General features: G+C 41.6%; 1 protein-coding gene across 1 annotated transcript; it reads left to right on the top strand.

Annotated features, from left to right (window-relative positions):
- The first annotated feature begins 21,535 nt into the window (after nt 1–21,535).
- LOC140191062 (heme-binding protein 2-like) lies at nt 21,536–138,939 on the top strand. The gene is made up of 7 exons (XM_072248137.1): nt 21,536–21,795; nt 26,694–26,786; nt 120,021–120,099; nt 120,658–120,778; nt 130,496–130,635; nt 138,038–138,201; nt 138,846–138,939. The coding sequence occupies exons 1-7, from the start codon at nt 21,536–21,538 to the stop codon at nt 138,937–138,939; spliced, it is 951 nt and encodes a 316-aa protein (XP_072104238.1).
- The last annotated feature ends 81,241 nt before the right edge of the window (nt 138,940–220,180 follow it).

A 220,180-nucleotide genomic window follows, 5' to 3' on the forward strand; every position in this document is an offset into this window, starting at 1 on the left:
ACGGGCATAGCTACGCTTCGCTGTCTGCATTCTGCCTTGCCTGCCTGAGAAATTGGACTGTTCAGTCAACTGACTTTGAAGACTAGTGGTATTCGTTTTATTCTTAGTTGCTCTTTTCAGCCACAGTGTAGGCTTCAGTTTCCATTTGAGTGTTTTAGTCAATGGCCCTGTTTGGCCGAGCCTTTATTGTTTTCTTTTCCCTTTAACATTGTTCACATTAAAGTCTGTGAACTATCGACCTGCTTCAATGTCTCTCACTCCACACTTGGGCCATATCCGAACCTGGTGACAAAAGCATTCAGAAGAAACCCACATGGTCATGAGGACAGTGCACAAATTCCTTACAAACAGAAGTGGAATTGAACCCGGTAATTGCGGTTGGAATAGTGTTATGCTAATCACTACGCCACTGCACCATCTGTAAATAATCTACAAGCATTATATGCTTATTCATTAACAGGTATCAAGTGACTATGAATGTCTTAGAAGATCAAAAAATGTTAAAAGGTTTGGGGAGCTGAGACAGTCCTCATGCTGCATTACATCACAACCATGTATTGGGAGCCATACACCCAGTGGAACAAAGAACATGGAAATCTATATCACATTACAGGCCATTCTGCCCACAATTTTGTGCCAACCATGTAACCTACACTAGAAACTGCCTAGAATTACCCTAAGGCATGACCCTCTATTTTTCTAATCTCCATGTACCTATCTAAGAGTCTTGTAAAAGACCCTATTGTATCTGCCTCCACCACTGTTGCCAGCAGTGCATTCCACACACCCACCACTCTCTGTGTGAAAAACTTACCCCTGACATCCCCTCTGTACCTTCCTCCAAGCACTTTAACCTATACCCCCTCGTGTTAGCCATTTCAGCCCTGGGAAAAAGCCTCTGACTATCCACGCGATCAATGCCCCTCATCATCTTATACACCTCTATCAGGTCACCTCTCATCCTCTGTCACTCAAAATAATCACTACTCCAGATCTGATACAGCACGAAAAAAATCAAAAAGATAAAACACATAATAAAAAAATCAAAATAAATATAAATACATAAGATAGCTTATTAACATGGATTGATGGTATATCCATAAAGTGACACTAGGCATGGAAGTGTCTGTACATAAGGAAACTCTGACAGGAACTGATGAAGTAGTGGTGCTGGGGGTTGTGGAGGAGTGGGTTAGTGGGTGGAGGTGTCGATCAGCTTTACCTCTTGGGGAAAGTAACTGTTTTTGAGTCTACTGGTCCTGGTGTGGATGTTGAAAGGGGTGGCAAGTAAAAATGTATGCTTGTTATAAGGAAATGACTTTAGGTAGAAGGAATTCTTTCTCCACTAATTGTGGAAAGAAATGCAGATTATGGGGTGAGGGATGGAAGCAGAGAAACATTGAGGACATGTTAATGTTTGAGTCATAGAGTAAGTAGATTATCTGTATTATCAGAATAACTGTAGAGATTGACTGTGCCCACATAACTGCATTTGGCTATCTTAAGGGTATTGAGCACTGAGATTGGATGCCAGACAGCAAAACAAGTAAGATCTTAAACCGCATAAGTTGACAAGGTGGAGGTCAAAGGTCCTGGAAGCAAGCTGGACAATCCAGATCACTGCAGAAGATCCCTCTAGTCATGCCAAACTGTGATTCTGCCTAGTCCCATCGACCTTAAGTTTGTTCACCTTTTGGGTCTCAATCCCTCATTATTGATATATTCCCTGTACGTAGGTGGCCAGAACCACTCACAATAACAGACATTGTTGAGGCCAAATGCAGTTATGTGGGCGCAGAGGAAACACATGGTTGGAAATCTGAAAAATGTTTCAGATATTAAAGGAGAAAGCCAAGGTAACAGAATTGAAATAAAACAGAAAATGCTGGAAAATAAAGAAGGTCAGGCAAGATCTACGGCAAAAAAAAACTTAATGTTCTGGGTCTCAGGATCTTCCTCAGAACTCAAAGAGATCGTTTTGATTAGCAAGACTGGAATTTGAAATTGGCTTGCAGAGAAGTGAAAACAAGTACAACAAGGATAAGGATGACTGGTGGGTACAGGTGGTAGATTTTTGCATGAGTTAAAAGTTAAAGGAAGATGAGAGATTTGAATGAAAATACATTGGAATATGAAGTGTAATGAAAGAATGGAAACAGTTTCCTCAGCAGAACCACAGTAAAAAGCAGACTAAGTTGAAAAGTAGCAATATCTGTAATAGAGTGGAAAGCTCAGCTCATAATTAGCTTGAGGTTTTTCCGTAGATAAGGCACTTACCTTGACAGGGTTTTGAGTTAAGATATTGAATTCTGGAGGAAATGTGACTTGCAAGGTGTTCCAAGTATTCTATGGTTCTATTTCAGATTTCCAGTATCTGCAATTTGTGCTTCCATTCCCTTTTTCCAAAGTTTATCTCCAATTAGAGAAATGTACCTTATCCTGGACTAAAGGCTGGAGCAGTCTAATGTAGTGATGGTGAAAGAGGCAATAAAGTTAATGAAACGGTAATTCTGAATATCACCAGCAGACATGTGGAAACTGACCCGATGCCTAGGAATATCATTTCAGGATAACGGGGAGGAATTATGGTCTATTCCTGAGGTAACACCGGTGCTTGGAATAGGGAAAAAGTCATTAATACATGCTTGAATGAGTAGGAATGGGACCAGGCAAGGGGCTGTCCTTTTTATTGGAAAATATCATATCAGAAACTAAGTTTATTTGTCCTGTGAACTTAACCTGCATTAAAATGCTTTTCATACAAACAAGGAACTTGAGGGTGATCATTTGAGGGTGTTAGGCTATATAATTATTCAACATCACTTCTAAGTGATACTGAAATATAATAAGACCATAAGATATAGGAGCAGAATTAGGCCATTCGGCCCATCGAGTCTACTCTGCCATTTCATCAAGGCTGATCCAATTCTCCTCTCAGCCCCAGACTCCTGCCTTCTCCCCGTATCCCTTTATGCCCTGACCAGTCAAGAATCTATCAATCTCTGCCTTAAGTATACATAACGGGACTCTGGCACTCTGCCCAGTGCCGTGATCAAGAGAGCAAGGAGAAATGCAGTAGTTATAGGGGATTCCATAGTGAGGGGAACAGACAAGAGATTCTGTGAGCCGGACAAGGATACCCGGATGGTGTGTTGCCTCCCTGGTGCCAGGGTACGGGATGTCTCAGATCGAGTCCAGAGTATTCTGAGGAGAGACGGCGAGCAGCCAGAAGTCTTGGTACATATTGGTACCAATGACATAGACAGAAAAAAAGGAGGTCGTCCTGAAGGAAGATTACTGGGAGCTAGGAAGAAAATTGAAAAGCCAGACCACCAGATTAATAATCTCAGGATTACTGCCTGACCCACGCGCTAATGAAGGTAAGAATAGCAGAATTAAGCAGATGAATGTGTGGCTAAGAAACTGGTGTAGGGGGCAGGGCTTCAAAGTCTTGGATCATTGGGATCTATTTTGGGGGAGGTATGACTTATATAAAATTGATGGGTTACACCTGAACTCAAAGGGTACTAACATCCTGGCAGGATTGTTTAATATAGCTGTTAGGGAGGGTTTAAACTAAATTGGCAAGGGGAAGGAAATCAGGGTGTTAGGGAAGAGGAAAATAGAAATAAGTCAAAGATACTGTGCAGCAAAGATGGCAAGGAGGACAGACAGGTGAATAGACAGGATAATTTGCTGTGTGATAGAAATATAGCAAAATCGGTAACAGATACTGATCTAAATGTACTGTACTTAAATGCATGCAGCATTAGAAATAATGTGTACAGCTACAGGTTAAAAAATATGACATTGTGCCCATCACCGAGTCATGGCTAAATGATGGATGTGATTGGGAGCTAAATGATAGGAAGGTAGGTAAAGGGGGTGGCAGGGCCCTGATGGTAAGCAACGATATCAAATCACTAGAAAAGAAGGGACATAGGATCAGAAGAGGTAGAATCCTTATGGGTCGAGTTAAGAAATAGCAAGGATAAAAAGACACTAATAGCAGTTATATACAGGCCTCCAAACAGCAGCCAGGATGTGGACTACAAGTTACAGCTGGAAATAGAAAAAGCATGTCAGAAGGAAAATGTCAAGATAATTATGAGGGATTTTAATATGAAAGTGTATTGGGAAAGTCAGGAAGGTACTGGATCTCAGGAGAGGGAGTTTGTATAATGCCTACGGGATGGCTTTTTGGAGCAACTTGTCCAGAAGCCCACCAGGGATTCGGCTGTTTTGGATTGTGTGCTGTGTAATGAACCTGAGGCGATTAGGGAGCTGGAGGTAATGGAACCCCTTGGAAGTAGCGATCATAATATGATTGAGTTCAGTTTCAAATTTGAAAAGGAGAAGCTGGTATCAGATATATTGATATTTCAGTGGAACAAAGGAAATTAAATTATAGTGGTATGAGAAAGGAACTGACCCAAGTCGATTGAAAAAGTAAGCTAGATGGAGGGATGGTAGAGCAGAATTGGATGAAATTCCTACAAGAAATAAGGAAAGTGCAGGAAAAATATATTCCAAGAAAAAAGAAAATCATGAATGGAAAAGTGGCACAAATGTGGCTAACGAGAGAGGTTAAGGCTAAAATAAAAGCAAAACAGACAGTGTACAAGGAAGCAAAAATTAGTGGGAAAACTGAGGACTGGACAACTTTTAAAGACTTACAGAAGGAAACTAAGAAAGTCATTAGGAAAGAAAAGATGAATTATGAAAGGAAGTTGGCAGTCAACATAAAGAAAGGTACTAAGAGATTTTTAAATATATGAAGAGTAAAAGAGTTACACGGGTAGATATAGGACCGATTGAAAATGATGCTGGAGAAATTATAATGGGTAACAAAGAGATGGCAGAAGAACTAAATGAGTATTTTGCATCAGTCTTCACAGTGGAAGACATTAGCAACATACCTGATAGCCAGAGGTCTCAGGGAATTGAATTAGGTACAGTCGATTACTAGAGAGAAAGTGCTTGGGAAGCTAAATGGACTAAGAATAGATAAGTCTCCCGGACTGGATGAGGTGCACCCATGGGTTCTGAAGGAGGTGGCTTCGGAGATTGTGGAGGCATTGGAAATGATCTTCCAGGAATCAATAGACGCTGGCATGGTTCCGGAGGACTGGAAGGTCGCAAATATAGTTCCGCTGTTTAAGAAAAGAGGGAGGCAGCAAAAAGAAAATTACAGACCTATTAGTCTAACATCGGTAGTTGGAAAGTTATTGGAGTCGATCCTCAAGGATAAGGTTATGAAATACCTCAAGGTGCATGACAAGATAGGCCCAAGCCAGCATGGTTTCATGAAGGGAAGATCCTGCCTCACCAACCTACTGGAATTTTTTGAGGTAATCTCAAATAAGATTGATAAGGGAGAGGCTGTGGATATTGTGTATTTGGATTTTCAAAAGACCTTCGATAAGGTGCCGCATAAGAGGCTGCTTAATAAGATGACAGCCCATGGAATTACAGGAAAGATATTGGAATGGGTGGAGCATTAGCTGAAAGGCAGAAAGCAAAGGGTGGGAATAAAGGGATCCTATTCTGATTGGTTGCCGGTTACCAGTGGTGTTCCACAGGGATCGGTGTTGGGGCCGCTTCTTTTTATAATGTATATCGATGATATAGATTATGGATTAAATGGTTTTGTGGCTAAGTTTATGGATGACACCAAGATAGGTGGAGGAGCAGGAAGTGTTGAAGAAACGGAAAGGTTGCAGAGAGACTTGGTCAGTTTAGGAGAGTGGGCAAAGAAATGGCTCCAAGGAAAAAAAGCCGAGTTCACTCAACCTATTCTCATAAGGCATGCTCCCCAATCCAGGCAACATCCTTGTAAATCTCCTCTGCATCCTTTCTATGGTTTCCACATTCTTCCTACAGTGAGGCAACCAGAACTGAGCACAGTACTCCAAGTAGGGTCTGACCAGGGTACTATATAGCTGCAACATTACCTCTCGGCTCCTAAACTGAATCCCACGATTGATGATTGATGATTGGTGACTGATGATGATGCATTCAAAGCAGCAGCTTTGAGTGTCCTATGGACTTGGACCCCAAGATCCCTCTGATCCTCCACACTGCCAAGAGTCTTACCATTAATACTATATTCTGTCATCATATTTGACCTACCAAAATGAACCGCCTCAAAATTATCTGGGTTGAACTCCAACTGCCACTTCTCAGCCAATTTTGCATCCTATCAATGTCCCGCTGTGACCTATGACAGCCCTCCGCACTATCCACAATACCTCCAACCTTTGTGTCATCAGCAAATTTACTAACCCATCCCTCCACTTCCTCATCAGGGTCATTTATAAAAATCACAAAGAGTCGGCGTCCCAGAACAGATCTCTGAGGCACACCACTGGTGACCGACCTCCATGCAGAATATGACCCACCTACAACCACTCTTTGCCTTCTGTGGGCAAGTTAGTTCTGGATCCACAAAGCAATGTCCCTTTGGATCCCATGCCTCCTTACTTTCTCAATAAGCCTTGCATGGGGTACCTTATCAAATGCCTTGCTGAAATCCATATACAGTACATCTACGGCTCTACCTTCGTCAATGTGTTTAGTCACATCCTCAAAAATTCAATCAGGCTCGCAAGGCACGACCTGCCTTTCACAAAGCCATGCTGACTATTCCTAATCATATTATGCCTCTCCAAATGTTCATAAATCCTGCCTCTCAGGATCTTCTCCATCAACTTACCAACCACTGAAGTAAGACTCACTGGTCTATAATTTCCTGGGCCATCTCTACTCCCTTTCTTGAATAATGGAACAAAATCCACAACCCTCCAATCCTCCAGAACCTCTCCCGACCCCATTGATGATGCAACGATCATTGCCAGAGGCTCAGCAATTGCCTCCCTCGCTTACCACAGTAGCCTGGGGTACATCTCACCCAGTCCTGCTGACTTATCCAACTTGATGCTCTCCAAAAGCTCCAGCACATCGTCTTTCTTAATGTCTATATTCTCATGCTTTTCAGTCCGTTGCTCCCTACAATCGCCAATAGTGTCACCTGCAGCCGTGACACTATCTCTGATTAGCAGTGCCATGCCTCCACCTCTTTTGCCTCCCTCCTTGTCCTTTCTGAAACATTTAAAGCCTGGCACTCGAGGTAACCATTCCTGCCCCTGAGCCATCCAAGTATCTGCAATGGCCACAACGTCATAGCTCCAAGTGCTGATCCACGCTCTAAGCTCATCCGCTTTGTTCATAATACTCCTTGCGTTAAAATAGACACATCTCAAACCATCAGTCTGAGTGCGTCCCTTCTCTATCCTATCCTCCCTCTCCTCCTACCTCCCTCTCGCACTGTCTCCAAGCTTTCTCTATTTGTGAGCCAACTGCTTCTTCCTCCGGCTCTTCAGTTTGCTTTCCAACCCCAGCAATCCTAGTTTAAACTCTCCCCATATCCTTAGCAAACCTCCCTGCCAGGATATTGGTCCCCTGGGATTCAAGTGCAACCCGTCCTTTTTGTACAGGTCACTCCTGCCCCAAAAGAGGTCCCAATGATCCAGAAATCTGAATCCCTTTCCCCTGCTCCAATCCCTCAGCCACACATTTATCCTCCACCTCACTCTATTTCTGTACTCACTATCACGTGGCACAGGCAGTAATCCCGAGATGACTACCTTTCTGGTCCTGCTTCTCAACTTCGTTCCTAACTCCCTGTAGTCTGCTTTCAGGACTTCCTCCCTTTTCTTGCCTATGTCGTTGGTAACAATATGTGCCACAAATTCTTCAAAGAATTCCAAAAGAGGACTACGTGTCTTCATAATCATAAAGATTTGTCAGGCAAGATTTTCCCTTGAGGAAACCATGCTGACAGTGGCCTATTTTATCATGTGCCTCCAAGTACACTGAGACCTCATCTTTAATACAGAGTGGCCAAGGACAAGTTCCCATGACATCAGCAGATATCTATTACAAAACATGAGCAGGAGAGTAGGCCTGTACCTCCATTCAGTACGGTCATGATGAATCTGAGATGAGAAGATTGGTTTTGATCACATCAGCATTGACTAGTCTTGTTGATATTGCTATGAGCCTGTGGGATTTAGTATGCTTTTTGAAGAGTATTTTTGGAAATTTTGAATCTATCAAGGCTGGAAAGTAAGGGATCAGAAGGGGAATATCAGATTACTTGGATATGGCATCTCAGTTTTGAAGTTCCAACCCTATTTTTCAAATCACTTCATGGTTTCACTTTTCACTACCTCTGTAACTTATAACCCTTTCTCATATCTATGTGGTTTCTTTATGTTGTTACACCTTGGGATAGTTGTTAGAGCTTTCACTACCTATTAAATGCCCCAATGGCATGAGCACGGCAGCCTCTCAAGAACCAAGTTCAACTGCTAGCCTTAATATATGGCTTAGATACTAAACCCGGTGAAACCATTTCTACTGACAGGAGAAGAGGCAAGGGTGGGTTACTGGTGCCTTAAAACCAGTTGCTTTGGGCAGATGGGGCTTGTCAGCCGTGTTCGGCAGCTCATCTCGGAGAAGGAAGGCTCTGACCTCAGACCTCTGCTGCCTTGTGGCTATGCCTACTCATGGGGAAGGCTTCAGGAATAAACACTAAGGAAAAGTTCAGAGTTGGAATCCTAAGGCAGTCCTATGTTGAGTTCAATGTTGACTGGCAACTCCTGCTACACTTCTGATGCCAAGTTGTCTCTGCCATTCCTTTTGGTTCATCTGATGCATCGGGGGCGGGGGAGAGGGGGGGCTTGCAGCATGGGCAATAGCTTGTTCTCCGTATTATACTGCCCAGGCTTGCATATCTAGACAGCTAGGACACAACATCCATGGCTGAACCTTACCGACGGAAGCCTCCTCCTCCTCATATCTATGTATTTTAAATTCTGGCATAAACTCAATTGCTCCACTATTAGTAGTTGTGTCTTCACTTCCCAAGGCCAAAGGCTTTGGCACTCTCTCCCTTGGTGTGTACTTGCCATAGGTTGAAATGTTTCCCATTAGTATTGAAGATGAGTTCATAGAAGCATACAGTACTATAGCATAGAACCTGCAGCATAGAAACACAGCCTATATAGTCCATGTCGAACTGTCTTTTTGCCTATTCCCATCGACCTGCACCTGGACCATAGCCTTAATTCCTCTCCTGTCCATTAATATCCAAACTTCTCTTAAATGGTGCAACTGAACCCACATGCATCACTTCCACTGACAGCTTGTCCATACTCGCATACCCCTCTTAGTAAAGAGGGTGCCCATTAGCATTCCTTAAATATTTCACCTTTTACCCTTAACTTATGACCTCTAGTTCCATCTCATCCAATTTCAGTGGAAAAAGCCTGTTTGCTCTTCAAGTCTCCCTCATTCTCCTACACTCCAAGTGAAGTGTGATGGAGGTGAGTTGCAACAGTGGAGCTAGAAAGGTTGTAGGATAATGAAGCAGGCTGGGTTCGTACTGGTCTTCATGAGGCTACGTCCACACTACGCCGGATAATTTTGAAAACAAAGCTTTTTCTCTTCGTTCTGACCCTCCGTCCACACTAAAACGGAGATTTTCAGAGACGGTCTCCAGAGTGAATAATTCTGAAAACGCCTAATATCCGTTGCAGTGTGTACGAGGTAACCGGAGATTTTTAAAACTGCTGTCATGTCATGCCGGAACAGATGGCGGCAGCGCGGCATTTCATTGTTTTCTTCTTCTTATTATTATTATTATTACTACTTTATTGTCGCCAAACAATTGATACTAGAGCGTACAATCATCACAGCGATATTTGATTCTGCGCTTCGCAGAACCTAACAATTTCAGAACAGACGGCAACGAGACTGAAGCCAGAAGAGTTAGAAATGTACTCAACAAATACTCTGACATAGCTTACTGAATAAATAAGTATACTCACTTTGCCCTGTTTTCTGTCCTTGCTTGTATGAAGATGGTTTACCTATTTATGCAAGTACCTCTCTGACAATAAACGTGTAACAACCTAATGTAACATTGTATGGAAATACAAGATAACACTGATGCAGACATGTTTTATACATTTAACAAAGTGCTTTATTAATGCAACAGAGTTAGTCAGTTTTTCAATGTTCGTCATCAGCCGGGTCATACTGTCGGTGAACTCCCTGTCGGTCGCCTCCATACGCTCCAGTATTTGTTTTTTTTTCAGTTTTAAGTCCTCCTGCGCAAGAACCAAGAGCAAGTCCTTTTAAGTTTTTCTACTCTGTAACTGGACAAACGCGCACCAAGTATACCGTTTCCTCTTCACTTGTTTTCTGTGTGTCCTGCGCATGGCCAGTAGGAGGAGATTTGCCCAAATATCCATTCTAATGAACAGAGATATTTTGAAAAACGCTTAGTGTGGATGCCTGTCATTTTTACTCGAAACTGGCGTTTTCAAAATTATCCGGCTTAGTGTGGACGTAGCCTGAGATCGGTTCTGTTGTAGACCTGTTGGCTTGCATGCCATTGTGAAGCAAAGATAAGATGGAGATGAATTACTGTGGTCAGCCGAAAATGTGCAAGATGTTCTATTTCCCTCTAGAGTGATGAAGTGTGAGGTTTTGATGAGATAGGAGAAGACCACGTATACTTGCTACTGCTATTCCATGCATTTTTGTTGGAGTTATCGCATAATGAAGATCATGCCCATTGAGCTTCAAGATGGATAGAATCAATACTTTGATTCAGATACTGACATGGTCACTCACACACAGACAAAGAGACACACACACACAAATACACAAACTGAGACACGCGCAATGTCACACAGACACTGACACGGTCTCACACACACACTCACACACACACACACTCACACATACACAAACACACAAACTGGCCACCAGAAAGAGGAGAATGAAAATGATCCTAGTGATGAATTTCTTTATGGCAGATAGCAGAGATATCTCTTTACAGTTATCAGAGTCAGACTTTCCTCCTTTCTAAAAATGGTCAGATGGTTACAGCACCTCTGAGGTGCACCAGTATATCCCCCTCTTCCCAGATGAGGATGATAAGATCATAGATTTGCTTAACAATGCTTCAGCAGCAGAAGTGAAAAAGAAGGGGTAGAACTTCAGTAACAGATAGAAGTAGGGTTTAAAGTTGAGCTGAGGATGAAAGATACTGCAAAGAAGCAGCAAGGCCATATCTGTCCTGAACGTCCTGGACCATGGTCAGAAAACTCAGCACAAATTCTTGTCACCAATTCTGTAAGTGCTCAGCTGATGGGAGGATTCGCCTTAGCTTTGTCTTCATTCAAGATGCCTCTTGTGCAATCTACACATTGTGGATTGAATTTGGGTTCAATGTTTGAGCCAATTGCTCCCACCTCACATTCTAACCACTGGGAGAGAGGACAGCCCAGGGTCCCACTGTTTCAGAATCAGAATAAGAATCAGGTTTATTACCACTGGCATGTGTCATGAAATTTGTTAACTTCAATGCAATACATAAATTCAAAGAAGAAATAAGTAAATAAATTAATAAATTACAGTATACATATATTGAACAGATTAAAAATCGTGCAAAGAACAGAAATAATATATATTTAAAAAGTGAGGTAGTGTTCATGAGTTCAATGTCCATTTAGGAATCGGATGGCAGAGGAGAAGAAGTTATTCCTGAATTGCTAAGTGTGTGCCTTCAGGCTTCTGTACCTCCTACCTGATGATAACAGTGAGAAAAAGGCATGCCCTGGGTGCTGGAGGTCTTTCATGATGGACGCTACCTTTCTGAGACACCGCTCCTTGAAGATGTCCTGGGTATGTCCCAAGATGGAGCCGACTAAATATACGATCCTCTGCAGGATCTTTTGGTCCTGTGCAGTAGCCACCCCTCTTTCCTCCACCATACCAGACAGTGATGCAGCTTGTCAGAATGCTCTCCATTGTACATCTACAGAAGTTTTTGAGTTTTTTCCCTCCCTAATATTCCCAGCAGCAGCAACTTTGAAGACTGACATATCTCCACCTCTTATCCCACCAATGAAAGTGTAGAAAGCAGCCTAGGGAAATGTAGTTTTCCCCTCCTTACTTATACTAGGTGAAGATAGCACTATCCCCTGGTGAGGAAGAAGAAAATGTGAATGGAAAAAAATCTGCTTTTAAATATGGAACCATTTGTGAGAGCACAGCTCAGGCCAGAATCTATTTATGTAATAGAATTCATTGACTAACATTTGAAACACTTACATCTTCTGCATTCACTGCCAGGACACTGGTGCTCTTCTTCATTGCGTGGCAAGCTTGGCCAAGTCCTCCAACAGGAGATAAGTTGGTACTGTGTAAGAATTGGCCAGTTCGGTGATAAATTCAATGAGCTGCAAAGATGTGCTTGTCCAGGCTCCACTACATCAACGTTCTGCTCTCTGGTACCCTGCTACTGGCCATCAATTTCACCCTCAGCCTGCTATGCCTAGCATTAAAGTCACCTCCTGAAAATGAAAACAAAATATAGAAGTCACTGTTGTGCGTGTGTTTGATTGGGAATGATGTGAATTCTTTGCAGTACTCTGATACTTGAAAGAGCGATCCTCTTTACATCCACTCCTACCAACAAGGCACGTCTAACCTCCCTTGCCCTCTGAACTTGTCTCCACCTCTGGTGGAATTTCATCCACACCCGAATGTGACGAGAGACCTAGATGAGGATGGTTAGGACCCAAGTGCTAGAGTATCCGAGACTGAAACTAGAACTGAGCAAAACAAGATGCTAAACTAAAACAAAATGCTAGCAATAATCCAACTGAGTTTACGATTGAGCACTGACCCTCCATTTAGGTGTTCCTTAAACACTGAAATCCTGGCGCCAATACATGGTAGCCAATCCGCGGGATGGACCTTAATCCTTAAAGGAGCCACACTAACTATCCATACTCTAGAGAGTTAAGAGCATCAAAATTCCTGAAGTTGTATCATAACACTGTCATTATTCCCATGCTCCAGGTTGTCCAACATACACCATCAAGATACTACTCTTAGCCTCCAGCAATATGCTCTGCAACTATGACCATGGTGTTTTATCCCCCTTTTACCTCTCTACAATGCCAGATGTGATGAAGCATCTCATTCTCATCAAATTTTAAAACAGTAAATGCTAGAAATATACAGCAAGTCAAGCAGCATCTGTGGAAATGGAAAAAAAGGGATAACATTTCAGGCTGATTATCTTGTCAAAGAACCTTTGACTTGAAAAGTTAATTGTTTCTCTTTCCAAGGTAATATCTGACTAGCTAAGAATTTGCATTTTCTGTTTTATTTCAAATTTCAGTTTTGTTTTGTTTTCACTCCACTCTCTACCTGATTCCTCTGCTTCTGTTCATTGCTCCATCTAAAGTCCTTTCTTTCCTGCAATTTCCACTGCTACTTACAATTCCTATTCTAGCTTCTGATAGAAGATTTCCAACCTCCCAAGGTATAATCAATTTCCCCTCATTATATATTGCCCCTTGGTTACGTGCAGAGTTGCAGGCATCACTCCTTAGAGGGGATATGATAAAAAACAGATTCATAAAGCCACCTGGCCCATCAAGTATGTACCAGCTCCAAGTAGTGTAACCTTTTCAATCTCACTTCCTTGACATTCCTTCAGAGCTCTGTGTTAACCTTCCCGCCCACCACCAAGTATCTGCACAATTTCTTTATGAAAAGCCTGATTGACCCTTCTCCTGTCTTTATACACAATGATTTCCAGATCATAGCTACTCCTTGAGCAAAGAAACTATTTCCTCACATCTGTGAATGATTTTAAATCTGATCAGCCAGGTCCTTGAACCAGCACAACCAGCATTCTCTATTTAGCTCGTCTGAACAAAGTCATGACCTCATATGAACATCATGATACAGAAAAGCAAAAAATCTGCAAATGCTAGAAATCTGAAATGACCGCAGAAAATTCTGGAAAGAGTCAGAAGGTTAAGCAGAATATATGGAGAAAGAATAGGGTTACCAAAGCAGACATGAATCAGGACACCAATGTCAACACATTTTATTCAAATCAAAAGAACCTTGTATCTTTGTCATTGACTCCAACACTCTCACTGGCCAGCCAACATCAGGAGGGAAGTACAGGAGCCTTAAGGCACACACTCAATGATTCAGGAACAGCTTCTTCCCCTCTGCCATTCGATTTCTGAATGGACAGTGAACCCATGAACATTACATTTTTGCACAACTTAATTAATTTAATTATACTTACTGTAATTCACAGTTTTTATTATTACATATTGTAATGTACTGCTGCTGTAAAAACAACAACTTTCATGACATATGCCAGTGATATTAAACCTGATTCTGATTTGCTTCATTGCCACTCAAATTTGCATATCCAGTCCAAATTTGATATTTTTGTGCGTTTGCCATATTCCTCACTTCACCCATCCCAATTCTCATGATTTAAATGCGTTTAACTACATTTTTAGTATCTATAGATAGTGTGTACATCATCCTTATTGGCAGTTCCCACCTTCCATAAATTCCAATTATCTAATTTTCACTGAAGAAACTGAGACAGAAGGAAAAAGCCAAAAATCAGAAATAAAAGATGTGGAAATGAGAAATACTTAACAGGACTTTGAAAAGAGGTGGGGTTAAGTGCCATGCCGGAGCCTCAGCAGAATTAACACTGCATATTAAAATTTCTTAATTTTGTTTTGAAATTACACATCCATAGATTAGCAATAAACAGTTTCATATTTATGTAAGATTCTTTTGCCTGCTGGTAACATTTTCATTAACAGACAGCTCAACCAAATGGTTAAATCATTTGATGCAAAGCCACTTCACCTGAGACTTCCAGTGACCGTGTCAGTCTGTTATTACAACCGTACAGAAATAAACTCACAGAAGATGCTCTTTCCTTTTGTGTGAAGGGCAGTACAAAACTGCTTCTCACACATCAGTGTGTCATCTACCTTTCTGCAGCTTAATCAGTTGGAATTGCTTGATACTTAACTTTTTTCATGCCTACAATTTGTAGCATCAGCAAGTCGTTCAAATTGCAGCTGATGTTCAAAATGAATTGATGACCACTTCAACAAAATACTATCTAAGTGAGCGTGGGAGGGATGAAGAGATTTAGAAGGAGCTCCTGAGTGTGCAGCCAAGGAAGTCTTTGTTCCCCAGAAACTGACTCCATATCTCTCCACGGCAACTACCTGTGACTAAACCAGCCCAAAGCAGCCTTGTTGTTGGCACCAAGCTGAACTTGGACCACATATCTGAGCTGTCACTCAGAACACCAATGCCATTTTAGTATTATTGCTTGTTTCTCCCCTTAACCCCACACCACTAGCCACTCTGACCTCTTCCTGTACTCTGACTCATCATTATTCAAAACTTGGTTCACTATGGTGGTGTCATCTGCAAGTGTACATGGAGTCGTGAGTAGATAGGGAGTAAAGTGGGGTGCTGAGGATGCATCCTTGTGGACCAATAATGTTGAGTACATTTGTGGTGGAGGTGTTGCTACCTAACCTTACTGATTGCAGTCTGTTAGTCAGGAAGTCAAGAATGCAGTTGCAAAGGGAGGCATTGAGTTCCAGGTCTAGGAGTTTGCAGATGGGTTTGCTTAGAATTATGGTATAGAGAGCATAGCTGTGGTCAACAAATAGATGGATATAGCTATCTTTACTATCCAGATGCTCCAGAGAAATATGTAGAGATAGGGAATTAGCATCTACTGTGGACCTGTTTCAGTGGTAGGCTAATTACAGTGGGTTAAGGTTGTTTGAAACTGCGATTGAAAAGGACATGGTTGGGGATTCCATCTGGGCCAGATGTTTTCTGAAGAAAAATGATATGATATCTGCAACTGGGTACAGGTGCATTGGATGTTGTCAGCAATTGAAGTTATCTGGCACTGAAGTGATAACTGGATGAGGAATTCACATGCAGAATGACTGAGGCAGAGTTAGACTTAGGTGATGAAAGGCAAATGACTGTTTTGATCAGAAAGATTTGGGGTGACACTGGGGTTAATAGTGCTGAGTTAGAGTGTAGAAGTAGCCCAACTAATTCATGGGTTACTTCTTATCATGGAATGTCTAGCTAGTATAAGACAACCATGACTTCTTTGTTCTCAGCTTTTCCTTCTTCTTTCTTTGTTCTTTCCCTTCTTTACATTGAATAAGTTGGTTATGGTTACACTCTTTGTTATGAACACCTAATAAAACAGCTGTAACCACGAAGTTTTCTACCTCATTCTTGACGTCTGAAGAAGCACTGGATCAAAACAACTCAGGAACCAACAACTGTGATGCTGAGGCCATGACACTCTACTTCAGAAAATACAGTGACCAGAGAAGGGAGCAGTCTCGGAATTCTGGTGGAAGATCAAATTGATGCGATTACTGTACCTTTCTGAAGTTTAATTGTAAGAAGTTACAGCTGATCCTTGAAGTATTATTAGGAGGAAATGGTGCAGTTGGGATAAAGAACTTTCCCAAAGAAACCATGAAGATATTTAGCTGAGCAGGATCAGGACCATGCAGGAGCCGACCCACTATGGATAACGGTGGAGCTGCACTAGTAGAATAAAATGAAAGCTCCAGACCCTCAAGCTGTACCTAGCTCTGCAACTGGATCCTCGACTTTCTCACCGGAAGACCACAGTCTGTGCAGATCGGAAATAACATCTCCACCTTGCTGATAATCAACACTGGCACACCTCAAGGATGTGTGCTTAATCCACTGCTATACCCATGATTGTGCAGCTAGGCACAGCCCAAATGCCATCTTTAAATTTGCTGATGATACAACAATTATTGGCAGAATTTCATATGGTGATGTAAAGGTATATTGGAGCAAGATATATCAGCTAGTTGAGTGGTGTCACAGCAACCTTGTACTCCATGTCAGTACAACCAAAGAATTGATTATGGACTTAAGAAAGGGTAAGATGAGAGAAGCATGCAACAGTCTTCATAAAGGGATCAGAAGTGGAAAAGGTGAGCAATTTCAAGTTTCTGGGTGTCAACATCTCTGAGGATCTATCCTGAGTCCAACATATCAATGAGGTTCCAAAAAAGGTACGACAGCGGCTGTATTTCATTAGAAGTTTGAGAAGATTTGATATATCACCAAAGACACTCACAAATGTCTACTGATGTACTGTGAAGAGCATTCTAACTGACTACATCACCATCTCGTATGAGGGAAAGGGGCAGAATCGAAATAAGCTGCAGGAAGTTGTAAACTCAGTCAGTTCCATCATGGGCACTAGCCTCCCCAGCATCCAGGACATCTTTAAGGAGCAATGCCTCAAAAAGGTGGGAGCATGTTACAAAGCACTCCTGGCCACGCCAGCTTCTGGGATTTAGATGCTCTAACTCTCTGGAGTATGGATAGTTGGATAGTTGGTGCGGCCCCTTCAAGGGTTCAGGACGGTCCCACTAATTGGCAATCATGTTTTGGGTGCAGTGAATTGAGTACTTAAAGAGCAGCTGAACCGAGGTTCGGTACTCAATCTTAAGCCCTACTAGTGATATCATCTGGCGTTTGCTTTGTGCTCAGTTTTCGGTCCAGTTTGATACCGTGTTTCAATCCTTGCTTTGGATACTCCAGCATCTGGGTCTAAACCATCCTCGTCAAGGACTTTCGGCACAGTACGACTGAGCCAGTATGGACCCAGTGGGGTATCAGAGTCTTTCATCCGCTGTGGCCAGGCATAGCGATAGGATTTCCAGATAGAGCCAAAGATATTTGACGATGACCTGGGTTCTTACTGCAGCTTCCTTGTCCTACGTTCATTAGTAATGAACTCCAGCCACCCTGGTTTCTTTCACAGCGCAAAAAGGAGGCCTTCATTATCTGATTGGAAGAGCCCTGGCCTGGGCCACTGTGCATTGGGAACGTAGGTCAGAGATTTGCTTGGGTTTAGAGGAATTCATGGCCGACACGCGGAAGGGTTTCCACTACCCCGCCAGAGCCAGCAGAGCTTCAAACCACCTGGTGAAGATATGACAGGGCAGATGTTCAGTGGCCAACTACGTGATAGAATTTCAGACCCTGGCTCAAGAGAGTGACTGGAACAGGGAGGCCTTTACCACTCCATGGACTCTGAGATGAACTGAAGAATGTCCTTGCCTTGGGAAAGCCAGCAGAGAACTTAAGAGGTTCTGGTTGACCGGTCCATTTGTCTTGATAATTGCCTGGTAAAGCGAGAGTGGGACAACTTAGGGAGGTTGAAGAGGGCCAGTCCGAGCTCATTCCCAATGCATCACAGTTCCAGTCCCAACCTCGGACCATAGTCAGCTTGTCTCTTGCTCACTACTCTGTCAGCCCATGCAAATCAATTACACGAGGCTTTCAACCGATGAGAGGTCCTGGCATTGGAATCAAGGTTGCTGCTATTACTGGGTGGGAGGAGGTCACCTGCAGGCTGAATGTCTGAAGCTACAGCCACCTGGAAAGCTGCTAAGACCATCCAGTGTTGGGAGGACTGTGACAGTAGGAGCCACTACACCCAGTCCCATGGATTCTAGTTTCATGCTGAAGGAGGAACTCACCTGGGGTAAGAACTTGAGGCAGGTGAAGGTTTTTGTGGACTCTGGGGCAGTGGGTAGTCTTCTGGATTTAGGAACCGCCCATCAGTTCGATATACTGCTGCGAGAGTTGAGCAAGTCTATGCCCACCTGCCAGGTAATGGGCAGATCCAGCAACAGACTATGGTTTTGCAGGTGAGGATAGGGGTCATGTGAAGACATTAGTTTCTACATTATTGACTCTCTACTCATACCCCTGACCCTCAGGTACCCTAGGCTGTCCCAGCATAACCCAACTGTGGACTGGAGGAAGGTGAGAATCATTACTTGGTCCATTCATTGTAAGAGGGTCTGTTTGCGGCGTGGTATTCTGACACAGACTCTCCTGTGACCAACGACCAATAAGGGGGCAGCCTTCAGTGCGAGGTAATCTGAGTGCGGAGACCTAGTCCTGCTCTCAAGGACAGACAAGCCAGTTCTGGCAAACAGGACAGTGTGAGTCCTGACACTGACTAATCGGGACTACCAAGGAACTAGAGAGAGGGAATCTCTGGTTCAGGAGAGATCCAAGGAGATGCCCGAGCACCTGGAAAACTTGCAACTAAGCTTAAGGAAACCATCCACCAGGTCTCGAAGAAAGAAAGACTCCTTTATGTTGATCCTTGAAGCCTACTCCTGGGGTGCGAGGACCATCTGTAATGTCTTGCTGCCAATGCCTGAGAACACAGACGGGGATTTTTACTCTGAGTTGGCCACCGTTTCTACAAATGAGTTTTGTGAGTCTAGGGAGAGGACTCTGGGGTCTGTTGAATCACCCCTGCCACCTAAGAAGCCTCAGGGGTCTTCCTCAAAGGAAGGTCTGGAGGAGACAGCAACACCCAAACCAGCTGAGATCCTTTCCATCTACAAGGACTTGCAGGAGGTCTTCAGCAAGGGAGAGACTTCGACTCTTCCACCACACCGACCCTACGAGTGTGCTATAAACCTGCTACCCGGTACTTGTCCCCTGCGGGGTTGATTGTACGTGCTTTCAAGCCCAGAGAGAAGTGCAATGGAAGAGTATATAAAGGAGGCTCTTGCCATGGGCTTCATTTGACTCTCACCTCACCTGCTGGTGCAGGCTTTTTCATCATGTAAAAGAAAGATGGGAGCCTGTGGCCATTAATTGACTATAGGGGATTAAACCACATAATGGCCAAGAATCGATAACCCCTTCCACTCATGATTATGGCCCTCGGGATGCTTCAAGGAGCGAGAGTTTTCATAAAACTAGACCTATGAAGTGCATACAATCTGGCCCATATAAGGGAAGGTGATGAGTGGAAGACTGCATTCAAAACACCGACAGGGACTACGAGTACTGGTTATACCCTTTGACCTTACTAATACTCCAGCCATTGTCCAGGCCTTTATAAATGACGTGCTCCAGGATACTTTCCATAAGTATGCCTTCATCTACTTGGAAAATATCCTAATCTTCTCGAAGTCCATGGAGGAGCATGTCACTCAGGTCAGGGACATTTTAAAGAGGCTTCTAGACCATGGACTTTATGTCAAATTGGAGAAGTCTGAATTTCACTTGACGACTATTTCATTTTTGAGTTTCATCATCTCCAATGTCAATCTCAAGGTGGACCCTACCAACACCCACACAGTCAGAGACTGACCACCATCATCCAGTTTCAAACAAGTCCAACAATTCCTGGTGTTTGCAAACTTCTACCAGAAGTTCATCAGGAACTTCAGCTCAGGGAAAGCTCTACTGGTGGCGCTAACAAAGAGATCCACAAGCCCTTTTGTCTGGACTACTGAAGCGAAGGCTGTTTTTGCAGAGGTTAAACAGTGGTTCACATCAGCTCGCATCTTGGTTTCTCCTAATCCGGACCTTCCCTTCATTGTGGAGGTGGGCACCTCAGACTTCAGGAGTATGTGCAGTGTTGTCTCAACAGTCACCTTCAGACAGTAAATTGCACCTGTGTGCATTCGTCTTTAGGTGGCTATCCCTGGCAGGTAGGAACTATGACATTGGGAATCGGGAGCTCCTTGCAGTTAAGTTAGCTTTGGAAGAATTGTGTTACTGGCTAGAGGGGACCAAGAACCCTTCTATCATTTGGACTGACCAGAAGGACCTGGCTTATATTCAGGAAGCCGACAGGCTAAATTCCAGACAGACCAGGTGGTCTTTGTTCTTTAACCACTTTGACTTCATCCTGACCTGGTCAAAGATCCAGAAGCCAGATGCCTTGTTCCATCAGTGTGATGAACCAGAAGAAGAGCAGCCTACCACGATTTTGTCCCAAGCTAGGGTGATAGCACCTATTCATTGGGGAAGCAAGGCTCTTGTTCGCAAGGCCCTAGCACAAGGGGAGATTCCTGGGAAGAGTCCGCTGGGTCAGTTGTTTGTCCCAAGTTCTCTCTAGTCCCAGGTACTCCAATGGGGATATTCATCGAGAATGACGACTCACCCAGGGATTGCCAGGATGCTCGAGCTTATCGAGGAATTATTGGTGGCTCTGAATGACGAAGGAAGTTTGGCAGTACATGCAGACATGCGAGGTGTGTGCCAGGAACAAAAAGCCTGCACATTACCTCAAGAATTCCTCCACACACTACGTGTTCCAGAAAGACCACTGGTACATGTCTCCATAGACTTTGTCATGGGGTTTTCAACATCCAAGGGGAAGACGGTCATCATGGTAATTGTTGACCGGTTTTTGAAAGCCTTCAAGTTCATTGCCTGGGAGAAGCTACCATCTGCGGCAGGGATGGCCGAAATTGCCTTGGAGCAGGTCTTCAGGATCCATGGATTTCCAGTGGTTATTGTCTCGGATCGTGGTCCACAATTCGCATCACATTTCTGCAGGGCATTCTGTAAGCTGATGGGGCAACAGAAATCCTTTCCTCTGGGTTTCACCCACAGTCCAATGGCCAGGTGGAACGGACCAAGATTTAGAACGTACCTTAAGATGCCTGGTCTCACAAAGATCTGATGAGTGTGTGACCATTTAATGTGGGCAGAGGTCACCCATAACTCATTACAGCATTTGGCACATGGGATGTCGCCAATCAAGTGCCAGTTTGGATATCCTCCAGTTCTCTTTCTGGAACAGGAGGCTGAGGTTGAGGTCCCTGTGGCTGAAAACCTCATCCAACACTGCAACCAAAAATGGATTAGGGCAAGAGGGATTTTGCTGGCTTCAACCCAGAAAGCAGAGACCAAGGTGAACCAAGAGAGAAGAAAGGGACCCACTTTACAGCCTGGTCAACAGGTCTGGCTGTCAACTCATGATTTGCCTCTCCGGATGGAATCTAGAAAGTTGGTGCCCAAATTCATTAGACCCTTCAAAGTCCTGAGGAAAATAAAAGCTGATGGCTTACACCTGCAGCTTTGAGGAGAGGAGCTGGGTACCTGAAAGAGAAATCTTGAATCCTGCTCTCATCCACGACTACCATCATTGCCTCTCCAAGCAGCCAGGCCCATCAGGGATCGGGTATTGTTATGAAATGCTCCCCACCATGCAAGCTTCTGGGATTTTGACACTCAAAGTCTCTGGACTATGGAAACCTGGCGCAGCCCCTTTAAGGCGTTAGAACAGTCCCGTAATTGGAAATCATGTTGTGGGTGCCAAGAGTTGTGTATTGAAAGAGCACCTGAACTGAGGTTCGGTGCTCAATTGTAAGTCCGACTAGTGATTGTTTTGTGCTCAGTTCTCAATCCGAATTGATACCGTGGTTTGACCCTTGCTTCTGATACTCCAGCATTTGGGTTCAAACCTTCCTTTTCAAGGACTTTCATTACAGAGCCATCATGAAGGACCCTCATCACCCAAGCCATGCCCTCTTCTCATTGCTACCATCAGGGAGGAGGTAAAGGAGCTTGCAAGCACATACTCAACGATTCATGAACTGCTTCTTCCCCCCGCCATCAGATTTCTGAATGGACATTGAACCCATGAACACTACCTTACTACTTTTTTGCATTACTTATTTAACTTTTATATATTTAGACAATAAGATGTAAGATATAGGAGTAGAATTAGGCCATTTGGTACGTCAAGACTGCTCCGCACATCATGGTTGATCTATTTCCCTCCCAGCCCCAATCTCCTGCCTCCTCCCTGCAACCCTTAATGCCTGACTAATCACAAATCAACCTCTGCCTTACACATACCCCAATGACTTGGCCTCCACAGCTGCCTGTAGCAATGAATTCCACAAATTCACTATTCTCTTGCTAAAGACATTCCTCCTCTTCTCTACTCTAAATGGGCATCCCTCTGTTCTGAGGCTGTGTCCTCTGGTCTTAGACTCCCCCACCATAGAAAACATCCTCTCCAAACCTATTCTATTGAAGCCTTTCAACATTCGCAGAGGTTTTAATGAGGCCCTCCCTCATTCTTCTGAATTCCAGAGCTATCAAAGACTCTCAGACTTTCAATCCTGGAACCGTGTTTGTGAACCTTCTTTTAACTTCTCCAATATCAGCATTTGCAAAAGTGCTCAAAAAACTCCAAATGAGGCCGCATCGGAGCCTTATAGAGCCTTAACATTACTTTTATATTCTATTACTCTCAAAATGAATTCTAACATTGCTCTTGACTTCCTCATCACTGGCTCAACCTGCAAATTAACCTTTAGGGAAAACGGTATGAGGACTCCCAAGTCCCTTTGCACCTCAGATTTTTAAAAATTTTCTCTCCATTTAGAAAGCAGTCTATGCTTTTATTTCTTTTACCAAAGTGCATGACCATTTACTTCCCAACACTGTATTCAATTTGCCACTTCTTTGCCCATTCTTTTAATCTGTTTAAGTCCTCTGGTAGCTTCTCTCCTTCCTCAACACTACTGTCCCTCCACATATTCCTATCATCCGCAAAGTTGGCCACAAAGCCATCAATTCCTTCATCTAAATCAATGACATATAATGCAAAAAGAAGTGGTCCCATCACAGACTCCTGAGGAACATCACTGGTCACAGGCAGTCAACCAGAAAAGGCTCCCTTTATTCTCACCCTTTGCCATCTGCCAATCAACCAATGCTTTATCCATGCTAGTATCTTTCTTTTAATACCATGAGCTCTTAACTTGTTAAGCAGCCTCACATAGCACCTGAAAGGCTTTCTGAAATTCCAAGTACACAACATCAACCAATTCTCCTTTGTTTATTCTGCTTGTTATTTCTTCACAGAATTCCAACAGATTTGTCAGACAAGATTTTACTTTAAGGAAACCATGCTGGCTTTGATCATAACATATGACTCCAAGTACCCTGAAACCACAACCTTAGCAATCGACCTCAACATCTTCACAACCACTGAGGTAACATGAACTGGCCTATAGTTTCCTTTCTTCTGTCGCTCTCCCTTCTTGAAGAGTGGAGTGATGTTGCAATTTTTCAGTCCAGAACCATACCAGAATTCACTGATCCTTGAAAGATCATTTCTAATGCCTCCACTCTCTTTAGTTACCTCCTTTAGAACTTTGGCGTGTAGACCATCTGATCCAGGCGACTTATCTATCCTCATACCTTCCAGTTTCTCAGACACCTTCCCCCTAGTAATGGCAACTTCACTCACTTCTGCTCCCTGACTCTTGAACTTCCACCATACTGCTAGTGTCTTTCACAGTGAACACTGATGCAAAATATTATTCAGCTTGTCTGCCATTTCTTTGTCCCCCATTACTATCTCTTCAGTATGATGTCCAGTGGTATGGTATCTACTCTCATCTCTCTTTTACACTTCATATATCTGAAGACACTTTTAATATCCTCTTTAATATTATTGGCTAGCTTATCTTTGTATTCCATCTTTTTCTTCGTTATGACTTCAGTTGCCTGGTTGGTTTCTGGAAGTTTCCCAATCCTCTAAATTCCCATCAATTTTTGCTCTTTCTTTAGCCTTTATGCTGACTTTGATTTCTCATGTCAGCCATGGTTGTGTCATCCTGTCTTTGTAGTACTTCTTCTTCGGGATGTGTCTATCCAGCATCTTCTGAATTGCTCCCAGAAACTCCAGCCATTGCTACTCCACTGTCATCCCTGCTAGTGTTGCCATCCAAACAATTTTGTCCAGCTCCTTACTCGTGCCTCTAATTCCCTTTACTCCACTGTAACACTGATACATCTGACCTTGGCTTTTCCTTCTCAAATTGCAGGATGAATATATCATATTATGATCACTGTCTCCTAAGGGTTCCTTTACCTTAAGCTCTCTAATCAATTCCAGGTTTGTTGCACACATCCAATAGAGAATAGCTGATCCCTAATGGGCTTTACCATGAGCTGCTCTAAAAAGTCAGTTCGTAGGCATTCTACACATTCCCCTCTTGGGATCCAGCACCAACATAATTTTCCCAATGTACCTCCATATTGAAATCCCCCATGATTATCGTAACATTGCCTTTTTTGACATGCACTTTCTATCTCCAGTAAAGCACATCTTTGCTACTGTTTGGAGGTCTAAGTATAACTCCCATCAGAGTCTTTTTACCCTTGCAGTTTCTTAGCTCAACCCACAATTCTACACCTTCCGATCCAATGTCACCTCTTTCTAAGATGTCATTTTTTATCAACAGAGCTACTCCATCCCCTCTGCTTACCTGCCTGAATTTTTGATACAATGTATATTCCTGGGCATTAAGCTCCCAGCTATAATCTTCTTTCAGCCACGATTCAGTGATGCCCACAATGTCAAAGCAATCTGTAACTGTGCTACAAGACCATCAACCTTATTTTGTATACTGCGTGCATTCAAATATAACACCTTCAGTACTGCATTCATCATACTTTTTGATTGTCTCCCTTTTACATTGCAAATTATCCCGTTGACTGCAATTTTGCCTTATCATCAGCCTCTCCTTATTCACAGTCTCACTAGCCACTGTCTCTGTTTGTAAACCAACTACCCCTTCCTCAACCCTATCACTCTGGTTCCCATCCCCCGTCAATTTAGTTTAAACCTTCTCGAACAGCTCTAGCAAAGCTGCCCACAAGGATATTGGTTCCCCTTGGGTTCAGGTGCAACTTGCCCCTTTTGTACAGGTCATAGCTCACCCAGAAGAGATCGCAATGATCCAGAAATCTGCAACCCTGCCCCATGCACCAGCACCTCAGCTATGCATTCATCTGCCAAATCATCCTATTCTTACTCTCAGTGGCATATGGTACAGGCAGCAATTCAGAGATTACTACCCTGGAGGTCCTGCTTTTGAGCCTTCTACCTTACTAAAATCTCTCTTCATAACCTTTTCACCATGCTACCTATGTCATTGGTGACAATATGTACTGAAACTTCTGGCTACTTACCCTCCCCCTTTAGAATGCTGTGGGCCTGATCTGAGACTTCCCTGACTCTGGAACCTGGGAGGCAACACACCATCCAGGTGTCTCTATTCCTCTGACTATGAAATCTCTTATCACCACTGCAGTCCTATTCACCTCTCTTCTTTTCTGAGGTATAGCACCAGACTCGGTGCTGGAGACTCGATCACTGTGGCTCCCCTCCCCCGACAGGCAGTCCCCTTCAACTGTGTCCAAAGTGATACTTACTATTGAGGGGAATAGCCACAGGGTACTCTGCACTGGTTGCCCATTTCCCTTCAGTCTCCTGTATAAGCTGAAGGTGACTGAGCTGCAGCTCCAGGTTCTTAACACCTTCTCTGAGGAGTTGTAGCTCAGTGCAGCTGGTGCAGATGTGGTAATCCGGGAGTCTGGAGGTCTCCCAGAATTCCCACATCTCACACACAGAACAAAACTCTACCCCTAGAGCCATTCTCATTGCACTAACTGTGCCCTAACAGATGAGGAATGAAGAATAAGGAAGAAAAAGAAATTTACCAGATGCTTACCTTGCCTAAGCCTGATCTTGCCGATGCCTATTGAGCCAAAGCCTCTCCAACACTAGCCCACTCACACAATAGCCACTCTGCTTGTCCCTGCCTTATTTTTATTCATCCTTTCTCATGATCGGGTGCAATCTAACTCTGAAAGCTGTCATGAAGCACTGTCTTTCTAATCTTGAGTGCGAACCTAAGTGAAAACGTAGCTCTTTTCTCATGCTCCCATTCACTGATTGGGTGCAGTCCAACTTCTTACTGTAATTCACAGTTTTTATTATGCTTAGCAAAACAAAAATCACAACATATGCTGATGACATTAAGCCTGATTCTGATAATGTGGAGTAACAATGTGTCAAGCCATAAATTGTATTACAGCTGCTTGGATAAAAATCACTTCAAACTATCTGTTAAGGCTAAGCTGAGCACAGATTTGAGAAGTAACAGCATATTCCAGACAACACGGACAAGGTAGGGGCACAGAGAGTAATTTTCTTTTGAGGAGAAGGCAATGATTTTGAAAGCAAGGAGTTGGCATCTTAGCAGAAGAAACCATTTATAATGTCACCTTGTACAGGGTAGCAGGAAAGGATGCTGGTTGGTCAGCAGCTTGGTAGGAACAGGGACAAAGAATGACAATGACAGTGTCACAGATAAGATGAGTGCAGATTTTATGGGGGGGGGGTGATTTGGTTTCATATGCAAATAGAAAGGGGAAAAGCAGCGGTGACAGAACATGAATGGTCTCAGGTTTCAGTGGAGATAAGGACAGAAGCAGATTTTAAGGAGATGAATAACAATAAAAAAAGTTGGCATAGAATTCCATTGTGTATTTACCTGCCTGTTTTGGTGAGGTAGGAAGTGAGAGGTGCGAGCTGAGGGTGAGCTGGGGAGAAGTGGGAAACATTCTCAGCGAAGTCTACAAGTATACCTTAGAAGCAGACATGCTATCATATTTCCTCTCCTCACTGAGTTCAATTTTGATAGTGCCACCACCCATAAGCTGAGTTGGATCATCTTGCCACAGATCAGTTACTTAGCCTGTGTTTCTGGCCGCCTGTTTATCTGTCTCACATAATTTAAAATAAATTGACGACGCATCCAAGGAGTTTTGAAGATGCACTTTCTGTAGGCAGGCAGAATGGTGAGCACAATAGCATGTTACAGTTTAAAGATTCACAATATTTGAAATGTTTTCCTCACCTCTCACCATCATCTGCTGAAATGCTCCACACCCTGCACCTGCTCCTTCCAATTTGAACAAGCCCATGGGATGAGATTACACTTCCAGCCAATAAACAGATCTACTGCCATGGCAAGTAAGTAAACATCAGAATCGTTTGTGAACCTGCATTTGGTTTTGAATAGAATTCATCACAGCAGAGATAAGCTGAGAGAGCTGGATGTTGCTTAGGTGCAAATTATTATTTGAATTTATTATCTTTCATTGTGATCAATCAATGTAAATATTCTCTGCAGGACTGTGGTGTAAATGGAGAATGGATTCATTCAGAATAGGCACCAGTAAACAGATCTCTCATTATTATTCAGGACATGAATGGTGGGGACAGATGAATTGTTGCTCTCTAATGTTGGCTGCCTTTGTGGACCCGTACACCGCGCCAGAAATGTTCACTGATTCAAAAGGAAAAACAAACAAGACAATTTTTACACTGCCTCAAGTCATGTAACCATAGCAACTGCAGAAAGAAAAGTATGGAGAGAGCAAAGAATGTTCTATGAATTGCATGGAGCAGAATTGGTCTCCCCTCCATCTGACTGTATGGTTGGTAGAGCCTGACAGGAATCAAGAGAGTTGTTAACATTGCTACAAGATAACATTCACATCACTTGACCATCCGTCAGGTAGAGTTCTAAAGCAGATCATCCATCTATTTTATCTAATGTGTAAGACTGGGTATAATCTTTGAGCTTTGCATTGATTTTGAAGTCCTTAAGGTACGCAAGCAAAGTGGGTTACTTTCGTTAAATTTCATTACAGCATTGCCTTCTTCTAAAACTTGCTACAATATTTAGAAATGGTAAACAATTGATAAAGCAATATGAACAATGTTCAGGGAAAATAATTACGGAAAGAAAAGTGACAAAACGTGATGCCTTGAGCAGAAAAAGTATTTCAAAGATAGAGATGTTCTACTCATATAAATTTCTTCCAACAAAAGTTTGTAAAGTAATGTGATCATCCACTGAATGCTGGACCAGGGGAATTGAGTGATGGCAAAAAGCTGTATGGCTGCACCTTGTTCAGGTGAGGCTACTTTACTGGCCTTTGCTGCTGTGGGTGAAAGCTACTGCTGCTAGTTATCCACCCCATACATCATCCCGCTTGGCCATCTGCTGGAGATCAAGATGGTTGAGGTTCCTCTCTCCCACCAACCCTAACTGTCCATACTTGGAACACTGTCCAATAATTGTCAACACTGTGATGTGATGACAGTGAGAATAGTGAACACAATATTTGATTGGTATGAATGCAGCAGTATATACTCAAGGGATATGACTGATATGGAAATCCCTCCACTTCACCAGGAATCTAAAGCTAATCTGAAATAAAATGACTAAACAGACATTTCCTGTCTTTACTCCTTTGTCTAAGAAACAATCTGTGGAATGCTCTGCCTCAGAAGGCAGTGGAGGCCAATTCTCTGGATGCTTTCAAGAAGGAGTTAGATAGAGCTCTTAATGATAGCGGAGTCAAGGGATATGGGGAGAAGGCAGGAATGGGGTACTGATTGTGGATGATCAGCCATGATTACAGTGAATGGCAGTGCTGGCTCAAAGGGCCGAATGGCCTACTCCTGCATCTATTGTCTATTGTCTGAACTGAAAATACAGTGATTAAGAACCAAGAATAACTAAATATTTCAATAAATGTCCATTGGCACCAAAGCAATTTACCTTGATGATTCACTTCTTTCTTCTCCTCTTTATATTTCATTATCCATTAATTTGTCCCTTCCTGTTCCTTTTATCTCCCTTCTCTGTTCCCATTTAATTTGTTCTTTGCAAATGTTCCTACTTTTTTTTTATACTATCTCCCACCCTGTTTATTTTACACTCAATTCGGGTCAATCTCAGTAAAGGAAGATGGTCTTGTTATTGCAAAAACTTGGTACATAGAAAAAAGAGATGGTCTACTTTGTCATGCAGTAAGAACATTGCTCAATACCACTTTCATGGATTAACTCCATACTCCTTGACTATCCTATTATCTAAAAATCTATCCATCTTTTACTTTCAATATACTTGGTGAATGAGCCTCCACAGGGCCTCTTGCCCAGAGAGTTCCAAAGATTCACTCTCCTTTTCTTGAAGAGATTTCTTCTTATTTCTGTCTTTAAAAACCAAGCCCTTATTTTGAGACAGTGACTCCTGGTTTCAGACACTCCAGCCAGTGGGTACACCTACCCTGACAGCCCTGTAAAAATTTTGCAAATTTCAATCAAAGTATTTTTGTTCAAATTTAGGAGATTGAAGATCCAGTCTACTTCATCTCCCTTCACATGACTCATAAGAGAACCCACCTCAATGTGAGCTCCTATACCCATCCCCGCAGTCCAGGTGAAGTCTGCAAATGCATTTCAGTTCCTTGAGTTCTGTACTCTAACTCATCTCCATCTTCTCAATAATTTGGGCAGTGTGTTTACAAGTGGAACCAGATTCCAATAATGCCACTTCAGGGAATTGTTACATCAATAACTGCCCATGACACTGCCCTTTAGATATGAACAATCTGTCAGGTTGAGTATGGGGCCTGCTTTACCGCAGTCTGACCAGCAGGGAAGAAGATTTCTTCCAATGTGGATTAAAGCTACAACACCTGTTCAGCCCAGAAAGAAACTGGCAGAACAATATGTTCATGACACAGGTATTAACCCATTCCATTCTGGATGTTCTTTTTTTCTCTTGCCTTGTTCTAATTTTTGTTTTTTTTTGTTTCAATGTTCTCTTTCTTTCTGAAAGATTTGGAGCAGACTCCTTTTCAGGCTTTCTGAAGGGAGTAGGACTATCCAGTACTTCAAAGGCCATTCTTTAGTCTATGAATCCAGAGTCTATGGAAATTGTCTCTGACCCTCCCAATACTTTATAAAATCCCAACAGGAAATTCTAAACAACAATTAGGAACAGGAACCCCAATTGATTTCCCCTTCATTTTCCCAGGGAAATCAGCGAAATCATGAACTTAACACAAACCAGGAATAGAGGCTGACCCACTGAGTTATGTTCAATGCTGCATGTTATATTACCAGGTCAAATATTACCTATGATTCACTAATGAGACTACTGTTGCTGGCAGAATGTCAGATGGCAACAAGGAGGCATACAGGAGTAAGACAGATTGCTCACTGAGTGACCTTACACTTGCACTCGACATCATACGACCAAGGAATTGACTGTGAATCTCAGGATGGGGAAGTTGAGAGAACACATACTAAGCTTCATTGAGGGGTCAGATGGTGAAAGAGTGTGCAGCTTCAACTTCCTGGGTGTTAACATTTCAGATGATTTATCTTAGGCCCAACACATGGATGCATTCATGAAGAAGGCACACCATCGACTATATTTCATTTGGAGTTTGAGGAAATTTGGTATGTCAGCTAAGATTCTTGCAAATTTTTACAGATATATCATGAAGGGGATTCTGACTGGTTGCATCTCCATTCAGTATTAAGGCTCCAAGCCACAAATCTAAAGAAGCTTCAAAGGGTTGTAGGACTCAGCCAGCTCTATACAGGCACAACCCTCCCCATCATCAAGGACATCCTCAAGAGGCAATGCTTCAAGAACGTAACGTCCAACATTAAGGACTTTCGCCATCTGGGACATGACCTCTTCTCATCACTACCATCAGACAGGAGGTACAGGAGCCTGAAGACCCACACTCAATGTTTTAGGCATTTTTGTTGGTCCACAAATCAAACAGGTCATTAATGACGGGCAATTCAAAAAACTTCTAGTGGGACCGGAGAAAACTGCATGAAAATTACAAGGATGTTGTTGAAGATTTCCTGGAAACTACCAAGCACCAAACTACATGCAGATGATTGACAACGTGCTTCAGGCATACAAAACCATAAAGTGCAACATATCACTAAAGCTTCAACTCCTGCATTCCCACCAAGACTTCTTCCCTGCAAATCTTGGCACAGTCAGTGATGAGCATGGTGAAAGGTTTCACCAGGACAGTGCAGTCATGGAGAAACAGTATCAGGGCAACTGGAATCCATCAGTGCTGGCTGATTATTGTTGGACACTTAAGCAAGAAGCCTCATACACAGAGTACAAATGAAAATCACCAACAAAACATTTTTAGCTCAGTTGAACTACTGCAAAGCATCACACCATTATGCAATAAAATGTATTGTATTCGATAAAAGTTAATTTATTGTTTCTCCAAATTCCTACATGATACAAGTAGTCTGAAATTATATTTTTGTTGAGCTTCAAGTGGTCTATCAGAAACTAAAAGAAAAACTCTGAGGAAGCAATACTCTTGAAATAATTTGTTGTCCAGTGTAACAAGCAGAGGTGCATTATGTAAACAAATGATATGTTTGCCCATTGTATTGAACAATTACATATTCTCAACTAATGTAACTCACTTTCAATGTTCCTGAACCAAATTTCAACAGGCACTCATAGGTAATTACACCACAAAATATGGGTGGGTAGAATCTTCTCCCCATACACACCACTTCACCCTCGCTAGCCCTTTCCCAACATAGTAAAATATCTGGAAACAAGCATAGTCCAGAATAAGTGCTCCAAGTCACCTATTTTTTGTTTGAAGGGTAGTATTATTGTTATTCCCTAGAATGCTGACAGATAGGACGCAACCAGAAGAAAGTTCATATCCTGGCATTAAAACATTCACCATCGATTCAAACAAACACCTGTTCAGTCATTGGCTCAGCTGATCAATCATGTCGGCCAAAGAACCTCATTCTGGAATCTACATGCTCAGAAACAAAATGCAGTTTTCTATTTTAGGCATTTACACAATCCAGCTTGAGAGGGAATGACCTCATAGTAAAATACAGTCATTTCTCTGCTATTCATCACCCAGTTGGTATTTTGAAGACAGAAAGGAAGCAAATATATCTCAAGGGACAGCAGTGAAGCATAGTTATACATGAGGTATTTTGTCAGGGTTAGGTAGAGTGAGCTTTAGTTTGCAGCTCACAGAGCAATACCTAAATGAAAGAAATGCAGTTGAAACTGATTTCATTTCTGGCTGTAACAAAATGGGGGGAAATGCACAATTATGAAGAAGAAGAAAGCATGTCACTTTGAGCTATTGACACTCATACAGTAGATGAACTGGATGTCTATTAAGTAATCCTCAATTGTGAAATTGGCTGCCTGAGGGAAAGACAACAGTAAACAATGAGGCAATTGTATCCGTTCCTAGACTGTGTGAGAAATATATTGTGGTGTGGCTGAAAACCGAGAAGAGGAGGAGCACACAGACAGCAAGTATGAAATTATTTCCTTATCCAGGATTGGAGTCAAAGAAGTAGGAATATGGTGCCAGTGACTAATGCTGACACATTGCAGACAGCAATAGAACAAAGAAGCTTTAAGAAATATGGGTCATGAATGGGCAGGGGAGATCCTGCCATATCCTCACTCATTCACCTAAACACCAATATTGCAATGGGACCTCTCTGCATCCTTTTCACATCCCAAATTACTTTAATCAGCAAACTTGAATATATTATGCTTGATTCTCTTGTCCAAATTGTTGATATACAATGTGATGAACTGAGGTTCCAGCAACAATTTGCTAGTCACAGCCTTCCAACCTGTAATGATTTGTTTGTACCAATGCTCTATTTTCCGTCTATTAACTAATATTCAACTAACATCATTATATGAGCCCAGTTTCTTTTGTTTATTAACCTCCTGTGCATCTTCTAAACGCCTTTTGAAAAGTCCAAGTACAGCACGTTCATTGGTGCCCTGTTTGACTTCTTTATAGCATTATCCTTACCACTGCCATTTAGCTCTGATCTGAAGTTCTTCACTGTAGTTCTCCCTCCTTTTTTAGATTGGGTTTACATTTATCACCCTCTCGTCAATGCGAATTATTATTGAATCTATAATATTTGAAAAATAATGACCACTATTCTTTGCCACTTGTTTCAAGCCCTTAGGAAGCAACTGGAATTGAAACTTAGAAAATAGGAGCAGCAGTAGAATATTTAACCTTTCAGCCCTAATGCACTATTCAATATGATCATGGTTGATCAACTGTTCTATTTCATCCATTTCATCTACCTTATCCCACTTTATCCCCACACCCCTCTTTCGCTTTTACATTAAGAAACACGTATCCTTTTTTGAATATATATAGTAACTTGATCTGCACAAGATGAAAATTTCACCACCATTTGAGTGAATAATTTTTTCCCGATCTTGGCTCCAAATTGCATCCGCTTTATCCTGAGGCTAACACCCTAGTCTTGTTTTCCCACCACTGGGAACATCCTCCATGCATTATGTCTATTCCTGTTAGAATTTTACTGATTTCTCTGAGATTCCCTCTCATTCTTCTAAATTCCAGTGAGTATAGGTGCAATTGACCCAATACTCCACATAAGTAAGTCCTGCCCTCATTTTGAAGTAAACCTTAACCGCACTCCTTCCATCCCAATATCTTTCCATGAATAAAGAGAGCAATACAGGCAGAAAACTTCTAATGATTTCTCAGAACTGTAGAAGGATATCCTTTGTCCTTTATTCAAGTCCTCTTGCATTGGAGGCTGACATGCTATTTGCCTTCCTAACTGCATACTTCTCAAAAATCAAGATTCAGGTAGCCAGGTCTCATGGTACCTCCTTCTTTCCCAGTCCATGACCATTCAAATAATAATCTGCTCGGTTTATAGAATTACAGTGGATGACCTGACACTTATCTATGTAATACAATATCCAATTTGTCTAAAGCCCATTGGAGACTCTGTACATCCACCAAACAGCTCAAATTCTCCTAAACTTTGTGTCATCTGCAAAATGGATATGGTATATTTAGTTCCCTCATCCAAATCATTAACCTAGACTTAACCTAGGGAGTGGCTCTTGAGTAGGAGATAAGAGTGATAGAAAGATTTAGTTCAATAAAAGGTGAAAGTAGAAAGTGGAGGAAACAAGGGCTACCGGCAAAAAAAATGCCATAGTACCAAAAGAAAAAAATGAGGGCTAATAATGTTAAAAAGAATAATATAAATGACCTTGTCTGCTCATGCACAGAGCATTAGTAATAAGGTAAATATATTAGCAGAATATAGAAATAAATGGTTGTGATAATGTTATTACGGAAACATGACTCAAGTGTAAGTAAGCATGAGAAATGAAAATACAGAGGTGTTCAATACACAGGCAAAAAGGAAAAGGAAGAGGGGTGATGTTAGTACACAAAGAAATCAATATGCTGATGACTAAAAGAAAATCATAACATGGAATCTGTATGCTAAGTATCTGTGGAGCTAAGTAACACCAAGGGGAAGAAGACATTGGTGAGTGCTATCCATAGGTCCCCAAAGGGAGGTAATGATATAAAATCAAAGAGGAAAATTAGAGGAACATGCAATGTTTACAACTATAAAAATCTTAGCGGTGTTTCTTTGAGTTTTTAGCCCTCTGTAACCTTATGTTGTTTCTTGATTTTTCTAGCTAAGCTCCTTTCTCTCTATTGCCTCTATAACAGTAATTCCCAGACTTGTTTATGCTATGGACTAATACCATTAGGTAAGGAGTCTGTGGAGCCCAGGATGGGTACCCCGCTCTATAATGATCTTTATTAAAATGTGCACTCGTCCTCAACATATTGCCGTTCTCTAATCATGTTACAACCTCTATTAGATAATACTTAATTATTTTCATTTATCATATTACTTAACCTATGTTGTTACAGAATATATTACCCTGACAATAAAAAAACAAACAGTACTAGTGAAATTAGATCTAGTTAGGTGACAATGATTTTATCATTAGTCATAATTTTAATCTGGTTTGCTGAAAAGGTAAATATTGATCAGTATGCTCAAGGTGATTTTCCTTTTCCATTGAGAGGAAAAAAGGTGTCTGGGTTTAACATTTTATCCAAAATACAGCACCTCAGGAAGTCACGAGAGACCCTGCAGATGCCGGAAACCACCCCACCAGGTATAGGGTTCCTCTTGTCCGCACCTACCACCCTACATGCGTCCACATCCAGCACATAATTCTCTGTAACTTCTGCCATCTCCAATGGTATTCCGCCCCAAGCACACCTTTCCCTCCACACCTCAACTTTCCACTTTCTGCAGGGATTGCTTCCTACACAACTCCCTTGTCCACTCATCCCTTCCACTGATCCCCCTCCTGGTACTTACCCTTGCAAGCAGAACAAGTACCATACCTGCCCCCTATACCTCCTCCCTCACTACCAATCAGAGTCCTAAACAGTCCTTCCAGGTGAGGCGACACTTCACCTGCAAGTCTGTTGTGGTCATCTACTGCATCTGGTGGTCCCGTTTGGCCTCCTGTATATCAGTGAGACCCGATGTAGATTGGGAGATCACTTCATTGAGTACCTTCGCTCCGTCTGCCACAAAAAGCAGAATCTTCTGTTGCCACCCATTTCAATTCCACTTCCCATTCTCCTTCCGACATGTCAGTCCATGGCCTCCTGTACTGCCGTGATGAGGCCACAATCAGGTTGGAGGAGCAACATCTTATATTCCGTCTGGGTGGCCCCCAAATTGATGGCATGAACATTGATTTCTCGAACTTCCAGTAATTGCCCCCTGCTTTCACCATTCCCCATTCTTACTTCCCTCTCTCATCTTATCTCTTTACCTACCCTTCACCTCCCTTTGGTGCTCCTCCTCTTCCCTTTCTTCCATGGTTTTCTGTCCTCTCCTATCACATCCCCCCTTCTCCAGCCCTTTATCTGTTTCACCAATCGATTTCTCAGCTCTTTACTTCATCCCCTCCCTCTCTCCTGGATCACCTATCACCTTGTATTTCTTCCTCCCCTCTCCCCACCTTCTTAATCTAACCTCTCCTCTTCTTTTCCACTCCTGATGAAGGGTTTTGGCCTGAAACATCGACTGTTTATTCTTTTCCATAGATGCTGCCTGGCCTGCTGAGTTCCTCCAGCATTTTGTGTGTGTTGCTCTTATTTTGGCTAAAACCCCACCATTCAATATGCTTGACTTCCTACTTGCCACAGCCATGCAGGCTCCTGGAAAGGCAAAAATAGTACAAGGTTAATAAAAGAAAGTCTGAAGAAATACTGGAGGTAATCAAAATTACAGTACATAGACCACCAGGTTGATGTTAATTTTTAAGCTACTTGTCTTCTACGTAATGTAGTTTATGCTCTCTGAAGATCAGAAAACCCACAGGCATCACATTTCCTCAGAAGAAATTAGCAATTCTTCTCATCCAAATTGTTCCAATCTTGAATGATTTAGGACCATGTCTCCAATTACTTTTAACAAATGGCCCCTTATCCAATTATGTACTTAGAGAGTAAAGGCTTTTTTTTAAGCATGCTTAATTAGTGGAAAGAAGGCATCTATGGAAAAAAGATGATAGCAGTACAAAACCTTGTATTCCTTGCATCTTTGATAGTAATTCCCAGATTTTGCTAAATGTGGAATCAATAGTCAAGAAATGATCAAATGTCAGGATATAATTACATAAATCAGATCCTATTGTATTTCCAGACCAAAGGACACAATTAATATTGTATTTGAGGCTGCAGACATATTCATTTAATTTATCTCCACATCATACACCACGTTCAGTCACTCTTTTAGCAGATAGGCTCAGTCATCAAAATTCAGTTGTGTGTACATAATGTAAATGGGTTAGAGAAAATTACATTGGCAGATAAAATCACAAATCAAGCAAATTGAATAATTGACCCCTATCTATATTGTCCCAATAACAGATGTGCGTAACGAGAAATAAAGACATTATAAACCATCGTATACAGTTTACGTCAGTGCTGTGCTGTGTGAGTGAAATTATTGTGTACCATTGTAGCATCACTAGATTGGAAGCATTGATGGAAATTTGAAATAACTATTAGTCACTGTAAGTAACTGCTTTTTGCTGATTAATAAGAATAAATTCTTTGACTAATTTAACAAACAAACATCACTTTCCTCTTTTGGTCCTTAGTTATTAAAAAAAACACTCCATTAATTTAAAGCTATACTGACAAACCTCTTTGGGTTCACCTGCTATCTTACTTCCTACAATCATATGCTTGATTTCCTTTTCTTCATCGAACTGCGACCAACATGTAACAGGATAGCAATATAGACAACAGAAGAAAGGGGGACTCCTGGGGCCTTCTAGAGCCTGGAGAATTCCCAGTTCCATATTGGCTCAGTATGCAATACATTTGCTTCTCAGTCAAGGAGGCTATGGGATCAAGCCCAACTCCAGAGACTATTGCACAAAAAATACAGGCTGATAGTCCAGAATAGAGCTGAGGGATGTTGGTGTTTCAGTCCAATATGTCGACTGTTTATTCCTCTCCACAGATGCTTCCTGATCTGCCGAATTCCTCCAGCATTTTGTGTGTGTTGCTCTGGATTTCCAAAGCAACACATACAAAATGCTGGAAGGCCAGCAGGCCAGGCAGCATCTATGGAAAAGAGTAAACTGTTGACATTTCGGACTGAGACTCTTCATCAAGACTGGAAAGGAAAGGGAAAGCCTGGTTGAATTTTTTGAGGATGTGACTAAACACATTGATGAAGGTAGAGCCATAGATGTAGTGTATATGGATTTCAGCAAGGCATTTGATAAGGTACCCCATGCAAGGCTTATTCAGAAAGTAAGGAGGCAAGGGATCCAAGGGGACATTGCTTTGTGAATCCAGAACTGGCGTGCCCACCAAAGGGTGGTTCTGGACAGGTCACATTCTGCATGGAGGCCGGTGACCAGTAGTCTGCCTCAGGGATCTGTTCTGGGACCCTTACTTTGTGTGATTTTTATAAATGACCTGGATGAGGAAGTGGAGGTATGGGTTAGTAAATTTGCTGATGACACAAAGGTTGGAGGTGTTGTGGATAGTGTGGAGGGCTGTCAGAGGTTACAACGGGACATTGATAGGATGCAAAACAGGGCTGAGAAGTGGCAGATGGAGTTCAACCCAGATAAGTATGAGGTGGTTCATTTTGGTAGGTCAAATATGATGGCAGGATATAGCATTAATGGTAAGACTCTTGGCAGTGTGGAGGATCAGAGGGAACTTGGGGTCCGAATCCATAGGACACTCAAAGCTGCTACACAGGTTGACTCTGTGGTTAAGAAGGCATACGATGCATTGGCCTTCATCAATTGTGGGATTGAGTTTAAGAGCAGAGAGGTGATGTTGCAGCTATATAGGACCCTGGTCAGACCCCAGTTGGAGTACTGTGCTCAGTTCTGGTCGCCTCACTGTAGGAAGGACGTGGAAACCATAGAAAGGGTGCAGAGGAGATCTACAAGGATGTTGCCTGGATTGGGGAGCATGCCTTATGAGAAAAGGTTGAGTGAACGCGGCCTTTTCTTCTAGGAACGACGGAGGATGAGAGGTGTACAAGGTAATGAGAGGTATTGATCGTGTGAATGGTCAGAGGCTTTTTCCCAGGGCTGAAATGGCTAGCGCGAAAGGGCATAGTTTTAAGGTGCTTGGAAGTAGGTACAGAGGAGATGTCAGGGGTAAGTTTTTTTACACAGAGAGTGGTGAGTGCGTGGAATGGGCTGATGGCACTGGTGGTGGAGGCGGAAACGATAGGGTCTTTTAAGAGACTCCTGGATGGCTACATGGAGCTTAGAAAAATAGAGGGCTATGGGTAAAGCCTAGGTAGTTCTATGGTAGGGACATGTTCGGCATAGCTTTGAGGGCCGAAGGGCCTGTATTGTGTTGTATGTTTTCTATGTTTCTAATAATATGATATAGCAAAAATCCATGGGAAATTAAGAGGATTGAGAAGCTTTTAAGAACCAGCAGAAGGCAACTACAAAAACAATAAGGAAAGGAAAGATGAAATATGAATGTAAGCTAGCCAATAATATCAAAAAGGATACCAAAAGTTTTTTCAGATATATAAAGAGTAAAACAGAGGCAAGAGTGGATATCAGAAAGCTGGAAAATTACACCGGAGAGGTAGTAAAAAGGGACAAAGAAATGGCAGATGAACTCAATAAGTATCTTGTGTCAGTCTTCACTGTGGAAGACACCAGAAGTAGGCCAGAAATTCAAGTGTCAGAGCATAAGTGAGTGTAGTTACTATTACTAAGGAAAAGGTGCTTGGGGAGCTGAAAGGTACAAAGGTAAATAAATCTCCTGGACTAGATGGACTACACCTCATGGTTCTGAGAGAGGTACCTGAAGAGATTGTGGAGGCACGAGTAATGACCCTTCACAAATCATTAGATTCTGTAATGGTTTTGGAGTACCAAAAAAATTACAAATGTCACTTCACTATTTAAAGGAGGGAAGCAAAATTAAGGAAATATAGGCCAATCAGCCGAACATAAATGGATAGGAAAATGTTGGAGTCCATTATGAAGGATGAGGGTTACTTGGAGGCATGTGATATATTAGGACAGAATTGAAAATACACTTGGACTAAGATGTTAACTGTCCTGTGCTATCACCAGTGGGGTCATCAGTTGATCTGCCACCTGTCTTCAGGAGAGTCGGCCGCTTATGATCAAGCATCCCTCGAAGTGGTGGGCCAGCAGTGCTAAAGCACCACCTCCCATTGGTGAGCTTAAAAACTTGGCATCTGCCTCTATCAGAGTTGTTGGTCACTTCCATCCAACAGATAGTCTACTCTTCAGGTGTCTATGCAACTAGTGAAGGGTTTGCAAAAGATGGATACACTGTCTGACTATCTGCCCCTCTGGACATACTTGGTCCACACCCATGCTGATCCTTTCTCTGCTGCCTCAGCTACAGCCCTGCTGGTTGACTTGATCTCTCGTCTAGTGAAGCCAAGGTCACGCAGCCACTTCTAGAAAGTGAATACAATAAAGCCACGGCAGCCTACTTCGAATGGATAGCGTGAGACCTTCCACCCTCTGTCTGTGCACTCCAATCTCAATTCTGCATACTTGGTTAACTTGCGCTCATGGGCTTCATCGATGTTGTCTTCCCAGGGGACTGTGAGTTCACCAATAATCACTTCTCTACTGGTGTCAGACCATACGATTATATCTGGACGCAATGTGGTGAAAGTTATTTGCTCCGGGAAACTGCCTTTCCCATCCAAGTCAGCCTTGACACACCAATCATTGGCTGAGGAAAGTATGCTTGATCGTGAGCCTGTGCTGTACACCCTTGACTTGGAGCCTTCTTTCACAAATGATATGCGATGTTCTGTGCAGCATGGGGCATGAGATAAGTTGTGCTGCAGTACTCTCTGCTCAACCGCTTCTGTTACAACTTTGAGAACGTTGTTATGTCTCCAAGTGTACATGCCGCTGGAAAGATTGACTCTGCATGCACTCAAAATTTGTTGAAGTGTTCCCTTCTCGCCACAAGCAGCACACCTGTCTGTCTTATCTTCATACCAGGTGCTGAGGTTGGCAGGTGTTGAGAGCAGATGGTACGCTGCTCTGCATAGAAAAGAAATGTGGAGCGGTTCCATCTGCCACAGAACATTCCAAGATAGATGTCGTTGTTCAACACTTTCCCAGCAGGACAAGCCCCTTGTCTGGCCAGGCCAGCTATTTTAGCTAACCTCTTCTCCTCTTCTACCTCTCGTATTTCTTGTGTTACAAGCTCACGGCACTCCTCACCTGTAGAAGATGACCACCACTTGTGGGTTGTCCATCCAAGTCCCTGGTGGCCTAGCTGGATAGCCCCAACTGTCTCCTTGTGCTTCAATCTAGACTCTGCCTCATCAACTGCTACATGGGCTGACCACTTCCTGCCTGATCTCACATCCAGCTGGGTGTTCTTGATGACAGGTTCTTTTGAGTCTCGAAGCATCAAGAATGGTCTTACCTTGGCTACCTTGACCTCCTCAACAAAGTCAGTATCAGGGGAAATCTTGCTTGACTAATCTGTTGGAATTCTTTGAGGAAATAACAGACAGGATAGTAAAAGGAGAGTCAGATGATGTTGTTCACTTGGATTTTCAGAAGGCCTTTGACAAGGTGCCACATATTAAGCTGCGAACAAGATCACAGCCCATGATATTACAGGATAGATAATAGTTTAGCTTAGTTGGCTGGTGATGTAGTGGCATCCGCAATGAGCTTCAAGATGAGTGGTCCCGGGTCCGAATTCAGCCAGCTCCTTGCACGCTTTCCATTTGTGCTGGGTTGAGCATCGAGCTAGCAACTTGGCCTCATAAAAAACAGACAAAATGCTAAAGGAACAGCAAGGTTGCTGCCCGATGCACCACAAGGCGTAGATAAAGTTTAACTGACTGGCAGGAGGCAAAGATTGGAAATAAAAGCGGCCTTTTCAAGTTGGCTACCAATGACTAATGATGCTCTGCAGGGGTCAGTGTTGGAACTGCTTCTTTTCAAGGTATATGTCAATGATTTGGATGACAGAATTTATGGCTTTGTGGCCACCTTTGTGGACAATACAAAGATAGGTGGAAGGGCATGCAGTGTTGAAGAATCAGACAGTCTATAGAAGGACTTGGACAAATTAGGAGAATGGGCAAAAAAGAGGCAAATTGAATATAGCGTAGAGTCATGCAGCTTGGTGGAAGGAACAAAGGCATAGACTATTTTCTAAATGTGCAGAAAACTAGGAGGAGAAGATGGTGGCGCGACGGCAGTGCGCGCGGCCTCTCCGGTGAATGATATCTGTAATCTGTCAAGTAGGGGACCGTGCACAATTCTGATTTAATGGAGATGAACGCGAGAGTATGGAGGAACATCTGGAAAACTTCTGAAATGCCCGCTTCGCTGCCGCTGCTACTGTGTGGTAACCGGAATCTCCGGAGCAGAAGGCCCCAAATCCTCGGCTTTGCTTGTTTCAGTGGCTGGGGCTAGGTCGAAGGCGCTCGGCAGAGGATGGCACTCAGGAGGCTGTATCGGAGGGGCTGGTTGGAAACTCGAAGTTTTCGGACGGACGGACTCAGTGTCGGCTGTGGTCAGCTGCTTCCAAGGCATCGGCAAGTTGACAGTGCCTGGAGGTTTATGGCAGGGAGGTTCTCCCTTTTGCCGCCTGCTATCGGGGACTCGGGAGTCGATCGACTTGGGGACTTTGAGACTTTTTTTCACCGTGCCCATGGTTTGTTCTTCATCAAGTTATGGTATTGCTTTGCACTGCTGTAACTATATGTTATAATTACGTGGTTCTGTCAGTGTTAGTCTTTGGTTTGTCCTGTTTTCTGTGATATCACTCCAGAGAAACATTGTATCATTTCTTAATGCAGGTATGCATTTCTAAATGACAATAAAAGAGGACTGAGTGTTCTCATAATCTAAGAAAAACAAACTAGAAATCAGAGGTGAAAAGTTACTTGAGCATCTTCATGCTGGATTCCCTAAAGGCTAACTTGCAGGCTGAGTCAGTGGTAAGGAAGGCAAATGCAATGTTAGCATTCATTTCGAGAGGACAAGAATATAAAAGCAAAGATGTAATGTTGAAGCTTTATGAAGGATTCATCAGAGTACACTTAGATTTGGGCCCCTTTTCTAAGAAAGGATGGGCTAGCATTGGAGACAATCCAGAGGAGGTTCATGAGAATGATCCTAGAATGAAATGGTTAACGTATGAGAAGCATTTGATGGCTCTGGGCCTGTACTCGGAGATTAGAAGAATGGGGAGAGGGGTGATCCCATGGAAAGCTATTGAATATTGAAAAGCCTAGATAGATATGGAGAGGATATATTCTATAATGGGGGAATCTAGGACCAGAGGGCACAGCCTCAGTACAGAAGGATGTCTCTTTATAACAGAGATGAAGAGGAATTACTTTAGCCAGAGAGATGCACAGACAGCTCAAATCATTGGCTATATTTAAAGTGGAGGTTGACAGGTTTTTGATTAGTAAAGGCATCAAAGGTTAAGGGTAGAAAGTAGGAGAATGGGGTTAAGAGGGATAATAAATCTGCCATGATGGAATGGCAAAGCAGACTCGATGTGCTAAATGGCCTAATTCTGCTCCTATTTCTTATGGTCTGAGAATAAATCCATTTGAAGGACCTTGCAGGGCAAATAGATCTAGAAATCTTTCTTGACCAGCTGTTGATAATCTTCGTATAGTATTTACTGTACAATTAATGGATATTGCATTGGAAGACGTTTTCCACTTACTTGGTTAGAGATATGAAATATTCTGCAGATATTAAGTGATAAAGATTAATTATTGTTGGCTGCCATTTGATACCGAAGCAAAGTTACGTGCTTGAAATGATCATATGTGGGTAAGAGTTTTAATTAGGAGTCAAAACAGTAAAACATGTGCTCCAAAGGTAGCACAAAAACTGACATCCAATAAACACAAGGCCAAGTGCCAGTCTCTTGTTTTACTCTCACACATTAATCAAATTAATTTAAATATTTTTTCTTTGCCTGAATGGGAGTGTCTGTTCTTTAGAAATTGTATTAAGTTACCACCGCCTCAATACAAATATCTTTCTTAGATAAAATCTGAGCAATAAATCGCCAAGTGGCCTGGTGAAAAATGATCCATTGTTTCCTGGTTTACAAGGAGGGCCATAGAACTGCAATTTCATTTCTTTTACTCTTCTCTCCTCTTGACTTGTATGGCAAATAGAGACTAATATCTTTCAAAAACACAAGAAAATCTGCAAATGCAGGAAGTCCAAAGCAACACACACAGAGTGCTGGAGGAACTTACAGCAGGCCAGGCAGCATCTACTGAAAAGAAAAAATAGTCAGCATCTCTGGCCAAGATCTTTCTTCAGGACAGAAGAAGGGTCTTGGCCCAAAATGTCAACTGCTTACTCTTTTCTGCAGATGCTGCCCACCATGAAGAGTTTCCCAACATTTTGTGTGTGTTGCTTAATATCTTTCAAAACAGGATTGGAAAAGCTCAAAATGTTAACACCTTCATCACAATCCTTTAAATATTGTCACTTTCCTCACTAATTCTTGCAAAAACAAACTTATTTCCAGGAGCTCAAATGTTAAGAAGCAGCAGAGAAATCCGTCAAGAATCCAAATAAAAAGAACACAAATCAGATGATATGAATAAAACATGATGTCTTCTGAATGTCCTTAAGAAGGCTCATTGTCACAGCTATCTCAAATTTCAGATGTGCAGTACAACTATTGGCTGACAACAGGCTATTTGATAAAAGGGTATTGCACCTGAGTCCAAATCTGCTTTTATCTACCACCTTACTTGTACATCCTACCAGGTCTCATGAGATACAATAGAAAAGCAAGAACTCTGGTATATTTAGTTATTAGCAAATCCCATAGAGAATTCTGGAGAAACCTCTTCACCGAGAGATTTGGAATTGTGGTGGATAGTATTATGATTTAAAGGAAAGAAAGATAAACACAATGAATACTAAGATGAAGAAGTATGAAGAAAAGGTTCACGTAGCACAGAAACATCAGGAGCAGATGTTTCCATCCAGGGGGTCAGTGTGGACATGGTGGAGGATTACAAATACCTGGGGATACGAATTGACAATAAACTGGACTGGTCAAAGAACACTGAAGCTGTCTACAAGAAGGGCCAGAGCCATCTCTATTTCCTGAGAAGACTGTCCTTTAACATCTGCCGGACGATGCTGAGGATGTTCTACAAGTCTGTGGTGGCCAGTGCTATCACGTTTGCTGTTGTGTGCTGGGGCAGCAGGCTGAGGGTAGCAGACACCAACAGAATCAACAAACTCATTCGTAAGGCCAATGATGTTGTAGGGATGGAACTGGACTCTCTCATGGTGGTGTCTGAAAAGAGGATGCTGTCTAAGTTGCATGCCATCTTGGTCAATGTCTCCCATCCACTACATAATGTACTGGGTGTGCACAGGAGTACATTCAGCCAGAGACTCATTCCTCCGAGATGCAGCACAGAGCGTCATAGGAAGCCATTCCTGCCTGTGGCTATCAAACTTTACAACTCCTCCCTTGGAGGGCCAGACACCCTGAGCCGATAGGCTAGTCCTGGACTTATTTCATAATTTACTGGCATAATTTACATATTACTATTTAACTATTTATGGTTCTATTACTATTTATTATTTATGGTGCAACTGTAACAAAAACCAATTTCCCCCAGGATCAATAAAGTATGACTATGACTATAGATGGGCAAAGAAGCTTACAGCTGCACTCAAAATACTCCATAATCCTTCTTCTCAGATTCTAATTCTAGTTCCACGCATGTAGACTGGAAATGAAATGCGAGACCTTGGATTTGACTTCCTGTGTTATCCAACATTTTGCCTCCCATTTGTAGGAATGGAACTTTGCTCCTCTCATCAAACTGGACACAGGCAGCAAATGCCAGAGTAGATTGAAAATTGCCACAATTGCACGTTTAGAAATCATCTAGTCAGCCAAACAGTTGCAAAATGAAAAGCAGCAACTTAATGACATGAAGATGTCAAGAGAGTTAATTCAAAGACCTGCTTCTCTGGTTGTGGCATCCCAGTTGTAAGAAAGAGATGCCCCAAATGAAACACTCTGAACTGCAAGTATATTAAATTATCTGGTTGGCAAGGTTACATTTTCAGCCAGGGGATGAAAGCTTTGATAGCCTAGTGCTCAAAAGACCTCACTGAAAGCTTGAACTTCAGATCATACTGTAAGTACTACAAAGTTATAATACAACAGAAAGCACAAAATGGGAGCAAATGTTTTAAAATGCTCTTAAAAGCAAACTTTTTGAGAATTTTTATATAACACTTTCAATATAAATAGACATCATTTTTGATTAAATGTAACATCTTTATTCTAGCTGCATGTGTATCAACTATTTATAAGGTTTCTTTCCCTGTTGTTGAGGAACCCAGGGGAAGTGCCAGGGCTATTCCCCACGATGCCAAGAAACCAGTAGAAGAAAATGTGGCTGTTCAGCAAATCATGTTAGCTGATGGCAAGCTGGTTTTTGAACTTGGAGGAGTAAGCCAAAAGCAATAGATTCAGGAAAGACTGACTGAAACAGGAGATAGAGCAATGAGTCTTGACTTAAGCATTTAAGAAGCAGACAGAAAGATGCATGATGAACAGAGTAACTGCCTTTAACTAAATAGGACAGAGAGTTTATATTACTAGAAACCAGGGATAAACTATTCTCTATAGAGCGAAACAGAGGCTGCACACTATGAAGATAAATGATTCTGCAAGCCTAGTTGAAACCTCAATACACCTTTAAAGATGAATGCTACACTGGAAAAGTGGCTTGCCTGAAGTTGAGAGAGGACAGGGATATCATGGAAAACAACAACAGAAGATCAAAAAAAATTCTGCTTTGCAGCTGTGTAAACAGAACCAGTACAGCATGAAAATAAAAAAAAAGAATGGCTTTAGGGTGGACTGGAATTTGAATCTTTGACGGCAACAAGAAACACTGCTTGCTCAATCCATCCATTTTACTTGAAGGAGTCAAATGGCCACACCTCAATGTAATCTAGTGAAGATAGCACTGCTTAAAGAAGGATCCACTCAACCTTCCCGGTGGACTTACTGAAATAGTACAAAATATGCCTCAATGCAGAGAGTTTTGAAAAGAGGATAACACGAAACGTAAAAAAATCTATTACGGGTATTAAAAGAACACATCAACAATTATGAGATTAGTGCAAAGACAAAATGTTTGGAACACTGCCAACAACTTCACTCCTCAGGGATTATTCAAATGGTTGGGTTCAAGCTTTTAGTGACCAAACCCTGTAATATATGTAAACAAACTCAATCTGTACAAAAGAGGCACTAATAAATAAAATGAAGAGTTCAGTTTGACAATACAGTATTTGGAAGAAATAATAACAGCAGGTAGAATGTTTGATGTACTAGGGTTAGGTTTAGGAATACACCTTCCTCATACATATCAGAATCAGAATCAGGTTTAATATCACCGGCATATGTAATGAAATTTGTTGTACGTGGCAGCAGTACATCTTCACCCATGAATTTTGAACTGAGTTCATCTTAAGCCTCATGGAAATTTTAAAGAATTAACATCAGATTTGCAAGTGAAGTGTTGCCTCACCAAAAAGGACTGCTTGAGGCTCTGAATGGAAGTGAGGGAGGAGGTGAAAGGGCAGGTGTAGCACTTCTTCCACTTTCAGGGATAAGTATTAGGTTGCCCAAAAAATCAACTGCTTATAATTTACCATAGATGCTGCCTGACCTGCTGAATTCTGCCAGCATTTTCCATGTGTTACTCTAGATTTCTAGCTTTTGCAGAATCTCTTGCGTTTCTAATTGACCTCTGAACCTTGGGGTGCCTCAAGACCTCAGACGTACCAAGGTATTTCAAAAGCAATGAACTACATTTGAAGTCAATTCTTTAATATTGTGAAAACAGAAGCCAATTTGCCTAGCGGATTTTCACAAAGCATATTGCTATAATGACCAGATTATGTTTTTTCTGTTGATGCTGGAAGAATAACTTAAAGTCAAAAGAAATTCATTGTCGAAGTATGTACTGTATATGTTACCGTATACTTCCTTGAAATTCCTTTTCCTGCAAGTATTTACAGGAAAATATAAAAATGCAAAAGAATTTATGAAAAACTATACATAAACAGAGACTGACAAACAACCAATGTGCAAAAGAAGACAAACTGTGCAAATGAAAGAATAAATAATACTAAGAACATAAGTTGTAGATTCACGAGTTGTGGAGTCTTTGAAAGTGAGGATAGAGGAAAACACTGGGAAGAACAGCCTTTCCCTTGAGTAGGAGGCATTAGTGGGAGAGTAAGTTCACATGTCAAAGTGTCATTAGGTTCATGTTCAACTCTCATCGCCTGGGTAGTGCCACGAGAAGAAATTTAAACAGAAGAAATTATAATATGTAATCACAGAATATGGACTCAAAGCACAGAAGGAAGTCATTTGGCTCATTGTGCCCTTGCCAGCTCTTCAAATTAAATATTTTATTTTTCCTACCTGTTCTACCACAGCCAGGGAAAATAATCCTCCTCAACTATTGTCCAGCTCCCTTCTACTGAAAGTGCTTCTGCTGCATGATCAAGCAGCACATTCAACAACACAACTTTTTGCATGAATTGCGTCTCTCACATTGCCTTATGCTTGTTTTAGTTGTTCCTTTTGACTATACTACTAGCCTGTCATTCAAGTCACAATTTCCTCTTCGTTACATCATCATTTGATGATGTCATCAGAATCTGATCTTAATTGCTGGCTGGATATAAATCAGCTGAAGCCAAGATGGTGGGGAGAACGTGGGCTGGATTGAGGTAAGCTGCCTTATGCACTGTGCATGAATGGTGTTGATTACCCTGCAGAGCAAAATTTACCAAAGCCCTCAAGCCTAGCCTAGCAAAGACTTACTTCATTTATAGGTTTCCTTTTGCCTCCTCTGCCCAAATGTTCCCCACATAATCCACACCCCTCTTTTCCCAATCCCTCTTCAAACACATATCTTCATTTTCCTCAAGCTGTCTCCTGCCACCCAGTTTTTAATGCTTCTCGACCACGCCTCAACCACTGACACCGGCGGCCCGCTCTCCTAGAAAGAGCATCTAGCTCCCTCTGCTTTGTTGTTGGTCCTTCAAACAGAAGATAATTCCCTCAGGACTACACACATCAATCTAGGTAACATGCTGAAATGAAGCTTGAATGCAGATCCTTTTGCATTAGATGTAACTGCACGTAACATTGAGCCAGGGCTAACCCATCAATACATTATACGAGAGTGCAGTAGTAAGAACGAGACTGGCTGAACTACAGAAAATGCTGGAAATGGAAGACTTTGAAACAAAAACAGAAATCATTCATACTTTCAGCATCTGCAGTAGGTTTTCATTGGCTAAACAAACAGATTGAAGTAACATGCGGTATTTATTGGACCCATGAACAGAACATAAAATTCCTAGGTCTCCTCTAATGTGTTGATTACTCTAATGTGTTGATAGTATCAATTGTTTGGCGACAATAAAGCATAAAGTATCGCAAAGTATTACTCTTACCCAGAGTGGATGGGATTCTTGGAGTACTGTACCATCTCAGCTGTAACCAGCACATGGATTTCTTCCTGATGGTTGTAATTAGTCAGCTACAGCAAACAGCAATCTTGCACAATGTGCATCGTATCAAAACACTGACTGCTTCATCTTTTAACATATTTAATTCATTTTGAAAGCAAAAAAATTTACAAATGTCAATAATCTGAAATAAAAAACAAAATCAAAAAAATCCAGAAACACTTAATAAGTCAGGCAGGTTTGTGCACAGAGAATCAAGTTAATCTTTCAGGTCACTGACTTTTCACAAGAACTGACACGTTAATGCTGACATTGTTTCTCTTTTCACAGATGTTGATTGATGCTGAGTATTTCCATATTCTATTTTTATACCACTTTCTATTTCATTTGTCAATCCTCTCTCTTTCACTTCCTTAAATTATTGAGTCCTTACTAGGACCAAGCTTCCAGGCTACCTACTATGGCTTATCCTATTCATATGTGACTCCCGGTAATAAGCATTGGTTGTCTATGTAAATTACCAAGAGACCATGTGCCCTGGAGTCTGGAATCCTTCTAGACTGCTGAGACTAGCTTTGGCACTGCTCCACTGCATTGAGACACAGGGTGACTGCAGGTGCTGGAATCTGGAACAACAGAAAAACAAACCGTGTGAAAAAAAATTCAAGTAACATTGGTGAAAGCAAGGTGATGGTTGACTTTTTTGGTCAGGAGTTTAGAGGGAAAACAGCCAGTATACAGAAGAAGGATCTCGGCCTGAAATGTTGATTATCTATTCATTTCCCTAGATACTGCCTTTACCTGCTGATTTCCTCCAGCATTTTGTGTGTGTTGCTATAGAAGTGCAGGGAAGAGTGAAGCAGAGCCTAGTAGATAAATGGTGGAACCAGGTAAGGGAGGGATGATACACAGAAGGAATTCTTCTTCCAGGGTCTTTGAGACTTGGCGTTCTTTTAATAACTGGCTGAGCACTAAGGGAAAAAATTAAAGCATAACAAAGCAGTGACACCGATGACTATTTGTTAGTGGCATCCATGTTCGCAAGAAGGTGATCAAGAAAGTCTTATTGACATTACGCCTGTCAGAAAAATCATATTTAAACTGTTAAACCTGAAATATCTCTGAGCTACAGATTGTAGTTACTAGCGTCAAAATCGCAGCACATCACACAAACCAATCTTCCGTCCGTGGACTCACTTTACACCGCACGCTGTCGGAGCAGTCCTGCCAGGATAATCAAGGACACGACCCACCCAGCCCTCTTCCCTCCGGGAGAAGGTTCAGGAGCTTGAAGACTCGTACGGCCAGATTTGGGAACAGCTTCTTTCCAACTATGATAAGACTGCTGAATGGATCCTGACCCGGATCTGGGCCGTACCCTTCAAATATCCGGACCTGCCTCTTGGTTTTTTTGCACTACCTTACTTCCCATTTTTCTATTTTCTATTTATGATTTATAATTTAAACTTTTAATATTTACTAAGTTTAACTATTTTTAATATTTTTAATATTTAATATTTGTAATCCAGGGAGTGTGAAGCGCAGAATCAAATATCGCTGTGATGACTGCACGTTCTAGTACCAATCATTTGGCGACAATAAAGTTTAAAGTATCAACAAAAGGGGAAGCAGCAAAATCCAGCTGCCGAATTAACCAGCACCAGCCAGACCAACACATTGCATCTGTCATCAGCTTGTTGCCAACATTTTACCGACACATAATTTGCAAGCTTCAATCCATCCATTCGCTTGTGTCATTGAATTTAAACAATTTTTGCAATAAGTCGGAAATCCATTGAAGCAATGATTCACTCAGCTCCTTGAATCGCACAGCTGGAGAGATAGTGGATCTAAGCACCCAAGCACAGAAACAATAATTTCAATTTACTTCTGAAAGGCATGGTGAAATCCTTCAGCTTATACAATGAGAAGCAGAATGTTCCCTCAGTACAGTGCTCCTTGTGCTTTTATGAACATTTCCCACAGAACTATTTCCTCTCATATGGAAGTGCAATCTGAAATTTGCTACATTCTCTCAGCTATGGTCTCCACGTGTAGCCACAGGATGTGTGAGTTCATGAAATTCTGGTAAAGTTAAAGTTGTGGAGAGCAGAATGTTCAGTCAGAAAGAGGATGTGTGTTAGACAAGGCAGGTTTATGTGGAGAGATGGTGGATGAAGACGGGAGAGAGATGGGAATAAGGATTAATACATATGGCAGAATGGAATGAGGACAGAATGGGAATGGAAATGAGGATAGGGACAATATATCAAAATCATTTCCTAAGATATTGGAGCACAGCTGGTAAATTAAACTAACAAAGTGTTTTAATAAAGAAAGCAACTTGCTGAAAGGGACAGAGACAGGGAACAGATTTGAGCCAGTTGAACCCTCATAATGAAATGTGTGCATGTGTGTGAGTGGGAGAGAGAGAGAGGAAAGAGAATGGGAGTGAGTTCATGTGCAAAGATTGAGAGAATGAGCATTTGTGTGCATATTGTACAATTCTGCAGGCGTATAGATAAGACATAGAATGGGATTGATCTGACTATATGAGTATGGTGGCATGAAGGTATGGGGATAGCAACAGAGAAGGTGGCACCAGCAAACAATGTGACAAAAGGTGACACCCTTCTGACAGTTCACGGAACTACTCCTTTCACTCCTTCTTCTTTCAAATATGATTCTGCGATCTACATTTTGATGGTCTGTTTTCAGATCAATGGAGCGATCTGGCACTTTGCTGTCTCTGAGGGAGTTTGGTGAGGTTTCAACTGAAGTAAGAGGCCTGGAGATCAAGAAGCCTGAAGATGGGTGTGTGAGCCCACGATTGACTCCGTTTCTTGCCGAGCTTGCTGATTAAAGCATCGATGAATATTGAAATCAACGAGGACGAGGGCGGAAGATGAGCTGGTGTTCGGCGCCATCTGCCTGCAAGTATCCGGTCTCTTTCTCGTTCTTCTGAATGAAGGTGCCCGCAATCGATTGGTCTCTCTCTCTCTCGGGTCTTGGGCAAGATTTAATCAACACAGTTTGTGGATTGGACTCCAGTTCACATTATGATCTGTTTCTGGTTTCTGATCGCTCCTTTTTTGTTCGCAAACAACAGGAATTCTGCAGATGCTGGAAATTCAAGCAACACACATAAAAGTTGCTGGTGAATGCAGTAGGCCAGGCAACATCTCTAGGAAGAGGTGCAGTCGACGTTTCAGGCCGAGACCCTTCGTCAGGATGAACTGAAGGAAGAGTGAGTAAGGGATTTGAAAGTTGGAGGGGGAGGGGGAGATCCAAAATGATAGGAGAAGACAGGAGGGGGAGGGATGGAGCCAAGAGCTGGACAGGTGATTGGCAAAAGGGATACGAGAGGATCATGGGACAGGAGGTCCGGGAAGAAAGACAAGGGGGGGGGACCCAGAGGATGGGCAAGGGGTATATTCAGAGGGACAGACAGGAGAGTGAGAGAAAGAATGTGTGTATAAAAATAAGTAACAGATGGGGTACGAGGGGGAAGTGGGGCACCCCATCTATTACTTATTTTTATACACACATTCTTTCTCTCACTCTCCTTTTTCTCCCTCTGTCCCTCTGAATATACCCCTTGCCCATCCTCTGGGTCCCCCCCCCTTGTCTTTCTTCCCGGACCTCCTGTCCCATGATCCTCTCGTATCCCTTTTGCCTATCACCTGTCCAGCTCTTGGCTCCATCCCTCCCCCTCCTGTCTTCTCCTATCATTTTGAATCTCCCCTCCCCCTCCCACTTTCAAATCTCTTACTAGCTCTTCCTTCAGTTAGTCCTGACGAAGGGTCTTGGACCGAAACGTCGACTGTACCTCTTCCTAGAGATGCTGCCTGGCCTGCTGTGTTCACCAGCAACTTTTATGTGTGTTGCTCCTTTTTTGTTGCTGTTTTGTGCATTTTTGATCAGGGCAGACTCGCTCTGTGGTCTGCAGTCAACAAACAACAAAGCACTAGATTGAACTGAACTGAGATGAACTGAATATTCCTAGACTTTTTCAATTAGTGGTTTGATGTTATATTCTGCGCTTCTTTTTGCTCTTTTTTTTGATGTTTGCACCATTTGGTCTTTTTTTGCATGTTGGGGGTTTGATCATTTTCTTTGAACAGGTTCCATGGTTTTCTTTGTTTCATGGCTATCTGTGGGAAGACAAATCTAAGGGTTGTATCTTGCATACATACTTTGATAAAAAATGTACTTTGAATCTTTGGATAATGTGAAGAAATGAGTGAATTGTTTCAAAGGCAATTCATTAGTGGTACATAAGGAAATGAGAGATGCAATATATTTGTGGGGGGGAGGGGGCCACAGTGTCCTTTCAATTAAATAGATTAGCATAACATGGTACAGGTCAACAAAGAGTATGTGTGAAAATATGATCTAAATTTCAGGAGAAATGGGGGGGATAAATTGAAAGGAAAAATGTATAAATTTGCTCTGCTGTGCAGGCCTGCAAACACTGCCATGAGAACACACGAAAGCACTCATCCACAAATCTTTTATCTCTGCAGCAGTACATCAGCTCTTTTCAGACCTAGCTGGAAAACACTGTATTTCCACACTACTGCTGGAATGGTGCTTAAAGAGTTAATCTACAGTTCTGAGGCTCTGAAAGAAGTAAAATTTCAGGTGCCTTCTCTGCTTTTTCAGTAGAAGTTAGAAACCACTGCTAAACTATGTCAATTTCACAAAAATAAACCCAGAAACTCCCTTCACTTTACTCCATGAGACCATTATGAATAGCCCTCACTGACAATAAACACCGTCACACCTCAAGGTTGTGTGCTTAGCCTGCTGCTCTATTCTCTCTGCACCCACGACTGTGTGGTTAGCTACAGCTCAAGCACTATATAAGTTTGCCAATGACACAACTGTTGTTGCCAGAATCTCAGACGGTGACAAGGAGGTGGACAGGAGTGAGATAGATCAGCTGGCTGAGTGGTGTCACAATAACAATCTTGCAATCCACATCAGTAAGACCAAGGAATTGGACTGTGGACTTCAGGGAGGGTTAATTGAGGGGTCAGTAGTAGAAAGGTGATCAGTTTCAAATTCCTGGATGACAATATCCCTGAAGATCTGCTGTATCCTGGGCCCAACACATTGATGTAATTATGAAGAAGGAACATCAGTGGCTATATTTCATTAGCAGTTTGAAGAGATTTGGTGTCACCAAAGATTCTAACAAATTTCTACAGATGTACTGTGTTGGTGCATGGCCAAGTGGCTAAGGTGTTGGTCTAGTGATCTGAAGGTCGCTAGTTCGAGCCTCAGCTGAGGTAGTGTGTTGTGTCCTTGAGCAAGGCACTTAACCACACATTGCTCTGCAATGACACCGGTGCCAAGCTGTATGGGTCCTAGTGCCCTTCCTTTGGACAACATCGGTGGTGTAGAGAGGGGAGACTTGCAGCATGGGCAACTGCCGGTCTTCAATACAACCTTGCCCAGGCCTGCACCCTGGAAACCTTCCAAGGCGCAAATCCATGGTCTCACGAGACTAATGGATGCCCGTGGAAAGCATTACAGCGAGTTGCATCACTGCCTGGTATGGAGAAGACACTGCATAGACTCAGAAAAAGCTGCAGAGGGTTGCAAACTCAGCCAGCTCCATCGTGGGCACTAGCCTCCCAGCATCAGGGACACCTTCAAAAGGCAATTCCTCAAAAAGGCAGCATCCATCATTATGGAAATACTCTTGTCTTATTACTACCATCAGAGAGGAGGTACAGGAGCCTAACAATCAATGCTTAGCTTTTTGTCTCCTCAGCCTCTGAACAGACAGTGAACCAATCCATGAACACTACCTCATTACTTTTGCTGTCTTCTTGCGCTACTTATTTAAATTTTTATATGTACAAACGTTTGTATATATAATTGTAATTAATAGTTTTTAAAAAATATATTGCACTGTACTGCTTCCACTAAACAACTAAAGGGATCCGTTAGTCTTGCGAGACCGTGGATCTGCACCTGGAAAGTCTTCACTCTCCAGGGCGCAGGCCTGGGCAAGGTTGTATGGAAGACCAGCAGTTGCCCATGCTGCAAGTCTCCCCTCTCCACGACACCAATGTTGTCCAAGGGAAGGGCATTAGGACCCATACAGTTTGGCACCAGTGTCGTCGCAGAGTAATGTGTGATTAAGTGCCTTGCTCAAGGACACAACACGTTGCCTCGGCTGGGGCTCGAACTCACGACCTTTAAAGAACTAATTTCACAACATACTGTATGTCAGTGATATCCTACCTGATTCTGATATTATCAAACCTCTGAGCTGCCCCTGAAGGCACAGAGTTCCAGCAAAGAGTAATAAATCTTAGGAATTCTTTCCCCAGAAACTTGTTAAGAGTAGGTTATTGGGGCATTAAAAGGGGAAATAAATAATTACTTGAAAGATCAGGGAATTGAGGGCTATGGAGAAACAGCACTAAAGAGGACATGGAACCTGGGTAAATTCAACTATTATCATATTGAATGGTGGTGCATGTTTGAAGCCCAAGTGACCTACTCCTGCTCCTACTTTCTCATGTTTCTTAGTCTGGTTCAGTTGAATTTCTGGCCAATGGTACTCCATCAGTTAAGTCGTATCTACAGAAAGAGAAACAGTTAATGTTTCACTGTAGAATTCCAGACCCAAGATGTTAATTATTTTTTCTTCCATGGATGCTACCTCTCCTGTGTTCCATCATTTTCTGGTTTTGATTAAGATTTCTAGCATTCATATTTTTTTCTTATTTTAGATCTATCTGTATACAGGTATGGACAGTTACATTTTCTGAGGAGTTGTAATTAGAATTGAATACTGTGTAAGCACGAATGAACATCTCCACTTCTGACCAAATATAAAATTATTAGTCAACTCTCTGAAGATGGCTGAGTCCAGGGTACTGCCCTTAAGAGCTTCTTCCCCTCTGCCCAACAATTCTTGTGGATATTGAACCCATGAACACTACCTCACTATTTTTTATATAAATTTTAATTTTATACTCACTGTAATTGATTTAAATATTTTTTTCTATATTATCATGTATTGCATCGTACTGCTGCTGCTAACTTAACAAATTTCACGACATATGTCAAGTGTTAATAATACTAATCCTAAACCTGAACTCTTGCAATGGTGCCTTGGGTCTAAAATGATTGATTTCCACCACCCATAACATCTCATTTTGAGGAAGGTATGACTCCAACTATTTGAGTATTTTCCCTTAATGATCTACTACATTTAATTTTACCAGGATTCCATAATCCTCATTCATTCAGACGCTGCCCCTTTTTTTTTAGGGCAATCACTCTCACCTCACATCTGACCAAAGCTCTAAGGAAATCTTGAGTTGTTACATATTAACTGATATGACTCCATCAAACATTCAAAAATCAAATAATGCACAGGTTAAAGATAGAGTAAACCTCCCTCCATCACATCCAATCAAACACTACTGAAGAAATGATAACTTCCAGTAAGATGGTGGCCTCTCGGGGACAATCAAAGATGTTTTTTTCTTTGTTAAATGTGTTTTTTTAATGCTTGCAAGACTATACTGGGCTCAAAGAACTTCAGATACAGCAGGCCTACTGCATCAGTGGTGAGCTGCTTGTTGATCGGAGTATCTATCCAGGGTTTCGAAGGGGCCAGCTGACATATCGATGGAGCTGGCCAGATGGGGTTTGGAGGAGCTGCCTGCTACTCAAAGGCATCGGAGCTGGAATGCAAAGGTGGCGATCAGTGTAACCATGAGCGAATGCCTTGGAAGTTTCTCTTGCAATTGTAAGACCCTGTCGGACATGGATAACTTAAGATGCTGCAGGCATGTTTCCCTTGGCTGGTGGCTAGTCAGGTTGAGTGGGAGCGGCAGAGCCTCGGTTGTAGCTAGGACTAGCTGCAGGCTTGCCTGCTCCTGCAGTCCAGGTGAGCAGACGCTAGAGACGGTGCAGTGTGGCACCTGTGCTCGGTTGGAGGCTGGTCTCCCCATTGGTGCTGCCCTCCAGTGCTCAATCAATGGAATGACAGGCTGGATTGCATGCATCTGTGCACTGCTGGGAGACTATACCATCAATTTGCAAAACATGTCGCTCAGGGCCTTGGACGACATATGTGTTTTTTCTTTTGCGTGAATATTCTTTTTTGTTCGCTGTCTTGAATGTGCTGTGTATGTTTTGCACCTTGGCCCCTGAAGAACACTGTCTCGTTCGGCTGTATCCATGTACAGTTGAATGATAATTCGACTTGGTTTGATTTGAACCATGGGCTTGATGCAGAGTAAAGCTCCCTCTACACTTTCCCATCAAATAATTCTAACCAGATGTAGTGCTTGTTAGATATAGAGTAAAACTTCCTCTACGTAGTACCAGATTTTCCCAGTACAGTAACAACACAGCTTAAATACAGAATAGCACTCTCTTTCCTCTCTCAGAGCAGTTATAACACAGGTCAGATATTGAGCAAAGTTCTACCTACACACATTGGCTACCAAGTGTATGTATGCTTGAGGTGTTCAACTGCTAGAGTCTATCCACTTCAGGGTTCGACATGTTGTGCATTCAGAGGTGCCCTTCTGCACACCACTGTTGTAACACATGATTATTGAGTTACTGTTGCTTTCCTGTCAGTTTCAATCAGTCTGGCCAACCTTGTCTGATCTCTCTCATTAGCAAGGTGTTTTCTGCCCACAGAACTGCTGCTCACTGGATGTTATTTGTTTATCGCACCGTTCTCTGTAAGCTCATTTTTTATGTGTGAAACAATGTAGACTGTTGTGTGTGGAAATCCCAAGAGATCAGCATTTTCTGAAATACTCAAACCACTCCATCACGCACCAACAATCATTCCATGGTCAAAGGTACTTATATCGCATTGCTTCCCCATTCTGATATTTGGTCTGAACAATATCTGAACCTCTTAGTCATGTCTGCAGGCTTCTATGCATTGAGTTGCTGCCACATGATTGGCTGATTAGATATTTGCATTAACCAGCAGGTGTACCTAATAAAGTGGCCATTGTGTGTAAAATACCTTCAAGTATTTTCAGGGTAGGTGCTACACTGGAAAAATGTAGAATTAAAATCTCTCTACATTGTACTATCAGGAGCTTCCAAAGCAGCTGCAGCACAAGTTATCTATGGGTAAACCTCTACCTATACTATATCATCAAACCTTCCAAGCAGAGGTTAAATACAGAAACACACATAAAAGTTGCTGGTGGAACGCAGCAGGCCAGGCAGCATCTCTAGGAAGAGGTGCAGTCGACGTTTCAGGCCAAGACCCTTCGTCAGGACTAACTGAAGGAAGAGTGAGTAAGGGATTTGAAAGTTGGAGGGGGAGGGGGAGGGGGGAGGGGGAGGGGGAGATCCAAAATGATAGGAGAAGACAGGAGGGGGAGGGATGGAGCCAAGAGCTGGACAGGTGATAGGCAAAAGGGATATGAGAGGATCATGGGACAGGAGGTCCGGGAAGAAAGACGGGGGGGGGGGTACCCAGAGGATGGGCAAGGGGTATATTCAGAGGGACAGAGGGAGAAAAAGGAGAGTGAGAGAAAGAATGTGTGTATAAAAATAAGTAACAGATGGAGTACGAGGGGGAGGTGGGGCCTTAGCGGAAGTTAGAGAAGTCGATGTTCATGCCATCAGGTTGGAGGCTCCCCAGGCGGAATATAAGATGTTGTTCCTCCAACCTGAGTGTGGCTTCATCCTTACAGTAGAGGAGGCCGTGGATAGACATGTCAGAATGGGAATGGGATGTGGAATTAAAATATGTGGCCACTGGGAAATCCTGCTTTCTCTGGCGGACTCCCCCTCATACCCCATCTGTTACTTATTTTTATACACACATTCTTTCTCTCACTCTCCTTTTTCTCCCTCTGTCCCTCTGAATATACCCCTTGCCCATCCTCTGGGTCCCCCCTCCCTGTCTTTCTTCCCGGACCTCCTGTCCCATGATCCTCTCGTATCCCTTTTGCCTATCACCTGTCCAGCTCTTGGCTCCATCCCTCCCCCTCCTGTCTTCTCCTATCATTTTGGATCTCCCCCTCCCCCTCCAACTTTCAAATCCCTTACTCACTCTTCCTTCAGTTAGTCCTGACGAAGGGTCTCGGCCTGAAACATCGACTGCACCTCTTCCTAGAGATGCTGCCTGGCCTGCTGCGTTCCACCAGCAACTTTTATGTGTGTTGCTTGAATTTCCAGCATCTGCAGAATTCCTGTTGTTTGCGGTTAAATACAGAGTTCCTTTTACACTGCCTCAGTAATCCTCCGTTCAGAAAAGTCCTCTCAGGGTATTGTAATTTTCTGTGGTACCCAATTATGCAAAAAGTAAAAGTAGTGGGGTAGCATTCATGGGCTCAATATCCTTTCCGAAATCTGATGGCAGAGGGGAAGGATCTGTTCCTGAATCGTTGAGTGTGTGCTTCAGGCTTCTGTACCTCCTTCCTGATGGTAGCAATGAGAACAAGGCATGTCCTGGGTGATGGGGAGAGCAGGAGGTTTAAGCACACCAGCATTTAAGCAAATTACAAGTTTCTTTCAGAGGAGTGTCAGCCTCCAAGGAGTATGTCTTTGGTGAAATATTACATTTGTGTGGGAGCAATGTGCCTGATAAAGTGTTTTGTATCCTTGAAGACTTTAGAGAGTGGACATATTGATTGAATCAGTTTGAGCTGCCTTCAGAACCAAGAAACAGATGTGACTAGGTTTTGGACTAATTGCCCACATCAACCATCCCACTGGAATTCCTGCTTTGACGTCATACATAAAATATCAATGATGTGCTAGTGAAAATATAAATCAGGGTCAAACAGCAAATTAGAAATGCTCCCACTCTTCTAAGATGAATGGCTTGCATCTTGACACCATAAAGATCATTTTCTATTTTAGCTTACAGTATATTTTGCTGCCCTAAAATAGATTATAAATCACTATGTCAAGGCTAGTCAGTCACAATTATTAATTTCCACTACATGCAACAGAATTAGCTTCCTACCTGTCGAAATAACATGACAAATGCTTTGCATTTTCAACAGTTAAATGGTGATGTTGTTGTAGAGAATTGAACATTTTTCTATCTGTGCATATTTTTATGTATCCTCATTTATGTACATATACGTGACTAAATATTAAGACATGTATGTATATAGATTTCTCTGTGTGTGTACATGTATGTATGATGCATGTCTACAAGTTTCAATAGTTGTACATATTTATCTATGTTCTGTATCTGCATGTGTAGATCTGTGTATGTACAGATGAATGCATAAACTAATTAATTAGGAAAGGTGGTTCAGAGAGTGTTGTATTGTAGTTGCAACATGTGGGAACCTGGATGTGGTATTCCAGAAGGCAGTGACACCCCTTAGATTAACTATCTCTGTGTTGGCAATTGCTCAAGGACAGGATGGTATGGCTGCAAAAATAGATAGAAGACACCTTGCCAAACCTTTACCCTTGCCAGATACAAGGTTCTTGCTCCCTGTTTACACCGGGGTGTGGCCTGTGGAAAAATTTATGAAGTGCGTCAGGAATTAGTTCTTCGAATCCACCCAGGAATAGTCTTGATTGCATTTGATCATGAGTAATAAGGAAGGATTAATACGACATCCTGTGGTTAAAGATCCTCTTGGAGGTAATGACCACAAATTGATAGAATTCCAGATGCAGTCTGAGGGTGAACACCAAAGGAGCAAAACCACTGCCTTAATCTTAAGTAAAGGCAATAATGATGGTGTGAATATGAAATTGACTAAGGTGAACTAGGAAAATAAGCTATGAGGCAAATCAGTAGATATACAGTGACATGCTCAAACAGCGGGAAGTTATCCCTTTTGGGAAGAGGGAATTTATGGAAAAGGGCGGCATAATCCATAGTTAATAAAGGAGGTCGTAGATAACGTTAAATTGAAAATGAGGGCATATGAAGTAGCAAGGGCTAGCAATAAACCAGATAAACTGGAAAAATTTTAAGATCAGCAAAAAGCTAAAAATCTCACAGGATGGAAGAAAATTGATTTAAAAAAAAGCTTGAGTATAATATCAAAACAAACTGTAAGAGTTTCTATGGATATATAAATAGGAAGACAATGGCTAGGGAAGGTGTGGAATCTCTAGAGAACAAGGCAGGCTGGCGAGTTAATAACATGAAGTATAGAGAAGACATATGTTGAATCAATTTGTTTTGCATCAGTCTTTATCTTAGAGGACACTGCAATTATCCCAAAGACAAGATGTGCTAATTTCAAATAACAGGAAAGAACTTGTAAAAATCCCAATCACAAGGAATATAGTACTACTGAAATTCATAGAGCTAAAGACCAACAGATTGCTGGCAACTGAAAACCGACACCTAAGGGTTTTAAAGGAAGTAAGTTGAAAATTTTCAAAACTCACTAAACTCCAGGAGGGTACTAGACAACTGGAAAACAAGCAATGCAACTGCCTTGTTTAAAAAGGAAGGAGTAAGATAGAAGGCAGGCATCCTTAGGCTAGTTAGTTTAACAGTTAGTTGGTTTTTCACTCTACCAATCTCGCCAACAAAAAGTATAACTAATCATTTAGGAAAACTAAATATAACCAAATCTAGTCAACATGTATTATGAAAGGTAAATTATGTTTGACAAATTTACTTGCATTTTTTTAGGATCTGACAGGAAGAGTTGATAATGGGGTAATGTGTATTTATATTTGCAAAAAGCATTAACAAGGTACCACATAAAATATTGGCACATATATTAAGCACCCAAGCTATCGGAGGAATTGTGTTAACACGGATTGCAAACTGTCTGTCACACGGAAAGCGAAGAGTTGAAACAAATGGGTCCTTTGAAGGCCGGAGGGATGTAACTAATGGAGTATCCAGGGAACAGTTCTCGGCCCTTAATTGATTTCTATTTACGCTAATTAACTGAAGGAGGGAACAAAATATAAGGATTCCAAATTTGCTGATGACACAAAAATAGGTGGGCGGATATGTTGTGAAGAGGAATTGTGAATCTGCAACAAGATTTAAGTAGGCAGACCAGGCTCTGAATGAGGGCTGGTGGCCAACTCTCTCCCCACCCCACTCCCAGGTCATCGAATTGCAGAATCTGAGTTTCACGAAGGCAGAAGGAATGAGATCTGATGACTCCCTGGGTACACAAATCGATGAGATCTGAGTTTGAGGCCTAGTATTTGGGGTCTTGTCATTGGCAAGTCCAGAATTCAGTAGGTTCTGGGTACATTGCTGAAGATTAAGACCTGAGGGTCAAATTGGAAGTCCAGAAATCGAGGCCCATTGGCCAGAGCCCAATTTTGCAAATCTCTGCGAATCTGCTCCAGAAGTCCAAGCCCAATGTCTGCAAGCCTGAGTCTAGGCCTGTTGGAGGCTAGAAGCTGAAGACAGCCAGTCCTGGGGTTGGAGGGCTGGGTGAGAAGTAGGAAAGTGATTTGTTCTGCTGCTGTTATGTCACTTGTTGTGTTCTGTGTTGTTCTGCAGAACACTGTGGGCATTCTGTGTTGGTGCAGGAATGTGTGGTGACACTTGCAGGCTGCCCCAGCACATCCACAGGTGTGTCGGTTGTTACGGCAAATAGCACATTTCACTGTAGACTTAGATGTTCACGTGATAAATAAATTTGAATCTTGAATCTTGAAAAGTAAATTCAGTGATTGTTCAAAAACCTGGCAAGTAGCGTTTAATGTAGAACACTGAACTCATGATTAGAATAAGTGGCAGATTATTATCTAAACAGAGAATGCAAGTGAGTGAAGTTCAAATGGATATGAAAGCTCTCGTTCAACAATCACAAAAAAGTTAGCAGGCACGTCCAACATGTAGCTAAGAAGGCAAAAATGGCATGTTGGTCTTTATTGTGCAGTGCTTTGATTTTAACAGGGAAATTTTATTATATTGTCGTTGTAGAGAGTGTTGGTGAGGCCACATTTGGAATACTGTGCACAATTTTGGTACTAGTCCAAATGAGATTCACCAGTCTAATTCCTGTCGAGAGGCTCTGAAGCCTGAGTCTGTATTTCTTAGGGATGACAAGAATGAGAGGTGACCTCAGATTGTCGGTGTAGAGATGCCTTCATAGATGGAAGAGTCATAAGCAATGGGATATAGCTACAAATTAGGAATCCAGTCATTTAAAACTGAAGTCTATAGAAATTTTTTCTCTCAGAGGGTAGTGAATTCTCTACTCCCAGGGGTAGTGCAGGCCAGATCATTTGACATACTGCATTTAAGCTGGCAATAAATACTTGAAGAATTAAGGAATTGAGGGATATTGGCAATTGGCATAGAAGAGAAGTTAAGGCCAGTGGAGATCAGCCATGATCATGATGAATGGCTGTGCATGGTTCAGAAGCGTGGCAGCACAGTCCAGCCTTAATTTTCCTGTGTATACTGTATGTATCTACATGTAAGTATTAGATATGCATATGTGTATATACTAGTATAACAAATCTGATTTCTGCCTTATTGCAAACTGTCAGATCCAGAACTTCTAATCCATAACATCAATCAAAGCAACTGCCAGCAGAACTTCATGCAGGTAATTGAAGTATCAATGAGATAGCTATGTTTTGATGTTGCATGGACAAACCCATGCCTACTCATTACCAGGGTATAAGAGCTATTAATTTTTTTTCAGAATGACCCTAAGTGACCAACAGATAAAGAAACTTCCCTGTCAAACTCAGGGCTGAATTTTTTAGCCAGCTTCTTGAGCTTTGAGGACAGAGTTAGCTCACAACTTCCAATGAAAACCTTTGGTGTCAGTGTAGCAAGCTTCAGGATTTGTTGGCATCTGGAATATATCAGGTATAGTATGATCATAAGGTCTCAATTACCCTCTTAAGTCATATCCTTCCTCAGGCAAGGTGGGAATTTATCCTATTTCATAACTTAATAAGATGAAGCGATCAGATTTAGCCTACAGAGAAAAGCTCACACTGAATGTGGTAAAATCCACTGCAAGATAGAACCCTGTGCCTGAGAACTAAAACGCTATTTGCCAGGTTTTTGAACAATCACTCAGTTTACTTTTCAAGATTCAAGATTCAAATTTATTTATCACGTGAACATCTAAGTCTACAGTGAAATGTGCCATTTGCCGTAACAACCGACACACCTGTGGATGTGCTGGGGCAGCCTGCAAGTGTCACCACACATTCCTGCGCCAATGTAGAATGCTTTAAAGAATTGCCCAATTGCTAGAGGATGTTTTCTTTATGGGCTGGCAATCAAACAACTCTAATATGCGTGACGTTCAAAGCTTCATCTTCAATGAAAGGACTGTGCACAATTAAAGGCCTCTAATTCCCAGGTGCTGCCATTGTTGAGTACGCAAAAAAGATTAGAAGCCAAAGGGTCAAAAATCACAGTGGCGGGGGGTAGAATACTGATTGTCAAGGGCATTAGTGGTTGCAGGAGCAGAGTACCGAGGAATTAGAGGTGTCCAGACTAATGGATATGGAGGAGGGAGTGAGTGGTTAGATCAGGCGATGCTCACAAACAAGGGGAGGCTGGGTTGGGTCACTTCAGAGGGAATGTGGAAGAGAGTCGAGTGAGGACCTACAGTAAAGAGGACCTGCCTGTCAGGTAGCCTGTTTAGGCTGTAACAGCAAGATAACACTCAAGGTGCTGTGAAAACCCACTTCTGCACGAATGGCCACATATCAAAAGCTATCTGGACAATTACTGTGCACATTTAGACACTGCAATATACTTCAAAGGTACTCTACATGTCACCATCTTAGGGCCATAGAGAACTCTAAATGAAAATCAACCACTTTGTATAACTCATGTGAAGACACATTTTTGATCGTGTTTCATCTTTCTTTTCCAAATTGGGTGTGTGGCACATTGAAATATAGTATTATGTGATCCACTTTCTAGACACATGCCTTAAACAGATCTTAACACCGGCAAAACATTGCAAACTACAGATTTTTCAATTGGTCCATGTTTAATTTTTTGATGCTCCTTCTCATTTTAATAGCCTTAGATATTCTTTGCAGAGGAATTTATAAGAGTTAGCCAGCTCGTTCAAGTCAAGACCCACCTCTACACCCTCTCACCAGTACCTGGCCCCTCTTCACCAATCTCACACCATTACACAGTTCATGCATCTTGAAAAGTCGGAAGATATAAAGTCCCAGGGTCTGTTTTCCAACCACTGCCGAGTTGCTGATGTCAGGCTACCTGCATTGTCTAATGACTTTATCGATATTGCTCCTTAATCATCTGCCTGTGGCTACTGTACAGTGTTGATCCATGCACATTGGCAAATAGTTCAACTTCCTTTAACAAGGTTACTAACTCTGTAAGTAAAGGCGTTCTGTACACACATTGGAGTTTTCCCATTAATAGCTCAATATTAGCTAGATGGTATTTTCCTTGCACTGCGGATGCTCAGGGTATTTACAGTTACTTCTGTTTTATTAAATATGTGGAATATGAGTCTATTCTTTGCAAATGTCAGTTGTATCCATTTATTTCCTCTTTGAAGGAACAGAATCTTTTTCACACAGTGTTTACAGAACCTGCAAATATTTATTTCTCCAACTACGGGTGACTCTTGATTAAATGTCCACAGGCTGTTTAAGTGCAGGAGAGATCAAGCCCAACACTGTTTTCACAAGCACTCAGCTTGGCTGAGCCACCGAAGTGCTCTGGAGGAAGCGCCCTACATGACTTAACCACCTTACCTCTGAGGTAAATGATTATATCACCCCTTCCACTGCTCTGACTGCAATCAGTTAACTCAGCTGAGATTAGAACAGAGATCTGAGGAGTTTCTGGTTTGTATGATTCAATTACCAACTGATTTCATTAAATAACACATCAGGGAGAAACAAGAACATTTCTATCCAATTTGTGTGCTGCTTTATATACAGAACTTGGCATGTAACATACACAGAGCGAAGCCACAGAGCAAAACATGGTCCATTATAAAATTTGTTAACCACCACCCCTCACCCTCCTCGACCAGCTATCACACCCCATGGGCTACAGAGGAACGATACAGTTTTTCACAGTGAAACCTCTTGCCTATTGCCTCATGTTCAAACTGCAACATGACTTTCAAACAGCTAATCAGTGGCTGCAGTGAAATACATAATAAAAATAGATTGAAATATACAAGAGACAGACAAGAAATTAATAGATTGCAGAGACCAGAAAAATATTTATGATTAAAATAAATATATAAGACTAAGATACAATCACCATCATTGGTTAAAATCCAGCCAGACTCTGCAGTAGCTCACTATGAGATTCAAATACGAACCGTGTAGCTATATAAAACCGAGGCTCACCTTTATAATAACTGAGAATAGATGGGTCAGTCTGTTACAAGGAGATATTCTATAAAGGAAAGATTGTCCAAAAATAAAATCCCCAGCTCTCGCACAGGAGAACCCCATTCACAGAACCTTCTCTTTGTTTATCAACGTGCGCAGCCTGACGATGTGACAGCTCAGTTAATCACTGTGTGCAGAGAGAGAGAGAGAGAGAGAGAGATAGAGAGAGGGAGAGAGGGAGGGAAAGAGAGGGAGGGAGAGAGAGGAAGAGAGAGGGAAGGAGAGAGAGGAAGAGGAGAGGAAGAGAGGGAGAGAGAGAGGGGAGAGAGAGAGAGGGGAGGGAGACAGAGAGAGAGAGAAAGAGAGAGGGGAGAGAGAGAGGGAGAGGGGAGAGAGAGAGAGAGAAAGAGAAAAGACAGAAGCAAGGAAAGACTGCAGATCAAGTAGGGGTTGTGAATAAATAAAGGTCTGAGTTTTGTGTGTGTGTGTCTGTGTATGTGTCTAGGGGAGATGGTCTAACTATATAGAGAGGTTCCTGCTGTGCTCCTCATTGTCACTTCCCATGAGAGCTTACCTGGGAAGCCATGAGGAAGTATTTACATCATCACATCTATCCATTCAGAACATATGCATAAAATATCTAAAGATATAAATCAATTTAAGAAAATGCTCATTTAGATTACCACTTGCTCCTTTGGAAATTAACCACCTAATTACCAAAGGAGACATGATCTTTCTGAACATAATGGGCAAGGCTTATATAATTGACAGTAGCTCTTAGATTTATTCAGTTAATGAAGTGATGCATCAAATACATCCCACGGCAATGGTGGATTGTTGCAGGTGGCGATCTCAAGAAAGCCTGGGCTGCTATTCCTAACCTCTAGCCAGCAAAACCTGCTCCATGTAGATAAAGGCTTGGACTGAGTTCAGATGCTGTTCCTTGGTGGATATCCCAACGACGTTCACAACCTAAACTTCAAAATGAAGAATGGCCTTTTGAAAAAAAACAATAGGAAATCTTGGGAAAAATTTACTGAATTTTCTTTTACATGCATAAGGTTTATAATTACCCTATACAGTACTTCAGCCCAGAATATAATAACATTCCGAGTGTCTCCTCAGCAAAAAGGATTAGCGGCAAAATTCAGTAAATCAGCAAAGAACCACACCTTCCCAACTGTCTCAGTAAAATTGATAATGTAATAATAATGTTGAAATCAATTTTGATCAAACAGTTGTTTGCTGTTTAGGGAGGAGGTGAAGTGTGATGGTGTTAACTTATATTGTTACCTTTTTCTTAATATTCGTTCTGCAATAAATAACTTCACCACTGAATCATTTTTGTTTAAAAATCCTCAACTGAAGGCATACTCTTCCTTTGTCATGATTAAATAATAACTTCATTGAAATAGGGACACAGAATGAAGAGCAAATTTCTAAGCTAACTTTCCCATAGGCAGCCATCCACCATTGTTCACTGAATTTATTAAAGCAAGTTATGTACTTAGTGGCCAATTCAATAGGTACAGCTGTACTCCCGCTCGATAATGTAAATATCTTATCAGCCAATCATGAAGCAGCAACTCAATGTCTAAAAGCATGCAGACATGGTCAAGAGGTTCAGTTGTTGTTCAGATCAAACATCAGAAAAACTAAGTGTCTTTGACTGTGAAATAATTGTTGGTGCCAGAGGGCATAGTGTGAGTATCTCAGAAGCTGCTCACCTCCTGGGATTTTCATGCAGAAGTCTCCAGAGTTTACAGAAATTGATGCGAGAAACAAAAAAAAAATCAATCAGCAGCAGTTCTGTGGGTGAAAATGCCTTGGTAATGAGAAAGGTCAAAGGAGAAAGGCCAGACTGGTTCAAGCTGACAGGAAGGCAACAGTAACTTAAATAATCACGTTACAACAGTGGTTTGTATAAGAGCATCTCTGAATGCACAATGGGTCAAACCTTGAAGTGGATGGGCCACAGGAGCAGAAGACCATCGAACATACACCCGGTGGCCACTTTATTAGGTACAGGAGCGACCTAATAAAGTGGCCACTGAGTGGATATCTGTAATTAAATTCTTCACTTTTCTTAAAGTCTCTGCTACATCATTCCATCTGCCACTCAAAAGCGGAGAAATGTGAGGAAGCCTGGGAAGAAATGTCCACTTAATCTTTGCTTTCATCTTGGGGTATGTTTATAAAATGCATATATGATAAGAAAATACAGCTAGAGCTCATAACCAGGGACAAGCTCTTCTGAGACATGGAATGAAGGTGGGAAGATGACAGGATATTAGTAGGAGATTAGTGGGAAATTATTGTAGATTGCAATGGTACTTCAAAAAAGATAAGCATTCAAAATATGGCATCTCTCAGGTCACCCCAAAGGTCTTTACAACTAATGAGGTCCTTTAGAATTATGGCTGTTATTGTATTGTTAAATATGTGGCAACCAATTTTCACACCTTCAGGCTGTAATTTGATAATGACCAGTTAATCCAATTTTTTAATACTGAGGAAATACTATTCAGGATACTAGTGAAAATTCACCTATTATTCTCTGAAATAGCACTATGGGATCTAACTTTAGTTCAAAGTTCAAAGTAAATTTATTATCAAAGTACATATATGCCACCACGTACAAGAGAAAATCTGCAGATGCTGGAAATCAAAATAATACACACAAAATGCTGGAAGAGCTCAGCAGGCCAGGCAGCATCTGTGGAAAAGAGTAAACAGTCAATGTTTTGGGCCAAAACCCTTCATCTTGACTGGAAAAAAAGATGAGAAGTCAGAGTAAGAAGGTGGGGGGGGGGGAGAGGTGAAGTAAAGAGCTGGGAAGTGATTGGTGAAAGAGATAAAGGACTGGAAAAGATAAAATCTGATGGGGGAGGATTGAAGGCCATGGAAGAAAGGGAAGAGGGTGGAGCACCAGAGAGAGGTGATGGGCAGGTAAGGAGATAAGATGAGAGACCATGGACTGACATGTCCGAATGTGAATGGGAAGTAGAACTGAAATGGGTGGCCACCAGAATAGATAGATAGACAGATAAATAAATAAATATTGAGAACATGAGTTGTAGAGTCCTTGAAAGTGAATCCACAGGTTGTGAAATCAGTTCAGTGTTAGGGTGAGTGAAGTTATCCACTCTGGTTCAGAAGCACGATGGTTGAGGGGTAACAATTGCCCCTGAACCTGGTGGTATTGTAAATCGATTGTAAACAAGGTGGGAGAGCAGAAACCTGATTGGATGAGGACTAACCAATCAGGAGGGACGGACTACAGGGGTATAAATACCACTGGACCTGACATGCCCCAGCATCATCCCTGATGAAGATGGTGGAGTTTGTCATCAAAATGCTGCCCATAATTGATGCCTGTACCCAGTTGGAAGCACAAAGAGAGTTTATTTGTGATATGTTGTTCATATTTTTATATTTTTCCATATAATAAATCTATGCCTGCTCACAAAACGTACTTGTCAAACCTATTTTCCCATTTATTTCCCTGTAAGGTATTCTCCATTTCTGAAATTCAGTTCCATTGGCAGGAACTCTACCCAGGGTTGAAACAGATATTTATTTTGTTTACTGGTTTATCGTTAAGGGTGAAATACTGGAATGAAATAAATCTTATGCGCCCCTAATACTGTCACACTGGATGTCAGTGATATCAGTGTGAAACCATTCAATGTTCCTTGAAACTTACAATCAATCTTAAATCAATAAATGGCTGTTATTAAATAAACTGACAAAGTACAGTTGTGATGAAAAGCCATCTTTCTGTAATGTTAATTTTGTCTGTCTGCATACATACAGCAGGCTTAGAGAATGGTTCAGCATCCACTGTACTTTGTTTTTGAGAAACTAAAAGCAGCTTCCAGGGTTTCCATGTGTTGATAATTTTCTAAGATCCTCTCACAATCACTAGTAGTAAATTTAAGTTTGTTAATTTTCAGTATCTGGAATCTCATTTTCTATTGTAGCTTATATTCCTCTGAGTAAATTGGTTTATTATTGTCACGTACACGAAGGTACAGTGAAAAAAAAATAGTTTTGCACGCCATTCATAAAATTAATTTCATTTCAACAGTGTATTGAGGTAGTACAAAGAAAACAGTAATAGAAAACAGAATGAAGTTACATGGAAAGTGCAGTGCATGTCAGGAACTATAAAGGCTTGACCCAAGTGCAAAGCAGCGGAGACAGTTTAACGGTGAGCAATAACTTTACTAATAATCTGTAAAATAATAAGCCATGAGGGGCCACAAAAGATAAGGCAACAAGGGAACTGAATGCTGGGAGGAACTGGTTGAGGTTGGCTGCTTCGATGACTGAACAAGGATTGTGAATGAGAGACGGATATAAATAGGTTGCAGGTGCTGAGCTGGAAACAAGTGACAAGTGACAACTGTTAGCTGGGTGTAAACTGGGGGGGGAGACTGCATGTGCAGGCCTGTCAGTGCATACAGACAATACTAGAAGACCATTCATTCATCTTCAAATGGTGATACCGAAGCCGTCCTTGAGCTTGATGGTACATGCTTTCAGGCTTTTGTATATTCTGCTTGACGGGACGGGGAAGAAGAGAGAATGTCTGGAGTATGTGTGTAATGAGCTTGCTGGGCCTGTACAGGGAGCTGGAGGGTGTTTGGCTCTGAGGTTTCTAGAGCACCGTCTCTACATGGAAGTCCGTCTTTCCTCTGCACCTGGGTTCCACCATTGACAGTGCACACCGTGATGGACAGACCCTGTGGTATGTTGGACCCAGTGGAGGTTTTATACTGGCTTGGACATCTGTCGGCTGGAGGCAAGGATACCATCTATTCTCAAGTCTACGTTATGAATGTCTCTAGTCTTCATTCTGAGTTCAAGTTTCAAACTTCTCCAGTCTACATTCAAGGCTTTTCCAAGGTTCTCAGGTCAACAAGGTTCACCAAGTCTCCCATGGCCCTCATGTTTCTGAGGTTTATTCAATGTTTCCTAAGTTTATTTATAGTCTCAATTTCACCAGGACTGTCTCGAGATCACCAGGTCTGTCTCTAGTAGTCCCTGGGTCTTGACTTCTCGAGGTATCCCTGGGCTGTCAGGTGCTGGGCAGTGGGGTGTGGGATGGGGCAGGTACAGTAATGAGCTCTCCAGGCCTGTGTGGGGTGCTGGAGAGCATTTGGCTCTGAGGTTTCTAGGGCCCTTAAATGGTTAATTGTTGTTTAAATTTTTATCATTAATTGTTTAACCTTGTTTAGTTTAGTTTGATAGGCTCCAGGTATTCCAGGTCACCTGTACTATTTAAGCGGATGTTCCTTAGTGCTTAGTGTGGGGCCATAGCTTTGAGAATGTTTTGTCTTCTGGCATCACTTGGTTGAGCCACCAATGTTACGTTGGGTAAATATAAGCAGGCTTTTTCCCTGAGGTTAGTCAGACTACAACCAGAGGTCACAGGTTAGGGTGAAAGGTGAAAAGTTTAAGGGGAACATTAGGGAAAATTTCTTCACTTAGAAGGTCATGAGAGTGTGGAATGAGCTGCCAGCATAAGTAGCGCATGCGAGCTCGATTTCAACTCAAATGAAATTTGGACAGGTACATGGATAGTAGGTTATGGAGGGCTATAGTACTGGTGCAGGTCGATGTAAGTAGGCAGCTTAAGTGGTTTCAGCATGGACTAGATGGGCCAAAGGGCCTGTTTCTGTGCTGTACTTTTCTATGTCTCTATATTCACAACTCTTTGCAGTTTCTTGTAGTCACAGGCAGAGCACCTGCCATACAAAGCCATGATGTATAAGATGATTGCTATGTTGCATCAATAAAAATAAGTGAGAGTCAGAGGGGACATTTAAAATTTCCTTACCCTCCTGAGGAAGTAGAGACACTGGTGAGCTTCCTTGTCCACAGGAGGACCAAGGCAGGGTGTAGGAAATGTTCATTCCTAAGATGTTAAAACCTTCAACCCTTTCAACACCTACAAACAGAGCATGTGCATCACACCTTCACTTCCTAAATTAATGACCAGCTCTTTGTTTGCAAACATTGAGAGAAAGGTTGTTGTCATGACACCATGTCATGAGCTTCCCTTTCTCCTTCCTGTACTCTGACTCATCATTATTTGAGATCTGGCCCACTACGAGGGTATCACTTGCAAATTTGCAGATGGAATTAAAGCTCAATCTGGCCATACAGTCATGAGTGTAGAGGGAGGTAAATAGAGAGCTGAGGACTCGGCCTTATGAAATACCAGTTCCTTCCTCCTTCTTTCTTTAGCATTTTCAGAAACTGGAAAAGGCTGAATATGAAAATTTAAACACTACTATTTTTAGCAAGAATTTAATGCTTGAATTCTTCCATGTTCAGCAGTTGCTTTGATTAAGGTGATCAATTCTATATATACACTGCAGAAAAATACCACAGTTGCTGTAAATCTGAATTAAGATTAAAAAATGTTGGAAATGATCAGTGATTACAAAGCATCTATGGGGGTGAGAAAATGTTTCAGACTTCATTAGGACACATCAATGGGAGGTGGTAACTCTGCTTTCCTCATCACAGATACCCTTAGATCTCCCGAGAATTTTCACTTATTGCTTAGAAAACCAATGAAATTCCTTTGATGTCTTTCCCAAAAAAGGAACAAGCCTACTTTGAAAACTGCCTTAGGGATTTTCCATGGGTTGACCGAAAGCCTCCCCTACAATCCACAGAACGTAACTGGGAAGTGAGAAGCCATTTGACAAACCTATTGGAAATGTCTGAAGAAGTAACTGTTAGAATAGATGAGAGGAAACCAGTGATGTATTGTACTTTGATTTTCAGAAATACTCTGATAAAATTCTACTTAAAGGGGCAGAGTTTTGGTAATAATGAATTGACACAAAGGTAACAAAGGTTTTGAATAAATGGGCTTACTTGGACAGACAATAATTCATGGAGTACCATAAGGATCAGCGTTTGGCCCTCAGCAAAATAAAAAAAAATCACAGAATATAAAAAACTATAAGACTGAAAAACGTCTAGAGTCCAAGTCCATATCTAAAACACAGAAAACCTGGGTAACATTCTCTGGGCACAGTGGCAAGCTTTTCGCTCTCTGTAGCAAGCATCCCACCAATGATCAAAAGGCAGTCTCCATAGCATAGTGATCCCCTGGCAATCAAAAGGCAGTCTCCCCTCTTTGGGAGCAGAGTGATCCCATCACTGATCAAAAGGCAGTCTCCCCTCTTTGGGAGCAGAGTGATCCCATCAACGATCAAAAGGCAGTCTCCCCTCTTTGGGAGCAGAGTGATCCCATCAGCGATCAAAAGGCAGTCTCCCCTCTTTGGGAGCAGAGTGATCCCATCAGCGATCAAAAGGCAGTCTCCCCTCTTTGGGAGCAGAGTGATCCCATCAGCGATCAAAAGGCAGTCTTCCCTCTTTGGGAGCAGAGTGATCCCATCAGCGATCAAAAGGCAGTCTCCCCTCTTTGGGAGCAGAGTGATCCCATCAGCGATCAAAAGGCAGTCTTCCCTCTTTGGGAGCAGAGTGATCCCATCAGCGATCAAAAGGCAGGCAGCCAACACTCACCTTCTACATTCACCTCAGTTTCAATCTCCCTCGTCGCTTCAGTCAGCAGAAATCAGTTGAACATCAGCTTGCACCCCATCCCGCAATCTTCTTGCCACGAGGTTCGCGCACGCTGCCTCTGTGTCCCAGAAAAATCTTGGAGATTGCTGAGTACTGAAACACCCAAGCAACCTCCAAAATGCAAATCACAGGCTCCAACATTTCCAGAATCACATCCAAGATGAAAATCAAATGTAAGAGAAGTGAAATATATGGTTTCATGTCCGAAGGAGCATTGTACGCAGGTGCCACCTTGATCAGAAGTGAACAAAATATAATAATTCAAAATTCAAAGTAAATTTATTATCTAAGTACATAAATGTCACCATATACAGCAAACCTGAGATTCATCTTCTTGTAGCCATGCTTAATAAATCCAGTAACCACAAAAGAATTGATGAAAGACCACACCAACAGGGCAGACAACCAATGTACAAAAGACCGCAAACTGCAGAAACACAAAAAGTACGAAATAATAATTGTTGTCGTGTGAACAAGTCACAGGAGAGAAGTACAGGTAGAAACAGAGCCGTCTCTTTATTTGACAAAGTGAGACAGAGCAAGCGTCACATTGACAACACACACAAAATGCTGGAGGAACTCAGCAGGCCAGGCAGCATCTATGGAAAAGAGTACAATCGACGTTTCCAGGTCTCAACTTGCGCGACTAGTTTAGTGATGGGGCAAGTGAAGAATGAAACTATTCCCTCTCGTTCAAGAGCCTGATGGTTGGGGGGCAATAACTGTTCCTGAACCTGGTGGTATAAGTCCCAAGCTCCTAAACCATCTTCCTGATGCAGCAGTGAGAGGAGAGCATGACCTGGATTGTGGGGATCCCTGATGATGGATGCTGCTTTCCGGCAATAATGCTTCATACAGATGTGTTCATTGGTGGGCAGGCCTTTTAACTGTGATATTCTGGGCCGCATCCACTACTTTATGTAGGATTTTTTCCATTAAAGGGCATTGGTTTTTCCATACCAGGCTGTGATGCAGCCAGTCAATATACACTCCACCACACATCTACAGAATAATGTCAAAGTTTTAGTTGGAATGCCAGGCCGCATCTTTGCAAACTCCTAAGGAAGTAGAGGCACTGCCATGCTTTCTTTGTAATTGCACTTACCTGCTAGGCTCAGGACAGATCCTCAGAAATGACAACACCGAGAAATTTGAAGTTGCTGACTCTCTCCATCTCTGAGCCCCCGACGAGGACTGGCTCACGGAGCTCCAGTTTCCTCCTCCTTAAGTCAATAATCTGCTTCTTGGTCTTGCTGACATTGAGTAAAAGGCTATCGTTGTGGCACCGCAACCTCTTTGAGTTACAAGAAGTAATTCATAGAGTTCTTGTGACACTAAATGGTGTGAGATTGTGAACTGTGAGGAGGATGCAAAGAGGCTTCAACCTGACTTAGATAGATTGGTAGGTGTAATACAAAGCAGAAAATATGCAATTATTCACTGCATTTGGAAAAATAGAAATGTGGAGTATTATTTGAATAGTATTAGTTTGGGAGATAGTGACATACCAAAAGTCTTGGGTATTCTTGTATATCAGTCTCTAAAAGCAAACATACAGGGGCAGTAAGCAGTAAAAGAAACAATGACATGCCAAAGTTCATAGTTAGATTTGAGAACAGGAGCAAGATGTCTTTCTTCAAATATGCAGGACCTTGGTGAGACCAACTGTGGGGTATTACAGAAGGGTGGCCTCCTCACTCAAGCTAAGATATACTTTCCATAGATTGTACCCGCCAAAGGTACACCAGTGAGATTCCACGGATGGTCGGACAGACTAATGTTTGAATTCACTGCAGTTTAGAAGAATGTGGAGGATTGAATTGAAACCTACAGAATTCTGACAAAATTAAACAAACTAAATGGAAGAAAGATGCTTTTCCTAGCCGTAGTGTCTAAAATGAGAGATCACAATCTCAGAATACAGAACAAGTTCATTATCACTAATTTAATTGGGTTGGCACAACATTGTGGGCCGAAGGGCCTGTTCCTGTGCTGTATTGTTCTATGTCGTATGCACATAAACCTTGTAGCATTCTGGGATCACTTTCCATATGAATGCAGTTGACATCCATCTTTACCTGTCCTCTGTTCCTATATTCCTCTCAAGCTGTTTATTATTATACAGTCTTTATGCAGCTATGTCTTCTTCCCAATGAACAATTACTATTCTTGTTCAGAAATTTGGTTCCCTTGTATTCTGTTTATCTTCCTAATATCGATCTCCATCTCTAGAGATGCTTTATTACCATTCTTTTACTATGACTATCATTCACTTAAACCTTATCATTGAAATTCTTTGTTAGAAGTTTGAGGAGATTTGGTATGTCACGAAAGACTCTCACAAATTTCCATAGATATACTTTGGAGAACACTCTGACTGGTTGTATCATGGCCTGATACGGACGCTCCAGTGCCCAGGTTTGCAAGAGGCTGCAAAGGGTTGTAGATTCTGCCAGCTCCATCATGGAAACAAACCTCCCCACCATCGAGGACAACCTCAAGAAGGCGGCAACACACATCAAAGTTGCTGGTGAACGCAGCAGGCCAGGCAGCATCTCTAGGAAGAGGTACAGTCGACATTTCAGGCCGAGACCCTTCGTCAGGACTAACTGAAGGAAGAGCTAGGAAGAGATTTGACAGTGGGAGGGGGAGGGGGAGATCCAAAATGATAGGAGAAGACGGGAGGGGGAGGGATGGAGCCAAGAGCTGGACAGGTGATTGGCAAAAGGGATATGAGAGGATCATGGGACAGGAGGCCCAGGGAGAAGGAAAAGGGGGAGGGGGGATACCCAGAGCATGGGCAAGGGGTATAGTCAGAGGGACAGACGGAGAAAAAGGAGAGAGAGAAAGAATGTGTGTATATAAATAACGAATGGGGTACGAGGGGGAGGTGGGGCATTAGCACAAATTAGAGAAGTCAATGTTCATGCCATCAGGTTGGAGGCTACCCAGACGGAATATAAGGTGTTGTTCCTCCAACCTGAGTGTGGCTTCATCTTTACAGTAGAGGAGGCCGTGTATAGACATATCAGAATGGGAATGGGATGTGGAATTAAAATGTGTGGCTACTGGGAGATCCTGCTTTCTCTGGCAGACAGAGCGTAGGTGTTCAGCAAAACGATCTCCCAGTCTGCGTCGGGTCTCGCCAATATATAGAAGGCCGCATCGGGAGCACCAGATGCAGTATATCACCCCAGCCGACTCACAGGCGAAGTGTCGCCTCACCTGGAAGGACTGTCTGGGACCCTGAATGGTGGTAAGGGAGGAAGTGTAAGGGCATGTGTGGCACTTGTTCCGCTTACAAGGATAAGTGCCAGGACGGAGATCAGTGGGGAGGGATGGGGGGGACAAATGGACAAGGGAGTCGCGTAAGGAGCAACCCTTGCGAAAAGCGGGGGGGGGGGGGAGGGAAAGATGTGCTTAGTGGTGGGATCCCATTGGAGGTGGCGGAAGTTAGGGAGAATAATATGATAATATGTTGGACCCGGAGGCTGGTGGGGTGGTAGGTGAGGACCAAGGGAACCCTATTCCTAGTGGGGTGGCGGGAGGATGGAGTGAGAGCAGATATGCATGAAATGGAGGAGATGCGTTTGAGAGCAGAGTTGATGGTAGAGGAAGGGAAGCCCTTTTCTTTAAAAAAAGAGGACATCTACCTCGTCCTGGAATGAAAAGCCTCATCCTGAGAGCAGATGCGGCGGAGACGGAGGAATTGCGAGAAGGGGATGGCATTTTTGCAAGAGACAGGGTGAGAAGAGGAATAGTCCAGATAGCTGTGAGAGTCAGTAAGCTTATAGTAGACATCAGTAGATAAGCTGTCTCCAGAGACAGAGACAGAAAGATCTAGAAAGGGGAGGGAGGTGTCGGAAATGGACCAGGTAAACTAGAGGGCAGGGTGAAAGTTGGAGGCAAAGTTAATAAAGTCAACGAGCTCAGTATGCGTGCAGGAAGCAGCGACAATGCAGTCGTCGATGTAGCGAAGGAAAAGTGGGGGACAGATACCAGAATAGGCACGGAACATAGATTGTTCCACAAAGCCAACGAAAAGGCAGGCATAGCTCGGACCCACGTGGGTGCCCATAGCTACACCTTTAGTTTGGAGGAAGTGGGAGGAGCCAAAGGAGAAATTATTAAGAGTAAGGATTAATTCCGCTAGACGGAGCAGAGTGGTGGTAGAGGGGAACTGATTAGGTCTGGAATCCAAAAAGAAGCAGAAGCTTTGAGACCTTCCCGAAAAAGAAGCGGAGAGCTTTGAGAGAAGGCGGCATCCATCACAGAGGACCCTTGCCTTCAGGGACTTGGCCTCCTCTTGCTACTAGCATCAGGGAGGAGTTAAAGGAGCCTGAAGACCAATTAATGATTCAGAAACAGTGTCTTCCCTCCACCATCAGATTTCTGAACAGTCCATGAACCATGAACACTATCTCAGTATTCCTTTCCTTGCTCTATTTATTTATTTTGTAATTTAGAGTAATTTTATGTCTTTACACTGTGCTGCTGCTGCAAAACAACAAATGTTCAAAGTTAAAAGTACAACAAATGTCATATCATACACGACAGTGATTCTGATTCTATTAATAAATGGCCTTTGCTCTTCTTGGTGAGGTTAGCACTAACAGCAGAAATGGCAAGGTAAGCCTCTGGTCTCTACTCACCTTCACACTGAACTTCAATTCAGCCACCAAAACCTCTCACCTTAGATGACATGTAACTTACACAAGATTTCAGAGCCAAATGATTCACAGTCTATATGTTCACGTACTGAGAACAATGAATGGATCATTTTAGATAAGGCTGGAGGATAATGTATTAATTCATATCTTGGCCTTTTCTCTTTGGAGTGACGGAGGATGAAAAGTGACCTGATAGAGGTGTATAAGATGATGAGAGGTATTGATCACGTGGATAGTCAGAGGCTTTTTCCTGGGGCTAAAGTGGCAAACACGAGAGGACACAGTTTTAAGGTGCTTGAAAGCAGGTACAGAGGAGATGTCAGGGCTAAGCTTTTTATGCAGAGAATGGTAAGCGTGTGGAATGGGCTGCCAGTGACGGTGGTGGAGGCGGATACGATAGAGTCTTTGAAGAGACTCTTGGATAGACACATGGAGCTTAGAAAAATAAATGGCTATGGGTAATTTCTAAAGTAAGTAAATGTTCGGCACAGCATTGTGGGCCAAAAGGCCTGTATTGTTTTGTAGGTTTTCTATCTTTCTATATATCCCTAGAGTTAAAAGGGCCTGTATTTCCCTCCAGGAATCAGACTCTGTATCTTTCATATTATCGTTATTTTTCACTTACCTCTGGCAGAAATGAAATTTTCAACTTCTTTACCATTGCAACAGGAATTTCTCCCTGTAGACCAGTATCTTGCCTATTTTGTTTCAATTTATCATGGCTGACAACTAAGTCCAGTGTAGAATAACACATTAAAAGCAAGTCACACAAAATATAGGTCAGACAGCATCTGTGGAAAAGAGTAAACAGTCAATGTTTTGGGCTGAGACCCTTCATCAGGACCAAATCGTTGACTGTTTACTCTTTTCCTTAGACCTGCTGAACTTTGTGAGTATTGTTTGGACTTTCAGCATCTGGAGATTTTCTTGTGTTTGCACTAAAAGCAAATATCTACTTAGTCCTGATGAAGGATCTCGGCTCGGCCTGAAACATCGGCTCTTTATTCCACTCTATAGATGCTGCCGAACCTGCTAAGTTCCTCCAGCATTTTGTATGTGTTAACCTATTTCGTATGTCTGCATCAGTAAACTGATTTAATCAAAAATATATCTGCTCTTATTATTCCCACGTTGTGTTATACTGTTGATTAAATAATTACAGTTCAGAGGGATTCGCTTAATTATTCTATGATGAACCCTCTGGGCTCTATTTTTGTATGTTAACTGAATTTTCAGAACTTTTCCAGTAGATAATTACCTCCCCCCACTCCTCCATTCAAAAGCAGATCAAGGGAATTTTATAGAAATTGCTGTTATGTTTTCGTCCTTTAGAAGTAGTAAGTCCCTGCCCTCTGCAGGTTTACAAAAAGCAGCTTTTGGCTTAGCTCACAATTGCCATATCAAGCACATGATTCCTACTGAAAAGCAGGTTAGCAACATGACATAGCTCTTTCCATGGCAGCCATATGCATTGTCATATAGTGGGAGGAAATTCTGAGATGGAGAATGGAGAGAGAGAGAGGGGAAATTGGGATTGTAAATCTGGTGGCAGCAAAGGATGTTGGGAATGGCAGGGTGGATGTGGTTCAGGTGGCACAGAAGAAATGCCAGGGTGTGACGCAGGTGCAGACACACCCAGCCCTGAAACACCAGGCAAGGTTATTTGATTCCAGTTGGTTTATTGATTATTACAGAATGTCTCTGGTACCTCCTGCCCCCTTCCCACTCTCAGTTCACAATAGAGACCCGTATCAGAATCAGGTTTATTATCACTCATGTATGTCAGCAATTTTTTTTGTGGCAGTATATATATAACACTTACAATTGTTATAACTTCCAAAGGGTAACACTTGCAAAGTCAGTGTGTGCTTACAAAGTAGGTGTTCCAGTGGAGTCACTTTAATTTGATCTGATCCTTGATTAACAGTCACAATTCACAACCCTTTGATACAATACCTATCAGTTTGTAATGGCATCATCACATGCACTAAGTATATCAGGGAAATTTTATCCTGATTTAGCAATTAGTTGCTAAAGAATTTGCTTTTATTCTTCCTCTTTTTCTTCTTTTAATCCTCCAAATTCATGTCCTCCTTTCTGCCTCTCAATGGAAAACAATCTTCCTATTTTTTTCTCTTTCATGATTTTCAACACTCCTATCAAACATCTTTTAAATGTTCTGTGCCCTATGGAGAACACACCAGATCTTCCAGTTCAGTATCATCAGAGATAGAAACAGTGTAAAAGTTTTGGATGAAACAACCTTTCATCAGTACTGAAAAAGATGTTTTAAGAAAAACATGTTTTAATTTGCAGAAACCATATAACCATATAAACCATATAACAATTACAGCACGGAAACAGGCCATCTCAGCCCTTCTAGTCCATGCCGAACTCTTACTCTCACCTAGTCCCACTGACCTGCACTCAGCCCACAACCCTCCATTCCTTTCCTGTCCATATAGCTGTCCAAATTAACTTTAACGACAACATCGAACCTGCCTCAACCACTTCTGCTGGAAGCTCGTTCCACACAGCCACCACTCTCTGAGTAAAGAAGTTCCCCTCATGTTACCCCTAAACTTTTGCCTTTTAACTCTCAACTCATGTCCTCTTGTTTGAATCTTCCTCACTCTCAATGGAAAAAGCCTATCCACGTTAACTCTATCTATCCCTCTCATAATCTTAAATACCTCTATCAAGTCCCCCCTCAACCTTCTACACTCCAAAGAATAAAGACCCAACTTGTTCAACCTTTCTCTGTAACTTAGGTGATGAAACCCAGGTAACATTCTAGTAAAGCTTCTCTGTACTCTATTTTGTTAACATTGTGACAAGAATACACATAGATTAAGATGTAACTGTCCTGTGCTGGCACCAGTGGGATCAGCAGTTGGTCTGCCATCTGTCTTCAGGAGAGAGAGATAAGCAAAACAATGGAGCAGCATTAAGGCACGATCGGCGGGAACCTGGTGTGTGTCCACCCTTGCCTGGGTGCCAGGTTCATCGCAGGGAAACGATCGTATCTGGAAATGGAGGGGTCACGGTCGGTGACCTCAGATGACATCACAAAGGACTCGCCCGAAAGCTGACTGCGAAGGTCTGTGTGGAAGCCTTGAATATTCATTCATTTTGCTCTGTCTCTCCTTCTCCCCACTGTCCATCGCCACGGCAGCGATTACTGCGAACTGAACTGAACTAAATTGAACTGAACTTGGCATCACTTTGAAACTGGTCATTTACCTCTAGACAACGATAGAGCTTGATTGATCCTGTTATCTTAATTCTGAGTACATGTGTGTTTATCATTGCTGAACTGTTGTATTTATTATCCTTTTGATTAGAGTACTGTGTTGCTTGTCTCTTTAATAAAACCTTCCTAGCTCTAGTAATCCAGACTCCAACTGAGTGATCCATTTCTGCTGGTTTGGCAACCCAGTTACGGGGTACGTAACAACATCTTTCCTATAATTTGGTGACCAAAACTGTACACAATACTCCAAGTTAGGCCTCACCAATGCCTTGTACAATTTCAAGGCATTGGTGAGGCCAAATTTGGAGTATTGTGTACAGTTTTGGTCACCAAATTATAGGAATGCTTGACCTCTCTCTTCCAATTTAGAAGAAGGGCCCTAGACAACTTTGTTTCTCTCCCCACGAATGCTGCTTGCTCTGCTGAAATTTCAGCATTGTGTTTTTGCTTCACATTTCTAGCATCTGCAGTTTTTGTATCAATCAGACTTCTCTATCTCTTCAGATAACCAAAGCCATAAGGATCAGTGGCATAATAAAGATATCAGTAACGGGACTTGCAATATATATTTGTAATATATATTACATCTTCAATTTTTTATTTAGATTTCTAGCATCCTGTATTTAGTTTTGTTATACTCCCTCTCAAGGTGTTAACAACTTCAAATTGAATGGTGACCTGAATTGTATACAATACACCTGCTGATTCTAACACAAACAAGAGAAAAGCTGCAGATGCTGGAAATCATCATCCAATGTAATTATATTTATTGTCATATTTGAATTCATATTGGATTCTAACAAACTCCAACTGTAGCATGGTGTAAAGGTTACATTAGTGGACTAGCAGACAGAGCAAATGATCAAAATACATGAGTTTAAACTCCACCATGGTGGCAGTGGGAATTAAATAAGTCTGGGATTTTAAAGAAATATGCAGACTGACTAACAGTAACCAGGAAACTGCCAGGCTGTCATAAAAGTATATCTGATTCATTACTAAAAACAGAAAATACTAGGGACTCTCAACATGTCAGTCATGATCTGCAGAAGGAGTACCAGAGTTAATGGTTCATTAAAACTGGAAAAGTGTTTTAAGTTACAGAGATGAGTGGAACAGAGAGAACAAAGGGAATGTTATGACAGGATGGAAAGAAAGGTTGTGTAGGTGACACAATTACTTTTGATGCCTTCTAATTGAGGGAAATTAATATTTGTTAATCTCTCTGGACTTCAATGGATCAATGAAACAGACCAGAAGTAAAGAAGTTAAAGTGGGAGCAAATGGCGAATAGTTGACCATGATAGTGAACAGGAAATTGAACACTGGTAATCTGAAAAGCATTCTTTTAACTACTTGCTTAGTTCAAGGACAATTAGGGATGGACATAACTGCCTGCCCTACTTATGATGTCTACATTCTGTGAATATCTCCACCTGTGGTTAAGAAGGCGTATGATGTGTTGGTCTTTGTTAGTCAGGTGACTGAGTTCAAGAACTGTCAGGTAACATAGCAGCTCTATAAAACTCTGGTTGGAAAACACCTCGAATACTTTGTCCAGTTCTAGTCACCTCATCACATGAAGGCTGTAGAAGCTTTAAAGAGGGTGCAGAGGAGAACTACCAGGATTATTCCTGGATTAGAAAGCATGTGTTATGAAGGCAGGTTGAGAGATCTCAGTTTTTTTCTCTTTGGCGAGAAGGGGCATGAGAGGTGACTTGATAAAGATGATAAGAAGTATTGATCGAGTGGACAGCTAGAAACTTTTTCCCAGGGCAGAAATGGCTAATATAAAGGGGCATAACTTTAAGGTGTTGGGAGGAAAGTATTGGAGAGATGTCAGAGGCAGGTTTTTTTACACAGAAAGTGGTAGGTGCATGGAACATTCTGCAAGGGGTGGTGGTAGAGGTACGTACATTAGGAACATTTAAGGGATTCTTAGACAAATGGATGAAAGAAAAATGAAAGGCTTTGTGGGAGGAAAGGATTAGATTGATCCTGGAGTTGGTTACAGGGTCAGCACAACATCACCCAGAGGGCCTGCAATGTGCTGTATAGTTCTGTGTTCTATGCATCAACTCCTAAAAAAATCCTATTAATTGTTTAGCTTACTAGTAAATTGCATATTCTCATACATTCTCGATAGTCATCTGGTAGTTACATGCAAGATGATGTGAGCAACTTAAAGCTCCAGTTTGCTCATGTACTTATCGAAATCTGTTGCTTGCGAAATTCCCGAACTCAAACTGAATTTGCTGCTCCCTAAGGTTTTTTCCTTTATGCAGCCACAGCTGGAATGTCTTGTCAGCCTTTCCACATTTGACAGTGCCTTCCATTCACATAAGCACAGCTGATGACATTAGGAGAAAAAATAGTCTTGTATTTTGTGCATTTACCTCAAATTCTATGAATCTTGAAGTTGACTCCCTGAAAAATATCTGATTGCTGCCTTAAAATTATTTCATTGTTAGGAATAGGATTGATTTAGGGTGAAGATTATACAAAAGCCTAGGGATTGGGCCCAACACCAGCTTGAAAGACATAAGAAGCAAGATTACCTTTTTCTTCTGAAATATACAGCTGAAAAGCAGCTGGACACTGTCAGCTATCACCCTCTATTTCCTGAGAAGCACATACGCAAAATGCTGAAGGAAATCAACAGGTCAGGCAGCATCTATGGAAATGAATAAACAGTTAACGTTTCAGGCTGAGACCCTTCATCCATATTGCTGGAGGAAAGCTGGTTTAGTAGTATCTTTGGAAATGAATAAGCAGTCGACGTTTATTCATCCACAAAGAGACTCATCCCGAAATATCAACTGTTTATTCATTTTCATAGATGGTATTTGGCCTGCTGAGTTCTTCCAGCATCTTGGGTCTGCTACTCTAGGTGTCCAACATCTACAGAGTCTCTTGACTTCCTGAGGAAGAGTTGCGGCCCAAAATGTTGACTGTCAATGGACACTGCTTGACCTGCTGACTTCCTCCAGCAGCTTGTGTATGTTGTACTAATATACAAAATATTTATTTCAGAGTTGATAATGTAACTGGAATTTATAATTCAGACTGTTTGCATTGATTGTCTACTGTCAGCCTCCACTCTTCTCTCTATCCCTTCATTTTGTTACCCTGTTCAATGTACAGTGATTATACATTTATTTTGTAGGGCTAGTAACATTGTACTGAAACCAGCGCTTTCTCCAAATCTGGATCTTGTTGCTAAGGGTCCAAGCTTGGTACAAGACCAATGTTTGACGTCAGAAAAAAGACAGCGTTAGGGTTAATGCAAGGTGAACAGCGAGAGGGTGAACCAACCATTTAAAGGCAGATGAATAGATAGGCACCCATTTTTGTGCCAGATGCGTTCAAGTGTTTTGAGTAAAAATATGGGTCATGAGTGATGTAAATGATAATGAAAATAAATAGATCAGGAGACTCATGTTCAAGGGGTGCCCACGAACACTGGTTATCGGGCAGGGGTGGTGAACCTATGGCACACATATCCAAGATGGCACACACAAAAAAACTGTTGGCACACTGCATGCAGTGCCACCCCTCAATTCTTTAAACTTAACCCATGATAAAAAGGCACATAATAATTATCTTTACTGCCAAACAAAGCAGCGAATAACCTTTTACAAACTGAGAGCAGTGAGATGTTTTCACAGGAATGTCTCACGCCGGCTTGGCAGCAGCTAGATGATTATGAGAACATGTAATGTTGGAAGATATGTTTCACAGACCAGGTGTACAAATCAGTGTTTGGATTGTAAATGGTTGGGCCAGTAGCACCAGCTTTGCTCTGCTTCTATTTTTTCTTGTCATTTATGAATGAACGCTGGATATTCAGTAATAATAATGGTAAATACTGTGCGTAGTTTAGCACCACCATTAATTTTTTTTTACAATAAACATGTTTTATCTATATTAGTAAAACAATGTTACTTATCAGTGAGATATTTTAAAATAGTATTTACCCTTTTCAGCTTGTTCAGAATGTCAGTTACACCAGCATAGAAATAAACATGTTTAAATGATGGGAGAAACAGCACAGATTTTCAAGAGTGGTTTACTGAACAGTTTTCTTTTAAGATCCAGTAAGTTAAAGAAACTGCAAAATTCATAAATTTTGCAGACCATGTAACATTAGACAAATTGAATTTAAAATTAATCTTTTAATTTAGATATATGGATGATAGGGGTATGGAAGGTTATTGTCCTGGTGCAGATTGATGAGAGTAGGCAGTTTAAATGGTTTGGCATGGACTAGATGGGCTGAAGGGCCTGTTTCCATCCTGTATTTTTTCAATCACTCTAAAAATATTGCAGTGGATTGATCAGTGGATAATCTTGAAATCAACTGATTAATTTATGAAGCAGCTCAATTTGAAGGCAAATTCTTTTGACTTTAAGACCTGTAATCCTGGAATTCCTTTACTGAAATTTTTAACGGCCTGAAAAATATACCGTTGGCAATGTTAACAGTATTTTCATTGACATATTCATGTTTGCAGTGATGAACTTGGTCAAGTCAAATTATAGGAGTACACTTGCTGATGAAACCAAATACAAACCGGATATAAAATATTTGTCATTGTTAGTGCAACAATCAGTTGCACTGAAAGTAAAATGTATTTATTTTTCTTTCCTTGATCTTCTATTAACATGCACCAAAGTTTATAACCACCACTGTTTTAGGTAAATCTTTCCAACAGTTGTAACCAGGGGGCTGGACTTCTGCTCTTCACACAATGTGTAACTTTCTGAACTCTGAATTCTGCTCTTTTTAATCATACAGCAGAAGCCAACTACTCATTCCCCTTATTGTTTTGCACACTGATGGATTCAATAATCTAAGAAGTAAACAAAGTCTTCACTGTGTGACTTGGTGAATACAAATAAGTGCGCCAACTAATGTCATGCTTCATTCAAAAGTATCACTTGCTCTTCCCTTCCTCGTAGATAAGTGGTTATGGTTGTTTTCCATAACCTTCAATCAAAATACAGAATATGATTAGCACAGAATTAGCAAAGATCAAATTGTCCAAATAGAAAATGTTTGTCATGTTATCCATCTTTCAGAGTTGGATCTGAATCATGAGGAAATGAGATTAATGTCACAGGCATAAATTAACTTCTAAACCACCGAATCAAATGCACCCTCAAACAAAGGAAGAGGTGGCAGGTTATTGGCACACTTCCTTTGTTTATGAAATGATTTGTGACAATAAATAATCCAAAGAAAAAGGAGTTCTGAATTGTGGTTCTCTAATGAGAACAATTAGCAACAATGTTGGGAAAAAATACTTGCCCCCTAAATCAATTTGTAAGGTTTGTACCGTTCAACTTTTGAAAAACACAGTTGAGACTATTGTAGCAATGAATATTTTGATTGTAATTGAAGTAAAACCCAGTTCACAAGGTTCAGAAATTGTTCCCTTTGTGAGATTGTGATTATAGTTTTATTCTTCTGTTCTTAGGAATGTAGTGTTCCTATTTACGTGAGAGAAATACACAGACTTTAAGCAACAATTTCTGTCTGTGAAAGCTAGCCCATGCAAAATGCCTTAAGATGAAGAAAAGCAATCCAAGAGCAGGTGAGGATTCAGTGGTCCTCAATCTTACCACCCTGTTATAGGAAGAATGCAGAGGTTTTGGAGAAGATGCTGAAGAAGATACTGCCTGGATTAGAGGACATGTGCTATGAGGAATTCTGGCTGCTTTATCTGAAGCAGCAAAGACTGAGGAGAGAACTGATATAAGTTTATAAGGTTATGAGGGGCACAGATAGACAGCCAGTATCTTGTCTATCAGAACCAATGTCTAATGCTAGAAGGCATGCATTTAAAGTGAGGGGGTGAATACATGTGAGAAGGAGGCACTTTTTTTTTTTACAAAGAAGACAAGTAGATGTCTGGAATGCACTACTGGTGGTACTAGTGGAGTCAAATATGATAGCGGCATTGAAGAGGCTCTAAGATAAGCATATGAATACATGGAGAATGGAAGGATATAGACTTGTGAGGCAGCAGGGGCTAGTTAAGTTAGGCTTTTGATAATTGGTTTAATTCATTCAGGAAAACAGTGTGGATCATAGGGTCTATTTTTGTGCAGTACTGTTCTATGTTCTATGCCCTATAGTCATGATAATATGGTCAGGCATGGTTAGTGACTCCAGAAATATCAGCTAGAAGGCAAAGTAAAATGATTGAACCATTTGGCAGAGCTTTATCAACACACACAAAATGGCAGCATTGTTGGAAAAAAGTGCAGTCAACATTTCGGGCCAAGACCCTTTTGAAGGGAAGATTTAAACTCCTTCAGGATTGGCATCCCTGGAAGAGACTTTGCAGTGTAATAATCGAATCTGAAGGGTCACGGCCCGAAACATCAATGGTACTTTTTTCCATAGATGCTGCCTGACCTGCTGAGCTCCTCCAGCACTTTATGTGTATTGCTTGGATTTCCAGCATCTGCAGATTTTCTCCTGTTCGTGGCAGGGCTTTAGTTGTCATTTCCTCTGTTCAACCGGGCTAGATGGTTTAACTGAATCCAACATAGCCATTTGCTCTTCCATGACCTTTTTCCTGACTGAACTTTGAAATGCGAAACAAACTAAACTATCATAAATCAATTGAATCAATGAGTTAAATCTGAAAATCTATCTCTGGCAGAAATAACTTCAGATGCATAGCTGGTAGAAATGGAGCCCAGGTTGGCAGCCTGGTAGTGTAGTGGTTAGCACAATGCCTTACAATACAGACGTCCCAGTTTCAACCCCGCCACTGCCTGTAAGGAGTTTGTACATTCTCCCCGTGACCACGTGGGTTTGCTCTGGGTGTTCCAGTTTCCTCCCACAGTCCAAATGTTGCTAGGTTAATTAGTCATTGTAAATTGTCCTGTGATTAGGCTAGGATTAAATTGGGGGATTGCTGGGTGGCACAGTTCAAAAGGCTGGAGGGGCCAATTCCATGCTCTATCTCAATCAAACAATAAATTGGAATCAGGTTTAATATCACTGGCATATGTTGTGAAATTTGTTGACTTTGTAGCAGCAGCACAATGCAATACATAATAATTGAGAAAAAAACTGAATTACAGCAAATATATATACTGTATATAAATAGTTAAATTGAATAAGTAGTGCAAAAATACAGATAAAAAACTAGTGAGGTAGTGTTCATCAGATCAATGTCGATTCAAAAATCAGATGGCAAAGGGGAAGAAGCTGTTCCTGAATCACTGAGTGTGTGCCTTCAGGCCTCTGTACCTCCTTTCTGATGGTAACAATGAGAAGAGGACATGTCCTGGGTGGTGGGGGTCCTTTTTTGAGACATCGCTCCTTGAAGATGTCCTGGATACTATGGAGGCTAGTGCTCATGTTGGAACTAACTAAATTTCCTTCGATCCTGTGCAGTAGCACCCCCTCGCCCCATACCAGACGGTGATGCAGCCTGCTAAATTTTTGAGAGTCAATGAGGCTATTGAAACCACAGGTAAGATTAAGACGAAAGATTTTTATTAACAAATTGTGATCATCTGGGCAATGAGAAATCAAAATAAAATTGTCCATTAAATGGCCAGAATATCTGTAGAAGACTGACGCATAATTTGGTCCAATTTTCCATCCAAAGGGCACAAGGGACAAATCTCCTGACTCAGATTTGGCTATCCAATTTTGACTCTGCAAAATCTTAACAAAAAAACATTGAAATCAAGTGTAAGTTCTCTCTAGGGTGTAGGAGATAGGCTGAAACAAGCTCGTCAAGTTTCATCTCAGAAGTGGCAAGCTTTTGAAATCATTTTAATGAAATTGAAACAAACACTTGAATGTCAGCAGAGGACAGTGTTTGAATTTAAATAGCTTGGATTTGCCTTCTCAATGGGAACGCAGTACTAACTCCAAATATCACAACATCATTCCGTGCATCAATCTTCATTATTTGGGTCAAATAAAAGGATTATCTTGACAACCATGTCTGCCTGCTAAATTTATATGGTACTCAATCTCTGGTTTCCTTCTGTTGCGCTGTTTCTTGTTAGTTGTGGTTCCCTAATACTTTGAATGGTTAATCAGAAAATTCATTTGTAATGGCCTCCCTCACTAATTCAAAGTCGGTACTTCTGCAGTATCCCAAAAGATCTACAGAGTAATCTCTTTTATTGAACCTAATCAGAAAAAAAAACACAAAATCAGGGTCCAAGTGTACATGTAACTCCCAGTTCTTCCTCGCCATCGTCACAACTCTTCATCCTTTTTCCATCTTTGTGACACATACCTCATCGAGCTTCTCGTTGTGATTAAATATATATTTTCTCCAACAGATCACCAGGGGGAAAAACATATCCATTATCATATTTCCCCACTGTTGATTCTGGTCACTAGACACTGATTTCATCCTTCAATAGACAAAAATCTATCTTCTCCCTTCCCCTCTTGCCCCTCAGTCCTGAAAAAAGGTATTGGTCTGTAATGTCGATTGTTTCTTCATTTCCATAGATGCTGCCTGACCTCCAGCATTTTATGTGTGTTGTTTTGGATTTCCAGCATCTGCAGATTTTCTCATGTTTCTCTTCTCTTTTCTTAGGCAGTCATTCAAGATTGAGGATGATTTGGAGCCCTCACTCCAATGCTGTGGGTTCTGAAGTGGTAAATGAGCCCTGTGTATGAACTGCAAAGAATTTCAAAGATGAACAAAAGATGGCCATTGGGTATCTGGCAGGTAGTTTGCAAGATGCTGTGTCCCTTCTACCTTTTACACAGAACATGTGTGTGCTCTGATACATGGCCTTGAAGCTTTTATTACCATACCATATGATCCTTCTCCACTCTGAGTGGAGTGAGTAGTCAGAGATTCCTATCAATTAGTGAAGATGTTATATTTCTTCAAGGATATTTTGAGCACACTGTTGATTGTTCTTCTGCCATCTGGTAGCCTTCTTATAATGAGAGTTAGGAAGTGAGTGTCTGTTTTAGGTGTTTAGCATCGGGCATGCAAATGATATAGCCTGTTCATCACCGACAACTGTGGTATTTTCCGGCACCCTGAAATATCTGCAGTAAGTAGTCCAGGAATCAGAAGAACATTCAAAGCCTTGGCCACTTCCTCATTACCAAATATCAATTCCCCCTTTTCATCCTCCAAGGGACCTACGTTCACTTTTGTCACCCTTTTCCACTTTATATAATTATAAAAACTTTTACTATCTGTTTTTATATTATGTGCTAGTTTATTTTCATAATCTTCCCTTTCTTTATTGCTCGCTTAGTGGCTCTTTGTTGCTTTTCAAAGTTTTCCCAATCTTCCAGTTTCCCACAACTCTTGACGACTGTATGCATGAGCTTTTAGTTTGATGCCTTCCTTTATTTCCATGGCTAGCTCTCCCCACCCTTACTGTCCCTGCTTTTAACTGGAATATACTTTTGTTGAGCACCATGAAAAATCTCTTTGAAAGTCTTCCACTGTTCCTCAACTGTCCCACCATATAGCCTATGTTCCCAGTCTGCCCTATCCAACTCCTCCTTCATCCCATTGTAGTCTCCCTTGTTTAGGTACAATAAACTAGTTTTAGATCAAACTATTGCACCCTACATCTGTAAGAGAAACTCAATTATACTGTCATCACTCTTTCCCAGAGGATCCCTAGCTACAAGATTGCTAATTTTACATGCCTCTTTGCACAGGACCAGATGCAAGATAGCATGTTCCCTTGTAGATTCAGTAACATGCTGTTCAAGAAAGCTGTCATGTATGCATTCTATGAAGTCCTCCCCAAGACTGCCTCGACCAACTTGATTCATCCAATCTACGTGCAAGTTAAAGTCCCCCACGATAACTGCTGTTCCATTCTTACATGCCTCATATATTTCTTGGTTTATTGCCTGTACCACTGTAATGTTATTATTTTAGTGACTGATAGACAACTCCCACCAGTGATTTTTTTCCCCTCTACTATTCGTAATCTCGACCCAGATGGATTTAACATTCTGCTCCTTAGATCTTGTATTGGCTCTTACTATCGCCCTGATCTCATCCTTATTTAAGAGTGCTATCCCGCCTCCCTGCCTATCCTTCCATATTAACTGATGTCCTTGGATATTTAATTCCAAGTCCTCTCCACCCTGCAACCATGTTTTTGTAATGCCTACTAAATCATACTCCTTTATACTGATTTGTGACACGTTCGCTGACCTTGTTACGAATACTACGGCCATTCAGATAAAGTTGTGCTTTTAAAATCTAGTAATCTTTGTCTCCTATACACTTGACTTTCTACACTCCATCCTTACTTTTCTCTTTTTAACTTTATCTTTATCCACACTTTTCTCTTTTACTTTACCCATACTTCTCCAATCTGTTGAACCCCCCCCCCCCCCGCTATTTAGTTTAAAGCTCTATCCACAACCCCAGTTGTGCAATTCACCAGGATCCAGGTCCCGTCACAGCTCAGGTGGAGCCCGTCCCAATGGTAAAGCTCCCTCCTTCCCCAATACTGGTGCCAGTTTCCCATGAACTCAAACCCACTTCTCCCACACCAATCCTTGAGCCACACATTTAACTCTTTAATCTTCTTAACCATGTGCCAATTGCATGTGGCTCAGGAAGTAATCCACCTTTTTGGATCTGTTTTTTTAATGTACTCCTTAGCTACTCAAATTCCCTCAGCAGAACTTCTTTCCTTGTTCTGCCTATGTCATTGATACCCACATGGACCATGACAACTAGATCTTTCCCCTCCCACTGCAAATTCCTCTGCAGCTCAGATAAGATGTCCTGAATCCGGGCACCAGGCAGGCAACACAGCCTTCGGGAAGCTCCATCCTCATGACAGAGAACTTTGTTTATTCCCCTGTATATAATATCCCCAATTACCACTACATTTCTCTTCTCTGCCCCCTCTTGAATGGCTCCCTGAACCACAGTGCCACAGTTAGGGCAATCATCCTGCCTACAGCCCCCACTCTCATCCACACAGCTCTTCATCTCAGAGCTTTAAAACAAGTATGTGAGAATACTGAAGACTCTAAAACTATGATACTTTAATTCAATAACCAATCCTTGCAGTTTAGAAAACTACACATATTTGTTTGCTGTCTAACACGAACGGAGACAATAATCAGTCAACCATACATCAACTAATTTAATAACTGTATTACAGTGACAATTAATAGAATAGTCAACCAAGAAGAGTGACTGAACAACTTGAAAATATCAATTTTATTAGAAACCCAGCATTCCAGAAAGCATTTGGTTAAGTCGGATATAAACAACGATTAGTAAAAGCTGAAGTTCACTGCACGAGTGACAAATTATTGACATGGTAGGAAATTGACTGGTTCCAAGGAGGCGGGAATTGAGCACATGCTTAAATTTTAGGATGTAACTGGCAGTGTCCAGCAAAGTCAATTTTCCATTGTTTTACTCATTGGTTATTTGTTTATTATTGTCACATGTATCAAGATAGACTGAAAAACTTGCCTTACCTACTGCTCAAAAAGATCAAACCATTACACAGTGCAATGGGATCGAATAAGGTCAAACAATAACAATGCAGAATAACGTGTAAAAGCTACCGAAAATGTGTAGTGCAGATAAACAATAAAGTGCAAGATCACAACGAGGTAGATTGTGAGGTCAAAAATCTATCTGATGTAAATGATGAGTTAGAAAGCCATTTAGTCTAAAATTGTTGAAGACAGAAAGTTAAACGGCTTTGCAAACAGTGTAGAAGAAAACGTAAAAATAAGGTACAGGTTTCCCCCGCCATCCGAAGGTAGAGCGTTCCTATGAAACGGTTCGTAAGCTGGAATGTCGTAACGTGAAGAAGCAATCACCATTTATTTGTATGGGAAAAATCTGTGAGTGTTCGCAGACCCAAAAATAATCTACCAAATCATACCAAATGACACATAAAACCTAAAATAACAGTAACATATAGTAAAAGCAGGAATGATATGATAAATACACAGCCTATATAAAGTAGAAATACTTTTCTACAATCACTGCCGCACTGTTCTCTGTAGCAAAAATCTCATGCAAGGGCTCTCGGCAGAAACACTCTCTCCAGTAACCTTTAAGCTATGAAGCTGGCAAATAATACCAAATAACGCATAAAAATACACAGCCTATATAAAGTATAAATAATGTATGTACAGTGTAGTATCACTTACCGGAACTGGGAAGACAGCACCAAGCGCACTAACGATGGTGTGTGAGACTGAGTCGTCGAAGGTTGGGGTGGTGCAGTGGTCCCCAACCTCCAGGCAGTGAACCAATACCGATCCGCAAAGAACGCAGTGGTGCAGCAGTAGCTGGGACGCAACCAGGATATCTTTAAGAAAAAAGCCGTAATAAACAAGCTAATTAATTAGGTGCGCCCAGCACATAAATGTCAGTCCAGATCAGAGGCGATGCAATCGGCAATCACCTCTGATCTGGGCCGACATTTACACGCCGGGCGGCACCTAATTGATTAGCTTGTTTATTTCAGCTTTTTTCTTAAAGATGCGCTGGGTGCCGCTGCATTCTCCGTGGCAATGTATCGGTCCGCGGCCCAGGGGTTGGGGTGGTGGGGCACTGGGGTGTCACCTCATCGATCAGGGCAGGCAGGTCATCTTCTTCTAAATCTGCTTGTCTCGTTGTCGAAGGTCGAGGTTTGTCATCTGCTGTGGCTGATATGGAAGGCTTGAAAAACGACAGTATGCTTGACTGCTGAGCCTCGCGCATTTTTCTATCATCTCATGCAGTTGCTTCACGTTCAGTTCCTGGACGACTTCACTTTCGGTCCGTTCGCTACTGCATTCAGTTTCGATTGTTATCCTTTCCTCTTCCAATTGCATCAGCTCTTCATCTATCAGTTCTTGGTCATGGGATGCCAAAACCTCTTCAACATCATCTTCGTTAACTTCCACAAGCCAAACTCACTTTGTCCTTACTTCGTTCACCACGATTGAAACGCTTAATTATGTCTAGTTTTACGCTAAGCGTAACACCCTTACGAGCTCTTTTAGGCTTTTCTGATACCTTAGAACTCATCTTGCAAATGGCCACCCATAGACACGTGTTTAAGCAATGCCAGCTAGAATGCAGTTCCAGGGAAGGAGCTTGGCTGCTCGGGGCACACACTGCCTTTTTTCGTAACCGTGAAAACACCTTCTGTTAGCGAAAACAGGTAACTAATGTAGGCCTTTCGTAACAGCGAGGTTTCGTAAAGCGAACGTTCGAAAAGTGGGGGACACCTGTATAAATGACTGGGCAATACTGCAGAAAACTAACCATAAAATAGATAAATGAGAGATCAAGCACTTTGAACCTAAAATGTGTAGGACAGAATACCTACTAAATGGTGAAAAGCATTAAACAATGAAGACTCAAAGGTAATGAAGGACCTATGTATATTAAACATTAAAAATGACACAGAAAGGTTCAGAGATACTCAAAAAGGTGACTGAAATTCTATCCTTCTTATCTAAAAAGTTAAAAAACAAGAGGACAGAAGTTCTGTTACTGTTACACAGATCACTGGTTGGGCCATCGTATTTAAGTATCACATCTTAGGAAGCATATACTGGCCTTAGGAGGAATGCCAAGAACATTTACAGTACCATTACTATACTTGTGCCCTCATAATTTAAAGTACAAAGGAAGGTTATATAGACAAGTGTTGTATTAAATACTATGGTAAGTATCTGGAAAGCACAGCTGAAGAGAGTGATGGAAGCAGAACCACAAAAGCATTCAAGGAGTGTCTAGATGAGCACTTGAGTCATTTAGGCATTAAAGGCTCCAGGCCAAGGAAAGTGGGATTAGTAACGATGGTTGTTCGGAGGTCATCGTAGTTACGGTGGATTGGATGGTCTTTTTCCATGCTGAATGAATCTAAGGCTAAAAATAATTTGAAATTATTTTCCAACACAAATTGCTTAATAACGAAAATGGAAGAATGCCAGTGTTGTCCACAGATCAACTGTCATAAGGAAGAATAGACCACTTCTACTTCCATGTCATGCTTCTTTAGCATTCTGATGTTCACATATAATGGCTAAATTAGACAATATCATAACTTTCAAATTTCCATCCAAATTACAAATTTGACCACAGTATCTAACCTCCATATCAATGGAACTTCAAGGTTTCTAATTCCTCCAATTCAAGCCCTTTATGATTGTTTTTTGTACGTCGCATCCAGAGTTTCTCCGGTTAGCGGACGACTTCCCTCCATGCCTCTCTGACGTAGTGGGGAACCACATACGGGGCAAATTACAGCAGTGGTTTGCCATTGCCTTCTGCCGGGTGAGTTTCCAAAGATCACCAGCTCGTTACCCAGCACGGATGGAAAGCATGCAGGGAAGCCGGCTGGATTCTAACTCGGGACCTTTCATCCCGAAGTCCGGCACTGATGCCACTACGCCACCAACTGGGTCCCTTTATAATATGTTTACTTTAATTTTTCCACTATAAAACACTCCTTAAAAATAGCACTTTCTCTAAGTTCAAAATCAAGGTTAATATCACTGGCACATGTTGTGAAACTTTTCAATTTTGCAGCAGCAATACAATGTACATAATATTAGAGAAATAAACTGAATTACAGTACTGTAAATATTTCAATAGTTAAATTGAATGAATAGTGCAAAAAATAAAAATACAAATTAGTTAGGTAGTCGTCTCCAGTAGGATCCTATCACCAAACACACCTTTCCCTCCTCCCCCCCCCACTTTCTGCTTTCCACACTCCCTATGCAACTCCCTTGTCTGTTTGTCACTCCCTCCTGGCACTTATCCTTGCAAGCGGAACAAGCACGACACCTCCTCCCTCACTACCATTCAGGGCCCCAAACAGTCCTTCCAGGTGAGGCAACACTTCACCTGTGAGTCTGTTGGGCTCACCTACTATATTTGGTGCTCCCGATTTGGCCTCCTGTATATTGGTGAGACCCATTGCAGACTGGGGACCGCTTCACCAAGCACCTACACTCCATCCGCCAGAAAAAGTGGGATCTCCCAGTGACCACCCATTTTAATTTCACTTCCTATTTCCATTCTGACTTGTCTGCCCTTGGCCTCCTCTACGGTCGCAATGAGGCCACACTCAGGTTAGTCATAGTCATAGTCATGGTCGTACTTTATTGATCCCGGGGGAAATTGGTTTTCGTTACAGTTGCTCCATAAATAATTAAATAGTAATAAAACCATAAATAGTTAAATAGTAATATGTAAATTACACCAGGAAATAAGTCCAGGACCAGCCTATTGGCTCAGGGTGTCTGACCCTCCAAGGGAGGAGTTGTAAAGTTTGATGGCCACAGGCAGGAATGACTTCCTATGACGCTCTGTGTTGTATCTCGGTGGAATGAGTCTCTGGCTAAATGTACTCCTGTGCACACCCAGTACATTATGTAGTGGATGGGAGACATTGTCCAAGATGGCATGCAACTTAGACAGCATCTTCTTTTCAGGCACCACCGTGAGAGAGTCCAGTTCCATCCCCACAACATCACTGGCCTTACGAATGAGTTTGTTGATTCTGTTGGTGTCTGCTACCCTCAGCCTGCTGCCCCAGCACACAACAGCAAACATGATCGCACTGGCCACCACAGACTCGTAGACCATCCTCAGCATCGTCCAGCAGATGTTAAGGCTGGTTGGAGGAGCTACGCCTTATATTCCGTCTGGGTAACCTCCAGCCTGATGGCATGAACATCGATTTCTCGAACTTCCAGTAATGCCCCCCCCCCCCACCACCACCTCACCATTCTGCATTCCCATTTCCCTCCCTTACCTTATCACCTCACTCTGGTGTTCTTCCCCCTTTACTTTCTTCCATGACCTTCTATCCTCTCCTATCAGATTCCCCCTTCACCAACCCTGTATCTCTTTCACCAATCAACTTCCCACCCCTCTTCCCCCCTCCCAGTTTCACCTATCACCTTGTGATTCTTCCTCCCCTCTCCCCCTCCCCACTTTCTTATTCTGACTCCTCATCTTTTTCCCCCAGTCCTGATGAAGGATCTCAGCCCAAAATGTCGACTATACTTCTTTCCATAGATGCTGCCTGGCCTGCAGAGTTCCTCCAGCATTTCGTGTGTGTTGCTTGGATTTCCAGCATCTGCAGATTTTCTCTTGTTTGTGCAGTGAGGTATTGTTCATGGGTTCAATATCCATTCAAAATTCAGATGGCAGAGGAGCTGTTTCTTAATCATTGAGTGTATGCCTTCAGGCTTCTGTACTTCATTCCTGATGGTAGCAATGAGAAGAACTTATTTCTGCTAATACTAGAACCATGGTGTTTCAAGAAGGTGATAACCAACTCAAGGGTAATTTGGAAGGAATAATAAATGCTGATCTTACAGGCAACAACCATATCCTCTAAAATTAAAGAAAGAATGAATATGTCAATTTGTCTTTGAAATAGGTAAATATATCTAAGGTATATTGTTGTCTCCAATAAACAATCTATATTCTTAAAATCTTTGTGGCTAAGTAAATGGAGGGGAGGGGGTGGAGGGCCTTGCAGTCCTTTAGCAAAGATATTCTTATTTACTGGGCACCAATTCTGATATTTCTCATTTTAGCCATAGTAAATAGACATCACAGTGTGTATCTGATACAGCTACTGCCTCATGGCTCCAGCAACTTTTGTTCAATCCCAGCTCTGGTGTTGTCTGTACAGAGTTTGTGTTTTCTGTTACCATGTGAGTTTCCAGGTGCTCTGGTTCTTCCTAATCTCCAAAATATGCAGATTAGTAGCTTAATCTACCACTGTAAATTGACCCTAGTGTGTAGCAGAATTGTGTGAAGTAGGAATAATTTAAAGGAATGTGGAGAGAAAACAGGATGAGTAAAATGGGCACAGAGCGTATTGATGCGAAAGTGCCGAGTCTTTGAGCGAGAAACAACCTGATGTTTGGACGATTTTATCACCAGCCGGATGAATTGAAAAGGCAGGGCGTCTGGACCAGAGGCCAGAGTTGAGCTGGTTCTGCTTGCTGCTGCACGATGTTTACTCTGCTCTCCGCTGCACTGATGCAGGGGTTGTGGGCCTGTTCCGGGCTTCTTCTCTACGGACTCACTTTCATTCTGAATGATGTTGCTTGCTTTTATTGCTTGCACGATTTGTGTTTTTTTCCCCCTCTCTCTGCACATTTGGTGTTTAATGGTCATTTTTAATGGGTTCTTCTGGGTTTGCTGTTTTGTAGCTGTCAGTAAGCAGATGACTCTCAAGGATGTATAATTTATACATACTTCGATTATAAACATACTTTGAACTTGATAAGGCATCCGTTAGTCTTGCGAGACCATGGATCTGTGCCTGGAAAGTCTTCACTCTCCAGGGCACAGGCCTGGGCAAGGTTGTATGGAAGACCAGCAGTTGCCCATGCTGCAAGTCTCCGCTCTCCACGACACCGATGTTGTCCAAGGGAAGGGCATTAGGACCCATACAGCTTGGCACCAGTGTCGTCGCAGAGCAATGTGTGATTGAGTGCCTTGCTCAAGGACACAACACGTTCTCTCGGCTGGGGCTCGAACTCACAACCTTCAGGTCTTAACCACTTGGCCACGTGCCCACACTGAACTTGATAAATGACAAAATATTCTGCCCTTGCTCAAGAGTTTTCCCTGTTTTCTCAAGCTAGACAGGTAGATAACTCCGGTCCCAGCGTAGCTGTAGTTGAAGGCAGTTGTATTATTCACCAATGTGTTACAGTATGCAAGGAGACAGTGTAGAAGACATTAATCCTTGAAGTTCTAACGAAAGGCAGATTAAAAGATGAACTGCTGCAAACCCAATAGGAAGCAGTGAGATCTAGTAATTAGAAATAAAATAACAATCCAAATCAGGAAAGACATAACTCAGAAAGAAAGCCATCTACTTTAAGTCCACTAGTTAGACTGCATAATGTGCATAATAGAGAAGCAGTTGGGCAAGTACAAGGAATGTAAATATTCATGGAAAGCACAAGAATGCTTAGTCAATAGTTTCACTCTTGATCAGAAATACAAAAACGCACGGTGTATTGATTTATTTGGTTTAGTTAGAGATACTGATATAGTTGGTAATAGGGGTTTGCAACACGGGATCTGTGTCACAATGTGATTTGAATTTCTGTGTTTGTTATGAGTGTTAGATGGTAGATTTTGCTGAAAGGTTGGCGCTTGTTATTCATTCATTAAACAGGGTGACGAGCTGACATTCATACATATGGCAGTGCTTGTGATGTGGAAATAACATTGTCATTATGGGAACAGCTCCAACATAATGAATGGTCATTTATACAGAAAAGAGATCTATTTCCAAGTGAGGATGTTGTGCAACTTGAAGTATCCAAGCAACAGTGGCCTTGCGCTTCTAATTGGTCCAAATTGAGGCTTCTCCTTTTACTGGGGGAATAACATTCATGAGTTGCTACTATCCCGTGAAAAACTTTGCAGGCTTTGCATCGATCTTGGGCTATAGTGAACACCCGGTGTAAGTCTAGCAATGTAATGATACCTTTCCTTCTTAGTGAATGGGGTAGAGGTGCTTCAATACCTTTGCAGATGTGAAGGTCTCCTCTCACAAACACTGTGTCTTGCAGATGGAAACACAGCTTTGCATATTAAAGAGTTAAGCCCTTCCATGTGATTTGTACCAATGATGTGGTCTTGATGCCACAGCAATTTAGTCCCTGCTTCTGGTAACTTCTTAGTGAATTTCTAGGATCTTGCTATAGGGAAGAATGGGAAATGGTCATGCTGGTGAATGGCAATGGGAAATAGTGAGACTTTCACTTGATGCCCACATAATATGTCACACTAGCAACACTATTCTGCATTAAAAATACAAAAGATGGAAAAATATTGTTCTACTTAGGCACAATCTAATTCTCTACTCATCTCCTGAACTAGCAGAATGGGATCTGTAAGTGCTATCTGACAACATGTCCGGACAGGGCTTCCCCATTGATTGCCACTGTACTCCTGTGATTGTAAGGCAGATATGAGCTGTGTCTTTATGAAGGAAAGACAGCAAACATGAGGTCTCTCTTTGGAGAGCACCACAGAGTGCCTCTTGAGAAATCCTATTAGAGGACTCTGATATTATTCCCTCCTCAGTGTTGAGAGGAAGTTTCTGCTATAGAAGAATCTAGAACCAAGGGGCACGGTTTTTAAAACAAAAGTATTAATAACTTAAAATGAAGAACAATTTCTTCCCTGAGCATATTGAACCCTTTTCATTCTCTGAAGCCTGACATAAACAAATGTTTAGGCTTTGGGAGTAATAGATAATGGAGACCAGGAAAGAACGTGGTACTGAAACTAATATCATATAAGTCATGCTCTTACAGATTGAACTAAGAGTGAAGCATGAATGGAGGGTCCATGTACTCTACTACTCCACCTACCTCTTGAGTTCTCTTACCTCTATGTAACCTGGTGGCTGTGTTAATAATTGCACTCTCTACTTTGATCAGAAGGACAGATTAACTAAAGGGCCAAAGGAAGTTAATATTTGTCCTGTCTAAAGATCCATCTAACCTGGTGGTATGCCTCAGAATGAATGTATGTAAGAATTTTCTGAATAAACCTCCACCGATGAAGGGTTCTGAGTTTACAATATGAAGTCCAGAGTCCTATCTTTGCAGCCTATCATTGCCTCAACCTTTGGGAAGTCCATTATTTTAACAAATCCACACCCCTGTTCTGCCTGCTCCAGGAGAAGGACAGTTTAAAACAAAGAACTGTTGGATAAAACAGACCACCGTCTGGATCTCATCCACTGGTAAGCAGTTCAGGATGACAAATGACCTTCACTTCTATAGGGAGAGTAGTCCAAGTACAAGAGCATAGCTGGATATCTTTGTCTCTCCTAACTTAGCAAACCTCAGCTTCTGGATGCATTTATCCCAGAAAGTTGGAGATACAAATCTGGTTGCTGATGGTCCTTTGAGGGCTAGGGTTGCTTCACCTCTCCATTCATGCCTTTTGCCAAAGCATTCTTCTCTTTGGCTCCTTTCCTCCAGGTCCTACTGATGTTGGATAGTCAAAAGATTGGCTTCTAAGCTTCCAAGATAAATGGCAAGAAAAGCCAGCCCAAATCTCCCTTTTACCCAAATTCCAGGACTTACAAAGGGAACCTACTACCCTATTTTAGATCATTTCTTCTCCAACAATTGAAGAAACTTTTAAATGCTTACAAATAGTAGTGGATATAGCCCAGTCCATTATGGGTAAAGCCCCTTCCTTCCTTCCCCACTTTTTTTATTCGCTTGTTCATTCCTTCCTTCCTTCCTGTATTTGCACAGTTTGTTGTCTTTTGCACATTGGTTGTTTGTCCATCCTGTTGGACACGGTCTTTTATCAATTCTATTATGTTTCTTGTATTTACTGTAAATGCTCGCAAGAAAATTATTTTCAGGGCTGTATATTGTAAGATGGTGTCAGTGTACATCGGTGCTCTCTGAAAATGTAGGAAATTGAACCAGTTTTCCCCTTAAATGTACTCCTTTTGAACTACTTTCACTGCAATCTTCAACATGAAAATTTCATTTTAACAACAGACTACGAAATTACATCACTGACCTTCAAAGTTCGACAGCTAAATGCAGAGCGGTTAAGTGCAGTGCCTTTAAGGAGATCAACACCATGGCTGAAAATGCGGCTGGAGAGGCAGAATTCAAACCATTGTGAATCATAGAGGGATGTACTCTTGTAAGGGAAAAAGTGGTGGCGTGTGCGTCAATTCTCATTGGCACACGGACTTTGGGGCTATGTCAACTTCTTGTTCCCCTGACTTAGAACAACTAGTGATTAAACGTAGACCATTCTATTTGCCTTGGAAGTTCTCATCCATGATCCTGACCGCAGTTTATATATCACGTAGCCAATTATTAACAAGCACTCGCAAAAATGCATGATGTTTTCTGTAAACGTGAAATAGCTCATCCCAAAACATTTCAAGTTATAGTCAGGACTTTAACCAGGCGAGCTTGAAGAAAACCCTGCCCAATTATTACTAGCAGGTAACCTGTTGCACTAGAGGTCCCAACTCACTAGACCACTGCTACACTACGATAAGGGATGTCTTCGTTCCTTCACAAGACCACATTTTGGTAAGTCAGATCTTTTGGCGTACTCCTACTACCTGCATACAGACAGAGCCTAAAAAGCAAGGCTCCAGAGATCAAGACAGCTAAGCGATGGTCACGGGAGGCAGAGGAACGGTTACAGAATTGCCTTGACTCAGTGGACTGGGCCATATTAAAGAACTCATCTGAGGACCTGAACGACTACACTGTGGTGGTTACAGGCTTCATTAAAACAGTTGTGGATGACTGTGTCCCCACAAAATCATTCAGGGTTTACCCCAATCAGAAGGCCAGGATGAACAATGTCATCCGGAACCTGCTCAGAACCAGATCAGAGGCACTCAAGTCTGGAGATCAAGATTGCTACAATAGGTGCAGGTATGATCTTTGGAAAGCCATCTCTCAGGCAAAGTGGAGATTCCAGACTAGACTAGACTAGAATCAAGGATGGATGCTCGGCACTTGTGGCAGGGTTTCAATGCCAAAACCTCCTACAAAGACAAATCTTGTGATATAGAGGACAGCAAAGCTTCACTTCCGGATGAGCTCCCTGCCTTCTATGCTTGCTTTGATCATCAGAACAGCAAGGAACCATCATGCCCCTCCATGTCTCCCAATGATCCTTTGGTATCATTATCTGAAGGTGACATGCAGGCTACCTTCAAGAGTGAATCCAAGGAAAGCATCCGGTGGACAGAGTACCTGGCCGAGTACTGAAGACCTGTGCTGGACCAACTGGCTGGTGTAGTCACAGATATCTTCAACCTTTCACCCCAGCAGTGTGTCGTACCCACTCGCTTCAAGCAGGCTTCAATCGTACCAGTGCCCAAGAAGAGCATGGTAACATGTCTATATGACTATCGCCCAGTGGCATTTACATCCACAGTGATTACGTGTTTTGAGAGGCTGGTGTTGAAGCTTATCAGCACCTATCTGAATAGCAACTTGGATCTGCTCCAATTTGCCTGCTGAAGCAACACGTCTACAGCAGATGCTATCTCACTGGCTCTTCACATAACCCTGGAATATCTGGACAGCAAAGGTGTATACATCAGGATACTCTTTATCGATTACAACTAGGTATTTAACACAATTATCCCCTCAAAACTAATCAGTAAACTCCAAGACCTGGGTCTCAATACCCCCTTGTACAATTGGATCCTGGATTTCCTCATTTGTAGACCCCAGTTTAGATTGGCAAAATCATCTCCTCCACAATCTCTATCAGCACAGGCGCACCGCAGGGATGTGTACTTAGCCCCCTGCTCTACTCACTTTGCACTTTACACCTAGCTGAGTACAGCGCCAACACCATATACAAGTTTGCTGACAACACCACTGTTGTGGGCTGTTGTGGGTGGTGATAAATCAACATACAGGAGGTAGATTGAAAATTTGGCTGAGTGGTGTCATAACAACAATCTCTCACTCAATGTCAGTAAGTCCAAGGAACTGATAGTAGACTTCAGGAGAGGTAAACCATAGTTCCATGAGCCAGTAATCATCAGAGTATCAGAGGTAAAGAGGGTCAGTAACTTTAAATTCCTGTGTGTCACTATCTCAGAGCCCATGATATAAATATAATTGCAAAGAAAGCACGAAGGTGCCTCTACTTCAGAAGGAGTCTGCAGAGATTTGGCATGTCATCAAAAACTTTGGCAAACTTCTATAGGTGTGTGCTGGAAAGTGCGCTGACTGGCTGCGTTACAGTCTGGTATTGGAACACCAATGCCTTTCAGCAGAAAATCCTACAACACATAGTGGATTTGGCCTAGTATACCACAGGTGAAACACTCCCAACCATTGAGCATGAAACTTTGCCGTAGGAAAGCACCATCTATCATCAAAGGTCCACCCAGGCCTAGCTCTTTTCTCACAGCTGCCATCAGCTAGAAGGTGCAAGAGCCTCAGGACTCGCACAACCAGATTCAAGAACAGTTACTACCCCTCAACCATCAGGCCCTTGAACCAAAATGGATAGCTACACTCATTTAAGGACTCTTATCTTCTTATTTCATGCTTATTATTTATTGTTATTTACTTATTACGTGCATTTGCATATTTCCTTTACAGTTTACAGATCCTGTTTACAGTTACTGTTCTATAGATTGGCTAAGTATACCTGCAGAAAAAAGAATCTTGTGATGACGTTTATGAGCTTTGGTAACACATTTACTTTGAACTTTGAATTTTGAAATAATACACCTGCATAATACCCCTGATATATAAACATGATTTTCTGTGCGGATGCTGTGTGATGTACCCCACCCCGCCAAATAACAGACAATACACCATATGCGATTAAATTATTACAATTTATAGATCTTACTGGAACTAATATAAAATATAAAAGGAAAGTAAAAGGCGCCAAACTTATCAAAGTTCAACCACTTTGTGCACAATCGTTGGAACTCAAGTAACAGGGTCCTCTTTCCACCATTCGATCCCCTCTGACCCTCTCGACCCACCGCTTGGGACCAACCACGGTGGTCGACCAGACGATCCACACGAGTCTGTATTCGTCTCCTCTCCTCGCCAAAGACCCTGGGCCTCGGACTCCCACTCGGGGTCCATCCCGTCGGCTAGCTTACAGCATCGTGTCACCTCTCTCTGTCCCCATCGCACCTTCTGCGCCAAAGCCCGCGCAACACAATAGCTTACAGACACACAAGAAATAATAACATCTGTCCCAATTGGTTAGCAAATGAATACAATTCTCTTTATAACCCAAACAAGCTGCTAGAGAGAGAGAACTTTCTCAGCAGTTAACATAACAAAGAAGCCATTTTGATTAGCCTATGCAGTAACATAAAAGAAGAAACCCCTTACACATGGATAGAAGGATTATCAAAAACATAAGAGTCATTCACTGCACTCACAACGGGGGGGAGGGGGGCTACATTTCTAACTCACCTCCTGACTGAACCACAAAAATCTCATCAGTAAGGTACAAGTGAATACTGTAATGGAGTACTCTTCAATTGTCTGGATTAGTGCCAGCACTGCACAATAAGCTCATCATATAGCATAAAGTGAGCTATTTGATTGGTACCACATCTACATCCTAAATTTTTGCTTCTTCTACAGCAGACACATCATAGCTGCAAAGCATTCCAATTAGAAAATACACTATAAGCACTCTGCTCCTCCAGTAGTACCTTCCCAAACTGCCACCAAGCAGTATGCTCCCCTTTGACTGATATGGAAACATTTTGCTATTTCTTCATCATAACTGGGTCTAAATTCTATCACTTCATGTCCAAAAGCATGATGGAATTACCTTTCATCAGAAGGACTGCAGAGGTTCAAGAAGGCGGTTCACCATTATCCTTTAAAGACACCATTCCTAATTTCCTTTGAAATGTACTATCCCAATAATGAAAATTCAAAATCCTTCCCCAGATGTTTACTACCGCTTTGTGGACCTGCATCATCCAAACAAAATACATAAGCTGATCCAAAATTTGTTTTCAGAATCAGAATCAAAATCAGGTTTATTATCATCAGCATATGTCGTGAAATTTGTTAACTTAATGGGTACTGACTGCTCTGACTACCAAGCCAATGAGGATCTAATGTTAATCTAATCTGCCTACTCGCAAATATGTTACATGATTGTGCAGGCTAAAGAGAATAGAAGGTTCCACAAATAGGGTCATTCTCAACTTTGAGGTCATCTATTTTTTTGTGCACAGTCAGGCGATTATGCAGTTCAGCACTTGCCAGCACATTGGGACAGGGTGGTGGATGTTAGAGGAAGAGGAAGAAATGGAGTAGGGACAGGAAGAAGGAAGTCAGTGCATTTTTGAACACTCTTCTGGTCTTGCTTGTTTATAACAATCTGAAAGCATTATATGTACAGTGAGGAAAAATCTGAGTGAGTCCTTATTCCTCTAAAAATTAGGCAGTAATCTTCCACAGCATTTGGAATTGAATGATAAGTAGCAAGTAGTATTTGCTCACATTCAAGCATCAGATAATGGCCACATTAAGCACAAGTCTGTCTAATCATCTTTGTTGATATTCAATGATATCAATTTCACAGTCATCATCTACATCCTGAGGAATTCAGCACTGACTGGAAACCTAAGAGGATCAGCGCATAAGTAATGCGACTGCAATAAGTTTTTCTGCATCAAGTGGCTCAACTTTTGACTTCACAAAGGCACACTAAGGGTTTAATGAAATGCTCTCCATTTGCCTGGGTAAATACAGCTCCAACACTTAAGAAGCTTGACACTAATCAGGACAATTAAGTTCATATAATTAGCACCCTTTACAGTGTGAGTTGCAATCATGAACGGCAGCAATCAGCTACGGCTACTCTGACAACACCCGGATCTGAGAGCTCAGGTTCACCAAGAAGAATAAGGCTAGAAACTGTCTAGGAATTCCACCACTGCCTCCAATTGACAACAACCTGACTTGGAAATATTTCTGCACTTTTCCCTTGTCACTGAGCTAAGATCCAGGAATATTCTACATAACAGCAGTCTGGGAGTATCTCAATAACAAGCAATTATACAAATTAAAAAGGCAACTTCTCAAAGCTTTCTCAAAGGTCATTGGAGATAATAATTGAACACCCCCAACCTACAAAATGAAGACGACAAACTGTACCAGATTTTAAGGGGCATGCTTTCTGTACAACTTGAAGTCTATTACTTTTGTTACGTACCCCATAACTGGGTTGCCAAACCAGCAGAAATGGATCACTTAGTTGGAGTCTGGATTACTGGAACTAAGAAAATTTTATTAAAATAAGTAACACAGTACTCTAATCGTAAGGATATGAATGCAACAGATTAGCAATGATAAAACACACATTTACACAGAGCTAGGGTAATAGGAATCAACCAAGCTCTATCGCAGTCTAGGGGTAAAATGATCAGTCTCAAGTGACGCAGAGTTCAGTTCAGCTTAGTACAGTTCGCAGTAATCGCTATTGTGCCCTTGGAGAGAGAGAGAGCGAATGCAAATTTCGGTTCAACAGACCTTTGATGTTCCCTGCAGTTAGCTTTCGGGCCAGCCCTTTTACTGTCTTCGGAGGTCACCGACTGTGACCCCTCCGTTCCTGATACGATCGTTCTTCCGCGGTGAACCCGGCACCCAGGCAAGGGCGGTCACACACACACCAGGTTCCCGCCGATCGTACTTTTTCACCCTGTGCGTCTATGGTCGGTCCCGCAACCAGACCTCCAAAATCCCACCAGCTTGTGGGGGCACACCGCTTTTCCAGGGTCTCGTGATCTCGTGGTGTCTGTCTTGCCTTAGCGAACCTGTTCCTTTTATCTCCCTGCTGGGGTATCGCCTGTCCATCAAACTTCAAACAGTTCAGGTTCAAAGCAACCGGTCTGTCAATACTCGGAACTGTGTCTCTTTTCGTTAATCTCTCTCCTTTCTCATTAACATTTTGAACGCTTCTCCCTTTGTCTCTCTTATCTCTCTCATCAGCATCAATCTTCTGATAACTTGGTCTTTCGTCACACTTTCCAGCATGGAAAATGTGACCAGTTCAACTTCAGTACTTGAGGGTTAGTGCAGGATCAGCTTTGGTCTTACTGAAGGGTAGAGCATGTGTAAGGTCAAAACCTACTCCTGTCTAGACTTTTTCTGTTAAGTTCTCACGTTAACATTTTATACAAGCCAATTCTCCAGAAAATAAAGTGCACCAAAGAGCAATAAGAAGATTTGTATTTTACTGCGACGGAAAAGCCTGGGGGTCTTTATAGTCTACTCCTTTTCCTTTTACACACAGACGTTCAAAAATATTAACTAAGCGCAGAAAAGCCATCTGGCTCCTCAAGCCTGCCCAACAATTCGTTATTGATCTGACTGTAACGTCAACTCTGTATTGCTGCCTACCCCGGGATCTTTTACCCACTTGTTCATCAAACTGTATTTATCATTCCCTTAAATATATTCACACACTGTTTCAGGAAGAGAATTCAAAAGACTACTGACCTTCTGAGAGAGCAAAGAAATTCTCTCACCTCTGTGTTAAATGGGAAACCACTCATTTTTAAGCAGTGACCCCTTGTTCTATATTCCTAACCACCCCCCCAAAAAGGAAGCACTCTTTTCATCGAAGTAAACATCCATATTCTTGTGTGCATCTTGCTGTGCATTCCCAACAGCCTTTTCCTGGCAGATACTCCATCAAAACTTGACAACTAAATTATCTGAAGTTTCTCTTCTGTCAGGTTAGTATTTGAGCTATGTTTACCACTCATCCTTTGTGCAGGGTCAACGAGAATCTACATCTAAAGTACTGTAATACACACAGTGCCACTTTCTGACCTGGTAGTAATGGCTATCTGATCAAGAGACAAATGTTCTTCTTTCCGACTTTCTTAGATTGCTAAAAAGAAAACAAAAAAGGGCAGGTGATAGTAAAGACATTTGCAATTTTGAGAAGCATTTTTACACAATTCCCAAGCTGTAAATGAGAGCAGACTGTAGGATAGGAGGCAAGTGACAATGTGAACATACTATCATCTGTGTGGATGGCATCACTCCAAGTCATAGACTATGTAGCTGCCATTTCAATAATATTAGCATTTCATAAATTATTGAGCCAATAGAGACACACTTATCGACTCCTCTCACCAAGCTCCAAATATCCATGCGCATCCCTGAGACCCCACCTGGAGTATTGTGTGCAGTTTTGGTCTCCAAATTTGAGCAAGGACATTCTTGCTATGGAGGGAGTGCAGCGTAGGTTCACTGGGTTAATTCCAGGGATGACGGGAATGTCATATGTTGAAAGATTGGAGCAACTGGGCTTGTATACACTGGAATTTAGAAAGATGCGAGGGGATCATATAAGATTATTAAGGGATTGGACACGCTAGAGGCAGGAGACATGTTCCTGATGTTGGGGAAGTCCAGAACCAGAGGCCACAGTTTAAGAATAAGGGGTACAGCATTTAGAACGGAGTTGAGGAAAAACTTTTTCACACAGAGGGTTGTGGATCTGTGGAATTCTCTGCCTCAGAAGGCAGTGGAGGCCAATTCTCTGGATTCTTTCAAGGAAGAGTTACATAGAGCTCTTAAAGATAGGAGAGTGAAGGGATACGGGGAGAAGGCAGGAACAGGGTACTTATTATGGATGATCAGCCATGATCACAGTGAATGGCGGTGCTGGCTCGAAGGGCCGAATGGCCTACTCCTGCACCTACTGTCTATTGTCTATTGAAGCCTAACTGCTGTTGCTGACTCTGATGGCAAACTATCTGATCTTGCAAAAAATAGGGAATTCAGTTTAGTGAATTTTATAGCACATTATGGATTTGTCCGGGTTGAGTAATTGACAGTTTATGTAAGCTGGGAAATATGAATACAAGTCTTGCTGGTGTGGTTTGCATATTTAGGGTGCATCAAGCATATGGGCAGTAATATTTTTTGAAAATTGCTCATTGGATGGCATAGTATGAAATCACATGTGAAGCTCATGATACTGTTTTGATAGATTGGATTTACATGTTCTGAAACTCCCTCCTTATCCCTTTAGTACACTGTTTCAAATCTTTAATTGGGCATTTGAAATTTGGTTCCTCAATTGTAATGTATCTCTTCTTGAATTTTCTTTGCTAATCCTCCTTTAGAGCCCCCGGGGGCTTCATAAAATAATAGATGTGCATTTTTTTTACATGAGGTAGACGCACTCTCCACCTCAGACTACAGGTATTTGGTTTTCCTATTGGCAAAATTTGATGACAGACTCTTGTACTTTTTGGGAGTTGCTTAAGATGCAGAACGTATACAGTATTTATTCTATTTTGTATAAGTGGACAGATTTGAAAAATAATCATAATATACAGTATGTGCAGAATAATTAAGAAAAACAGTACAAATATAAAAAACAAATAATAATGATAATAATAATATTAAATAATACCACGAACATGAATTGTAGAGGGCTTGAAAGTGATTCCATAGTTTCAGTGTTGCGGTGAGTGAAGTTGTTCATGTTGGTCCAGGAGCCTGATGATTGAAGGTAATAACTGTTCCTGAACTTGGTGGTATGGGGCCTAAGGCTCCCGTACCTCCTTCCTGCAGCGAGAAGATAGCATGACCTGGGTGATGGGGGTCCTGACTGTTGGATGCTGCTTTCTTGTGGCAGTGCTATTTGTGGATGGTAGGGACTCTTTTCCTATTATGAACTGGGTTGTATCCACCATTTTTGTATGCTTTTGTTGTTCTTGGCATTGGTGTTTCTGGACCTGGTGTAACCAAGAATTCAACTAGTCAGGATACTCTGCACCTATAGAAGTTCATCAGAGTTTCAGATGACATGCCAAATCTGCACAAACTTCTATGAAATAGAGGTGCTGCCATGTTTTCTTTGAAATGGCACTTACGTGCTGGTCCCAGGAGAGATCCTCTGATATTGTTATTGGTCCATAATTCATTGAAAATGGTGGCACAGGTAGATAGAGTTCTAAAGAAAGCTTTTGGCACATTGGCATTCATAAATCAATTTAATGGCTGTAGGAAATGGGATGTTGTGTTGACGTTGTATAAGATGTTGTTGATGGCTAATTTGGAGTATTGTGTGCAACTCTGTCACCTGCCTACAAGGAAGATGCAGAGAAAATTTACAAGTCTGTTGCTGGGACTGGAGAACCTGAGTTATGAGGAAAGATTGAATAGTTTAAGGCTTTATTCTTTGGAACGTAGAAGATTGAGGGGAGATTTGCTCAAGGTATACTAAATTATGAGGGGTATAGATAGGGTAAATGAAAGCAGGCTTTTTTCCACTGAGGTTGAGTGGGACTACAACCAGAGGTCATGGGTTAAGGGCAAAAGGTAAAAACTTTACAGGGAACATGAGGGGTGTGGAAGTGTGGAATAAGCTGCTAGCACAAGTGGTGTATGCAAGCTCGACTTCAACATTTAAGAGAAGTTTGGATAGGTACATGGATGATAGGAGTATGAAAGGCTGTGGTCCAGGTGCAGGTGGATGGGAGTAGGCAGTTTAAATGAGTCGTCATGGACAAGATGGGCAGAAGGGCCTGTTTGTGTACTGTACTTTTCTATGACTCTATAGTCAATGCTATGACTGATGAAGCTTGTCAAACACCTTCTTCGCTACCCTATCTACCCGAGACGATTCTTTCAGTGAACTATGTACTTACATTCCCAGGTACCTCTGATGCATAACACTCCCCAGAGCCCTACCATTCACTATACGTCCTACCCTTAGATCTCCCAAACTGAAATAATTCACATTTATTTGTACTGAAATCCATTTGCCAACCCTCAGCCCACATATCCAGCTGATCAAGATGCACTGTAATTCTTCATAACTTTCACAGTGTCTGTAATACTGGCAATTCTAGTATCATCCACTAACTTACCATGCCGTGTACGTTTATGTACATCTAAGTTGTTGAAATAAATTAATAACAGCCAAGGTCCAACGAAGGACCCAGCTCCAAATAAGCATGCAAACTCCTCATGGACAGCACCTCTCGCCAGCACATGTAGTGCATGGAATCTCAATTTCAGTGTTTAAGAGAAGTTTGGATAGTTAGGTGGATTGTAAGGGCAGGGAGCTATAGTCCAAGTGCAGGTCGATAGGAGAAAGCAACTTAAATGGTCCAGCATGGGCTAGATGGGCCAAAGGGCCTGTTTCTGTGCTGTACTTTTCTATGACTCTATAACCATTATGAAACCTTGGTAAGAATTCATGTTACGGAACAACTGAAGGCTATTCTTGCAATTTCACTGGATAAGCTGTTACGTGATTTGTACAACCCACTCTTAGTAGAAGTGCTATGTCATGTACAATGTACACTGCTGTTGGTTTGCCAGTCATTAAATAAACAGCCACCTACAGAATACAGAAGAGTTGAGAGAGGAATCTGGACAATAATGTGAGTTTTCCCAAATATATTTTCTTGATTTGATTATAATAGTCATTGCACTTTTAAAATGAGTAACTCACTGCATGTGAAGGATTTTTAATAGTACTGCCACATGAAATGAAATATATGTTGTAAAAATTTTATTTTAATTGGAACTAAATGATCTGTTTTCGACTTGTCGGAAATTTACTTAAATTGTTAAAATGCAAAGTTGATTTCCTATGTTTTCCTCAGCACCAACTATCTTTTCCATTTACTTTTTTTTTTGTTATTTTACTTATTACTATGTGTCCATTAAGATCTTCTTATTGTGTATAGTCCTACTCCATTTTCTTCATTCCGAAGTTTTTTTTAAAAGTACTTGAGGAATGAACACAGTTGCAACAGTTTTTTCTCATAAGAAATAAAAATCAGCAACTTGGTTCTTCATGTTTGTTCTCTCAATTGACAAGATCCTGGTAGATCTTCTACCTCAATATCATTTTCCTACCCTATCCCCATTTTCTTTGATTCACTTAATATTCAGAAGTATATTGTTTTTTCTGCTGAATGAAATAAATCACTGAGCCTCCAGAACACCTTGGGACAGAGAATTCCAAGAGTTTCCATCATCTGAGTGAAAGTGTTTTCCTCATTTTAGTTCTAAATGGCAGACTGTTTGAGATTGTAAACCCTGGTTCTAGCCAAAGGCATCATCTTCCCACATGTACCCTATCAAACTCTGTAAAACTATGAAATAGAATTCAATGAGGCCATCCCTAATTTTTTTTAAACTGCCACAGTATGGCTTATTCAGTTTGTCCTCCTGATCCATCAGTTGGGATGGTAATGTACATAACCTTCTTTATTGAGTAAAAAGTAATTCTCAAACATGACCTCGACATTCCACACAAAAGTCTGATAAGATTCAATCTAAGTGTTCAAGCAGTTGATTTGTTAGAAATCGATAGGCCCAAATTGCTTGTGTATTTACTCATTCCTACAACACCAATGAATCAAATCCTGAAGGGTCTCTACCAGCTCCGCTCAGCTTTGCTTCTCTTCCCAAGGCAAAGTACAAGAATATCATTAGCCCAGCATTCCTTTTGCAGCTTCAGTTCTGTCAGAATATTACTGGCACGGAACTCAGCAGGTCAGGCAGCATCTATGGAGGGGAATAAACAGTCTATGTTTTGGGCCAAGACCTTCATCGGGAATGCCAATTGTATACTCCACTCCATAGATACTGCCTGACTTGCTGAGTTCCTTCAGCATTTTTTTCAGCGCTACTCCAGATTTCCAGCATCTGTAGAATCTCTTGTATTATTTAGTATACATTTCTAGTCAGCCTGGCAGTTATTACCTATCCCAAAGCTATCTGAGAAAGCAGTGACAGACATCCTTCTTCAGCCAGTGCAATCTATCTGATGATGCTAGGTCAAATCTTATGGGTGGGAAGATCCAGAATTTTAATCCAACAATAATGGAGGAATGGTGATATATTTCTATGGAGACACAAGAGACTGCAGAAGCAAGAAAGAAGCTGATGCAGAAACAGTGGGTCAGGCAGCATCTGTGGAGGGAAATGGACAGGTGCTGTTTCAGATTGAGAAACTTCATCTGGACTGAAAGTGGGAAAATACCCAATATAATAAGATGAAGCAGAGGGATGGGGCAAGAGCTGGCAAGCAAAAGATGGATCCAGGTGATGAGGGGTTGATAGCCAGAAGGAGTCAGGTGGGGGAGGGAAGGGTAGAGACAGTGACAGAAGCTGAGAGGTGATAGATGGAGGCATCAAAGGGCTAAAAATCGTGGAACCTGTTAAAGGAAGTGAACAGGAACTGAATAAGGAAGGTGTGGTGGATAGATGGGAAAAACAGGGGTATTAATGGAGAAAGAAAGAATGTGGGGAGAAGTTGCTGGGTGAGGTTGGGAAGGAGGAAAGAAATATGTGTAAAAGGACCTGGGTAGATCATAAGAAGAGAGAAATGGACAAAGGAAGGGCAGATTACCTGAAATTAGCGAATCTGATGTTCATGCCATCAGGTTGTAGACTCCAAGAGGAATATGAAATGTTATTCTTCTGGTTTTCATTTGGCCTCATCCTGGCAGTGCAGGACGTTGAGGAAAGACAGATCAGTATGGAAATAGGAAGAGGAATTAAAATGGTTTGCAACTGGGAGCTCCAGATCTCCACTGCAGATGGAGCTCAGATGCTTGGCAAAGCGGTCACCCTGCCTGCGCTTGATTTCCATGCCTGAAAATGTGCAACTTGGAAGCAAGCCTACAAGTTGCGGCGCCGATCTTTGTCATATCTAGTAGCTGATGGAAGTCATGAGTTTGTGAGATGTTGATGAAGTAGCCCAGACATGTAACTTTGGTGCATTACGTAGATGATGCAGTCACAGTCCACACTTGGTAGATGAACTTAATGTTAAGGGAGGTAGGTGATGCCAGTCATGTGGGCTGTATTTTTCTGAATGGTATCAAAAATCTCAAGAGGTGGAAATGCTTTGACATTTCAAAAGAACATAAGAAAACAGGAGCAAGGGTAGGCCACCAGGTCCCTCAGGCCTGTCCTAACATTCAATATGATCATGGCTGATCAATACTGGCCACAACTCCTTTTCTGTTCAGGCAATCCACAATCTTTCAAACATTTCTCTATTACCACCGTAAATATTTTTAATGATCTAGCCTCCTCACCCTCTGGGACACAAAATTGCAGGAATTCACTACCGTTGGAAGATGAAATTTCTATGGACCTCAGATTTAAATATCCAACCCTGTATCTGTGACTATTTTGTGACTCTCCCATGAGTGAAAGCACTTCTAGATCTACTCAGGAAGATGCCACACACGATCTTCTTTGTGGGTAAGTAGTTAGTGGTACTGCTACTTAGGCAGGAAATATGATGGTACTTGTATCAGCAAGTGGAATGCCCTCTCATTGAAATTCCAAGATAATGTTGGAGAGGGTTGGGGGAAGTAATCACCAGAGGATTAATTTAGGATTTTAATTTTTTCATCAAAACACTGTTTCAGAGCATACGTTACACTCTTCTACAAATAACAACAAAAAGTAATTAACAAAACGTCAAGATATTTGTTCTATTTTCTCAAGGAACAGCATTATCAAGAGAAAAGACCTTGTGCACCAACTAATGTATATAAACAGAAAGGACTTTAGAGAGTAATGCTACAGTAACAAATGTTACAATGGTTGCAATCTGAATCAATGTAAACTCATAGTTCTGGTTAAAAGTATTGAGAGCAAAGGCATGTGAACCAAGAGGTTTTATAGATCTTCAATTTTCACTTGTATTGTTGAAACAGTTAAAAATTGCTGTCAGAAACCTGTTATTTCCATTAGAATTGGTAAAAATGTGGCACAAAAAATGATCCAATCCAGCCAAATTACATATGCCAAAAACATATAGTTCTGAAAAAGGATCTAGTGCTTTCCCGACATATATGACGAGTAATGGACTTCTTGGGCTTCCAGCTGGATACAGGTATATACCTTAACTGATGTTTCAATGGCAAACTCTGCCATCTTCATCAGGGATGATGCCTAGGCGTCTAGTCCAGTGCTATATATACCCCGGTCCATCCCTCCTGATTGGTTAGTCCTCATCCAATCAGGTTTCTACTGTCCCACCTTGCTTACAATCGAATTCCAGTTCTTAGAGCAAGATCTTCGGCTAAGAACAGGAATTCCATTGTAAACACAGTGGGGCTGCAAAAATCTGATTGGATGAGGACTAACTGATCAGGAGGGACAGACAATATATACCACCAGACTAGACATGCCTAGGCATCATCCCTGATGAAGATGGCAGACTTTATCATCGAAACGTTGGTTAAAATCAATACCTGTACCCACCTGAAAGCCCTAGAAGAGTTTATTCGACACATAGTTGTGGCAACAAACAATATTAATATCTCCCCAAAGCATGGAAAGGAACAAGTGAAGAATCAAGGCAATGATAACTAATGGCAACAACAAGCAAGTAAAGGTAATACAACAAAAGATTTGTGCCTTTCATGTAGCCAATGAAATATATTTGAAATCTAACTCCTGTAATGCAAGGATACAGCAGTCAATTTCCATAAAGCCAGCTTCAGCAGCAATGGAAGAACGGGGGTCAAAAATGTACTCTGCCATTAAGGTCATGGTCTCAAATCCACTTTACTGCTGAAAGCCCATAACCCTTGATCCTCTTGTAGTCCAAGAAGTTTATTCTTGAAAATCTTTAATGACGCTCTGAAGTGGGAAATTTCAATGCTCCACAACCTCTGAGAATAAAATATCCTCCTCATCTAACTCCTGAGGGGATGATCCTTTATCCTATTACTTTGCCTAATGGCTCTATTAGATACAAAATAGACAATAATTGCTGATATTACCTGACATGTCCGCACCCCAAGAGAAAATAATTATTGACTTCTTCCACTGCCATCTAGTGACGAGGTAATATTAGTAAACAAATTGATTTAAATTTTCATTTGTGTCACTTGAATCCTTGCAGAAAAGACAAACTGAAGTATTTTATGACTTTTTTATAATTTCATGTTGAATAATACTTAAAAGTAAATTTTCAAAATGAAGAATGAAAATGCAAATATATCTCTATGTTCAATTGCCTCTATTTGCGTTTTTCTATCCTCAGGTACCGGACGGGACTGTGTCTATTTCTGTTATTTGATCTGATAGAAGTTGTAAACAGGTCAGAAGACAGACTATATAAAGATGTATAATGGGAGGGTGAAATTCAATTTCAATCTGATCGCATAGTCTAGAACAGTAAAAGACTTCATAAGCAGAACAATGTGTGTCTCCATTTGATTTTCTTCTTTGTACTGAATTACATGTAAGCACCTGACCACTTTCAGCTGACCTCTGCCAAAAAAAAAATCACGGGATGACATTGTCCAGATAGGCATATTGTCCTTGCAGTCAAGTAGTCAGGCAAAAACACTGCGTACATTCACACTTAAAGAACAGCTAGATACATGCTGCCCGAAGGGGTTAATTCAGACAACCCCTGTGTTACAGCAGTTCAGGACATTAAAATGAACCCTTATGGCATTCACAAATCACTACCAAAGTATCACAGACACATTATAAAAATCCTCTCATGAAATTCAATGGTTAACAAATACATAAATTAACACAACTTTTATTTTTATCCAACTCGCATATTTTGACCCAAGTGCAGAGGATGCGGCTTTTCATTCCATAAAATCATGATAATGGAGCATGTTCTAGAAATGCCCTTAACTGTAAAACACAGGTTACCTATATAACATTGCATCTCAGGAAGCTGGGAAACAGTTGGGAAGCAAATCAATGTAAAATATGACCAAAGTATTCAGGTTTTGTCCAGTTACAAGATGTACTGTTCCACAAAGTAAGGCACATTGTCTTGGAGGTTGCAAACCCTTGACATTACGCAAATAGGAATTTTGATTAGCACTCCCCATGACTAAGTGTGATATTGGCAATAGGGAAGCAATAATCTTCATTATTTTGTGGATTATATAGCAGCCATGAACTAGTTACTATGTGACAGTGTTAAATCTGTAATACATGAAGGAAACACAAAACATAATAGCTGTTTCTGCATGTTGGGTGGCCTAAAGCCGCAGTTAGCAGTGTTGCAGCCTCACAACTCCAGCAACCCGGGTTCAATCTGACCTAGGTGCCTGTGTGGAGTTTGCATGTTCTCCTGTGACCTGATATTGCCTGGTGTTTGCATGTCACCTGTGGTTCCCTCCAGGTGTTCTGCTTTCCTTCTACATTCCAAAGACATGCCAGCTGGTTAACCAGCCACTGTGTAGGTGAGTTTTGAGGGGGGGGACGGGAAAGGAAGAAGGGAGAGTGTTGTTGGGATTGTGAAGAGAAACAAAAACTATAATGTGTAAATGGGTGTATCATGGTCAGTGTAGAATTGTTGTGCTGTATGACTATGTTTAACTAAATAGTGTATATTATTCAAAGCAGTAAGTAGCACATCAATACAAGTCCCTATATACAGTTAAATGATGTCCATACCTCCAGTTGACCACAGCAAGTCAGAAGGAGCTGCCAATATTGGTATTATTACCTGATTTAGGGAAGAACAAAGAAGTGTCTGCTCTCTATCCTTATCCAGTAAGTTTTACTTGATAATGCTCCCATTGAAATTGAATTGAATTGACTTTATTTCTTACATCCTTCACATACATGAGGAGTAAAAATCTTTATGTTACGTCTCCATCTAAATGTGCCATGTGCAATCGTAGTAATTTATAATAATTTATAATTATTGAAACAAAACTACACTGCTCATCTTGTCCATTTGACAGTATATTCTCTTACCCAATTATTGACATTAATTCCTGAGGAGGAAAACATTCGAGAAAAATACTTAAGTTTGTCAATTTTACCACTACGCCACAAAAGAAAGGTTATTGGGGACAATGACTAAAAGACTAGTCAAAAATGTGGGTATAAGCAGGGAGTAAGAGATGGGGTTTTAGAGAGAATTTCAAACCTTCTTGCCTAGGGAACTGAAAACCTAACTGCCAGTAAGTAGTCTAGTACAGCAAAAGAGATATGCAGAAGGCTGGGAAGTGGATTATAGAATTCTAAGCATTGGAGAAGGTTACAGAGATTGGGAGAGCTGGAACAACGCAGGGTTTGAAAGATATGATTGAGGGTGGCTAATGGATCTGTCCAAATGTAACCATTACTTAACACATTGTACAGTGATAGAAAAACTGACATCAAGAATGATTTGCTTATCTTTATTTCTAATTGTTTTTTTCTTTGAGCAGTAACTCTCGACCAGTTCACTGCAGAGAAGTAAAGAAATGTTTTAATTATGATCTTATTTGTGAAAACTCAGGTTATGAGGTGAGAAGCAGAGATCAAACAATTTTTAATTTTAGAATGCACTGACAATGCACACCAGGCAAAGACTTGTAGCAAAACAAACATTACTATCACCGAATAAATAGAAATTAAAGAAGAGTTGGCAGGTTCTACAGTAAGATCCCTCATTAAATCTTCAATATAAAACCACTTCACAAAACAGCTAATAAGAAATTGTTAGGGAATTTATTTAACACTCTAGATAATCACAGATGGTATATTCATGATGCCATTGATACAATTGAACCATTCTACTGCACTGGATAGGACCAGAATTTGAATTTGATTCAAACTCTATCTCTAACAGTATAAGAGCAACCATCAGAAGATGTAATACAGTAAAACTGTTCTATTAGAATCTAGTGTGAACGGATACACTCAGTTACATCCAGCCTGCCACTTACATGACAAAGAAAATAGAAATGCTGCCAACAAGTAATAAATTAACATAGTGGAAGTTAAAACATTTATCTGGATTGACATAGGGGGTGAATTCTTAATGTAATCAATGTTTTTTTTTCTGTGCTGCTTTATATGCAGGTTCGTCATTACAATTCATCAACATGGATTGCAACCAACGTAACAAGTTTTTTTATGGAATTTGCCAGCTATGAAGGATTTACAAAACTCTTTCAATACATCCAGGGCAAAAATGAAGAAGGTATGAACAACTAAACAGTAACAATCAAGATTACCACCAAATCACACACCTTATTCTAAAACTAAACATTTCCTCTCACCAAAAATTAAAAATCCATTGCTCATCTAAAAATCTAAAGACTTGGGTTTGAATCTGATCTAGGTGTTGTCTGCTCAGACTTTGCACATCCTCCCTGTAACCACATGGGTATCCCCAAGGTATGTTCTCTCACATAATAAACACATGCCAGTGAATTAAATACTACTATAAAATAACCTGTACAGTAGGTAAGTGGCAAAGGAAATTAAGGGAAGAATTATGACATGAAAGAAAGAATAAGCTATAAGAAAACAGGGAAATATGGGGGATGGAATGAAAATAATGGAATTGCTCCCTTAAATGCTACTATGGAACCAATTGGTTAAACAGCCTCCTCCTACGCAACAAGTAATATCTCAGCATTTGCTCCAATTTCCAATTATTCAGCTTTGGTAGAGAAACTGGGGGAATAATGCCCCTTTCCCAAAGAAAATATAACTATTACTCAGGTCATTTTTAGTCTTCCTAGCGTCAGCTTCAGAGAAGATAAAAGATGAGACAAGATTGCCAGTTATTCATCCTCCCAGCCTCGAAGCATGTATGGCACAATAGGAATCGAGCAAGCAGACGAAGTCACAACATTGCTGAAAATAACCAAACCTTTTTTCATATTTGTACATGTGATAGTCATTAAAATCTTTTCTCAATTACTTCAAAAGGCTGTGCCAAGATTCTGCAAACATTAAACAGGTTAGTGTTAAGGTGCATATTTAAGGAATAGAGGAAGGTAAAGAATCAAAGGACTAGAGGGAAAGGAATATAAGACCATAGACTTGAAACATTAACAATTTCTCTGTTTGTTGATGCTGCCTGACCTGTTGAGTATTTGTGGCATTCTCTCCAATATTTCAGATTTGTAACCTTATAGTATTTTGTAAATTTACAATGAAGTCAGGCCCAAGAATAGTTTGAGAAACAGAAAGAAACATTTTACAACTGACTGGAATCAAAGTTTAGAAATAAACACAGTTTGTGTACAAGATCATAGAGGTAAATAGTGATAGCAATCTTACATTTAAGAGATGCATAAGGTTAGGAGGAGTGGTGTAATGATCTTGGGGAGCATAACATTCATTAATAATATGTAATCACTAACATATGAACAATACAATACGTGAAGGGAGGAAGCCCTGTTTTAAGCCTTGTTGTTGAAGTAGGAGTGGAGGAACAAGATGAAAGTACATAGTCTTTGTGATAAGGCCTTGATAAAAGTGGGTGTGGGGAGAATATTTCTGATGGTGGGAGAGTCTAAGACCAGAGGACACAACCACAGAATAGCAGGGCATCCTCTTAGAATGGAGATGAGGAGGAATCTCTTTAGTCAGAGAGTGGTGAATCTGTGGGATTTGTTGCCACGGGCAACTGTGGAGGCCAAGTCTTAAAATATATTTAAAGCAGCGGTTGATAAACTCTTGATTGGTCAGGGCATGAAGGGATACGGGGAGAAGGCAGGAGATTGGGGCTGAGAGGGAAAATGGATCAGCCACGATGAAATGACAGAGCAGACTGATGGGCCAAATGGCCTAATTGTGCTCCTATATCTTATGACCTTATAATGAGAATCTAATAAACATAAACTTGGCACAGGACTTACATAAATCTTCAAAGATGCAAAAGGTCAGGTTGGAACTCAATAGTAGAAAGGAAAGGGAGATCACCCAATGACAATTGTTAGGCTAACTATGATAGCTTCAAGTCTTATAACCATATAACAATTACAGCACGGAAACATGCCATCTCGGCCCTTCTAGTCCATGCCGAACTCTTACTCTCACCTAGTCTCACCGACCTACACTCACCCCATAACCCTCCATTCCTTTCCTGTCCACATAGTTGTCCAAATTAACTTTAAACGACAACATTGAACCGGCCTCAACCACTTCTGCTGGAAGCTCGTTCCACACAGTCACCACTCTCTGAGTAAAGAAGTTCCCCCTCATGTTACCCCAAAACTTTTGCCCTTTAACTTTCAACTCATGTCCTCTTGTTTGAATCTCCCCCACTTTCAATGGAAAAAGCCTATCCACGTCAACTCTGTCTATCCCCCTCATAATTTTAAACACCTCTATCAAGTCCCCCCTCAACCTTCTACGTTCCAAAGAATAAAGACCCAACTTGTTCAACCTTTCTCTGTAACTTAGGTGATGAAACCCAGGTAACATTCCAGTAAATCTTCTCTGTACTCTCTCTATTTTGTTGACATCTTTCCTATAATTCGGTGACCAAAACTCTACACAATACTGCAAATTTGGCCTCACCAATTGCCTTGTACAATTTCAACATTATATCCCAACTCCTATACTCAATGCTCTGATTTATAAACGCTAGCATACCAAAAGCTTTCTTCACCACCCTATCCACATGAGATTCCACCTTCAGGGAACTATGCACCAGTATTCCTAGATCCCTCTATTCCACTGCATTCTTCAATGCCCTACCATTTACCATGTATGCCCTATTTTGATTAGTCCTACCAAAATGTAACACCTCACATTTATCAGCATTAAACTCCATCTGCCATCTTTCAGCCCACTCTTCTAACCAGCCTAAATCTCTCTGCAAGCTTTGAAAACCTACTTCATTATCCACAATTCCACCTATCTTAGTATCATCTGCATACTTACTCATCCAATTTACCACCCCATCATCCAGATCATTAACGTATATGACAAATAACATTGGACCCAGTACAGATCCCTGAGGCACACCACTAGTCACAGAACTCCAATCTGACAAACAGTTATCCACCACCACTCTCTGGCATCTCCCATCCAGCTACTGCTGAATCCATTTTACTACTTCAATATTAATACCTAACGATTGAACCATCCTAACCAACCTTCCGCGTGGGACCTTGTCAAAGGCCTTACTGAAATCCATATAGACAACATCCACCGCTTTACCCTCGTCAACTTTCCTAGTAATCTCTTCAAAAAATTCAATAAGATTTGTCAAACATGACCTTCCACGCACAAATCCATGTTGACTGTTCCCAATCAGACCCTGTCTATCCAGATAATTATATATACCATCCCTAAGAATACTTTCCATCAATTTACTCACCACTGACGTCAAACTCACGGGCCAATAATTGCTAGGTTTACTCTTAGAACCCTTTTTAAACAATGGAACAACATGAGCAATATGCCAGTCCTCCGGCACCATGCCAGTTTCTAATGACATTTGAAATATTTCTGTCAGAGCCCCTGCTATTTCCACACTAACTTCCCTCAAGGTCCTAGGGAATATCCTGTCAGGACCCGGAGACTTATCCACTTTTATATTCCTTAAAAGCTTTAATCATCATAGTTTCCATAATTTCCCTACCTGGTTCTCTTATCTTACCCAATTCAATATCCTTCTCCTTAAGTGAATACCGAAGAAAAGAAATTGTTCTGAATCTCCCCATCTCTTTTGGCTCCACACATAGCTGTCCACTCTGATTCTCTAAGGGACCAATTTTATCCCTCACTATCCTTTTGCTATTAATATAACGGTAGAAACCCTTGGGATTTATTTTCACCTTACTTGCCAAAGCAACCTCATATCTTCTTTTAGCTTTTCTAATTTCTTTCTTAAGATTCTTTTTACATTCTTTATATTCCTCGAGCACCTCATATTCTCCATGCTGTCTATATTTATTGTAGATATCTCTCTTTTTCTGAACCAAGTTTCCAATATCCCTTGAAAACTATGGCTCTCTCAAACTTTTAACCTTTCCTTTCATCCTAACAGGAACATTAAGATTCTGTACTCTCAAAATTTCACCTTCAAATGACCTCCATTTCTCTATTACATTCTTCCCATAAAACAAATTGTCCCAATCCACTCCTTCTAAATCCTTTCGCATCTCCTCAAAGTTAGCCTTTCTCCAATCAAAAATCTCAACCCTGGGTCCAGACCTATCCTTCTCCATAATTATATTGAAACTAATAGCATTGTGATTACTGGACCCGAAGTGCTCCCCAACACAAACCTCCGTCACCTGACCTATCTCATTCCCTAACAGGAGATCCAACACTGCCCCTTCTCTAGTTGGCACCTCTATGTATTGCTGCAAAAAACTATCCTGCACACATTTTACAAACTCCAAACCATCAAGCCCTTTTACAGTATGGGCTTCCCAGTCTATGTGTGGAAAATTAAAATCTCCCACAATCACAACCTTGTGCTTACTACAAATATCTGCTATCTCCTTACAAATTTGCTCCTCCAATTCTCGCTCCCCATTTGGTTTATAATACACACCCATAAGAGTTACTGCATCTTTCCCATTCCTGAATTCCACCCAAATAGCTTCCCAAGAAGAGCCCTCTAATCTATCCTGCCAGAGCACCGCTGTAATATTTTCTCTGACAAGCAATGCAATACCTCCCCCTCTTGTCCCTCCCATTCTATCACACCTGAAGCATTTAAATCCAGGAATATTTAGTTGCCAATCACACCCCTCCTGTAACCATGTTTCACTAATAGCTACCACATCATACTTCCAGGTATCAATCCATGCTTTAAGCTCCTCCACCTTTCTTATAATGCTCCTAGCATTATATTCTTCTGAATATTTAAATGGAAGAAGTTACAGTTTTTCAAATTTGTACATGAAACATTCCAACATAGAAGTCAACAAAACTAATGGACAAAAAAATTGAGTGTTGTTGGTGTACAAGAAGCAAATTTGTAGACAATACAACCAGTTACAAAACTAAATGAGGAAGAGATATTAAAATATGGTAACATCAGTAACCCCGAAGCTCATGCATGGAAATATATAAAAGTAACAACACAGAACACATTAAACCCAACTAGTTGTGCCAATGTGTATCTTTACCAGTGGATTAAATTGTTCTATTCATGTTTTCATGTTGTCATTGCCTTGTTTTTATCTGGACTTCCATACAAAACGTACTGTGATTACAATACCAGAAAATGTAACCTGTAACTTTGATAGGGACTATTATGGTGCTGTGGGCCAAAGGCAATGAATAATAACACAGTACACATGTAGCCTATCAAAATGGAGCAATACCTCCTAGGATGCAGGCTCAACAATGGTAAACTTTCAAGAGTAAGGTTAGAATAGTGGCAGATGGGAGGGAACTTGTTAGGCAATTAAATAGCATGGAACTAAATCTATAAATGCATTCTGAAATAAGTTCCGAAGAGAATATTAACACAGCAAAGAAAAAATAGAGTCAGAGAGATTCAGGAAAGGTTGCAGAGTTGCCAGTAAAGACAGCAGCAAATAATGAAACCATGATGCAGAACTGTAAACCTATAGAGCAGAGGCTGGAGTATTAAAAATTGGAAAAGATTAGTGAATAAAAATTAGTTACTGAAAATGCAGGGATAACAAATTGGATTGGTGTTTTATGAATATAAAATTAAAATACCCTCAGCGGCCACTTTATTAAGTACCTCTTGTACCTAATAAGGTTGCCACTGAGTGTATGATCGAGGTCTGCTGCTATAGCCCACCCACTTCAAGGTTCAACGTGTTGTGCATTCAGAGATGCTCTTCTGCATATCACTGTTTTATTTGAGTTACTGTTGCCTTCCTGGCAGCTTAATCCAATCTGGCCATTCTCCTCTGACCACTCTCATTAGCAAGGTGCTTTCACTCACAGAACTGCTGGACATTGGGTGTTTTTTTTAGCTTTTTGTACCATTCTCTATAAAACCTAGAGACTGGTGTGCATGAAAATCCCAGGAGATCAACAGTTTCTGAGATACTCAAGCCACCCCCTCTGACACCAACAATAATTTTACAGTCAGAGTCACTTAGATCACAATTCTTCCCCACTCTGATACTTGGTTTGAATGACAACTGAGCCTCTTGACCATGTCTGCAAGCTTTTATGCATTGAGTTGCTACCAAATTATTGGCTGCTGAGATATTTGCATTAATGAACAGGTGTTCAGATGTACCTAATAAAGTGGTCACTGAGTGTAAAGCTTTGAAAATTATTTAACTTAAGATTAATACAAAGAAGTGAAAGTGAAATGTTAGAACATTCAATTTCAATCCATCAATCTTGGAAGACTTTGTTTTATTGTTTGTCAGTGCTCGAGGAAACAAATGTAACTGGTCATCTAATAGAAATATACAGCCCTTTGTAGGGAAATCAATCTGTCTGAGAAATTGGTCTTTATCTTAGGGAAAGTGGATGGATGTGTGATTGAAGTGTCTATACAGGAACTCTGTGGAACAGTGACCATAGCTCGGTAAGTTCAAGATAGTCATGGAAAAAGATAAAGTTGGTCCTCTTAGTGAGGACTCTAAATTGGGAAAGGTGGATTTCAATAATGTAAAAGAGGACTAGGGAGAGGTAGATTGGGGGGTGAAAATACCGCCTATAAGTGGGAAGTGTTTTAAAGTGAGTTGGTGAGACAGTGAGCATGTAATAATAAAAAGTGAAATGGTAAATTTATGAAACCTTGGTGAACAAAATATATTGAAGGTTTGTTCATATCATGAAAGTAATGCAGGAACATTTAGAACCAATCAGAAACCTGCCTGGCCAAACAAACTGTGTTACTATTGTGGCAAGGGCTCACATACACCAGACCAATGAAGATATAAGGGTGAAACTTACAGAAAAAGAAACAAAGTAGGACACATAAAAAGAGCATGTTGGGCAGATAAAAATAAATGGACTGCGTAGAAAAGCGAAAAAGATAAAAAGTCAGTTGCAGTTTAAAATGGGCACTAATCCGCGTACTGTTGATGAAAAATCTGATAATGATGAGAATGACACAAGTAGCCTTGATATTTACAATGGAAAATCTAACTATATACAAGCAATATGGCTTGCACCAGAAGTGAAAGAATAAAAAATTAAAATTGAATTGGGCACTAGCTTTGCTGTTTCAGTCATTCCAAAAAACTACTTGGAATGGCATTTCAAAGATATTGAACTGATGCCCTCAGATATCCGACTTATACTGAAGAAAAGGTAAGCTCTGTGGGAACGACATTCATAACAGTGAAAGACAGCAACCAATAAGCCACATTGGGCTTGTATGTGATAAAAACAGGAGGGCCAACATTCTGCAGTCGTATTTAGCTAAAGCAACTACAATTTAATTGGAAATCCATCCACCATTTGCACGCCACATCCCCTTCAAGAGTCAACTGAAAGTGAATTAAGAAAAGTACTGGATAATGCCACAGCAGTGTTTAGGGATAGCATTGGAAAACTGAAATATATCAAGGATAAAATGCCACTCCCAAGTTTTACAACACCCATCTGGTTCCTTACACTATCCGTGATAGACTAGCCAGTGAGCTAGATCGTATGGATGGCGAAGGAATTCTTTCCAAGGTTGAGTGAAGCACATGGATAATGCCAGTCATCCCAGTGGCCAAAAAAAATTGTTCATGTCAGGATCTGTGGTGATTTTAAGGTCACCATCAACTTAGTACTGAAAGCAGATCAACACCCTCTGCCCAGGATAGGGGATGTCTTTGCAAACCTTTCTGGAGGGAACACTTCAGGAAATGTTCTTAGCTGAGGCCTACCTACAGGTGGAGATAGAAAAACAGTTCAAGGTGTTTCTCAAGATAAACCTCACAAAGGGCTTTATCACTATAATAAGCTTATTTTTGGAGTAGCATCTGCACCCGCACTCTGGCAGAAAGTTATGGACTAGGTGCTGCCAGGCTGTCCAGGCTCTCATTGTTACCTGGATGACATTATTTTTACCTGTAAGGATGACAAGGAACATCTCCAAAATCTCAAGACAATGATAAAAAATTAGGAGATTGTGGGTTTAGAGCAGGATGCAACAATCTTTAAACCAAACATCACTTACTGTGGTCACACTATTGACGCACAAGTATGACACAAGTATGCTGAGATACAGTGGCATGCAAAAGTTTGAGCACCCCGGTCAAAATTTCTGTTACTGTGAATAGATAAGCGAGTAAGAAATGAACTGATTTCCAAGAGGTATAAAGTTAAAGATGACACATTTCTTTAATATCTTAAGCAAGAAAACTTCTTTATTTCCATCTTTTACAGTTTCAAAATAACAAAAAAGGAAAAGGGCCAGAAGCAAAAGTTTGGGCACCCTCTTCTTTTACTCACTTAGCTATTCACAGTAACAGAAATTTTGACCGGGGTGCCCAAACTTTTGCATGCCACTTGTAATTCAAGCAGTGGTGGATGTCCCAAGGGCAAAGGACATGTCACAGTTGTGGTAATTTTTAGGATTTGTCAACTATTATAAAAGGTTCCTGCCAAACCTGACTACTGTGTCTCCTTTGTCTGCTTGAACTCATTACTACTGATCAGAAAGAAATATCAATGGACAAAGCAGTGTGAGGTGGCTTACCAAAAGGCAAAGGAAACAGTGACATTAGACACTGTGCTCACACATTATGATCCACCTCATCCAGTGAAGTTAGCCATGCACTGTTCAGGATGCCAACACAACCAGAAGAAAGGTGGCCAGAGCTGTCAGATCCACTACCTGCAATCCCAGCGTCAACTCCTACAACCACCAATGAACAGGCCTCCAGGACCTGAGTCTGCTTCACAGCCACGTCTCAGCTGCCAAGCAAATTGATCCCCCTTCCAGGAATATATATAAGTTGAGATACATTCTATATAGCTAGGCAGGGAGAGGTGTTATATATTTAAGCCTGGTAGTAAACTGTCTTCTCAAACACTTGAAAAATACCTTAAGATAGGGGGCTGGGCTTTGTATATGAAATTTCAAGGACTATAATCTAAACCATTGACAGAATACAAAAATACTTTGAATTAAGTCTCTCTCAAGGTAAGAGAATTGGGCTGCAACAAAATGCAAAAGTTAGGTAGACAGAGGACGTTGCGGCTGCTGAAGATATTAAACATCTAGCAATTGGAAGACATGGTCAGTGGGTATACAGCACTGTGACTACAACACTGGACAAGTACTACAATGCTGGACTATTGAGATATTAGTTTGAATCCTAGCATGGCAGCTGGTTATCATTAGGCAATTTGAGTAATTACGTAAAACAGGATTAATAAAATTATTAAGTTAGTATCATATCAATAATGATGGGCAGGAATTCACTGGATTGTTGTAAAAGCATTCCAGTTCACTTCCTTTGAGGAAGATAATTTACCATTCTTACCTGGCCTGAAACCTGAAACAATATTATTGACTTCTAAAAGTATTCTAAAATAATGTTGCAAGTTTATTTGTCCAGGAACAATTATGGATGAGCAAGTAACATGGGTTTTGCCTCTAATATCTGCATCCCATAAATTATGTTAAATTCATAATATATTAGGACCATTACTAACAGAGTCCTGCTGAAGGGTCTAGGCCCGAAATGTCAACTGTACTCTTTTCCACAGATGCTGCCTGGCCTGCTGAGTTTCTCCAGCATTTTATGTGTGTTGTCAGGAACACTACTGCCTGATTTAACTTTGTTCTATTCTGTTTATCTCGGTTGTGCTTTGGATCATGAGGTGTGCAGCAGACAGTCAGTTGTTAACACAGTATAAAGTTTCTTGTCTGCAACTATATCTTCAGCATTCATATTACCTATCCAGGAACTCTCCCAATGTTCTGTCAAGCAGAGATCGGAAGAGATCCTACGGATATCCAGTATGAAAAAATAATAACAAAATTATTTAAACACAGGCAAGAAAATTAACATGGCAGCTCCTGTTCTGCTTAAGATACCTGAAAGTGAAAGAATAATGGAAATGAAGAATTACACTGTCCACTTTCTGTTGCCAGAAGCTTATCAAGAAAACCCTCCGACGCCCACTGACCCTGATGTGAGTAACTAGCTAGTCCAAATTTCATATAAAAATAGAGTTTGGACATAAGGTATGTTTGCTGCATCTTTTTAAACCTTTGCCTTTTTTACAAAATATTACTCGGTGCTGAAAGGTGAGGTACCAATATACACTAAAGTTGAATGACTATCACTCTTCATGTGGCTATCACATTATATACACACTGCTTGTGTGAATCAACCTCTATTTTGCAAACAAAATTTTGAAATGGGGTCAACAAACAAAAAAATACATCTGCCTAACATATTTTAGCAATTTCATCTGTCTTCAGGGGTATGGCAATCAATTAACCCAAAGCCCCATCAATTTCTGATTTCTTTCTTAATTGGTCACTAAAGTTTCATAAATCAACACCTATTGCATCACACAATGACAGTAAACTATTTGCTTAATAAGTTATTATTGAATTGTCACAGCTACAATGCATCTGTCCAGGCACTAAAGCTGTTTGTGTAACCTCAAAACAAACTAGTTTCAAGCACAGTCATTCTCTTTTTAATTATTCTGATAATTGGTTTATTATCGTCACGTACTGAGGAGAACTGAAAAGCTTTAGGTGGAATCCTAATACTATTTCAAACTCGTAAATTTTCTTATCTTAATACTTCCCATGTCCGAAAGGACAGATTTTATTTACTCCCGAATGCCAGCAGCACTGCTTGGGAATGTACAGGAGTAGCGAAAGAGACAAGCCTTACCCTTGATGCTTTTTGTGGAGAGGGCGTACAGGAGTGAGATAAATTGACTGCTTGAGTGGTTTTGCAACAACAGTCTTGTACTCAACATCAGTACGACCAAGAAATTGACTGAGGACTTCTGGAAGGGGAAATTAGGAGAACACATAGCAGCTCTCATTAAGGATCAGCAGTTGAAAGGGTGAGCAGCTTCAAGCTCCTGGGTGTCAAAATCTCTGTCAACCCAACATACCAATACAATTATGAAAAAGGCATAACAGCAGCTAATTTTCATTAGTTTGAGATTTACTACGTCAACAAAGACTCTAGCAAATTTCAAAAGATGTACCATGAAGAGCTTTCTGACTGGTTGCACCTCCACTGGTACGATGGTTCCAATGCACAGAATGGGAAAAGGCTGAAGAGGGTTATAAACTTAGCTGGACCCGTTATGGGCACTAACCTCCCCACCGAGGATATCTTCAAAAGGCGATGCCTCAAGAAAGCGACAACCATCATGAAGGAGCCTCACCATCATGAAGGAGTTAAAGAACCTGGGCCTCTGTACCTCCCTCTGTAATTGGATCCTTGACTTCCTAACCAGAAGACACAGTCTGTGCGGATTGGTGATAACATATCCTCCTCGCTGACGATCAACACTGGTGCACCTCAAGGGTGTGTGCTTAGCCCACTGCTCTACTCTCTGTCTACACACGACTGTGTGGCTAGGCATAGCTCAAATACCATCTACAAATTTGCTGACAATACAACCATTGTTGGTAAATCTCAGGTGGTGACGAGAGGGCGTACAGGAGTGAGATATGCCAACTAGTGGAATGGTGCCGCAGCAACAACTTGGCACTCAATGTCAGTAAGATGAAAGAGCTGATTGTGGACTTCAGGAAGGGTAAGACAAAGGAACACATACCAATCCTCATAGAGGGATCAGAAGTGGAGAGGGTGAGCAGTTTCAAGTTCCTGGGTGTCAAGATCTCTGAGTATCTAACCTGGTCCTAACATATTGATGTAGTCATAAAGAAGGCAAGACAGCGGCTATACTTTATTAGAAGTTTGAAGTGATTTGGCATGGCAACAAATACACTCAAAAACTTCTATAGTTGTACCATGGAGAGCATTCTGACAGGCTGCATCACTGTCTGGTATGGAGGGGCTACTGCACAGGACCGAAAGAAGCTGCAGAAGGTTGTAAATCTAGTCAGCTCCATCTTGGATACTAGCCTACAAAGTACCCAGGACATCTTTAGGGAGCGGTGTCTCAGAAAGGCAGCATCCATTATTAAGGACCTCCAGCACCCAGGGCATGCCCTTTTCTCACTGTTTCCATCAGGTAGGAGATACAGAAGCCTAAAGGCACACACTCAGCGATTCAGGAACAGCTTCTTCCTCTCTGCCATCCAATTCCTAAATGGACTTTGAAGCTTTGGACACAACAGACAATAGGTGCAGTAGGCCATTCAGCCCTTCGAGCAAGCACTGCCATTCACTGTGATCATGGCTGATCATCCACAATCAGTACCCTGTTCTCCCCATATCCCTTGACTCCGCTATCTTTAAGAGCTCTATCTAACTCCTTCTTGAAAGAATCCAGAGAATTGGCCTCCACTGCCTTCTTAGGCAGAGCATTCCACAGATCCACAACCCTCCGTGTGAAAAAGTTTTTCCTCAACTCCGTTCTAAATGGTCTACCCCTTATTCTTAAACTGTGGCCTCTGGTTCTGGACTCCCCCAACATCGGGAACATGTTTCCTGCCTCTAGCGTGTCCAATCCCTTAATAATCCTATATGTTTCAATCAGATCCCCTCTCATTCTTCTAAATTCCAGTGTATACAAGCCCAGTTGCTCCAATCTTTCAACATATGACATTCCTGCCATCCCTGGAATTAACCCAGTGAACCTACACTGCACTCCCTCCTTAGCAAGAATGTCCTTTCTCAAGTAACTGCACACAATACTCCAGGTGGGGTCTCACCAGGGCCTGTACAACTGCAGAAGGACCTCTTTGCTCCTATACTCAACTCCCCTTGTTATGAAGGCCAACATGCCATTAGCTTTCTTCACTGCCTGCTGTACCTGTATGCTTACTTTCAGTAACTGATGAACAAGGACACCCAGATCTCGTTGTACTTCCCCTTTTCCTAACTTGACACCATTCAGATAGTAATCTGCCTTCCTGTTCTTGCCACCAAAGTGGATAACCTCACATCTATCCACATTAAACTGCATCTGCCCACTCACTCAACCTGTCCAAGTCACCCTGTATTCTCATAACATCTTCCTCACATTTCACACTGTCACCCAGCTTTGTGTCATCTGCACACTACCTCACTTTTTTTAATATACAGTACTTCTGTTATGCACAATTTTAAAATAATCTATTCAATATATGTAATTGATTTACTTGTTTATGTATTATGTTTTATTTATTATTATTTTTTTCTCTCTCTCTGCTAGATTATGTATTGTATTGAACTGCTGCTGTTAAGTTAACAAATTTCACATCACGTCGGTGATAATAAACCTGATTCTGATTCTGATCCAAAACATGCCCTCTTTTTATTACTATCATCCTTACTCCTGAGATACAAGAGCCTGAAAACACACACTCAATGACTTAGGAACAGCTTCTTCCCCTCTGCCATCAGATTTCTGAAATGGTCCATGAAGCTATGAACACTACCTCACAACTTCGCTCTCTTTTTGAACTATTTTTTACATATATTATCATTATATATAACAATTTTTATGTATTGCACTATAACACTGCCTCAAAACAACAAATTTCACAATGTACGTCAGTGATAAAAAAAAACCAATTCTGATTCTCTCTTAGGAGTAACATTACAGTCGGCCCTCCTTATCCGCAAGGGATTGGTTCCCGGACCCCTCGCGGATACCAAAAAACGCGGATGCTCAAGTCCCTTATTCAATCTGTCTTAATGCGGTGCACCTTACCTTATTTAACCTGTTTCAATGCGGTGGACATTAGGACCTGACGGCGGAGCTCTGAATCCACAGTGTTTCTGTTCACGAAAATAATCACGATCACGATTGAAAATAAAGTGGAAATAACAAAGTGCTCAGAAAGAGGTGAAACGCCATTGGTCATTGGAAAAGTGTTAGGCTACAGTCGGTCAATGATCGGAACAATTTTAAAGGATAAAGTGAGAAAGGGCCTGCCCCGATTAAAGCTACAATTATTACTGAGCAACGCAGTGGTTTAATTATTGGGTTTTGGGGTTTGGGTTTTTGATTCTTCACGTCAACCCGGCAGGGATGGACAGTGTGCGCCCGGGAGTGGTCTGTCACTGGATCGAACTCGGGAACTTCCGTTCCTGACCTGGCACTAAAACATACGTTTCTTAAGTGTTTTATATGCATAGAAAGGTAAAATATATACGATATACTAAGACAAACATTTGACTAACTGACGCTAAATAATATCGGATGTACCTGTTCCGACTTACTTAGCAAGAGAACTTCCATTTTTTTTTCGATCCCGATCCACGATAACCTACGCACATCCTCCTGTATACTTTAAATCATCTCTAGATTACTTATAATACCTAATACAATGTAAATGTCATGTAAAATAGTTGTTATACTGCATTGTTTAGGGAATAATGACAGAAAAGAAAGGTCTGTACATGCTCAAACAAGTGCTGGACGAGCACTTCCGGGTTTTCGTGATTCGCAGTTGGTTGAATTCGCGCATGCGGAACTCACGGATAAGGAGGGCCAACTGTACTTCTCTGTTCAAGTTCATAGTTCAAAGTAAATTTATTATCAAAGTACATATATGTCACCATATGCAGCCGTCACATTCATTTTCTTGCAGGCATACTCAGTAATCCATAATAATCAATGAAAGACTGCACCAACTTGGGTGTTCAGAATTCAAAAGATAAACTGTGCACATAAAAAATAATAATAAATAAATAAGCAATAATTATATTCCAATGGGTCATGGGAACATTTCAATGATGGGGCAAGTAAAGTTGAGTGAAGTTACCCCTTTGGTTCAAGAGACTGATGGTTGAGGGTATTAACTGTTTCTGATCCTGGTGGTGAGAGTCCTGAAGCTCCTGTACCTTCTTCCTGATGGCAGCAGTGAGAAGACAGCATGACCTGGGTGGTGGGGGTCTCTGATGATGGCCGCTGCTTTTCTGCAACAACGCTTTATGTAGATGTACTCGATGGTGGGGAGGACCTTACTGATGATGGAGTGGGTCATATCCACTACTGCGACCATCAAACATTTCACATATTAGCATCCCTCAAAACATTTCTTTCTCTCAAACACATTCTCCTCTTCTGCTCCGAAATTAAGTCTCTCTCAAAGTTCAAAGTAAATTTATTATCAAAGTACATATCTGTCACCATATACAACCCTGAGAATCATTTTCTTGGGAGCATTCACAGAAAATACAAAGAAACACAATAGAATCAAGGAAAGACCACATATAACAAAGATATAAAAACAACCAACGTGCAAAAGACAACAAAGGGAAAAAGAAGTAAATAATAAATATCAAGAACATGAGATGAAGTATTCTTGACACTGAGTCCATAGGTTATGAGATCAGTTCGGTGCTGGGATGAGTGAAGTTGAGTGAAGTTTTCTCCTCTATTCAAGTACTGGATGGTTGAGGGGTAATAACCATTCCTGAACCTGGTGATGTAGGTCCTGAGGCCTCGTGGTGCACCTCCTTCATAAGGACAGCAGCAAAAAGAGGGCATGGCCTAAATGGTGGTGGTCTTTATGATAGGTGCTGCTTTCCGGCAACGGCACTCCAGTTAGATGTGCTTAATGGTGGGGAGGTCTTACCTGTGATGGACTGGGCTGTCTCTACTACTTTTGTAGGTGTTTCAGTTTAAGGAAATTGGTGTTTCCATACTAGGCTGTGATGCAAGCAGTTAATATGTTCTCCAATACACGTCTATAGAAGTTTGCCGAAGTTTTAGATGACATGTCAAATCTTTGCAAACTTCTAAAAAGGTAGAGGTGCCACTGTGCTTCCTTTATAATAGCATTTAAGTGCTGGATCCAGGACAGACCCTTCGAATTGATAACACTGAGGAATTTAAAGTTGCTGACTCTTTCCACCTCTGATTCCCCCAATGAGGCTGGCTCATGGACCTATGATTTCCTCAACCTATAGTCAATAATCAGCTCCTTGGTCTTACTGACATTAAGTGAGAAGGTGGTGTTGTGGGACCATTCAGGAAGACTTTCAACCTTCCTCCTTATATGCTAATTCGTCACCACCTTTTATTCAGCCAACGACAGTGGTGTCAGCAAACTTAAATTATGGCATTGGAGCTGTGTTTAGCCTCACTTTCTAAAGTGGGTAGAACAGGGTGTAAGCACATAGCACCTGTGCTGATGGTAATCGTGGAGGAGATGTTGTTGCCAATCCGAACTGACTGCGTTCTGCAAGCGAAGAAATGGAGGTTCCAGTTGCCTAAGGATATATTGAGGCTTAGTTAGAAACATAGGAAACCTACAGCACAATACAGGCCCTTTGGCCCACAATGCTGTGCCAAACATGTACTTACTTTAGAAATTACCTAGGGTTACCCATAGTCCTCTATTTTTCTGAGCTCCATGTACCTTTCCAGGAATCTCTTAAAAGACCCTATCATATCCGCCTCCATCACCATCGCCGGCAACCCAATCCACGTCCTCACCACTCTCTGCATAAAAAAAACTTACCCCTGACATCTCCTCTGTACCTTCTTCCAAGCACCTTAAAACTGTGCCCTCTAGTGTTAGCCATTTCAGCCCTGGGAAAAATGCCTCTGACCATCCACATGATCAATGCTTATTGTTCTTGAGCTTATTTGTTAGTTTTGAGGGGATGATAGTAAAATGGCATCTACTGTTGACCTGTTGAGGTGGTAGGCAAATTGGAGTGGATTTAAGTTGCTTCTCAGGAAGGAGTTGCTATGTTTCATCACCAATCTCTGAGAGCACTTCATCACAGTGGATGTATATGCTACTGGATGATAGTGACTGAGGCAGATTACCACGTTCTTCTAAGGCACTGGTATAATTGAAGCATGCACGAAGCAGGTGGGTACCTCAGAATGCTGAAGCAAGAGGTTAAAGATATTAGAGAACACTCCAGCCAGCTGATCAGCACAGATCTTTAGTACTCAGCCAGGTACCCCATCTGTGCCAGATGCTTTCCCTGGTTTAAGCCTCTGAAGGATGCTCTCATGTCTGCCTCCAAGTCTGAAATCAAAGGGTCATCAGGGGCTGTGGGAGTTTGTGACAGTGCCTCCATGTTTTGATGGCCAATGATTAAAAGGCATTGCGCTCATCTGGGAGCGAAACTTTGTTTTCACCTGTCGTTTGGTTTCACTTTGAAGGAGATGACAGCATTCAAACCTTGCCATAGCTGTTGACCATTGTTCAGTGACACAATTTTGCTCCAGAATTGCCACTTTGCATGTGATGTCTTTCTGGAGGTCATACTGGACCTCTATTAACTGCCTGTCAGTTATTTATTATATGCTGGATTTGACACTCAAACCCAGAACCTGCAATTTTGTGGTGTAGAATATGTAGAAATAATGAGTATTTAAGATAGGGATTCTTCTTAGCACATTAAATAATTGATCCTGATCAAATTAAATTTCTAATTTCTACTTGGTGATGTCTAATTTTCTTTTATACCAACAGGTTTATTTTATTGAGTTCCCAAAGATGTATGTTTTTGTGAAATCCTTTGGGGGTTCGTTACTGACATGGAATTCAAAATTTTATTCCTCAAGACTGAAAGCAGAACTGAATAAAGCTGACCAAAGTTTTATCTCTGATTATTACTATGGCACTGGATACAACAGGTGAAAATGCTACGCAAATTATCAGATTTAATGTATAACTGGGTAATGAAATGAATGGAAATCCATTTCTGATAAGACACTTTCAGTCCTCTGTAGTTAGTTCAAAGATGTGAAAGGATAGATAACAAGCATTCTTTAACTCTACCTGGCCACCATCTTTGCAACGCCAATGGAGAGTTGGGTGCAGGGTAACTGTCTACATCAGATGCAAATCAATGTTAAGTGAGTAAGATCCAAAGAAAGTAAAGAAAACATTTCTAAAAACTTTTTAATATGTCACAAACAATAGTGGTGATAAATTGTTCCCCCAAAATGTAACAACAGATGTGTATCAATAATTTCCCATATCGTGAGATTGTAACCTTGGTTATTCTAACAGCAAAGGAAGTAAAGCAAAAGCAAAATACTGTAATTCCCACATGAATAAAAGGAAAATTGTTTTGTGAATATTTTTAATAGTGGCTAGCTATAAAGACAGAATACTCCCAGCTTCATTGTTTTTGTTTTGTTTTCTCACATCAGCTCAGAAGAGGTGGAAGTTGAAGAAAAAGATTGGGGGTAATGTTTCATTCTGTAATATGCATTACGTGGATTAATAAAAATAGATTCTATTCAAATGACACTTTAATTTCTTTTCCATGTAGGCCCAAGACGTTGTTTGATCAGCACAATGAAGTGTGGTATGTTGCAGAAGGAACTCCAGAGTGTTCAACTTTAGTCCCTGAACTCACCGCATAGGACCCACTTGAAGAACTTTTCTTATGATATTTTTAAATCTGGTCCACGGTGAAACACATTGTATATGTATTCCTAACTTGTGGTTTCATAGACAGGAAACTGTCATTATTATCTGTCTTGATTGACAAACATATCTGATGACATTCTCCTCTATTAATTGCTGGTATTTAATTACAAGAGATAAAAAGAATGTAATTCTTTCCAGGGTTGTTTTTTTTCTCTCTTTTTTGCACAATAGCTCTCAACACTTAAAATGCTGGCAAAATAATCTGTTACCAAACACTTAAACACATGCACACAATTGACCAATAATACAATTCCATCTGCAACTCGGGTTATTGACTTTGTTTTCTAAAAAAAGTTGCAGATCCAGTATCAGAATAAATATTATGACTATCTAACTGAAAAGCACTATATCATTTGCTATGTTAATCCATGGCCTCCTCTACTGCCACAATGAGGCCACACTCTGGTTGGAGGAACAACAACTTATATTCTGTCTGGGTAGCCTCCAACCTGATGGCATGAACACCGATTTCTCAGACTTCCTGTAATCCGCCCCCCCCCTTCACCATCCCCCTTTCTTGTTAACCTCTCTCATCTTATCTCCTTACCTGCCCATCACCTCCCTCTGGTGCTCCTCCCCCTTCCCTTTCTTCCATAGACTCCTCTCCCATCAGATTCCCTTTTCTCCAGCCTTTTATCACTTTCACCAAACAACTTCCCAGCTCTTTACTTCAACCCCTTCCCCCTCCCCCGGTTTCACCTATCACCTACTACCTTGTACTTCTTCCCTCCCCTCCCCCCATCTTCTTACTTTGATTTCTTATCGTCCTCTCCAGTCCTGATATGTGCATTGCTTTGGATTTCCAGCATCTGCAGATTTTCTCATGTTTGGGATACACTTTGCTGATTTAGCTTCTGAGAAGTAATCCTGAGGTTGAATAACTCGCTGTTTTACCTCAATCTCAATCTCCCAGTACTTAATCAACACAAGTTGGCAGTGGTGACAAAACTGCCCTGGGGATATCCTAAAATAAAAATTGAGTATTCTGGTATTCAATATTGAACATAATTATACTATTATTTTTGCCTTATCAGCATTAAATCATAATGTCTGCCAATAGACCATGCAATTATTCAACAAATTTCAACCTTCACTGTAACCTCTTCAAAATGCTGTTATATTGTATATCTGATGATTGAAATAGCTCCGCAATTAATTTTAGCTTATCACCTCTCCTTTCTAACTAAGCTACACACAAGAAATGCTGGAGAACTCAGCAGGGTCAGGCAGTATATATGGAAATTAATAAGCTGTCAATGTTTTGGGCCAAAGCCCTTCTTCAGGACTGAGAAGGAAGGGGGAAGACACCAGAATAAAAAGGGGGGGGGGGGGAGTAGAAAGAGGCTAGCTGGAAGATGCTAGGTGAAGCCAATTGGGCGGCAAAGGTCAAAGACTTGAGAAGAAAGAATCTTACAGGAAAGGAGAGTGGACCATACAAGAAAGGGAAGGTGGAAGGGGCCAAGGAGGAAGTGATAATTAGGTGAGAAGAGGTGACAGGTCAGTGGGGAATAGAGGAGGGGTGGGAATGTTTTTACTGGAAGTTGTAATCAATATTTATTCCATCAGGTTGGAGGCTACCCAGACAGAATATAAGGTGTTGCTTCTCCTCCCTGAGGGTGGCCTAATCTTGGCACAAGAGGAGGCTATGGACTGACATGTCAAAATGTGAATGGGAGTCAGAATTAAAATGTTTGACCGCTACAAGGTTCCGCTTGTGGTGGATGGAGCAGAGGTGTTCGACGAAACAGTCCCTCAAGTTACAAAGGGTCTCACCAACCCCACTCTGACCTTTCACCTCTTCTCACCTACTTATCACTTACCCTGGGCCCCCTTTTCCTTCCTTTTCTCCTATCACTCTCCTTTCCTATCAGATTCCTTCTTCTCCAGCTCTTGATCTTTCCCACCCAACTGCTTTGACCTATCACCTTCCAGCTAGCCTCCTTCTCCACTGCCCACCTTCTTATTCTGGACTCTTTCCCTCTTCCTTCTCAATCCTGAAGAAGGGTCTTGACCTGAACCGTTCGATTCTTTATTCATTTCCATAGGTACTGGCTGACCTGCTGAGTCCCTCCTGAGTTTTGTGAGTATTGCTTTGGATTTCCAACATCTCCAGACTTCCTCATGTTTATGATTTGTAACTAAGTTTAAAGCTTTATTTCTTTAATTGATTATGGACATATTGAGGGAAAAACTGCAAATTATTTTTTTCAGTTCTGCCTCAATATGGTTCTGATTTTCTACATATCTAAATATTGAATGTAATTAATGTATCCAAGATATATAGTTAATCTTATTTGAATAAATTGGCTACTTGCATGTACATCATGTAATACATATTTCTATAACAGAATTTTCATTAATTTTTCCTGTTAATATAAAGTGGTACTGTAATGAAAACATATTTCCCCATCAGACTGTTTAATCTACTGTCACACAGATCTTGATGATAAAGAAACTAAGTGGGGTAAGGGGGAAAATTACAAGGCAAATTTATTTTATTTGCTGTCAGCATAAAGTTTCACCTACTGTGAGTGCATGTCAGGACATCTCACGTCAAGCTGCTGTTTATTGACTACAGTTCATCATTCAACACAATCATATTATTGACTACAGCTCATCATCCAACAGAATCATACTCTCAGTTCTAATCAAAATGTCCAATACCTGGGCCTCTACACCTCCCTCTGCAACCAGATCCTTGACTTACTCACCGGGAAACCATAGTCTGTGCGGATCAGATGTAACATCTCCTCCTCCTCGCTGACAACCAAAAGTGGCTCAGCTCAAGGATCTGTGCCTAGCCCACTGCTCTACTCTCTCTACACCCATGGCTTTGTGGCTAGGCACAGCTCAAACGCCATCTATAAGTTTGCCTACGACACAAACTTCTTGTATGTTTCAGCTTGATTTGACCCAGATTCCTTTTATGACTACTGGGTTTGCTGGAAAATTTATTAAAATATTGTGTATCATATAAACAGTAAAATCAAAATATTTGGGGTTAATAATAGCAGTAACATCCAATAATCAAAACATCTGCTTGACTACCAAAGTCCTGACGGTGCCAGATTACCACAGCTTTACTGTAATTGGACTGCGTCTTGGGGATAGTGCACACTGCACCCACCTTATGCCAGAGATGGAGAGATTGAATGCTTGGGGTGATGAATGGGGTAACAAAAAGGCAGAGTGTTGTTGGAACTGCATTCATCCAAGCAATTGGAGGCTATTTCATCATAATCCTGATATGTGTCTTTAGATATTGGAAAAGCTCGGTGATTACAAACATATGCATGACCACTGCTTTTTATGGCTTCAGATTTGACTACTGGAGATCATCATTTGCCAGAATTGTAAACAATTCACATATTAATAATCAGTAAGATTGTTGTAAGATACAGTATACATGTAGACTCATTTCTACACAACTTCCAAAGAGTTGCTGATCTCATGAGAATTACAGCAAGTGGTAATTCTTACTGTAATTCACAACCAGAATTACAGTTAGATTAATAGGCTGAACATTCCACACCCTGCTGTCCAGCTTTTCAAAAACAGTTGTCAATCATCCTCAATTTATGTGGACAGTACACACCATTACTACTCAAGTTGTGCTGCCAGTCAAGACCTGAAAAGGACTAAGGTATTCTATCAGGCTCAAGATAACCATAAACCATTGTGAGTTACTGAGCCTTTCAAAAGAGAATCATATAGTCACTTAAGGGAAAATAACTTGCAGGGGAAAGAGGGAATAAGTAAGAGAATGAAAATCAACAGACTTCTGCAACAGCTAGCATAAGTTTATCAGATCAGGTTTATTATTACCGTCTTATTTGACACAAAATTTGTTGTTTTGCAACAGTAGTACAATATAACGACATAAAATTACTATAACTTACAAAATAAATAATGCAAACTAATGAATAATGAAGTAGTATTCATCGACTGTTCTGAAATCTGCCAGTAGAAGGAAAGAAGCTGTTCCTGAAAAGTTGAGTGAGGGTCTTCAGGCTCCTGTACCTCCACCTCGATGATGTAATGAGAAGAGGGCATGTCCCAGGTAGTGAAGGTCTTTAGTAATGGATGCCACCTTCTTGAGGCACCACCTGTCATGGTCCAGTCCGTGAAGTCCGCATTCCGGTTCACAGTCCGGTCCATCGATTCTTGTTCCCGGTTTTCCTGCTTTCTCCCTTGTTCTGTTGGGTGCCTTAATTGAGGCACCTGATTCTCATTTCGGCCTGGCACATAAATACCTCTGCAAAACAGGGATTGTTTGCTGGACTGTTCCCTTCCCTTCCTTCTGAAACCTTTGCTGGCAACCTCGTCAAGTTCAACGGCCGGAATGAGACCAAAGCCTTGCCATGCCAAGAGAAGGAACTATCTATCGTTGAGTTTGGAACTATCTCTTTGTGTCCCTATGTTTAGTGTCCGTGTTCTGTGTACGGTGTACGAGCCCTGGCCCTACGTCCTGTGCTTCCCAAAGAGGGGTCCTGACTCTGTGTTCCCTGTTCCTGTGCTCAAGTCCAAGGCTCTGTGTTCCTGTGCTCAAATCCAAGGCTCTGTGTTCCAAGACCAAGTCCAGGCGCCGTGTTCCAGCCCTGCCCAGGTCTGAGCTTTGTGTCCTCGCCCAGCCCAGGAGTGCCTCACCCAGCCCAGTGCTGGAGATTCCTCGTCCTGTGCTGGAGATTCCTTATCCGAATCCTTGGCAGTTTACCTCGGCAATCATCCTGGCCCTGCGCTCCTAGTAGGGCACCCAGCCCCGTATCCAAGAGCCTAACCAAGCCGAGTCCAAGAGCTGAGCCAAACTGAGGCCAAGAGCCTAGTCCTGCCCTGTAGCCGCGTCCTGTCCTTGCCAAGATCCTACTCCCGACTCCTAGCCTAGACCCGGGTCCCAGTTCCAAGTCAAGACCCAGGTTCCGGGTCCTTGTCCAGACTCTGGTTCTGGAGTTCTGAGTTCCTAGTCTAGGCTCCCTGTTCCTAGTTCCACATCTGGGTCCCGTGCTTCTAGTCCAGGCCCTGAATCCTAGTCTCATCCAGGGCCTGTATCAATGTCCAGTGCCGTTTCTTCCCTTGCTTTCCTAACAAACCTAGTTCTGTTCTTAGTACTTCAGTGTCTCTGTCTTGCATTTGGGTCCGCCATCAATACCCACTTATGACAGAACAGTCCAGTCATACATGGACCCAGCAACGCAGACACTGTCGTTTTACTCTCGCCATCCTGGGTTCCCTCCTGTTGAATGCCCCCCACCCGCCCATGTAGTCCATAGTCTGGGGAAGCCTTTTGGGTCACCAGGAGGCTCCCAAAGAGGGTTGGGGGGGGGGGTACTGTCATGGTCAGGTTCGCGAAGTCCGTATTCCGGTTCACGGTCCGGTCCATCGATCCTTGTTCCAGGTTTTCCTGTTTTCTCCCTTGTTCTGTTGGGTGCCTTAATTGAGGCACCTGATTCTTATTTCGGTCTGGCACATAAATACCTCTGCAAACCAGGGATTGTTTGCTGGACTGTTCCTTTCCCTTCCCCTTCCTTCTGAAACCTTTGCTGGCAACCTCACCAAGTTCAATCGCCGGAGTGAGACCAGAGCCTTGCCACGCCAAGAGAAGGAACTATCTATCGTTGAGTTTGGAACTGTCTCTTTGTGTCCCCGTGTTTAGTGTCCGTGTTCTGTGTATGAGTCCCAGCCCTACGTCCTGTGCTTCCCAAGGAGGGGTCCTGACTCTGAGTTCCTTCTTCCTGTGCTCAAATCCAAGGCAATGGGTTCCTGTGTTCTAAGACCAAGTCCAGGTGCCATGTTTCAGCCCTGTCCAAGTCTGAGCCCAGTGCAGGAGTGCCTCGCCCAGCCAGGTGCTGGAGGTCCCTCGTCCTGTGCTGGATCGTCCCCATCTGAATCCTCGGCAGTCATTCCGGTGCTGCGTCCTAAAAAGGGTCCCGGCCCTGCACTCCTAGGAGGACTGCTGGCTCCATACCCAAGAGCCTAACCAAGCCGAGTCCAAGAGCCAAGCCAAACCAAGGCCAAGAGCCTCATCCTGCCCTGGAGACTCATTGTCCTGCTCTGCAGCCACATCCTGTCCTTGCCAAGATCCTAGTCCTGAGTCCTTGCCTAGACCTGGGTTCCAGTTCTGAGTCAAGACCCAGGTTCCTGGTCCTTGTCCAGACTCTGGTTCCGGAGTTCCAAGTTCCTAGTCCAGGCTCCTTGTTCCTAGTACCACGTCCAGGTCCCGTGCTTCTAGCCCAAGTCCTAGCCCAGGCTCTGAATCCTAGTCTCATCCAGGACCTGTGTCAATGTCCAGCATTGTTTCTTCCCTTGCTTTCCTGACAAAACTAGTCCTGTTCCTAGTATTTCAGTGTCTGTGTCTTGCATTTGGGTCCGCCATCAATGCCCACTTATGACACCACCTCTTCAAAATTTCCTCAATGGTAGGAAGACTCTGATGAAGCTTGCTGAGTCTACAACCCTTTGCCTCCTTTTTTGATCCTGTGCATTGGAGGCTCCATACCAGACTGATGCAACCAGTCAGAATTCTCTCCACCATACACCTATGGAAATTTATAAGTGCCTTGGTGACATACCAAAGCTCCTAATGAAGCGGAACCTCAGGCATGCTTTCTTTTGACTGCATCAATATGTTAGCCCAAGACAAGATCCTCAGAGATGTTGACAAGCAGGAACTACTGTACCCTCCTTTTCCACACTGACCCCTCAATGTGTTCTCCCAACTCCCCGTTCCTGAAGTCCTCAATCAATTCCTTGGTCTTGCTGACATTGAGTACCAGATTGTTATTGTGCCACAATTCAATCAGCTGATCTATCTCCCTCTTACAGGCCTCTTGAGATTTAACTAACAATAGTAGTGTCACCTGCAAATTTATCCGTCTCAAGGATTTTCCTCTCTAGAAATATACACTACTGCTGAGCCTGCAAGTTAATGAATAACATTTTTTACACTTCACTTTGGCAAGTTTTGACACTTAACAGGGAAAATGAAATATTGTAGATTATGAAATGCTGCAATGAAGACAGAAAATTCTGGAAATGTCCAGTTTCATGGAGAAAGAAGAGCTTAAATTTCAGCCCCATGACCTTTTTTCTGATCTAATGCAGTTTATGTATTTCCAGTATTTTCTGCTTTGATTTGAAAAAAAAATGCACATCCTTGTGGTTAAGAGTCATGTATGTAAATAATTAATCAATTAGTTAATTGAATAATTAATCAATTAGTTAAATGAATTAGTTAAATTCAGGTTTCCAACAGCATCAGCATTTGATCTCAATGAATTTGAGTTATTACTTTGAACAATCAAATGAAAAACGCATGTATGACACATATAATTCATACTTAAGAAACAGTTCTCAACTCTTGAAGTTTTTGCCCCTATTTAGTTTATAGTCCCACATCAGGAGACTGGATCAAACATTTCCTGTAACATAAGTGCTGTATTCATTTCCTATCACAGTTTCTACGTGCAACCAAACTTAAAGGCTGACTACTGAACTTATATTTCACAAGCACTGATTCATTCTCCCCACCACTCCCCGACCTTGATTTACTCATGCTTGCTATTTACAGCTAGGCAGCAATGGGGAAGACTATGGCATATACGCATCAGATACAACGCTCAAGATTGCCGTAACACAAAAGTACCCGATAAGGCCCTCAGACTAACCATAGTTGGTATGGTACCTGGACTGCTGAGCGTTTGTAGTACTTACAGGTTTTGATCCTTTAACAGCACCGATCAGGCCACCCCCCCCCCCCAAACGTGGCGGTAGCTCCTATTCTCAACATGCAACTGGTAAAAAAAAATACATCGACTTCTACGACTTCCAAAAGAGAGAAAGGCATAATAGCAATTTCTTAAATCGAGTGTACACCCATTTTGCAAGTTGTTTTTTCTAACTATTGACCTGGCCGAGGGTAAAACAATCTGGCCCGCTAAACGTAGAGAAACCCCATTTTCTGGGGATTAATACCTGATGTTCATCCTGTGGCTGTGGCTGAGTTGATGCAGAAAAGCCCCATGATTAGTTCTCACTCCATGGATGTGCGCAAGATTCCAGGCAGACACTCCAAGGGCAGTAATGAAACAGGAGGAAAGTTCTGTCGGGACGAACCATCGTTAAACTGATAATCTGGCTGTTTTCTCAAGTGTACCTTGGAGATGTCAAAGTTTTCCCACAGTGTCCTCGGGTCTACATTCATCCCTGATCAGACGAACCTCTAAATATAATGAGCCACTTCACAAGGCTGTGGGATCTTGCTGTGTGTGTTGTGGGGGGGGGGGGCTTCTCTTCACATGTCATTCGATGGGCGCAGGGCGGCCCACGGGTGCCCGGCGTGCAGCCGAGCCGCGATCTTCCCGCCGCTCCTCCTCGCTGCGCCGGCCATGCCGCGACGTTAAACCGGCCGAGTGACGCAACAATGGTGCCCGTGTCGGGCGGGAAACGCGCCCGGGCGCCTCACTAATGGCCGGCTGGGAGATGGCGGCCCGCGGCTGCCTGCTGCTGCTCATCTGCACCATGGGCAACCTGACACTGGGTGAGTCTGTTGCCGCCGGTGAGGTAAAACCAACCGCACTCGACAAACTCCAAGGGCAAACGGCCCGAACCGGCCGCTCGGGAAGAGCGGTCGGCGGCTGTGAAGGCCAAGTCAATGGGTGTATTTAAGGCAGAGGTTGATAGATTCTTGATTAGTCAAAGGCATGAAGGAATATGGGGAAAAGGCAGGAGGTTGGGGCTGAGAGGAGAAATGGATCAGCCATGAAAGGCTCAATGGGCCAAATGGCCTAATTCTGCTCCTAAATCTTACGGTCTTACATGGCAGTGGACTGTTGATTTTCAGCTTATTGGATCTGACAATTGATCACTGGATCCATTATTTAGATAAAGGGAAAAAGACAAATGCACCCAAAATTATCAGTGTTTCACAACTACAAGTTGATCTTTGTAGTGGTAGTAAAAGACGACTACAATTATAGCTGTTGGATCATTCTCCCCTCCTCAAATGTAATTGCTAGTATATTGGCAGCTTATCTGTTTCTACTTTGAATATCTTCTAGGCTTACCTCAATTACTTTCTCCTCCTTCACAAAACTCCCCAAAACCCACTCTTGGCTCAAATTCTGATGCTGCAGAGTGTGGCTTATTATTTAACTGTGTTTGAAAATAAGAGTACTGTCTAAGTAGGAGGAGGACTGGGCTATGGCTCTTTAAACCCATTCCATCATTTGTCAAGATGATTGCTGATTTTCAACACAGTGTCCTTTTTCTGCACTATCCTCCAACTGTTTGATTTTCCCCTGATTTCTAGAAATCAGTAATCTCTGTCTTGAATGAACTGAGTTTCCACAGCCCTTTGGTGTAGAGAATTCCAAGGATTCACTATATTCTGAGTGAAGAAACTTCTCATCACCCCAGTACTACTCTTTATTCTGAAACTGTGACCCCTGCTGTTTGGCTCCTCAGGAAAAGAATATCTTATTTTGAGCAACCTGTCAGGCCATGTATGGATTTAGTAAGTTTCAGTGAAATCTCCCCTCATTCTGACTTGTAAAGAATAAAGACCTAGTTTACCCAATCTCTCCTTCTGTAATAAATATGCCATCCTGGAATTAGTCTAAACATTTTCTGCATTTGCTATTTGGTAAGTGCATCCCTAGGCTGACCAAAACTATACACAATACTACAGACTCTGCTCTCAAACGCATCTCCCCCATTTCACGCACATCTGCTCTCACTCCATCCTCCCGCCACCCCACAAGGAATAGCGTTCCTCTGGTCCTCAACTACCACCCCACCAGCCTCCGGGTCCAACATATTCTCCGTAACTTTCGCCACCTCCAACGGGATCCCACCACTAAGCACATCTTTCCCTCCCCGCACTGCCTTCCGTAGGGATCGCTCCCTACGTGACTGTTTTGTCCATTCGTTTCCCCCCCCCCCCATATCTCCCCACTGATCTCCCTCCTGGCACTTATCCTTGTAAGTGGAACAAGTGCTACACATGCCCTTACACTTCCTCCCTTACCACCATTCAGGGCCCCGGACAGTCTTTCCAGGTGAGGCGACACTTCACCTGTGAGTCAGCTGGGGTGATACACTGCATCCGGTGCTCCCGATGTGGCCTTCTATATATTGGCGAGACCCAACGCAGACTGGGAGATCGTTTTGCTGAGCACCTACGCTCTGTCCGCCAGAGAAAGCAGGATCTCCCAGTGGCCACACATTTTAATTTCACATCCCATTCCCACTCTGATATGTCTATCCACGGCCTCCTCTACTGTAAAGATGAAGCCACACTCAGGTTGGAGGAACAACACCTTATATTCCGTCTGGGTAGCCTCCAACCTGATGGCATGAACATTGACTTCTCTAACTTCCGCTAATGCCCCACCTCCCCCTCGTACCCCATCCGTTATTTATTTATATACACACATTCTTTCTTTCTCTCTCTCTCCTTTTTCTCCCTCTGTCCCTCTGACTATACCCCTTGCCCATCCTCTGGGTTTCCCCCCCCTCCCCCTTTTCCTTCTCCCTGGGCCTCCTGTCCCATGATCCTCTCATATCCCTTTTGCCAATGAACTGTCCAGCTCTTGGCTCCATCCTTCCCCCTCCTGTCTTCTCCTATCATTTTGGATCTCCCCCTCCCCCTCCCCCTCCCACTTTCAAATCTCTTCCTAGCTCTTCCTTCAGTTAGTCCTGACGAAGGGTCTCGGCCCGAAACGTCGACTGTCCTTCTTCCTAGAGATGCTGCCTGGCCTGCTGCGTTCACCAGCAACTTTGATGTGTGTTGCTTGAATTTCTAGCATCTGCAGAATTCCTCGTGTTTGCACAATACTACAGATATGGACCAACTAAGGTCCAATACAATTGAGTAAGACTTCTTTACTCCTGTATTTAGATCCCCTAGTAACAAAGGCCAAAGAACATCACCCATGTACCATTTTAATAAAATACGCTGATATTCTGTTTGTGCACTAAAGTGGTTGACCTTGTGTTTTCCCAAATATATTCCTTTTGCCTTGTAGTCACCCACCCTCCTGAACTTCGATCCAACTTCCAACACACTCATAATCCCAACTTTCGTGTCATCAGCAAACTTGGAAAAGATATTTAGCTCTCTCACACATATCCTTGATAGTGATTGTAAATCTCAGGTAGTATCAGTGCACTATCCTTCAAATAGTATCAAGGACACTTTAACCCATTAGTTGCAGTGTGTCAGAAGGATGGTCTGTTTTTTTCCCAGTCTTTATTTGTATCATCAGCAATCTTCAATCTATATCATTATATTCCCCCCCTCCCATTCCATGTGTCTAATCTTGTTGATCAACCTGCATGGAACCTCACCTAAGCTTTTAGAAATACACACGTCTAATAATTTCTTCTTCTCTATTCCACATCTTCGAAGAACTCCAGCAGATTACTTGGACATCATTTTCCTTTCAAAAATCCATAGTAGCTTTGCTCAATCTCATTATTCTTTTCAAGTGTTCTGTTATTACATCTTTCAGAATCAGAATCCTTTATTATCGCCAAGTATGTGGACACATACAGGGAATTTGATGCCGGTTTCCCTGAGCTCTCGCTGTACAGAATCAAAAAGCAAACAAAACAATAGTGCGAATAATCATGAACTATATACAATGAGGTATACCTGTGTATGTACAGGTGGACTTGGTTTATAATAGACTAAGATTCAAGTGTTCATAAGACTGATGGCATACGGAAAGAAACTGTTCTTGTACCTATTTGTCCTGGCATACAGTGATCTAAAGCGCCTACCAGAAGGAAGGAGTTGGAACAGGTGATGTCCAGGGTGTGATGGGTCTACAATAATGCTGCTTGCTCGCTTCCTGACTCTAGATGCATATAAGTCCTGGATTGAGGGCAGCTTCACACCAATAATCCTTTCCGCAGCCCTGACAGTTCTTTGGAGTCTATTCTTGTTTGGTAGCTGATCCAAACCAGACAGTGATGGACGAACAGAGAACAGACTGGATTATTCCTGAATAGAATTGAATCAGCAGCTCCTGAGGCAGATTGTACTTCCTGAGTTGACATAGGAAATACAACCTCTGCTGAGCCTTTTTGATAAGAGTGTCCGTGCTGGGTGTCCACTTCAGGTCCTGGGAGATTGTGACACCCAGAAACCTGAAGGTCTCCACAGCAGACACAATACTGTTGAGTATAGTGAGTGGGAGGAGTATTGGGGGGGGCTGCTCCTGAAGTCCACTGTCAACTCCACAGTCTTGAGTGTATTTAGCTCCAGATTGTTCTGGCCACACCAGAGGGCCAGCCGTTCCACCACCCACCTGTATGCAGACTCATCACCGTCTCGGATAAGGCCAATAACAGTTGTGTCATCTGCAAACTTCAGGAGTTTAACAGATGTGAGGTGCAGTCATTAGTGTAAAGGGAGAAGAGCAGTGGGGAGAGCACACATCCCTGGGGGGCACCGGTACTGATTGTCCGGGTGCAGAAATGATGCTCCCCAGCCTCACTTGCTGCACCCTGTCAGTCAGGAAGCTTGTGATCCACTGACAGATGGTGGGGGAGACAGTGAGCTGGGTGAGTTTGGAGTGGAGGATTTCTGGGACGATGGTGTTGACCGCCGAGCTGAAGTCAACAAACAGGACCCTCGCAGAAGTTCCTGGGTTGTCGAGGTGTTGTAGTATGTAATGTAGTCCCATGTTGACTGCATCATCCATTGACCTATTTGCCCTATAAGCAAACTGCAGGGGGTCCAGCAGGGGGCCTGTGATGTCCTTCAGGTGAGCCAATACTCATCTCTCAAAGGACTTCATGACCACAGATGTCAAGGCAACAGGCCTGTAGTCACTTAGTCCCTTGATAGTGGGTTTCTTAGGGACTGGAATGATAATGGAGCGCTTGAAGCAATGAGGGACTTCATACAACTCCAGTGATCTATTGAAGATCCGTGTGTGGATGGGGGCCAGCTGATCAGCACAGGTCTTCAGGCGGGAGGGCGACACACTGTCTGGGCCTGGTGCTTTCCTGGTCTTCTGCCTCCGGAACAGCTGACTCACCTCCCTCTCACTGATCCTTTCATTATAGATTCCAGCATTTTCCGTTTGAATTGAATTGAATTGACTTTATTTCTTACATCCTTCACATTCATGAATAAAAATGGTTATGTTACATCTCCATCTAAATGTGCAATGTGCAATCATAGTAATTTATAATAAATAGAACAGTCAATGTAATATAGAGTACACTGAAGTCAGCGTGAGTTCATCAGTCTGATAGCCTGGTGGAAGAAGCTGTCCCGGAGCCTGTTCGTACTGCTTCCCGGATGGTAGCAGCTGGAATAGATTGTGGTTGGGATGGCTTGGGTCCCCAATGACCCTACGAGCCCTTTTTACACACCTGTCCTTGTAAATGTCCTGAATCATGAGAAGCTCACAACTACAGATGCGCTGGGCTGGCCACACCGCTCTCTGCAGAGTCCTGCGATTAATGGAGGTACAGTTCCCATACCAGGCAGTGATGCAGCCAGTCAAGATGCTCTCAATTGTGTCCCTGTAGAAAGTTCTTAGGATCTGGGGACCCATACCAAACTTCCTCAACCATCTAAGGTGAAAGGGATGCTGTTGTGCCTTTTTCATCACACAGCTGGTGTGTACAGACCATGTGAGGTCCTCGGTGATGTGGACACCGAGGAACTTGAATCTGTTTACCCTCTCAACCCCAGATCCATTGACATCAGCTAACAGGTCAGTAGTTCCCTATTATCTTCTCCCTATTGTCATATAATGGGGTCACTTATGTCATACAACCATCCAAAAATGCAGACTGTATAGAATTTTAGAAGATAATAAACAGAGTTTCCATGAAATTTATAACCAAATCTTTTAGAACTGGAATGCAGATCAAGTCCTTAGGATATATTAACTTCCAAGCTTATCAGCTTCTGTAGTACTATTTGCAAACAGACATTTCTTTGACCTCCAAGGTGACCACAACCTTGTCGTAGGATTTGGAGGCTTGTGTGCCTCAATGACACGGAGAGCTTTGTTGGTTGGATTCAAGGCCTTATGCTTTGACTCTTAGTAGGATCACCCATGCCAAACAGATTAAAGGGTCAAGGCTAGACTAACAGTGGTCCACCGATCCTCCAGGTTCGGGGGTTCAGCTCAGGGCTAACAACCCTGACTCATCAAAAAAATTGTGACGGAAACAGCAATGAAGAATCCTTCTATATTTATGGGCGTCGGTATTCCTGGGTCTCCACCTAGCATTTGTGTGGCCGACAGTAGTGAAAATTGAGAGGAAGCTTTTGGTATGATGAGGGCAGCCTTGAACACTGCCAAGACAAAGATCGAACTTGCTTTTTGGAATGTACGAACCAAGTGCAGTACTGGCAAGCTAGCACAAATAACTGCAGAAATGCATCATTACGACCTACATACTGTGTGCTAGTCATCAGTGAAAGTAGATAGATAGGATCTGGCAGACTAAAGGCAGCAACTGGTGAAACAGTTTTATTCTCATGAAGGGAAGATGGTCAGCACCATGATGGTGTAGCTATCAGTTTGAAGGAAGGCATTGAGAAGTGTTTGCTGGAATGGAAACCAATCAACAACAGACTGAAAGGGAAACAAGTGAACATGACTGTGATCCAGTGCTATGCTCCAACTCACAATAATGATATTGAAGAAAAGGATGTCTTCTATGAACACTGCAATCGTTCAGGGTAGAGTTAACAGCATACCATGACATAATCATTGTCATGGAGATCTAAATGCCAAAGTGGGAAATAACTCACACTTCAACAGGTTCATGGGTGTGGAATGATGAATAACAATCATAAGAGACTGGGGGTATTCTGTGCCATGAACAATCTGGTCATAGGAGGGAACCTCTGTCCACTCTGTTAAATCCACAAACTGACATGGTACTCACCCAATGGACAAGAACCAGGGTGACCATTTAATGATCAATTGTACATGGAGATGATCCCTGCAGGATGTAAAGGTGAAGAGGAACTGGAAGTGTTCACCACCTTGTTGTAGCAGTGATAAAACTCAAGCTGAGAAGCACTGGGACCTGAACGAATGTACAACAACGTTTTGATGTTGAAATGCTCAGGGACACCAGTGTGAGATCTGCCTTCACCATTCAGCTTAAGTAGAGATTCCAGGCCTTGCAAGACCTTGACAAGGACATGTCAGTAGACAGATCGACACAACCTGGAAACAGATTGCCTCAGTCTTTAAGGAGAGCAGTGAGGCCTGTGTAGATACAGAGCTGGAAAGCGGAACAAGGAAATAGGGGTAGCCTTAGAAGAAAGACAGAAAATTAAGAAAGTGTTAGATACAAAGTCAACACATTAAGATCAAACTTCAACTAGTATACATGGAAGCTAACAAGAAAATAGAGTAAGAAGTGATACGAGAACCTACATGGAAGATCTCACAGAAGAGGCCGAAGTAGCAGCCAGTCGAAGTAATCAGGGAAATATGTACAAGATTTCAAAATTGGTATACGGAAAGTTCTAGGCTAGATTCAGTGGTCCTGTGGGAGATAAGAACAGTCTACTTTCGACAACTGAGAAAGAGCAAGAAGTACAATGGACAGAATATTTCACAGAATTACTGCACCATCAAATGAAGAACCTGACATACAAGAGGCAGCAGGGGACCTCAACATCAACACAGATCCACCAACGAAAAAAGAGATTGTTGCTGTGATTAGATCATTAAAGAACAGCAAAGCTCCAGAATATGACAATTTGACTGCCGGACTGTTCAAAGCTGAACCAAAAGTTGCAGCAGCCATCTGGTAACCACTGTCTACTATAATTTGAGAACAGGGACAGGTACCAAAAACTGGACAAAAGGAGTTATTGTTAGGATTCCCAAGAAAGGAGTGCTAAGTAATTGCATCACACGTTTGTCAGTGCCCAGCCAGGTTCTCGCCAAAGTCATTGTCCAATGGACTATAGATACAGTTGATGCGTGTTTGAGGAGAGAGCAAACTGGCTTCAGGAGGAACAGAGGTTGTCAACCTGATCTTCATGCAACAAAACATTATAGAACAGTGCACAGAATGGCACAGACAACTAAATGTGAATTTCATGGACTTTTAAAAGGGTTTTGTTAGCATTCACAGGGAGATCCTCTGTCAAATTCCCAGATCTTTGGGGATCCCTTCCAAAATTGTTCAGCTTATCCACAGTGTCTATACTAATTTCACCTGCACAGTTGGGGACTGCAATTTGAACTTTAAAGTCAAGACAGGAGTCAGGTAAGGCTGTGTAATGTTGGCAATATTATTTAACCTGGTGATTGACTGGGTAATGAGGTAAACAATGAAAGATAAGCAGAGAGGCAACAGGTGAACTCTATTCTCTACTTTAGAAGATCTTGACTTTGTGGATGACCTCGCATTACTACCACATACATACCAGCACATGCAAGAAAAAACTCAGTGCCTGTGTATCTTTGCTGTATAGGTTAGACTCAGAGTCAGCCAGAGAAAGACATGACCCTCAATGTAGAGTCACTTCCCACCAAGACACATGACATCAACTTACCCAACACCAGCAGATTCACCTGCCTAGGCAGCATCATTGGGCAGGGTGGTGAGACCAAGGACGGCATCCAGTGCAGACTAAGCAAAGCAAAAAACACCTTCAGATCATTGAGCAACATATGAGGATCAACCAAGTACAGTGTCCACACCAAGGTGAAGCTGTACCAGAGCTGTGTTCTGTCCATACCCTTGTAGGGTCAGAATGATGGCACATGACAGAGAATGACCTTGTCAAGCTGTTATCTTTCTTTCTTTTCTTTTTAAATCTTTTTATTCAATTAGTACACAGAAAGTAAACCATGTAGACACTAATACACTGTTGCAATATAAATTTGCAAGAGATACTAATACACAAAAAAAGTTAATACAAACAGTGCAGTTTAGATATAAAATAACAAGGTAATATAATAGTATACTAATTTTCCATACATATCAATAAAGAGAAGAAAAAACCCAAAAAACCCCCAAAAAAAACCACCGTGCAACTAATCTAAAAAGCAAAGCAAAGCAATGGGCTAACTAGGTAACAAGTAGACTTAAACAACTTTAAACAATCACGTCCTCAAACCTGACCTCCATTAAAAACAGTTAAAAAAGCAAGAAGGGAATGTAAATATGGGCAAAGAGAAAAAAAATTATATTAAATGAGAATGTTAAATAAAAGATCTCCAGGTCTGTTCAAATTTAACTGAAGTATCATAAAGATTACTTCTGATTTTCTCCAAATTTAAACATAGTATCATCTGAGAAAACCAAAAGAACATAGTTGGGGCATTAATCTCCTTCCAATGTTGTAAAATACATCTTTTCGCCATTAAAGTAAGAAATGCAATCATTCTACAGGCTGAAGGGGAAAGATTACTGGAACTTTTAGGTAATCCGAAGATAGCAGTAATAGGATGGGGAGAAATATCTATATTCAATACCTTTGAAATAATATTAAAAATGCCTTTCCAAAAAGTTTCCAAAGTAGGACAGGACCAAAACATATGAGTTAAGGAGGCTATCTCCCCATGACATCTGTCACAAAGAGGGTTAATATGAGAGTAAAAATGAGCTAATTTATCCTTAGACATATGTGCTCTATGAACAAATTTAAATTGAATTAGGGAATGTTTGGAACAGATAGAGGAAGTATTGACTAGTTGTAAAATATGTGCCCAGTCATCCGCCGAGATAATAAAGCCCAATTCCTTTTCCCAATCTGACCAATCTTATTGAATGGAACTTCCCTAAGTTTCATGATAATATTATAAATAATAGCCGTTACACCTTTCTGACATGGGTTAAGGTTAATTATAGTACCTAAAATATATGTAGCAGGTAACGTCGGAAAGGAAGAGAGTATAGTACTTAGGAAATTTCTAACTTGGAGATATCTAAAAAAATGTATTCTTGGTAAGTTATATTTGTTAGATAATTGTTCAAAAGACATAAGGGAGCCATCTAAAAGTAAATTCAAAAACCGTGATATACCATTAGTCTTCCAAATTTGAAAGGCACAGTCCGTGGAAGAGGGGGGAAAGAATATATTGCCTAAAATAGGAATCGCAAGCCCAGATTGATTAAGATCGAAAAATTTTCGGATTTGAAACCAAATACGTAAGATATATTTAACTATCGGGTTACAAACCTGTTTGTGGCATTTCAAATCGAAAGCAAGAGAAGAACCTAAAATGGAGCCAAGTGCATAACCTTGAGCAGATTGTAATTCCAATACTACCTATTTAGGAATGGATAGTGTATCTTGATCAAGTAACCAAAATTTCATGTGTCGAATATTAATTGCCCAATAATAGAATCTAAAGTTAGGTAATGCTAAACCTCCATCTCTCTTAGCTTTCTGTAGATGTATTCATAGAAACATAGAAATATAGAAAATAGGTGCAGGAGTAGGCCATTTGGCCCTTCGAGCCTGCACCGCCATTTATTATGATCATGGCTGATCATCCAACTCAGAACACCGCCCCAGCCTTCCCTCCATACCCCCTGACCCCCGTAGCCACAAGGGCCATATCTAACTCCCTCTTAAATATAGCCAATGAACTGGCCTCAACTGTTTCCTGTGGCAGAGAATTCCACAGATTCACCACTCTTTGTGTGAAGAAGTTTTTCCTAATCTCGGTCCAAAAAGGCTTCCCCTCTATCCTCAAACTGTGACCCCTCGTTCTGGACTTCCCCAACATCGGGAGCAATGTTCTACCCAATCTCGGGTTTTTATTCTGCCAAATAAATGAAGAAATTTTAGAGTAAACTTTGTCAAAAAAGGATTTTGGAACAAAAATCGGTAGTGCCTGAAATACGTATAAAAATTTTGGCAGAATAAACATCTTAACAGCATTAATACGACCAATCAAAGTTAAATAAAGTGGAGACCATTTAAATGAAAGTTGAGTAATGTGATCAATTGAGGGTAGGAAATTAGTCTTAAATAAATCCTTATGTTTGCAGGTAATTTTAATCCCAAGATATGAAAAATGGTTATTAACCAATTTAAATGGGAGGTTCTGATATAAGGGAACTTGCTTATTAATCGGGAAAAGTTCACTCTTACTGAGATTTAACTTATAACCTGAAAAAAGACTAAATTGTGCTAATAAATCTAAAGCAGCAGGAATAGATTTTTGAGGATTAGAAATACAGAAAAGTAAGTCATCAGCATAAAGTGATCCTTTATGAGACTTTAAACCACGAGTTATGCCAATAATATTTGGAGATTCTCGAATAGCAATTGCAAGAGGTTCTAATGCAATATCAAATAACAAAGGACTAAGAGGACAACCTTGTCTAGTACCTCGAAAAAGAGGAAAAAAAGGTGAGTTTAAAGAGTTAGTACGAACTGAGGCCATAGGAAAATGATATAACAATTTGATCCAGGATATAAATTTCGGGCTGAAATTAAACATTTCAAGCACTTTGAATAAGTAAGGCCATTCAACTCTGTCAAAGGCTTTTTCAGCGTCTAAGAAAATAACACATTCAGGATCATTTTGTGACGGGGTATAGACAATGTTTAGCAGTGTACGAATATTATAAAAAGAGTAACGACCTTTAATAAAACCCGTTTGGTCTTCCGAAATAATATAAGGAAGTGCTTTTTCTAATCTGTTTGCTAATAATTTAGAAAAAATTTTAGAGTCAACATTTAATAAGGATGTTGGTCTATAAGATGCACATTGAGCAGGATCTTTATCCTTCTTTAATATTAAAGAGATCGATGCTCTATAAAAGGATTCGGGAAGTTTACCAAGTTTTAATGAGGCCTCCAGAACCCTGAATAACCAAGGGATTAATGAAGATACAAAAAATTTATAAAATTCCGCGGTAAACCCATCAGGACCAGAAGCTTTCCCCAGGTTCATAGAAAAAATAACATTCTTAATCTCATCAGTGGTAAAGGAGGAGTCTAACATAGAAGATATATCATGTGAAATCTTAGGGAAATCTAGGTTACCTAAAAAGTCATACATATGTTTAGAGTCTCGTGGAGACTCTGATTGATATAAGGAGGAATAAAAGTCAAAAAAGGACTGATTAATCTCAGCTTAATCAAATATCAGTTGATCTTTTTGATTATAAATCTGATTAATTTGAAATTTGTATAATTAGTCTTCAACTGATTAGCCAACAGTTTACCAACTTTGTCACTATGTATATAAAATTCGCTTCTTGTTTTCATTAATTAATTTGCAATAGAGGATGAAAGTAATAAAAGCTGTTGTCAATCCACGCCATGAGCCACCAGAATATCCTCCATATTTTTTGGCCAAGAAAGATCTCCAACCACACTCTACTCCTTCAGTGTCATTAAGATGACATGGCCACAATCATCTTTTAATTTCTGCTTTTGGAACTGACTAATTTCAATTTGGACCGCTGCCTTCAAAACACTTCATCATGAGTGGTTTTCTTCATCTTACTTCCATCTAATTAGTAAAGACTGCTGGCAGGAATTAGCTGATGACTCCCTTATCATTGGTACCATGAATCAGAATCACCATTAACATCACTAACACATGTTGTGAAATTTGTTATCTCGTGTCAGCAGTACAATGCAAAACATAAAAATACTATAATTTACAATAAGAAGTATACATAGAGTCATATAGTCATAGAAAACTATAGCACAGAAACAGGCCCTTTGGCCCATCTAGTCCATGCCGAACCACTTAAACTGCCTAGTCCCATTGAACTGATCCCGGACCATAGCCCTCCTATCCATGTATCTAGCCAAACTTCTCTTAAACTTTAAAATTGAAATCGCATCCACCACTTGCACTGGCTACTCGTTCCACACTCTCACCATTCTCTGAGTAAAGAAGTTTCCCTTCATGTTCCCTGAAATATTTCTCCTTTCATCCTTAACCCATGACCTCTAATTGTAGTCACACCCAAACTCAGTAGAAAAGGCCTGCCTGCATAAACCCTATCTATATCCCTCATAATTTGCACACCTTTGTCAAATTCCTCTCAATCGTCTACGTTACAGGAAATAAAGTTCCAATTTTTCTTAGAACTCAGGTCCTCCAGTCCTGGCAACATCCTTGTAAATTTCCTCTGTACTCTTTCAATCTTATTTACATCTTTTCTGTGGGTAGGTGACCAAAGCTTCACACAATACTCCAAATTAGGCCTCACCAACATTTTATACAACTTCAACATAACATCCCAACACCTGTACTCAGTAATTTGATTAATGAAGGCCAATGGCCAAAAGCTTTCTTTGTGACCCTATCTACCTGTGATGCCACTTTCAATAAATTATGGACCTGTATACCCAAATTCCTTTGCTTTACTGTTCTCCTCAATGCTCTACCGCTCACTGTGCAATGCTTTGCCTCAGAAAGCAGTGGAGGCCAATTCTCTGGATGCTTTCAAGAAAGAGTTAGATAGAGCTCTTAAAGATAGTGGAGTCAAGGGATATGGGGAGAAGGCAGGAACGGGGTACTGATCGTGGATGATCAACCATGATCACAGTGAATGGCGGTGCTGGCTCGAAGGGCTGAATGGCATACTCCTGTACCTATTGTCTATTGTCTATTGTCACTGTGTAAAATCTACCCTGGTTGGTCCTCTCACAGTGCTACTTCTCACACTTGCCTGAATTAAATTCCATCTGCCATTTTTCAGTTGGTTCAGATCCTTCTGCAAGCTTTCATAGTCTTCCTCGCTATTCACTACACCCGCAATCTTGGCGAAATCTACACATTTGCTGATCTGAGGAATAATATGCAGAATTAAAAGGGCTAAAACCTAACTGACTTATTGGCAGCTTGACAAGTCGTGCTGTGGGAATAATGTATGAACAAAGAAATGTTTGTTGCATGAGAAAGCTTCTCTGTCTACCCTTATCAAAGTACATATGTGACAACGAATGTATATCAGCAGCTCCAGACAGTATTCGGGGCTCAACTTGGGTTGCAGATTTCCCTAAGCTCTGTGAGCCGGGCTCTGTAGTTCAACCGAGTGACGCAAGCTTGTTAATAAACAGTATGTACTTTTAAGTAAATAGTGTTTGACAATTATTCCCTGGGTCTGAACCTAAAGTCCTCTGGTAGAGAGGCAGTTCAACAGCTTGGTGCAGCAGCGAGCAGAGTCCCAATATGTGGTAAAACTGAATAAGTGGATGGATTGAATGTCGGGGTGAATCGGAGACGAATGGGCCAACAAGGTAAGGTTTAACCTTGGTTCCTCTCTGCTCTCTGACGACTGTTTGTTCCCTCATTTTGGCGGGAAAAATCCACTGACTGGACCCAAAGGGAAAAGTAAATCAAGACGGGTGGTTCGAGTCTCCTGGAATAGTAAGTCAAGATGGTGGTTCAAGACCCCCAGAATAATTGAGAAGTTCGAGTCTTCACATAAGTCAAGACGGGTGGTTCGAGTTCCCCGGAATAAGATGAAGACAAAGGGGGGGGGGGGTAGTCCGTGACAGAAAATAATAGACAAATAGCCAGACAATGAAAAGAAACTGAGACAAATGTCGTTCCAATTGTCTAAACATTTGGGAAAAGACAATTGGCCAGCAGGGAGTACATTTGATTTAAATTTAATAGGGCAGGCAGAGCAGGGAATATGGAAAGGGAAGGCAGGAAAAGAGTACGGTCGCCTGATTGGCCTAAGAGAGGCAGAAGTAAAAGAAGACAGACATAAATTAAATTGTTGGACCCATAACGCTAAGCAAAGAGGGATAGATGTGCGATATAAAAGGCAATCAATCCTAGGAGTTAGCAAGAGTTGAGAGCAATTTGTGAAGAATGGGATAAGTGACAGAAACAGACAAAGGAGATGGGGAAAGAAATTGCATTAGAGACAAAACATACTGACCATGGAAGAACAAATAAAGGAAAAGGGAAACGGAAAATAAAAGTAATTCTGGGAAACTCCTCCTCTATCCAGACAAACCGACCAATTCCCCAAACGATACTGATGATGATTGGGAATGGTTAAGGCGACCTAATAATCCAGTCCATACTACCCACAAGCACGTCGGCACCTGTTTTACCATGGTCAGGTTCCCCACCCCATATGGTTCTCACCCTGGTGCCTCAGTCGCCAACTCGACAGTCATTGCATTGCCACCGACCGATATAGTTCCTTCAGAACTGTTATACCTGTTTCTGCCTGCACGCGCAGTCAGATTGGACCTCTCCCAGACTGTAGAGGACCATTGGTTTTACCAGGACCGATACAGACTCAGTGTCATGAGGACCATTCCTAACTCACAAGCCAGAATGGCGGCACAGGCACCTACTATGCAAATCCATAAGCCCTGGACCCCTTCCGAACTCTGTGGTATACTGAATGTCGCCCCTGATAAAAAAGTTGACCCCCTAGGGTTCTGTAATTATTTAAGAACTGTCCTGACTATTCCACTAACTCCTGAGATTTGTTCCCTCCGGCAATGGCCGTCCTTACTCCTACTGATCAAACGAGATTCACCACTCGGCTCGGACGTGACAACTATGACCAGTTAATCGAGAGTGGGCAAATCGAACCGCCGACGATTGAAAATATATTGGACGCCTTGCCCCACATTCTGGCCCCCTCCATAGATGTAACTAAGATCTTAGAGTGTAAACCCAGTAAAGGTGAGACCCCTGATGATTTCCTACAACGCTTTAATGCCGTTTATTCTGCACGATCAAGAGATCTGCTGTACGCAGCAGGGCACCAGTCCCCACAGTACTGTGCTCTCCTTGCAAGGTGGCCTTCTTAAAGTCAACAATATGAACTGGTCAGAATCCACTCAAGCTTCAGAAAGCCATTTAAAATTAGGTAGTAGTTCACAAAGACAAAGTATTTCTAAGAAAGCTGTAAATCAGATAAAGATGTTCATTATTTATCATTGTATCCGTATCAACAATCTGTGGCCTTGTCAGAGTTATAGTTCAGTCTTTCAAAGCAAACCACAGAGGCCATCTAAAGGGAAAAGTTCGTTTAAATTTTAGTACATAACATTTCAGTCTGTGGCTAGAGCAATCTACTACATTTTAATATTTGTTTTCTTTCCTTGTGAGGAACAGTTGATTTTTGATTTTGTCTAATTCTGAACAAATATAAGGACACCACATCATACTTTTTAAAATAATCTAGGGTGTTAGTTTGTCAGAAAAAGATATTTATTTGTTTTTAAGAGGTTTTGTTATCAAGTGTGGCAGCAATGTAGTACAGGTCTTAGTAGACCAGAAGGTACCAGATTTAGCCCTTGACCTCTGCTAATTAACCCCCATTGTTAATGCAATACACCAACTCAGATGCGTAAGTTCCTGGGCTTTGTCAATTTCTGCCACACTTGGATTCCCGATGTTGTCCTGCTCACGAAATCCCTCACCCCTTATCCCTTGCCCAAATGCGAGACTCCCTTTCAACTCTCAGAGCAGGCCCAACAGGATTTTGCTTCCCTCAAACAAGCCTTGATATCGCACCCCTCCTTGGGCCAGCCCCTGTATGATCGCTGATTTTCACTCTACGTGACAATCAAGGATGGGTGAGCCTCTGCTGTCCTTTCCCAGAGCCATGGGGATTGACAACGACCTGTAACCTACTTCTCCATAAACTCGATCCGGTAGCTTCCGGTTTACCTCCTGTACTCAGATTCTCCCTTCAGTATACGTTATGGTTCTGGCCACAAGTAGCATTGCCTTGCACCAGCCAGTGGACATACTCACCTCTCACGACGTAGTCGCTCTGATGAACATCCACCAAACTCAAGACCTCAAACGCAGGCCCGCCGCACTAGATATGAGGTCCTTCTCCTACAGAACACCCTTCTCCATTCTCTCCCCTGTTCTACTGTGAACTCAGCCACTTTTTTAGAACACCCACCTGAGCGTCTAGATTCACCACCCGATGATTGTGCAATAATAAATCACCAATTGACAGAAGTCCGACCTGACATGATTGACATCCCCCTCGCTAACCCGGACTTAGTCTTCTTTGTAGATGGGATCACCTTTATAGACAACCAAGGCCAACGCAGTGCAGGCTATGCTGTTGATTCCGACATCGAAACCGTGGAGTCTGCTTCCTTTCTTTCTCCTCACTCGGCGCAGCAAGCTGAGCTCTCTGCACTCACTAGATCATGCATCCTAGTCACTGGGAAATCGACCAATATTTTTACAGACTCTAGATATGCCTTTAGAGTTGCTCATGATTTCAGCCAACTTTGGAAAGCTAGGGGTTACGTCACCTCCTCTGGTAGGCCCACCACTAATAAAATTTACATCGACAACCTTTTGTCCGCCATCTGCCTTCCTTCACAATTGGCCATTATTAAATGCTCTGCACACGCTAAAGGTACGACTGAAACTGACCGTGGAAACAACAGAGCGGACTCAGCTGCAAAACAAGCTGCCCTCACTGGAGCACTGACTGTTCCCCAAATGACGGATCGCTAGGGAAAAACTGAATCCCCCGTTTCCGAATCAAAGGGTATGCCTGGAATTGAGGATGAGCGTGTTTTACAGGGAGACACCTCTGATAAAGAGAAAGCCATCTGGGAATAGGCTGGATATTTTTACTCACCGACCGAGGGCCTCTGGCTTACTCGTGCCCGTCAGGGCTGCGCACCTGAAACTATACTGGGCTGTATTGTAGATTTTGTACATACCAATACTCACCTTGGCAAGGAGGGAAAGGTAAGGCAGTGTTTAGGATCATGGTGGAGCCCGGAACTGGAGAAAGTAGCAGAGAATGTTGCAGACAATGTCTGATATGCCAAGAACATAATCCAGGAAAAGGCACCCCATGCCCAAAGGGATATACCCCAGTGCCAAGATACCCTTTCTGCCAACTACAACTCGATTTTATCAAATTACCGGGCATGCACTGTTATAAGTATTGTCTTGTAATTCTTGCTGTTTTAGTGGATGGATTGAGGCATATCCCACCACAGGTAACAAAGCTGATACCGTGGTGCGTATTTTGTTGAAAGAAATCATTCCCAGATTCAGGGTACCGGAGCAAATTGTATCTGACAATGGCTCTCATTTTGTGGATGAGATTAATACCCAACTATGCCAGGCTGTGGGTATTAAAGAGACATTCCATTGCCCCTACAGACCGCAGGCCACCGGCCTGATTGAAAGGGCTAATGGGACGCTGGAAAACAGACTGGCTAAACTTGGACAAGAAACCGGTCAAAATTGGCTCAAAGTGCTACCGATAGTCTTGTTCCAGGTGAAAACTCATATCAGACCAAACATGGTCTGTCGGCGGCTGAAATAGTATATGGCAGACCATTAAGAACCTTCTGAAAGACTGCCTTGCTGACCCCAAAATTATCTGAGCTGGACCTGAATCAAATGTCGAATGAAATTATAGGGTATATCCTGGCACTAACCAAATGTCTCCAGATCTTGCATTCACAGGTGAACGAGGCCCACAGGGAAGGAGAGGAACAGGAAAATGAACGTCCAGTTCGCCCAGGAGACTTTGTTTCCATAAAGAACCATCTTAAAAAGAAGCTTGAGCCTCACTGGAAAGGACCCTACTGAGTGTTACTGACCACTCCGACGGCAGTCAAACTGCGAGGACTTCTGAAATGGACATATCTAGGACACATCAAACGTGTGCATTCATGACTAAGATATTACCGTCTATACTCGTAATCTTAAGCACTTGTATTGTAGTAACCAAGCCAAACACCTTCCTGTCGCTTTGCCATAGTTATACTGTGAAAACTAACTCATCTGCTTGCTGGGTGTGTGCAGCGATTCCTCCCCATGGGAAGGTAGGGGTTCCCCTAATAGCCACTCCGCTGAACAGCAGTGAACAAAAGTCAGTCTGGGCCTTTTCTAATGACACTCAGACTAGTGAGGCCCAAAATTGCACCAGTGATGTGATTGGAGACTGTGGGTGCCACTACTTCGATGGTTGGTACATTCATTCCCCCCCCCACCCCAGAAAAAGCTATCTGATGGGGAGGTCAAACATCATGGCCCTCCACCATTGTTAGATCTGACTAACCAATGAATACTATCTGCTACTGTAATTTCAAAGGTAAGGGGACTTACTTTCTGGGCAATAGTACCTGTGCCATTCACACAACGACCGAACCACCACGCCCCCTGAATGGAACTCAATGGGTTTGTAGGGAAAGGGCCTACTTGTGGCTCCCAGGAGAGACAGCAAGCCGATGGGACACCCAACAAAGGAGCAGAAATTGGATGGGATGCTGCTTCCTGGCTTACCTTGTACTCCACATGCGAATGCTGAAAACCCTAGACCAGCACACTTCCCTCCTTCAGCAAAAGTGAGAAATCTCATAAACGGAGTGCTTCTGGATGATAGCTTTCCCCTTCTACCGGTAGCCCGCAATTCAAGGGAAATCATCAACCTGGCCACAGTTTTGGAGGAGATGGTCAATAGCACCGCTAAGGCAGTGGACGGTACCAGGATCAGGTGAGGGCCATCACTGCTGAAATGATGGCACTCTATGATAGACGGTTTTGCAGAACCGAATGGCCCTCGACTTTGTTCTGGCTGAGAAAGAAGGTGCATGTGCCATTATAGGACAAGAGCGCTGCACTTACATCCCAGATGAATCAGAGAATATTACCTCTCTCTCCATTCACATTAAAAAAGGAGGTTAATAAAATCCGGAAGATGGGGGCCGACCTACATGGCTTTAGCTCAAAAGGGGGATTGTGGCCCTTCAGTGACATCTTCGCAAGATGGAGCGGTCTACTGCTACATTATGCTATCATCATTGCAGAAATACTCATACTTACTGCACTTTTCCGATGTTTCTGGTCCCTTGTCAGCCGGTGCTTTTCCCCTACACCCAGGGATACTTATACAAAGAGTCCCCCTGGAATGAAGGGGATCTCAGAGTGACCGAGGTGCAAATGATGAGAATGGATACTTCGATGACGCAGAAAGCCCTTTGGCTTATCCCCAGGGTTACTATCCACCCTTCTTACATGAATATGAAAATTAAGATGTACAACAACCCCAACATTGTTAATCCTAGTTGTCATCGAATGACAAAAGGAGGGAATGAGGAACATACACAGAATTAAAAGGGCCAAAACCTAACTGACTTATTGGCAGCTTGACAAGTCGTGCAGTGAGAATAATGTATGAACAAAGAAGTGTTTGTTGCATGAGAAAGCATCTCTGTCTACCCTTATCAAAATATGTATGTGATAACGAATGTATATCAGCAGCTCCAGACGTATTCGGGGCTCAACTTGGGTTGCAGATTTTCCTAAGCTCTATAAGCCGGGCTCTGTAGTTCAACCGAGCGACGCAAGCTTGTTAATAATCGGTATGTACTTTTAAGTAAATTGTGTTTGACAATTATTCCCTGGGTCTGAACCTAGAGTCCTCTGGTAGACAGATCCAGTTAACAACATTATGATCCAGATTGTTGATATAGATGACAAACAACAATGGACCCAGCACCAATTCCTGCAGCACTCTACTTCTCACAGCCCTCCAGCCAGAGAGGCAACCATCCACTACCATTCTCTGGCTTCTCTTACAAAGTCAATGGCTAATCCAATTTACTCCTTCATCTTGAATGCCGAGCGACTGAGCCTTCTTGATCAACCTCCCATGTGGGACCTTGTCAAATGCATTGCCTTCATCCACTTTTCTGGTAACTTCCTCGAAAAACTCTACAAGATTCGTTAGACACAACCTATCATGCACAAAGCCATGATGGCTATCCCTAATTATTCCCCATCTATCCAAATGCTCATATATACGGTCCCTTAGAATACCCGCCAGTAACTTTCGTATTACTGATGTCAGGCTCACCAGCCTATAATTTCCTTGTTTATTCCTAGAGCCTTTCTTAAACAGCAGGACAACTTTAACTATCCTCCAGTCCTCCAGTACCTCACCTGCCACTAAGGATGATATATAAAATAAAGTAGTGCAAAAAAAGAACAAAAATAGTGAAGTAGTGTTCATGGTTGGTCCATTGTTCAGAAATCTGATGGCCAAAGGGACAAGCTGTTTCTAAAAAGTTGTGTTTGTGTGTGTGTGTGTGTGTGTGTCTTCAGGTATTTCCTCTCTGATGGTAGTAAAATGAGAAGAGGGCATGTCCTGGGTAATGGGGGTCCTTAATGATGGATACTGCCTTTTTGAGGCATCACATCTTGAAGGTGTCCTTGATGCTGGGAAGCTATTGTCCATGATGGAGCTAGCTGAGTTTCTAACCCTCTACAACGTTGTCAGATCCTGTTCAGCGGCCCCTCTATAACACACAGTGATGCGACCAGTTAGAATGCTCTCCACAATACATTTGTAGAAATTGGCGAGCATCTTTGGTGACATACAAATGTCCTCAAACTCCTAATGAAATATAGTTGCTGTCAGACCTTCTTTGTAATTGCATCAAATTTATAGATGGTGTTGAGCTGTGCCTAGCCACACAGTAGTGAGTGTAGAGAGAGTAGAGCAGTGGTCTAAGCACACATCCTTGAGGAGCGCCAGTGTTGAATGTCAGTGAGGAGGAGAAGTTATTGAGAAGTTGTCTGTGATCTGCACAGACTGTGATCTTCCATTTGCAGAGGGAGGTACAGAGACCCAGGTTTTTAAGCTCATTGATTAGCACTGAGGGGATGATGGTGTTGAATGTGGAGTTGTAATCAATAAGCAGCACCCTGACGAAGGTATTGCCATTGTCCGGTGGTCCAAGACTGAGTTGAAGGACAGTGAGATTCCATCACTGTATACATTGTTGTGGTAGGCAAATTGCAGCGGGTTCAGGTCCTTGCTTAAAAGTTAATTTCACCCATGACAACCTCTCAAAGCACTCCATCGTAGTAGATGTGAGTGCAACTGGGCAATAGTCATTGAAGCAGATCACCCTGCTCTTAGACACTACTATGATTGAATCTCTGACTGCGTACTTGCTTTGTCTTACTCTTAATTCACATAAAATCTCTTAGAATTCTCCTTTATATTTCAAAACTAGCTTGTTTTCTTTTTTGCCCCCCCACCCAATGTCCCTCTCAAGTATTTTAATGTTTTTAATAAGTTAAATTTGTTTAAGTAATTACTAAAGTATTTTTTCTTTTTTCAATTGTTTATTTATTTTTAAAATATCTAGATCGATATGTTTTTGAGTGTCAGTGACTTATATAAAAACTTTAATATTTAAATAGCTTTAACTTACTGAGTACATTGCTTTCTGTCAAAGTGCTTTGTCCTGGCTTGTTCATATCAACTAAAGTACAATGTTTAGCTGCTTCACTGTGAGATGGTCTTGCCTATGTATATTAGCCATTCAGGTTATGAGCTAGTGAATTTGGCACTTGGATGAAAGAACAATAGGTAATGCACAGCATTGGCCTGACTCAATAAACAGTGCCTATAAAAAGTATTCGTCCCCCTAGCAAGTTTTCATGTTTGATTGTTATAACAGCATGGAATCACAGTGGATTTAATTTGGCTTTTTTTTACACTGATCATCAGAAAAAGACTCTTTCATGTCAAAGTGAAAACAGATCTGTACAAAGTGATCTAAATTAATTACAAATATCAAACACAAAATAATTGATTGCATAAGTATTCACCCCCTTCAAGTCAGTATTTAGTAGATTCACCTTTAGCAACGATTACAGCCTTGAGTCTGTGTGGATAGGTCTCTATCAGCTTTGCACCTCTGGACACTGCATTTTTCCCCATTCTTCCTTGCAAAACTGCTCAAGCTCTTTCAAATTGCATGGGCATCATGAGTGAACAGCCTTTCTCAAGTCCAACCATAAATTCTTGATTGGATTGAGGTCTGGACTCTGACTTGGCCAGTCCAGGACATTAATTTTGTTGTTTTTAAGCCATTTCTGTGTTACTTTGGATTTATGCATGGAGTCATTCTCTTGCTGGAAAACAAATCTTCTCCCAAGTCTCAGTTCTCTTGCAGACTGCATCACATTTTCCTTGAGGATTTCCCTGTATTTTCCTGCATCTTTTTTACCCTCCATCTTCACAAGTCTTGCATCTAACTGTACACTAGTGATCTCCATTTAACTAGTTATGTGAATTCTAAAATCAATTGGCTGCACTAGTGCTGATTTTGTGTGTCATATTAAAGGAGGTGAATACTTGCAATCAATTATTTTGTGTTTTATATTTATAATTAATTTAGACCACTTTGTAGAGATCTGTTTTCACTTTGACATGAAAGAGTCTTTTTCTGTTGATCATTCTAAAAAAAACAAATTAAATCCACTGTGATTCAATGTTGTAAAACAATAAAACGTGAAAACTTCCAAGGGTGGTGAATATTTTAATAGACACTATACACAGTTCTTGTGCTGCAACCAAAGTTTCCCTTGTGCTCAGCTGTAATGATTATGATCATCCTCTAGAATTAGTTGTTCTGACTCAAGCAACAATACAATTATAATAGCTTTTATCTGAGTTGTTGAAAAATAAAATCAGTAACAGCAACCTCTGTGAGTAGGGACACAATCTATAAGCAAAAGTATTTTTGAGTTATGTGTTTGTGCCCTGTCTGCACTGAGTTTGCTGATCACTGTTGTTGGAATATATGGCTGTAGCTGTCACAGACAGTGTCCTCAAATTATTGGATGTACGGCCCTGTTTTAAATTAAACAGCCACCCTAATGCTCATTGTGGAATTTTTCATATAAATATCCAAAAAAAATGTGGTGGTTTTGGAAGGCGCAAGATGCACCCTGGCATATGTTAGCATTTTCAAGATATACTAGACAATTTCATAAAATTGAATTGAATTGACTTTATTACTTACATCCTTCACATACATGAGGAGTAAAAATCTTTACGTTATGTCTCTGTCTAAATGTGCAAAGTGTAATTAATAGTAATTTGTAATTATTAGTATGTACAACAGGACAGTCAATATAACATAGAAATACAATTGTATCAGCGTGAATTAATCAGTCTGATGGCCTGGTGGAAGAAGCTATCCTGGAGCCTGTTGGTCCTGGCTTTTATGCTGCGGTACCATTTCCCGGATGCTAGCAGCTGGAACAGTTTATAGTTGGGGTGACTTGTACATTAAAGAAATTCTCCAGCAGCACACTGGAGGGACTCAGTGAATCAGACAGGATCTACAGAGGGAAATGGACAAAAGACATTTTGAGCCAATCCCTTTATCATCACTATTTGTTTCTTCAGATTTACGGCATCTGCAGTCATTTGAAACACTCCATACTGTGTTTTTTGTACAGTTTACATGATTTTTCTGTATGTATTCTTTCTAACAAAGGAAATTACAAACTTCTCAGCTTAACTGCCTCCACTTTTGGATGTATTTGCTTTGCTTTATTGGAGATGATAATTTAACTTTATTTATTGAGAATACAAAGTAAATTAAGGTTGGAGAACAAAGGTTTAGTGTCCCATATTTAATGTTTGTGGTCATTCCCATACCGTACTTCATTTCAGCACTTGCTTGTCGGAATGAATGGGGAGCCGCACATGAAGAGGACAATCAGAGACAAGCTGCTCCAATCTCTATGGTGAAGCAAAGAAGTGAACACACTCCCAGACTTCATGGAGGTGAGGTAGACTGCTACAGTCATACAGTAGTGAATGAAGTTTTACATGTGATATTGATCAGGTCCATCGTAAATTAGCAGACTCACATTTTTACTTGTCCTTTAGCTACAAGGCATCAAAAGGGAGTTCTCCAAAATTAAGTAATGTTATGGTAAACTTCAGAAAATAATGCTTACACTTACAAAGTGCCTGCCATGTCTAGGTTCAAGTTTATTTGTCACATATACATCGAAACATGTGTCATTTGCATTAATGACCTTGAACTATTTAAAAACTTCTGTTGTAGTAAAGCAAGGTTATTTGCGAAATGTTGAGCATAGAATATACAACACAAAGTGTGGTGATTGAGGGGTAATATAATTCAGAATATGGAACAAAATCCCTTGCTTAGTTTGTGCTCTGGAATCATTTTTCATCAGTTGAGAGAGCAGACAGTACCTCAGTTTAATAGTAACAAATTGGAGGAGCTCAGTGGGTCAGGCAGCATCTATGAGGGGAAAGGAATTGTCGACAATTCCAACTCCTGCAGTCCTTGTGTATCCATTTAAATATAATATCTGGCAGGTAGTGCATCTAATAGCATAAACTCCCCCATACTGTATTAAATTGTTGGCCAAGTTTATGTGCTGAAGCGTTTACAGTGGGACACCAGTCCATAACCTTCAGATTCAAAGTTAAGAATTTCTATTAATCTGTGATTGATACCGAGAGGGCTCAGTTTGACAGTATTTCCTCCTGCTTTTCCTTCTCTGTCCTGCAGCAGCTCTTTCTGGATCCTTTGAATTAATGCTTAAAATTGCATTCATTAGTTGTAACTTTGAGGTTTGAATCTGCACCTTACTCTCTGCTTGAATAAATTCTCCGTGGTGTGGAGCCCAGAGTTATTTAAATTCACCATTGCATTAAGACTTATACTGTATTCTGTTTATACTCTATTCTTAGTTGGTGCAACTGTAATGAAACCCAATTTCCCTCGGGATCAGTAAAGTATGACTATGACTAAGACTAGTATACCTCATGTCTTCTGCAATGAAACCAAACATTCAATTAATTTATTTAAAACCTGTACCTTTTTGCCAGCTACACTTAACATTTTCTGAATCATTATCCTCAGTATTATCACAAAGAATTCTTTTAAATATCATCCAGGATTTATTGACATTGACCTTTTATTGTCAATTCTTTTAATTTCTTTGGTCTTCAGAATTTTTTTTACAGTTTTTTTTAACGAAAGGTTCAAAAAACTAGGTAATGATAGAGATATAGAAGATTATAAGGTTAGAAGGAAGGAGTTTAAGAATGAAATTAGGAGATCCAGAAGGGGCCATGAGAAGGCCTTAGTTGACAGGATTAAGGAAAACCCCAAGGCCTTCTACAAGTATGTGAAGAGCAAGAGGATAAGATGTGAGAGAATAGGACCAATTAAGTGTGACAGTGGAAAAGTGTGTATGGAACCGGAGAAGATGGCAGAGGTTACTTAATGAATACTTGCTTCAGGATTCACTACGGAAAAGGATCTTGGCAATAGTAGGGATGACTTGCAATGGTCTGAAAAGCTTGAGCATGTAGATATTAAGGAAGAGGATGTGCTGGAGCTTTTGGAAAGCATCAAGTTGGATAAGTCACCGGGACTGGACGGGATGTACCCCAGGCTACTGTGGTAAGCGAGGGAGGAGTTTGCTGAGCCTCTGGCAATGATCTTTGCATCATCAGTGAGGATGGGAGAGCTTCCGGAGGATTGGAGGATTGCGGATGTTGTTCCCTTATTCAAGAAAGGGAGTAGGGATAGCCCTGGAAGTTATAGACCAGTGAGTCTTACTTCAGTGGTTGGTAAGTTGATGGAGAAGATCCTGAGAGGCAGGATTTATGAACATTTGGAGAGGCATAATACAATTAGGAATGATCATCATGGCTTTGTGAAAGGCAGGTTGTGCCTTGCGAGCCCGAGTGAATTTTTTGAGGAAGTGACTAAGCACATTGATGAAGGTAGAGTAGTAGATGTAGTATACATGGATTTCAGCAAGGCATTTGATAAGGTACCCCATGCAAGGCTTATTGAGACAGTAAGGAGGCATGGGATCCAAGGGGACATTGCTTTGTGGATCCAGAACTGGCTTGCCTACAGAAGGTAAAGAGTGGTTGTAGATGGGTCATATTCTGCATGTAGGCCAGTAACCAGTAGTGCGCCTCAGGGATCTGTTCTGGGACTCTTGGTGATTTTTATAAATGACCTGGATGAGGAAGTGGAGGGTTGGGTTAGTAAATTTGCTGATGAGACAAAGGTTGGAGGTGTTGTGGATAGTGGGGAAGGCTGTCAGAGGTTACAGCTGGACATTGATAGGATGCAAAACTGGGCTGAGAAGTGGCAGATGGAGTTCAACCCAGGTAAGTGTGAAGTGGTTCATTTTGGTGGGTCAAATATGATGGCAAGACTCTTGGCAGTGTGGAGGATTAGAGTGATCTTGGGTCCAAGTCCATAGGACACTCAAAGCTACTACGCAGGTTGACTCTGTGGTTAAGAAGGCATATGGTGCATTGGCAATCATGGGATTGAGTTTCAAAGCAGAGAAGTAATGTTGCAGCTGTATAGGACCCTGGTCAGACCCCACTTCAAGTACTGTGCTCAATTCTGGAAACCATAGAAAGGGTGCAGAGGAGATTTACAAGGGTGTTGCCTGGATTGGGGAGCATGCCTTATGAGAATAAGTTGAATGAACTTGGCCTTTTCTCCTTGGAGTGACGGAGGATGAGGTGACCTGATAGAGGTGTACAAAATAATGAGAGGGCATTGATTGTGTGGATAGTCAGAGGCTTTTTCCCAGGGCTGAAATGGCTAGCACGAGAGGGCATAATTTTAAGGTGCTTGGAAGTAGGTACAGAGGAGATGTCAGGGGTAAGTTTTTTTACGCAGAGAGTGGTGAGTGCGTGGAATGGGCTGCCGGCGACGGTGGTGGAGGCGGAAACGACAGAGTCTTTTAAGAGACTCCTGGATAGGTACATAGGGCTTAGAAAAATAGAGGGCTGTCGGTAAGCTTAGGTAGTTCTAAGGTAAAGACATGTTCGGCACTGTTTTGTGGGCTGAAGGGACTGTATTGTGCTGTAGGTTTTCTATGTTTCTATGTTATATTCTCTTTTAAAATCATCTGTAAGGTAGTTGCCTCCTTGGAGATACAATTCAGGAATCTCTCAGTCTTATGTTTTGTTGTGACTTGGTAGGTCTCTCAAGTTAACAGTTCTTGGAGTTGGATACATATCCTGCATATGTGAGCCCAGGTCTCAAGACCTGTTGCTTAGTTGTTGGTCCATTGTTTTGAAAACATTTTGTTTTATATTCATGCCTCTAAGTGCTCATTGGTGGTCAACAATGCTGACTACTGGTATTTCTTTTACTTGATTTAGGTGCTATGATTTTTTCTATCCTTATTACACCCACAATGAGCTATTGGATTTTTAATAAATTACAATCTCAGTTATAGCCTCCCTTCCAGATTCAAAGGACCCCTAATTAAAGTTGATGATGTGAAGGATTGTGATTATTGAGAGAGGATAGAGAGGAAATGTCAAGATTAAACTGCAGATGCTAGAATATGGAACAAAAATAAACTGATGGAAGAATGCAACGAGTCAGGCCGTACCTGTGGAGGCAAAGGGGTGGTCAACATTTCGAATCGAGACCCTACATCAGGCCTAAGTGTGGGAAGGCAGCCAGTATATTACAAGAAAAGAGGAAGTGGTGAGGCAGAGGATGGTGGATGATAAGTGGAATCACATGAACGGAGGATGATGAGTAAGTGGAGCATGTGGGGGAGGAAGAGAGGAGACTGTTGAGGTTAGTAGGTGATAAGGAATGTAAATTAGGCAGATGAAGTTGAGAAGGTGAGAGGAAGGTGGGGAGAGGGAGGAGGGTAAAACAGAGCCTGATTGATGATAGGTCTAGCTTTCTGCTTTAGAGAAGCAAGCAGGGTGTAATCGCTAGTTTAATGTGTAAACAGCTAACATTTAGAAACAAGGAGCCAGCTTCTCTTATGCTGTTTTTTCTGAATAGCATGGAGCATTGCCTTTTAGTCTAAAAATGTCAAATTCTTACTGGCTGCAGTTTGTACAAGCTACCACAAATGGTTGAATCACAAATGGTAGGAGCACCTGACAAACCACATTAGGGAACTGGAGCAGGAGCTGAATGACCTGCGGATCATTCGGGAGAATGAGATTATAGGTAGTAGCTACAGGGAGGTAGTTACACCAAAGGAGCAGAGGACAGGAAATTGGGTCACTGTCAGACGAGGGAAGAGGAAAGGGCAGGCAGAACAGGGTTCCCCTGTGGCCATTCCCATCAACAACAAGTATACCGCATTGGATACTGTTGGGGGGGATGACTTACCTGGGACAAGCTGCAGTAGCCGGATCTCTGGCAGTGAGTCTGGCTCTGCAGTGCAGAAGGGAGGGTGGAAAAAGAGGAGAGCGGTAGTGATAGGGGACTCGATAGTTAGAGGTGCAGATAGGAGGTTCTCTGGTCGTGACAGAGAATCCAGGATGGTTTGTTGCCTCCCGGGTGCCAGGGTCAAGGATGTCTCTGATCGCTTGCATGACATTCTGAAGTGGGAGGGTGACCAACCAGATGTCATGGTGCACATCGATACCAATGACATAGCAAGGAAGAGTGAGGAGGTCCTGGAGAGTGAGTATAGAGAGCTTGGTAGGAAGTTGAAAAGCAGGACCTCAAGGGTGGTAATCTCAGGATTGCTACCTGTGCTACATGCCAGTGAGGGTAGGAATAGGATGCTCTGGAGGATGAACAAGTGGCTGAGGAACTGGTGTAGGGGGCAGGGTTTCAGATTTCAGGATCATTGGGACCTCTTCTGGGGCAGGTGGGACCTGTACAAGAGAGACGGGTTACACTTGAACTACAGGGGGACCAATATCCTTTCAGGGAGGTTTGTTAGTGCTGTTGGGGAGGCTTTAAACTAGATTTGCAGGGGGTTGGGAACCAGAGTGCCAGAGCTGACGGTGTGGCTGGGGTGAAAATAAACGATGTTAAAAGTTCAAGCAAATCCGCTGATAGAAAGGTTGTGAGTGGTGGTAAAAATCTTCTGAGGTGTATATATTTTAATACTAGGAGTATTGCAGGGAAGGCGGATGAGTTGAGGGCGTGGATTGACACGTGGAATTATGACGTTATAGCAATTAGTGAAACTTGGTTACAGGAGGGGCAGGACTGGCAGCTTAATATTCCAGGGTTCCGATGTTTCAGATGTGATCGAGGCAGAGGTATGAAAGGAGGGGGAGTAGCATTGCTTCTTAGGGAAAATATTACAGCAATGCTCAGGCAGGACAGATTAGAGGGCTTGTCTACTGAGTCCTTATGGGTGGAGCTGAGAAACAGGAAAGGTATGGCCACATTAGTGGGATTGTATTACAGACCACCCAATAGTCAACGAGACTTGGAAGAGTAAATCTGCAGAGAGATAGCAGGGAACTGCAGGAAACATAAAGTTGTGGTGATAGGGGATTTTAATTTTCCATATATTGATTGGGACTCCCATACTGTTAGGGGTCTAGATGGTTTAGAGTTTGTAAAATGTGTTCAGGAAAGTTTTCTAAATCAATATACAGAGGGACCAACTAGAGGGGATGCAATATTGGATCTCCCGTTAGGAAACGACTTAGGACAGGTGACAGATGTCTGTGTAGGGGAGCACTTTGGTTCCAGTGATCACAACACCATTAGTTTCAATTTGATCATGGACAAGGATAGATCTGGTCCTAGGGTTGAGGTTCTGAACTGGAAGAAGGCCAAATTTGAAGAAATGAGAAAGGATCTAAAAAGCGTGGATTGGGACAGGTTGTTCTCTGGCAAAGATGTGATTGGTAGGTGGGAAGCCTTCAAAGGAGAAATTTTGAGAGTGCAGAGTTTGTATGTTCCTGTCAGGATTAAAGGCAAAGTGAATAGGAATAAGGAACCTTGGTTCTCAAGGGATATTGCAACTCTGATAAAGAAGAAGAGGGAGTTGTATGAAATGTATAGGAAACAGGGAGTAAATCAGGTGCTTGAGGAGTATAAGAAGTGCAAGAAAATACTTAAGAAAGAAATCAGGAGGGCTAAAAGAAGACATGAGGTTGCCTTGGCAGTCAAAGTGAAGGATAATCCAAAGAGCTTTTACAGGTATATTAAGAGCAAAAAGATTGTAAGGGATAAAATTGATCCTCTTGAAGATCAGAGTGGTCGGCTATGTGCGGAACCAAAGGAAATGGGGGAGATCTTAAATAGGTTTTTTGCATCTGTATTTCCTAAGGAAACTGGCATGAAGTCTATGGAATTAAGGGAATCAAGTAGTGAGATCATGGAAACTGTACAGATTGAAAAGGAGGAGGTGCTTGCTGTCTTGAGGAAAATTAAAGTGGATAAATCCCCAGGACCTGACAGGGTGTTCCCTCGGACCTTGAAGGAGACTAGTGTTGAAATTGCGGGGGCCCTGGCAGAAATATTTAAAATGTCGCTGTCTACGGGTGAGGTGCTGGAGGATTGGAGAGTGGCTCATGTTGTTCCATTGTTTAAAAAAGGATTGAAAAGTAATCCGGGAAATTATGGGCCGGTAAGTTTAACGTCGGTAGTAGGTAAGTTATTGGAGGGAGTACTAAGAGACAGAATCTACAAGCATTTGGATAGACAGGGACTTATTGGGGAGAGTCAACATGGCTTTGTGCGTGGTAGGTCATGTTTGACAAATCTATTGGAGTTTTTCGAGGAGGTTACTAGGAAAGTGGATGAAGGGAAGGCAGTGGATATTGTCTACATGGATTTCAGTGAGGCCTTTGACAAGGTCCCGCATGGGAGGTTAGTTAGGAAAATTCAGTCGTTAGGTATACATGGAGAGGTGGTAAATTGGATTAGACATTGGCTCAATGGAAGAAGCCAAAGAGTGGTAGTGGAGAATTGCTTCTCTGAGTGGAGGCCTGTGACTAGTGGTGTGCCACAGGGATCAGTGCTGGGTCCATTATTATTTGTCATCTATATCAGTGATCTGGATGATAATGTGGTAAATTGGATCAGCAAATTTGCTGATGTTACAAAGATTGGAGGTGTAGTAGACAGTGAGGAAGGTTTTCAGAGCCTGCAAAGGGACTTGGACCAGCTAGAAAAATGGGCTAAAAAATGGCAGGTGGAGTTTAATACAGACAAATGTGAGGTATTGCACGTTGGAAGGACAAACCAAGGTAGAACATACAGGGTTAATGGTAAGGCACTGAGGAGTGCAGTAGAACAGAGGGATCTGGGAATACAGATACAAAATTCCCTAAAAGTGTCGTCACAGGTAGATAGGGTCGTAAAGAGAGCTTTTGTTACATTGGCCTTTATTAATCAAAGTATTGAGTAGAAGAGCTGGAATGTTATGATGAGGTTGTATAAGGCATTGGTGAGGCTGAATCTGGAGTATTGTGTTCAGTTTTGGTCACCAAATTACAGGAAGGATATTAATAAGGTTGAAAGAGTGCAGAGAAGGTTTACAAGGATGTTGCCAGGACTTGAGAAACTCAGTTACAGAGAAAGGTTGAATAGGTTAGGACTTTATTCCCTGGAGTGTAGAAGAATGAGGGGAGATTTGATAAAGGTATATAAAATTATGATGGGTATAGATAGAGTGAATGCAAGCAAGCTTTTTCCACTGAGGCAAGGGGAGAAAAAAACCAGAGGACATGGGTTAAGGGTGAGGGGGGAAAAGTTTAAAGGGAACATTAGGGGGGGCTTCTTCACACAGAGAGTGGTGGGAGTATGGAATGAGCTGCCAGATGAGCTGGTGAATGCGGGTTCTTTTTTAGCATTTAAGAATAAATTGGACAGATACATGGATGGGAGGTGTATGGAGGGATATGGTCCGTGTGCAGGTCAGTGGGACTAGGCAGAAAATGGTTTGGCACAGCCAAGAAGGGCCAAAAGGCCTGTTTCTGTCCTGTAGTTTCTATGGTTCTAGAGTTATTGACCCCTTGCTGTTCCTAACTTCCACCCACAGAGACTCCGTAGACAAGCCCTCCATGACTTCCTCCTTTTCTGCAGCCATGACTCTATCTCTGATCAACAGTGCCACGCCCCCACCTCTTTTGCCTCCCTCCCTGTCCCTTCTGAAACATCTAAAGCCTGGCACTCGAAGTAACCATTCCTGCCCCTGAGCCATCCAAGTCTCTGTAATGGCCACAACATCATAGCTCCAAGTACTGATCCACACTCTAAGCTCATCCATTTTTTTTGTTCACAAAGCAAACCTTCATTTCCCTCCCCTGCCCCCCACTGTATAAAATTCCTGATGTCACTTCATTTAAATTCACAATGAAACTGATTTCAGAAATGTATCTTGACTGCTTTTTTGTTTGGTTATTATCCAAAATATATATCCCATGTTTTGTTTTGGTGTTATTGTTAACTTAATATCTAATTTACATTATACAAAATGTAAAATGCTGTCTTAGAAAAGTTGTCACAGTTATCTGCGCCTCGTTATGTGAATTTTAAATTGATATTTTCCTTATTTCAGCCTATTCCAAGAAAGTTCTCCCATTGTACAAAGCAGAACAGCAGAACCACAGTCCAATACCATCCATTCGCAGAAGACGGCATTACGATATATTTCGTGAGTAGCAAAATGTTACAAATGGAATATTTATTATGTAAAAAGGGAAATGTTACCTGTCTATCATAATCTCATGGTAAACAATGTGTGGGTAGTGAGTGGTTGTCATGATTTATACTAGCTCAGCACTGTGACAGCAATGCCAAATAATGGCAGAGATAGTATTGGGATTATAAAGATGTGAGGTTAATAATTATATTTATGATGATGGATGATATTACAGGAGAAATTACATCGCAAATCTAATAACTATTTAAAAGATCAAGAAAAATTGATGCAACACACACAACATGCTGGAGAAACTCAGAAGGTCAACCAGCATCTCTGGAAATGAACAAACTGTTTACATTTTGGGCTGAGACCCTTCTTCAGGTCTTTTTGTGCATTCTATGTATGTTACTTTGGATTTCCAGCATGTGCAGAATAAGTCCTGAGTCCTGAAGTATGCTTTGAAACATACTCAGAAAGATCAGTTAGTCCTGCCCCTCACAAAGCCATGCTGACTAGCTCTAATCAATCTATGCTTCTCCAAATGCTCGTAATCATGTCCCTAAGAATCTTCTCCAATAATTTTCCTACCACTGAAGTAACTGACTAGTCTATAATTCCCAGAGTTATCCCTACTCCCTTTGTGGAACAAAGAAATAACATTTACCACACTCCAATCATCTGGTACCTCTCCTGTGGCCAGTGAGGATGCAAAGCTCATTGAGGAAAGCACAATAATGTCTTTCCTTGCTTCTCATAGTAACCTGGAATGTATCCTGTCTGGACCCGGAGATTTATCTGAATGTTTTTCATAGGCTGCCCCACATCCTCTATCTTAATGTCGACGTGCTCTAGCCTGTTTTGCGCTGTCTTCGTAAACTTCAAGGTCACTCTCACTGGTGAATACTGAAGCAAAGTATTTATTAAGGACCTCCCCTCCCTCCTCCAATTCCAGGCACATGTTTCCTCTACTATTCCTGATCAGACCTACATTCAATCTTGCTATCCATCTGTTCTTCACGTATGTGCAGAATAGAACATAGAACATAGAATAGTACAGCGTATTACAGGCCCTTCGACCTACAATGTTGTGCCGACCCTCAAACCCTGCCTCCTGTATAACCCCCACCTTAAGTTCCTCCATATACCTGTCTAGTAGTCTCCTAAACTTCACGAGTGTATCTGCCTCCACCACTGACTCAGGCAGTGCATTCCACGCACCAACCACTCTCTGAGTAAAAAACCTTCCTCTAATATCCCCCTTGAACTTCCCACCCCTTACCTTAAAGCCATGTCCTCTTGTATTGAGCAGTGGTGCCCTGGGGAAGAGGCACTGGCTATCCACTCTATCTATTCCTCTTATTATCTTGTACACCTCTATCATGTCTCCTCTCATCCTCCTTCTCTCCAAAGAGTAAAGCCCTAGCTCCCTTAATCTCTGATCATAATGCATACTCTCTAAACCAGGCAGCATCCTGATAAATCTCCTCTGTACCCTTTTCAATGCTTCCACATCCTTCCTATAGTGAGGCGACCAGAACTGGACACAGTACTCCCAAGTGTGGCCTAACCAGAGTTTTATAGAGCTGCATCATTACATTGCGACTCTTAAACTCTATCCCTCGACTTATGAAAGCTAACACCCCATAAGCTTTCTTAACTACCCTATCTACCTGTGAGGCAACTTTCAGGCATCTGTGGACATGTACCCCCAGATCCCTCCGCTCCTCCACACTACCAAGTATCCTGCCATTTACTTTGTACTCTGCCTTGGAGTTTGCTCTTCCAAAGTGTACCACTTCACACTTCTCCAGGTTGAACTCCATCTGCCACTTCTCAGCCCACTTCTGCATCCTATCAATGTCTCTCTGCAATCTTTGACAGTCCTCTACACTGTCTACAACATCACCAACCTTTGTGTTGTCTGCAAACTTGCCAACCCACCCTTCTACCTCAACATCCAGGTCGTTAATAAAAATCATGAAAAGTAGAGGTTCCCGAACAGATCCTTGTGGGACACCACTAGTCACAATCCTCCAATCTGAATGTACTCCCTCCACCACGACCCTCTGCCTTCTGTAGGCAAGCCAATTCTGAATCCACCCGGCCAAACTTCCCTGGATCCCATGCCTTCTGACTTTCTGAATAAGCCTACCGTGTGGAACCTTGTCAAATGCCTTACTAAAATCCACATAGATCATATCCACTGCACTACCCTCATCTATATGCCTGGTCATTTCCTCAAAGACCTCTATCAGGCTTGTTAGACACGATCTGCCCTTTACAAAGCCATGCTGACTGTCCCTGATCAGACCATGATTCTCTAAATGCCCATAGATCCTATCTCTAAGAATCTTTTCTAACATCTTTCCCACCACAGACGTAAGGCTGACTGGTCTATAATTACCCGGACTACCCCTACTTCCTTTTTTGAGCAAGGGGACAACATTCGCCTCCCTCCAATCCTCCAGTACCATTCCCGTGAACAACGAGGACATAAAGATCCTAACCAGAGGCTCAGCAATCTCTTCCCTTGCCTCATGGAGCAACCTGGGGAATATTCCGTCAGGCCCCAGGGACTTATCCATCCTAATGTATTTTAACAACTCCAACACCTCCTCTCCCTTAATATCAACATGCTCCAGAACATCAACCTCACTCATATTGTCCTCACCATCATGAAGTTCCCTCTCATTGGTGAATACCGAAGAGAAGTATTCATTGAGGACCTCACTCACTTCCACAGCCTCCAAGCACATCTTCCCACCTTTATCTCTAATCGGTCCTACCTTCACTCCTGTCATCCTTTTGTTCTTCACACAATTGAAGAATGCCTTGGGGTTTTCCTTTGCCCTACTCACCAAGGCCTTCTCATACCCCCTTCTTGCTCTTCCCAGCCCCTTCTTAAGCTCCTTTCTTGCTTCCCTATATTCCTCAATAGACCCATCTGATCCTTGCTTCCTAAACCTCATGTATGCTGCCTTCTTCCACCTGACTAGATTTTCCACCTCACTTGTCACCCATGGTTCCTTCACCCTACAATTCTTCATCTTCTTCACCGGAACAAATTTATCCCTAACATCCTGCAAGAGATCTCTAAACATTGACCACATGTCCATAGTACATCTCTCTGCAAAAACATCATCCCAATTCACACCCGCAAGTTCTAGCCTTATAGCCTCATAATTTGCCCTTCCCCAATTAAAAATTTTCCTGTCCTCTCTGATTCTATTCTTTTCCATGAACCTGAATACTTAAGGTTTTTCCTTAACCTTACTTGTCAAAGCCTTTTTATGTCCCCTTCTAGCTCTTCTAGGTCCATTTTACCTCCCTGTTGCTCTTATCTATCACCTCTTCATTTCTCTGTTTGAGCTGCAACACCAATTACCTAACACAGTTTATAAGGAGCTGCAGCTGGATGCACCACATAGATGTCCCTATTAAGGAGGCTGGAGGTCACGCAGATCTCCCACATCTGGCATGAAGAACATACCAATGATTCTGGAAACATTCCCAGTACTCTAACTAAGCACTAATAGGCAAAGAAAGAAACTTAACAGAACTTTGTCCACTCACATCACCTCTCCATTTAAACCTCAATTCTTGTTATAGCTTTTGCCAAGTGTCTAATGAACTGTGATAGCTCAGGGCCACCGAAAAGTCCTGAGAAAGTCTGCTCACTTTTTAAATCTGACACTCACTCTCCACAAATAAGCAACTATTTTTGATATCTCAAGCCCGCTGAAAAGTTAAAAAAAGATACTGCTTACTTTTTAAATCACCACCAAGTGATAGCTCACTATATGTCAGACCCGCCAAAAAGTGTTCACTGCACTTGATTTTTTCCATAAAAGTTGCTGGTGAATGCAGCAGACTAGGCAGCATCTATAGGAAGAGGTACAGTTGACGTTTTGGGCTGACACCCTTCGTCAGGACTAACTGAAAGAAGAGCTAGTAAGAGATTTGAAAGTGGGGGGAGGAGGGGGAGATCCAAAATGATAGTAGAAGACAGGAAGGGGAAGGATGGACCCCACCTCCCCCTTGTACCCCATCTGTTATTGCCCATCCTCTGGGCTTTCCCCCTCCCACTTTCTTTCTCCCTAGACCTCCCTTCCCATGATCCTCTCATATCCCTTTTGCCAATCAACTGTCCAGCTCTTGGCTCCATCCCTCCCCCTCCTGTCTTCTCCTATCATTTTGGATCTCCCCCTCCCCCTCCCACTTTCAAATCTCTTACTAGCTCTCCCTTCCGTTAGTTCTGACGAAGGGTCTCGGCTGGAAACGTCGACTGTACCTCTTCCTATAGATGCTGCCTGGCCTGCTGTGTTCACCAGCAACTTTGATGTGTGTTGCTTGAAATTCCAGCATCTGCAGCTTTCCTCGTGTTTGATTTTTTTCCATGTTGGGGAAAGAAATTGAATTTAGTTTTTTAAAAATTGCTTACTGTAGTTTCTTGTCATTGTTAAAGACCAGTTTCACCATCGTCAGAGATTGAAAGGGTGGCATGGGCACCAAGACAACAGCACAATGATTGTATAAACTGTTCAGAGAATGCATTGACTAAACAGACTATTAAAGTGATTATGCAGACTGGAGAAATACAATGTGTTTGGAGAGAGTATGCAGAGGGTAGGAGAAACACACTTTGCAGGAATCTAAAATTCAAACTTGCCAGACGCTGCTACTTAATTATCCTCGTGTTTTGTAGTTTGTTCAATTTTTTCTTCTGTCTGGCATTTGGCTTTCTTCCTTCACTGTAAATTTCTATTTGAATACTTGATTGTCCTAAATGGTTAATAAAATGCCACTGTTATTTTTAGCATCAAGGTCAAATCTTAACTTTCTGATTTCAGCTTTTCTGATACCACCATTATAAAATATTTATTTGCACATCCTGTAGGCAAAAAAGAAGTCACAAGATATGAAGCATCACCTGGTGTACATAAAGAATATTATTTACCTGTGCCTCCATCTAGAACTTATCCACATGTGTATCAAGGTGCGAGAAAATTTCCAGGATATCAGTAATGGACAGTATGGTACCCAGGCTTTTATTATAATATGTGTATAGATAACTAACTCAAATGTAAACTTAGAGGTGACTTGATTGTCTGAAAGGATCTAAAAGAGGAGGATAAATTAGTAGAGGTCTTTAGGATTATAAAAGGTTTTGAGAGAACAGTTGGGAAGAAGTTTCCATTTATAGGAGAGACCAAATGAAACACCAGTAATCTAAGATTATGCAATCTGTCATTTAGAATGGAGGGCAATCATTTGCCCATCAGACTATAAGACTTAATCATAAATTTTATTCCTGTGTTAACCTTAAACCATGGTACTTTCCTCTTTGGCCATTCCCTTTGTGAAAGTTATGATCAAATCTCCTGTTGGACAGGACATTCCAAATTATCTTAGTACCCTGTAACCTGTGACTTCTTCTTTTGACAGTTAACATAAATCTATGTGTTTAATATACAGATGTAATAGCACACAAAACAAGTTTCTCCTTAATAACTCATTCAAAATCGTTAAGTTTTAAGTGTTCCTTGTTTCTCTATCAGCTGGGAAGAATCCCAGCTTTGAACTTTCTTCATGCAACTGAAGTGTTACATTCCATGCAGCATTCCAGTAACTCCATTCTGTACCATAATGTTTTCAATTGTAAAGAAAACTAAAACTATGAACCATAAGTTTAAGGTACATACATAGCCAAAATGGAATTTGGGAGATTTTTTTATTATGCAGAAAGCGTGGAACTTAGTCTCAAAAGTAATGTTATTTTTCCCCACTCCTAGATGTTGCTGACATATGAGCATTAATTGCTCATCACTCATTGTGTGAGATAATGGTAGTAAACTGCCTTTTTCAAATGTAGCAAGAGCTATGGTAAACAACTCCCACAATGATGTTGGGCACACCATTTCAGGGTTTTGGCATTGGATAGTGAAGAAATGGCAGTATGTTTCCAAGGCAGGGTTGAGTGACATGGAGAGAAACCTCCAAGTGGTAATGTTTTCATATCTTTTCTGCGAATTTCTTTCTAGGTGGTAGAGCTTGAAGATACGGGGAGTGCTGTAAAGAAGTCTTGACAAGATTTTGCAGTGTTGTTGGTGATACGTAGTGGTGGAGAGAGTGAATGATCGCAGTAGATGATTGAATGTTTATCAAGCAAGCTATTTTAAAGTGGACGGCGCTGCATGCCCTGAGTGCTGTTACAGATGTGGAGAATATTCTATCACCCTTTTGATGTGCTATGGTGGAAAGTGTCTTGGTGCTGAATACATTGACTATTCAATGTTCTTATAGTTGTAATATTTACAGATTGTGATTTCAGAATCATGTTTATTATCACTGACATATGTCATGAAATTTATTTTGCAGTAGTCGTATAGTGCAAGACATAAACAGTAAATAAACTCTGCAAAAGAGGGATAATGAGGTTGTGTTCCTGGGTTCATGGACCATTGAGAAATCTCATGATGGAGGGGAAGAAGCTGGTTCTAAAGTGTTGCGTGTGAATCTGGAGGCTCTTGTACCTCCTCCCTGTTGGTAGTAATGAGAAAAGGGCATATCTGAAATAGTGAGGTGGTTAATGATGGATTCCATCTTCTTGAGGCACCTGCCTGTTGAAGATATCCTTGATGGTGGGGAGGGTTGTTACAGAGATGGACCAGGCTGAGTCTACAATCCTCTGCAGCCTCTTGTGATCCTGTGCATTGAAGCATCCATACCACGGAGTGATGCAATCAAACAGAATATCTGTACCATGCATATTGCTGTTGAAATTTGCAAGGTCCTTTCTGTCATCTTTAACTCTTAATGCATTACAGCTGCTGTCATGCGTTCTTCACAATGGCATCAGTGTGTTGAGCTCAGGATAGATCCTCTGAGACACTGAAGCCCAGAACGTGAAGCTGCTCACCTTTTCCACTGCTAACCCCTCACTGTGCATTCTCCCAGCTTCGCCACAATCAAATCCTTGGTCTTTCTGACATTGATTGTGAGATTGCTGTTGTGACACCATTCAACTAGCCAGTCAGTCTCACTCCTGCATGCCTCCTCATTGCCTTCTGAGATTCTAGAAACATAGGAAACCTACAGCACAACACAGGACCTTTGGCCCACAAAGCTGTGCCGAACATGCCCTTACCTTAGAACTACCTAGGCTTACCCATAGCCCTCTATTTTTCTACACTCCATGTACCTATCCAGGAGTCTCTTAAAAGACCCTATCGTATCTGCTTCCGCCACCGCCACCGCCACCGGCAACCATTCCACGCACTCACCATTCTCTGCATAAAAAACTTATCCCTGACATCTCCTCTGTACCTTCTTCCAAGCACCTTAAAACTATGCCCTCTCATGCTAGCCATATGACAGTGGTGTAATCAGTGAATTTATGGATGGCATTTGAGTTACACTTAGCCAACTTAGGAGGGCAGAGAGAGTAGAACCGTTGGCTATATATACATCCTTGAAGTGTGCTTGGGTTGATGGTCAGTGCAAAAGAAATGTTTTTACTGATCCGCACTGACGTCTCCCAAAAAGGAGGTCAAGCACCAGGTGCAGATGAAGGTACAGAGGCCCAGATTTTGAAGCTGGTTGAGTGCAGTCTGCTGTATGCATTGTGGTTATTTAGATGCACCAAAACCAGTGGAGTGCCAATGAGAATTGTATTAGTACACTGCTGTCTTTATTGCAAAGGTTTGGAGTACAAAACTTAGAAAATCCTCATGTAAGGCATTGGAGATACTGTATCACTTGGACCACTGTGCGTCTTTGGCCCACGGTCTAAAATAAGGCATATTTGTCTTGAAGTCAATCCAGCAAATCACTAGATTGACTTTTGGGATGAAGATGTTGTCCTCTGAAGAAAAATAAATAATAATGGTGGAGAATCCCTGAATGAGAGGGGATCTCATTGAGACTTACAAGATTCACTTTTGGGGCACAAAATTAAAGGCAATTCAAAGCGGCAGCTCCAATGGGAATGACGGAAAACGGTCAAATATTCCCGTTTCAGCCTGCTACATCTGAGAACCACAACTGCACCTAAGGTCTGGACAGTGAGTAATGACATTTTAATAGGATTAAACAATGTATCACTGCTCAAAACTGACAGAAATAATTTGAACAGTGGCCGGCGGACTGTCCCAGTTAAAATGGCGACGGCGCGTGTGTATCGCGAGGCTCAGTGTCTTACCGGATCTCAAAAAATAGTGTTAATTTATCTGCTTGTTTCCTGCGTGTTCGCTCGATTCGGCTATGCGAACTACACTTACAGCAAACAGGCACTTTTGGTCATTAACTACCGATGCACCAACACAGTTTTGGACTATCCATTCAACTTCAACCAACTACCTCCAGAGTTAGTAAGGACACCGCAGACGTGCATTCAACTTGCTCCGACCGGAAGGGCCCAGCGCCAGCGTTGAGTCCGTAAACAAAGACGGGGGAACTGTGGAGGTCTGCGTGCTAGGCTAAGGCTAAATCCACACCGGCCAGCGCTACCTAGCATCTTCCTCACCAATGTTCGGTCTCTGATGAACAAGCTGGACGATCGAAGGACTTGGACCCTCACACAAAGAAGGCTTATGGATTGGAACGTCATGTTTTTTACGGAGACGTGGGCTAAACAGTGATGTCCCAAACAACGTGGTGGAACTGGAAGGGCGCACGGTCTTCAGGGCTGACAGAGCTGCAACAGCAACAGGTAAAAGTAGGGGAGGTAGTTTATGAATCTACATGAATCGATCATAGTGCACTAACTCTACCATTGCTGACACTTACTGCTCTGCTGACCTGGAATACCTGATTATTAAGTGCAGACCTTTTTATCAACCACAGGAGTTTACATGCATCATTGCTGCCGCAGTTTATGTACCACCGGATGCTAATGCTAAAGTAGCCATGAAAGACCTCAGTGTCGCTATTAGCAAGCTGCAAACATTGCATCCAGATGGAGCCTTTATTGTTGCTGTGGACTTTAATCATTGCAACCTACGTACCGTGCTTCCAAGATTTTACCAAAATGTATCATGCACCACAAGGGGAAATAAAACCTTAGATCGTGTCTACACAAATGCGGCTGACGCTTACAAAGCCACTACCCTCCCCCACCTGGGACAGTCCGACCATCTTTCATTGTTTCTGCTTCCCAAGTATAGCTTGGTCATTAAATGTGTGAAACCCACAATGAAGACTATTAAGGTCTGGCTGGAGGGTGCTGACTCTGCTCTTCAGCGCCAATTCCAACACACAGACTGGAGCACATTTTCTGCCCATGCCACCACAGACTCTCAGATTAACATTGACTTATATACCAGCTCTGTCCTTGAGCACATCAACAAGTGTGTAGATAGAGTGACATCACAAAAACAAATAAAACTTTTGCCCAGTCAGAAACCCTGGATGAACAGAGAGGTTCGCCTCCTGCTCAAAGCCAGAGATTCAGCCTTCAGGTCTGGAGACTGGGAGGCTTACAGCTCAGCCAGGGCCAACCTGAGGAGGGGAATCTCTAGGCTAAACACATATACAAACAGAGAATCGAGGAGCACTTCAACTCCTCGGACCCCCGGTGCATGTGGCATGGCATACAGATTATTACAGACTTCAAACCACCTAGTACTGTGCCCCCTTCCAGCTCTGCTTCCCTCCCTGATGAGCTCAATTACTTCTACACTCGCTTTGACCGAAAGAACAAGGAGGTCACCCTCAAAGTGGATCTCCCACCTGGTGAACTGCCTCTCTCACTTTCCACCTCCGATGTTTGTGCCACCCTGAGCAGAGTGAATGTATGGAAGGCAGCTGGTCCTGATGGAATAGCTGGCCGTGTGCTCAGAGTCTGTGCAGGGCAGTTGGCTGGGGTCTTCATGGACATTTTTAATCAGTCTCTGGCCCAGGCAGTTGTCCCCACTAGCTTCAAGATTGCCACCATCGTGCCAGTACCAAAGCATTCCACTGCCACGGGCCTGAATGACTTCCGCCCAGTTGCACTCACCCCCATCATTGAAAAGAGCTTTGAGAAACTGGTTCTATCACATCTGAAATCCTGTCTGCCCACTACCCTGGACCCCCATCAATTTGCCTATCGCACCAACAGGTTTACAGAGGACGCCATCTCCACGGCACTTCATTCTGCCCTGACCCACCTGGACAGCCCCACTCTTACATCAGAATGCTGTTCATTGACTTTAGTTCGGCATTCAATAGTCATAGTCATAGTCATACTTTATTGATCCCGGGGGAAATTGGTTTTCATTACAGTTGCACCAGAAATAATAAATAGTAATGTAATACTGTGTACAATAGTAATACTGTGATCCCGTCCCAGCTGATCACCAAACTTTGTCAGCTTGGTATCAGCTCATCCCTCTGCAATTGGACCTTGGACTTTCCGACTAACAGACCCCACTCTGTTAAGTTAGACAACCTCTCCTCCTCCAATCTCACCCTGAATACCAGCGTGCCTCAAAGCTGTGTGCTGAGCCCTCTTCTGTACTCCCTTTTCACCTATGACTGCGTTCCTGTACACAGTTCTAACTCCATAATCAAGTTTGCAGACAACACCACGGTGGTTGGCCTGATCAGAGGGGATGACCAGATGGCCTACAGGGACGAGGTCTAGCACCTGGCCACGTGATGTGCCGATAACAACCTGGCCCTTAACACCTAGAAGACCAAGGAGAATATTATGGACTTCAGGCATGCTAGGAGCCACACTCATGTCCCCATCTACATCAACGGAACTTTAGTGGAGCGTGTATCAAGCTTCAGATTCCTTGGTGTCCACATTTCTGATGATCTCACCTGGTCCCTGAACTCCTCCATCCTGATCAAAAAGGCGCAACAGCGCTTTTATTTCCTGCAGAGCATCAGGAAAGCTCATCTCTGTCCCAGGATACTGACAGACTTTTACCACTGTACCATTGAGAGCATACTCATCAACTGCATCTCAGTGGTATGACAATTGTCCCATATCGGACTGCAAAGCACTACAGAGGGTGGTGAAAACTGCCCAGTGGATTATCGGCACCCAATTGCCCACCATTGAGAACATCTACCATAAACGCTGCCTGGGCAGGGTGAAAAGCATTATCAAGGATACACCTCACCCTAACCATGGATTTTTTCCTCTCTTCCCATCTGGTAGGTACTACAGGAGCCTCCGCTCCTGCACCAGCAGACACAGGAAGAGCTTCTTCCCTGAGGCTGTGACCCTGCTGAACTTCACATCACAGCACTAAGCAGTATTGCACCCATATTGGACTGTCTCAGTACTTCTATATTTGTGCTGTAGCACTTACTTTTTACTCGCAGTTATTTTGTAAATAATGCTATTCTTTTGCACTTCTGGTCAAATACTAATTGCATTTCATTGGCTTTGTATCTGTACTCGACACAATGACAATAAAGTTGAATCTAATCTAATCTAATCTAACCTTAATCTTAAAACATTGGTGGAAACGAGGTTGTCGTGTTGGACTAATAGAATCATAGAAAACCTACAGCACAATACAGGCCCTTCGGCCCACAATGCTGTGCCCAACATGTACTTACTTTAGAAATTACCTAGGGTTACCTATAGCCTGGAAACAACAGGAATTCTGCAGATGCTGGAAATTCAAGCAACACACATCAAAGTTGCTGGTGAACGCAGCAGGCCAGGCAGCATCTCTAGGAAGAGGTGCAGTCGACGTTTCAGGCCGAGACCCAGTCCTGACGAAGGGTCTCGGCCTGAAACGTCGACTGCACCTCTTCCTAGAGATGCTGCCTGGCCTGCTGCGTTCACCAGCAACTTTGATGTGTGTTACCTATAGCTCTCTATTTTTCTCAGCCCCAGGTACCTATCCAGGAGTCTCTTAGAAGACCCTATTGTATCCGTCTCCACCACAGTCGCTGGCAGCCCATTCCACGCACTCACCGCTCTCTGCGTGAAAAAACTTATGCCTGACATCCCCTCTGTGCCTGCTTCCAAGCTCCTTAAAACTGTGCCCTCTCGTGTTAGCATTTCAGCCTTGGGAAAAAGCCTCAGACTATCCACACAATCAATGCCTCTCATGATCTTATACACCTCTATCAGGTCACCTCTCAGCCTCTGTCGCTCCAAGGAGAAAAGGCCAAGTTCACTCAACCTATTCTTGTAAGGCATGCTCCCGATTCAGACAATATCCTTGTAAATCTCCTCTGCACCCTTTCTTTAGTTTCCACATCCTTCCTGTAGTGAGGTGACTAGAACTGAACACAGTACTCCAAGTGGGGTCTGACCAGGGTCCTATACAGCTGTAAAGTTACCTCTCAGCTCTTGAGCTCAATCCCATGGTTGATGAAGGCCAATGCACCATATGCCTTCTTAGCCGCACAGTCAACCTGTGCAGCAGCTTTGAATGTCCTGTGGACACAGACCCCAAGATCTCTCAGATCCTCCACAATGGTAAGAGTCTTATCATTAATAATATATTGTGCCATCATATTTGACCTACCAAAATGAACCACCTCACACTTACCTGGGTTGAACTCCATCTGCCACTTCTCAGCCCAGTTTTGCATTGTATTAATGTCCTGCTGTAACCTCTGACAGCCTTCCACACTATCCACAACACCTCCAACCTTTGTCTCATCAGCAAATTTACTAACCCATCCCTCCACTTCATCATCCAGGTCATTTATAAAAATCACAAAGAGTAGAGGTCCCAGAACAGATCCCTGAGGCACACCACTGGTCACCAACCTCCATACAGAACATGACCTGTCTACAACCACTCTTTGCCTTCTGTGGGCAAGCCAATTCTGGATCCACAAAGCAATGTCCCCTTGGATCCCATGCCTCCTTATTTTCTCAATAAGCCTTGCATGGGGTACCTTATCAAATGCCTTGCTGAAATCCACATACACTACATCTGCTGCACTACCTTCATCAATGTGTTTACTCACATTTCAAAAAAATCATTCTGGCTCGTAAGGCACAACCTGTCTTTGACAAAGCCATGCTGACTATTCATAATCATATGATGCCTCTCCAAATGTTCATAAATCATGCCTCTCAGGATCTTCTCCATCAACTTACCAACCACTGACGTAAGACTCACTGGTCTATAATTTCCTGGGCTATCTCTACTCCCTTTCTTGAATAAGGGAACAATATCTGCAATCCTCCAATCCTCCAGAACCTCTCCCGTCCCCATTGATGTTGCAAAGATCATTGCCAGAGGCTCAGCAGTCTCCTCTCTCGCCTCCCACAGTATCCTTGGGTATATCTTGTCTGGTCCCAGTGACTTACCCACCTTGATGCTTTCCAAAAGCTCCAGCACATCCTCTTTCTTAATGTCTATATGCTCAAGCTTTTCAGTCCACTGTAAATCATTGCTACAATTGCCAAGGTCCTTTTCCGTAGTGAATACTGAAGCAAAGTATTCATTAAGTACCTCTGCTATCTCCTCCAGTTCCATACACATTTTTCCACTGTCACACTTGATTGGTCCTATTCTCTCACATCTTATTCTCTTGCTCTTCACATACTTGTAGAATGCCTTGGGGAAATTCTGCTCACCAAGGCCTTCTCATGGCCCCTTCTGGCTCTCCTAATTTCATTCTTAAGTTCCTTCCTGCTTGCCTTATAATCTTCTAGATCTCTATCATTACCTAGTTTTTTGAACCTTTCGCCAGCTTTTCTTTTCTTCTTGACTAGATCTTCAAAAGCCTTTGTACACCATGGTTCTGGTACCATCATTTCCCTGTCTCATTGGAATGTACTCATGCAGAACTCCACGCAAATATCCCCTGAACATTTGCCACATTTCTGCCGTACAGTTACCTGAGTACATCTGTTCCCAATTTGATTCCAAGTTCCTGTCTGATAGCTTCATATTTCCCCTTACTCCATTTAATCACTTTCCTACCTTGTCTGTTCCTATCCTGCTCCACTGATATGGTAAAGGAGATAGAATTGTGATCACTATCTCCAAAATGCTCTCCCTGAGAGACCTGACAAATGACCAAGTTCATTTCCCAATACCAGATCAAGTACAGCCTCTCCTCCTGTAGGCTTATCTACGTATTGTGTCAGGAAACCTTCCGGAACACACCTAACAAACTCCACCCCATCTAAACCCCTTGCTCTAGGGAGATGCCAATCAATATTGGGGAAATTAAAATCACCCACCACGACAACCTTGTTATTATTGCATCTTTCCAGAATCTGTCTCCCTATCTGTTCCTTGATGTCCCTGCTACTATTGGGTGGTCTATAAAAAACACCCAGTAGAGTTATTGACCCCTTCCTGTTCCTAACTTCCACCCGCAGAGACTCGGTAGACAATGCCTCCATGACTTCCTCCTTTTTTGCAGCTGTGACACTATCTCTGAACAGCAGTGCCACGCCCCCACCTCTTTGCCTTCCTCTCTGTCCTTTCTCAAGCATCTAAAAGCTTGGCATTCTAAGTAGCCGTTCCTGCCCCTGAGCCATTCAAGTCTCTGTAATGGCCACAACATCATAGTTCCAAGTACTGATCCACACTCTAAGCTCAACCGCATAATGGTGCATTTAAAAAAACAAGGCTATCGACTATCTTGCTGGCAAACATACAATCTCTGGTAAATAAAATTAAAGATCTCAGAGCTAGGGTACTGCATCAGTGGGACATTAGGATCACTTGTGTCTTTTGTTTCACAGAATCTTGGTAACCCCTTCTGTTCCGGACACTGCAATTCACATAGACGGGTTCATAACACACCTCTGAGTCTTTTAAAAAAAAAAAGGCTTCATGATCAATTCCTCATGGTGCACAAACGTAGTGGTCCTGTCCCAGTCCTGTTCACCAGACCTAGAACACTGGACCACTGTTACACCACCATCAAAAGGGCTTACCATGCAAATCCATTCCCTCACTTTGGAAAGTCTGATCACTTGGCTATGCTTCTACTCCCAGAGTATAGGCAGAGAACAAAGACTGCAGCACCAGTAGTTAGGACCAAGAAGGCTTGGACATGGGAGACACAGAAGCGCTTGCAGGACTGCTTTGAGTCGGTGACTGGACTGTATTCAGCAATTCATCTTCGAGTCTGAATGAATATGCCACAGTTGACACTGACTTCATTAAAATCTATGTGAATGAATGGTGCCTATGAGAACATACCATACATACTCAAATCAAAAGCCGTGGATGAACCAGGAGGTTCATAGTCTGCTGAAGGCTAAATCTGTGGCATTTAAGTCAAACAACCCAGGTCTGCACAAGAAAACTAGATATAACTTACGGAGGGCTATCTCAAGAGCTAAGAAATAATTCTGAGCAAGGTTGGAGGCGACATCCGGTGTGTGTAAACTCTGGCAGGGTTTGCAGGCTGTTACTTCCTACAAAGCGAAACCCAACATCATGAGATGGCAGTGATGCTTCGCTTCCAGATGAGCTCAAAGCCTGTTATGCTCACTTTGAAAAGGAGAATAAAACTACATCTAAGAAGATCCCTGCAGTAGCTGGTGACCCTGTGATGTCTGTCACAGAAGTCAATATCAGGTTGACTTTCAGGAGGGTGAACCCTCACAACATGGCTGGCCCCAGTGGAGTACCTGGTAAGGCTTTGAAAACTTGTGCCAGCCAACAGGCTGGAGTGTTCAAAGATATTTTCGATCTCTCACTGCTGCAGTTGAAGTTCCCACGTCCTTCAAAAGGACAACAATTATACCAGCGCCCAAGAAGAGCAGTATGAGCTGCTTTAACACCTGTCGTCCAGTAGCTCTCACATCTATGGTGATGAAGTGCTTTTGAGAGGTTGGTCATGGCTAGAATCAACTCTTGCCTTAGCTAGGACCTGGACCCATGGCAATTTGCTTATTGTCACAGTGGGTCTGTGGCAGATGCGATCTCATTGGCTCTCCACGTGGCCTTGGATCACCTGGACAGTACAAATACCTGAATGCTGTTTATTGACCATAACTCAGTGTTTAACACTATCAATCCTACAGCCCTGATCAAAAAACTACAGAACCTTTGCCTCTGTACCTCCCTCTGCAACTGGATCCTTGACTTCTTAACTGGAAGCCCACAATCTGTGTGGATTGGTAAAATCTCCACCTCGCTGACAATTAACACTGGCGCACCTTCGGGGATGTGTGCATAACCCACTGCTCTACTCCCTCTACACCCACGTCTGTGGCTAGGCACAGCTCAAATGTCATCTGTAAACTTGCTGATGATACAACCATTGTTGGCAGGATCTCAGATAGTGAGGAGAGGACGTACAGGAACAAGATATACCAGCTGGTTCAGTGATGTTGCAGCAACAACCTTGTACTAAATGTCAGTGGACCAAAGAGCTGATTGTTGGCTTCAGAAAGGGTAATACAAGGGAATGCACACTAATCCTCATGGAAGGAGCAGGTGGAGAGAGTAAGAATTTTCACTTCCAGTGTGTTAATATCTCTGGTCCCAATATATCGATGCAGCTATAAAGACTGTAGCTATATTTTATTAGGAGTTTGAGGAGATTTGGAATGTCACTTAAAACAAATGAAAATTTCTGCGATGTACTGTGAAGAGCATTCTGCTGGCTGAATCACTATCTGGTATGGGGAGGGGGTGTTACTGAACAGGATCAAAGTAAGCGGCTGAAAGTGGAAGAATTAGTCCGCTCCTTTATGGGTACTAGCCTCCTTAAGATCCAAGACATCTTCAAGGAACAGTGCCTCGAAAAGGTGGCGTCCATTTTTAAGGATCCCCACCACCCAGGATATGCCCTTTTCTCACTGTTACCATCAGGAAGGAGATGCAGAAGCCTGAAGGCACATCCCCAGCGGCTCAGAAAAAGCTTCTTTCCCTCTGCCATCTGATTTCTGAATGGGCATTAAAACCATGAACACTACCTCACAACTTTTTTAATTTATGTTTTTGCACTATTTATTTAATTTGATATACATTGACATATATATTTACTGTAATTCAGTTTTTCCGTATATTATCATATATTGCATTGAACTGCTGTCATAAAATTAACAAATTTCACAGCATATGTCAGTGATATTAAACCTGATTCTGATTCTGAGAGGGATTGCTGGTACTTACCAAGAAATTGTTTTTTTTTTATCTGGAGAGTCTCAAATTGTTGGCTTAATGCCAGGGGAAACAGTCAACCATTTAGGACTGAGCTGAGAAGAAATGTTGTTATACTTTGCAAATCTGTCCCTCAGAGAGCTGAGATTGCGCAGTTGTTGAGTCTGTTCAACGCCGCAATCAATAGATTTTGAACTCGAGCATGTACGGATCGGCAGAAAAGTGGACTTGAGGTAGAAGATTATGGAGCACGTTCGAGGGGCCATATGGCAAGCTCCCACTTCTTTTGATTATATTTTTAAAGAGGAATTGGGGATGGTACAGTGTTTTCCTTGTTGGTTGAAGAAAGTAATTATAGCTGGAAGAAGGAATAGTTTTCTAGATATATCAACAGATTAGCATGAAGGAATAAACGTTTAGCCATAGTGCTTGTGTATTACAAACTCTCAAACAGTGCAGATGATCAAATAGCAAATATATATGCATATTTCTAAGGGGCAACAGATATAGGGCAATAATAGGTGGTATCATCTAGCATTTATTCATGTTATGTTTATATATTCTCTTATGACATAGAGACCATTCTTCCCATCGAGTCTGTGACAGTTCTTGGAGAAGTTCTATCTATCCCACTCCCCAAAGTATTTCCCTATAGCCAGTCTTTCATAAATATGCCCTGATTCTCTCACTAGCAACCTGCCCTAGGGGGTAATTTATAATATCGAACTGCATGTCTTTGGGACGTGGGTGTAAACTGAAACATGCAGAGAAACCCATTTAGTTTTAGAGAGAACATATGAACTCAGCACAGATATCCATAGAGTTCAGGATTGAACCCAACTCACTGGAGTTTTGAGACAACTTCACTATCTGTAGAGTTACTGTGTCAGCAGTATAATATTGACTGAGAATCCTATCAGATTGCACAGTATTTTTAAGAATATTTTTAGACCTGTTCACTGATAGACACCAAGATCTTAAACTTTGTAATTCCATCCCTAAAGCCATTTGTCTGTCTATCTTTCTTTCCTTCTTTGAGACACATCAAGAAATCTACCTCTTTGTCCAAATTTGTTCATATACCCAAAGGTCTCAATGTCAATAATATTCCTATGAAATGCCTTGAATTTTTCACTGCATTAATGTGATTTGTAAAGTTGTTCCTATGAGTTCTCATTGCTTTGTTTGATGTGTCTTACTTTGTTAAATTAATGTAGGTTCTTGGAACTGGATTGATATGCTTGCTGTTAATCATAATATTTATTGAAGTCAATAACCATTTAACAAGATTGCATCAGACAAGGTTGATCTTATCTACGTAATACCATCTCAGAACTTGACTGAAGCACAACAGGCACTCAAGAACTTTATCAGGAGTCACTCTTCCACTTTCTCATGTGGCTCTTTAATTCCTTCTCTCTGTCTTGGGGATCAAACTTTTGCTGAAATATTATTTTGGAGTGTAAATTGTTTGAAAAATTTATACTCCAAAGTAAAAATTTATGAAGTGTTTTGAGGAGATGTTTCATAATTCTACTATAACAAGAATAATGATATTTATACAGCACTTTTATTGTTACAAGATGTTAGATGCATTTCACAGGAGCAAAACCAGGATTAAGATCCACTTAGCTACATGGAGGGGTATTCAGAGAAAGACTGATCTTGGTCAGAGAAGTAGGTTCTAAGGAGAGAGATTTTCTAAATAAATGCCTACATTAAAGATCTTCATACTCAAGTCTGGAAATTCCATTTGAGTTCTGAGACAGTAAAGTAAAATAAAAGAAAAGAATAAGCTGCAGAGAAGTTCATGTGAGTTTCAAAATACTGTATCTATTTTTAGATTCAGCTCATCACAGCGAAGAGGAAGTTATCAGAGGTGGACACAGGGATGTTATAATTCCTGCATCTGAATTTGGAGTCTCTTCTCAAATATATCAAGGTTTGAAAATAAACATTCTCTAGCATTTAATGTAAAGCAACTTTAAAAATTGATAGAAAATGGAAGATTTGGATATGTTTCCTGGCCTGACACTTGGAAAATCTGAGCAAACTGTAAATATATTACAGAGCAAATCATATTTATCAAACCTGAAGCACATTTGAATACGCAAACACGAGGAAATCTGCAGATGCTGGAATTTCAAGCAACACACATAAAGGTTGCTGGTGAACGCAGCAGGCCAGGCAGCATCTCTAGGAAGAAGTACAGTCGATGTTTCGGGCCGAGACCCTTCATCAGGACTAACTGAAAGAAGAGCTAGTAAGAGATTTGAAAGTGGGAGGGAGAGGGGGAGATCTGAAATGGTAGGAGAAGACAGGAGGGGGAGGGATGGAGCCAAGGGCTGGATAGTTGATTGGCAAAAGGGATATGAGAGGATCATGGGACAGGAGGCCCAGGGAGAAAGAAAAGGGAGAGGGGGGGAAAAACCCAGAGGATGGGCAAGGGGTATAATGAGAGGGACAGGGGGAGAAAAAGGAGAGAGAGAGAAAGAATGTGTGTATATAAATAAATAACGGATGGAGTACGAGGGGGAGGTGGGGCACTAGCGGAAGTTTGAGAAGTCAATGTTAATGTAGCAATGTAGCACGTGTTCTGCTTATCCTTGTAAGCGGAATAAGTACTACAAATGCCCTTACACTTCCTCCCTCACCACCATTCAGGGCCCCAGACAGCCTTTCCAGGTGAGGCGACACTTCACCTGTGAGTCAGCTGGGGTGATATACTGCGTCCGGTGCTCCCGATATGGCCTTCTATATATTGGTGAGACCCGACGCAGACTGGGAGATCGTTTTGCTGAGCACCTACGCTCTGTCCGCCAGAGAAAGCAGGATCTCCCAGTGGCCACACATTTTAATTCCACATCCCATTCCCATTCTGATATGTCTATCCATGGCCTCCTCTACTGTAAAAATGAAGCCACTCTCAGGTTGGAGGAACAACACCTTATATTCCGTCTGGGTAGCCTCCAACCTGATGGCATGAATATTGACTTCTCTAACTTCCGCTAATGCCCCACCTCCCCCTCGTACCCCATCCGTTATTTATTTATATACACACATTCTTTTTCTCTCTTTTTTCTCCCTCTGTCCCTCTCACTATACCCTTTTCCCATCCTCTGGGTTTTCCCCCCCCACCCCCTTTTCCTTCTCCCTGGGCCTCCTGTCCCATGATCCTCTCATATCCTTTTTGCCAATCAACTGTCCAGCTCTTGGCTCCATCCCTCCCCCTCCTGTCTTCTATCATTTTGGATCTCCCCCTCCCCCTCCCCCTCCCACTTTCAAATCTCTTACTATCTCTTCTTTCAGTTAGTCCTGACGAAGGGTCTCGGCCCAAAACGTTGACTGTACCTCTTCCTAGAGATGCTGCCCGGCCTGCTGCGTTCACCAGCAACTTTGATGTGTGCTGCAGCACATATGAATGCTCAGTTCCATGCCAGGTGGTACGTTAATCCACTGAGTTATTGGTGAACATCATGACATTTTGGAATTGAAACAGTTTACAATGAAGACCAACGTCCACTGAACCCAGGAGCTCACAAGAGAAGTGCTCCTCTCATTTTTGGAATGAAACCTGTGCATTACTGCATTCTAAAATCTCGTGACCTGCTTTGCCACCTCTCAGAATAAGTGCTCCATATTAAAAGTTGTATTTTTCTCTAGTATTGTACTGAAATAGCTTATGTGAAATTTCACTTGTAATTGGCGAATGGGATGTGACTCACACTTCCCAGTGGTTATTGGATTTTTTTAGCAGGTAGTGGTGAAATTAGATATTATAGAAAATCTGGCAGAAACATTCAAGCTTTAAAAGCTGAGACTCAGCACAAATGAAAGGAAAAAATGAGCTGGAATGTTGAACAGTGAGATATTGCAGGCTGGTGTGCAACAAATTATTGAGGTAATTATGCAAACAAAGTGAATTTAAACAAGACATTCAGAACAATAAGATAAAGTAGAAACCTAAATTGGTATAATGAGTGTAATGGTAGACAGTCTCTGAAAAATAAATCTTTGTAAAGAAGATATGAAGAAATGATAGAGGACTTGGCAAGAGGCAGTGTATACTATTACAATGAATAGGATCTTTGCTGAAATCTGCTGGTATGGTACTTTAGTCAATTACTGCATGCAGAGTAAATCCAACCCATTGTTGAGTAAAACATAAAATGTAATTCTTAAGAGCTATAATAACAAAAACTTTGACTTGCTGTGGTTTTGTATAAATTAAATATCTTTGCTAATAACCTACTGAGATACAAATTATTGAGGTACTAAACATAAAAATGGTGTATACCTGAAGGGATGTTAGGATATAAAATTGTATTTTTTAAACTTTAGTTATAGCAACTATTTGCAAATGCAGTTCTAGTTTTTATACAACTATTTCTAAGGTGCCATCTTGTCTCCTCAATTCCTTGTTTTGGAAAAAGTGTTTTTATTACAAAGGAAACTATTATACAAAGCTGGTATCAGATATATTTCATAACCATCCCATTCATTTGAATACGGTCAACATCCGAGACTGAATTTTTTTTTACATAGTTCTTGTGTTCTTAATTACTGTAACAGATGTGCTTTAAGTAAATTTACTAATTTCTAATTATTTCAAAAATAAAGATTCGGCTTTTTGATGCAAATGCAGTCAAAAGCCTTTTAACTATTTCTACATATCTCTTACCTAAATTATTTAAGATAATTAAAAAAGTAAATTTACTTGAAGCACATCTGTTGCAGAAATTAAAAACACGAGAGGCAGGATTCATTTTCTGAGATCTTGCTGTTTTTCCACTTTGCAAGATGGCTATCATGGCCTTAACGTGTAGGGCTGCGTAAGGTTAAACATCTGTGGAAATGGAGCAGCAGAGTAGCCAAGGAAGAGGTCAAAAAAAGCATGATCTAACTTACCACCTCTGAAAGATTCAGAAACAGACTGCAAAAAAAATTAATCAAATGGTCTAGTGCAAAACATTCCTATCAGAGAAGCAGAGAGTGTAAAAAAAACAAATCGTGTGTATTTTGCATCAGTCTTTTTGGGGGTGTGGCATTCTATTTTTTCAAAATTTGTTAAATTTGACAAAGCTTCAGATTTTCAAACATTAGAAAAATAATAGTACATTACATATTGGTTTCTGTTGCTTTAATTTATATATGTTTCCATTTATTCTTCAGGTGTTTGGAGTTTAACCAAGGTTCCATTTATGTCTGCAATTATGTATTAGAGTTAATTTAGAAAGTGAATCATTCTGTCAATGCACTCAGCTATTTTAATTGAACACTTGGCAAAGAGGCAAACTATATGAGCAGAATAAAAGTAGATTGCAATATGTAATAAGGAAGTTTGTACAGGATTTTATTATGGTCTAAACCAGCTCATATTCCAATTAAATACATACAATCTAATGCTTAGTAAATGTGTTCTCACAAAGAAGGAAAGAGCTGACACAGATACGAGGCTGTCATACACCAGTTAAATTATCATAAGTATTAAGCCATATAGTCAGTTTCTGTATCACTTTGGTATATGGTATTTATACTTGGAGGTTAAAGCGAAAAGGAGCAATGTTGGATCATGAAGGTACATGTGATTTTCCTTATTTGTTTGGAGTTCATCCTGAGCATTCAAGGCGACATGTTTATTAGAGTTTTCTTGTCATATTTAGTTTTCTAATATTCTTCAGTTTATGGTTTATGATGTGCCCCCTCATCAATGAGCATAAGTCAGTAGCAAAGTTCAAATGATTCAGGTCTATCAAGTTTTGTTCTATCTGACTTTATTAGTGTATTTCATTGGATAGTTTCTTGGATCACCATTTTTAATCAAAAGAAGACATCACTTTTAATTGTTAGTATAAGATTAATGATAACACTGCTCTGGGCCTAAACATGTGAGCATATCAAGTGCAGCAATGCTGACTGTTTACACATGAGCTGTTAATTTTAATGAACTGTTGATGTTAACCATATAATGGGAATTGAAACTCAAGGTAAGTTTGATATTAAGTTTTGGATGGTAAAACTGCCCAATGGCTCAATTGATAACACCAGACAATCTCAATATGGGGTGAGTTAATTAAGTACATTCAGGCTGAATCACCAGTAGTCAAGATGTGAAAAAATAAGTCAGGTCCGATGTGCATACTTTCTATCCAGAGATTAAATCAGGAAAGTGAAAAGTGAAAATCATAATCATAATATTGGATTAAATTTTGAGGTCATTTTTGGACATTTTAATCAGGTACTTTGATGGTTTATAGTCTCTATGGAAATACAGATTACCTATTGTGAAAAAGGGGGAAATCTCATGGTGCCAAGCTGTTGAATCATGAGATTTAAGTTTTAGTTATTTCTTTGCAGCACATTGTAGTTATTATCATGAGACCCAATGTTGGACTGTCAGTGTCATTTAAGATTGTTATATTTCATATTCATTAATCCTGAAGCATCACATGAATCTATCCTCTATATTTTGACTTTTGATTTTATGCTTGTCACTCTATCTGTACATCCAATTTTCTTTTCTGTTTCTTTCTCTTTTGTACCTTATTCTGGTGCATATTTTCCCTAGAATTATCCAGCGCATGAACAGCTTAACAAAAAATGTATTTCTGTCATTCGTTGAGTGGAAATGCAAGATCGGGTTTTTCTTCAGCCCATCTAGTCCATGTTGAACTGTTATTCTGCACAATATACAGTATTCTGCCATGGAAAATATACCGAGATCTAACAAGTTCATTGTAAAATTGAACTGTGATGGAAAGTGAGTAGATGTACAGAGAGTCAAAAGAAGTGATAAGTACAGTAATCCCCTGGCATTGTCATTGAGTGCAATGTGAGAGGAAACCTAGATAAGTATGTATAAAAAATCCTCGTACAGTTATCAACTAATTTCATTTCAGGTTCAAAAGAAGACCTTGTATGGGACTTGGATGGTGAAAGCAGATGGCAATTTATGAACAAAGTGCCACATTATGAATAATTTGAGAAATGTTTTCAGGTGTGAAAAGTAATTATAGACAAAGAGATGCCAAAAGCTAATTCTTTTCCCTGTGGTTTTCTTAAAGTAGAAGTGCGACAATTTAGTACAGCTGTCCAATGTTGCACCTACCAGTCAGTTTAAAATAGCAAGCAAATAAATAATATGAGGGGAGATAAATGATACAAGTTTGTACTTATGGTTATAAAGAGCCAATGAACAAACGCGTACAGCATAGCATATCATTCTGCTCCTAAATGGTCCTGAAGGCTTGTTAATGTCACATTATGCATTCTAGCAAGAATTTATACCGGGCTCCTCAAGTAGATGAGCACTTTACAAGAATGGACTTCACCACTAAATGGGATGTGATGGAAGTAAAGAGTTTGTCTAAAGGATTAGCTTTTTAGAATAGGTTTGAAGCTAGAGAGAAAGTCATGGTGAAGTTGTTTGGGGATGGAGAATTAATGCATTTTGTCAGAAAAATTCACTTATAATTTTGGAGCAGAAGTGGGACAAAACAGTTGGGGCAATTGTCTAGAGTCAGCAGAACATAGATATGGCCTGGTAGTAGAAGCACCAGGGGAACACAAGAACAAAACTTCTGAAATAAATTTGCTAGTGAGATACGGAAAGCAGGAGTGGATAATTGTAGGAGAAGTATTTGAAGTTCTAACTTAAGTTTTCTCCCAACTCAATGTTATGCAATCACCTTGGGAACTGATGGATTGGACACAGGAGCACATTGGTTCTGATAAAAAAAAAAGTATCTTGGATACTGCAAAGCTTAAATTGTAAGAAATGTTGGCTTATCAAATTCATGAGGAAACATTCATCAGACAGAGGTTGCAACGTGATAGTTACTGAATAGAGGAACTACTTGAAGGGTGTGAAAGATGAGTACTGTCATCATCATCATCATTATGTGTGGTGTCTATGACAAGGGTGATCATAGACTTCTATCAGTCTTTAATCTGAGAAAATCTATTAAGTTCTTCAAAACGTTTGTCTGTCCATCCCTTGATGTAACTCATGAATTTTATGTGCTGTCAACCATGACATTTTCTTCAATCAGTTTTTCCCCTTCAGTACAAGATGTCAAGCTTCTCTTTTCTCAGTACATATCTCGGAAATTATAGCTGCCGCTTCCTGATTGCTGAAATCAGCTATCTTTTTACTCCAATTTTTCACAATACTTCCTTAATTGTTACTCTGTATTTATGTATTTAATGTCTTGAGAGAGAGAGAGAGAGAGAGAGAGAGAGAGAGAGGGGTTGTGATAAATGAAACAAAAATACTAAGCTTGAACTACATGAGCAGCTTTTTGGTTGTTGATATGAAAAATCACTTGAGATTTAGTTACTGTAATGTTGATAAATGCAATATTAAACTATATAAGGAAAGTCCTTGCTTAATTGCAGCTCAGCCAAGCCATTCAGTAAGTTTATTTTGGTGCCATTTTAAGGTTAGCAGTAGATCATGAAAAGACGTAGCCAGAAACACAAGACCTTGGATGTGCTCTTTCAGGTAGACATTGACCCTTTTGAGATCCCCTAGCTTCCTGGTTTTTGCCTCTGTTCTTAAATTCCTTGGATGTCTGAGCCATTGATGGTTTGATAGTACTGAAGAATTGTATCATAATTACAGATTTTTAAAGATTAAAAAAGATTAGCTTTATTTGTCACATGTACACCAAAACATCAAAATGTGTCATTTGCGCTGACGGCAGCTCGCAAGAGTTGCCGTGCTTTCGGCACCAACGTAGCATGCACACAACTTACTAATCCTAACATGTACATCTTTGAAACATGGGACCATCTAGAGGAAACCCACACAGTCACTGGGAGAATTCACAAACTCCTTACAGACAGCGTGGGAGTTGAACTCTGATCACTCACTGGTGCTGTGAACTTTTAAACTAACTGCTACACTACTGTGCTGCCTTTTATCAGATCTTGTTTATCAGATGTCAGGTCTCCTGCACATACCATACTATCTGTTGTTTTGGCCACAAGTGTTTTTTCAAACCTGACCCTTTCAAGGTCCTGTAGATCTGCTTTATGCCTTTGAGCAAAGGGATTGAAAGGCTGTTTCATCCAAAAATATCTCGGATTGATAATTTATTTCTTTCTGGATCTCATGGTTATTCTTTAGAGACCATTTTCATGTTTGCTCATAGAGCAACAGATGGTTCTTCACAGGTGCTAATTAAAAAGGACAATGCAATCCAGATATTTTGGACATTCTGTAGTTCCTATCTTCAGGTTGACTTATCATGTTGACTGAATAAAGTCTTCTTTGTGGTGTTGAGTTCTTTGAAATCTGTTTGTGTAGAAGCTTTAATTTGACTGTCATTCTTTAGAGACCAGGTTGATGGAGAATGGAATAGGCAGTGGATGATCCTTCATATAACAATTACAGCACGGAAACAGGCCATCTCGGCCCTTCTAGTCCGTGCCGAGCTCTTACTGTCACCTAGTCCCACCGACCTGCACTCAGCCCATAACCCTCCATTCCTTTCTTGTCCATATAGCTATCCAATTTAACTTTAAATGACAACATCGAATCTGCCTCAACCACTTCTGCTGGAAGCTCGTTCCACGCAGCTACCACTCTCTGAGTAATGAAGTGCCCACTCATGTTACCCCTAAACTTTCACCGTTTAACTCTCAACTCATGTCCTCGTGTTTGAATCTCCCCCACTCTCAACGGAAAAAGCCTATCTACGTCAACTCTATCTATCCCCCTCATAATTTTAAATACCTCTATCAAGTCCCCCCTCAACCTTCTACACTCCAAAGAATAAAGACCCAACTTGTTCAACCTTTCTCTGTAACTTAGGAGATAAAACCCAGGTAACATTCTAGTAAATCTTCTCGGTACTCTTTCAATTTTGTTGACATCCTTCCTATAATTCGGTGACCAGAACTGTACACAAAACTCCAAATTTGGCCTTACCAGTGCCTTGTACAATTTCAACATTACGTCCCAACTCCTTCAGGCATTAGTTTCTGGCATAGCAAAAGAGATTAAATGGCCTTGCAATCCCTTTGCTCAGACAGACATGGTCTAATAAATACAAGTACTTGAATTAAGCATGATGCCATAGGGGGTTACTAAGACACCATTGTTTTTCTGGAGAAACTGCTGGAGGAATCAGTGGGTCAGACAGTGTCTATAGAGGGAAGCAGTCAATGCTTTCATTTGAGACCCTTTATCTGGACTGTCTTTTTGCTGCAGATTCCAGCACCTGCAGAATCTTCTGTTTCCTTACTGTTTTACTAATCTGCCTTTCTAGTTATCTGCCACCTTGTCCTTGCTTATAATGTCCCACTCAGTGTGTTATCAATGTAAAACCATCTCTATTCCTGGTTTTTGATAGCAGTCAAAGTTCAAAGTAAATTTATTTTGAAGTACATGTACAGTATGTCACCATATACAACCCGGAGATTCATTTTCTTGTGGGCAACCACAGTAAATACACAAAACACAGTAGAATCAATGGAAGACAACACGAAACGGGACAGACAAAAACCAATGTGATAAAAGAAAAACAACAAACTATGCAAATACAAAAAGAAAGAAAAATAATATTAATAACAAATAAATAAGCAATAAATATCGAGAACATGAGAGGAAGAGTCCTTAAAAGTACGTAAGTAGGTTGTGGGAACAGTTCAGTGATAGACTGAGTGAAGTTATCCTCTCTGTCAAGAGCCTGATGGTTGAGGAATAATAACTGTTTCTGAACCTGATGGTGCAGTTTCTAAGCCTCCTGTATCTTGTTACTAATGGCAGCAGCGAAAAGAAATATGGCCTGGATGGTGCTAGTCTTTAATGATGGATGCTACTTTCCTGTGACAAAGATCAGTTTATGGGTTCTTCAGAAAGGTCCCAATGTCCCAGGTCCCAAACTTAACTTCAAGGATCAATAGTTGTCTATATATTATTTCTTTCAATATGGACTGGGCATTGTGAACTATCTACCACATGGTCTTGACAGAACTATGTTGCCCAAGTCTGTGTCCCAGCATAGACCATTCTGTCCCCTTCTCTTAGACACACACACACACACACACACACACACACACACACACACACACACACACACACACACACACACACACACACACACACACACACACACACACTTTCCCAGAAAAACTTAGTAAGATTTCAAAGCTTCAACTAACAGGAAGATGTAGACAGGTTATGATTTCCCATTGCTCTGCAGAACATTTGTGAGATCCTGGGGCATGTCTTGCTGGCTAGAATCATCCTCTGGGAGTGGGTTCTCCAAGCAACTTGTGAAATTAAAAGTCTAATGATAGTAGTTCAATACCATAGAGAGTGATAGTCCTTAGCTGGATTTGTCAACTGAACTTCCAAAATACTGAGGTTAGTCCAGGCTTACACTAGCATTTACAAATTCCTGACTTCATTATCTGTTGCCCAAAGTCTTTCTGCAGGAATTATCAGAGACATATACATATATTTACACTTCTGTACTGTATATATGGTGTAGTCACATTTACAGGTGAAAAAAGCAAATTTATTTGAGATACTGAAGGTACATCTGCTAGCGGTTTGGAATCAATAGCACTAAACGTATTACCTCCTGTAAGAGTACGATAATAGATTTTATAACTTCAGATTTTTAAAGATTGCTTTAACTGTAAGCCACTAGTCAGACTAGGATGCCGACAATTTTCAGACTTGATGAATCCTGATCTCAGTGAAGTGTCAAGTTGAAGTAAGGCATGCTCTAGGATGGACGCAAGTTTATAAGCTTGCTGCAAATAGTACCTGCAAACAGTGTCTATCAATAGGTAATGATGACGTAAATCTAAGCGTTTTCTTTAGCTGAGTAATTGTGTTCAGCATTAAACACGATAGTAAAGGATTGCTATGCTTGTACACTTAACTCATTGTAGGAATGTTTCTTTGGCAATAAAATTACTTCTCAAATTTCCCTCAGTGTCTTCTTTGTTGGTCCCTCCAATCTACAAATTAAAATGTAGCCATTTTTACTTGTGTGGGCTATTTGGTTCAGTCCTTGTTCCTAACCTTCTCTGGTACCCCTCCACAACACCTTCTCGCCACATTGAGGAATGTATTTGTGCTGCTTCCTGCACTCATGCAGATCTCATTGCCTTTTCACCTTTTCTACCAACTTCCCCCACCCCATCCTTCATCTGGATTGTTTCTGACACTTCTCTTCCTTTTCTGGATACACTGATAGCTATTATAAACCTATGGACCTCAGCTACACCTCTTGCCACCTTGTCTCCTTTAACAATGCCATACCTTTCTCTCAGTTTCTCCATCTCCACTGCATCTGCTCTTAAGATAAGGTTTCCTGTTCTAGGACTTATGAAATGTCCTTCTTTTTCAGAAACTATGGCTTCCGCTCTGCCATGGTTAATGGAGCCCTCACATGCACTTCCTTCATGTCCTGTATGCCTGCTGTCAGCCCCATCCCCTTCCCTAGACAGAACCAAGATAGAGTTCCCTTGGTTCTCACCTTTCATCCCAGTAGCCTTCACATCCACCATGTCAACCTTTAACAATTCCACCAAATGTAACAGGATCCTTGTCTCGGTCACGTCTTCTCCACCACCAAGCTCCTTTCTGTATTTTGTAGGGACTCTCTATCACCCTTGATCCTTTCATCCCCTTGCATCCACCCCTCACTATCCCCTACAACCATAGGAGGAGCAACACTTACCTCCTCCCTCACTGTCATCAAAGACCCAAACAGCCATTCTAGGTGAGGCAGTGGTTCACATACACCTCCTCCAATTTGATCTGCTGTGTTCAGTGCAAGCTAGAAAAACACGTTGCATTTCACTCCTCCAGTCTGGTCTGCTGCATTGCCAATTGCAAACTAGAAAAACACGTTACATTTCACTTGAGCAGCCTACAACCCAATAGTGTAAACACTGAATTTTCTAATTTTAGGTAAACCATATCCCCTGTGTTTCTTTCCTACTCCCACCTATGATTCAGTTTAGACCATAAGATATTGGAGCAGAAATAGGCTATTCAGTCCATTGAGTCTGCTCTGCCATTTCATTGTGGCTGATCGATTTTCCCTCTTGACGTCATTCTCCTGACTTCTCCTCATAACCTTTCATGCTCTGACTAATCAAGAACCTATCAACTTCTGCCTTAAATACATCCAATGACCTGGCCTCCACAGCCTCCTATGGCAATGAATTCCACAGATTCACCACCCTCTGGCTAAAGAAATCCCTCCTCATCTCTGTTCTAAATGGTCATCCCTATATTCTAAGGCTGTGCCCTCTGCTCCTAGACACCCCCACCATAGGAAACATGCTCACCATATACACTCTTACCTACCCCTTTCAACATTCATTAGGTTTCAATGAGATCCCCTCTCATTCTTCTAAAATCAAGCAAGTACTGGCCCAGAGTCACCAAATGCTCCTTATAGAATAATGCTTTAATTCCTGGAATCAGTCTCATGAACTTCCTCTGAACCTTCTTCATTGTCAGCATATCATTTCTTTGATAAGATGCTCAAGACTACTCAGTACTCTAAATGAAGCCTCACCAGTGCCTTATAGAGCTTCAGCATTATATCCTTGCTTTTATATTTTAGACCTCTCGAAATGAAAGCGAACATTGCATTTGTTTTCTTCACCCCTGATTTAACATTTCAGGAACCTGCACAAGGACTTCCAAGTCCCTTGCACCTCAGATTTTTGAATCTTCTCACCATTTAGAAAATAGTCAATGCTTTTATTCCTTCTTTCAAAGTGCATGGCCATACACTTCTCAACACTGTGTTCCATCTGCCACTTCTTTGCCCATTCTCCTAATCTGTCTTAAGTCCTTCTGCAGCCTCCGTGCTTCCTCAACACTAGCTGCCCCTCACCTATATTTGTATCGTCTGCAAATTTGACCACAAAGCCATCAATTCCATTATCCAAGTCATTGACATGCTGCTTAACATAAAAGGAAGTGGTCCCAACACCGACCCCTGCAGAACACCACTAATCACTGGCAGCCAACAGAGAAGGCTCTCTTATTCCCATTCTTTGCCTCTTGCTACCAGCCAATACTCTATCTATGCATTTATCTTTCCTGTTATACGGCAGGTTCTTTTCTCATTAAGCAGCCTCCTGTGTGGCACTTTGTCAAAGGCCTTCTGAAAGTCCAAGTACACAACATCTACAGATCCTCCTTTGTCTATGCTGCTTGTTATTTCCTCAAAAGAATTCCAACAGATTTGTCAGGTAAGATTTTCCCTTCAGGAAACCAAGCTGACTTTGGCCTATTTTATCATAGACTTCCAAGCACCCTGAGACCTTAGCCTAACAGTCGACTTCAACATTTTCCCTACCATTGAGGTCAGACTAACTGGTCTATAACTTCTACCTCCCTTCCTTCCTGCAATTTTCTTTTCCTTTGGAAGCATGCCAAAATCAATTGATTCTTGAAAGATCATTACTAATGCCTCCACAACCTCTTCAGCTACCTCTTTCAGAACCCAGGAGTGGAGTCCATCTGGTCCAGATGACTTTTCTACCTTCAGGCTTTTCAGCTTCCCAAGTACCTTCTCCTTTGTAATAGCAACTGTTCTCACTTCTGTCCCCTCACACTCTTGAACTCCTAGCATACTGCTAGTGTCTTCCACAATGAAGACTGATGCAAAATACTTACTTGTTCCGTCCACCATTTCCTTGTCCCCATTACTACCCCTCCAGCATAATTTTCAGTGGTCTGATATCTGCTCTCGCCTTTTATTTTATATATCTGAAAAATTTTTGGTATCCTTTTTGATATTATTGGCTACTTTACCTTCATATTTCATTTTTTTCCTTCCTTTTTCCTTTTTTGTTTCCTCCAATTCTGTGACTTCCCACTAATTTTTGCTCTATTATATGCTCTCTCTTTTGCTCTTATGTTGTCTTTGACTTCCCTTGTCAGCCATGGATGTATCATCCTGCCTTTAGAATACTTCTTCTCAGGAATATATCAATTCTGCACCTTTTGAATTGCTCTCAGAAACTCCAGCCATTGTTGTTCTGCTGAATAGCCTGCTACTGTCCCTTTCCAATCAACTTTGGCCAGCTCCTGTATTATGTTTCTGTAACTTCTAAACTGCAATATGAGTTTATTGAGGATAGAGGAACTAGGAATGCAATTTTCATACTACGAATGCTTTCAGAAATGGCAATTGAATATCAAAATCATGTCTTTTTATATTTTATTGATTTCACTAAAGCATTCGACAAAGTGCAACTTGAAAAATTATTTCAAATTCTCGCCAAACTAAACATAGGCGGAAGGGACCAAACAACTGCTTCAAAATGTATATTGAAATCAAACAGCGGCGGTAAAAATTGATAATATAAGCAGTTGGACTAAAATTCAAAGAGGAGTTAGACAAGGATGCGTTGCCTCACCAGAGTTATTTAATATCTATAGTGAAATGATTCTCAGAGAAATAGAAGACCTAGATGGAATACAAATTGGAGGTGTTAACTTCAACAATGTAAGATATGCAGACGATACCACCCTAATAGCAAGTGCTGCAGAAGACCTACAAATCCTCCTAGACAAAGTAGTACAAACAAGTGCAGATTTTGGTCTAATCTGCAAAAAAAAACAAAAAAACAAAACTGTAAAAAAAAAAACAAATGTATGGTAATATCAAAACAGCAGGATACTCCCAACTGCCAATTGTACATCGGTAACCAAGAGATTGAACAAAAGACCAGCTTTAATTATCTTGGTGGTTTTATATCACAAGATGCTAGAAGTAAAGTAGAAATAAAAAGAAGAATTGCCATTGCCAAAACCAACTTCCAAAAAATGAAACCCATTTTTACCATCAGACACATTTCTATGACAACAAGGCTTAGGCTACTAAAATATTACATCTGGTCAATCTTGCTGTATGCTTCCGAAACATGGACTATAACACCAGAACTCCAAAGAAACTTAGAAGCAACAGAAATGTGGTTTCTTAGAAGAATGCTGAAAATATCGTATCGAGATAGGGTAACTAATGAGACAGTACTCCAACACGCCCATACGGAAATATCTTTAATGAGAACATTAAATGAGAGGAAACTTAAATTCCTGGGCCATGTCATTAGAAAGGGAGAAATAGAATGCCGTACATTACAAGGCCGTATGCCGGGAAACGCGGTAAAGGAAGGCAAAGAAGAAAATATATGGACACTGTGAAAGAACTAACAGATCTAAGTGTGCCAGATATCATTGATGCTGCGAGGGATTATGCAATGTGGGAGCCATGATTGCCCAAGCGTGTAACGTGCAAGGCACATGAAGAAGAATTCCCTTTATTCTTCTGTAATACTGATACATTTGACTTTAGCTTCTCCCTCTCAAAATGTAGGATGGATTCTATCATAGTATGATCACTGCTTCCTAAGGGTTCCTTTACCTTAAGCTCCCTAATCAAATCTAGTTCATTACACAATGCCCAATCCCCTCGTGGGCTAAACCATAAGATGTTCTAAAACACCATCACATAGGCACTCTCCAATTCTCTCTCTTGGGATTCAACACCAACCTGATTTTCCCAATCTGCCCTCATATTTTAATCCTACATGTCCTTTTGACATTTTTTTTACCTTCCATTGTAATTTGTAGCCCACATCCTTGACACTGTATGTAGGTCTGTATATAACTTCCATCAAGGTTTTTTTCCCTTGCAGTTTCTTAACCCTACCCACAAAGATTCTACATCTGCCAATCCTTTGTCTCTTCTTTCTAAGGATATGATTTCATTTTTTGCTGTCAGAGCCACACCACTCCCTCTGCCTACTTGCTTGTCCTTTTAATACAATGTGCATCCTTGGATATTAAGCTCCCAACTATAATCCTCTTTCAGCCTCAACTCAGTGATACCCACAATATCATACCTAACAATCGCTAACTGCTGCAAGATCATCTACCTTATTCTGTATACTGCGTACATTCAAATATAACACCTTCAGTCCTGTATTCGTCACCCTTTTTGTTTTTGTCCCCATGTTACAATGCAACTCATCCCGTTGACTGCAATTTTGCTGTATCATCTATCTGCCTGTCCTTCCTGACATTCTTACTGCACACTGCATCTAGTTGTATACCAACTGTCCCATCCTCAGCCCTATCACTCTGGTTCCCATGGTCCTACCAGATTAGTTTAAACCCTTTCTGGCAATCTAGCTAACCTACCCACAAGGATTTTGGTCCCGACTGGATTCAGGTGTAACCCATCTCTTTTTTATAGGATATACGTTCCCCAAAACAGATCCCAATGATCCTGAAATCTGAAGCCCTGTCCCCTACACCAATTCCTCAGCCACATATTCATCTGCCAAATCATCCTATTCTTACCCTCACTGGTGTGTGGCACTGGCAGCAATCCAGAGATCACTACCCTGGAGGTCCTGCTTTTCAGCTTTCTATCTAATTCCCTCTTCTATCTTAAGGACTTCCTCCCTTTTCCTACCTATGTCATTGGTGCTGATATGTACCAAGACTTCTGGCCTCTCAGTTTCTCTCTCCTCCTCTCTCTCTTCACCTTTTCAATCTCTTCTCCCTTTGTAACTACAACTCTTCATCCATCTGGTTTCATCTGCCAATTGCCCTCACAGCTGTCCACCTGGGTTTTTCCTTTCATCTCCCTAGGTGTATCTTTCCTATCCTGCAACTTCCCCAAACCTGGTTTTATCTGTCTCTCATCCTTCCCTTATTTAGTTCACCCATCACTTCTCACCTTCAACCCTCCTTTTCTCTTCTATATTTATGTATTGAAATATAGTGTGGAATAGGCCCTTCCAGTCCTATGAGCTGCACTGCCCAGCAATCCCCTGTTTTAACCCTAACCCAATCACAGGACAGTTTACAATCACTAATTAACTTATCAATCAGTGTGTCTTTGGACTGTGGGAGGAAACTAGAACACCCAGAGGAAACCCACATGGTTACAGGGGGAATGTACAAATTCCTTACAGACAGCGATGGGAATTGAACTTGGGTTGCAAGTACTGTAAAACACTGTGCTAACCACTAAGCTATGGTGCTGCCCCAAGAAATAGCTATCTTCCCTCTATACCTTCAGTCCTGATACAAGGTCTCCAGCCTACATGTCAAACCATTCCATTGCCTTATTGGAAGCTACTCGACCTGCTGCAATCTTTCAGCATGTGCATTCTCTTCCTTTCTTCAAATTTACCTCATTTGGTTCTTTTGGAATATTGTTTGATAAGCACACCATTTTCTAGGGCAATGGAAATTGGACAGAACAATGGCACAGCTAGCAGAGCTGCTGCCTCACTGCTCTGAGAACCTGACCTCTGGTGTCAGTAGAGTTTGCACTATGATCTCATGACCTCCAGGTACTACAGTTTCCTACCACCTCCTAAAGACGTGCTAGTTCATAGGTTAATTGGCCACTAAATTGCTTCCGATAGTCAAATCTGGTGGAAGGGGGAATTAATGGGAATGTGGAAAGAATTAAATAGGATTCTGTGGAATTGCTGTAGATGGATGCTTAATAGTTGGCATAGACTCAGTGAGCCAAAAGGCATGCTTTCCATATGAATCCAAGCACTCTTCATGATATTGTTAATATGAGCCCAACTAGCAAGTGTAATTACGCCAATGAGCAAGGAACTATATTTAGTCAAGCTCATGTTACATCCATGCCAACACATAAAATAGTGCTAATTCCATAAGAATTAAAGAAAATAATTCTGTGAGCAAATAGGTTCTCTGTGCACATCTCTAAAGGTGGCGGATGAACCTAAAACCTATTTTTGAGGCAAAAATGTGGTGCACTGAACAATAGCCAGCATTCTATCATGGATGTGTTTGAATTTCATGTTACATTATTGAAAACATTTACGTACTTGGCTTATTCAGCAGAATAGCTTTAGTCTTAACCAGATGGAATCATTTTTATAGAATGAGCATGTTGAAATAGTCATTATAAATGCAAGAGATACTGCAGATGTTGGAAATCCAGAGCAACAAACTCAAAATGCTGGAGGAGCACAGCAGGTCAGGCAACATCTGTGGAAAGGAATAAACAGTTGACATTTTAGGCTGAGACTCTTCATTGGGTCATTCAACCCTTCATCTATTCCTCTCCATAGATACTGCCTGACCTGCTGAATTCCTCCACAAACAAGAGAACATCTGCAGATGCTAGAAATCTGACCAACACACACAAAATGCTAGAGAAACTCAGCAGGTCAGGCAGCATCTATGAAAAGGAGTACAGTTGATGTTTCAGGCCGAAACCTTTTGACAGAACTCGTATGTCGTCTGTACTCTTTTCCATAGATGTTGCCTGACCTGCAGGGTTCCTCCAGCATTTTGTGTGTTCATTATTTGGTTTTGAGTTTAAATTGTGTCACGTACCCCGTGGCGGGAATAAAGAAACCAGCAAAAGTAGAAATCACTTTGGAGTCCAGTATTGCTATAAGCTACTAATATTTATTAGTAACTATGCAATACAGTAATATCAGTGTAAATAAATCAAACAGGTTAGCAATGATTATATATACAAGTACATAAATCAGTAAGTGTGGAAATATATGTATGAAAACCAAGCTTCTTTAAGTCTAGAGGTAAAAAGATACAGCCTTACAATGATTAGTAAAGTTCAGTTCAGTTCAGTTCAGTTCATGGTATTTAGTTGAGTAGTGATGGAGAGAGAGAGAGAGGGAGAGATTTGAGTCTTCATGTGAGCTGATGCCGTCGATCTTCTCGTCGTCCTTCTCGTCGTCCTCCGAAATCCTTTACCAGTCACCGACTGTGACTTTAACCGGGGGACTGGTTTTCCTGTGGTGGAGCTATCACCCCGGCAAGGGTGGACACATAGACAACTCCCCACCAGTCAACCCCTTCTCCTTCACTGGAAGAGCAATTTGGATCGATCCACCTGATCAATCCTCCAAAACCCACTTTCTCTGCGGGCACAACAATGCTCATTCAGTGTCCAGATCACGTGTCTGAGGTCTGTATCTTCTGACCTCCTATTTATTTCACGGTACTGAGCATCAACTGTCATTCAAAGAGTCCCTCCTTCCTTTGTCTGTGAAGAAATGCAAGCAGGCAACCTGTCCTCGAAAGTAACATCAACAACCTGCCTTCGGTCACCATAGCAACTTTCCAGCTGCTCGGTGCTGTCTCCAAACCCTACTCAGTAGAAATCCAAAGTTACTTCCAATGCCTTAAAGTGACAGTCCAACCGTTAATCTTCATTTCTCTCCTTTCCAAACAAACCATCAATGATAAATGTCTCTCTCTCTCCTCAAAAGCACAGTTAATAGGAGTACTCCAGGATCTCCTCACAATTGTTAGAGATGGTTGTTGCTGGATAGCTTGCTCTTTACCATCTTGAAAAGAAGAAATCATGTGGAGCATAGAGCATTTTATATATTGTTTTATTGGCTACATGTAGTGATATTTGAGAACATGTTAGCACCATAGGAAATATCCATTTTCTCATTTACAACAATATATTCTCTACATAACTTTCCCTCTCCAAAAGTTTCATTTAAACACAGTAGTTAATATTATATCTCAGTCTGACCTCATTCAAAAGCTAGGCAATTTAGGAATTTCATTGCACCTTGGCTATATGACAATAAGCTCATTACACCTGATCACACTACTGAGAGTGTCCTAGTAGGACATTATCTCTTAAAAGATAGACTTGACCTCATAACCTGTGAATTTAATGAAAGAAAATCACGCGGGAACTAAATCTGAGTTGGTAATAGCATTTTATAAAAGTGTTTTGTTAGAAATGTTTAACAAGTCAGTTTCATCTGCAGAAGGAGAAAGGCAGAGAATTTGACAAAGATGATGTTTAAGGTCACTAATATTTCAGTGGTTAAAGGACTTCCATTGAAAACTGGCCAAGCTGGCATCTTCATTTGGTTAAGTCAATTTAATCAATCTTTGAGTAGATCAATATTAACCAATAAAGACATAATTTGAAGCCAAATTTTTATGCAGGTGAGTAAAGAGGAAACAAGAAGTTAAGTGGATACAGGATTAGTTGTAGGTCACTTAGTCTTAGGCCACTAAATGCAGTTCTTCCCCTTACAGACAGTACGAAGACCAATGTTAATTCTTTGCCTTTGCTGAATGTAGGAATGTATGTCCACCAGTGCAACAGGAACTTTTGTGATCAATCTCCAATGAAAGTTGTTGGAAAACGTGTGTGTTCTTTACCACCCTTTCCACGTGTTACCATTTTTCATTGGCTATGGACTTGCACCACGTCTCTTTGTGTATCATGCTCCAAAGAGTCTTGCCATTTACTGTACACTTTCCTCTCACAAGTGCAACACCTCACACTTAGCCAGACTGAACTCAATCTGCCATTTTCCTTCCCAGATTTCCAACTGAACAATATCCTGCTGTATTCTTTGACAATCTTCCTCATTATCCATTATTCCACAAATTTTCATGTTGTCTGCAAGCTTAGAAATCTTACATTTTTTATACAAGTTATTAATACATATTACACACAACAGAGGTCCCACACTGATCCATGTGGAATGCCACTGATCATAGGCCTCCAGTTCTCCAGAGCTGGATCAAGCTGATTTTTTATCCAACTGATCAACTTATCATGGATCTCAAGTAAATTATGGGATTGGATTATTAAAAGTTATAATTGTGTGTTTTAATAATCCAATCCCATAATTGTCCTATTGTTTCATAGCTATGGTATTTAGAATGTTAATCCAGATTTTGATGACCTACAGTTATTTGCTTATTGCTGTACAGTATTAAAACTTTAATTGTTGTTCATATTTTTTTTTTGCTTTCCAGACTTAGAAGATGAGAAGATCAAGCAAGCTAACAAGCACCGCAATGCTGGACAGGCACTCAATCATGAAGATGAACACCAATATAACCATGAGCATAAACACAAGCCAGGTATTAATCACGACGAGTATTGGATAATTAGGCAAAGACGCTTCAGAATAATTGTGCTCGGTAAGTAGCGAATTGGCTCAAAGCTCTGACTACCATATAGCTGCACCGATGCTTGTTAAATTTTGTTAGTGAGTCGTTGACCATTACAAAGCAGGAAGCTCCTAGGCTTCTGATTAGAGATATAGTATTATTGGGTCCCACCGTATTAGCAATGTAAGACTATGTTCCAAAGTGGAAGAGTTAATAGAAGTTCCCTCTCAACATTATTTTACTTATGTTTTACCATCAACAAGTACAATTACCTTTACAGGGAATATATTGGCTACATTTTTCTTCTATTGTTGACACTCTCCAAAGCTTGCTGCTGTAAGCCTGAACCCATATTCCAGTATATCGACCTAGCAAAGGCTTGTCTGCTCCATTTCCAAATGTGTATAACTCCGTTCATTTAAAAATAATTTATTTTCATGCATGCTGCCTGCTGGAGTTCTCGAGCATTTGTGTGTATTGCTCTGGATGTCCAGCATCTGCAGAATCTCTTGCGCTTTTGTTAGGGGAACTGCTGATAAGGTGATATGTCCGCCCTTCATCCATGGGGGGTGAATGATGCCAGAATAAACACGGTGAGGAGGGGAAGGTGGGGTAAGAGGGGTGATGGGGGAAGGAGGACTACTAGCTAGAAGGTGATAAATGAAGCCAGGTGGGTGGGAAAGGTAAAGGGCTAGAGAAGAAGGAATCTGATAGGAGAGAAGAGTGGACCATCGGAGAAAGGGAAGAAGGAGGGGCACCATAGAGAGGTGATAGGCAGGTGAGAAGAAGAGGTAAATAGAAGCTAGAGTGGGAAATAAAAGAGGAGGCAAAGGGGAGGGGAAAAAGAGAAAAGAAAAAAAATTACCAGAAGGAGAAAAAAATTATCGTTCATCCCATCAGGTTACAATCTTATGACAGTTTGGAAACATTCCTTAGATCTCCAAGAGAAAATTGTCAAACATTAAACTATTATGTAAGATTACACTGTGGGCATTAAAGAGAA

The sequence above is a fragment of the Mobula birostris genome, chromosome 32 (genome assembly GCF_030028105.1).
Source record: "Mobula birostris isolate sMobBir1 chromosome 32, sMobBir1.hap1, whole genome shotgun sequence".
Classification (NCBI taxonomy): domain Eukaryota; kingdom Metazoa; phylum Chordata; class Chondrichthyes; order Myliobatiformes; family Myliobatidae; genus Mobula; species Mobula birostris.

What these genes read in the sequence shown, in the direction of transcription:
- LOC140191062 (XM_072248137.1), top strand. Translation starts at nt 21,536, where the DNA reads ATGTCGCCAATCAAGTGCCAGTTTGGATATCCTCCAGTTCTCTTTCTG. An exon ending in CTCCGGATGGAATCTAGAAA is followed by an intron (nt 21,796 to 26,693) that starts GTTGGTGCCCAA and finishes ATTGTATTACAG; the next exon opens with CTGCTTGGATAAAAATCACT. An exon ending in TTCCAGACAACACGGACAAG is followed by an intron (nt 26,787 to 120,020) that starts GTAGGGGCACAG and finishes TTCTTTGAGCAG; the next exon opens with TAACTCTCGACCAGTTCACT.